We start from the raw sequence: 288,358 nt of genomic DNA, 5'->3' as shown, positions 1-288,358 counted from the left end.
AAAATTGCATTCACTTGACCCTCCATGGCCTATAATTGGACACCGTCGATTACCTGTAATATATTGTATACTACATCCTCTATAGACTCTAGACATTGGTATGAACATAGTCACCCTGAAAAAGCCTGAAATGGAACTGTTACTTGGCTCATGCGACAGCGGTGCTTCTGCTTCTGCTGCACCTGCAGCTGACATCTGAGCAGAAAAACTCTCCAGCTGTTGACAGAGTAACAATAGCTGCTCAACTGATGTGGGAGAGGAAGCCAGGAGGAAGGTCTGAATAGACCATTTGTCAATGGAATTGACAGAGGCCTTTTGAGACACGATTTTGGTACAACACCTCCCCCTACAGGCTAAACTCGCTGCAACACCACCCTGGCCTGAACTAGGCCTGCCAGTGCCAACACATTACTGGCCTGCTTGCCATTTAGAGATGGCAAAGTCTGAGAAATTAGGTGTTTAGTGTGGTGTTATGATGAATGCATGCACACACGCACGCATGCACACACACGCCCGCACGCACAGTCGCATAATGTAGGCCTATTTTATTCCCTGGGAGTGGACACACCAAATGTATATGTTAGATCTTGAGCTGAGACGTTTGGGAATCCCTGGCAGAGAGGTTGCCAGCTCATGATGACATTATATGGAGTGGTCAGCACTGAGCTGACCCAGCATGTAAGAGGTGCAACATTTGCTGTCATCAAAGCCTCCTATCTTTTTTATCTCCCTGCTCTTCTATTGAGACATTTAAATGTCTCACAATCTAATTAGATCGTGTCAAAGGCCATATGTCTCACTTATAGACACAGGTTTTGGCACACATTTTGACCTGATGGCCAAGATTAAACGTTTTCCTTGAGCAAGCAATATTTGAGCATATGTGCAGGACACCGGGTTCAAATCCAGAGTAAAAGAGGAAAGTTACATGTTGCTGCCAGTGCTTTAAGCACAACACTTTGGGAGAAAATGTTGTCTTTCTTATAATAAGAGTTGTTCCAATATTCTCTATTTGCCTGGTGGAATTTGACTGGAGTAATTTGTAAACTAGATTAAACCCAACAGCATTATGAGTTTAACTACAGCACGGTGCCAAATGGAATAAATGCTGTCATCTCATGTTTGTTTGTAAGTGAAAGAAAAGCAAACAAGATGGTGTAACTGTAAGTCTGCTGTATACAGTAATGTAAAATACTGATTGATTGAATTTGCATTTTGTCTCCCTTGGGAGGGCCCGACCTCAAAGGAACGGCGCCCCGGGCTTTTCTCACATGTACTACTCACTAACTCACTCACTGTTGGTTTCTCACTTGTGTAGCCACACAGCAACTTATTACTCAAATGCGTTGACCATAGGCCTAATAATGCCTATCATTTTATTATTAAACCCCTCTGATCTCACATTTGGTTTTAAATGCACATTTTGGTCATGGTATAGCATGGCTGACTTGGTACCGTAGCCTAGGGGATATTTCTCACGTTATTTTAACAGACTTATTAATAGTAGGCTACATTTAGCATGAGAGCTTTACAACAGAAAGCCAACTATCAGGCATTAGGGGACTATATAGCTGGCATTTGAACACTGCTAGTAGTCACAATGTATATGGTCTCAATTTGTGGGACGCCTGAAAAGTCCTGGCAATGAGGGACTGTCCCACGCAAAGGGGGACATCTGGTCACCCTAATTGCAGACCTTTAGGCCTATTGGTCTTTACTAAATATTTTCTGTCTGTGTAAAAAAAAGAAAGAAAAACATTTAAACAACAAAATAAATAAAAAACAATACATATTTCCAGATGTGAGAGTGAGTCCGCAGCCAAAATCATGTTTAAAATGTGGGTGTCCTTGGCTTTCCTTGACATGAAATGTTTGAGAACAGAACCACGTATACTACTGCCATAATGTATGCCTACTACTGTCACTGTGTGAGTACAGTAGTGGCGAAAAATAAGCAAATAAGCAATGAGCAACTCTGACTCCGGCAGTCCTGTCCTATGGCTAAAGAAGAACTACAAATCCCATGGACGCTAACAACTTCCTTCTGCCCTCCCCTGACCCTGTGACTGAAAATAATCTGATCAGCTGATCTGACTTGGCAACAAAAATAACGTAGCTTAGCTCTGGAGAGGGAGGGAGCTAGTACACTGAACAAAACAATGACACGGCTCGGAGGACAAACATTGATGCAATAATAACACTTTTAAAGACTCCTCAAACTCAATCTGTGCCAATTTCAATTCCGTCTGCTACCTTTTATTGAAGAAGAACCCGCGGTTAGCGAGCGTTTGTCAGCGTTGTTGTTGTTATTGTTGATGTTCGTTAGCTGGGTAGCTGTTACGTCTAGAACTGTTTTGGTGCTTTAAATTGTCGGCCTGCTAATATATTTAAATTCGGATTCTTGTCCATCGACACTTCATGTGAGTAGCTACTCGTCAAGAATATCTCAAATATCCACCAAGATGGATATTTACCGAGAATAAGCTTTTTATTGCGAGCTGTAGCTGTTAGCAGATTCGATAACATTTGCACATTCATCTTCAGGGAGAGTTCATTGTTTTGATGGTGGTGTAACTGACTGGGTTGCACGAATTTGTGCATCGTTTTTTTAATGACATTTTTACACGTAATTTTATGGTTTTTAAAACATTTCTATCGTTGTTGTGGCAGCTTCTGAGGGCATTACATTATATACCAGTATATATTTTTGTTTTGTTTGACAAACAAAGTACTTGACGATCTACCTTGCTGAAAAATGTGTTTGGCTTTGGGTTAGCCTAGTTAATTATTTGCATGATAGTGCAGCAATTTAAGCTGCTGAAATAATTTGTAATTGGCTCAATCCTTATCACTTGCTGTACTTTTTATAGATCAACAAGGGAGCGCTGTAACCATGCCAAGGTTATGTTATTTCTGGCCAAATTTGTTTTCTTATTGATTACCGTATTTATTCTGTAGAGCACAGAAGTTGAGAGTATTTGTGTGTGGTTCGTTAGCATGTTAAATTAAGTGCTATTGGACATTATTGACGTTGTAGTCAAAAAAGCTATTCCACTTGGCATTGTACTGTGTTTCAAACCTCCTCCTGTAAGAAACAATGAGTGGACATGGCTCGTCCTCAGAAAAAGGAGTCAATACCAGTCTAATATGTCAAGAAAACTATGTGTGTGGTGCCTCCGAGGAGGCTGCGTTTGAATGTGATGAGTGTAAGACTTTGCAGTGTGTTCGCTGTGAGTTTGAGCTCCACAACCAGGAGCTTCTGAAGAACCATGAAAGGGTTCCGGTAGGGCCCGGCCATGTCCCCTACTGTGACAACTGCAGGGGAGGCAACGGAGGTGCGGGCAATGGCAAGCGGCATCGGTCCGTGGTCCGCTGCCACAACTGTAAGCTGAACTTGTGCCAAGACTGTCAGAAACGTACCCACAGTGGAGGTAAACAGAAGAAACACCAGCTCACCTCTTATCCTCTGCTGCCGCCGACACCTGCCGAGGCAATCCCGACACCTGCCGAGGCAATCCCGAAACCTGCCGAGGCAATCCCGGTCCGGCCCTCTTCTGCTCGAGCAGCCAACGAGACCAAAGCTCAGGAAGACAAACTGTTTGAGAACGTGTCCAGTTTTCTCCTGGTCAACGAGAAAGAGGAAATGCAGGTGAGCCACGCAAAAATGTCACTTACCACGACTCGGGTCACGGCAACAATTTCTTTGTTTGATCATTTATGACTTCATAGTCAGACGCAATTATTGACACAAGGCCTAGGCTCCCCAGTTTAATGTGAGAATCAATATTATGTTTGGTTACATCAGTGTACAACTTAACTGGAATAACTAACACTTTTTGTTTTTAACTTCACTCTTTGACAGATTCAGGATGAAGTAGCGTTCATGAAGAAACTGAACTGCGAACCCGACCGATTATTGAAGGTGGTGTCCATCTTCGGCAACACGGGAGAGGGCAAGTCCCACACCCTGAACCACACGTTCTTCATGGGCAGGGAGGTGTTCAAGACATCCCCTACACAAGAGTCCTGCACAGTCGGGGTGTGGGCAGCCTTTGACCCTACCCACAAAGTGGTGGTCATCGACACGGAGGGTCTGCTGGGGAACAGCTCCAAACATTGCCAGAGGACGCGGCTCTTACTCAAGGTACTCGCCATCTCTGATCTCATCATCTACCGCACCCACACCGACCGTCTCCACGATGACCTCTTCAAGTTCCTCGGCGACGCGTCGGACGCCTACCTGAAACACTTCACTAAGGAGCTGAAAGCCACCACGGCCCGCTGTGGCCTGGATGTGCCCCTGTCCACCCTGGGCCCTGCAGTGGTCATCTTCCATGAGACTGTCCACACCAAGCTGCTGGGTTCAGGTGTGTGTGGACTGGAGATGAACGCAATGCTAACTTCTCTGATTGTTCTGAGGTAGAGTTGTTCGGAAAAGCTGCCGCGATACTGCCCTTACAGACCCGTAAGGGTCCATTTGGAACCCCCTCAAGGGACCCTCAGGGTCCCTGGAACCCACTTTGAGAACCACTGTCCTAGATTTCCCCTCCTATGTCCAGCTTTGAGGGTTTGTGTAAACACAACCATTGTCCTAACACAAACATTGAATGCCATTGATAATGGATGGCCAGTTTTGAGTGTTTGTGTAAACACAAACATTGAAGACAAAAGTGAGGACGCAAATTGTGATTGGCCAGAATGAAACTATGCCGATGTATGATGATAAGAGCGCCCCTCACTTCACACGGGTGTGATTTTTAAAATGGTATCAGATCGGTACTCGGTATCGACCGATACGCAAGTTATGTATCGGAATTGCTATCGGGAAGGAAAGAGTGAAAGATCACTACATCTCTATTCTGAAGTTACTAACCGTATTTGCACATGACAAGCAAAGTCACTCATATTACGTAATTATTTGACAACTTCCTTCAGTGTAGTAAGTTGTTGCTGTAACGCTAAGACCGTAGGTCTACATCAGCAGCAGTCGGGAGGATTAAAGGCCATACTTTTTGGGGTAAATTGAGGGTTAACGCAACAAATGATTACAGGTTCAGTAAAAATACTTCACCTCACTGAATTTGACAAGTCAATAACAAGCCAATAATTCACAAGCCATAACACACACAGCTATCACTAATTCTTGGAAAGGAAAAGACTGCCTGGTAAGGTTGTTAAAGAGCACCTGTTGACGTGTAGCTCAATTAATTTCTTGTAACAGCATTGTACCCTCGTCTTTTCTGTACACGATAGTCTATGGCCAATTTCCATAATGAGTATTTGTATATACTGTATGGAAAGGTAGCAAATTCTGAGGTTACTTTATAGCTAATGATAAAGCTTTAATCCATAACTTTGTGAATAAAATATGATTTAGACTACATTATAACAAACAACTGTGGTGGTTGTAGGTTGTCTACCTGCTCTTCTATTGAGACATTTTAACTGTGGTCTTACTCTGGACGAGCAGGACCACTACTGTTTGACAATTATAGTGTGGTATGGTTCTCGCAGAACCTCCGGGTATGGTGATGATACCCTTTGTAATATGCATAAAATGATGGAGTTTGCAGCGTGATCATGATGTCTATTACATTTTAGTGATTCCCTACCAGTGAATCTACAGCCTGTACCTTCTTTCCGGTTGTAATGAAATGCCACAGACCTCTGCAAAATAATACATCAAATTTTCGCTCTCTTTCAGATAAGCCATCTGAGTCGGTGGAGCGACTGCTATCGGAGCGCTTTAAGAAGCTGGACCGCTTCCCAGAGGCCTTTAGTTCTGTCCAGTATCGGGGAACACAAACCCAACGCCCTCCCACTGACTTCCGTGGCCTGCAGAACAACCTGGAGCAGCTTCTGGACAACAACGCAACCCGCTCCCCTCGAACCCCTGTTGTCATATTCAAAGCCCTGCAGGTAGGGCTGTACTGTATGTATAGAGCTAAAGAAAAAAGGGGAAAAAAAGTAGAAGCTATAAACCTGTTCCAAAGAGATTAGATGTTGTGCAAAGCCAGCACTGTGGCTGTCTTGGATGGTTTAATTTATACTGGTGTCCCTCCCTGTTTAGGCAACGAATCACAGTGCAATGTGTTGTGAGCTTGTTTGTCATACAACAAAGTATATGGGGCATATGTGGTTAAGAACCTGAATTACATTTGTGTATCATCTAAATTATTTCTGGGATTCAGTTCAGGTGGTATATTACAGACAGGTTTCAAGTTAATTTATGAAGAGCAGGTGCAATTTTTGCATACGACTAATGAATTTTCTAGTGTGGTTGTCTACAAATCTTTCCTTTTTATTCCCCCTCCCTCTGTCCTTTCAGGCCCTGAGTGAGCGCTTCAATGGGGAGATCGCAGACGACCTTGTAGCCCACAGTTGCTTCTTCCCTGACGAGTATTTCACCTGTTCAAGCACCTGTCTCAGTTGTGGGTCAGTATGTTCCTGACGTTCAGCATAGCTTTTCATCCTTATGGTGTCGTCTCCTGCGGGGGTTCAGTTGAGTTAACGCATACTATTGTCTTCCAGTTCTGGCTGCAAGAACAGCATGAACCACTTAGGGGAAGGAATGTGCCACGACGCCAAGCAGCGCTGTCGCTACACTGCACAGTGTGACAATCGCATTTACACTTGCAAGGTAAACATGGTGGTGGCTCAAACCCTTTTTTTAAACAGAGCGTGAACCACAGCAGATGATCTGGTTTGTTTCCCCAAACAGCGGACCAATCATCTTGTGAGCTTGTAGATCTAATGCTATTCTCATTAGTTTTGGCCCCGGGCAAACGTATACATTTTTCTCTTTTGGGTCTTGAGCTAAAAGGTTTGGGAACCACTGCTCCAGAGTGCACGCTTGTTTCACAGCCCCCCCCTCCCACCCCCTGAAGTATAGCAACCACGCACTGTACATGTCCTGTTATTACATTATGTCAACTATTGTCGATTGATTGATTGTTACATCACTGACCCCAGCATTTATCACTACATGACTGATATCCTCACAAGCTTTGTGTATCCTTCCACTTTATAGGCTTGCTATGAAGGAGGGAAGGAGGTGATAGTAGTTCCCAAGACCTCCGCCTCCTCGGATTCTCCATGGTTGGGCCTTGCAAAGTATGCCTGGTCTGGGTGAGTTCTGTAGGGAGTACTGTAGTAGGGCAAAGTTCAGTGCTGTGTTACCTTTACTCAGTCTAATTTTAGCCCTAGTGTTCCAACACCCTGACCTAAAATCAACATTTATTCTTCCACTAACTTACTATATACTGTGTGTATATATAAGCCGTATACATTTTGTTTTACAGCATTAACATTGCCTCTGTACATGCAGGTATGTGATTGAATGTCCAAATTGTGGAGTGATCTATCGAAGCCGGCAGTTCTGGTACGGAAACCAAGACCCTGTGGACACGGTCGTCCGCACTGAGATCCAGCACATATGGCCAGGGGTGAGAATTAATCAGTCTTTCTTTTTTTAAGATTTGTTTTTGGCTTTTGTGCCTTTTATTGATAGTTAGTGAAAATGGACAGGAAAGAGGGAGAGAGAAGGGGAGATGCATGCAGCAAAGGTCAACATGAACGGGACTCGAACACGCAGCGCGCTGTCAGGCCAGAGCCTATATGTGGCGCCTGGACCACTTGGCCAGCGGGCCCCCAGTATTTCTAATCTAGGTTATTTTTGCTTTATTACCATCAGTTATGTTCAAAGTACCAAAATCTCTATTGTTTTGGTTAATCTATTCAAATTAATATAGGCATTAGGCCTTAGGCCATTAGAACCCAAACGGACAACTTGAAATTGCATAGTAATGTACGGTATCGCATATATTTTCTGTTCTCTTAATTGATTATTCATTTAAACATGTCGTTGTGCCTAAAGTCCACATCCTCTTTCCACAGTCGAATGGCTTCTTGAAGGACAACAGCAACGCAGCGCAGCGTCTCTTGGACGGAGTCAATCTGGTTGCCCAGTCTGTGTCGGAGCTCAGCGTGAAGCCAGCCAGGGCCGTCACCTCCTGGCTGACGGATCAGATCGCCCCAGCCTACTGGAAACCCAACTCCCTCATCCTGGTGAGTGACACACGCAGCCCTAACGCGCCGTGTGGCACACCAACAGCCAAGTCGACACTTTCCTGTCCAGGGGAACGGGATGTTTTTACTGTTTGTCCCCGAGCGTGTCCAGCAGCTATTACACAACCTGTGTTTGCAGCCAGGTCATGAGATAAAGCCTCTGATATAATCTCAGAGTGTTCCTGCTCCCTTCCAAAGAGCCCAGTCAATAACAACTTCCTTCTTGTTGTTGTTATTACACAAGGCGTGTCATCAGTGCCACGCAGTCTTCCAGGACAACGACACCAAGCATCATTGTCGTGCGTGCGGCGAGGGCTTCTGTGACAGCTGCTCTTCCAAAGCCATGCCCGTCCCAGAGAAGGGGTGGGGCCTGGCCCCCGTCAGGATCTGTGATGTGTGCTTTGAACAGAGAGCTTCACAAGCAGGTACATGAAGAATACACTGTGCCTTCTGCAGCCCACCCTGGCCTGCATCCATCTGTTGTGTTCCGTTCTGTTTGATTAAGACCTGAGGCTGATTCTACCTAGAAAAGGGTTTTCTGAAAAACATGTTGCTTTATCGGACCCTCAACAAATGTATTTGGCTGTGGACCCCCATCTGAAAATATTATATAATACTATAATAAGTAAAGATTTGAGTTTAAAATTATCGCTTTAAATATTTTCAAAGGTTTGCACAAACTTTTCACAATTTTCAAAAAATAGCAGATATACAAGCTCATAGTGTGTGACTGAAATTTAAGTGTTTTTAAATAGGCAAAGAAATCTAAAAGTTTTAATGGGTTAACCAGAGGATTCTTTTGTTTGTGAAGAACTGCTGGAGGCGGAGCTAGATGAAGAAGAGGGCGGAACCCTGGCGAGGAAGGTTGGAGAAGTGGTGACCAACACGTTGGGGGCTGTGGTCACTGCTATTGACATCCCATTTGGTAAGTGCCCAACATTACACTAGGAGTATGATTTATTAGGAGTCAATGACTGGGAGAATAAAATGGCATGGACGTATTGCCCTCTGGTGGCAAAGCAGGATTATACTTGTTTAGAGCAAGAGAAGAATCCAAACCATTTATTTTGAATAGCGAAGGTAGGAATCATATTTCTAGTTTGAAACCTACATTCATCAGTGAGTTCTCCTCATAGGAACAAGCTTAAGGATGTCAACATGAATGCCAAATGGTTAGGAGTGATGTTCCAAAAAAAGTCACAAGTTTAACGACAGTCGGTTTGCTAACAGCCGTAATGTCTTTGATAATTAGTCACACATTGTAACTTATTCTAGAACAAACTGTCCACTAAACGTTCACTATTTAAATATGATGTGTACATCTATGTCGTATTCACTTCATGCTGGAGTGACTAAGACTAATTTGTCAAACATTGGTAAACTATTTGCATTCAAGTACAGAAGGTTGATTACACTGACTGCTGAGTGGCTAAGTGGCCCAGTTTGTTGAGGGTTTTAGAAACCAAAATGATCATCGAAGCATTTGTTAAATTCATGTGCTCCAATCCAATGTGCACACATTAGCTGCATTCTCTCTCTCTCTATTTGTCTGGCCAGTGCAATTGTTTATATAAAAGACAACTGTAATCCTCCCAGGTATGCTAAGATGAACACTTTCAGCACCCACTGGTATTCATGTGAAATTGCCGCAGGCAGCCAGGCAATATTTGTGAATTTGTGTCAACTACTTCCGCCCCACACAGCCCAATACAGCAAGAGGAGGAGCAAAAAGTTTTACGAGCAGCAGCCGACATGTCTTAGTTTTCACCACAAGCGATAATATGGCTTGCGCGATGCGATCAGAAATCACTATTTACATCTGCATGTAACTTCGAAAAACAACTTTGGAGTATTTTTTCCGGAGAAAACAAGCAGCAAAGTCCGATCCCGACGGCCTTTACTGCATGTCACTCCCCCATCTCTCTCCCCCATTTCCTGTCAGCCTACTGTCTGTCCCTCTATAAAAAATATTAAATAAAGGTGAAAGCCGCAAAAAAAAACATAAAAAAAAGGAGAAAACGAGCAGCAAAGAAACGACAATGAGTGAGGTGCTGTCTAGCAGCCTTGGCAGCACGAAAGGGTAGTGTTGAGCTTCGGCTGCTTGGTATTGATATAAACAACCCGCCATCTGATAAGTATGGCGACCGAAGCATTTTGGCGCCATGGGTGTTTTGTTATCCACCTGTCTGTAGTTTATCGTTTCATCTCTTGCTTAGTGCAAATGTGAGACCGGGTGGTTTATCAAGCGTTCATTTATACTTTGTCACATAGCTGTGAAGTATGAATTAGTCTTTAATAGTGGTTGATATAAACAAGCAGGCTACAACCTCCTCCTCTTAAAGTGTTTTTCAGAGCTTGTACAGCACAATGGAATCCAGCCACTTCCAACATCAAAGTGTCTGCTAATTTTGCTGTGTGGGTGTGATTATCTGTGTCTAATGCACAACTTGGGCATTTAGCAGAGAATCTTTTATCCAGAGCGACTTACAGTAAGCAAGGTAAACGCATACCACACATAATTATGTGTGTGCCTGGTCCGACTGACTCCCTACCTGCTTCCCTCAGGCTTGGTGAAGGATGCTGCCCGGCCAGCATACTGGGTACCCGACCAGGACATACAGTGCTGCCACAACTGCCAGCGTGACTTCTCTGCCAAGCTGTCCAAGCACCACTGTCGCGCCTGCGGGCAAGGCGTGTGCGACGACTGCTCCCCGGAACGTCGAGCGGTTCCCTCGCGTGGCTGGGACCACCCTGTACGGGTGTGCGCTAGCTGCAACCAGAAACCTGGAGACCTTTAACAGGGACAGCCTTCCTTCCTCAGAGCTTCAAGAACCACTCACTCTCTCTCTCTCTCTCTCACTTACTCAGCCCGCAATCTGTTATAGTCGAGCTGAAATGTCATTTTGCACGTGTCTAACTTCAGTGTCGTGCCGTGTTGCCAAGTGAGTCAGGATACGGAGGCGGGATATTACGGTGGGCAGACGCCGGAGAGCTGAAACATCGATATGGGTGGGTTTTCTAGCTCAACTGGATTGAAAAATAACTATCAAAACTAGGCAGTGCTGATTAAATATGAATTAAGATTGTTACCGCATTGTCTGTTGTTTAGCTTGTTTGTTGGATATAGTGGATAACTGCCATAACGGCATACAACACCACCGTAGCCCACTGTAGCATAACGAATATTAGCTCCGTGTGGAAGATTGATTTACAGGTGGATGTCATGATATTATTGGTTGGAATTGGTTGGTATGTGCTTTACAGGAATAATTCATGATGGGAATTTCATATAAAACAAAATACAAAAATATGGATTTTTTTTCCGTGAAGGGCAACAGATACTTTTTCATTTCAGCTCGACTTTAACTGCTATACATCCGTTTCTCAAATGGTTCTGTCCTGATTCTGTGGTGAGGAAGTTTTAGTAAATAGATAATAAGACATTAGCAAATTTCAGAGTTTCTGAGGCCTTGTTGAAGAGCAGGAACATATACAGTACGTACGTTACTTGACCGAGTGTGAAAACTGTATTTCCACTCTGATTGTTGACAGGGTGAATATTTTGATTCTCACTGACACAAATCACTACTTTTATGTTGAAATATTTTTCTATGGGGGGGGGGGGGGAAGACAGAAGAAGAAAAAAAAAAGTATCATTTAAACAATATTAGTTAGTTACAAACCCTGTGGGGTTGATTAGTTCTAAGTAATTGTTATACCAAGTATTATGTCACCGATGTCATATGACGTGTAATGGCAAGAGGATATTTGTATCCATGCAGATACAGCTGCGGGTTCCATTGCATGCTCTATTGCAACCTTTTAGTTATTGCACTAAGCTTTTTTCAGCTGTAAAAAAGCTGTCGCTTACCATGGCCAAAACCAGATATCCTCTGGACTAATAGTTTAGTCTTTTTGTCATGAATAGATTTGAATAGAATGGTGGATATCTGGTACGCCACAAATCATTCAGGTTACTGTGTCTGTGCTGATATAACACTCATATTTTACTGTGCGATTGTTGTATGAAGACATAGAAACATGTTGGTGTGTACATTTTAGATGTGGGAAAATTATTTATGTATTGATGAGATGGAGGATGGAAAAAAGTATCGCAAAAAAAGTAGCGCTTCAGCATGCATGACAGTCTGAGAGATCCATTGCCTTTCGTTGTTCAGAGTGTTCTCTGACAAACAAATACTGAACCTCACTATCTCTCATGATGGGTTGCATATTTGTTGTGTATATTTTACTTTTTTTTGTTTTTTGCTTCTGTACTCCAAACTGCTTCCTTATCACGCCATGAATTTCTAAGTTATTGTTTTCTGAACTGAGGTGTCATTTTGCTTCAGGCTATGGGAATTCTTTTGCGTGCCGTTGTTACTCTGAAGTATCCAAATTAGTCTCCTAAACCAGTTTTACATATCACATGCATGATGCTTCTAGGTCTCTGTGAACACAAGATGACACGATAAGGAATTTTGAATAAGCCAAGCGTTGTTTGTGTTCCGTTGGCAGCCGTTCGTTCATTAAATGTTTTTCGCGTTTTGTTTTTTCCTCATTCACTATTATTGTAATCTACCTTTGTCAAGTTATGTTGTGCTGGTTCTCATGTTATTTTTGCCTAAACTTATTTTTTTTGTTATTGTATTGTATATTCTTTGTAGCGACCTCCAAATGGGTTTGTTCTGTCATTCATATCCTGTTGAAAGCCAACATCACACTAATCTTGAATGATGAGGTATTGAACTGTATTTGGTAAATCAAAGCTTTATCCAAACCTCTTTGACAACAATGCTGAGAAATGTCTTATTTTATCTGAATAAAGGAAGCATTGCATTTATATATAATACAAAGCTCATGGAGATGCCTTTTCAATGTTGCTTGTTTAACAAAACGAAAGGGAAATGTTTTTGCTTGATCAATTTTAAATAGTTTCTTTCTTTGCACCTCACTTGTGATGTTTGGAAAGATGGTGTATCTGCCTTGTCTCAAAATAGGTTCTATCTGGTCTGATCGTTGCATCGCACAAACCATTCTCTGAGACGCTAATATTGCACAGAATAGAATAGAATAGATCTGAAGTTGACGTGCTGAATTTAATTTGTTTCTTTGTTTGAAATATATTTTGACTTGTTTAAGAGGTACACTTTGTGACTGATTTGCCCAGTATGTTTAATTGGGTTTGGTGGGTGCCATCATCAATACTCCTGTTGATTAAAGCTGGAAATATTGATACATTTGAAATAGTTGCCAATTAACTTCTAACATTGTCTGCAAACTGTCCGAACTGGTGGAAGAACTAAAGTAATATCAGCTCTTTTCTGTCAAAAAATAATAAAATATAGTCTGGATTCATCTTTCTGTGTGTATGAATTCTATTATGGGATGAGGAGACTGTGAAGAGATTATTGGTTTGTGTGTCTGTCTATAGTCTACTCTCCAACAATGCAGCCTCAGATACAATTATAGAAACTGATTTGCTTGTTGCTTGATGATGATGATGCTAAATCATTTATAATAATTGTAATAAATAATGAAACACATTGCTCCTTGTTGATGGTTCATGCCATTTACTCTGCCTGATTTCAGTACCAGAGACAGAGGGTTGAGAGGGAGGGGGGGGTGCACTGGCTGAAGTCATACCGGGCTGCCTCTCAGGTCTCTTTAAAAGTCGTGGAATTCAGTTGTGTACAATATAAATACAAGGGAAAACCCTTTAAAATATTTTTGACAGTTTACCCCACAAGCCACGCCCTATGCACGTATGCCGCAACGGCATTGGCCTATAATTTCAACCCGGCCCCCCATTGGCTGCTTTCGCCTAGGTTTCCCTCAGAACTGCAAGACGCTGATATTGCGTTACATTGTAGCAAAATGGCGGCTGTCATTCAGAATCCACTAAAAGCGTAAGTAATTTGGCACATTACAGAAATTTTGAACAATTACTTTGTTGCCAACTCGTAGATTAAAGTGTGCGCTACGTGCACGTCAACACAGACCACATGCATGCGGCGGAATTAACTGTCCTAAATGCATTTTGGGGATTTCTGGCGTTGCAAAGTAGCCTCGCATACTTATTTTATTTCACATTTAAGTGTCAAAACATATGCTTTGAAGCAACGTGACATTGCGAACGCACTCAGCGAGGCTGTTTCTTCACGCGCTCGTCCGTTTAAACGGGACGGAATGTTGTGTTTTCAACGCTTGTGTGTCAATCTATTAGAAAAAGTGTCGACAACGTGCCTTGCGCTGCTGTGGAGAGCCGAACGAATAAAAGGCATTCGTTTACTCTCGTGTGCTTTACATTACACACTAGGCCTGCGGTGCACGGAATAACGTTTTGACATTCCTAAAGTCGTTGAGCAGTTGGTGTGAATTGTCGACATGTCAACTTATTTGGCTCCTCCAGACAGATCGACGTGGTCCATACCCGGTGTGTGTTGCTGTGTACAACCACACAGCCAGGGAGCCCAGAGACTCAGGGAGGAGGCATTTTGGATTTGCATGCCGTCCCCCTTTCCGAAACAAACCGAAAAAAGTGACAGCGATTTGAGCCGCTCGCTGCATACACGGCGCTGCCTGTCACTCTGTAGTTTAGTTATAGTCTGTCTCGGTGCAATTAGCAAGTATTATACCTGCCTTTTTCAGAGCACTGCTCCACCTTTTTCTGCTCCATCTCTCCTTTGTTCTTCTGTATACTGTTTCTATACCAAATCCACCACCAGTAGACAGATTGCATTCAGACTGTGTGTACATTATTATAAGCCTATCGTGTGTGGCTGTGCTTTTTAAAATTAATTTTATTTCGTTTTTTATTTTAGATGGGTCTTAGTTTTTAGATATTCATTTTAAACATTTCTCGACACAGCGTCAGGTGTGCAAGGCAGTGTAGAGTGGGCATTATTATCGTCACGAGCTATTGGACTGTGTTATTGTAGGGCTTGTGGTAGAGAGTAGGCACTCGACTCGACTGTGCCTTTAAGTGGAGGAGATTAGCCTGGTCCAGGATCCCGGGTCCATCTGTCAAGAGATGCTCCGACAGGGAGGAAGTGTTGAGCACAAGCAGTAGATCCATCTGCTCCTCCACAGAGCTACCCTGGCACCCCTCAGTAATATGGAAGTGGACTGCATACCTTTTTTATTAAGGATTGGGACACACTTCTTTTTGTCTTACCTTCATGTTGTTACTGAACCCAACAACAGTGGTTGGAATAAGTGATTTATATGCTACAGAGAGCTCTCTTAAAATGATTTCTGAATTTCAATATTAAGCCTAATAAAGTTCAGGGCGTCTTTCTGGTATATGAATAATAATAATAATAATATTATTCCTGCCTATCTACCCTTTGCTGTTCTCATGATCCCTTCACTCAGCTGATTGTGAAATTGGAGCAGAACTATGTATTGTATGAATAATATGATATTGTTGAACAGCTTCCCTCTTGGTTTTTCTGTTGCATGGTGGTGCGCTGTCAATCTGCAGTTTGATCTGCGAGAGGTTTTGGCATTCCAATCCAATGTGGCACATCTCGCTATAAACGGTGCCTAATGAAGTGTTTCAATCTACTATAATTAGCCTCTGTCTCGGGTTTTTCTGACTTAATTTCACACGTTTTGTCAGATTATAATTAGTCACACTTGACACTAATTGGATGTTGCTCCTGTGGACCAGTTTGACCCTTTTTTCTTTGTTGAGACGATTCACTTCAGGGAATCGAATCAACTCGGTCGACTTTGTTGTAGAAGTGTGGGTGGATGGATGAAGCTGAAAGTATGGTGGCTGCGTCTGTGTGAGGTCTGGTCTGTCCCTCGTACCAAGCATGATGGGTGGAAAATAATCTCTACAGCGGCTGATAAAATGGAGCCCAGAATATTTAATTAATAAAGAAGCTCATAAAGCCTCCCCATTAAAGCCGCAGTCACAGTTGGGAGTTTTGGGTCTGTTGTTGGTCTTAAAGGGAAAATCCACCCTGGAACACACATTGTGCTTTTCCAGTGATCTAATCCTGGTTGCACTGGACATGTCTGTTAAATAATATCTACATGCATATTAGTCAACTGTCACCCTTACATTGGAAACCACAACACTGTGCCATGAACACCTTATGCAATGATGTAAATAGGTTTTCAATGTAATGGGTCCCGGGACCCAAGGGTGGTCTTTTAGATGGGTCCGACTCCCATCATGGTCCCATGGAGTCCCGCTTCAACGACTTTAGGAGTCGTATTTAGTTATTTTATTTTTTACAAATTGCAGAATTTTCCTTTAACCCATTCTGACCTGAGATCAGATTCATACGAGGTTTCCACTGGACACACACTGGTCTGATTAACCCATTCTGACCTGAGATCAGATTCTAAAAATGTCAGTCGTTCTTCGATTTTTCAAAAATAGCAGACCTACAAGCTCGTAGCGCGCCACTCGGTGGCGCGCTATGAGCTTGTAGATCTGCTATTTTTCAATAGCTAAAGCATAACATGATGCTAAACACCAAAACGGGTTCCCGGTCAGAATGGGTTAAAAAAAAAAACTTATATGGTTATAATAAAATTATGGTTATATTCATGTAGAAAATGTATCTGAAAGAAATAAACACAATTCTAAATCTGACAATTGCAAAGAGTTATGCAAACAACAGTGCAAAGTATGTAACATATAGTAACATACAACAAACAAAGTAAATTGAATGGCACCAAATTACAGTACAGTGCTGAGTACAGTAGTGCGTCCATGGGACCCCCAGAAAGGTCTGCGGATGGGTCCAGACTCCATCAATAATCTGCGTTTTGGGATGCAAAATGCACCCTATTAGCATCACTGCTGATGTTATGATGGATTTACCTTGCATGGCTTTTTACCTGAGGTGGTGGATTACCTATGTGAAATGTGTGGTTTTTACCATTCCTTGTTGCACAAACTAGTCTATTGAACTGCACCTTAACGCATTTTTTTTGGTGGGAACCCCTTTTGGTGTTTTAAACATTATGTTATAATTTAGCTATTGAAAAATAGCAGATCTACAAGCTCATAGCGCGCCACCGAGTGGCACGCTACGAGTGGCACGCTACAAGCTTGTAGGTCTGCTATTTTTGAAGAATCGTGAAAATATTTATTTCAGAAAACTGGAGGATTTAGAAGATTTCTTTTACATTTTGAGGCCAGGCCTGAATTAAGAACACTGGCTGGACCTGCTGATGCCCTTTCTTTCTTTTTTTTACCTCTCCTCATAACGTCACCTGCATATGATGCAAATGTTTCTAAAATAATGTGTACACACACCTGGATGGTATGTTTCTAAAAGAATATGTACACTGTGACTACACGTTTCTATGTACACACATCTGCATATGATGCTGCTAATGTTTCTAAAGGAACATGTATTACGTATGTTCTACTAGGGGCTCCATCTTGCGCCGCCCTTATCCCTTATCCCTAAACTTATTTGACATTTTTTACTATTTTGAAAATCATTTAAAAATAGTTCAACTAGCCGATCTACATCTACACATTGTGAGCTTGTAGATCAGCTATTTTAACTATTTTAAATGTTTTTTTTAAATAGTAAGAAATGGCAGATAAGTTTAGGGATAAGGGTTAACGGGTGGCGCAAGATATAGCCCTAGATGTATATCACAGATTATTCAATCTGGAAACCATTCTGCAAAAAAAGGGAAAAAAACCAGCGCCCTGTTGTCTGGGGGCGGCGCTAAACAGAACGTGGATAGCAGGATGTTGCCGGTTTGCTCCGCCTTAAGGCCTATTCATACTCCAGTTTTAGGTGCTAAGTAGCTCTGATCCATAGCTCTAATGCCGTTGCATTTAGAGCTACAGTATGTTACCGTAATACCGTTGACTTCCGGGGCTCGCATAAATGCAGACCAGCCTCTCGTCTTTAGTGTAAATAAAAAAAGTTTTTGCTACTCACAGATACAAAGCCGGTGGCTTGTGTAATTAGAAAGCCTAAATGGTAAATGGTGCATTTATATAGCGCCTTTATCCAAGGCGCTTTACATAGATTGTTCATTACATTCACCCATTCACACACACATTCATACACTGATGGTGGCGGAAACCATGCAAGGCACCAACCAGCACATCAGGAGCAATTAGGGGTTCAGAGTCTTGCTCAAGGACACTTCGACTAACTCTGGGAGAGCCCGGGTTCGAACTAGCAACCTTGCGGTTACCATCCAGCCACTCTACCTACCTATACTACTTTACACTGCAGTGTAAATCTGTGAATCATGATTCTAGTGTTATGTCATCAAGTGATGCTGTGGAGTTGGACCGTTCACACATTCAGACCGTACGACGTATGGGAGCGTCATAACTAATCCAACCAACTGATTGCTAGGACGTGTAGTGCATTTTCATTGATATCAAACGATTTTTTTTCTCAGAGTTGGCCGCTCCTTCTGCACCATACTCCTTGCTCTTCGCACATGCGTGTTGTCGTTCACTTCCCTGTTTTCCGCTCACAAAGAAAGGCTCGTATCTCCTGATCTAAGGAACTCTCCGTGGTTTTGACCAGATGGATATACTAAGCTGCCTCTCGTTCAAAATATGAAGCGAGGGATTATTCAGCGACTTTATCATAATGATAGCGAGGTAAGCAAGCAAATATGTCTCCCGGTTTTTGTCCGGAACGGAAGGGGGGGGGGGGTTCTTAGAGTAAAAGCGGCCATATCTTCCTGGCACCCGAGCTTCTATTTTGAAAGAAATCCCGGCACTGATTGTGTATTGTGATTAATATTATTGATCTTATTATCACGATTATCAAAATAGGCCACCTTTTGTGCTAAGGACGTATATACACGTCTTTTCAAACCGCGAGGTGCCTATGATGTGTATAGGTAGGTATTGTTTTGTTTGTTATGTTTGGAATATAAACGATTCTAGAGTGACTTTAGATGTGACAGCGAGGTAGTAACGGTAGATTATGCCTCCTGAGTTTTGGGGGGTAATGGAAGGCGGGCCTTTTCAAGTAAAGGAGTAGTTCACCCAAGACTTATTTGCTATCAATTAAACACCCCATGAAGCCTTGAATTCACAGAGACATTTAGTTTTTGTCCCATTCTTAGTAATGCGATGTATAATAATGTGATGACTGGCGGAGTCTCCTCTGTAGGACACAGAGTCTCTATAATAATGTGATGACCGGCAGAGTCTCCTCTGTAGGTCAGTCTCTTACTGACCAATGACCCGGTCATCAAATTATTGGCAATTTGTTTTGTTTTTGTCGCATTCCTGAGCCATGAATTCAAGGCTTCATGGGGTGTGTACTGTAATTGATAGAAAATAAATGTTTTTGGGTGAACTACTCCTTTAATGGCGAGACTCGATCAAACCCGCACTAATTGCAAGCCGAGCGTGACAAAAACTATTTTCTGGTGGGTTTTTGCTTTCCACACGTAAACAACATCCTGCCAAGGCTGCATCCACATGAGGCGCAGGGCCGCCCTGTCTGTCATCATCTGATTCGTCACTGACTGCTGTTTAGAGGACTTGAGTGAGTCATGTCTGGTGGTGTTTGTTGGTGCTGCAGTGTGTGGAGGTGTATGGCCTGGTGTTCCCGCTGTGCTGATTGGTGTAATAAGGAGGTTGTTGTCAGGATGCAGGCCCTCCTCCCCCTCGTCTTCTTGTTATGTGACAAGTTCAACGCAGGCTTCCTGTGCAGCAGCGGTGCACCTGCCAAAGTGAAAGGAAGACCCCCAGAGGGGAGCGGAACAGGCCACTCCAGGACGTGCTCGTAGAGCGTGATGATGTTTTAGTTTACGTTATAAAATAAGTCTGTGTTTTATCTTGTTTTAAGTTTGCGAGGCCTTAGGTGAGGCCTTAAGAGGCGGGACAAATGACTTGTGCTTCTTCATGGGCACATTCCGCTTGGCTTCTTCTGTGCTCCTGGAAAACTGGTCTTTTCGTCAAATATGCAAAAAGTGCTTGTTGACACATGCTCACATTACGGACGGGGCCATGTGACACAGTGAACCGTTGACAGGAACAGGCTGATAGTGGAGGCCCCACTGGCCACGAGATTTGCTTTTGTTCCTCCCCCTCATACAGTATGCGCGCCTCACCCACACACTCTTCTCAACTGTAAGATAGTGTGTTGTAGTAGTAGTACATACCTCTGAGGTGGCGTCCAGTTCTGAGAAGCATGCCAAATCAGTTTCTTAACCCATTTTGACCTGGGAACAGTCGTTCATCGATTTTTGAAAATAGCAGACCTACAAGCTCGTAGCGCGCCACTCGGTGGCGCGCTATGAGCTTGTAGATCTGCTATTTTTCAATAGCTAAAGCATAACATAATGCTAACACCAAAAGGAGTTCCCGCCCAAAATGGGTTAATTGATTTCTATTGGTTCAAACTGGTTTTACACTCTCTGTGAACTGTACAGGGGGTTGTGGTCGGTGTGAGGGTAGGTGTGTTGTTTCTTTTTTTGTCCTTTTTAGATGCGTGGGACTCATTACGAGTGTCAGAATCAGAAAGATGTCATACCTATAGGCCAGTCCACCTGCTGCACAGGGCAAAGCCACTGATGGAGAGAGCACAGCCGCTGCACTGGCAATGAGGCGTGCTCGGCGGAAATTGAAAAACTCCACTTGTCTGTTTGACTCCAGAGATCTCAGGAGTGCTGCTTTCAGCGTCACACTGCATAACCTTTGAGTATGCACTCATCGCTCTGAGCCTACTTCAGGGACCATTTAGGAGTAGCCTAGTTTTTAGTAAACTGATATGTGACACCATATCAGAGGTGTATGTTGCCGTGAAGGAATTACTCTAATGCACACAGAGTTGGATCAGACGGAACTCAATGGGGAAAGTTGTATAGAAGTTCCCAGAGGGACACGCATTAATGTGGTTTGGCACTACATTATCCTCCGCTGTCAAATTTATTTTGTGTCTGCAATATGTATCCTTAAATTGCCTCCTTGAAGACATTGCAGGCGAATCCATCAAACCTCTGAGCATAAGTAGCCTACAACTAACACGGCCAATCTGTTTTTACTAGAGAGGCTAAGGCTGTGTGATTCTTCATCTTGTAAAAATTCCTGGTTTTAAAAGGCTAGTAAAGCACACCAGAAAGGCCGTAGCTTGGCATTGGATACACTGAAGCCAATGTGATCTTTACAAGTCAAAGAGTCTTATCCACATGATTATTATCTACAAAGAATCTAGCAGCCTTGTAAGAGTGTAACATAAGCGAGTAAAACAATAGCTCAGTAGTTACCAGTCACTATCTGATGGTCAGGCTTTAACCTGTCTCTCTTTCTCCTTCTCTCATGTTCTTTCCGCTACCATCTCTTTTTTGTGTGTGTTTTTGTTTTTTGCTTAAACTCACTCTTCCCCCCCCCGCCGCCCCCCCACACACACACATCCCTCTTGTGCACACCTCACCTCTCCTCTCCTCCTCTGCTTGACTTTTGTGTACCTGGGACTGTTTACTCTTCTCAGTCACACAGACACGCAGCCTCTCTTTTTTCCCAGAAGCCTCAAACACTGTGGCTTTGTCTCACCCGTAGAGCAGCAGGCTTTGTGTGGGACAGCATTCCAAACACTACTGTTTATCTGCTGGAAGTTGCCTCATCACGGAGTATAGGACAACGACAGAGAGATACAGAGACAGAGTGAGGGAACACGTGAGGAAGGGTTGGATCTGGAGAGACACAGAGAATAAATAAAAACCTGGGTTCCCTACCCTCTTTTTTTGAGACTATAGCTGTCTGTTCATTAGTCTCTCTTCAAAATGGCCGCCTGCTAATATTGTAATTGAGAACACGTGGAGGAAAGTCATTATGCGGCTGTAGGGTTAGTGTGCTCAGACGAGACGACCCACCAGTGATTAGGGCCGGGCCCGGGCGACGTGGGCAAAATCAAATATCACGTTTATTTTCAGGGAATTCCTCTGTCAACAATGTGACAATACTATGGATTAAAAATGTAAAACAAAAATAGATGAATAGAATTGTATTGACAATTTTTGAAAGTATAAAATAAAACGGTGATTCAATGATTCAAATCTGGCAAAGACAAGACTTATGCCATATATCACTATTACGATAGCCATGATCCCATATGAATTGTCTAGCATCATATCAGGATATCGATAGTACCCAGCCCCACCAGTGACGCAATGAGTATCGCTTGCTTGTCCTCCCGACATCACCACTAGTCAGGGTTGCTGTCCATATAGCCGCCAGAGGTAGAATGATATATCCATGTGCATTAGTAGTAGCGTTACACATTTATGGATCCAGCATTTACCCCCACCTTTGATATAGTCAAATTAGAACCTGCCCCCGTGCGAGACACTCTGCTGAGATTAATTAAGTAGGCTAATTACCATACCAGGCGTGTGGCAGAGATTTGAGGGTTTGAATGTGAAATGTCCTCCCCCCAATTCACTCTGAATATTAACTCTGAAACCCCGAAGGACTGCCAGAAAAATCTCCTTTGGCACGCCACTGAGAGAAGTGACGCTAACTATAAGAGTGGTGTCTGCTGTTTTTTTTTTGTCTTTCAATGGCCGCTATATCCATAGCGTTGGGATCCAGAATCGGTTCCCGCACATTTGGAACCATTTCTGGAACAGTTTTCTTTTTATCACACTGTCAGAACTAGCATGTGGACTTCACTACTGTATGCAATCCACAATACCGGTGGTTTAAATTTCAAGGACCGCTATACCTTTGAGAGTGTACCAACTACCAAATGGACCCATATGGGTCCATTTGGTCCCATGTGTACACTCTCAGAGTTAGATACCTGTTAGGGTTCATTTGGAACCTCCTCTCCTATACTATAGGACAGGGGTGTCCAAAGTGAGGTCATACCTGAATTTTATGAACGGCCCACCCTATGGTACATTTTTACATTCAATTCGTTTTTTCACCTTGCTTGTCTGGTTACATTTGGTAATGTGAAAATTAAGGCTGAATTACATTTTTGTTCACAGCACACACCTGGCAAAAGACCATTGATATTAAATGATGATAGTTACATAGAGTCGTTTAAATGTGATGCATATGTATGTGACTTTGTTATAGTCCGACGGTACATTATTGTTAGGAGATGTATTTTGTCCTTGGGTGTTTTAGTATTTTCTAATAAAGGGGCCCCTGCTATAGGGGGTTACTAATAGGTCCTGTAGGAATCAATAAAAGGAACCGTTAAGGGGAATACCACACTTTTTTCTTTTTTTTTTGGTCAAATATGTTTTTATTGAACAGATAAATTATTACAAACATTATGATGTGAAATACTTTTTTTTATGAAACAAAATGAAAGAAAAAAAAAAAGAATACCACACATTTTGAACATTGAATTTACCTTGGAGTCGTTGTGTGGAAATAATTAAAAAAAAGTTATTTCCTTCTGTTTAGCCTAGAACTGGAGGTCTAGAACTTGGGGTCATGTGATCAGTGACATCACGTCGGTGTACTCTGCAGGTGGAATAGTACACCAGCGTGATGTCACTAATCAAATGACCTCAAGTTCTAGACCTCCATTTCTAGACTAAACAGAACTTTAATTTTTTTATATATTTTTAAAATTATTAACTTTATTAAAAGTATTAACCTTTTGTAGCCATGCCCAAGATCCCGAGATTAATTTAATCCAGAGTTTAAAAAAATAGTTTAGCTTTGTTACTAGCCACAGCTAGCATCCATGTAAGAAACGACCAAACTCCCTGTGTGCACAAGCATCTTTAGTGACATTATGGCTCATAATGAGATCCATGATCGTAGCCTAATGAAACATTAATTAGAGCTCCCGCTAATCAAAACTATGATTGCATCGCTAGAAGGCCTCTGTGGGCCTCAGTAGACCAGGGGGTAGTAGTACTTATGTTTCAGACAGAACAACAAGAGCTCTTCTCTGCTCATGTTCAACAGTTAGCTTGCACCCGGCACCTACCGCCCCCCTATGGGACCTGGTGTCAAAACAGTTAATGACATAGTTCAATGTTGAAAATGAGTGGTATTCCCCTTTTAAGGCTGTTAAGAGGAAATCATTAAGGAACCGGAATCATTAAAAGTCTAAAGGATCCAAACTCTTAATATATCCATGAAATCAGTCGGACCCCTTTTAAGTCTATCGGGGAGAGACAGCGAGACAAGACTTCTCCACACATTCCACGTACGTGGCGATACCCTAGCCCAATCATCCCCCTCATTGATTCAGCAGTGCTCTAAATAGCTACCATAGCACACAAACTGTTTAGAATCGGATCACGTGGCCAAGGCCACAGACACAGAGGTCGTGACAAAACAAAAGTCATGCCACCATGGCTACGTGGTTCCATCAGAGCAGTGCAGACTGCAGAGTGACCAGAGTCAGGGCAGTGCTAATTCCTTCTCTTCACGTTCAGAGGACAGTGTCTAGTTTGTTCTTGCAACTGTCGATGATTAGCATGATAACAAGCAATCAATATCATACTGTGGTAGGTGTGACTGGTCAGTGGCCACTGTAGGCCAGGGGACAGTACTTGTTCCTGTATCCTTGATTGTAATTTCCATATAGCCCTATATACTTCATTCATCGTACGATGAATATAAATAGCTGATCTACAAGCTCACAATGCACGCAATTTTTGTAGGTTTTGGAAAATGTGTTATTTTTTTTAATTATATATATTGTGTATGCGTGCGTGCGCGTCATATCTTTGACCCCTGTCTGAGGAGGACCTATTGACCCTCACCCTGCAGCTGCTTAAGTCAACAACTGTGCTTGGCTCCAAGGCACTCCAAAGCACCACACACACACTATAACACGGTATTATAACACACAGTTACTATGTAACTGTAACACACACACGTAACTATAACAATAGAAGTATAGTTCCACCGCTCAGTTCACACGGGTGCCATTTCTTTTGGTACATTTTCACGTATAATGACATGCCCAACATAGGGAGGCCACTCTTAACCCATTCTGACCTGAGATCAGATTCATACGAGGTTTCCACTGGACAACACACTGGTCTGATTAACCCATTCTGACCTGAGATCAGATTCTAAAAATGTCAGTCGTTCTTCGATTTTTCAAAAATAGCAGACCTACAAGCTCGTATCGCGCCACTCGGTGGCGCGATATGAGCTTGTAGATCTGCTATTTTTCAATAGCTAAAGCATAACATAACGCTAACACCAAAATGGGTGCCCGGTCAGAATGGGTTAAATTGGTTAAACGACCCTCTGCTCATGTAGCATAATGGTTATTATTGTATTCATCCGTTCCACATAATATGCAATGCTCGCTAGGGTTGAAATGTAGGCTAACTTGATGTCAATTGCTGGACATAAATGGTCTATTGGCAGTTAAGCATCAGGCCGTAATCAAAGCGCTCATTCAGGCAGTCAGAGATGATCCTCTTTCTCTCAGAAGTTGCATGCGTGGCCACATTTCCTTTATCAATTCACCACACCAGCCACCACATAACCAGTATGTCCCTGTGTTTAGCCACAGCATTCAGTGTGTGTGTGTGTGTGTGTGTGTGTGTGTTGCCCCCGCAGGTTGGGTGACCAGTTCTATAAGGAAGCCATTGAGCAGTGCCGCAGCTACAATGCCCGCCTGTGTGCCGAGCGCAGCGTGCGCCTGCCATTCCTGGACTCGCAAACCCGCGTGGCCCAGAACAACTGCTACATCTGGATGGAACGCCACCACCGCAGCCCTGGTACATGCGCGCACACGCACAGTCACACACCATGTTTACCTGCATTGATTATGGTTCATTAAGTTACTGGCACATAGTATCACCACTTCAGTCTGTCTAAAGCTGTGTGTCTGTGTCAAATCTAAGTTACTGCCATCTGTTAGATTAGTACTAAAGCAAGAAAAAGAAAAAAGTAATTCACTGTGTAATAAACAAATATAATATGTAGATTTCTTGCAGGTATGTTTGAACATAAGTTTGTTGCATTTTACACCAAAAGGAAGTGTCTAGAAACATTTACAAATGATTTACAACGATTTACTCAAACTATATAATGTTCGGACCTGAAGATATACATTTGTTTCCAGTCGCTACAATCACTTCACTTGGTCGTGCAGGTCAGTGGTGGTAATTATTTTCCCCCTTTGCTCGAGTCGCACACTTATTGGTTGTAAATGGTAAATGGTAAATGGTGCATTTATATAGCGCCTTTATCCAAGGCGCTTTACATAGATTGTGCATTACATTCACCCATTCACACACCGATGGCAGCGGAAACCATGCAAGGCACCAACTAGCACATCGGGAGCAATTAGGGGTTCAGTGTCTTGCTCAAGGACACTTCGACAGTAACTCTGGGGGAGCCCGGGTTCGAACTGGCAACCTTGCGGTTCCCATCCAGGCACTCTACCCCTGAGCCACCGCCGCCCCTGTTGTAGACAGTAATGACAGTAATGACAGTAAAGTCTGCGTCCTCTTCTTTAATGGAAGGTAAAGCTCTTCTGCTCTAAACGGCCAAACAAAAAATACAAATGCAGTACCCCTTAAGTTTATATTCCAACCAAATGCCTTTGGTTCGATCTCACCGGCATGTAGACTCCATTGGCAGCAAACACCGACCAACACAGCAAATCCCAACGCTGATCACCCGACGGCGGCAGCAATTAAGCACGTTGCTTAATTCCCCTGACGGACCCGGCAGTTCTTTATTAATGGCTGCAGATAAACACGATTAAACTTTGTCAATAATCCGACTGTTATCTGGCGCCTGGAGCTCCTCTTCTCCCGTGTAGGCCTACACCTCTGTTTCAGTTTCCCCCTTTCCCCCCCCCCCCCCCCGAGTGCCACTTCCTCTACTTATAGCCTTGGGTGGGTGGCGACATCAGTCTCTGTCACCTGTCAATCACCCCCCAGGCAGTACAGATAATGACATGCACAGGGAAAACAAAGCAGAAAAACATTACACTGTGCTATTGTCACAGTATAACCAAATGGACCCGCTCGTTCACCCAAGACGGCAAAATTAGTTCCTATGACTTTGCAAAGGTGTTTGTAGTTCTTTCCACCGCCAAAACATTTCCGGGGTTCCGGACAACGTCAACGCTCGTTGGCTGTCAGGATGCAATGGGTGGAGTCGGGGGGGACTGTCTTGAAAGTCGCTACAGTTGGATTCTTCCGTCTGAAATCCACATAACTCGAGAACCGTTCGCCCCACCGACTTCAAATTCGACACACGCATTAAATTGTATTATGTTTGGTTTTGGTGTGAGGTGGTTTGAGAGGCGAGAGAGGTCCTGCTCCTGACTGAGGTCAGATTCTGGCCAGATATTCAGGGCCCATTTGTGGGTTGCGGACCAATTTTATGGGTTGCGAGAATGAGAGTAAATAAATATATCTTAAATGTTTTCGTTTCGTACATTGAAAACGCAACGTTTCATCAAAGTAAGTTACATAAAATTACAACGTCTTCTAGTGAAAATAGCAGTTCCACAAGCTCACAACGTTTTCGCTTCACGCCGCAAGCTTGTGGATCTGTCCTGGTCTTTCGCTAACCTTTGAAGAATCACCCGGCCGCGACCGTAGTTCCATTTCACGAAAATCCCCCTTAAAATAGTGCGATGGTTTGTCATAGTGTCCAAAAATATTCCACAGTCCTGATCAACAACAACAACAACGGGGAACAGAGAGACAGGGATGCCGCCATTACGCTCCATAGACTTTGCATTGTGCCTCAATTACCCAGAAGCCCTGAGAAGCAAGGCTCAGTGATTTATTTTTCCTGTGTCTTTAAAAAGTTATCAAAAAACGCAGAATTAAAATGAAAACATAACTTGTCAATCAAGTGTTCATTTACGAAAAAACTAAACAAACAAAAAGGTAAATTATGGAGATCTAAGCTATAAGGTCCAACAACCGAAACGACGTATGGGTCTGACTCTATTGTGCGTGTCCGTGTGTGTGTGCAGGAGTGGCTGCAGGGCAGATGTACACGTACCCGGCCCGCTGTTGGAGGAAGAAGAGGCGACTGCACACTGCCACAGACCCCCGCCTGGGACTGTACGGTCTGCAGCTGGGTAAGAACCCCCTCCTTGTCGCACAGTGACGTGCGCACACACACACACACACACACACACACACACACACACACACACACACACACACACACACACAGTTACACACACACACACACACACACACAGTTACACACACACACACACACACACCTGGAGCCTCCCTCCTCTTACCTCGTAAAACTAGACACCTGGCACCTCTCTTCCTTTTCAGACTGTCTCTCCTTATTCCTTGCGGTTAGGGGTGCCGCAGTTAATAGAACTAATCAATGTAATCTATTATCCTACATATGAATAAGGAAATGTCCGTCAGTCATTCTGTTCCGCATTTTTCTCCTCAGTGGCTTGAGCAATTGATTTGAACTTGAACATGGGCATTGACCATTAGCATATAGGCAGACCATGATGAAGGTCGTTTTTCACTTCACCAAAATGTAAGCTGTTTATTGCACACTGGAGGTTCGGAGTTTGGTCTATAGGGATATGTGGTCACAGTTATGGTTAGCTGTGTAGTCATGGTTACGGTGTACCTTTAGGCTATGGGATGAGGATCGGTAGCCGCTTGGACAACGGCACATTCCTAAACCTATCTGGGTTGTGCAAGGATGCGCTATGATTGGCCAGTCGCTGTGATTGACAGCCTAAACCTAACCCTAACCAGACACCTGACCAGCGTTTCCAGACCTGAGCCGACAGCCGTGGTATAAGTCTGGCAACAGCTAACCTCAGTAAAACTATGCCTGCCCGGGGGCGTGGTTATAAGCACAACCCGGCTTGGATTTCGAATGTCGCGGCACAGGCAGACCTGGCACACAGCTGCAGAGTTATAGCTGTGTACACAACTACACACACACACACACACACACACACACACACACACACACACACACACACATGACAGCATTTTTTTAGTTTAGGGGCGCTTTGTATTTCTCAGACTCATAGCACTCGCATGCAGATTGACTTGTGCAATGTTCGAATGAACATTGTGTTGTTATTACTTGGCACACATAGCTTAGCTGAAACTACGTAAACATCGACTTCTCATGGTTGTTGTGGTAACTATTTGACGGCGGGCCTTAAATGACCGGGATGTCGCACGCACGCACACACGCATGCAGATGAAATCAGCAGTTCTCACTCCTCTCCAAAACGTACACTATACAGAGAGCATAATTAACCAAAGCCTGCATCTACTTTGCCCCGGATATGGACTAGTAAAGAATAATCTTCCTATAGTATGGACTATCAATCGCAATAGCAATAATCGCGATAATAATTATCAGTAGCTGCAGCCCTACAGGTGATGATAACAATGAAATAAATGTGCATCGGCATATGGAGCGTACACGACATGGGCCGCTGCCAGTCAACTCCTTCGTGGGCCGAAATGCGGTCGTGTTGGCCGGCCTGGTAAACTTGTTTTGTGAGAAGTAGAACATGTAATTAGATTTACTGCTGCCGGGTGCAGCGAGACAGGGCTCGGCCGCTGCAGACAGCATTTAATAAATGTTATGGAATGGAGTTTGGCCTTCTCTCGCTGCCACTTGAATTAGCTCACTTCTCACTCAACACTTGCAGCCGCCTCCAATTTATAGTCTCTCTCTCCGCTCTGCCTCTGTCATACCTTTTCCACTTTCCCTCGCTGATTCTTGTTTTTTTTTTTCTGTCTTTACGGACAGCGTTTCTGTCCATCTTTCTACTTTGCTTTCTATTGCTCTGCCTCTCTCATACATTTTTCCACCTTTCCTCACTGATGTTTTCTTCTTTATGGACAGCGTATTTCTGTCTATCTTTCTCCTTACTTTGCCATGCTGGCACGTCTGTGTTACCTGGCAAGCGTTCCTGGGCTCAGGTTTCCCGGGCCATTCTGTGGCCCGGGCCCACGGACCCACAGGGATGTTACGTTATACTGGAGAAAGGAACCAACGGAAGAAACCCTGTATTCTCTGCGCTGGCCATTATGTTGCATCTCATTCTACCCAGCAGTCTCTTAAAACAGGCTGTCCGGAACTCGGCATGGATTTGATCAGCCGGATAAGAAAGAAAATCCATTGCTGATTGATATCAGCAGTCATGCTTTTGGGTGGAATTTGCATCCACTTTGTGCGGCGCGCAGAAGAAGAATGGCTGTTTAGGAAGTGCTGGCGTGGAGCAGGAGGTGGGCAGCGAGGCTAAGATAGTGAGCACGTGAGATGGAGAGAGATAGCATGTGTGAACCGAGCCTTTGTTTCCCCAAACACATCCTATTGTAGCCTATTGTTTTCAGTGAGCTCTCACTGCACTGCCTTCTACTCTACACCCCCCCCCCCCCCCCCCAATCCAACCCACTTTCCCTCATCCAAGTGAATTGTATGGGGTGGGTGCGAATGCCCAGCAGAGGGTCAACATCAACTGATTTAACCTGGCGTCCCTTATATGGAGCGTGTTGTGTTGCTTGGCCAGAGGTGGCCACCCAGCGCAGGGGCAGGACAGCAGCCAGAGAGTCCTCGTAGCTGAATGTCTGGTCGGGCCGGCTGGCTGTCTAACGGATGGTGTGTTAGAGAGACTGGGGCTGCATGCAGAATCAGCTCCCTGCTGCAGGCTGCTGCCGGGTCTATTTTTAGCCCCCCAGCTCCCATGGGTTGTGAGGGTGGGAGGGAGGGGCGGGTGAGAGAGGGTGGGGGCTGTCTCGTCGCGGAGAGTTGAAAGTCAACGTGCGCAGACACAATGGTGAGGGGCTGCCGCCGCGTGGCAGGGAGAAAGCGAGAGAAATGGAGAGAGAGGCCTGAGAAAGCGAGAGAAATGGAGAGAGGCGCCTGTTGTTGTTGAAGCGCATTGAGTCCCAAGTACTCTTTGCCTTGAGCCCCCGCTCACCTCCGCGGTCCGCTGCCTATCGAGCAGCGCTTTTGTCTGTTCTTTCGTGGGCACAGCGGTGAGCCGAGCGCCTACGAAGGGCCGTTTTTTTTTTACAAAGCTGTGGTTGAGAGTCTTTGAAGCGTGTCCTCTTTTCAACCATGTATCCACCCAAACTCTACTGGCTGAACATGATGCTCTCTGCAGAGAACTGCGTGCGTGCGTGCGTGTGTGCGTGTAAATAAGCTGTCCGGATGTGACTTGACTGTCAAAGCTTTTGTTTGTTCTCTGTTTCTTGTCTGCTCAACCTGCTTCACTCCTACACAGTGTTTGTTTAGATCTTCTGCTCCAGTCCAAATAGGAGGAGATGCGTCTTGCACACTGCGTTGTTCATGGAAATATCGCACAAACACAAACACAAACAAGCCGCCTTTAACTTATAATGCAGTTCTGATGTTAGAGCTGTACAATATGACGTCAAAGTTCAAACCAATATCACGTTTACTTATATTACTTTTTGATGAACGACAATTTAAAGAAAAGGCATGGAGTCTAATAGCACTGTGGCTTCCCTGTGCTATCTGTAGCTATGGATGAAATAGCAAGTGTGTGGGCCCAAAGCTCCAATAATGTGAGTTTTGCAGTATGAGTTATTGCCATAGCAGCATCAGCTGTGCTGTGTGGTTTGCTGTGATTTGGTCTACTGTTTTGAGCACATCATACTATACATACATACCAGGCTTGTGACGAGTGGCGATCAGATCGTACTGTATGTCACCGCTTGAATAGATGATCACCAATTGGGCATTCCTCTGCCAGTTTAGACATAAAGGCCACAAATGTCTAAACTAAACTAAAACTTATGTTGCCATATTAGTGGTTCTCTAACTTTTTCATGTCAAGGAACCTGAGGATTATAATGTAATTTGGCTACCGACCCGCATCTCAAAATATTTTGTTTCAGGGACACTCGGAAGCAAAGATTTTAGTGAAAAAAAGATTAGATTTTGTATTTCTCCGTGTTAAAACCCCCAATATTCTCAAATGCAAGACGTTTGCGTGTTTCCTCGAAACTTGGCATATGTCACCCTTGCTGACACTGATTTCACTGACGAGCTGTAACATAATTCATTCTCCCCAGCTCTCGCATCCTTCTGCCGATCGTGTATTAGTGATCTGGAGTAGCCATGGTTGGATAATATGACCCTGACCCTGATACATACAGTACATACTGTACCTACCTGCCCTGTTATAGACGGTATGCCGTATATATATTGGAGCTCAACCCATGCCAGAACTTTGGATCTGATGCCGATCTCGATTTTGGAGGTCCTAAACCACAGATTACAGGTGTTTTGACTAATATTTTGTAAAGAAAAGTGCAAGCTATTGAATACTATTAATTAAATGAACACAAATACTTTTTTGATAGATGGAAATGAATCGCATAAACTGAATGTTATTTAAATGTTCACACATAAAAAAAAAAAAATCCTGATCTACAAGCTCATGTCATGTAATGAAATGTGTGAGCGTGGTTTATTTTTGAAAGGTTTTAATGTCATGCCCAAAATGGGGACGCCAGTCGCCAGGTTCAAATTAATTTAACATTGGGACATTACAAATCGGCTCCATCATTGCCGTTGTTGTCTGTAAGTGCAACTGGACCTAGACAAGTCTTCTGGCTAGCTGCCAAAAGAAATTACCTGCACTGTTGATAATTGATTATTGTTAATGGACATCTGTATTTGGTGGGAGGGAAGGGCCCTTGTCTCACCAGAGCAACTAAATATTGCCAAGCAACAATCTAAATATCACTTTCCCATGGTCTGGAGAACCAATTGAATATGCAGTATCTCCCCAGAAATTGGTTAGTGCCATACAATAATATACAATATATACAATAATTAATATATGTGACGGAGAACCTTCTGTAATACCACATCTATCGCATACAGGGGAGACCGATGTGTACATTTGTATATGTTTAGATTTAGTCTCTGTTTTTTGTATTCAAGCCTTCACGGGTGAGTAAATGACAGAATTACATGTGCAAAGTACATGACTATCTAAACTAAGAATATCACACCAGTACACCAGTCGTCTATAGTCGTCTACATTATTAATGACATAATTTAGCTGTGATATAACAGAACCGCAGTTCTTCAAAATCATCAGCTTCTATATTGGTTTGAGGTATAACTTGATGCCTTTTGTTTGGAGAATAAATAAATATTGATTGATTCCTACTAAAATATTTCTCTGGTTCACCATGGCGGCTCCATTGATGTTTAACCTGTCACTCACTACCTACCTACACAGTATACTTATCTACTTCATTGATTGAGTCCCCTGGGGGTCTATTCTAGTCTCCCTCCTTTTTTCCCCTCTGCACTAAATCTACAAGCTCACAATGTGTCTTTCTTTTTGTTGTCCTTGTTGGCTGCGGGCCGTAAAGTCCAACCTCCTAAAGTTCTGGTTGAATTTGCATAAAAGTTCAAACATAGGTTTTAATTTTTTTTTACCCAAGGTATGTTTGCTGAGCATGAATGTTTTTCCCCCCACGGACACGGTCAATAATGTGCATTATCTATCTTGAAACAAACGAATACAAACCAGTACAACATGCAAAAATAGACTGATATATCAGACTATCAATACTACATCACACTTTGCATCTATGTTATTTCTAAAGGCACATGGGCGATATTTCACACAACTAGACGGGGTCTAATGATGGTAGGCTTCCCTGGGCAGTCAGTACTGACGGTCCAGACGAGAGCAGTGGTTCTGCTTTGGCAATGTAAACGTATGTTTTCTCATGCCAATAAAGCCCTTTGAATTGAAAATTGAATTGGTTCTCAAACGACGGTGGGTCCCCTGCTAAATATTTGAAACCGTGCAGGTCTGTAACTACCAAGAGCGTACGCAATACACAATACCATTTTGTACACTCAGAGTTATGGGATTCCACACTTCCCCCGGTTAGGTATAAAAAAATGCTAATTTGTTTTAGAACCATCAGTCTATGTAATTTGGGCAAGACATGTTGATGATATCGTTTGTGGAACTGTGACTGGTGTAGAAGTGTCCGCTGAGGGCTGAGCTAATGTGTGTAGTTGTTTGCTATGATTGGTCTACTTTCCTTGGGTCCGGGGGACATACTGTACTGTGCATACAGGGGACATACAATGTTGTGCTTTAAAAACGTTAACACGCACACTGGAAGCAGGGTTTCCAGCCCCCGCCACCCTCCTCTTTTAGTCTGGCTACCCCAGTTTTGTACACATTTGTGTATTGGTCGATCTGAGCGATGTCTCTCTGCTCTGTCCCTGACTGTGTGAATGGTCCTCTCTCACACATGAACTGCGGTCATGGCAGATTGGTGGGCAGAATGCAACTCCCCGTTTTGCATAGAGACCACTTGCAGAATCACATGTATAGAGGGTTTAATGGTTTCAGAGGCTTCAGAGTGCATGTGTTCTTTTTGTGTTGGTACAGATGGCAGCCTCATGTCCAAGGACTCCCTGCCCACTCAGAGCACTACACTAGAGGCCCTGCTGCGTGGAGAGGGGCTGGACAAGAGGAACAACTCCAAGAATGATGAGGACAGCCTGCTGGAGATCCAGGTGAGTTCTGCTCACACCTTCACCATCCATTGCTCAGTGGTATTTTTAGAATCAAGCAGATTAAAAGCTTGGTATTATCAGGGGTAAATGGTGCATTTATATAGCGCCTTTATCCAAGGCGCTTTACGTAGTATGTACCGGAATACCCCTCTCAAGTAGAATATTACTCAAAGTAATTGTAAGATTCCTTGATTAAAAGTATAAAAGTTGCGCTTTTGAAGACTACTGAGCAACAGTTGGAGCACCTACTGACACACAGGGAACAAATGAACGCCTGCCAACCGCATAAGGCGGTGTATGTGGATTTCCTACGAAACGAGAGACTAACCAAGCCACTTCCCTGGTTGCATTATGTTCACTGTGAAAGGACCAATGTGGCGTTGCGTATCAGCAACAACGTGGCTACGTAACAGTTGACGTTATGAAATGCTAGTCAAGCAGCCTCTGTCCAGACTGAGTAGCGAGTGACAATTCAGCATCACGGAACACATGCAGCGATTCAGGCTGGAACCCAGGCTATGAAAAAGCACCTCGATTTCAGTAATGAGCCCAAACAATTCACACATCCAATTCTTTTGCCCAGCAGATTGGAATCAGATTGTTTTTAATCAAGTTTGAACAGCAAAATAACACTAGGAAACTGATGTTTGTTAATCAGATTTGAACCACATCCCTAGGTGTTTTGAAATGTGATTCAAACCTGGTTTCTATAGCTAAGGTCTTAGTCTCTACACTCGGATGGACACTAAAGCCTGATTTCAGCTACATTGTCCGAAAATAGCTGATCTACAAGCTCACAAGCTTGTGAGCCTGTGTCGCAACCAGTGCAGATAGGTTGACAATGTCTGATGAATACTGTACACAAATCCGATCGGATCACTTGCAAATAGCAGTGTACACACAGTCGGTCCTAAAGATCGTATTTGAGAAACAAATTGTATTTGCCTAACAGCCTTGTTGTGTTTTTAGAGAGTTCTGGAGGCCGATGCAGCAGAGGACGCCTTCAATGATGACGATGACTTTGAGGTAGACACTCCCAAACGGCGACACAGAGGCAAAGGAAGAGTAAGTCATCTGAATAAAATAATTTCTTAATGTTTTAAAATCCTCTTGCCATTTTCTGTCTCTTGCTGCCTGCATGCCATGGGAAAGTGGCTACAACATTTCATTTAATATCTCACCATTGTGTTAATATAAGATTTAGCTTCAGCGTAGCTTTCTACTAACACAGTGGATTGGTCATACAGACTGTTGAATGAACTTATAGGCATTTCCAAATCTTGTCATCTTCTATATTTGCAAATGAAATTGGCAAGAAAGGAAAATGTTAAACATTAACAGTGAATTCCTATACAACTTTTTCATTTCTTCAGTGATGCAAGTTTTTCATAGTAGACCTAAAGTGAATCACGCATAAGCTGAAACTAATATACTTACTTATGCCCTTTATGCCTGCTGGCATGTAGGGCAGGAACAAAGGACTTACACTTCTGTGTGTGTTCTGGGCCAGTGTCTTATAGTTCCCCAGGTGTGATGTGGGGAAATAATATATGCAGCACTAAATACAGTTGGAGTTGTCTGGGATTTTGCATAGTATTTTCTTCCTTTTTATTTGCATAGGATATAGTGTAGGGATCTGGAACGAGGAGGATGAACTGGATCCAAACAGAATCGGTTCCAGCACATTCTGAACAGTTTTTATATCACACTGCCAGAGCAAGGGGTGCATGCACCACAGTTTAGGAACCCCTGCCCTATAGGAACCGTTAAGAGGTAATCGCTAAAATCCTAAAGGATCACAACCCTAATGGGGAATAAGATAAAGTCATATCGTGCTAAGGTTGGATTTAGTTTTTCCACATCTGCACAATTGAACCATAGGATTACATACTGTATCAGCTGATATCTATCTACGTATCGATAGTGGGAATCTTTACGTACGTATGTCATCTCGAGAACGACTTCACTCTTGTCGGGTCTACTGCTGTGTACTGCTGAGGACCCATGGAACTTAGTGCATTGTAAAGTCGATCGGGATGAACGGTTCTCCAGAGAGGCTACGCGTTGCAAATGGCGGCCATTTCCGGACAGACATGATTGCACCAGTACACCGTCTTGCTCTAGTATGTATAATGCTGGGTTCAAGGTTGTGCGTTATTATTATTACGTCTTGTGTACAGGTACATGAGAGTAAAACATATTTTTGTTTGGCTTCCTTCAGAGAACGCATTAGGTAATAACAATAATAATACATATTTTGAAAAATAGTGCAAAAAAGAGCACAAAAAATAGAAAGAAATAACATCAGCCTATGTACTACACTCGTGCATATGATCTTTCCAACAGCATTTTTTCAGTAGCTGCCACCTAACTTTATGTAAGGAACTTCACAGTATCTTTATTGGGTGCTCGGCTGATGGCTTGTATTTCCACAGGGCCGGGGCTCGGGGCGCAGAAGGACAGATATGGATGACCACGACAAGCCGTACGTCTGTGACAGTAAGTGGAGATGGGTTCTGCAACGGGATGGGACGGCATGTGTTGACATCATATCCATGTACTTGGTTAGTTTGGAATGAAAATTACGCCGATCAATATTGCTATGTGTGGAAATATGAGATCAGAATGAATAACCCAATACTACAAAAGGATACTATTTAAATATATTTTGTTTTCTTTTTGAAGTTCATGATCAATATTTAATTAAACTTAAGTTATTTTGCTGTGTGTCATTTAGATGGATATACAACTGATAAATAATGTAAGACAAAGGGATACTTATTTTAAACAAATGGTTCCTATATATTTCTAAATTATAAGTGGATAATATAACGCATTGTGTGGGATATGGCTTGGCATAGTATTGTGGGTAAACCTTTCACATAAACACCATTATGTTGAGAGAGTTGCTTGTACCTGTAGGAGGAGTGACATTAAAAACCTTTAATATTACATAATGTATACAAAATATCGTACATCGTATTGGAGTTCTGGATATCTACATTACTTTATGAATCTCTAGGCCTTATTTAGGCCTAGAGATTTAAGTGTTATGTACCATATTTCATTCCGAATCAATACAAATATACCACATTAACAACATAAGAGGAGTGACTATATTATTATTTTATAAAGAAAGAGGTTGTCTCACTCGATGTCTCGCAATATTAATATACATACTATTAGTCTTGACATCAAGATCCATTTTTCATACATTACAGCGTGCCTTGAATTTTGTTTGCTTGAATGACAGATATTCATTATTTATTAAGTGTTTTCCATAAGCGGTGCCCCTAGTCTTCCGTCATCAATTTGCAACCTTATCTTCAGGTAATTAGTCCTAACTAATGGCCGTCTCATTGGTAGGCAGGTTTCTGATCTGTCCACAGCCTACCTCTGAGAGAATGATCATTCTTTACGCAGAGCAAGTGGATGGAAATGGTGGCATCATATAATGAACACAATAGTGAGCAGAGTGGAACCATTATACAAAGATAAGGTTGAAAATGGGTGAAATGCTGCTTTAAGTCCTTTAAAACAAAACATATATTGCTATTTACTTTTTTATTTTTTACATTTTCTGTTTTCCCCCAATAATCCCTTTCCCCAAAAGAGGGGCACCAGGTTTAAATTGACGAAGCCCACAAACTTTTCTTATCCCAATACATCATTGTCAGGGTTTTATTCACTAAAGAGATCATGCTTCTATAATATTCTCTGAGGAACGAGATGTACCAACAGGTCAAGTATTCCTGCAGACATGCGAGTTGCATGGTGGTGATAACCTAGGCAGGGGGTATTGGGTTTTGCTCTGTTGTGGTGACTTGTTGAGCGAACACATACTCATGCTCTTTTCCTTTTCCTTTTTCCTTTTTGTTTTTTGCTTTGTGTTTTCTCTGTTTCAGACAGATACAAACAAAAGCATAACTCAAAATCTTCGGCCTCAGGTATCTGGACTTGTTGACTCTCTTTGATGGTAGTGCTTTAGGATATTTGGAGTGGTTTGATAGATTGTAGTTGAGTGGTTCTGTTGCAAGTGCTGTGATTAACGATGTAGCTCCTAAACTTTGTTGTCCCTTTCCAACTTGAAAGTGCCTTTTGGTGTCATCACTTAATCATAGTCCCTGCAGGGGACAGGGCTGTCGTCGTCTTATACATATTTGTTTGTATGGCTGCAACTGGCCATTCCTTTTTGTAGCGATTATTCTATCGATTACTTTGTCGATTAATTGAATAATCGCTTAGCATGTTTCTTATGTTATTACGTCCATGAATCTATGTTAAAATGTGTAATTGATGTTTTTATAATCGACTAAATTGATTAGTCTGATTAACACAAAAATATCAAAAAACAGCCAGTCTACAAGCTCACATGTTGCAATGCAATGAATTGCAAGCGTGTAGATTGGCTATTTGTATTAGTTTTGAGCGTTTTTGTCACCTCTACTGATGATGGGAGGGGGGGATAAAAATATATATTATTTCACCCAAAATCAATGATTAAATTCAAATAGATTATTATTATTTAAATAATTGAGTAGTTCAATTATCCGTTGCACCCCTATCTGCTTGTACTGTTTTTGACTGACTAACCCAATTAAATCCTTGAATGATCATTCCTTTCCACTTGGAGTCTGAGGTATTTAAGCTAATGTCCATTTGGGGATTCATATTTATCTGCACTGTTTGATGGTATAAAAACAAAATTTACATAAATAATAAAGCACATTGAGGTGTTAACGAAAGAAAAACGATTTTGCTGGTGGATGGGTTGCCCTGGCTATAATCAACTTAAATGTCTCTCTGTGCAATGCCAGAGAATTGAGTTGTACACATTTCTATCCTGAGCCTCACGCAAGTGCTCGGGGGGGTGGGGGGAGACAAAGAAAAGCATGCACAACATGATCCATCTCTGTTAACTTTGGTTTCATTTCAACTTTACAAGAGTTGGTAGGACTGAACATGAGCCCGCTGTGTTTTTGTGCTCTGTCTTGCAGTCTGTGGGAAACGCTACAGAAACCGCACAGGGCTAAGCTACCACTACACCCATTCCCATCTGGCAGAGCAGGACCGGGCGTCTGCAACCTCCAGGTCCCCCTCTACACACAGACACAAACGTAAGCCATTGAATCTACGCACTACAGATTGAAGTATGATGCTTTGTTGGAGATTGCAGGATTAGGTTATTATTAACGGGACCATACAAACGGTCACACTGCATACAGACGGTAGTTGCATACAGTGAATATGGGCTGAGTCTCACTTTTACTATGCAGTCTGATACTGTATTATCAGTTGGTAGTTGCTTTGGTTTGTGCAATATGTCATTGTAGTTAACCATTTAAACCCTATAATTCATTGACCAGGGGCCCGAGGGGTCTATTTGGTACCCTCCTGCTACACGAAATCCCTTCGACGAAATTGGCGGTTTTACAAATTCACGACACGTTTATCATCCACTTGCCTGAGTGTGCGCTTATTTGCAACAGGCACTTTAGTCAATTCCACCTTCCTTCATATGGAAGTCGGGGCAGGTTTTCATTATGCAGCTTTGCAGTAAGTTTGGTGTCATTGAAATGTCTTTCTCTTCCTCCATCATTACCGTAGGCCAGAAGGGTCCAGGTGAGACTGGCATTCCCAACAACTACTGTAATAAATGCCAGGGCTCCAACAAGAAAACGGGTAAATCTGGGACTCTGTGTTCAACCTGCCAACACACAAGTAAGTATAGCATGAACTGTTAGAATTCCATTCTAAATACTACATATGTCTGCTGTCCAAAACCAGCTAACTCCAAAATACCTGATGCAGGTCAAACATTGTAACCCAGTAGCTTAATAAACTACTCCTATATAAGTGAAGACAGTGTGCAGGATCCCTTTTCTCTTAGGAAATTAAGAAAACCATATATTCTTTTTTCAAAAGAAAGCAATACTGCCTCATCAAAGTTGGTTTTGTGACTTTATATGTCAGATACTTGCATGAGTCGAGGTGGAGGTACAGTATCTGCTTTAGCAGACAATTTGAGGGTCCAATGGAGTTAGCTGTTTTTGTCAGAAGCACTTTATTCATGCTGTATATTGTTTTGGCAGTTCGCCTGCAAGACATTCACCTACTAGCGCTTTGTACCAACAGGAAATGACATGGAACATGGCCCAGATGATCGTCATCGAGCTGCAACCAATCGTCATCAACTTCAGCCAATACCAAATTCAAAAGGTTAGTGCTGCACCCAAGAATTCTAGAGGGATGCAACCAATCAATTGTTGTTTGGTGTGGTTTCATTCATTAATTAGGAGTCGAATTCATGACTTTGGTGTGGTTAAAGCTCTGTGCTGTGCATGCCATGCCGGCACTTCCTAGAATCTAGCACTAAACGGTAAAATAAATCTATGTAACGAAAAACAACTCATTAACTATACTGAACCATAATACTTCATAGAGCATCCATCCATCCATCTCCAACCTCTTATCCGTAGTCTGGTCGTGGGGGCAGCAGCTCCACCAAAGAGCACCAGACTTCCCTCTCCAGAGCAAATTTAGAAACTTCCTCCTGGGGGATCCCGAGGCGTTTCAAGGCCAGTGAGTCGATGTGATTCCTGCATCTGCGCCTTGGTCTGCCCCAGGGGCTCCTCCCAGTGGGACGTGCCTTGAGGACCTCCTTAGGGAAACGCCCAAGAGGCATTCTAACCAGATGCCCGAACCACCTAAGCTGGCGCCTTTCCAGGCAAAGAAGCAGCGACTCTACTCCGAGTCTCTCTCGGCGTGACTGAACTTCTCACCCTATCTCTAAGGGAGATGCCAGCCACCCGTCGAAGAAAACTAATTTCGGCCGCTTGTATTCACAACCGTATTCTTTCGGTCATGGCCCACACTTCATGACCATAGGTGAGAGTAGGAACGAAGATTGCTCTGTAGACAGAGTTTTACCTTATGGCTAAGCTCTCTTTTCGTCACAACAGTGCGGTACAGCGACTGCCGCCCTTGCTGCTCCGATTCTCTGGCTAATCGCCTCCGTCCTCCCCTCACTCGTGAACAAGACCCCGAGATACTTAAACTCCCTCACCTGGGGTAATGTCTCATTCCCTACTTGGATTGCACATTCCATCCATTTAGAGATTCAGATTTAGATTTAAAGAGCAGTGGTTCCCAAAGAGAAATTAGATGTTTTCCCGGGAGTCGGGACCCAAACTATTGAAAATAGTCAATCTATAAACACACAACACTGAGAGCTTGTAGCCTGCTATTTTAGCTTAACATTCGCCCCAGAATAGGGACACTAGGGATCATGTGGTTAACTCGAGGGTTAATTAATTACCCTTTTCTTTGCATTGTGGGACTATAAAAGTGCTACAATGATGACGTCTTTTTGTAGGCCAAGCCAGAAGTTACTACCATCTAATGCATTACTACAGGCTTGGGCTATCTGTGGAATCTTTGCATTGCCGTTTTCGATAAAGTAAGAAAAATCAACTCAACAAAGGCTTATGTTATGATATTTAGCAAGTTTTTGTTCAACCACATATTGTCTTCAAAACCAACACTAGTCAGTGTGTCTTCTAGGGAATTAGGTCATGCACCTAAAATAAAATGTCTTCTACAAGCTCACAATTTGTTGCGAGTTTGTAGAAAGCGTATTTTGGGTTATTTGTTAGTTTAAAAAGAGTATTTTAAGTGGTCAAACTAGCAATACACTGTACCAGAAAATCTTAATGGTCTCAAATATTTCATAAAAGCAAAGCCTAATACTGTACTTTCTTCCAAATGGTATGGCTGTAGGCCTATGGCTACCCAAAACATCCTATGTTTACATATTGTGCTGATTCTTGTTTATTAAACACAGAGCTAGTGTGTGTGGGCAATCATCATCATTTTTCGACCGCGGTCGAGATTATGGATTTCACAATGCCACACCAGACTTTCCGGGCCTTCATTGCCATCCCCAGTTCCTGCTTACTGATGCATGTGTCCCTAGCTAGTGATGACATCAGGGAACGACAGTTTTCTACCTCTGGTCTGCTTTGAGGCAGGACTCCAGAGAAGAAGGGAAGATACTGGCTGCCGGTGAGCGCCAGATGAGATTTTAAAATGTTACTTATTATGTTCAAAGCCCTAAATGGGCTGGCCCCTATCTACAGTACATCCGTGAGATGCTGTCCTTCCCTAAACCCCGGGCGCATCCTCAGATCCTCGGATAAGGCCCTCCTGGATGTCCCTCAGACGAGCCTAGTTACCCGGGTTGATCGGGCACCTAGACTGTGGAACGCACTGCCAGTGAACATAAGGGTAGCACCATCCGTCCCCCTGTTTAAGTCACGTTTGAAAACCCACCTTTACACATTTGAAAACCCACCTTTACACAGAGTGTTTTTAACTGTTCTATAGCCATTTGTGTATACTATACATTCTTGTTGTTGGTTTTTGTGCCATTCTGTTTTTGTTTGTTGTTTCTTGTTGTTTTTAATCTTGTTGTTTTTTAGTCCGACCCAGAATGTGTTCTTCTGGATCGGACTAGTGAAGAAACACGGGGAAGGTTGCCGTATATTAGATTAGTCGATGGGTGGCTCTTCCAAGAGAGATTTTGTGCTCTCATTAGAAGCCGGGTGTAAGTGCCATTCAACCGTTTCTCTAATTTCTTTGAAAGTGTCCATGTCTAGGCACCATAGAGTAGAATCGGCTCAACGTGTGTGATTAGGACTAGAAAATTAATTTCAGTCGTGATATTTTATTTTGCTTTAATCCATGCGTTCTCGTCGCAGCTGGCCGTGTAGAAGAAAAGGAAGATGGCGCAGCGTTGGCCGGGGCGGAGGAGCTGTTTGGCACCACTTCAGAGAGCGACACCTCCACCTTCCATGGCTTTGAGGAGGACGAGCTGGAAGAGCCCTCCGTCAACAGCAACGGCATCTCCACCCGACACAGATAGAGAAGAACCTTATAGATACTTTTTTTTTTTTTTTTTTTTTTTTGGATAACCTCTGGCAAAAATCTGCTGCTTCTTTTTCCAATGTTTTTTTTTGTTTGTTTGCGGAAAGCACAAAGCGATGATTTCATGACAGAAATGCAAGTGTTATTTTATCTACTGAACGTTGTTGAATAATTTATGAACATTTTTTTTATATATTAACTTTGAATGCAACGAGTGACTGTCGGCGTTTCTCGACAAATGTCTTGCTTTCCATGTGAAACAGAAGAAATTGGTTATTTTTTCTTTTTGTGTGTGTGTTTTTTGCCCACTGGAGCCGATAGAGCAAATATACGTTATGAACAAAAAAAGAAAATCTAAAAAAAACTAAGAAAAAAAACACTGGAACCTAAACGTGGAAAGCAATTTTCCATTTCCCGTTTTTTTTTTGGATCAATTGCCGGCAAAAATGAAAATTTGAATAATTTATCTGGAATGGAAAGACGAGCTTGGAAGATGATTGAAAGGCATATTACAGACACCTCCAGGCTCATATGTGTCTCTGAATCATTAGTCAATGTGACTAGGAAGGATTCCTCCTCTGCTCTAGCTGTGGATTACTGCTTTTCATGAAAATGAAGGAACCCAATGTCTGGACTTTCACAGGCCACCCCCAAAAAGAATGTTCTGGGGGGGGAAATGAAGAAGACTCTAAACCTTAAAACATGTATGGAAACACTGGTTAGGTGAAAGGTAAGAAGCAGCAGCGGTACACCTCCTACAGTAGTTCTGTAACAGTTTCATTTCTTGTTGAAATCTTTTTTTTCCCCCTCTCCGTTTGACTTTGTTGCTGTTGTAGTCGTCACTACTACAGTACAGTAAGTACTTCAAAAAGTGCTGATAGTCGTTAGTGGCGCCGTGGCTGTCCCCCCCCCCCCCCCCCCCCCCCCCCAAGTGGATCACCGTTGCACAGTTGCCAGGTGATCCCAACAGATACGGCATACTTTGGCTTTGCAAAACCAAAATGATCTCAACTCCTCATATTCGAGACATGCGAGAGTCCAATTAAGAAATTTAACAATAAACGAAAATAACTCTGCCCATTATTTCTCTTCTATTTAAATCAAAAATGTATTATTTTTTAATTTATTTTGTTATTTTAATTTGTGCGTGTGTGTTTCTGACTTTCTGTGTGTGTGTGTGGGGGAGGGTAATAGCCTAGATTTGCAGCCCTCAACTAGCTGACACGCCCGTCGGTCTAAGCCATATTGTCTGTGTTCTACTAGGAGCACCCAGCACCATGCCATGTGGGCCCAAAGGTGGATCACCGTTGCACAGTTGTCAGACCGTGTCTGCCCATGAAGACGAGGTTTAGAAACACCAGAACTGATGGGCCTTCTTGCTCTCCCTCAACTGGGCCCAAAGTAACTTCACTTGACTGAAAATGGATGGGTAGCCATCCACCGCCCCTCCATAAGCCCTTTGGATCACTGGTGCAACTGGCACTCTTTTAAGAACACGGATTTGATCACCTTGGAAATATCTGAAATGCGAGTGGATCTGTCTTCATTTCATCTTTCCCCTCGCATTGTGCTGGAGCTCTCCTGAACTGTGGGAACACACTGTGTGTGTGTGTGTGTGTGTGTGTGTGTGTGTGTGTGTGTGTGTGTTTTCATGGTGGTCCATTGTAACCCAGTTGGCCTGGACCAGCCATCTTCCACTCTGTCACCGTGTCTGCTGAGTGATCTAATGTTGACACTAATAACAAGTCATCATCACTGTGCCAGCCTGCCATCCTGCACTGGAAACCAGCTCTTGACAGCCCTTGGACCCTTGGCTTCAACACGCTGAGCTCTTGACGCCTGATTTATACTTGGACGCATGCTGGTGTTGCACAAGCTAAAAATAGCAATGCAACGCGCTGTGAGCTTGTAGATCTGTTTTTTTTTGGTGCATGACATGGTGCGCAGCCGTGTATAAATCGGGCACGACTCTCAAGCCATAGACATGGTGCTCAGTTCCTCCTCTGATCCGAGCAGACCTCTGGACTACTGTATGAACCACTTGAGCCCTATGTACTTTGTCATACGGCGAATAACGAATATAGCTGACCTCCGAGCTCTGCTATTTTCAATACTACTTGTGAAAATAACACGTTTTACATTTTTAAAAGTTTTAGAAAATGTTAGACATGCCCGGGTTAGTGTGGTTAAAAGAAACTCAGCCCTGCTGCCCTCTCCTTTTTTCCCCTTTTAATTCTCTCACTCTCCATTTCCATGTCACATTATGGATCGGGTCACCGTAATTGCATAGCTTGCATTCACGTCTTTTCTCCGCTGTATGATATTTCTATGTTTTCATTTTCAAAGTGTTTGAAAAGACTGGTTCGCTTGATATTTGTATGACATCTTTTGTTTTTCCTGGGTTTAGTTCAGTCTGTATGGATGGATACCTCTGTCCTGATCAAGTGCATGATAGCCACAACTACTCAGGTTGTCTTTCAGTCACACAACTGCTGTTGATTGTTCAGCCACTCAGCCCTAAATTCATGTGATTGTACTCGGTTGGCGAAGAGAAGCCAACAACACCTCACAAGGATAGCAGCATCCCGTAGTCAGCTCCCATGAGGGAATCGGGATTCTGCAGTTTCATCATCACCGTAACCAATATCCCTTGCTGTAGGAAAAAACTAAAAGAAAGAGAGGGGGGAAAAGCATTGCAATAACAAGCTTGTACTGCCTGTGTTCTATGTGAAATTTGTATCTGGCATTATACTTTTTCATTCCAAACATCTGATCTTGCTTTTTGGAGATTTTGTTTCACTGCTTAGTTTTTTTTTTCTCAGAAGAAATTTGACTGGTGTAAATGTTGCAGAGTTGGGCAATCTTTTTATTTTATTATTTTTCTCTCAAAGCGTCAATCTTGCCATGTTGCATAATTTGTGCACATCCGGTACAGAAGCAAATCTAGAAATAATGTGACATTTCATTGCGTGCTTTTAGAAGGCCGAATTGCTTTTATAAAGTTTAGGTGGTGCTTGAAGTACTGTATCAAAAAGCCTTTTAGGTTCATGTATAAGTTGCACTTAACTCGTAGAGTTGCAAGTCCTTCCATGTGATTTATTTGTTAAGGTAAGGGTGTGTAACGGAATCGTCTCTCCATTTAGGAAGAGAACCTTCAAATCCAGTGGGAGAGAGGAGAACTTATACCATTACCAGTGGTTCTCAAACATGTTAATTTCAAGCACCCCCACGACTCTTGAGAGTGTAATCCCCTCAAGGAACTCTTGGCGATCCCTGGACCCCACCACTGCCATTGCATATCGTCTCTTTTGGGTGGAAACCCCATGTCCAAAACTGTTACTTTTCAGGATTAAAATTCATAACTCGAGCTTGTGGATCTGCTACTTTTGATGATTTTGTGACGCTGTAGTAGTATGATCAAGTTCAAGTAGGGCATTAATTTACGGGAAAAAAATTAATATATATGGAGATAAGAGGTCTCTGCCCGACAGCGATGATATGAATGGTAACTTGCATAAATGCTCCTGCATTCATACCATCTTTCTTAAACCCAGCTCCCTCAGGGGACACCAACCGTTTATATTCTCTCGAAAGAAAAACAACAAACGCTTGAAGATTTGAGTCCAATTTATACATAGTACGACTGTGTCCTGGCTGATCTACAAGCTCCTAAACACTTCTTGTAGGCCTACCGTATGTCGGGGGTATTTTCGATCTCGTCGTCTTTGTATCAATTCAATCTGAGTCTTGGCAACGTGGGGTCATTTAACATTTTTACGTCCCAAAGTCAGGTCATAAAGCATGTGTCATGTATCATAGTCTTCTAAATGTTAACTTTTATGAACAGGTCTAGTTGGGTACAATTCTGAACAAAAAATAAAAACATGGCTCCTCGTGCAAAGTCAGTGATGATGTGCTTTGAGACAAACATCACCAATCATGTTATAGCCTGTATACCTCATTGAAGACACAGCAATAGACCCTGCAACTCTCTGTCACATCTCCCGGAGACAGAGAGGGAGAATCGGGGTGGGAATGGAGCCAAGAGGAGATGAAATGGACATGAGTGGGTGTTGGTTTCACCTTCCGCTGTACATACAAGTCCAAATGGAGAGAATGAAGTCTTTGTTTGTTAAACTATTTTTATTGTTCTGAAAAAAATAAAGAATGAATCTTTGACCTGTTAATGATGATGTCTTTTGTTTGTGTTTTTGTGGGAAAGCACCTGGGCCATGGAAGTGGAGTTAACAAAAAAAGATATTTACTAAATAAACTGAACAAATCAGAAAGCACATTCTGTTGTTAGTTTATTTCTGATAATATGAAAATACAAGTCAGTCATGCATGTGAGATAATAACCCAAACAGACTTTTGCTTTTGTTTGCTAATTGCTATACAATAGCTCGTGAAAAAAAGTCCCGTTTTTATGATTAAACTTTCAAACTTTGAGTAGGCCTATAGCCTGTAATAGACTATACTAACTTTTCCAAACATCACTACAGCACTCTATAGCATTTACTAACCTCTGAAATGAAGTTGATTCAGACTGTAACACAGTGGCATAAAGATGGCGATGTAAAATGAATACCGGTATCCCAGTATGTAATTTAAGATTGTACAACTGCTCCTCATCCTCTCTTCCCCTCCCAATGCTCCCATCTTTTCCTCTCCTCTCCTCCTCTCAGGTTGGTGGCTACAAATGGTAAAAAAAAAAGTCAAAGATCTGGTAAGAAGTTCTTAACTGTTCATTATGGCAAAGCCTTCAGTTTGTCTTTCACAGGTTACATCCAACAATACAAAATACAAGTGATAGACATTTTCTCAAATTTGAAATCTTAGGTGCATTATATATAGCATACAGCATAGTATACTCTAGTCTAGCCTATGCCGCCGCCTAATTGTCATTTTGAAAGATAAAATGTCTTATGCATCCGGCCACTAGATGCCACTAGAGTCTTATCTGTGTGTCTCTCTTGTACTACAACAATGAACAAGTGGGTCTGACTGGAGAGTGGACCATGTGGTTATTATTGGGCATACCTCTTTTTTTGAGTCTCGAGCTAAAAAGAAGTCTGCTGGAGGGAACCACTGCTGACATAAATTAAAATGATCATGGTGATTTTAATGATTACGGCGATCAACTCATCGACATCCTGGTGAGTCTAAGCGACGCACAAGAGCGACGTCAACTCACAACAAACGGTGGGTATTTGAAATTCCAGTCCGCTCTGAGTGCATTACATTACAGCCTTAGATTACAGCACGGCGAGATATGAGGTATCATCTGTTTACTTATGTTTGTATGAAGAGACGTGGAATAAAATATTACAATATTTGGTTTAGTTTTCAAACTTTACACTTTACGATTAACGATATCTTTATTCTGCTGGGTTGCTTTCTCTTGAGAAACTGTTTTCTTACTATAGTAAAGTTAGCAGCAGCACGCCACTGAGACCCCAGCCGCACAAGCCACAAGTGAGCGTTTGTTTAGGAATAGCAATTTGATTTGATATCATTGTCACATCTGATACAGCTATCGTGGTTGGGGCGAACACATTGACCCTATCTTCTAGTGAAGGATTAAGTACCTACAGAGTGCAACATCGAAGGATTCGTGTATCATCATCATAATCATAATTGCCAAATTCCCAACCCATGTTCCCTTAATGGAGACACAACAAAGACGGTTTGAACACTTTGAAGGACTTCAGGCAGGGAAGCCGGATGACCCTAGCCTGATTATCAGACTGTAGCTTTCTTGAAGCTTGCAGTCCACTAAGAGAGTGGACTGCAAGGTCTTTGGGCTGGATCCAGGCTAGGATGATCCACAACCTGCATGTAAATGGAGATTCAATGGCCTCTTCAGATATGTCCAGTGGACTTATATCTGCAGTGATGGAGGATGGTGGGTCGTTCACTTACAATATAGATATTGTGAATTTGTGCCAGATCATGTGCCCAAAAGGACAAAATGTGTGCAACACAACATGACTCTCCTCTGCCAAGGTGTTTGCAAAGCTGAAATCCCAACTGCAGAGGGAGCGCCATCCTCTCAATGATGCAGCCTCAACATCCAATTTATTTCCCAGTAAGCCGTCATACTCATTATTTCATTTAATCTCTATGTTGGGCATCGATGTAAAACTGCAATCATCTAGTAGTAGACAGGAATCACTAATTACGTTTGCATGCAAACTAATAATCACATTTTGGCTTAAATAATAAGTACTTTCTTTCTGAAGATGAAGTGGTTGCTCTGAAGAGAGATCAGGATATCACAAATGTTGTCAGTGGGAGGAGACGACTGATCAAGAGCCAAGGTGAGAATGTAGTCGAAGTGGAATGTGTACTTTCACCTTGTATGAAATAATTATTCCCAAAATAAAAATGTATACTCGGTTTGATGTATACGGTTTGTAAAGCAAATGCGGATACATCACAATTATTATATATTTTTTCTCCTGTGTTTAATGTATATTATAGGAAAATATTGTTTAACAGAATATTGCCTTGAGTCCAATCTGCTATTGTGGGTTTGGTTTGATTTTGTCTGTTCTTGCTGCTCATGTACTGGACAAGCCATCCTCCACCATTTACAATATGTGCAGGACAACTCCAGCATCCAAGGTTTTGGTGAGGCAGCGGTGGCCGAACGGTTTGCGGAGCGGTCTTGATATCGGAAGGTCGCTAGTTCGTATCCCCGGACCGGCACGTTAAAATTACCACCGCCCTTGGACAAGGCATTGAACCTCTACCATGAAATGTTCTATGAGCAGGGCCTGGCTGTAAACAAGTTAATGTAAAGTTTTATTTCTTGTAGGGACAACAACCTGCATTGTAGTAGTAGCATTGTAAAGAGTGTTTCCAATACTGTGCTCAAGACAACTTCTGGAAAGACGTACAATTTGGTGGGCAGGATGGCCATGCCAATGGACTGGTAAGTCAGCTAAAGAACATTTCAGATTTCATTTAGTAAAATAGTTTGTGAACTTGTTATTTTTCTGTATGTTTTGTGAACTTGTAGAACAGTGCAAAACATAGAAATGAAACCAACCAAGGAAATGTGACAGCAAAGTAGATGCAGATGGTAAACCCATGCTTTTATTTTCATTCACATTTGTACCCTAACCGTAACAGAATGGCAGTACGCATGTGCGAAACACAAGGAGATTGTAAAGCAAAAAACAAATACGAATAATTCAATGAAAATGACCCTGGAGATGTCTTGGGCACTAAATGTAGTAGAAGTAAAACTACTGAAAATAACATAATAAGCCAGGATATCTGTTAAATCCCTAATCCAAGTTTCAGGGCCTATTTAATTTAACTACCGATATCCTGGCTTAATATATCCTGGATCAGAGATTAATCGGTTTCATGAAAGCTGGTGCTAAATAAAGGTTATGATTTGTTCTGTTTTATCTTTGTCCTAGAATTGCCACAGTGTTTTTTTAAAGAAGTTCGCTGATGGATTCCCTGAAGACTGGAAAATGTTGTATGATAAATTCATGTCAGAATCAATAAAGTAAGTTGAATTCAGTCCATGTGGGGGAGGATGTTTTGTGTGATGTTCTATATTGGCAGAATCGGCTTTATTTGCTTTCGTCTATGTGCTAAGAGCCATTTCACCATACAAGGTAAATTAATTAGATGATTAATTTCTAATCAATGGAGCACTATATCTCGCCAACTAGTTACATCATGACAAAATAACTACACAACCCAAATCTCGATCGAAGTGTCCTGCTTCAGCATGTGTTAATGATGTGCAATTTCTGTCACAAATAATATTTATTTTTATCATCTATGCGAAATCCAGCTTGGAAACAGATGGCAAAGTCGTCAAGAGACAGTCAGAGAAAGCTGTCACCAACTATTCTGTGAAACGTCAGAGGCGGAATGTTAGCAGCACATGTAAGTATATGGCAAAATGAAATCAAAATCTAGTTGAAATGTGGCATGCTTAAATAAAAGGCCAAATTCAGGAATTAGAGTTGCTGAGCCTGTTTCGGGCCTTGTACACAACAATTCCAAGTTGCAGTACAAAATAGTCACACAGTAAAACATGCACTACTGTGGACCTCAAACATTTTCATGTCAAGGACTCCCTAGCCACTGTTATACAGTATGTAGCACATCCCCCCCCCTTCAACCTCCCAAAATTTGGACTTTTGGAATTTTGGTCCTCACAATTATCCAATATCTTAAAATAACAAGTTTGAGATTTGTAACAAAGCAAAAATGTGTGGATATTTAAAAAGGCACTACTGTAATGTAGATGTCTGTTTGATTAGTTAGTTTAATTAATAGTTGGAAATGGGAATTCCATAATGTGACTGCTCTGTATTTAACACAGAACTGCCCCCTAGTGGTGTAACATCTGGAGGCATGTAGGGAGATTGGAGGTGTGGAAGTTGTAATTGATTATTTTCTAGATGAGGATGTCTGAAGGGTGTTAATGTTTACAATTTGAACACAATTGTGGTGAGGACTGTTCCCTCTAGTTTGAACTGGTTGGTATTCTGACAAACGTCTTTTGAAGTAAACATAATGTATGGAGGTGAGAGGGGTAGGTGCTACCCCAAACAATATTGCACTATGTAAGGATATACTAGCCTGTGTATATCCTTACAGAGTAAGCAAACGAGTTCTGTTGAGAGAACGGCCACGAAATAATATTTTTAAAGCATGTTTGGACAGATGCTACGTACATAATGTTTATCTGGTGTCCTAGCTTCTTTGAGGCATTACATTGTTCTCTTTGCATTTCTATTTTCTGTTCTTCAGATGTCTCCTCACTCTCCTGTACTCCTACGTCCTCTGCGAAGACCGGTAATGTGTCCCGAAGTGGCCGTATGATAAAGACCCCTCTAGATTATTGGAGAGGTTGTCGGGTCATCGTGGGCAAAGACAAGAACGTCACAATTTATGATTCCTTTAATACAACCATCTGTCGTCCAGTAAGCTAATTACTAATTAACCTTGACATTGAACACACGTTGCTCTTAAATGTTACATGCTTGATGTAATTGACCTCTTTTACGTAGTCATATTGTCAGCTGAATATTACTTATGTTTCTAAAAAGATTTTCGTCGGTTTCATTAAACTGTTTTGTAGCCACATTCTTTGAGACCCATACTGTACAGGTAATTCGGGCCCGAGGTGTGGCCGCCATTATTGTTTAGGGCTAAAGACCATTGGAATTGCATTATGGAATCTACACGTTACATTTTATGTTTTTTCTGTGTCGTGAACTGCAAAAACAGCAGCAACAACGGGACGCCCAAATTAACTTTTTCGTTGTTCCGCAGCCACAAAATGGAACCGGAGACAGCGCAGCTACACCTTAGCGCACACCTTAGCTGGTGGATGGAAAAGAAGCTCCACCTCCGCGGCTGACTGACGCGACGGACACATTCCCGGAAACGCTCTCCTCCGTGTCAGTCAGCCGCGGGGGTGGAGCTTCTTTTCCATCCACCAGCTGTCTAAAAAGCCGGAATGACATCGGGCGTCAGCTTCTTCTGTCCGCGGCTGTGTGCTAAGGTGTAGCTGCGCTGACAGAAGAACACTACTCACATACAGGCATTTTGGGGCGTGGCCTCAGGCATCTCCGGGGAGTGTGTATGGACACACTGTTGCCTAATTTTGTTTATACCAGTGGGGTCCGGGAAAAAATAATTATATATTAAAAATATTATTGGAAAAATGTATACAAGGTCCCGCCAAACTAAAGGGGAATGATGAGGACCAGTGGTTTGAGGCAGAGCTTGCAAGGCCGAAAAGGTATGTTTTCTTAAATGTGAGTGAGGCCTTACAACCACAGAAAGAGATGGGTCTCATCATTCACAAAAAGTTCTTATGTTCCTGAGAAATGAGCCCATTAAAAAAACATAATCATAGATGTTACCCCCTCACACTTTTGCACAGGTGGTGTGGTTTTGAGGTTAGGTTTAGGCATTGGCTTCTGTGAGGTGCTAGAAATGTTTGTCAACTACTTGAAAATGTTTTCTTGTGATTTTATGTTGCATATATTTAAAATAAATTGAGTTTTCTACTACCTTACATTTTGTACTCGTGCTTCTATGATAAATATAATTTGACAAATTCTTTGTCAGCTAGCATAATAGGTCAGGGTATACCCCAGTCTTATCAGACTGGAATTCTACTACATAAGATACACAGAGTGTAAAATGAGCCATGTTAACCTGATACTGTCTTCTACCAGAAAATGACACCACCTTTATTGGCTTTGTCTGGGCGTTCAGGCCATTCGGGGTCGGGAGCATTTCACTTTTGCGGATTTAATGTTTTCAAATAAAGTTGAAATAATGTTATCTGAATGGCCAACGTTTTGTGTTCTAAAAGCACAATGTAATAAACTGTTATTTCACAGCAAATGTGTTGGATGATTTTACTTGGACAAGTTAGCAGATAGTAGATATTTTGACAATATTATGTCACGTGTATCTTGTTTTCTTTTTATAAACACAAGAGTGCACCCGTCTGACCCGTCACGTCTAGACAAACCAATCAGAAATTGAATGCCAAAAAGAAACACGCGAACCAGAGAGCTCTTTGCTTGTCACGTGATTCACGCTGTCATGTGACCATACCTCTATATCAGGCTTGTTTGCCTGACTGCAACAGCATAGCAGCCAGCAGGCAACGCATGGAATACAATGAGAACCCTGTGAGTGTTTTTTGTGTGTGATTTAGTTTTACATGATTTAATATAGGCTAGCACATTAGGTAAAACAGACTTCTCCGTTTTTTCTAAAATTTGTCTTACATGTATTGTACATCGTTACTATTCCATTCTTGGTATTTATCACTCGTGGGTTGATTTTGTTTTGACTTAAATATAAAGTATAGAAGTATAATAATGTATAATTAACTCAACTGGGTGTTTTAACTTTGACTAGAGCTCACATGAAGATAACACAGCGTGCATTGTGTGGCATAGATCTGACCTACTTAAATCACACAAAGGCTTTGCTATCATAACCTTGAAGATAAACACTTCCTGATTTCAAGAAATGGAAACGCTTTAGGTGCTTTGCACTGATTATGTGGCTGCGAGTGTGCCGGTGTGAGAGTTGTTTTATTGATTATTTATTGTTGTAATTATGTGGACTGCAGGCTGACCTTTACCACCGTCCTGATATGCATCAAGTTGGTTTGGAGTGGATACCTTGAGGCTGATCAAGATGTCCTGTAAGCAAACCCCTTGCCTCTACTTGTAACAATGTGTGCAATATCAAACGTCCAGTACTTGTGTAAACAAACTGTGTAATCTCAAAGTCAAAGGTCCAGTTTCTAGATTAAATAATTAGAGGAGAAGTGTAGTTTTGCTCTCTGTCTGAAATAGTTTTGTTCTGTCTGGAGAATTGATCCAATAATGGAATGTGTGGACTTTTAGAGACTCGCTGTAAGCACTGGACCAGGGCTACTTATACCTATGTATCCTAACAGTTTGAGTCTGATTTGGTTTATGATGATAAGGATATTACTTAGAAATGGCGTTCCCTTTTCTCTAGGGTACCAGAGGAATGGACTGATGTGGGCCGAGTCAGCCCCTTTGAGGAGCTGGAGTTGACACTTGCCCTGAAGCAGAACAATGTTGATCTGCTGGAAGAAAAACTCAGATTGTCATCGGACCCAAAATCACCACTGTATGGTAGGTAACCTTTTTACAAATCTTTGATTAAAAGAGAAACACTATTGTATTTGTTGAGCATTAATCCTCCAAATTGGCAAATTCTTCATTCAGTACATGTGAATATGAATCAACTTAACATTGGACACAAATGGGACTCTGGCTATTCTTCTGGCACTAATCTTTTGATTTCTAGATCTGGGTTGTGAAGCTTTGACTTAAGACAAAGTTAGTTTCCCTCTGTTTTTACAAAATTCACCCACAAATGGCGCACCACTCTTTGTCTCATTGATGAGACGTTGTTTACAAGTTTGTACAGTATATGCTGATGAGGCACAATTATTCTCTTGCGTTGACCCACTTTCACACAGCACAGCAGCTGTGCTATTCCACTAGACCTGAACTCGTTTATCATCATGCCCCAGTTAATTCAGAGGTGAAAAACACCTGCCCTTGTCCTCCACTTTAACTGTTGGCCGAGCACAATGACTAAATTAAATCTCCTTTTTTAAATGTATCCTCCACAGGCAAGCACCTGAGCTTAGATGAAGTCACTATCCTTGTGTCTCCGTCTGACTTGACTCAGAAGCTGATACATTATTGGCTACAGAGTCATGGCGTTACGAACTGCCTGACTATTCGCACTCAGGACTTCCTACAGTGTACCATGAGTGCAGAGTAAGTGCATAACTTTAAACATGATTTAGAACCACAATAAAAGCCGTAACGGCTGACTGTTGAGTACAACATTTCTTCAATTGTGTGAAAATGTGTCATGTGAGGTAGTTCCCTTTCCCTTTGGAAACCGCTATCTTCTGCCTCAAATTGAAGTTCCTTAATTTGACAATACATATACATTGGATGTCACAATAAGAACTCCTGATGCTCCCATCTGTAGCACAGTGACCGTATTTAACCTGTGATGGCTAACCTTGAGATGGAATGAGACCACAAATGGACTTATGAATTATTAATTCCAGTGTTGATCTATGCTACCATATATATATTATTGAATGTGTTAAACTGATCCTCTTGGATGTACATAAATAGTTTATTTGTTTGTTTGTCCCGTTTCAGGGTCGCAGAGACGCTGCTTCCAGGCAGCAAGTTCCACCGATACGTCAGGGATGGTCAGACTGTGGTGAGGTCATCATCTCCATACTCGGTCCCTGATGCTGTTCATCAGCACCTTGACTTTGGTAAGCACCCGTCTTGTACTTTCATGAATAAAAACATTATTTTAGTGATTGTCAATCTGTGGGACAAGGCATGCTGGTTGGCTGTGAGGATATTGCAAGTGGGACCCAAATTCAAGTGGGCCCTGATCCAGGAAAGGTTGAGAACCATTGTAATATTAATACAACTGGCATATCTGCAATTTTTGGAGTTGATCTTTCATTGAGAGATTTCAACCCCAGTGTCAGGTTTGACATTTGAATCAGACAGCAGTAGATGGCCATTTTAGCTGCAGTCCAGAGTCAGACATTGGGAGCTGTCGTGACACTTTCAGGGTTGATCCACAGCCCCCCCCTGGGTTAGTGAAGTTGAAGTGTCCTTGAGCAAGACCCCTAACTGCTCGCTATGAGCAGGTTAGTTAGTGTATTGCATGGTTTCCTCCACCGTTGGTGTGTGTTTGAATTTAATTTACAGTATATTGCAAAGCACTTTACATTGTTTCAATGGAGACACACAGGGACTACAAATTTCATGTCCCCAAATGAGACAGTGGCCTCACTTCAGTTCTGTTAGAAACGGTGTACTGCAGCTGTCAATGCAATTCCTATGAGAAGCATCATAAAATAGTAAAAATACCCTAATTTCACTGCTTGATTACTGAGGCTGTAGTAATTTTTTTTTTTTGTGTTCTAAGATTTGTCCTTTTTAATGTCTCATACCTGCCAATATACAACCCACAATGTACTATAATATACTACATCAGTGTGTCAAACGGGGTGCAGGCTTTAGTTTAGACTAGTCATTGGTCAGACAGTCATTAGTCCGACATCAAAAGTGCTAGCATTTTAAATATCAAGTTAAAGTGGTCGCATGGTATATACGTCATGGTTGCATCCCTTGAGGTTTTCAAGGAGGTTGTTTTATAGGCTGTTTATTTGTGGAAAATGATCCAAACAGCATCTTGCAATACTAATTATTAATACTAATCTGGAGAATTCACTAGGTAGTTGAAATTGTCGGGATATGTCACTCCTCCATTTTGTTGGGGTTTGGGTTATTTCCCCAATCAGCCAAGTTAAAACTAAGTTATCATGTACCGGTCTGTTTATGTATATTATGCCCGTCAACATAATATACATGAAGTCGCGATTCGGGTTGTAGCCTCGTAAAGACGGTGACGTCACTGAAATGTGACTACTTGAAATGTGAAACATGTCCTCTATTGAGAAAACAAGAAGATATGTTCACAAAGACATATTTTTATTCAAATCAATATAGTCTTCACTTAATTTCATATTATTTTAAAAGTAGGCTAACTACAGTTGAATTTCTATGGCTGGCCAGCAGTACACCGTTCTAACGGACCAGAAGTGGGGCCGCTGTCTCATTTGGGGGTGTGAAATTTGTAGTCCCCGTGTGTGTCTATTGCTTCTCCCATCGGGATATAGAGACAACGAACATACAACTTGCAGATTGTAGATTCAAACATCATATATCATAATTTTTCAAAAACTCATACAGTTGGAGGGGTTCATCGCTTCCCACCCAAAGGACAAAGCACAGCCTTATCCAATAGGAGGCACAGGCACTACAAGCCAAGGCTGCACGTTGGTGTGACACCTTCCATTCTGAGAGAACGCTACAACTTGACTGCAGCTGATGTGGGATCAGGAGACAACAACAGCCAGGCTGTAGCGCAGGTACTTCATGTCTGCATTTCCTCTTTTGGGCTCGTCATTTTTGTTAAATATTTGAAAAGGGCACATCTACAAACTCTTGAAAGAATTGGGCTTAGTGGTTAAAATAGTGCAGGCCTTTAGGGATATTTCATGCTAATTCGTCTAAACACGGCACATTTTGCACATATGTAGCCCGCCCCAGGGCATGCTCTAATGATTTAGCTAGGGCGCCCGAGCCGGCGACCTTGGGAAACTTTGACAGCTGCTGAAAGTTGGTGTGTATATATATATATAAGGCAACATTTTCAATTTCATTATGCTTAAGTAGCGGGTGACATGTCAAACTAGGGGGTTTTCATGCTTCTAAATCCATTGCGAGCATTCGTTTTGCACGACAAACACTCCTTGGACTAACTGATGACCACACAAATTTGATGAGGTCATCACATTTGCCTAATGGCCGAATTTAGCTCAAGGAGTGTTTTTGTAGCCTGGGTTCCAGGTTGATTCGCTGCGTTTCGTGGATTTGAATTGTCACTTCGCTACTGAGTAGTGAATGACAAAACGGAGTGACGAACACGATTCACTGAACGCAGTGATTCAGGCTAGAACCCAGGCTATGTTCTTCGTGCAAAACTAATGCTTGGAAACGGCACCCTCTTTTCCATTGAATTTGCGTCAACAATCTGTCTTGAGAGGTTACTCAGGTTAGTGGTTTCCAAACAATGTAATGGTCAGTCACCCCCTGAGACAGCCTACAGTACATCCTGCTGACTACCCCCAATACAACAGGGGAAGAATATTAAAATGTATTTATTATTTTCTAATTTAGCATAATCTTTTTTCCCACCAGAAAATGTGAAGGGTTTCTATTACTGACTGTTTATTTTTCTGTGACATTCCTTCAATAAAATGAAATAAATCCACCAGGGGGGTGGAGCATCACTCAGAAAATAAAAGAGGCAAGAGTAGTTTAATAGTAGTTCAGTTAGCCATTTGTGTTAATGCTCCAACTAAACCTGGATAATAAAGTTATTAATTTTAAGTAAGGATCACCCCTCCTAACAGGTGGAGATTAAAGTGTATTGCGTAAAACACATTGAGTCATGGGCATTTGAGTGTGATTTTTCCTGATCCTGCATTTGGCTAGAAATCTATCAATGCGTTAAAATGTAATGATGCATCATTCGGTACTGATCCATGGAATGCAGACACTTCCTCGAAAATGAAACCAAATGCTTTCGAAGATTGTTGATTAACATCAAGTATGCTATGAGTCGTAGTCAATGGGCTAAACATGCCAGACCACTGGTGTAGTTATTTAATGTTAATGAATTGATCTTAATTTCCAGTTCTTGGAGCAGTACTACCACCCTGCAGACCTGGCTGAGTTCATGAGCATGTTTGGCAGGAGCTTCCAGCACCTGTCCAAAGTGGACCGGGTTGTGGGCACCCAGGGAGCAGGCAAGGCTGGTCTGGAGGCTAGCCTGGATGTAGAATATATCATGAGTACCGGGGCAAACATCTCTACATGGGTTTTCACAAACCCAGGTATGTGTAGATGATCAACAAACGGCATAATGGCAATACAGGCTAAATATTCAGTTTTAAGTTGTGGTTCAGTGTGCCGTCTTTTTCCATGGATGCATGCCTTTGTGTGCTGAACTATACATTATTCAGTAACGTACGGGTTGAGCACATTGTTTCCTATTGCTTAGGGTTTATGTTGGAGAAATTCACATCCCAGGTTTTGTTCATGCTTCACTTTCAATCCGGCATCTCTATTTTTGTCATGTCTGTATTTAAAACAAACAATCCAAGTAGTCCTGTAGCTACGGTGTCAGTATTGCTGCTGCGCTTGACGCCGCAGTTATGATTGCCGCTCTGGATTCGACTAGATTGTTGTGTAACTCTTTTAAAGTATTAAATGGGGCTAGTGGGGAAACATCTACAGTATAGAGGGTATGCGCATGCATAAAGTGCATTAAACAATGTTAAACTCACCCTATCAGAAAGGACTTTTCTTTTTGGATGTATGGACTGTCGAAGCCAGAAAGTACTTTGTTGCCACTCTGTAGACGTTCCCGCATATCTTCTGGGTATGATGATGTGTCACGCATAGTCGCATACCCTCTATATTTTCATATTTTCCCTTATCGTCTAGGTCGTCATGAGTCCCAGGAGCCTTTCCTCCAGTGGATGATTCTGCTCAGCAACATGTCTGACTTGCCCTGGGTACACACCATCAGCTATGGCGATGATGAGGACAGCCTATCTGTGGCGTACATGACGCGCATTAACACTGAGTTCATGAAGGCTGGAGTCAGGGGTGTCTCTTTGCTCTTTGCTTCAGGTTAGTCTTTGGTACACGGCCCACATCTTTCCATCAAAGTACACCACCTCTACCGTCCTCCATCCACCAGTGCCACCTGCTAGTCTGTGTCTCCGAGAGCAAAGAAAGAGGAGGCTCCTCAAGCCGCTTAGAGCGAGGATGACTAAGGATACATCAAGTCTATCCTTCATGTCTCCTTCGCTTTTTCATCTGAATGCATGACTATCTGTTTTTCCCTTTCCCAGATTGCGCCCCTGGTCAAAATAAGCTTTATTCAACAGCCCATAATCAAAGACCTGATTATCGCGGTAACATAATGTCTTCTCTGGGTAAAAGCAAAGACGAACGAACACATCATTTTCCCACATCCGGTTCCGGTGGAACCTTGAAAAATGGAGGCCCCTGTTATTAACATTCTAGCAGTCACAGTGACTTCTTTAGAGCCAATAAGCACGTATAAGCAAAATGTGTCTATTGTGAAACCAGTGTTCTGGAAGCTTTTGCCTAATGTTTTATTTACTTTAATCTCACGTAGGTGACAGTGGCGCTGGCTGCAGACATTTGACCAAAGGAGAGAACTCCTTCAGGCCAAGCTTCCCTGCCTCTAGGTAAAACATCAAAGCCTCAAGACGAAGTTAAAAACGGCCTACAATATTGGAATGTGTTCATCGTTTCCATTGGGCAGAGACCTCGTATCTCCCATGTTTCAACCTTTTTGTGAGCTTGTGGATCTATTTTTACTATTTTTGAAAAGGTATTTTATTTTCATTTAACCGTTATTTATACAGGAGAACTCCCATTGGGATATAATGAGATTTGAATGGTAATATAACGAGGGACAGGGGGAGCCCTATTTAAATTGTTTTAAGTTGAAAGTGGTTATGACTGTCTATGGGTTTTAGAGATATTGAACGAAGGAAATTATTAACAAGAGCTTGTGATTAAATAACTGCCGGTACACTGGATTCACTGGAACACGGGTTCATCTTTTAATTTCCTGTAAAGTAATTGTGACGTGAACATACAAGGCGTCCAACTTTCCATTGGACGTCATGTAAAAGTGATGATGTAATAATCATTCTCTAATACTAACCTGTTTCCTCCAGTCCATATGTGACCACGGTTGGAGGAACTTCATTCAAGAACCCTTTTAAAGTGACTTATGAAGTGACGGATTACATTAGTGGAGGAGGTTTCAGCAACATCTTCAAGATGCCCGACTACCAGGTACAGTCTGCTTGACATTGGTATTGACTCTAACTGAACCACACGTTAACATATAGAGAGGGTATGCGTGTGACGTCGTCATCAAACCCGGAAGTTATGCAGGAACTCCTACTGAGTGGCAAAAAAACTACTTTCTGGCCTTGACGGCCCATACATCCAAACAGAAAAGTCCTATCTGATTGCATTAAACAATGGTAAACTCACTTTGCCTCTCACTTTGTTACTCGATTTCCCATTCACTTCATGCATGTGCATACCCTCTATTGTCACTGTCGGGTGGAAACCTTGTATGAATGAATGAATGAATTTTTATTTTCATGTCGTTAAGACCCCATCCCTTACGGGATTATAAGACACCAACAACATAAATAAACACTATCACGTTCACTTCCCACACAGAAGTTACACGAAGTATTTGATCAAAACAAAAACAGAAATAAGCATTATCATAAAATAAAATACATCACATAAGTTTTCTTTGTCCGTATGTCCCAAGCTTTCTCTATATATTCTGCTAATGCAAATATCTTTTGTTTGAAAATCCATCTCAGTCGCTCTGCATCACTTAACCACATCAGATCTATATTTTTACATCTGTTAAATAACTTTTGACGTAGCTCATGATACAACGGGCAATAGAATAGAAGAGAAAATGGAACTCATTCTCTATCATTTATATCACATATAGGTGCAAATACGTTCTTCTTCTGTAACTCCTCTATACCTCCCAGTCTCAAGGTGCAAGGGCAAGATCCCAGAACGAAGTTGGGCACATGGGGATCTTTGTCTTTTGGATAATGGGGCACAAACATACTTTTCACTAGCGTAACAGCTTTTTATCGTAACAAATGTTCTCCGCTTTGGTTTGTACAATATGTCCTGTGACCATTTGTTCTGAAATAAACTATAAAGTGTGTCTTTAACCATGGAGATGTTTACAACCCTGTTATTTAGAAATGTAACCCAGTTCGTACAAGAGTGTCCTCTATTGCACTTGCCCATGCACCTTTTACTGATACATCCCAGTTGAAAATCTTCCTAACAACTCTGTTCTCTGGCATTCTGATTAGTCGGTTCCATAAGGCCATCATGCTGCCTCTCTCCACCTTATCTCACACAGCTCCCAACCCATGTCTCCTGTTATTGCCAATACAGGCGCAAATTTATGCATGTGTAAGTGTGCTTGTATTTATACGTCTTATGTGCTCCCACAGGCAAATGCAGTGGCAGGTTACCTGAAGGCCACAGCAGCCGGCCTACCACCACAGACCTACTTCAACACAAGTGGAAGGGCCTATCCAGATCTGGCTGCGCTGTCTGATAACTATTGGGTGGTCAGTAACCGCGTACCCATCCCCTGGGTCTCTGGGACCTCGGTAAGTAGCTGCAGCATACTTACTTTTATGTATTTTGGTGATGTATCGCATGTCATATTTTGGATTGTTATATTGACCATAATAAGAATTGGAAGTGTTGTGATATTTCCAAATTTGGTTTCCCTTTTCAAATGGCGTCGTCTATACTGCTCCTTCCAGGCATCGACCCCAGTTGTTGGAGGAATGTTGTCTCTGATTAATGATCAACGCCTGCTGAAAGGCCTACCTGTGCTAGGCTTCCTCAACCCTCGTCTCTACCAGTTGAAGGGACAGGCCCTCTTTGATGTAATTATTATACTTTCTGCTACTTTCTACTTGCCTACTGTAGGTCAATGAGAAGGGCTTTAACACAAAACACAAAATGTGATTGTTTTTTATTCCATTTTTGAATCTTTACTGTGCTTGGTGACTAGTAGCATGTCGTCAAAGAAACTATAAGTCATACTGTATCATCAAACAAGTTAGTTTATTTTTTAATGTCATATTTCAACATTTTAATCTAAAGTGTGCATGTATACACACTATTTTAAGAAGTATAGGCTAAATTATGTAATTTAGATCGCATATTTTGTAGACCTAGCATTGTATAGTTTATACTTATAGTTCATCATACAGATCTACTGTTGGACGGAGGTTCTTGGCTTACTTTTAATCCTAGATGATTTCTGTATGTATTGTGTATTACCTTGTTCTTGCTTACTGTAAATCGCTCTGGATTAAGAGCGTCTGCTAAATGCCTAAATTGAACTGTACTGTGATTTCATAATTAGTTTTTTTTTTGTAAGTTATACTAAACTGAATAATGTTCATCATTCACAGGTGACTGAGGGCTGTCACCTAAGCTGTCTGGATGAAAAGGTTCAGGGGAAGGGTTTCTGTGCTGCACCATCATGGGACCCCGTTACAGGCTGGGGAACTCCAAACTACCCTGCTCTGCTGGCTGCCCTGTTGGATAAGTGAAGCCTTGCTAATGGACTGGCAGAGAGGTCTTGAATCCCAAACCAAGCTTCTACGTATGTCTGACATAGACGTTAAAGGGTTAGTTCAGATTTTTGTACTTAAAGCTGTAGGAAATACTTGCCATTTAATATAGTGGTTGCAAAGGTATTTATTGATTGCCTGAGTCCCGTGTTGGGGGACCCCTCTGTCACATGGAACTATGGTTTTGTGCTGCTTCTGGCGTAGTGATACAAACAATAGTTCCATGTGACAGATGCAAACAATAGTTCCATGTGACAGACGGGTCAAAGTTGAAAGAATAGGTCAACGATAAAAATTACACTAGTTTTGTGGCCCCACCAAATGACCGGAACTACTTAATATTCACCTAAAACAAACCAGCACTTCGGCACCACGGGACTCTAATAATCAATCAATACCTTTGCGACCACTATATTATTGGCAAGTATTTCCTACAAGTATTTCCAACAGCGAAGTCCAAAAATTAACTAACTCTTAAGGGAAGTTAAAGGGATATTTCACTTTAAAAAAAACCTTTTTTTTGTTGCTTGATTCAGTAATTAGATATTTGATATTCATTTTAGCTGCCCTGCCCCCTTCCTATACAAACCCATTATAACTTAAAACTCCATTTTAACCATGATGGATTCATCAAAAACCTAAATGTTTTTCTGTTGACTGATATTGTTCTAATACGTGAGGGGCCGTGGTTTTTCAGTGTATTTATTTTTAATAATTCTTTAATAAATGACAAACTACGGCCCCTCATGTATTAGAAGGACATTATCAGTCAACAGATTATAGGTTGGGTATTTTCGATGAATTTATAATGGGTTTGTATAGGAAGGGGGCGGGCAGCTAAAATGAATATCAAATATCTAAATACTACTGAAGCAACTTAAAAAATGTCTGGGGTGTTCACATAAGCCTGAGTAGATGATAAAATGACTTTTTGTTTTTGGTGAAATATCCCTTTTTAAGTCTTGGATATTTGTGATTTAATCATGGTTACATCCACTAGTCCTCTGTGATGACTGAGTAGACTTTATTTTATTTTATCAAGTAACTGAAAACTGAGCTGGGATTCAGAATACTACCGCTTCTGTTGATATACTGTACTACTGCATTTACCTGTTACTACTGTTCCTTGCACCCCAACAACCTCTTCACCCTGGCCTGTACATTTTAAAGCCAAAATATTAATGTTAACAAGCAGAATAGCTTGCGAAAGTGCTCTTTAATCCCAAACCAAGCTTCTATCTTCATCTGCTGTCATAATTAGTCTGATTGTAAACACAGAAATGAAAGATTGTTCTAAAACTTGGGATCTCCAGTCCGGTTTCTTCTTGATGTTAAATGCAGAGGAAACTCAGGAACTTGGTGGTATATTATCATTGAACTTTAGTTGTTTAATGGTTATTTTTGCATCAAGTAACTTACAACTGCAATACTTTGGGATTTGGCATACTAATAATAATACACCCCCCCCCCCCCCCTGAGAATAGCATCGAAAGAGGTGTGATGCAGACCTTTTAAGCAAAGCCTTTAATTTTTCCTACCATGTTTTAAGAATACAAATGATTATGCAGATATATCTTTGTGCATTTGAGTGAAACGTACATCTGTAAATCCACACCGATTAGCCTGTATACAATACAGAGTGCCACCAAACATGGCAGGTTTATATATTTATGTGAATCTGTTTTTCATATTTTAGCACGCAGTTCTTCTCAGGTTGGGTTTGTAGATCGTTAACGATCGTCAAAACTACTTTTCTTGTGGCGACTACTCCCAAATTATTTGCTGTACTAAACCAGCCTAATGAACCAGCAATATTGGTAGGTAGCATTATTCCTCTAGTTATCAATTCATGTAACAATGTTTGCATGCGTGTTCTCAGATTTCAATAAAAATGCTATGCTCTGACTGTGACATTTGAACATTATGTGGTGGACCATTTTGATTAAAATATTTTAGGAGGATCAATGTAATTTTAAATTGGTTTGTATTTTTAAGACACGTTGATCACGAACTGTTGCGGTGTTTAGCCTACCAAATGTACTTTACAAGTAAATGTTATGCAATTGTAAATCAGTCCACCAGCATTGTTGCACTTCTTTTTACTTTTATTACTGTAAATAATGTACCTCTGCAAGTATTATGTACTGTATGTTTGTCAACATTTAATAAAGTTGAAATGTATTTTGAATTGTGAGCTTATACTTTCTCTTCAAATTACGTACGATATGGGCTATAGCCCACGGTCCAAAATGATGAGAAACGCGGCAAACTTTTTTTTCCAAAATTTAAAAAAACATGGGCTATAACCCATCGTTTTTTTTTCATTTTTTCATTTTTTTCAAATCCTCAAAAATGATGAAAAACGGCGTGCCATAGTATGCCGTACGATATGGGCTATAGCCCATGGTCCAAAATGATGAGAAACGAGGCTAACTTTTTTTTCCAAAATTTCAAAAAACATGGGCTATAACCCATCGTTTTTGTCATTTCGTCATTTTTTTCAAATCTTCAAAAATGATGAAAAACGGCGCGCTATAGTATGCCGTACGATATGGGCTATAGCCCATGGTCCAAAATGATGAGAAACGAGGCTAACTTTTTTTTCCAAAATTTCAAAAAACATGGGCTATATATAGCTGTGATTACAATATCAATTTAAAATGTATTACCCATTTCTTGTTTCCTGTTTTCCACTTCATGATAAATGCTTTTATGTGATGTATTCCCATGCTTTTGTTCTTGCTTAATGTAAATCGCTCTGGATTAAGAGCGTCTGCTAAATGCCTAAATTGTAAAATTGTAAATTGTCCCCTTGCGCGCAGGGTCCGGCCCATTCCTCTCATGTCATATGACGAGCATTTAACTTTTAATATCACAATTATTGTAGCTAATCTTTAACTGAATCTGGAAGTATTCCTTTATTAAATGATTCTTCATAGTCTGGAATTGTAACTGATTAATTTTCTTTTGTGACTTTCGCCTTTATTTTATATGGAGGGACAGTCAGTGGTGTAAACTTTATTTATATAGCACATTTCATACATAAAATGCAACTCTGTCACATTCTGTCTCTCCCTCAGTCTCCACACTGGCCTCCCATATCCCATTCCAGCACACCCAGTTCCATTTACACACCTGTCAACTACCTAATCAGCCCAGCAGTGAACACTTCTCCAATCAACCTGCTCACTATAAAACTGGACTCAGTACAAACACTCATTGTCAGTTCATAACCTGTGTCACAGATGTCCTGCCTGTTCATGTGTTGACTTTGATGTCATTCTGATTCATGCCTGATTCCTACCTGCATTCCCCTGTGTAAGATATCTCGTAATTCTTTATTAAATACTTTATTATTATACTCTAGTTTGTTGTGACTTTGCTCCTGGGTTCAACTCTGTCTGCATCCTTGACAACTAAAGTACTTCACATATTAAACTTTATTTATATAGCACATGTCCTACATAAAATGCAACTCAAAGTACTTGAGTAAATAAAATAAAATAAAAAATAACAAGCAGCGGAATGCCAGAAACAAAAAGTAGGTCAATCTACAATTAGCAAATAAAAATAGCAATACAAAACTAAAACATTAAAAATGGTAAGGAAATTTGTATTGGATAATACATTTTAAATTGATATTATTAGATATTCAACTTTATTGACATTTATAATTAAATTGGTGTCTTTACACTGTAGAATCCATTGTTGTTTGTTTCTGTTGCTTAACTCTGTTGCTTTAACTACATATAAGTGTCTATTTGTTTGTCTCTAAATGTTTTGATGAATTGAACAATGCCCTTTGTTCAATTCATGCCATACTATAGCACGCCGTTTTTCATCATTTTTGAGGATTTGAAGAAAATTCAAAATTTCAAAAAACATGGGTTATAGCCCATCGTTTTTTGAATTTTTGAAAAAAATGTTATCCTCATTTTTCATCATTTTTGAACATGGGCTATAGCCCCTACCGTACGGCATACTATAGCACGCCGTTTTTCATCATTTTTGAGGATTTGAAGAAAATTCAAAATTTCAAAAAACATGGGTTATAGCCCATCGTTTTTTGAATTTTTGAAAAAAATGTTATCCTCATTTTTCATCATTTTTGAACATGGGCTATAGCCCCTACCGTACGGCATACTATAGCACGCCGTTTTTCATCATTTTTGAGGATTTGAAGAAAATTCAAAATTTCAAAAAACATGGGTTATAGCCCATCGTTTTTTGAATTTTTGAAAAAATGTTATCGTCATTTTTCATCATTTTTGAACATGGGCTATAGCCCCTACCGTACGGCATACTATAGCACGCCGTTTTTCATCATTTTTGAGGATTTGAAGAAAATTCAAAATTTCAAAAAACATGGGTTATAGCCCATCGTTTTTTTAATTTTTTGAAAAAAATGTTATCCTCATTTTTCATCATTTTTGAACATGGGCTATAGCCCCTACCGTACGGCATACTATAGCACGCCGTTTTGCATCATTTTTGAGGATTTGAAGAAAATTCAAAATTTCAAAAAACATGGGTTATAGCCCATCGTTTTTTGATTTTTTTTAAAAAAATGTTATCCTCATTTTTCATCATTTTTGAATATGTGCTATAGCCCCTACCGTACGGCATACTATAGCACGCCGTTTTTCATCATTTTTGAGGATTTGAAGAAAATTCAAAATTTCAAAAAACATGGGTTATAGCCCATTGTTTTTTTAATTTTTGAAAAAAATGTTATCCTCATTTTTCATCATTTTTGAACATGGGCTATAGCCCCTACCGTACGGCATACTATAGCACGCCGTTTTTCATCATTTTTGAGGATTTGAAGAAAATTCAAAATTTCAAAAAACATGGGTTATAGCCCATCGTTTTTTTAATTTTTGAAAAAAATGTTATCCTCATTTTCATCATTTTTGAACATGGGCTACAGCCCCTACCGTACGGCATACTATAGCACGCCGTTTTTCATCATTTTTGAGGATTTGAAGAAATTTCAAAATTTCAAAAAACATGGGTTATAGCCCATCGTTTTTTTAATTTTTGAAAAAAATGTTATCCTCATTTTTCATCATTTTTGAACATGGGCTACAGCCCCTACCGTACGGCATACTATAGCACGCCGTTTTTCATCATTTTTGAGGATTTGAAGAAATTTCAAAATTTCAAAAAACATGGGTTATAGCCCATCGTTTTTTGATTTTTTGAAAAAAATGTTATCCTCATTTTTCATCATTTTTGAATATGTGCTATAGCCCCTACCGTACGGCATACTATAGCACGCCGTTTTTCATCATTTTTGAGGATTTGAAGAAAATTCAAAATTTCAAAAAACATGGGTTATAGCCCATTGTTTTTTGAATTTTTGAAAAAAATGTTATCCTCATTTTTCATCATTTTTGAACATGGGCTATAGCCCCTACCGTACGGCATACTATAGCACGCCGTTTTTCATCATTTTTGAGGATTTGAAGAAAATTCAAAATTTCAAAAAACATGGGTTATAGCCCATCGTTTTTTTAATTTTTGAAAAAAATGTTATCCTCATTTTTCATCATTTTTGAACATGGGCTACAGCCCCTACCGTACGGCATACTATAGCACGCCGTTTTTCATCATTTTTGAGGATTTGAAGAAATTTCAAAATTTCAAAAAACATGGGTTATAGCCCATCGTTTTTTGAATTTTTGAAAAAAATGTTATCCTCATTTTTCATCATTTTTGAACATGGGCTATAGCCCCTACCGTACGGCATACTATAGCACGCCGTTTTGCATCATTTTTGAGGATTTGAAGAAAATTCAAAATTTCAAAAAACATGGGTTATAGCCCATCGTTTTTTGAATTTTTGAAAAAAATGTTATCCTCATTTTTCATCATTTTTGAACATGGGCTATAGCCCCTACCGTACGGCATACTATAGCACGCCGTTTTTCATCATTTTTGAGGATTTGAAGAAAATTCAAAATTTCAAAAAACATGGGTTATAGCCCATCGTTTTTTGAATTTTTGAAAAAAATGTTATCCTCATTTTTCATCATTTTTGAACATGGGCTATAGCCCCTACCGTACGGCATACTATAGCACGCCGTTTTTCATCATTTTTGAGGATTTGAAGAAAATTCAAAATTTAAAAAAACATGGGTTATAGCCCATTGTTTTTTGAATTTTTGAAAAAAATGTTATCCTCATTTTTCATCATTTTTGAACATGGGCTATAGCCCCTACCGTACGGCATACTATAGCACGCCGTTTTTCATCATTTTTGAGGATTTGAAGAAAATTCAAAATTTCAAAAAACATGGGTTATAGCCCATCGTTTTTTTAATTTTTGAAAAAAATGTTATCCTCATTTTTCATCATTTTTGAACATGGGCTACAGCCCCTACCGTACGGCATACTATAGCACGCCGTTTTTCATCATTTTTGAGGATTTGAAGAAATTTCAAAATTTCAAAAAACATGGGTTATAGCCCATCGTTTTTTGAATTTTTGAAAAAAATGTTATCCTCATTTTTCATCATTTTTGAACATGGGCTATAGCCCCTACCGTACGGCATACTATAGCACGCCGTTTTGCATCATTTTTGAGGATTTGAAGAAATTTCAAAATTTCAAAAAACATGGGTTATAGCCCATCGTTTTTTGAATTTTTGAATCATTTTTCATTTTTCATTTTTCATTTTTCATCACTTTTTGAATATGGGCTATAGCCCCTACCGTACGGCATACTATAGCACGCTGTTTTTCATCATTTTTGAGGATTTGAAGAAAATTCAAAATTTCAAAAACATGGGTTATAGCCCATTGTTTTTTGAATTTTTGAAAAAAAAATTATCCTCATTTTTCATCATTTTTGAACATGGGCTATAGCCCCTACCGTACGGCATACTATAGCACGCCGTTTTTCATCATTTTTGAGGATTTGAAGAAAATTCAAAATTTCAAAAAACATGGGTTATAGCCCATCGTTTTTTGAATTTTTGAAAAAAATGTTATCCTCATTTTTCATCATTTTTGAACATGGGCTACAGCCCCTACCGTACGGCATACTATAGCACGCCGTTTTTCATCATTTTTGAGGATTTGAAGAAATTTCAAAATTTCAAAAAACATGGGTTATAGCCCATCGTTTTTTGAATTTTTAAAAAAAATGTTATCCTCATTTTTCATCATTTTTGAACATGGGCTATAGCCCCTACCGTACGGCATACTATAGCACGCCGTTTTGCATCATTTTTGAGGATTTGAAGAAAATTCAAAATTTCAAAAAACATGGGTTATAGCCCATCGTTTTTTGAATTTTTGAAAAAAATGTTATCCTCATTTTTCATCATTTTTGAACATGGGCTATAGCCCCTACCGTACGGCATACTATAGCACGCCGTTTTTCATCATTTTTGAGGATTTGAAGAAAATTCAAAATTTAAAAAAACATGGGTTATAGCCCATTGTTTTTTGAATTTTTGAAAAAAATGTTATCCTCATTTTTCATCATTTTTGAACATGGGCTATAGCCCCTACCGTACGGCATACTATAGCACGCCGTTTTTCATCATTTTTGAGGATTTGAAGAAAATTCAAAATTTCAAAAAACATGGGTTATAGCCCATCGTTTTTTTAATTTTTGAAAAAAATGTTATCCTCATTTTTCATCATTTTTGAACATGGGCTACAGCCCCTACCGTACGGCATACTATAGCACGCCGTTTTTCATCATTTTTGAGGATTTGAAGAAATTTCAAAATTTCAAAAAACATGGGTTATAGCCCATCGTTTTTTGAATTTTTGAAAAAAATGTTATCCTCATTTTTCATCATTTTTGAACATGGGCTATAGCCCCTACCGTACGGCATACTATAGCACGCCGTTTTGCATCATTTTTGAGGATTTGAAGAAATTTCAAAATTTCAAAAAACATGGGTTATAGCCCATCGTTTTTTGAATTTTTGAATCATTTTTCATTTTTCATTTTTCATTTTTCATCACTTTTTGAATATGGGCTATAGCCCCTACCGTACGGCATACTATAGCACGCTGTTTTTCATCATTTTTGAGGATTTGAAGAAAATTCAAAATTTCAAAAACATGGGTTATAGCCCATTGTTTTTTGAATTTTTGAAAAAAAAATTATCCTCATTTTTCATCATTTTTGAACATGGGCTATAGCCCCTACCGTACGGCATACTATAGCACGCCGTTTTTCATCATTTTTGAGGATTTGAAGAAAATTCAAAATTTCAAAAAACATGGGTTATAGCCCATCGTTTTTTGAATTTTTGAAAAAAATGTTATCCTCATTTTTCATCATTTTTGAACATGGGCTACAGCCCCTACCGTACGGCATACTATAGCACGCCGTTTTTCATCATTTTTGAGGATTTGAAGAAATTTCAAAATTTCAAAAAACATGGGTTATAGCCCATCGTTTTTTGAATTTTTAAAAAAAATGTTATCCTCATTTTTCATCATTTTTGAACATGGGCTATAGCCCCTACCGTACGGCATACTATAGCACGCCGTTTTGCATCATTTTTGAGGATTTGAAGAAAATTCAAAATTTCAAAAAACATGGGTTATAGCCCATCGTTTTTTGAATTTTTGAAAAAAATGTTATCCTCATTTTTCATCATTTTTGAACATGGGCTATAGCCCCTACCGTACGGCATACTATAGCACGCCGTTTTTCATCATTTTTGAGGATTTGAAGAAAATTCAAAATTTCAAAAAACATGGGTTATAGCCCATTGTTTTTTGAATTTTTGAAAAAAATGTTATCCTCATTTTTCATCATTTTTGAACATGGGCTATAGCCCCTACCGTACGGCATACTATAGCACGCCGTTTTTCATCATTTTTGAGGATTTGAAGAAAATTCAAAATTTCAAAAAACATGGGTTATAGCCCATCGTTTTTTTAATTTTTGAAAAAAATGTTATCCTCATTTTTCATCATTTTTGAACATGGGCTACAGCCCCTACCGTACGGCATACTATAGCACGCCGTTTTTCATCATTTTTGAGGATTTGAAGAAATTTCAAAATTTCAAAAAACATGGGTTATAGCCCATCGTTTTTTTAATTTTTGAAAAAAATGTTATCCTCATTTTTCATCATTTTTGAACATGGGCTATAGCCCCTACCGTACGGCATACTATAGCACGCCGTTTTTCATCATTTTTGAGGATTTGAAGAAAATTCAAAATTTAAAAAAACATGGGTTATAGCCCATTGTTTTTTGAATTTTTGAAAAAAATGTTATCCTCATTTTTCATCATTTTTGAACATGGGCTATAGCCCCTACCGTACGGCATACTATAGCACGCCGTTTTTCATCATTTTTGAGGATTTGAAGAAAATTCAAAATTTCAAAAAACATGGGTTATAGCCCATCGTTTTTTGAATTTTTGAAAAAAATGTTATCCTCATTTTTCATCATTTTTGAACATGGGCTATAGCCCCTACCGTACGGCATACTATAGCACGCCGTTTTTCATCATTTTTGAGGATTTGAAGAAAATTCAAAATTTCAAAAAACATGGGTTATAGCCCATTGTTTTTGAATTTTTGAAAAAAATGTTATCCTCATTTTTCATCATTTTTGAACATGGGCTATAGCCCCTACCGTACGGCATACTATAGCACGCCGTTTTTCATCATTTTTGAGGATTTGAAGAAAATTCAAAATTTCAAAAAACATGGGTTATAGCCCATTGTTTTTTGAATTTTTGAAAAAAATGTTATCCTCATTTTTCATCATTTTTGAACATGGGCTATAGCCCCTACCATACGGCATACTATAGCACGCCGTTTTTCATCATTTTTAAAGATTTGAAGAAAATTCAAAATTTCAAAAAACATGGGTTATAGCCCATCGTTTTTTTAATTTTTGAAAAAAATGTTATCCTCATTTTTCATCATTTTTGAACATGGGCTACAGCCCCTACCGTACGGCATACTATAGCACGCCGTTTTTCATCATTTTTGAGGATTTGAAGAAATTTAAAAATTTCAAAAAACATGGGTTATAGCCCATCGTTTTTTGAATTTTTGAAAAAAATGTTATCCTCATTTTTCATCATTTTTAAACATGGGCTATAGCCCCTACCGTACGGCATACTATAGCACGCCGTTTTGCATCATTTTTGAGGATTTGAAGAAAATTCAAAATTTCAAAAAACATGGGTTATAGCCCATCGTTTTTTGAATTTTTGAAAAAAATGTTATCCTCATTTTTCATCATTTTTGAACATGGGCTATAGCCCCTACCGTACGGCATACTATAGCACGCCGTTTTTCATCATTTTTGAGGATTTGAAGAAAATTCAAAATTTCAAAAAACATGGGTTATAGCCCATCGTTTTTTGAATTTTTGAAAAAAATGTTATCCTCATTTTTCATCATTTTTGAACATGGGCTATAGCCCCTACCGTACGGCATACTATAGCACGCCGTTTTTCATAATTTTTGAGGATTTGAAGAAAATTCAAAATTTAAAAAAACATGGGTTATAGCCCATTGTTTTTTGAATTTTTGAAAAAAATGTTATCCTCATTTTTCATCATTTTTGAACATGGGCTATAGCCCCTACCGTACGGCATACTATAGCACGCCGTTTTTCATCATTTTTGAGGATTTGAAGAAAATTCAAAATTTCAAAAAACATGGGTTATAGCCCATCGTTTTTTGAATTTTTGAAAAAAATGTTATCCTCATTTTTCATCATTTTTGAACATGGGCTATAGCCCCTACCGTACGGCATACTATAGCACGCCGTTTTTCATCATTTTTGAGGATTTGAAGAAAATTCAAAATTTCAAAAAACATGGGTTATAGCCCATTGTTTTTGAATTTTTGAAAAAAATGTTATCCTCATTTTTCATCATTTTTGAACATGGGCTATAGCCCCTACCGTACGGCATACTATAGCACGCCGTTTTTCATCATTTTTGAGGATTTGAAGAAAATTCAAAATTTCAAAAAACATGGGTTATAGCCCATTGTTTTTTGAATTTTTGAAAAAAATGTTATCCTCATTTTTCATCATTTTTGAACATGGGCTATAGCCCCTACCGTACGGCATACTATAGCACGCCGTTTTTCATCATTTTTGAGGATTTGAAGAAATTTCAAAATTTCAAAAAACATGGGTTATAGCCCATCGTTTTTTGAATTTTTGAAAAAAATGTTATCCTCATTTTTCATCATTTTTGAACATGGGCTATAGCCCCTACCGTACGGCATACTATAGCACGCCGTTTTTCATCATTTTTGAGGATTTGAAGAAAATTCAAAATTTCAAAAAACATGGGTTATAGCCCATCGTTTTTTGAATTTTTGAAAAAAATGTTATCCTCATTTTTCATCATTTTTGAACATGGGCTATAGCCCCTACCGTACGGCATACTATAGCACGCCGTTTTTCATCATTTTTGAGGATTTGAAGAAAATTCAAAATTTCAAAAAACATGGGTTATAGCCCATTGTTTTTGAATTTTTGAAAAAAATGTTATCCTCATTTTTCATCATTTTTGAACATGGGCTATAGCCCCTACCGTACGGCATACTATAGCACGCCGTTTTTCATCATTTTTGAGGATTTGAAGAAAATTCAAAATTTCAAAAAACATGGGTTATAGCCCATTGTTTTTTGAATTTTTGAAAAAAATGTTATCCTCATTTTTCATCATTTTTGAACATGGGCTATAGCCCCTACCGTACGGCATACTATAGCACGCCGTTTTTCATCATTTTTGAGGATTTGAAGAAATTTCAAAATTTCAAAAAACATGGGTTATAGCCCATCGTTTTTTGAATTTTTGAAAAAAATGTTATCCTCATTTTTCATCATTTTTGAACATGGGCTATAGCCCCTACCGTACGGCATACTATAGCACGCCGTTTTTCATCATTTTTGAGGATTTGAAGAAAATTCAAAATTTCAAAAAACATGGGTTATAGCCCATCGTTTTTTGAATTTTTGAATCATTTTTCATTTTTCATTTTTCATTTTTCATCACTTTTTGAATATGGGCTATAGCCCCTACCGTACGGCATACTATAGCACGCTGTTTTTCATCATTTTTGAGGATTTGAAGAAAATTCAAAATTTCAAAAAACATGGGTTATAGCCCATCGTTTTTTGAATTTTTGAATCATTTTTCATTTTTCATTTTTCATCACTTTTTGAACATGGGCTATAGCCCCTACCGTACGGCATACTATAGCACGCTGTTTTTCATCATTTTTGAGGATTTGAAGAAAATTCAAAATTTCAAAAACATGGGTTATAGCCCATTGTTTTTTGAATTTTTGAAAAAAAAATTATCCTCATTTTTCATCATTTTTGAACATGGGCTATAGCCCCTACCGTACGGCATACTATAGCACGCCGTTTTTCATCATTTTTGAGGATTTGAAGAAAATTCAAAATTTCAAAAAACATGGGTTATAGCCCATCGTTTTTTGAATTTTTGAAAAAAATGTTATCCTCATTTTTCATCATTTTTGAACATGGGCTACAGCCCCTACCGTACGGCATACTATAGCACGCCGTTTTTCATCATTTTTGAGGATTTGAAGAAATTTCAAAATTTCAAAAAACATGGGTTATAGCCCATCGTTTTTTGAATTTTTAAAAAAAATGTTATCCTCATTTTTCATCATTTTTGAACATGGGCTATAGCCCCTACCGTACGGCATACTATAGCACGCCGTTTTGCATCATTTTTGAGGATTTGAAGAAAATTCAAAATTTCAAAAAACATGGGTTATAGCCCATCGTTTTTTGAATTTTTGAAAAAAATGTTATCCTCATTTTTCATCATTTTTGAACATGGGCTATAGCCCCTACCGTACGGCATACTATAGCACGCCGTTTTTCATCATTTTTGAGGATTTGAAGAAAATTCAAAATTTCAAAAAACATGGGTTATAGCCCATTGTTTTTTGAATTTTTGAAAAAAATGTTATCCTCATTTTTCATCATTTTTGAACATGGGCTATAGCCCCTACCGTACGGCATACTATAGCACGCCGTTTTTCATCATTTTTGAGGATTTGAAGAAAATTCAAAATTTCAAAAAACATGGGTTATAGCCCATCGTTTTTTTAATTTTTGAAAAAAATGTTATCCTCATTTTTCATCATTTTTGAACATGGGCTACAGCCCCTACCGTACGGCATACTATAGCACGCCGTTTTTCATCATTTTTGAGGATTTGAAGAAATTTCAAAATTTCAAAAAACATGGGTTATAGCCCATCGTTTTTTTAATTTTTGAAAAAAATGTTATCCTCATTTTTCATCATTTTTGAACATGGGCTATAGCCCCTACCGTACGGCATACTATAGCACGCCGTTTTTCATCATTTTTGAGGATTTGAAGAAAATTCAAAATTTAAAAAAACATGGGTTATAGCCCATTGTTTTTTGAATTTTTGAAAAAAATGTTATCCTCATTTTTCATCATTTTTGAACATGGGCTATAGCCCCTACCGTACGGCATACTATAGCACGCCGTTTTTCATCATTTTTGAGGATTTGAAGAAAATTCAAAATTTCAAAAAACATGGGTTATAGCCCATCGTTTTTTGAATTTTTGAAAAAAATGTTATCCTCATTTTTCATCATTTTTGAACATGGGCTATAGCCCCTACCGTACGGCATACTATAGCACGCCGTTTTTCATCATTTTTGAGGATTTGAAGAAAATTCAAAATTTCAAAAAACATGGGTTATAGCCCATTGTTTTTTGAATTTTTGAAAAAAATGTTATCCTCATTTTTCATAATTTTTGAACATGGGCTATAGCCCCTACCGTACGGCATACTATAGCACGCCGTTTTTCATCATTTTTGAGGATTTGAAGAAAATTCAAAATTTCAAAAAACATGGGTTATAGCCCATCGTTTTTTTAATTTTTGAAAAAAATGTTATCCTCATTTTTCATCATTTTTGAACATGGGCTACAGCATACTATAGCACGCCGTTTTTCATCATTTTTGAGGATTTGAAGAAATTTCAAAATTTCAAAAAACATGGGTTATAGCCCATCGTTTTTTGAATTTTTGAAAAAAATGTTATCCTCATTTTTCATCATTTTTGAACATGGGCTATAGCCCCTACCGTACGGCATACTATAGCACGCCGTTTTTCATCATTTTTGAGGATTTGAAGAAAATTCAAAATTTCAAAAAACATGGGTTATAGCCCATCGTTTTTTGAATTTTTGAAAAAAATGTTATCCTCATTTTTCATCATTTTTGAACATGGGCTATAGCCCCTACCGTACGGCATACTATAGCACGCCGTTTTTCATCATTTTTGAGGATTTGAAGAAAATTCAAAATTTCAAAAAACATGGTTTATAGCCCATTGTTTTTTGAATTTTTGAAAAAAATGTTATCCTCATTTTTCATCATTTTTGAACATGGGCTATAGCCCCTACCGTACGGCATACTATAGCACGCCGTTTTGCATCATTTTTGAGGATTTGAAGAAAATTCAAAATTTCAAAAAACATGGGTTATAGCCCATCGTTTTTTGAATTTTTGAAAAAAATGTTATCCTCATTTTTCATCATTTTTGAATATGTGCTATAGCCCCTACCGTACGGCATACTATAGCACGCCGTTTTTCATCATTTTTGAGGATTTGAAGAAAATTCAAAATTTCAAAAAACATGGGTTATAGCCCATTGTTTTTTGAATTTTTGAAAAAAATGTTATCCTCATTTTTCATCATTTTTGAACATGGGCTATAGCCCCTACCGTACGGCATACTATAGCACGCCGTTTTTCATCATTTTTGAGGATTTGAAGAAAATTCAAAATTTCAAAAAACATGGGTTATAGCCCATCGTTTTTTTAATTTTTGAAAAAAATGTTATCCTCATTTTTCATCATTTTTGAACATGGGCTACAGCCCCTACCGTACGGCATACTATAGCACGCCGTTTTTCATCATTTTTGAGGATTTGAAGAAATTTAAAAATTTCAAAAAACATGGGTTATAGCCCATCGTTTTTTGAATTTTTGAAAAAAATGTTATCCTCATTTTTCATCATTTTTAAACATGGGCTATAGCCCCTACCGTACGGCATACTATAGCACGCCGTTTTGCATCATTTTTTGAGGATTTGAAGAAAATTCAAAATTTCAAAAAACATGGGTTATAGCCCATCGTTTTTTGAATTTTTGAAAAAAATGTTATCCTCATTTTTCATCATTTTTGAACATGGGCTATAGCCCCTACCGTACGGCATACTATAGCACGCCGTTTTTCATCATTTTTGAGGATTTGAAGAAAATTCAAAATTTCAAAAAACATGGGTTATAGCCCATCGTTTTTTGAATTTTTGAAAAAAATGTTATCCTCATTTTTCATCATTTTTGAACATGGGCTATAGCCCCTACCGTACGGCATACTATAGCACGCCGTTTTTCATCATTTTTGAGGATTTGAAGAAAATTCAAAATTTAAAAAAACATGGGTTATAGCCCATTGTTTTTTGAATTTTTGAAAAAAATGTTATCCTCATTTTTCATCATTTTTGAACATGGGCTATAGCCCCTACCGTACGGCATACTATAGCACGCCGTTTTTCATCATTTTTGAGGATTTGAAGAAAATTAAAAATTTCAAAAAACATGGGTTATAGCCCATCGTTTTTTGAATTTTTGAAAAAAATGTTATCCTCATTTTTCATCATTTTTGAACATGGGCTATAGCCCCTACCGTACGGCATACTATAGCACGCCGTTTTTCATCATTTTTGAGGATTTGAAGAAAATTCAAAATTTCAAAAAACATGGGTTATAGCCCATCGTTTTTTTAATTTTTGAAAAAAATGTTATCCTCATTTTTCATCATTTTTGAACATGGGCTACAGCCCCTACCGTACGGCATACTATAGCACGCCGTTTTTCATCATTTTTGAGGATTTGAAGAAATTTAAAAATTTCAAAAAACATGGGTTATAGCCCATCGTTTTTTGAATTTTTGAAAAAAATGTTATCCTCATTTTTCATCATTTTTAAACATGGGCTATAGCCCCTACCGTACGGCATACTATAGCACGCCGTTTTGCATCATTTTTGAGGATTTGAAGAAAATTCAAAATTTCAAAAAACATGGGTTATAGCCCATCGTTTTTTGAATTTTTGAAAAAAATGTTATCCTCATTTTTCATCATTTTTGAACATGGGCTATAGCCCCTACCGTACGGCATACTATAGCACGCCGTTTTTCATCATTTTTGAGGATTTGAAGAAAATTAAAAATTTCAAAAAACATGGGTTATAGCCCATCGTTTTTTGAATTTTTGAAAAAAATGTTATCCTCATTTTTCATCATTTTTGAACATGGGCTATAGCCCCTACCGTACGGCATACTATAGCACGCCGTTTTTCATCATTTTTGAGGATTTGAAGAAAATTCAAAATTTAAAAAAACATGGGTTATAGCCCATTGTTTTTTGAATTTTTGAAAAAAATGTTATCCTCATTTTTCATCATTTTTGAACATGGGCTATAGCCCCTACCGTACGGCATACTATAGCACGCCGTTTTTCATCATTTTTGAGGATTTGAAGAAAATTCAAAATTTAAAAAAACATGGGTTATAGCCCATTGTTTTTTGAATTTTTGAAAAAAATGTTATCCTCATTTTTCATCATTTTTGAACATGGGCTATAGCCCCTACCGTACGGCATACTATAGCACGCCGTTTTTCATCATTTTTGAGGATTTGAAGAAAATTCAAAATTTCAAAAAACATGGGTTATAGCCCATCGTTTTTTGAATTTTTGAAAAAAATGTTATCCTCATTTTTCATCATTTTTGAACATGGGCTATAGCCCCTACCGTACGGCATACTATAGCACGCCGTTTTTCATCATTTTTGAGGATTTGAAGAAAATTCAAAATTTAAAAAAACATGGGTTATAGCCCATTGTTTTTTGAATTTTTGAACCGTACGGCATACTATAGCACGCCGTTTTTCATCATTTTTGAGGATTTGAAGAAATTTCAAAATTTCAAAAAACATGGGTTATAGCCCATCGTTTTTTGAATTTTTGAAAAAAATGTTATCCTCATTTTTCATCATTTTTGAACATGGGCTATAGCCCCTACCGTACGGCATACTATAGCACGCCGTTTTTCATCATTTTTGAGGATTTGAAGAAAATTCAAAATTTAAAAAAACATGGGTTATAGCCCATTGTTTTTTGAATTTTTGAAAAAAATGTTATCCTCATTTTTCATCATTTTTGAACATGGGCTATAGCCCCTACCGTACGGCATACTATAGCACGCCGTTTTTCATCATTTTTGAGGATTTGAAGAAAATTCAAAATTTCAAAAAACATGGGTTATAGCCCATCGTTTTTTTGAATTTTTGAAAAAAATGTTATCCTCATTTTTCATCATTTTTGAACATGGGCTATAGCCCCTACCGTACGGCATACTATAGCACGCCGTTTTTCATCATTTTTGAGGATTTGAAGAAAATTCAAAATTTCAAAAAACATGGGTTATAGCCCATCGTTTTTTTAATTTTTGAAAAAAATGTTATCCTCATTTTTCATCATTTTTGAACATGGGCTACAGCCCCTACCGTACGGCATACTATAGCACGCCGTTTTTCATCATTTTTGAGGATTTGAAGAAATTTCAAAATTTCAAAAAACATGGGTTATAGCCCATCGTTTTTTGAATTTTTGAAAAAAATGTTATCCTCATTTTTCATCATTTTTAAACATGGGCTATAGCCCCTACCGTACGGCATACTATAGCACGCCGTTTTGCATCATTTTTGAGGATTTGAAGAAAATTCAAAATTTCAAAAAACATGGGTTATAGCCCATCGTTTTTTGAATTTTTGAAAAAAATGTTATCCTCATTTTTCATCATTTTTGAACATGGGCTATAGCCCCTACCGTACGGCATACTATAGCACGCCGTTTTTCATCATTTTTGAGGATTTGAAGAAAATTCAAAATTTCAAAAAACATGGGTTATAGCCCATCGTTTTTTGAATTTTTGAAAAAAATGTTATCCTCATTTTTCATCATTTTTGAACATGGGCTACAGCCCCTACCGTACGGCATACTATAGCACGCCGTTTTTCATCATTTTTGAGGATTTGAAGAAAATTCAAAATTTAAAAAAACATGGGTTATAGCCCATTGTTTTTGAATTTTTGAAAAAAATGTTATCCTCATTTTTCATCATTTTTGAACATGGGCTATAGCCCCTACCGTACGGCATACTATAGCACGCCGTTTTTCATCATTTTTGAGGATTTGAAGAAAATTCAAAATTTCAAAAAACATGGGTTATAGCCCATTGTTTTTTGAATTTTTGAAAAAAATGTTATCCTCATTTTTCATCATTTTTGAACATGGGCTATAGCCCCTACCGTACGGCATACTATAGCACGCCGTTTTTCATCATTTTTGAGGATTTGAAGAAATTTCAAAATTTCAAAAAACATGGGTTATAGCCCATCGTTTTTTGAATTTTTGAAAAAAATGTTATCCTCATTTTTCATCATTTTTGAACATGGGCTATAGCCCCTACCGTACGGCATACTATAGCACGCCGTTTTGCATCATTTTTGAGGATTTGAAGAAAATTCAAAATTTCAAAAAACATGGGTTATAGCCCATCGTTTTTTGAATTTTTGAAAAAAATGTTATCCTCATTTTTCATCATTTTTGAACATGGGCTATAGCCCCTACCGTACGGCATACTATAGCACGCCGTTTTTCATCATTTTTGAGGATTTGAAGAAAATTCAAAATTTAAAAAAACATGGGTTATAGCCCATCGTTTTTTGAATTTTTGAAAAAAATGTTATCCTCATTTTTCATCATTTTTGAACATGGGCTATAGCCCCTACCGTACGGCATACTATAGCACGCCGTTTTTCATCATTTTTGAGGATTTGAAGAAAATTCAAAATTTAAAAAAACATGGGTTATAGCCCATTGTTTTTTGAATTTTTGAAAAAAATGTTATCCTCATTTTTCATCATTTTTGAACATGGGCTATAGCCCCTACCGTACGGCATACTATAGCACGCCGTTTTTCATCATTTTTGAGGATTTGAAGAAAATTCAAAATTTCAAAAAACATGGGTTATAGCCCATCGTTTTTTGAATTTTTGAAAAAAATGTTATCCTCATTTTTCATCATTTTTGAACATGGGCTATAGCCCCTACCGTACGGCATACTATAGCACGCCGTTTTTCATCATTTTTGAGGATTTGAAGAAAATTCAAAATTTCAAAAAACATGGGTTATAGCCCATTGTTTTTGAATTTTTGAAAAAAATGTTATCCTCATTTTTCATCATTTTTGAACATGGGCTATAGCCCCTACCGTACGGCATACTATAGCACGCCGTTTTTCATCATTTTTGAGGATTTGAAGAAAATTCAAAATTTCAAAAAACATGGGTTATAGCCCATTGTTTTTTGAATTTTTGAAAAAAATGTTATCCTCATTTTTCATCATTTTTGAACATGGGCTATAGCCCCTACCGTACGGCATACTATAGCACGCCGTTTTTCATCATTTTTGAGGATTTGAAGAAATTTCAAAATTTCAAAAAACATGGGTTATAGCCCATCGTTTTTTGAATTTTTGAAAAAAATGTTATCCTCATTTTTCATCATTTTTGAACATGGGCTATAGCCCCTACCGTACGGCATACTATAGCACGCCGTTTTGCATCATTTTTGAGGATTTGAAGAAAATTCAAAATTTCAAAAAACATGGGTTATAGCCCATCGTTTTTTGAATTTTTGAAAAAAATGTTATCCTCATTTTTCATCATTTTTGAACATGGGCTATAGCCCCTACCGTACGGCATACTATAGCACGCCGTTTTTCATCATTTTTGAGGATTTGAAGAAAATTCAAAATTTCAAAAAACATGGGTTATAGCCCATCGTTTTTTGAATTTTTGAAAAAAATGTTATCCTCATTTTTCATCATTTTTGAACATGGGCTATAGCCCCTACCGTACGGCATACTATAGCACGCCGTTTTTCATCATTTTTGAGGATTTGAAGAAAATTAAAAATTAAAAAAAACATGGGTTATAGCCCATTGTTTTTTGAATTTTTGAAAAAAATGTTATCCTCATTTTTCATCATTTTTGAACATGGGCTATAGCCCCTACCGTACGGCATACTATAGCACGCCGTTTTTCATCATTTTTGAGGATTTGAAGAAATTTCAAAATTTCAAAAAACATGGGTTATAGCCCATCGTTTTTTGAATTTTTGAAAAAAATGTTATCCTCATTTTTCATCATTTTTGAACATGGGCTATAGCCCCTACCGTACGGCATACTATAGCACGCCGTTTTTCATCATTTTTGAGGATTTGAAGAAAATTCAAAATTTCAAAAAACATGGGTTATAGCCCATTGTTTTTGAATTTTTGAAAAAAATGTTATCCTCATTTTTCATCATTTTTGAACATGGGCTATAGCCCCTACCGTACGGCATACTATAGCACGCCGTTTTTCATCATTTTTGAGGATTTGAAGAAAATTCAAAATTTCAAAAAACATGGGTTATAGCCCATTGTTTTTTGAATTTTTGAAAAAAATGTTATCCTCATTTTTCATCATTTTTGAACATGGGCTATAGCCCCTACCGTACGGCATACTATAGCATGCCGTTTTTCATCATTTTTGAGGATTTGAAGAAATTTCAAAATTTCAAAAAACATGGGTTATAGCCCATCGTTTTTTGAATTTTTGAAAAAAATGTTATCCTCATTTTTCATCATTTTTGAACATGGGCTATAGCCCCTACCGTACGGCATACTATAGCACGCCGTTTTTCATCATTTTTGAGGATTTGAAGAAAATTCAAAATTTCAAAAAACATGGGTTATAGCCCATTGTTTTTTGAATTTTTGAAAAAAATGTTATCCTCATTTTTCATCATTTTTGAACATGGGCTATAGCCCCTACCGTACGGCATACTATAGCACGCCGTTTTTCATCATTTTTGAGGATTTGAAGAAAATTCAAAATTTCAAAAAACATGGGTTATAGCCCATTGTTTTTTGAATTTTTGAAAAAAATGTTATCCTCATTTTTCATCATTTTTGAACATGGGCTATAGCCCCTACCGTACGGCATACTATAGCACGCCGTTTTTCATCATTTTTGAGGATTTGAAGAAAATTCAAAATTTCAAAAAACATGGGTTATAGCCCATCGTTTTTTGAATTTTTGAAAAAAATGTTATCCTCATTTTTCATCATTTTTGAACATGGGCTATAGCCCCTACCGTACGGCATACTATAGCACGCCGTTTTTCATCATTTTTGAGGATTTGAAGAAAATTCAAAATTTCAAAAAACATGGGTTATAGCCCATTGTTTTTTGAATTTTTGAAAAAAATGTTATCCTCATTTTTCATCATTTTTGAACATGGGCTATAGCCCCTACCGTACGGCATACTATAGCACGCCGTTTTTCATCATTTTTGAGGATTTGAAGAAAATTCTAAATTTCAAAAAACATGGGTTATAGCCCATCGTTTTTTGAATTTTTGAAAAAAATGTTATCCTCATTTTTCATCATTTTTTGACATGGGCTATAGCCCCTACCGTACGGCATACTATAGCACGCCGTTTTTCATCATTTTTTAAGGATTTGAAGAAAATTCAAAATTTCAAAAAACATGGGTTATAGCCCATTGTTTTTTGAATTTTTGAAAAAAATGTTATCCTCATTTTTCATCATTTTTGAACATGGGCTATAGCCCCTACCGTACGGCATACTATAGCACGCCGTTTTTCATCATTTTTGAGGATTTGAAGAAAATTCAAAATTTCAAAAAACATGGGTTATAGCCCATCGTTTTTTGAATTTTTGAAAAAAAAATTATCCTCATTTTTCATCATTTTTGAACATGGGCTATAGCCCCTACCGTACGGCATACTATAGCACGCCGTTTTTCATCATTTTTGAGGATTTGAAGAAAATTCAAAATTTCAAAAAACATGGGTTATAGCCCATCGTTTTTTGAATTTTTGAAAAAAATGTTATCCTCATTTTTCATCATTTTTGAACATGGGCTATAGCCCCTACCGTACGGCATACTATAGCACGCCGTTTTACATCATTTTTGAGGATTTGAAGAAAATTCAAAATTTCAAAAAACATGGGTTATAGCCCATCGTTTTTTGAATTTTTGAAAAAAATGTTATCCTCATTTTTCATCATTTTTGAACATGGGCTATAGCCCCTACCGTACGGCATACTATAGCACGCCGTTTTTCATCATTTTTGAGGATTTGAAGAAAATTCAAAATTTCAAAAAACAATGGGCTATAACCCATGTTTTTTGAAATTTTGAATTTTCCTCAAAAATGATGAAAAACGGCGTGCTATAGTATGCCGTACGGTAGGGGCTATAGCCCATGTTCAAAAATGATGAAAAATGAGGATAACATTTTTTTCAAAAATTCAAAAAACGATGGGCTATAACCCATGTTTTTTGAAATTTTGAATTTTCTTCAAATCCTCAAAAATGATGAAAAACGGCGTGCTATAGTATGCCGTACGGTAGGGGCTATAGCCCATGTTCAAAAATGATGAAAAATGAGGATAAGTTTTTTTTCAAAAATTCAAAAAACGATGGGCTATAACCCATGTTTTTTGAAATTTTGAATTTTCTTCAAATCCTCAAAAATGATGAAAAACGGCGTGCTATAGTATGCCGTACGGTAGGAGCTATAGCCCATGTTAAAAAATGATGAAAAATGAGGATAACATTTTTTTCAAAAATTCAAAAAACGATGGGCTATAACCCATGTTTTTTGAAATTTTGAATTTTCTTCAAATCCTCAAAAATGATGAAAAACGGCGTGCTATAGTATGCCGTACGGTAGGGGCTATAGCCCATGTTCAAAAATGATGAAAAATGAGGATAACATGTTTTTCAAAAATTAAAAAAACAATGGGCTATAACCCATGTTTTTTGAAATTTTGAATTTTCCTCAAAAATGATGAAAAACGGCGTGCTATAGTATGCCGTACGGTAGGGGCTATAGCCCATGTTCAAAAATGATGAAAAATGAGGATAACATTTTTTTCAAAAATTCAAAAAACGATGGGCTATAACCCATGTTTTTTGAAATTTTGAATTTTCTTCAAATCCTCAAAAATGATGAAAAACGGCGTGCTATAGTATGCCGTACGGTAGGGGCTATAGCCCATGTTCAAAAATGATGAAAAATGAGGATACGTTTTTTTTCAAAAATTCAAAAAACGATGGGCTATAACCCATGTTTTTTGAAATTTTGAATTTTCTTCAAATCCTCAAAAATGATGAAAAACGGCGTGCTATAGTATGCCGTACGGTAGGGGCTATAGCCCATGTTCAAAAATGATGAAAAATGAGGATAACATTTTTTTCAAAAATTCAAAAAACAATGGGCTATAACCCATGTTTTTTGAAATTTTGAATTTTCTTCAAATCCTCAAAAATGATGAAAAACGGCGTGCTATAGTATGCCGTACGGTAGGGGCTATAGGCCATGTTTAAAAATGATGAAAAATGAGGATAACATTTTTTTCAAAAATTCAAAAAACGATGGGCTATAACCCATGTTTTTTGAAATTTTGAATTTTCTTCAAATCCTCAAAAATGATGAAAAACGGCGTGCTATAGTATGCCGTACGGTAGGGGCTATAGCCCATGTTCAAAAATGATGAAAAATGAGGATAACATTTTTTTCAAAAATTCAAAAAACAATGGGCTATAACCCATGTTTTTTGAAATTTTGAATTTTCCTCAAAAATGATGAAAAACGGCGTGCTATAGTATGCCGTACGGTAGGGGCTATAGCCCATGTTCAAAAATGATGAAAAATGAGGATAACATTTTTTTCAAAAATTCAAAAAACGATGGGCTATAACCCATGTTTTTTGAAATTTTGAATTTTCTTCAAATCCTCAAAAATGATGAAAAACGGCGTGCTATAGTATGCCGTACGGTAGGGGCTATAGCCCATGTTCAAAAATGATGAAAAATGAGGATAAGTTTTTTTTCAAAAATTCAAAAAACGATGGGCTATAACCCATGTTTTTTGAAATTTTGAATTTTCTTCAAATCCTCAAAAATGATGAAAAACGGCGTGCTATAGTATGCCGTACGGTAGGGGCTATAGCCCATGTTCAAAAATGATGAAAAATGAGGATAACATTTTTTTCAAAAATTCAAAAAACAATGGGCTATAACCCATGTTTTTTGAAATTTTGAATTTTCTTCAAATCCTCAAAAATGATGAAAAACGGCGTGCTATAGTATGCCGTACGGTAGGGGCTATAGGCCATGTTTAAAAATGATGAAAAATGAGGATAACATTTTTTTCAAAAATTCAAAAAACGATGGGCTATAACCCATGTTTTTTGAAATTTTGAATTTTCTTCAAATCCTCAAAAATGATGAAAAACGGCGTGCTATAGTATGCCGTACGGTAGGGGCTATAGCCCATGTTCAAAAATGATGAAAAATGAGGATAACATTTTTTTCAAAAATTCAAAAAACGATGGGCTATAACCCATGTTTTTTGAAATTTAGAATTTTCTTCAAATCCTCAAAAATGATGAAAAACGGCGTGCTATAGTATGCCGTACGGTAGGGGCTATAGCCCATGTTCAAAAATGATGAAAAATGAGGATAAGTTTTTTTTCAAAAATTCAAAAAACGATGGGCTATAACCCATGTTTTTTGAAATTTTGAATTTTCTTCAAATCCTCAAAAATGATGAAAAACGGCGTGCTATAGTATGCCGTACGGTAGGGGCTATAGCCCATGTTAAAAAATGATGAAAAATGAGGATAACATTTTTTTCAAAAATTCAAAAAACAATGGGCTATAACCCATGTTTTTTGAAATTTTGAATTTTCTTCAAATCCTCAAAAATGATGAAAAACGGCGTGCTATAGTATGCCGTACGGTAGGGGCTATAGGCCATGTTTAAAAATGATGAAAAATGAGGATAACATTTTTTTCAAAAATTCAAAAAACGATGGGCTATAACCCATGTTTTTTGAAATTTTGAATTTTCTTCAAATCCTCAAAAATGATGAAAAACGGCGTGCTATAGTATGCCGTACGGTAGGGGCTATAGCCCATGTTCAAAAATGATGAAAAATGAGGATAACATTTTTTTCAAAAATTCAAAAAACAATGGGCTATAACCCATGTTTTTTGAAATTTTGAATTTTCTTCAAATCCTCAAAAATGATGAAAAACGGCGTGCTATAGTATGCCGTACGGTAGGGGCTATAGGCCATGTTTAAAAATGATGAAAAATGAAGATAACATTTTTTTCAAAAATTCAAAAAACGATGGGCTATAACCCATGTTTTTTGAAATTTTGAATTTTCTTCAAATCCTCAAAAATGATGAAAAACGGCGTGCTATAGTATGCCGTACGGTAGGGGCTATAGCCCATGTTCAAAAATGATGAAAAATGAGGATAACATTTTTTTCAAAAATTCAAAAAACGATGGGCTATAACCCATGTTTTTTGAAATTTTGAATTTTCTTCAAATCCTCAAAAATGATGAAAAACGGCGTGCTATAGTATGCCGTACGGTAGGAGCTATAGCCCATGTTCAAAAATGATGAAAAATGAGGATAACATTTTTTTCAAAAATTCAAAAAACGATGGGCTATAACCCATGTTTTTTGAAATTTTGAATTTTCTTCAAATCCTCAAAAATGATGAAAAACGGCGTGCTATAGTATGCCGTACGGTAGGGGCTATAGCCCATGTTCAAAAATGATGAAAAATGAGGATAACATTTTTTTCAAAAATTCAAAAAACGATGGGCTATAACCCATGTTTTTTGAAATTTTGAAATTTCTTCAAATCCTCAAAAATGATGAAAAACGGCGTGCTATAGTATGCCGTACGGTAGGGGCTATAGCCCATGTTCAAAAATGATGAAAAATGAGGATAACATTTTTTTCAAAAATTCAAAAAACGATGGGCTATAACCCATGTTTTTTGAAATGTTGAAATTTCTTCAAATCCTCAAAAATGATGAAAAACGGCGTGCTATAGTATGTCGTACGGTAGGAGCTATAGCCCATGTTCAAAAATGATGAAAAATGAGGATAACATTTTTTTCAAAAATTCAAAAAACGATGGGCTATAACCCATGTTTTTTGAAATTTTGAAATTTCTTCAAATCCTCAAAAATGATGAAAAACGGCGTGCTATAGTATGCCGTACGGTAGGGGCTATAGCCCCTGTTCAAAAATGATGAAAAATGAGGATAACATTTTTTTCAAAAATTCAAAAAACGATGGGCTATAACCCATGTTTTTTGAAATTTTGAATTTTCTTCAAAATCCTCAAAAATAATGAAAAACGGCGTGCTATAGTATGCCGTACGGTAGGGGCTATAGCCCATGTTCAAAAATGATGAAAAATGAGGATAACATTTTTTTCAAAAATTCAAAAAACGATGGGCTATAACCCATGTTTTTTGAAATTTTGAATTTTCTTCAAATCCTCAAAAATGATGAAAAACGGCGTGCTATAGTATGCCGTACGGTAGGAGCTATAGCCCATGTTCAAAAATGATGAAAAATGAGGATAACATTTTTTTCAAAAATTCAAAAAACGATGGGCTATAACCCATGTTTTTTGAAATTTTGAATTTTCTTCAAATCCTCAAAAATGATGAAAAACGGCGTGCTATAGTATGCCGTACGGTAGGGGCTATAGCCCATGTTCAAAAATGATGAAAAATGAGGATAACAATTTTTTTCAAAAATTCAAAAAACGATGGGCTATAACCCATGTTTTTTGAAATGTTGAAATTTCTTCAAATCCTCAAAAATGATGAAAAACGGCGTGCTATAGTATGTCGTACGGTAGGAGCTATAGCCCATGTTCAAAAATGATGAAAAATGAGGATAACATTTTTTTCAAAAATTCAAAAAACGATGGGCTATAACCCATGTTTTTTGAAATTTTGAATTTTCTTCAAATCCTCAAAAATGATGAAAAACGGCGTGCTATAGTATGCCGTACGGTAAGGGCTATAGGCCATGTTTAAAAATGATGAAAAATGAAGATAACATTTTTTTCAAAAATTCAAAAAACGATGGGCTATAACCCATGTTTTTTGAAATTTTGAATTTTCTTCAAATCCTCAAAAATGATGAAAAACGGCGTGCTATAATATGCCGTACGGTAGGGGCTATAGCCCATGTTCAAAAATGATGAAAAATGAGGATAACATTTTTTTCAAAAATTCAAAAAACGATGGGCTATAACCCATGTTTTTTGAAATTTTGAATTTTCTTCAAATCCTCAAAAATGATGAAAAACGGCGTGCTATAGTATGCCGTACGGTAGGGGCTATAGCCCATGTTAAAAAATGATGAAAAATGAGGATAACATTTTTTTCAAAAATTCAAAATACGATGGGCTATAACCCATGTTTTTTGAAATTTTGAATTTTCTTCAAATCCTCAAAAATGATGAAAAACGGCGTGCTATAGTATGCCGTACGGTAGGGGCTATAGCCCATGTTAAAAAATGATGAAAAATGAGGATAACATTTTTTTCAAAAATTCAAAAAACGATGGGCTATAACCCATGTTTTTTGAAATTTTGAATTTTCTTCAAATCCTCAAAAATAATGAAAAACGGCGTGCTATAGTATGCCGTACGGTAGGGGCTATAGCCCATGTTCAAAAATGATGAAAAATGAGGATAACATTTTTTTCAAAAATTCAAAAAACGATGGGCTATAACCCATGTTTTTTGAAATTTTGAATTTTCTTCAAATCCTCAAAAATGATGAAAAACGGCGTGCTATAGTATGCCGTACGGTAGGGGCTATAGCCCATGTTCAAAAATGATGAAAAATGAGGATAACATTTTTTTCAAAAATTCAAAAAACGATGGGCTATAACCCATGTTTTTTGAAATTTTGAATTTTCTTCAAATCCTCAAAAATGATGAAAAACGGCGTGCTATAGTATGCCGTACGGTAGGGGCTATAGCCCATGTTCAAAAATGATGAAAAATGAGGATAACATTTTTTTCAAAAACTCAAAAAACGATGGGCTATAACCCATGTTTTTTGAAATGTTGAAATTTCTTCAAATCCTCAAAAATGATGAAAAACGGCGTGCTATAGTATGTCGTACGGTAGGAGCTATAGCCCATGTTCAAAAATGATGAAAAATGAGGATAACATTTTTTTCAAAAATTCAAAAAACGATGGGCTATAACCCATGTTTTTTGAAATTTTGAAATTTCTTCAAATCCTCAAAAATGATGAAAAACGGCGTGCTATAGTATGCCGTACGGTAGGGGCTATAGCCCATGTTCAAAAATGATGAAAAATGAGGATAACATTTTTTTCAAAAATTCAAAAAACGATGGGCTATAACCCATGTTTTTTGAAATTTTGAATTTTCTTCAAATCCTCAAAAATGATGAAAAACGGCGTGCTATAGTATGCCGTACGGTAGGGGCTATAGCCCATGTTCAAAAATGATGAAAAATGAGGATAACATTTTTTTCAAAAATTCAAAAAACGATGGGCTATAACCCATGTTTTTTGAAATGTTGAAATTTCTTCAAATCCTCAAAAATGATGAAAAACGGCGTGCTATAGTATGTCGTACGGTAGGAGCTATAGCCCATGTTCAAAAATGATGAAAAATGAGGATAACATTTTTTTCAAAAATTCAAAAAACGATGGGCTATAACCCATGTTTTTTGAAATTTTGAAATTTCTTCAAATCCTCAAAAATGATGAAAAACGGCGTGCTATAGTATGTCGTACGGTAGGAGCTATAGCCCATGTTCAAAAATGATGAGAAATGAGGATAACATTTTTTTCAAAAATTCAAAAAACGATGGGCTATAACCCATGTTTTTTGAAATTTTGAATTTTCTTCAAATCCTCAAAAATGATGAAAAACGGCGTGCTATAGTATGCCGTACGGTAGGGGCTATAGCCCATGTTCAAAAATGATGAAAAATGAGGATAACATTTTTTTCAAAAATTCAAAAAACGATGGGCTATAACCCATGTTTTTTGAAATTTTGAAATTTCTTCAAATCCTCAAAAATGATGAAAAACGGCGTGCTATAGTATGCCGTACGGTAGGGGCTATAGCCCATGTTCAAAAATGATGAAAAATGAGGATAACATTTTTTTCAAAAATTCAAAAAACGATGGGCTATAACCCATGTTTTTTGAAATTTTGAATTTTCTTCAAATCCTCAAAAATGATGAAAAACGGCGTGCTATAGTATGCCGTACGGTAGGGGCTATAGCCCATGTTCAAAAATGATGAAAAATGAGGATAACATTTTTTTCAAAAATTCAAAAAACGATGGGCTATAACCCATGTTTTTTGAAATTTTGAATTTTCTTCAAATCCTCAAAAATAATGAAAAACGGCGTGCTATAGTATGCCGTACGGTAGGGGCTATAGCCCATGTTCAAAAATGATGAAAAATGAGGATAACATTTTTTTCAAAAATTCAAAAAACGATGGGCTATAACCCATGTTTTTTGAAATTTTGAATTTTCTTCAAATCCTCAAAAATGATGAAAAACGGCGTGCTATAGTATGCCGTACGGTAGGGGCTATAGCCCATGTTCAAAAATGATGAAAAATGAGGATAACATTTTTTTCAAAAATTCAAAAAACGATGGGCTATAACCCATGTTTTTTGAAATTTTGAATTTTCTTCAAATCCTCAAAAATGATGAAAAACGGCGTGCTATAGTATGCCGTACGGTAGGGGCTATAGCCCATGTTCAAAAATGATGAAAAATGAGGATAACATTTTTTTCAAAAACTCAAAAAACGATGGGCTATAACCCATGTTTTTTGAAATGTTGAAATTTCTTCAAATCCTCAAAAATGATGAAAAACGGCGTGCTATAGTATGTCGTACGGTAGGAGCTATAGCCCATGTTCAAAAATGATGAAAAATGAGGATAACATTTTTTTCAAAAATTCAAAAAACGATGGGCTATAACCCATGTTTTTTGAAATTTTGAAATTTCTTCAAATCCTCAAAAATGATGAAAAACGGCGTGCTATAGTATGCCGTACGGTAGGGGCTATAGCCCATGTTCAAAAATGATGAAAAATGAGGATAACATTTTTTTCAAAAATTCAAAAAACGATGGGCTATAACCCATGTTTTTTGAAATTTTGAATTTTCTTCAAATCCTCAAAAATGATGAAAAACGGCGTGCTATAGTATGCCGTACGGTAGGGGCTATAGCCCATGTTCAAAAATGATGAAAAATGAGGATAACATTTTTTTCAAAAATTCAAAAAACGATGGGCTATAACCCATGTTTTTTGAAATGTTGAAATTTCTTCAAATCCTCAAAAATGATGAAAAACGGCGTGCTATAGTATGTCGTACGGTAGGAGCTATAGCCCATGTTCAAAAATGATGAAAAATGAGGATAACATTTTTTTCAAAAATTCAAAAAACGATGGGCTATAACCCATGTTTTTTGAAATTTTGAAATTTCTTCAAATCCTCAAAAATGATGAAAAACGGCGTGCTATAGTATGTCGTACGGTAGGAGCTATAGCCCATGTTCAAAAATGATGAGAAATGAGGATAACATTTTTTTCAAAAATTCAAAAAACGATGGGCTATAACCCATGTTTTTTGAAATTTTGAATTTTCTTCAAATCCTCAAAAATGATGAAAAACGGCGTGCTATAGTATGCCGTACGGTAGGGGCTATAGCCCATGTTCAAAAATGATGAAAAATGAGGATAACATTTTTTTCAAAAATTCAAAAAACGATGGGCTATAACCCATGTTTTTTGAAATTTTGAAATTTCTTCAAATCCTCAAAAATGATGAAAAACGGCGTGCTATAGTATGCCGTACGGTAGGGGCTATAGCCCATGTTCAAAAATGATGAAAAATGAGGATAACATTTTTTTCAAAAATTCAAAAAACGATGGGCTATAACCCATGTTTTTTGAAATTTTGAATTTTCTTCAAATCCTCAAAAATGATGAAAAACGGCGTGCTATAGTATGCCGTACGGTAGGGGCTATAGCCCATGTTCAAAAATGATGAAAAATGAGGATAACATTTTTTTCAAAAATTCAAAAAACGATGGGCTATAACCCATGTTTTTTGAAATTTTGAAATTTCTTCAAATCCTCAAAAATGATGAAAAACGGCGTGCTATAGTATGCCGTACGGTAGGGGCTATAGCCCCTGTTCAAAAATGATGAAAAATGAGGATAACATTTTTTTCAAAAATTCAAAAAACGATGGGCTATAACCCATGTTTTTTGAAATTTTGAATTTTCTTCAAATCCTCAAAAATGATGAAAAACGGCGTGCTATAGTATGCCGTACGGTAGGGGCTATAGCCCATGTTCAAAAATGATGAAAAATGAGGATAACATTTTTTTCAAAAATTCAAAAAAACGATGGACTATAACCCATGTTTTTTGAAATTTTGAATTTTCTTCAAATCCTCAAAAATGATGAAAAACGGCGTGCTATAGTATGCCGTACGGTAGGGGCTATAGCCCATGTTCAAAAATGATGAAAAATGAGGATAACATTTTTTTCAAAAATTCAAAAAACAATGGGCTATAACCCATGTTTTTTGAAATTTTGAATTTTCTTCAAATCCTCAAAAATGATGAAAAACGGCGTGCTATAGTATGCCGTACGGTAGGGGCTATAACCCATGTTCAAAAATGATGAAAAATGAGGATAACATTTTTTTCAAAAATTCAAAAAACGATGGGCTATAACCCATGTTTTTTGAAATTTTGAATTTTCTTCAAATCCTCAAAAATGATGAAAAACGGCGTGCTATAGTATGCCGTACGGTAGGGGCTATAGCCCATGTTCAAAAATGATGAAAAATGAGGATAACATTTTTTTCAAAAATTCAAAAAACAATGGGCTATAACCCATGTTTTTTGAAATTTTGAATTTTCTTCAAATCCTCAAAAATGATGAAAAACGGCGTGCTATAGTATGCCGTACGGTAGGGGCTATAGCCCATGTTCAAAAATGATGAAAAATGAGGATAACATTTTTTTCAAAAATTCAAAAAACGATGGGCTATAACCCATGTTTTTTGAAATTTTGAATTTTCTTCAAATCCTCAAAAATGATGAAAAACGGCGTGCTATAGTATGCCGTACGGTAGGGGCTATAGCCCATGTTCAAAAATGATGAAAAATGAGGATAACATTTTTTTCAAAAATTCAAAAAACGATGGGCTATAACCCATGTTTTTTGAAATTTTGAATTTTCTTCAAATCCTCAAAAATGATGAAAAACGGCGTGCTATAGTATGCCGTACGGCTATATGTTCAAAAATGATGAAAAATGAGGATAACATTTTTTTCAAAAATTCAAAAAACGATGGGCTATAACCCATGTTTTTTGAAATGTTGAAATTTCTTCAAATCCTCAAAAATGATGAAAAACGGCGTGCTATAGTATGTCGTACGGTAGGAGCTATAGCCCATGTTCAAAAATGATGAAAAATGAGGATAACATTTTTTTCAAAAATTCAAAAAACGATGGGCTATAACCCATGTTTTTTGAAATTTTGAAATTTCTTCAAATCCTCAAAAATGATGAAAAACGGCGTGCTATAGTATGCCGTACGGTAGGGGCTATAGCCCCTGTTCAAAAATGATGAAAAATGAGGATAACATTTTTTTCAAAAATTCAAAAAACGATGGGCTATAACCCATGTTTTTTGAAATTTTGAATTTTCTTCAAAATCCTCAAAAATAATGAAAAACGGCGTGCTATAGTATGCCGTACGGTAGGGGCTATAGCCCATGTTCAAAAATGATGAAAAATGAGGATAACATTTTTTTCAAAAATTCAAAAAACGATGGGCTATAACCCATGTTTTTTGAAATTTTGAATTTTCTTCAAATCCTCAAAAATGATGAAAAACGGCGTGCTATAGTATGCCGTACGGTAGGAGCTATAGCCCATGTTCAAAAATGATGAAAAATGAGGATAACATTTTTTTCAAAAATTCAAAAAACGATGGGCTATAACCCATGTTTTTTGAAATTTTGAATTTTCTTCAAATCCTCAAAAATGATGAAAAACGGCGTGCTATAGTATGCCGTACGGTAGGGGCTATAGCCCATGTTCAAAAATGATGAAAAATGAGGATAACATTTTTTTCAAAAATTCAAAAAACGATGGGCTATAACCCATGTTTTTTGAAATGTTGAAATTTCTTCAAATCCTCAAAAATGATGAAAAACGGCGTGCTATAGTATGTCGTACGGTAGGAGCTATAGCCCATGTTCAAAAATGATGAAAAATGAGGATAACATTTTTTTCAAAAATTCAAAAAACGATGGGCTATAACCCATGTTTTTTGAAATTTTGAATTTTCTTCAAATCCTCAAAAATGATGAAAAACGGCGTGCTATAGTATGCCGTACGGTAGGGGCTATAGCCCATGTTCAAAAATGATGAAAAATGAGGATAACATTTTTTTCAAAAATTCAAAAAACGATGGGCTATAACCCATGTTTTTTGAAATTTTGAAATTTCTTCAAATCCTCAAAAATGATGAAAAACGGCGTGCTATAGTATGCCGTACGGTAGGGGCTATAGCCCATGTTCAAAAATGATGAAAAATGAGGATAACATTTTTTTCAAAAATTCAAAAAACGATGGGCTATAACCCATGTTTTTTGAAATTTTGAATTTTCTTCAAATCCTCAAAAATGATGAAAAACGGCGTGCTATAGTATGCCGTACGGTAGGGGCTATAGCCCATGTTCAAAAATGATGAAAAATGAGGATAACATTTTTTTCAAAAATTCAAAAAACGATGGGCTATAACCCATGTTTTTTGTTATGTTGAAATTTCTTCAAATCCTCAAAAATGATGAAAAACGGCGTGCTATAGTATGTCGTACGGTAGGAGCTATAGCCCATGTTCAAAAATGATGAAAAATGAGGATAACATTTTTTTCAAAAATTCAAAAAACGATGGGCTATAACCCATGTTTTTTGAAATTTTGAAATTTCTTCAAATCCTCAAAAATGATGAAAAACGGCGTGCTATAGTATGCCGTACGGTAGGGGCTATAGCCCCTGTTCAAAAATGATGAAAAATGAGGATAACATTTTTTTCAAAAATTCAAAAAACGATGGGCTATAACCCATGTTTTTTGAAATTTTGAATTTTCTTCAAATCCTCAAAAATGATGAAAAACGGCGTGCTATAGTATGCCGTACGGTAGGGGCTATAGCCCATGTTCAAAAATGAGGAAAAATGAGGATAACATTTTTTTCAAAAATTCAAAAAACGATGGGCTATAACCCATGTTTTTTGAAATTTTGAATTTTCTTCAAATCCTCAAAAATGATGAAAAACGGCGTGCTATAGTATGCCGTACGGTAAGGGCTATAGGCCATGTTTAAAAATGATGAAAAATGAAGATAACATTTTTTTCAAAAATTCAAAAAACGATGGGCTATAACCCATGTTTTTTGAAATTTTGAATTTTCTTCAAATCCTCAAAAATGATGAAAAACGGCGTGCTATAATATGCCGTACGGTAGGGGCTATAGCCCATGTTCAAAAATGATGAAAAATGAGGATAACATTTTTTTCAAAAATTCAAAAAACGATGGGCTATAACCCATGTTTTTTGAAATTTTGAATTTTCTTCAAATCCTCAAAAATGATGAAAAACGGCGTGCTATAGTATGCCGTACGGTAGGGGCTATAGCCCATGTTAAAAAATGATGAAAAATGAGGATAACATTTTTTTCAAAAATTCAAAATACGATGGGCTATAACCCATGTTTTTTTAAATTTTGAATTTTCTTCAAATCCTCAAAAATGATGAAAAACGGCGTGCTATAGTATGCCGTACGGTAGGGGCTATAGCCCATGTTAAAAAATGATGAAAAATGAGGATAACATTTTTTTCAAAAATTCAAAAAACGATGGGCTATAACCCATGTTTTTTGAAATTTTGAATTTTCTTCAAATCCTCAAAAATAATGAAAAACGGCGTGCTATAGTATGCCGTACGGTAGGGGCTATAGCCCATGTTCAAAAATGATGAAAAATGAGGATAACATTTTTTTCAAAAATTCAAAAAACGATGGGCTATAACCCATGTTTTTTGAAATTTTGAATTTTCTTCAAATCCTCAAAAATGATGAAAAACGGCGTGCTATAGTATGCCGTACGGTAGGAGCTATAGCCCATGTTCAAAAATGATGAAAAATGAGGATAACATTTTTTTCAAAAATTCAAAAAACGATGGGCTATAACCCATGTTTTTTGAAATTTTGAATTTTCTTCAAATCCTCAAAAATGATGAAAAACGGCGTGCTATAGTATGCCGTACGGTAGGGGCTATAGCCCATGTTCAAAAATGATGAAAAATGAGGATAACATTTTTTTCAAAAACTCAAAAAACGATGGGCTATAACCCATGTTTTTTGAAATGTTGAAATTTCTTCAAATCCTCAAAAATGATGAAAAACGGCGTGCTATAGTATGTCGTACGGTAGGAGCTATAGCCCATGTTCAAAAATGATGAAAAATGAGGATAACATTTTTTTCAAAAATTCAAAAAACGATGGGCTATAACCCATGTTTTTTGAAATTTTGAATTTTCTTCAAATCCTCAAAAATGATGAAAAACGGCGTGCTATAGTATGCCGTACGGTAGGGGCTATAGCCCATGTTCAAAAATGATGAAAAATGAGGATAACATTTTTTTCAAAAATTCAAAAAACGATGGGCTATAACCCATGTTTTTTGAAATTTTGAAATTTCTTCAAATCCTCAAAAATGATGAAAAACGGCGTGCTATAGTATGCCGTACGGTAGGGGCTATAGCCCATGTTCAAAAATGATGAAAAATGAGGATAACATTTTTTTCAAAAATTCAAAAAACGATGGGCTATAACCCATGTTTTTTGAAATTTTGAATTTTCTTTAAAATCCTCAAAAATAATGAAAAACGGCGTGCTATAGTATGCCGTACGGTAGGGGCTATAGCCCATGTTCAAAAATGATGAAAAATGAGGATAACATTTTTTTCAAAAATTCAAAAAACGATGGGCTATAACCCATGTTTTTTGAAATTTTGAATTTTCTTCAAATCCTCAAAAATGATGAAAAACGGCGTGCTATAGTATGCCGTACGGTAGGAGCTATAGCCCATGTTCAAAAATGATGAAAAATGAGGATAACATTTTTTTCAAAAATTCAAAAAACGATGGGCTATAACCCATGTTTTTTGAAATTTTGAATTTTCTTCAAATCCTCAAAAATGATGAAAAACGGCGTGCTATAGTATGCCGTACGGTAGGGGCTATAGCCCATGTTCAAAAATGATGAAAAATGAGGATAACATTTTTTTCAAAAATTCAAAAAACGATGGGCTATAACCCATGTTTTTTGAAATGTTGAAATTTCTTCAAATCCTCAAAAATGATGAAAAACGGCGTGCTATAGTATGTCGTACGGTAGGAGCTATAGCCCATGTTCAAAAATGATGAAAAATGAGGATAACATTTTTTTCAAAAATTCAAAAAACGATGGGCTATAACCCATGTTTTTTGAAATTTTGAATTTTCTTCAAATCCTCAAAAATGATGAAAAACGGCGTGCTATAGTATGCCGTACGGTAGGGGCTATAGCCCATGTTCAAAAATGATGAAAAATGAGGATAACATTTTTTTCAAAAATTCAAAAAACGATGGGCTATAACCCATGTTTTTTGAAATTTTGAAATTTCTTCAAATCCTCAAAAATGATGAAAAACGGCGTGCTATAGTATGCCGTACGGTAGGGGCTATAGCCCATGTTCAAAAATGATGAAAAATGAGGATAACATTTTTTTCAAAAATTCAAAAAACGATGGGCTATAACCCATGTTTTTTGAAATTTTGAATTTTCTTCAAATCCTCAAAAATGATGAAAAACGGCGTGCTATAGTATGCCGTACGGTAGGGGCTATAGCCCATGTTCAAAAATGATGAAAAATGAGGATAAATTTTTTTTCAAAAATTCAAAAAACGATGGGCTATAACCCATGTTTTTTGAAATGTTGAAATTTCTTCAAATCCTCAAAAATGATGAAAAACGGCGTGCTATAGTATGTCGTACGGTAGGAGCTATAGCCCATGTTCAAAAATGATGAAAAATGAGGATAACATTTTTTTCAAAAATTCAAAAAACGATGGGCTATAACCCATGTTTTTTGAAATTTTGAAATTTCTTCAAATCCTCAAAAATGATGAAAAACGGCGTGCTATAGTATGCCGTACGGTAGGGGCTATAGCCCCTGTTCAAAAATGATGAAAAATGAGGATAACATTTTTTTCAAAAATTCAAAAAACGATGGGCTATAACCCATGTTTTTTGAAATTTTGAATTTTCTTCAAATCCTCAAAAATGATGAAAAACGGCGTGCTATAGTATGCCGTACGGTAGGGGCTATAGCCCATGTTCAAAAATGATGAAAAATGAGGATAACATTTTTTTCAAAAATTCAAAAAAACGATGGACTATAACCCATGTTTTTTTAAATTTTGAATTTTCTTCAAATCCTCAAAAATGATGAAAAACGGCGTGCTATAGTATGCCGTACGGTAGGGGCTATAGCCCATGTTCAAAAATGATGAAAAATGAGGATAACATTTTTTTCAAAAATTCAAAAAACAATGGGCTATAACCCATGTTTTTTGAAATTTTGAATTTTCTTCAAATCCTCAAAAATGATGAAAAACGGCGTGCTATAGTATGCCGTACGGTAGGGGCTATAACCCATGTTCAAAAATGATGAAAAATGAGGATAACATTTTTTTCAAAAATTCAAAAAACGATGGGCTATAACCCATGTTTTTTGAAATTTTGAATTTTCTTCAAATCCTCAAAAATGATGAAAAACGGCGTGCTATAGTATGCCGTACGGTAGGGGCTATAGCCCATGTTCAAAAATGATGAAAAATGAGGATAACATTTTTTTCAAAAATTCAAAAAACAATGGGCTATAACCCATGTTTTTTGAAATTTTGAATTTTCTTCAAATCCTCAAAAATGATGAAAAACGGCGTGCTATAGTATGCCGTACGGTAGGGGCTATAGCCCATGTTCAAAAATGATGAAAAATGAGGATAACATTTTTTTCAAAAATTCAAAAAACGATGGGCTATAACCCATGTTTTTTGAAATTTTGAATTTTCTTCAAATCCTCAAAAATGATGAAAAACGGCGTGCTATAGTATGCCGTACGGTAGGGGCTATAGCCCATGTTCAAAAATGATGAAAAATGAGGATAACATTTTTTTCAAAAATTCAAAAAACAATGGGCTATAACCCATGTTTTTTGAAATTTTGAATTTTCTTCAAATCCTCAAAAATGATGAAAAACGGCGTGCTATAGTATGCCGTACGGTAGGAGCTATAGCCCATGTTCAAAAATGATGAAAAATGAGGATAACATTTTTTTCAAAAATTCAAAAAACGATGGGCTATAACCCATGTTTTTTGAAATTTTGAATTTTCTTCAAATCCTCAAAAATGATGAAAAACGGCGTGCTATAGTATGCCGTACGGTAGGGGCTATAGCCCATGTTCAAAAATGATGAAAAATGAGGATAACATTTTTTTCAAAAATTCAAAAAACGATGGGCTATAACCCATGTTTTTTGAAATTTTGAATTTTCTTCAAATCCTCAAAAATGATGAAAAACGGCGTGCTATAGTATGCCGTACGGTAGGGGCTATAGCCCATGTTCAAAAATGATGAAAAATGAGGATAACATTTTTTTCAAAAATTCAAAAAACAATGGGCTATAACCCATGTTTTTTGAAATTTTGAATTTTCTTCAAATCCTCAAAAATGATGAAAAACGTCGTGCTATAGTATGCCGTACGGTAGGGGCTATAGCCCATGTTCAAAAATGATGAAAAATGAGGATAACATTTTTTTCAAAAATTCAAAAAACGATGGGCTATAACCCATGTTTTTTGAAATTTTGAATTTTCTTCAAATCCTCAAAAATGATGAAAAACGGCGTGCTATAGTATGCCGTACGGTAGGAGCTATAGCCCATGTTAAAAAATGATGAAAAATGAGGATAACATTTTTTTCAAAAATTCAAAAAACGATGGGCTATAACCCATGTTTTTTGAAATTTTGAATTTTCTTCAAATCCTCAAAAATGATGAAAAACGGCGTGCTATAGTATGCCGTACGGTAGGGGCTATAGCCCATGTTCAAAAATGATGAAAAATGAGGATAACATTTTTTTCAAAAATTCAAAAAACAATGGGCTATAACCCATGTTTTTTGAAATTTTGAATTTTCTTCAAATCCTCAAAAATGATGAAAAACGTCGTGCTATAGTATGCCGTACGGTAGGGGCTATAGCCCATGTTCAAAAATGATGAAAAATGAGGATAACATTTTTTTCAAAAATTCAAAAAACGATGGGCTATAACCCATGTTTTTTGAAATTTTGAATTTTCTTCAAATCCTCAAAAATGATGAAAAACGGCGTGCTATAGTATGCCGTACGGTAGGAGCTATAGCCCATGTTAAAAAATGATGAAAAATGAGGATAACATTTTTTTCAAAAATTCAAAAAACGATGGGCTATAACCCATGTTTTTTGAAATTTTGAATTTTCTTCAAATCCTCAAAAATGATGAAAAACGGCGTGCTATAGTATGCCGTACGGTAGGGGCTATAGCCCATGTTCAAAAATGATGAAAAATGAGGATAACATTTTTTTCAAAAATTCAAAAAACGATGGGCTATAACCCATGTTTTTTGAAATTTTGAATTTTCTTCAAATCCTCAAAAATGATGTAAAACGGCGTGCTATAGTATGCCGTACGGTAGGGGCTATAGCCCATGTTCAAAAATGATGAAAAATGAGGATAACATTTTTTTCAAAAATTCAAAAAACGATGGGCTATAACCCATGTTTTTTGAAATTTTGAATTTTCTTCAAATCCTCAAAAATGATGAAAAACGGCGTGCTATAGTATGCCGTACGGTAGGGGCTATAGCCCATGTTCAAAAATGATGAAAAATGAGGATAATTTTTTTTTCAAAAATTCAAAAAACGATGGGCTATAACCCATGTTTTTTGAAATTTTGAATTTTCTTCAAATCCTCAAAAATGATGAAAAACGGCGTGCTATAGTATGCCGTACGGTAGGGGCTATAGCCCATGTTCAAAAATGATGAAAAATGAGGATAACATTTTTTTCAAAAATTCAAAAAACAATGGGCTATAACCCATGTTTTTTGAAATTTTGAATTTTCTTCAAATCCTCAAAAATGATGAAAAACGGCGTGCTATAGTATGCCGTACGGTAGGGGCTATAGCCCATGTTAAAAAATGATGAAAAATGAGGATAACATTTTTTTCAAAAATTCAAAAAACGATGGGCTATAACCCATGTTTTTTGAAATTTAGAATTTTCTTCAAATCCTCAAAAATGATGAAAAACGGCGTGCTATAGTATGCCGTACGGTAGGGGCTATAGCCCATGTTCAAAAATGATGAAAAATGAGGATAACATTTTTTTCAAAAATTCAAAAAACAATGGGCTATAACCCATGTTTTTTGAAATTTTGAATTTTCTTCAAATCCTCAAAAATGATGAAAAACGGCGTGCTATAGTATGCCGTACGGTAGGGGCTATAGCCCATGTTCAAAAATGATGAAAAATGAGGATAACATTTTTTTCAAAAATTCAAAAAACGATGGGCTATAACCCATGTTTTTTGAAATTTTGAATTTTCTTCAAATCCTCAAAAATGATGAAAAACGGCGTGCTATAGTATGCCGTACGGTAGGGGCTATAGCCCATGTTCAAAAATGATGAAAAATGAGGATAACATTTTTTTCAAAAAACAATGGGCTATAACCCATGTTTTTTGAAATTTTGAATTTTCTTCAAATCCTCAAAAATGATGAAAAACGGCGTGCTATAGTATGCCGTACGGTAGGAGCTATAGCCCATGTTCAAAAATGATGAAAAATGAGGATAACATTTTTTTCAAAAATTCAAAAAACGATGGGCTATAACCCATGTTTTTTGAAATTTTGAATTTTCTTCAAATCCTCAAAAATGATGAAAAACGGCGTGCTATAGTATGCCGTACGGTAGGGGCTATAGCCCATGTTCAAAAATGATGAAAAATGAGGATAACATTTTTTTCAAAAATTCAAAAAACGATGGGCTATAACCCATGTTTTTTGAAATTTTGAATTTTCTTCAAATCCTCAAAAATGATGAAAAACGGCGTGCTATAGTATGCCGTACGGTAGGGGCTATAGCCCATGTTCAAAAATGATGAAAAATGAGGATAACATTTTTTTCAAAAATTAAAAAAACGATGGATTATAACCCATGTTTTTTGAAATTTTGAATTTTCTTCAAATCCTCAAAAATGATGAAAAACGGCGTGCTATAGTATGCCGTACGGTAGGAGCTATAGCCCATGTTCAAAAATGATGAAAAATGAGGATAACATTTTTTTCAAAAATTCAAAAAACGATGGGCTATAACCCATGTTTTTTGAAATTTTGAATTTTCTTCAAATCCTCAAAAATGATGAAAAACGGCGTGCTATAGTATGCCGTACGGTAGGGGCTATAGCCCATGTTCAAAAATGATGAAAAATGAGGATAACATTTTTTTCAAAAATTCAAAAAACGATGGGCTATAACCCATGTTTTTTGAAATTTTGAATTTTCTTCAAATCCTCAAAAATGATGAAAAACGGCGTGCTATAGTATGCCGTACGGTAGGGGCTATAGCCCATGTTCAAAAATGATGAAAAATGAGGATAACATTTTTTTCAAAAATTAAAAAAACGATGGATTATAACCCATGTTTTTTGAAATTTTGAATTTTCTTCAAATCCTCAAAAATGATGAAAAACGGCGTGCTATAGTATGCCGTACGGTAGGGGCTATAGCCCATGTTCAAAAATGATGAAAAATGAGGATAACATTTTTTTCAAAAATTCAAAAAACAATGGGCTATAACCCATGTTTTTTTAAATTTTGAATTTTCTTCAAATCCTCAAAAATGATGAAAAACGGCGTGCTATAGTATGCCGTACGGTAGGGGCTATAGCCCATGTTCAAAAATGATGAAAAATGAGGATAACATTTTTTTCAAAAATTCAAAAAACGATGGGCTATAACCCATGTTTTTTGAAATTTTGAATTTTCTTCAAATCCTCAAAAATGATGAAAAACGGCGTGCTATAGTATGCCGTACGGTAGGGGCTATAGCCCATGTTCAAAAATGATGAAAAATGAGGATAACATTTTTTTCAAAAATTCAAAAAACGATGGGCTATAACCCATGTTTTTTGAAATTTTGAATTTTCTTCAAATCTTCAAAAATGATGAAAAACGGCGTGCTATAGTATGCCGTACGGTAGGAGCTATAGCCCATGTTAAAAAATGATGAAAAATGAGGATAACATTTTTTTCAAAAATTCAAAAAACGATGGGCTATAACCCATGTTTTTTGAAATTTTGAATTTTCTTCAAATCCTCAAAAATGATGAAAAACGGCGTGCTATAGTATGCCGTACGGTAGGGGCTATAGCCCATGTTCAAAAATGATGAAAAATGAGGATAACATTTTTTTCAAAAATTCAAAAAACGATGGGCTATAACCCATGTTTTTTGAAATTTTGAATTTTCTTCAAATCCTCAAAAATGATGTAAAACGGCGTGCTATAGTATGCCGTACGGTAGGGGCTATAGCCCATGTTCAAAAATAATGAAAAATGAGGATAACATTTTTTTCAAAAATTCAAAAAACGATGGGCTATAACCCATGTTTTTTGAAATTTTGAATTTTCTTCAAATCCTCAAAAATGATGAAAAACGGCGTGCTATAGTATGCCGTACGGTAGGGGCTATAGCCCATGTTCAAAAATGATGAAAAATGAGGATAATTTTTTTTCAAAAATTCAAAAAACGATGGGCTATAACCCATGTTTTTTGAAATTTTGAATTTTCTTCAAATCCTCAAAAATGATGAAAAACGGCGTGCTATAGTATGCCGTACGGTAGGGGCTAGAGCCCATGTTCAAAAATGATGAAAAATGAGGATAACATTTTTTTCAAAAATTCAAAAAACAATGGGCTATAACCCATGTTTTTTGAAATTTTGAATTTTCTTCAAATCCTCAAAAATGATGAAAAACGGCGTGCTATAGTATGCCGTACGGTAGGGGCTATAGCCCATGTTAAAAAATGATGAAAAATGAGGATAACATTTTTTTCAAAAATTCAAAAAACGATGGGCTATAACCCATGTTTTTTTAAAATTTGAATTTTCTTCAAATCCTCAAAAATGATGAAAAACGGCGTGCTATAGTATGCCGTACGGTAGGGGCTATAGCCCATGTTCAAAAATGATGAAAAATGAGGATAACATTTTTTTCAAAAATTCAAAAAACGATGGGCTATAACCCATGTTTTTTGAAATTTTGAATTTTCTTCAAATCCTCAAAAATGATGAAAAACGGCGTGCTATAGTATGCCGTACGGTAGGGGCTATAGCCCATGTTCAAAAATGATGAAAAATGAGGATAACATTTTTTTCAAAAATTCAAAAAACGATGGGCTATAACCCATGTTTTTTGAAATTTTGAATTTTCTTCAAATCCTCAAAAATGATGAAAAACGGCGTGCAATAGTATGCCGTACGGTAGGGGCTATAGCCCATGTTCAAAAATGATGAAAAATGAGGATAACATTTTTTTCAAAAATTCAAAAAACGATGGGCTATAACCCATGTTTTTTGAAATTTTGAATTTTCTTCAAATCCTCAAAAATGATGAAAAACGGCGTGCTATAGTATGCCGTACGGTAGGGGCTATAGCCCATGTTCAAAAATGATGAAAAATGAGGATAACATTTTTTTCAAAAATTAAAAAAACGATGGATTATAACCCATGTTTTTTGAAATTTTGAATTTTCTTCAAATCCTCAAAAATGATGAAAAACGGCGTGCTATAGTATGCCGTACGGTAGGGGCTATAGCCCATGTTCAAAAATGATGAAAAATGAGGATAACATTTTTTTCAAAAATTCAAAAAACAATGGGCTATAACCCATGTTTTTTGAAATTTTGAATTTTCTTCAAATCCTCAAAAATGATGAAAAACGGCGTGCTATAGTATGCCGTACGGTAGGGGCTATAGCCCATGTTCAAAAATGATGAAAAATGAGGATAACATTTTTTTCAAAAATTCAAAAAACGATGGGCTATAACCCATGTTTTTTGAAATTTTGAATTTTCTTCAAATCCTCAAAAATGATGAAAAACGGCGTGCTATAGTATGCCGTACGGTAGGGGCTATAGCCCATGTTCAAAAATGATGAAAAATGAGGATAACATTTTTTTCAAAAATTCAAAAAACGATGGGCTATAACCCATGTTTTTTGAAATTTTGAATTTTCTTCAAATCTTCAAAAATGATGAAAAACGGCGTGCTATAGTATGCCGTACGGTAGGAGCTATAGCCCATGTTAAAAAATGATGAAAAATGAGGATAACATTTTTTTCAAAAATTCAAAAAACGATGGGCTATAACCCATGTTTTTTGAAATTTTGAATTTTCTTCAAATCCTCAAAAATGATGAAAAACTGCGTGCTATAGTATGCCGTACGGTAGGGGCTATAGCCCATGTTCAAAAATGATGAAAAATGAGGATAACATTTTTTTCAAAAATTCAAAAAACGATGGGCTATAACCCATGTTTTTTGAAATTTTGAATTTTCTTCAAATCCTCAAAAATGATGTAAAACGGCGTGCTATAGTATGCCGTACGGTAGGGGCTATAGCCCATGTTCAAAAATAATGAAAAATGAGGATAACATTTTTTTCAAAAATTCAAAAAACGATGGGCTATAACCCATGTTTTTTGAAATTTTGAATTTTCTTCAAATCCTCAAAAATGATGAAAAACGGCGTGCTATAGTATGCCGTACGGTAGGGGCTATAGCCCATGTTCAAAAATGATGAAAAATGAGGATAATTTTTTTTTCAAAAATTCAAAAAACGATGGGCTATAACCCATGTTTTTTGAAATTTTGAATTTTCTTCAAATCCTCAAAAATGATGAAAAACGGCGTGCTATAGTATGCCGTACGGTAGGGGCTAGAGCCCATGTTCAAAAATGATGAAAAATGAGGATAACATTTTTTTCAAAAATTCAAAAAACAATGGGCTATAACCCATGTTTTTTGAAATTTTGAATTTTCTTCAAATCCTCAAAAATGATGAAAAACGGCGTGCTATAGTATGCCGTACGGTAGGGGCTATAGCCCATGTTAAAAAATGATGAAAAATGAGGATAACATTTTTTTCAAAAATTCAAAAAACGATGGGCTATAACCCATGTTTTTTTAAAATTTGAATTTTCTTCAAATCCTCAAAAATGATGAAAAACGGCGTGCTATAGTATGCCGTACGGTAGGGGCTATAGCCCATGTTCAAAAATGATGAAAAATGAGGATAACATTTTTTTCAAAAATTCAAAAAACGATGGGCTATAACCCATGTTTTTTGAAATTTTGAATTTTCTTCAAATCCTCAAAAATGATGAAAAACGGCGTGCAATAGTATGCCGTACGGTAGGGGCTATAGCCCATGTTCAAAAATGATGAAAAATGAGGATAACATTTTTTTCAAAAATTCAAAAAACGATGGGCTATAACCCATGTTTTTTTAAATTTTGAATTTTCTTCAAATCCTCAAAAATGATGAAAAACGGCGTGCTATAGTATGCCGTACGGTAGGGGCTATAGCCCATGTTCAAAAATGATGAAAAATGAGGATAACATTTTTTTCAAAAATTCAAAAAACGATGGGCTATAACCCATGTTTTTTGAAATTTTGAATTTTCTTCAAATCCTCAAAAATGATGAAAAACGGCGTGCTATAGTATGCCGTACGGTAGGGGCTATAGCCCATGTTCAAAAATGATGAAAAATGAGGATAACATTTTTTTCAAAAATTCAAAAAACGATGGGCTATAACCCATGTTTTTTGAAATTTTGAATTTTCTTCAAATCTTCAAAAATGATGAAAAACGGCGTGCTATAGTATGCCGTACGGTAGGAGCTATAGCCCATGTTCAAAAATGATGAAAAATGAGGATAACATTTTTTTCAAAAATTCAAAAAACGATGGGCTATAACCCATGTTTTTTGAAATTTGGAATTTTCTTCAAATCCTCAAAAATGATGAAAAACGGCGTGCTATAGTATGCCGTACGGTAGGGGCTATAGCCCATGTTCAAAAATGATGAAAAATGAGGATAACATTTTTTTCAAAAATTCAAAAAACGATGGGCTATAACCCATGTTTTTTGAAATTTTGAATTTTCTTCAAATCCTCAAAAATGATGTAAAACGGCGTGCTATAGTATGCCGTACGGTAGGGGCTATAGCCCATGTTCAAAAATAATGAAAAATGAGGATAACATTTTTTTCAAAAATTCAAAAAACGATGGGCTATAACCCATGTTTTTTGAAATTTTGAATTTTCTTCAAATCCTCAAAAATGATGAAAAACGGCGTGCTATAGTATGCCGTACGGTAGGGGCTATAGCCCATGTTCAAAAATGATGAAAAATGAGGATAATTTTTTTTCAAAAATTCAAAAAACGATGGGCTATAACCCATGTTTTTTGAAATTTTGAATTTTCTTCAAATCCTCAAAAATGATGAAAAACGGCGTGCTATAGTATGCCGTACGGTAGGGGCTATAGCCCATGTTCAAAAATGATGAAAAATGAGGATAACATTTTTTTCAAAAATTCAAAAAACAATGGGCTATAACCCATGTTTTTTGAAATTTTGAATTTTCTTCAAATCCTCAAAAATGATGAAAAACGGCGTGCTATAGTATGCCGTACGGTAGGGGCTATAGCCCATGTTCAAAAATGATGAAAAATGAGGATAACATTTTTTTCAAAAATTCAAAAAACAATGGGCTATAACCCATGTTTTTTGAAATTTTGAATTTTCTTCAAATCCTCAAAAATGATGAAAAACGGCGTGCTATAGTATGCCGTACGGTAGGGGCTATAGCCCATGTTCAAAAATGATGAAAAATGAGGATAACATTTTTTTCAAAAATTCAAAAAACGATGGGCTATAACCCATGTTTTTTGAAATTTTGAATTTTCTTCAAATCCTCAAAAATGATGAAAAACGGCGTGCTATAGTATGCCGTACGGTAGGGGCTATAGCCCATGTTCAAAAATGATGAAAAATGAGGATAACATTTTTTTCAAAAATTCAAAAAACGATGGGCTATAACCCATGTTTTTTGAAATTTTGAATTTTCTTCAAATCTTCAAAAATGATGAAAAACGGCGTGCTATAGTATGCCGTACGGTAGGAGCTATAGCCCATGTTAAAAAATGATGAAAAATGAGGATAACATTTTTTTCAAAAATTCAAAAAACGATGGGCTATAACCCATGTTTTTTGAAATTTTGAATTTTCTTCAAATCCTCAAAAATGATGAAAAACTGCGTGCTATAGTATGCCGTACGGTAGGGGCTATAGCCCATGTTCAAAAATGATGAAAAATGAGGATAACATTTTTTTCAAAAATTCAAAAAACGATGGGCTATAACCCATGTTTTTTGAAATTTTGAATTTTCTTCAAATCCTCAAAAATGATGTAAAACGGCGTGCTATAGTATGCCGTACGGTAGGGGCTATAGCCCATGTTCAAAAATAATGAAAAATGAGGATAACATTTTTTTCAAAAATTCAAAAAACGATGGGCTATAACCCATGTTTTTTGAAATTTTGAATTTTCTTCAAATCCTCAAAAATGATGAAAAACGGCGTGCTATAGTATGCCGTACGGTAGGGGCTATAGCCCATGTTCAAAAATGATGAAAAATGAGGATAATTTTTTTTTCAAAAATTCAAAAAACGATGGGCTATAACCCATGTTTTTTGAAATTTTGAATTTTCTTCAAATCCTCAAAAATGATGAAAAACGGCGTGCTATAGTATGCCGTACGGTAGGGGCTAGAGCCCATGTTCAAAAATGATGAAAAATGAGGATAACATTTTTTTCAAAAATTCAAAAAACAATGGGCTATAACCCATGTTTTTTGAAATTTTGAATTTTCTTCAAATCCTCAAAAATGATGAAAAACGGCGTGCTATAGTATGCCGTACGGTAGGGGCTATAGCCCATGTTAAAAAATGATGAAAAATGAGGATAACATTTTTTTCAAAAATTCAAAAAACGATGGGCTATAACCCATGTTTTTTTAAAATTTGAATTTTCTTCAAATCCTCAAAAATGATGAAAAACGGCGTGCTATAGTATGCCGTACGGTAGGGGCTATAGCCCATGTTCAAAAATGATGAAAAATGAGGATAACATTTTTTTCAAAAATTCAAAAAACGATGGGCTATAACCCATGTTTTTTGAAATTTTGAATTTTCTTCAAATCCTCAAAAATGATGAAAAACGGCGTGCAATAGTATGCCGTACGGTAGGGGCTATAGCCCATGTTCAAAAATGATGAAAAATGAGGATAACATTTTTTTCAAAAATTCAAAAAACGATGGGCTATAACCCATGTTTTTTTAAATTTTGAATTTTCTTCAAATCCTCAAAAATGATGAAAAACGGCGTGCTATAGTATGCCGTACGGTAGGGGCTATAGCCCATGTTCAAAAATGATGAAAAATGAGGATAACATTTTTTTCAAAAATTCAAAAAACGATGGGCTATAACCCATGTTTTTTGAAATTTTGAATTTTCTTCAAATCCTCAAAAATGATGTAAAACGGCGTGCTATAGTATGCCGTACGGTAGGGGCTATAGCCCATGTTCAAAAATAATGAAAAATGAGGATAACATTTTTTTCAAAAATTCAAAAAACGATGGGCTATAACCCATGTTTTTTGAAATTTTGAATTTTCTTCAAATCCTCAAAAATGATGAAAAACGGCGTGCTATAGTATGCCGTACGGTAGGGGCTATAGCCCATGTTCAAAAATGATGAAAAATGAGGATAATTTTTTTTTCAAAAATTCAAAAAACGATGGGCTATAACCCATGTTTTTTGAAATTTTGAATTTTCTTCAAATCCTCAAAAATGATGAAAAACGGCGTGCTATAGTATGCCGTACGGTAGGGGCTAGAGCCCATGTTCAAAAATGATGAAAAATGAGGATAACATTTTTTTCAAAAATTCAAAAAACAATGGGCTATAACCCATGTTTTTTGAAATTTTGAATTTTCTTCAAATCCTCAAAAATGATGAAAAACGGCGTGCTATAGTATGCCGTACGGTAGGGGCTATAGCCCATGTTAAAAAATGATGAAAAATGAGGATAACATTTTTTTCAAAAATTCAAAAAACGATGGGCTATAACCCATGTTTTTTTAAAATTTGAATTTTCTTCAAATCCTCAAAAATGATGAAAAACGGCGTGCTATAGTATGCCGTACGGTAGGGGCTATAGCCCATGTTCAAAAATGATGAAAAATGAGGATAACATTTTTTTCAAAAATTCAAAAAACGATGGGCTATAACCCATGTTTTTTGAAATTTTGAATTTTCTTCAAATCCTCAAAAATGATGAAAAACGGCGTGCAATAGTATGCCGTACGGTAGGGGCTATAGCCCATGTTCAAAAATGATGAAAAATGAGGATAACATTTTTTTCAAAAATTCAAAAAACGATGGGCTATAACCCATGTTTTTTGAAATTTTGAATTTTCTTCAAATCCTCAAAAATGATGAAAAACGGCGTGCAATAGTATGCCGTACGGTAGGGGCTATAGCCCATGTTCAAAAATGATGAAAAATGAGGATAACATTTTTTTCAAAAATTCAAAAAACGATGGGCTATAACCCATGTTTTTTGAAATTTTGAATTTTCTTCAAATCCTCAAAAATGATGAAAAACGGCGTGCTATAGTATGCCGTACGGTAGGGGCTATAGCCCATGTTCAAAAATGATGAAAAATGAGGATAACATTTTTTTCAAAAATTAAAAAAACGATGGATTATAACCCATGTTTTTTGAAATTTTGAATTTTCTTCAAATCCTCAAAAATGATGAAAAACGGCGTGCTATAGTATGCCGTACGGTAGGGGCTATAGCCCATGTTCAAAAATGATGAAAAATGAGGATAACATTTTTTTCAAAAATTCAAAAAACAATGGGCTATAACCCATGTTTTTTGAAATTTTGAATTTTCTTCAAATCCTCAAAAATGATGAAAAACGGCGTGCTATAGTATGCCGTACGGTAGGGGCTATAGCCCATGTTCAAAAATGATGAAAAATGAGGATAACATTTTTTTCAAAAATTCAAAAACAATGGGCTATAACCCATGTTTTTTGAAATTTTGAATTTTCTTCAAATCCTCAAAAATGATGAAAAACGGCGTGCTATAGTATGCCGTACGGTAGGGGCTATAGCCCATGTTCAAAAATGATGAAAAATGAGGATAACATTTTTTTCAAAAATTCAAAAAACGATGGGCTATAACCCATGTTTTTTGAAATTTTGAATTTTCTTCAAATCCTCAAAAATGATGAAAAACGGCGTGCTATAGTATGCCGTACGGTAGGGGCTATAGCCCATGTTCAAAAATGATGAAAAATGAGGATAACATTTTTTTCAAAAATTCAAAAAACAATGGGCTATAACCCATGTTTTTTGAAATTTTGAATTTTCTTCAAATCCTCAAAAATGATGAAAAACGGCGTGCTATAGTATGCCGTACGGTAGGGGCTATAGCCCATGTTCAAAAATGATGAAAAATGAGGATAACATTTTTTTCAAAAATTCAAAAAACGATGGGCTATAACCCATGTTTTTTGAAATTTTGAATTTTCTTCAAATCCTCAAAAATGATGAAAAACGGCGTGCTATAGTATGCCGTACGGTAGGAGCTATAGCCCATGTTAAAAAATGATGAAAAATGAGGATAACATTCTTTTCAAAAATTCAAAAAACGATGGGCTATAACCCATGTTTTTTGAAATTTTGAATTTTCTTCAAATCCTCAAAAATGATGTAAAACGGCGTGCTATAGTATGCCGTACGGTAGGGGCTATAGCCCATGTTCAAAAATAATGAAAAATGAGGATAACATTTTTTTCAAAAATTCAAAAAACGATGGGCTATAACCCATGTTTTTTGAAATTTTGAATTTTCTTCAAATCCTCAAAAATGATGAAAAACGGCGTGCTATAGTATGCCGTACGGTAGGGGCTATAGCCCATGTTCAAAAATGATGAAAAATGAGGATAAGTTTTTTTTCAAAAATTCAAAAAACGATGCGCTATAACCCATGTTTTTTGAAATTTTGAATTTTCTTCAAATCCTCAAAAATGATGAAAAACGGCGTGCTATAGTATGCCGTACGGTAGGGGCTATAGCCCATGTTCAAAAATGATGAAAAATGAGGATAACATTTTTTTCAAAAATTCAAAAAACAATGGGCTATAACCCATGTTTTTTTAAATTTTGAATTTTCTTCAAATCCTCAAAAATGATGAAAAACGGCGTGCTATAGTATGCCGTACGGTAGGGGCTATAGCCCATGTTAAAAAATGATGAAAAATGAGGATAACATTTTTTTCAAAAATTCAAAAAACGATGGGCTATAACCCATGTTTTTTTAAAATTTGAATTTTCTTCAAATCCTCAAAAATGATGAAAAACGGCGTGCTATAGTATGCCGTACGGTAGGGGCTATAGCCCATGTTCAAAAATGATGAAAAATGAGGATAACATTTTTTTCAAAAATTCAAAAAACGATGGGCTATAACCCATGTTTTTTGAAATTTTGAATTTTCTTCAAATCCTCAAAAATGATGAAAAACGGCGTGCAATAGTATGCCGTACGGTAGGGGCTATAGCCCATGTTCAAAAATGATGAAAAATGAGGATAACATTTTTTTCAAAAATTCAAAAAACGATGGGCTATAACCCATGTTTTTTGAAATTTTGAATTTTCTTCAAATCCTCAAAAATGATGAAAAACGGCGTGCAATAGTATGCCGTACGGTAGGGGCTATAGCCCATGTTCAAAAATGATGAAAAATGAGGATAACATTTTTTTCAAAAATTCAAAAAACGATGGGCTATAACCCATGTTTTTTGAAATTTTGAATTTTCTTCAAATCCTCAAAAATGATGAAAAACGGCGTGCTATAGTATGCCGTACGGTAGGGGCTATAGCCCATGTTCAAAAATGATGAAAAATGAGGATAACATTTTTTTCAAAAATTAAAAAAACGATGGATTATAACCCATGTTTTTTGAAATTTTGAATTTTCTTCAAATCCTCAAAAATGATGAAAAACGGCGTGCTATAGTATGCCGTACGGTAGGGGCTATAGCCCATGTTCAAAAATGATGAAAAATGAGGATAACATTTTTTTCAAAAATTCAAAAAACAATGGGCTATAACCCATGTTTTTTGAAATTTTGAATTTTCTTCAAATCCTCAAAAATGATGAAAAACGGCGTGCTATAGTATGCCGTACGGTAGGGGCTATAGCCCATGTTCAAAAATGATGAAAAATGAGGATAACATTTTTTTCAAAAATTCAAAAAACGATGGGCTATAACCCATGTTTTTTGAAATTTTGAATTTTCTTCAAATCCTCAAAAATGATGAAAAACGGCGTGCTATAGTATGCCGTACGGTAGGGGCTATAGCCCATGTTCAAAAATGATGAAAAATGAGGATAACATTTTTTTCAAAAATTCAAAAAACGATGGGCTATAACCCATGTTTTTTTAAATTTTTAATTTTCTTCAAATCCTCAAAAATGATGAAAAACGGCGTGCTATAGTATGCCGTACGGTAGGAGCTATAGCCCATGTTAAAAAATGATGAAAAATGAGGATAACATTTTTTTCAAAAATTCAAAAAACGATGGCTATAACCCATGTTTTTTGAAATTTTGAATTTTCTTCAAATCCTCAAAAATGATGAAAAACGGCGTGCTATAGTATGCCGTACGGTAGGGGCTATAGCCCATGTTCAAAAATGATGAAAAATGAGGATAACATTTTTTTCAAAAATTCAAAAAACGATGGGCTATAACCCATGTTTTTTGAAATTTTGAATTTTCTTCAAATCCTCAAAAATGATGTAAAACGGCGTGCTATAGTATGCCGTACGGTAGGGGCTATAGCCCATGTTCAAAAATAATGAAAAATGAGGATAACATTTTTTTCAAAAATTCAAAAAACGATGGGCTATAACCCATGTTTTTTGAAATTTTGAATTTTCTTCAAATCCTCAAAAATGATGAAAAACGGCGTGCTATAGTATGCCGTACGGTAGGGGCTATAGTCCATGTTCAAAAATGATGAAAAATGAGGATACATTTTTTTTCAAAAATTCAAAAAACGATGGGCTATAACCCATGTTTTTTGAAATTTTGAATTTTCTTCAAATCCTCAAAAATGATGAAAAACGGCGTGCTATAGTATGCCGTACGGTAGGGGCTATAGCCCATGTTCAAAAATGATGAAAAATGAGGATAACATTTTTTTCAAAAATTCAAAAAACGATGGGCTATAACCCATGTTTTTTTAAATTTTTAATTTTCTTCAAATCCTCAAAAATGATGAAAAACGGCGTGCTATAGTATGCCGTACGGTAGGAGCTATAGCCCATGTTAAAAAATGATGAAAAATGAGGATAACATTTTTTTCAAAAATTCAAAAAACGATGGCTATAACCCATGTTTTTTGAAATTTTGAATTTTCTTCAAATCCTCAAAAATGATGAAAAACGGCGTGCTATAGTATGCCGTACGGTAGGGGCTATAGCCCATGTTCAAAAATGATGAAAAATGAGGATAACATTTTTTTCAAAAATTCAAAAAACGATGGGCTATAACCCATGTTTTTTTAAATTTTTAATTTTCTTCAAATCCTCAAAAATGATGAAAAACGGCGTGCTATAGTATGCCGTACGGTAGGAGCTATAGCCCATGTTAAAAAATGATGAAAAATGAGGATAACATTTTTTTCAAAAATTCAAAAAACGATGGCTATAACCCATGTTTTTTGAAATTTTGAATTTTCTTCAAATCCTCAAAAATGATGAAAAACGGCGTGCTATAGTATGCCGTACGGTAGGGGCTATAGCCCATGTTCAAAAATGATGAAAAATGAGGATAAGTTTTTTTTCAAAAATTCAAAAAACGATGGGCTATAACCCATGTTTTTTGAAATTTTGAATTTTCTTCAAATCCTCAAAAATGATGAAAAACGGCGTGCTATAGTATGCCGTACGGTAGGGGCTATAGCCCATGTTCAAAAATGATGAAAAATGAGGATAACATTTTTTTCAAAAATTCAAAAAACAATGGGCTATAACCCATGTTTTTTGAAATTTTGAATTTTCTTCAAATCCTCAAAAATGATGAAAAACGGCGTGCTATAGTATGCCGTACGGTAGGGGCTATAGCCCATGTTAAAAAATGATGAAAAATGAGGATAACATTTTTTTCAAAAATTCAAAAAACGATGGGCTATAACCCATGTTTTTTTAAAATTTGAATTTTCTTCAAATCCTCAAAAATGATGAAAAACGGCGTGCTATAGTATGCCGTACGGTAGGGGCTATAGCCCATGTTCAAAAATGATGAAAAATGAGGATAACATTTTTTTCAAAAATTCAAAAAACGATGGGCTATAACCCATGTTTTTTGAAATTTTGAATTTTCTTCAAATCCTCAAAAATGATGAAAAACGGCGTGCAATAGTATGCCGTACGGTAGGGGCTATAGCCCATGTTCAAAAATGATGAAAAATGAGGATAACATTTTTTTCAAAAATTCAAAAAACGATGGGCTATAACCCATGTTTTTTGAAATTTTGAATTTTCTTCAAATCCTCAAAAATGATGAAAAACGGCGTGCAATAGTATGCCGTACGGTAGGGGCTATAGCCCATGTTCAAAAATGATGAAAAATGAGGATAACATTTTTTTCAAAAATTCAAAAAACGATGGGCTATACCCCATGTTTTTTGAAATTTTGAATTTTCTTCAAATCCTCAAAAATGATGAAAAACGGCGTGCTATAGTATGCCGTACGGTAGGGGCTATAGCCCATGTTCAAAAATGATGAAAAATGAGGATAACATTTTTTTCAAAAATTAAAAAAACGATGGATTATAACCCATGTTTTTTGAAATTTTGAATTTTCTTCAAATCCTCAAAAATGATGAAAAACGGCGTGCTATAGTATGCCGTACGGTAGGGGCTATAGCCCATGTTCAAAAATGATGAAAAATGAGGATAACATTTTTTTCAAAAATTAAAAAAACAATGGGCTATAACCCATGTTTTTTGAAATTTTGAATTTTCTTCAAATCCTCAAAAATGATGAAAAACGGCGTGCTATAGTATGCCGTACGGTAGGGGCTATAGCCCATGTTCAAAAATGATGAAAAATGAGGATAACATTTTTTTCAAAAATTCAAAAAACGATGGGCTATACCCCATGTTTTTTGAAATTTTGAATTTTCTTCAAATCCTCAAAAATGATGAAAAACGGCGTGCTATAGTATGCCGTACGGTAGGGGCTATAGCCCATGTTCAAAAATGATGAAAAATGAGGATAACATTTTTTTCAAAAATTAAAAAAACGATGGATTATAACCCATGTTTTTTGAAATTTTGAATTTTCTTCAAATCCTCAAAAATGATGAAAAACGGCGTGCTATAGTATGCCGTACGGTAGGGGCTATAGCCCATGTTCAAAAATGATGAAAAATGAGGATAACATTTTTTTCAAAAATTCAAAAAACAATGGGCTATAACCCATGTTTTTTGAAATTTTGAATTTTCTTCAAATCCTCAAAAATGATGAAAAACGGCGTGCTATAGTATGCCGTACGGTAGGGGCTATAGCCCATGTTCAAAAATGATGAAAAATGAGGATAACATTTTTTTCAAAAATTCAAAAAACGATGGGCTATAACCCATGTTTTTTGAAATTTTGAATTTTCTTCAAATCCTCAAAAATGATGAAAAACGGCGTGCTATAGTATGCCGTACGGTAGGGGCTATAGCCCATGTTCAAAAATGATGAAAAATGAGGATAACATTTTTTTCAAAAATTCAAAAAACGATGGGCTATAACCCATGTTTTTTTAAATTTTTAATTTTCTTCAAATCCTCAAAAATGATGAAAAACGGCATGCTATAGTATGCCGTACGGTAGGAGCTATAGCCCATGTTAAAAAATGATGAAAAATGAGGATAACATTTTTTTCAAAAATTCAAAAAACGATGGCTATAACCCATGTTTTTTGAAATTTTGAATTTTCTTCAAATCCTCAAAAATGATGAAAAACGGCGTGCTATAGTATGCCGTACGGTAGGGGCTATAGCCCATGTTCAAAAATGATGAAAAATGAGGATAACATTTTTTTCAAAAATTCAAAAAACGATGGGCTATAACCCATGTTTTTTGAAATTTTGAATTTTCTTCAAATCCTCAAAAATGATGTAAAACGGCGTGCTATAGTATGCCGTACGGTAGGGGCTATAGCCCATGTTCAAAAATAATGAAAAATGAGGATAACATTTTTTTCAAAAATTCAAAAAACGATGGGCTATAACCCATGTTTTTTGAAATTTTGAATTTTCTTCAAATCCTCAAAAATGATGAAAAACGGCGTGCTATAGTATGCCGTACGGTAGGGGCTATAGTCCATGTTCAAAAATGATGAAAAATGAGGATACATTTTTTTTCAAAAATTCAAAAAACGATGGGCTATAACCCATGTTTTTTGAAATTTTGAATTTTCTTCAAATCCTCAAAAATGATGAAAAACGGCGTGCTATAGTATGCCGTACGGTAGGGGCTATAGCCCATGTTCAAAAATGATGAAAAATGAGGATAACATTTTTTTCAAAAATTCAAAAAACAATGGGCTATAACCCATGTTTTTTGAAATTTTGAATTTTCTTCAAATCCTCAAAAATGATGAAAAACGGCGTGCTATAGTATGCCGTACGGTAGGGGCTATAGCCCATGTTAAAAAATGATGAAAAATGAGGATAACATTTTTTTCAAAAATTCAAAAAACGATGGGCTATAACCCATGTTTTTTGAAATTTTGAATTTTCTTCAAATCCTCAAAAATGATGAAAAACGGCGTGCTATAGTATGCCGTACGGTAGGGGCTATAGTCCATGTTCAAAAATGATGAAAAATGAGGATAATTTTTTTTTCAAAAATTCAAAAAACGATGGGCTATAACCCATGTTTTTTGAAATTTAGAATTTTCTTCAAATCCTCAAAAATGATGAAAAACGGCGTGCTATAGTATGCCGTACGGTAGGGGCTATAGCCCATGTTCAAAAATGATGAAAAATGAGGATAACATTTTTTTCAAAAATTCAAAAAACAATGGGCTATAACCCATGTTTTTTGAAATTTTGAATTTTCTTCAAATCCTCAAAAATGATGAAAAACGGCGTGCTATAGTATGCCGTACGGTAGGGGCTATAGCCCATGTTCAAAAATGATGAAAAATGAGGATAACATTTTTTTCAAAAATTCAAAAAACGATGGGCTATAACCCATGTTTTTTGAAATTTTGAATTTTCTTCAAATCCTCAAAAATGATGAAAAACGGCGTGCTATAGTATGCCGTACGGTAGGGGCTATAGCCCATGTTCAAAAATGATGAAAAATGAGGATAACATTTTTTTCAAAAATTCAAAAAACGATGGGCTATAACCCATGTTTTTTTAAATTTTAAATTTTCTTCAAATCCTCAAAAATGATGTAAAACGGCGTGCTATAGTATGCCGTACGGTAGGGGCTATAGCCCATGTTCAAAAATAATGAAAAATGAGGATAACATTTTTTTCAAAAATTCAAAAAACGATGGGCTATAACCCATGTTTTTTGAAATTTTGAATTTTCTTCAAATCCTCAAAAATGATGAAAAACGGCGTGCTATAGTATGCCGTACGGTAGGGGCTATAGCCCATGTTCAAAAATGATGAAAAATGAGGATAATTTTTTTTTCAAAAATTCAAAAAACGATGGGCTATAACCCATGTTTTTTGAAATTTTTAATTTTCTTCAAATCCTCAAAAATGATGAAAAACGGCGTGCTATAGTATGCCGTACGGTAGGGGCTATAGCCCATGTTCAAAAATGATGAAAAATGAGGATAACATTTTTTTCAAAAATTCAAAAAACAATGGGCTATAACCCATGTTTTTTGAAATTTTGAATTTTCTTCAAATCCTCAAAAATGATGAAAAACGGCGTGCTATAGTATGCCGTACGGTAGGGGCTATAGCCCATGTTAAAAAATGATGAAAAATGAGGATAACATTTTTTTCAAAAATTCAAAAAACGATGGGCTATAACCCATGTTTTTTTAAAATTTGAATTTTCTTCAAATCCTCAAAAATGATGAAAAACGGCGTGCTATAGTATGCCGTACGGTAGGGGCTATAGCCCATGTTCAAAAATGATGAAAAATGAGGATAACATTTTTTTCAAAAATTCAAAAAACGATGGGCTATAACCCATGTTTTTTGAAATTTTGAATTTTCTTCAAATCCTCAAAAATGATGAAAAACGGCGTGCAATAGTATGCCGTACGGTAGGGGCTATAGCCCATGTTCAAAAATGATGAAAAATGAGGATAACATTTTTTTCAAAAATTCAAAAAACGATGGGCTATAACCCATGTTTTTTGAAATTTTGAATTTTCTTCAAATCCTCAAAAATGATGAAAAACGGCGTGCTATAGTATGCCGTACGGTAGGGGCTATAGTCCATGTTCAAAAATGATGAAAAATGAGGATACATTTTTTTTCAAAAATTCAAAAAACGATGGGCTATAACCCATGTTTTTTGAAATTTTGAAATTTCTTCAAATCCTCAAAAATGATGAAAAACGGCGTGCTATAGTATGCCGTACGGTAGGGGCTATAGCCCATGTTCAAAAATGATGAAAAATGAGGATAACATTTTTTTCAAAAATTCAAAAAACAATGGGCTATAACCCATGTTTTTTGAAATTTTGAATTTTCTTCAAATCCTCAAAAATGATGAAAAACGGCGTGCTATAGTATGCCGTACGGTAGGGGCTATAGCCCATGTTAAAAAATGATGAAAAATGAGGATAACATTTTTTTCAAAAATTCAAAAAACGATGGGCTATAACCCATGTTTTTTTTAAATTTGAATTTTCTTCAAATCCTCAAAAATGATGAAAAACGGCGTGCTATAGTATGCCGTACGGTAGGGGCTATAGCCCATGTTCAAAAATGATGAAAAATGAGGATAACATTTTTTTCAAAAATTCAAAAAACGATGGGCTATAACCCATGTTTTTTGAAATTTTGAATTTTCTTCAAATCCTCAAAAATGATGAAAAACGGCGTGCTATAGTATGCCGTACGGTAGGGGCTATAGCCCATGTTCAAAAATGATGAAAAATGAGGATAACATTTTTTTCAAAAATTCAAAAAACGATGGGCTATAACCCATGTTTTTTGAAATTTTGAATTTTCTTCAAATCCTCAAAAATGATGAAAAACGGCGTGCTATAGTATGCCGTACGGTAGGGGCTATAGTCCATGTTCAAAAATGATGAAAAATGAGGATACATTTTTTTTCAAAAATTCAAAAAACGATGGGCTATAACCCATGTTTTTTGAAATTTTGAATTTTCTTCAAATCCTCAAAAATGATGAAAAACGGCGTGCTATAGTATGCCGTACGGTAGGGGCTATAGCCCATGTTCAAAAATGATGAAAAATGAGGATAACATTTTTTTCAAAAATTCAAAAAACAATGGGCTATAACCCATGTTTTTTGAAATTTTGAATTTTCTTCAAATCCTCAAAAATGATGAAAAACGGCGTGCTATAGTATGCCGTACGGTAGGGGCTATAGCCCATGTTCAAAAATGATGAAAAATGAGGATAACATTTTTTTCAAAAATTCAAAAAACGATGGGCTATAACCCATGTTTTTTGAAATTTTGAATTTTCTTCAAATCCTCAAAAATGATGAAAAACGGCGTGCTATAGTATGCCGTACGGTAGGGGCTATAGCCCATGTTCAAAAATGATGAAAAATGAGGATAACATTTTTTTCAAAAATTCAAAAAACGATGGGCTATAACCCATGTTTTTTGAAATTTTGAATTTTCTTCAAATCCTCAAAAATGATGAAAAACGGCGTGCTATAGTATGCCGTACGGTAGGGGCTATAGTCCATGTTCAAAAATGATGAAAAATGAGGATAATTTTTTTTTCAAAAATTCAAAAAACGATGGGCTATAACCCATGTTTTTTGAAATTTTGAATTTTCTTCAAATCCTCAAAAATGATGAAAAACGGCGTGCTATAGTATGCCGTACGGTAGGGGCTATAGCCCATGTTCAAAAATGATGAAAAATGAGGATAACATTTTTTTCAAAAATTCAAAAAACGATGGGCTATAACCCATGTTTTTTGAAATTTTGAATTTTCTTCAAATCCTAAAAAATGATGAAAAACAGCGTGCTATAGTATGCCGTACGGTAGGGGCTATAGCCCATGTTCAAAAATGATGAAAAATGAGGATAACATTTTTTTCAAAAATTCAAAAAACGATGGGCTATAACCCATGTTTTTTGAAATTTTGAATTTTCTTCAAATCCTCAAAAATGATGAAAAACGGCGTGCTATAGTATGGCATGAATTGAACAAAGGGCATTGTTCAATTCATCAAAACATTTAGAGACAAACAAATAGACACTTATATGTAGTTAAAGCAACAGAGTTAAGCAACAGAAACAAACAACAATGGATTCTACAGTGTAAAGACACCAATTTAATTATAAATGTCAATAAAGTTGAATATCTAATAATATCAATTTAAAATGTATTATCCAATACGAATTTCCTTACCATTTTTAATGTTTTAGTTTTGTATTGCTATTTTTATTTGCTAATTGTAGATTGACCTACTTTTTGTTTCTGGCATTCCGCTGCTTGTTATTATTATTTTTTTTTTCATGTGAAGTACTTTGAGTTGCATTTTATGTATGACATGTGCTATATAAATAAAGTTTAATATGTGAAGTACTTTAGTTGTCAAGGATGCAGACAGAGTTGAACCCAGGAGCAAAGTCACAACAAACTAGAGTATAATAATAAAGTATTTAATAAAGAATTACGAGATATCTTACACAGGGGAATGCAGGTAGGAATCAGGCATGAATCAGAATGACATCAAAGTCAACACATGAACAGGCAGGACATCTGTGACACAGGTTATGAACTGACAATGAGTGTTTGTACTGAGTCCAGTTTTATAGTGAGCAGGTTGATTGGAGAAGTGTTCACTGCTGGGCTGATTAGGTGTGAACAGGTGTGTAAATGGAACTGGGTGTGCTGGAATGGGATATGGGAGGCCAGTGTGGAGACTGAGGGAGAGACAGAATGTGACAGAGTTGCATTTTATGTATGAAATGTGCTATATAAATAAAGTTTACACCACTGACTGTCCCTCCATATAAAATAAAGGCGAAAGTCACAAAAGAAATTGCGGAAATTGCAATGAAATTGTACCAATGAACCATGTAAATACAACAAATTGAGCAGGGCACTGCAGGGAGTTGCACCCCGTTCCGGTAAACCAGAAGTACGACACCAGTGCCTTAGTTTTTGTGTTGTCATTTACAGGTCCTTTCGTTGAAATGTAAATTTTACATTTCAACAGTGTGTGTGTGTGCACGCTTCGATAACCAGTGTTGGACCTGTAAGGGTCCATTTGGTTGATGAGAAACGAGGATAACTTTTTTTTCAAAATTAAAAAAAACATGGGATATAACCCATCGTTTTTTTATTTTTTTCATTTTTGTCAAATCGTCAAAAATTATGAAAAACGGCGTGCTATAGTATGCCGTACGATATGGGCTATAGCCCACGGTCCAAAATGATGAGAAACGAGGCTAACTTTTTATTTCAAAATTTCAAAAAACATGGGCTATAACCCATCGTTTTTTTCATTTTTCCAAATCCTCAAAAATGATGAAAAACGGCGTGCCATAGTATGCCGTACGATATGGGCTATAGCCCACGGTCCAAAATGATGAGAAACGAGGCTAACTTCTTTTTTTCAACATTTCAAAAAACATGGGCTATAACCCATCGTTTTTTCCGCAATTTCCGCAATTTTTCAAAAAATTCAAAAAACGATGTGCTATAACGAAACGTTTTTTCCGCAATTTTCCACAATTCCTCCGTAAAAACATTTCCGCAACTTGCTAATGTTTCTCATCGTCCGCAACACTAAATTTTTCCGGTAAATACAACACATTTAGCAGGGAGTTGAACCCCGTTCCGGTAAACCAGAAGTACGACACCAGTGCCTTAGCTTTTGTGTATTCAACTATTTGGGTAACATGTGAGCTTTATCCTCTAATTCATGGGCCTGGATTTTTTTTTCAATTTTTTTTTCAAAATTGAAAAAATCAAGTGTGCAAACACAACTCAGGCTTAAAGTACCTGACTAGGACCAACAGACATAAGGCCCATGATAATCATAAGGCCAATGACATGCTTGAATCGTTAGTGCAGGAAAAAAGTTTTAATCAACACTATTGAAATCACATTGCTATTATCTACATCATTCTGATATATTTGACATTACATATTACAAAATGAAAATCTGTAAAGAACACCCCTATTTACCCCGGATTCCAAACAGGGAAAAAGAGGAAGGGTGTTGACATACAAATCTCCTCCATGAAGAGATAAACAGGGAAAAACATTACATACATTATTACCACAAAGCCAAAGAAAGTGTACAATATGCACACTTAAGGAAAGTACAAAATTGAAAAAACAATGAATTTATTGACTAGGATGAATGAAACTAAACTTCTGTAAAATTGTATTTGTAATTGCCTTGTTAAGGTATAAATAATGTTTCGGGTACAGATCCATGAAATCACATCTTCACAAGAAGAAACTGTAAGCTTTTCCTTCCAGGTAATGTCATTGTAGGGTAGGAAGTAGGAGGGGGGCAGGGGTTCTCAAGAGTTCATCTTCACCTCTGTACAAAAGTTAATTTCTCTCTTAAAACCTTTTCATAATTTTTTTTCCTCTTTTACCTAGAAACAATACAAAGGGAAATTTCATATCTCACAACAGGACATCTGTGAGGGAGTAGATATACAAGTCCTCCGATGCACTGTTCCTAGGTTCGTCTGCAATAGTTTATTCACTGGTTGTTTTTGGCTTTGGCGTGTGTGAGGATGTGAGACTTGAGGTTGGTGGACTGGGCAAACTTCTTGTTGCAGCCATCAAAGGGGCAGACATAGGGTCGGTCTCCAGTGTGAATACGCACATGCGTGCGCAAGTTAAAGTCCAGAGAGAACCGCTTGCCACAGCCCTCAAATGTACACTGGAGACAAAAAGAGAGGAAAAACAATATTAAATCAACTCAGATCAGTCCAACAACAAAGGTAGTAGCTTGAGTTGAGATGAAAATCTGTTTAACCACTTATACACAGGGAAACAGCTACTTGACAATATTATGACATGCCCAAAGTAGGGATGCCAGCCAGGTTCAAAGTGGTTAAAGATGCTAGACAATCATGGACCACATTATGTGTAAAACATGTTAAATTAGAATATAAAGTTATAGAGTAACTGGTGCATTTATATAGCGCCTTTATCCAAGGCACTTTACATAGATTGTGCATTACATTCACCCATTCAGACACACATACATACAAATTCATACACCAATGGCGGCAGAAACCATGCAAGGCACCAACCAGCACATCAGGAGCAATTCGGGGTTCAGTGTCTTGCTCAAGGACACTTAGACACTAACTCTGGGGGAACCCGGGTTCGAACTGGCAAACTTGCGGTTACCATCCGGCCACTCTACCCCTGAGCCACCGCCATGTAGAGTGCATTAAACCCTGGAAGAATCCAACTTCAATGGCAGGGAGAAGGAACCCACCTGGAATGGTTTCTCTCCAGTGTGTACAAGCTGATGCCTCTTCAGTTTTGAGCTCTCCACAAAGGCTTTGCCGCACTCTGCACAGACATGTACGCGTGGTCCGTGGGTATGCAAGTGCTTCCTCATTGCAGAGTTGTCCCTGAACATCTTGGTGCATCCCTTGGATAAAAAGAACGACATTCAAATGGCAGCTCATATTGCCTCTCAGACTCGTGTCAGACTGAAGCAGTTGAGGATTTTCTGCCCATAAACATGCAAATGCTATGTTTTTGTTTCTAAGATTGGTATAAGTCAAACATTTAATTTATGAGTGACCACAGACAAGCTTAGTTGGAAAATACATAAATCGTCTAACAATTCTCGTACAATAAATGCTGGTGAGATGGAGAACAATTAACTTACTTTGTGTGGGCACGCTATCGTCCTGGGTGCATCATCTTCTTTGATCTTTCTTGGTTTCATTCTACAATGAAAATAGAACTTGTTATACAATTTGCCTTTGATATCTTACTTTTAGGACAGACTAGAGACATTCCCAGTAGGCAGCGAAGAACCCCACATTTTTTAAATCAGCCTCATGGAGGCATGGCTTCTGTGAAAAAATTCCATGTACCGGTAGGTTGCTAACCAGCACAGCACAATTGGAACTATACATCAGTGTTCTCTAATTTCTTGCCTGTTTTGTGTGTGTTGCAAAACTTAATCTCTAGTTATCACTCACCGTGCAAACTCTGCTAACTGTTTGGGGTCTGACAAGTCGATGCCTGGGATACCTCCTGGAGGGAGCTTCTTCCCCGTCATGTATTCAGAGTAATCTGGAGGAGAGTTCTCACCAATGATCTGTTCTTCGTGGTCGATGTCCTTCTTGTCATCTAGCAATGAGAAGAGATCTTTTTAAATAAAAAGAAAATGAAAAAGCCAAGAGCAATTTGTAGGTTACATCAACAGTAACTTGTCCTGGTGTATGATGAGAACCTGACCATTATTTAACTTGTCTTGCATGGTAATATATTTTCCAAGGATGAACATGCTTCTAGGTCTACTGAATTTGACAGATAGCATGGCACCTTAAAATGTTTTGTCTTTCATAAAACTTCATATAGCAACCCCCTTGTATTGCACAATATCTAGTAATAATATAAATAATTGGTAAACAAACAATAATATATATTTTTTAAATAATTAACTTTAATATAAATTAAGTATAAAAGGTGGGAGAGGGGGGGTGATGAGAGGTCTTGTTTTATCTATTCTCTATCCTTTGGGATATTTTTGTTTGTGAGCATTTGCATATACATGAAATTTGCCTGCATTCACCCATCAAAACTATACATGGAGTTTACCTAAATACATTTTGCTACCTTTGCTACCGTTTTAAAAGCTGTATATGACGAATCAAGGTTGAATTGAATTGAATTTATGCCATGGGTCACCTAACAATAGAACAGTTTAATGTTTTCAATTGCATTGACATTATAAACACATTTCTAGCAACGATCTATGAGGTTCCCACATTCTCCATAGAAATGCGCACTACTTCTTGCATGTGTGTAAGGTTCTTATTCTGCAGATTTACTGATCATTGGTTCTCAATGGGATCGAGTTCAGGAGCCTCATGCACAATGCCATATTGCCATGTATGAGGTGGTCAAAATGTCTGGGGAATCGGGGATGCATTAAAAAACAGAATGTGTGTGTGTTTAACTTGCACACATTTTGGAGAGATGTGGGGATTATTGAACAAACTGATATAGAGAGCTTTCATAAAAACCTTTTTGTTTTGACCATAAAATACCACTTTCACTACCTTTAAACAGTTAGGACTGTGATTCTATTTAATTTTATGAAGCCACTTTGCCCACCCTGAAACTGGTCGGGGTTCCTTCAAAGTCATCCCTGAAGATTATAAAATTGCACCCAATGCCTCGCTTAATTTTACTCAGCATCAAGGGTTGGATTGGGGGAAGGCCCTGCAACATGCTAGCATCATGTACAAGGGGTGTACTACTTCTACTTGTACATCACGCTGCCTCACGCTATGTAAACAGCAGATGGGTTCCTGACCTATGGGCCACGCAGCTCGAGAACCAAGGCAAATGACTAACTTTTTCACACATAACAGTGACACACATTTCCTTGGCTTTTGACACCTTCACGCTAAATATTTTAAGATAGTCGATAATGTAACGATCATGAATGCAATCTTACAAAAAGGTGAACATTTCCTAATAATTTGTGGAAACACTTAAACAATTGATCCCCAGCAGCATTATTCAGAGGAAAACATTCTGCAAAAGTAGTGAAGAATACTTGCACTGATGTGCAATGATGACAGAGTTGAAACATGTCAAATGTTGAACCCTTGTTCTGGGCAGTGGTGGAAAGTATGTAACTTTACTGGAGTATTTCCAATACATGTACAGTACTTACAGTACTACAATATTGTACTTTTACTCCACTACAATGCAGAAGGAAGGTTGTGGGTTCAAACCCCGCCTGGGGTCGACATCGGCACGGGTATGCGGTAGCAATAGGTTCTTAAAGCCAAATCAAATGGGTTCAGAACTGAGCCCAGTCTTGAGGAGGCGCATCTGAAGCCTGTGTTGGACAGGGGTCTCCAGACATAAAAACAAAGAAAAACTTACTACAATTATTTGAAAAGTTTAGTTACTAGTTACTTGTAGATTTTGATTATTATTACAAAACATGCATTAACCACTTTAGCCATATACTTGGGCTATTTGAAAATGGACGATCTACGTGTCGCAATGCAACACGTTGTGAGTTTGAAGATCCACTAGTTTCAAACGATTCGTATACATATTGAACTTGTGAATTGGGACATTCTGCATAATGAGCACTTACTTTAGCTACTTTAAGTATATTTTGATGGAAATACTTTCCACAGCACACTCAAAAACAAAATCTTGTAATAACTGTGATACGATTGAGCTGAAACTGCTCAGTGACCCTACAAGGTAGCCGCAATTTGGAACTAGATTTTTTTTATAATGTGATGAATCTAGAGTTGCAATACCCTCCATTGACTCCCCACTCATCCAATTTGCGTTTGCGATCTGCTTGTCTTAAACAACGTTAAACTCACCAACATTGCAGCTGTAGTCCAAGCTTGAATTATCCTCTTTCAAATCTGCCGAGCTTGTTTTTCATAAAAATCCCCCGTAGACATGTTATGAGCTACTTTCTGTCAAGAAATGATGTGCAAGTGATTCTTTTTGTTGTGTTGGAGTTTGGAAGTGCTCGTGCAACTGCGAAACAGATGGCATGCAGGGCCGTTCAGTGACGTATGACGAGCGCTTCCAAACTCCAGCACGTAAGGGCCGTCCATACTGTCTCCGACCATCAAACTTTTCGTTGGAAAGCTCCGGTACAACTACAACATGACGTCACTCGCAACTTCGGAAACGCATTTCTCAGAATTTTTGTTCTGAAAGCTGCACTCCCAGATGTTGTGACTCTCCGAACTCTACTTCGGAGAAAAAATTTAAGTTTGGTCTTTCCGACGAAAAGTTTGGTAGTCGGAGACAGTATGGACTGCCCTTTAGTATCACAGAATTTCTTGACAGAAAGTAGCTCATAACATGTCTATGGGGGATTTTTATGAAAAACAAGCTCGGCAGATTGAAAGAGGATAATTCAAGTTTGGACTACAGCTGCAATGTTGGTGAGTTTAACGTTGTTTAAGACAAGCAGATCGCAAACGCAAATTGGAGGGAGAGTCAATGGAGGGTATTGCAACTCTAGATTTACCACATTATTAAAAAAATCTAGAGTTGCAAATTGCGGCTACCTACAAGGTTGTGTTGTGTCATGTGTATCAACCTGGGTGCTGGATGGGAATGGCAATAATCTATGAGGGCTATACATTGAAGTTACACTACAATCCTCTAAACTCAAATCTGTGGCTAATAAAAAGGATGCAGTCATTGGCTTAAAGTCAATATATCCTTTTATATTTTATATTATATTAAGTATCTCTTGATTAGCAGACTCTGACATATATGGGGTTTTTGTTTTAACAAAACGGCTACCGTTTCTTTAAATATTCACGTTCTGGAAAACAGAGAACGGAGAGGATATGAATCAGTTTAAGTTGTTTTTTTTCAGTACCGGTATATAAAATAATTAATCACAGTTATTTATGGATTTTGTCCTCCTTTTTGGTGTGTGTTGTCACTGTTGTGTGGCCTGTGGTGGGGTCGGGTCTTGTGATTGTTGTTTGCTTGCAGTACACTGACAGTAGTTCGACACCGTCGAAACCGACCCCTCCTCCTTATTCCAACTGACTGTCATGATAAACTAGGCGCCTCCCCTCCCGTTGACTCTTATGTTAAACCTGTCACTCCCCCTTCCACAGACTGTCATGTTAAAGCAGGCCCCTCCCCCTCCCGTTTACTCTCATGTTAAACTACGCCACAGCGGCCTAGCAGCAGCTCCGCAGCCAGCAGCGGTGCACTTCTCTCCCCCACACCGTCCGCCATCTTCCCCGGCCCAAATAAACGCCATTTTTTCGGGCCGCCATACTTTCTAAACCGGGGAAATATGGCGGCGCCCATCAACACATAAAACATGGCTTCCCATAAAAACAAAAACATTTCAGGGGGTATATAAAGTGGTTCCGACGTGGTAAATGATTCAAAATTTCCTCGGAGAAGACGAGGCCCAGTGGCGGGGTGCAGACACACCGAGAACAATGAGTGTTATTCCAACCCAGACTCTGAACTTACCAGATGCCCACATCGTGACTGAAAACTCCCCCTCAAGAGTCTTTATCTGGACCTGCTTCTGCTCCCACTTTCGGCCCATTTCGGTTCCGCTCAAATAAGTCTTTTTGCCCGCTTTCTTTCCACTTCCCCCCTTCTTCCCCCGGCCCGAGCTTTTCCCAGCGACCGTCACTAAAGTCTGTTCGATATAGTCGTCTTCCACGGCGGGCACCGGGACGGGGATGAGGATCTGGTCCCCGTAGCCGTCGTCGTGCAGTTCAGAGTCATCGTCGCCCACCACTTCCTCCCGGGTCTGGACAAGGATCACCTCCTGGTGGTGGTGGATCGAGTGGTGGTCCGTGTCCAGCGGCTGTAACGCGATCATGGGCTGGTGCTCATCATCATCGTCGTCGTCGTCGTCCTCCCCGACCACAGTCGTCTCGATGGTCTCCACTTCTATTTCGTGGAGTTCCACGATCTCGGCCGGCATCTCCGAGCCATCCGTCTCTATGTACAGAGTATCCCCCGACGCCATCATGTCGAAATCCCCGGTGCTTTGTTCCCCCGCCACTTTCAGTGTTTTTTGTGTGCTTCCCCCCCGTTCTTTAACTCGGCAGCCTGTTCCTCCTTCCTCTCTCTCTCTCTACACAACACAACTCTCCAGTCCACACTGTTGTTCTGCTCTCGTCGCCACTATGCTCCAGTTCCAAGCTCTCGCGTGATTTCACACAAGTGATTGGTTGAGAGGTTTGATGGTCTGCTACGATTAAAACATTGTGGGTTATAAGACGTATCATTATTTTGTGTATTTATGTATTGTATTCTAAGTAGATTTTAATTTACTCACTCACACGTGACACATACATAATGCTCTCTCTCTCTCTCTCTCTCTCTCTCACACACACACACACACACACACGCCCACAAATGTGTGTGTGCGTGTGCGTGTATCCCCCCGTTATTTACCCCCTTTTTGATTGATTGAAATATGTATTAACACAACAGTTTGGAGAATTAAAGTACATTTCAAGCACAACTCAATACAAAGACTGTTAAGAACTGTGAGTGGACGACCCAATAAAGCATTACACTTAATTGTTTACAAGAGGGTCCACCTTGTTCAATTCATCAAAACATTTAGAGACACAAATAGACACAAGAACAGAACAGGAATTCATCATAGAGGAGGTAAAAAGGGAAAAGAAACATATACAGTGAGGGGGAAAAGGGATGATTTCCTGTTTTTGGCTATATAGAAGTGTATATTTGTACGTCTCTAAATGTTATGATGAAAGATCATGAAACTTACTTTGACAGTTTTTGTATTGAGTTGGGCTTGAAATGTACTGTAAAATAAATACTACTATCTATATCTCTATCTATCTCTCTCTTATAGTAGCTGATGTGGGGTTTAGAAGCATTTTGATGATAACAAACAAACAGTCACACAAAAACAAACAGGTATTCCTTCTCCAACTTAGTGGTATAAATTTGTCCATGCAGACTGGCACTGCAGAGTAAAATAAATATGAACAGGTGCCACTGTCACCTGTTCCCTATTAATGGGAGGGGCTTGATCGCTCCTTACACATTTATCTACCGTACCTGTGGGTGTGACCCGAAACTGAAGGTTGATGACACAAGACACACACTACATAGCCTGCAGTCGCATGTTCGTCCCCCGTCCAAACAACATAGCAAGGAAAGAAATGGGGAAAACGGGTGGGAGACAGGACTTTGAATGGGTCTACAATGACCAGCCTCACACATCCAGAAGAAAAGAAATATTGGGTAAGATGAACCCGAAATTTTAAAGACAACTTTATAGACAAGTCTTCTTCACTTGACCATTTTTAAGATTTTTGTCCTGACGCCAGTCTACTTATAAAGCGTAGCCGGTTAAACCAGTTTACAAACTGTACTGCTGAACCAGAACCAGTCATATGTCCACAATGGATTTGAGGTAGGCAGTAGGCTCGGCTAATCATTAGGTGATAGACTACGATAGTACGACGAGAGTAGCCTAGGGCATTAAAAAGTCCAGAAATCAGTGGTCGATGAAAATGACTATCGGAAAGAAAAAAAAATCCAGTCTAACCTTCAAATTATATCAAAAAGAAAATCGTAATATGAATGTTGAATCTATACATTAATTGCTCTGATTGTTCACTTCAGTTGCTAAATTAAGTTATTCCATAATTTGAGTTGAGAGGAAAATTGTAGCCTACTGTTAATTGAGCATTAACGAAGCTGGTGGAAAGATCATGACACATATCAGATTAAATTAATAGTAATCTTGAATATAGGTAGGCCACTATAGGCCTAGACTAGAGAGAACATCTAAAAAACATGCTCTTATAAGTGAAAGGACTCACACTAAGACATTCGATCCCTGCATGACATTCCTCTCCTGCCATGGTAGCCTAACACAGAATATTATAAAACAAGATCATATAACATAATTATGGAACCTGTTTAGCCTCGATCGGGTCACCCTGACTGTGCTTCCCTTTTATTTATTTATATATATATATAAATCTTAGTAAAACAAGGTTACCCAATGCCCATAGATTATTATTTATTCTCAGTGAAATACCAAGTGGATAATTTCTCTGACTACCCGACTTTCTAAAACAATGTCAACATGCTGATAGCAGGTGCATTTGACAATGCCTCCTAGGTAACAAGACACATTCTCGACTCACAGCAAATAAGAGTGAGAGGGGAGGCATTGTTAGCGACAGACCCCTCAACAAAGATTGTCAAATTAAACGCGCGTGTGTGTGTGTGTGTGTGTGTGTGTGTGTGTGTGTGTGTGAAATAAAGCAGGAAAAAACACACTTTTGAGTGGGCATGTCAAATCTCTTTGGCCTTGACCAATAGGCCTACTATACCTATATTGCAATAGCCATATAGAGGGTATGCGCGTGACATCATCATCATATGCGGACGTTATGCGGGTCGCCTACTGAGTGGCAAAAAACTACTTTTCTGGCCTTGACAGCCCATACATCCAAAAGAAAAAAGTCCTATCTGATTGCATTAAACAACATTAAACTCACTTTGCCAAGTCACTTTGCCACTCGATTTCCCATTCACTTCATGCATGCGCATACCGTCTATTGTTGCTCTGGAGTAAAACGTCTACCTGATGGGGTGTTGAGACACCCTTGGGTCATAAATTATTATCATGGTTTTGGTTTTATCATGCCCCCGCTGTAGTTAAAATTTAATATTTTATAGCGTTTGTGTGTTGCCTCTATGGAAAATGACAGTGGCAATTAGGACCACCTACTGTAATTAGTCACACAAAGAATGGCTGTGCATCATTGCACATCAGGTAAATCATTGACTTACAATGAAAAGTTTCCATTCCACTATGGTTTAATTGTTTGTTTGACTCTGAATAGATTTGGTGTCGGGAGACACAACAGCATCAGTATCAACAGAAAACCCTGTATAAAAGTACATTTAAAATAATGTTCTCACCGTTCGGCATCATTAAAGCTGCACTATGTAAATTTCCTCTTCTACCCGTGCAGTGCTGACATTTTTACCACTGACATTTATCCTCTGCTTGCTCAGGGGATCTTGACCTTGTTGTCAAAATTTGTGTCAGATCCTGTGTCTAGGTGAGACAAGACTTTAGACGCAATCTAAAAAAAAGACAACCAATTGTATGTTACGTGTTAATTGTATACGGTATAGAATTATCATACACATTGGACATTACATTTTATTCATTAAAAAGCAAAAGTTACATAGTGCCACTTTAAGTATGAGTATTATATTGCACTTTGTATTTTCAAGGTGTGGGAGTGGGATAGCATTACCTGATGAGTTAGAATAGTTTGCTGATATGTGGTTAATGATTTAACTGTATGCCCCGAGTGTGTGAACCATGGTAATGATGTCAATTTAACACAGACCACCATGGGTCAAATACGTTTTTTGTGCAACAAGGATTATTTATTTAGACTTTGTGCACTGAGTGATTGAATTAGCTATTAGACTTTTTAAGTGACTTTCAGGGTCTCACTAGGAATGAAGGAATTCCATAATGACTTATGGTTTGAGCAAAAAAATTACTAAATAAAGAGGATTTGGCCTGGAGGGTGGAGTCCAACTTGTTCTTAGAAAACCTTTTCATCACGTCTCTGGACACTGAAACCAGGTTTCAGTGTCCTGAATCTCTTTGTTGCTCAGTAAAAGAGGATTTGCACAGAGGCATACAAATGAGGTTAAAGCAAAGAAGCAGACTACATTTGCATCTATCACTCTGAACTCTCTGGTCAGTGGTCTGTTTGACTTTCCTTAGTGTGACAGATGGAAGGTAAATGCATACAAAAGAGGAAGTGTAGATAACTAGAAATTAATAATTTCTTACGCTTCCTCTACCCCCATTACCTCCAACTTCATATCCGTATGGAGCTTCTTGTCTCCAACCATATCTTGTCTCCAACCATCTCCCTCTCTCATTATGTTTCCCACCACCTCTCTCCTCAGCCAAGTATCCAGAGATCAAGTCCCTGATGGGTCCGGACCCCCATTTGAAGTGGGTGGTATCGGGCATGGTACTAACCCAGCTCCTAGCCTGCTACATGGTACACAACCTCTCCTGGAAATGGATCCTCTTCTGGGCCTATGCCTTTGGGGGCTGCATTAATCACTCGTTGACCCTTGCCATACATGACATCTCTCACAACGTGGCGTTTGGCAACAAGCGGGCTAAGTGGAACCGCTGGTTTGCCATGTGGGCCAACCTGCCTATCGGGCTGCCGTACTCCGCCTCTTTCAAGAAGTACCACATCGACCACCATCGGTACCTGGGGGGCGACCAACTGGATGTGGACATCCCTACGGATGTTGAAGGATGGTTCTTCTGTACCCCGGCCAGGAAGGTTCTCTGGCTCTTCCTCCAGCCCCTTTTCTATGCTCTGCGGCCCCTATTGGTCAATCCTAAACCGGTCTCTCAACTAGAGGTGCAGAATGCCGTGTTTCAGTTAACGGTGGACTTCATCATCTACTATCTGTGGGGAATTAAGCCCATTGTTTATCTAATCACAGGTACTATCCTGTGTATGGGGCTGCATCCCTTCTCTGGACATTTCATAGCAGAGCATTACATGTTCATGAAGGGACATGAGACATATTCTTACTACGGACCACTGAACTGGATCACATTCAATGTTGGGTATCATATGGAGCATCATGACTTCCCAAGTATACCAGGCAGCAAACTACCTCAGGTGAGACCCTATTGCACTCATGTGAAACAGTAGTTTATTAACCCATTCTGACCTGAGATCAGATTCTAAAAATAGCAGACCTACAAGCTCGTAGATCTGCTATTTTAGCTAAAGCATAACATAATGCTAACACCAAAATCATGGGTTCCCGCCCAGAATGGGTTATTATAGCAAAACCTCACATTTATACACCTCCTGAAAGATCATAATTTTGTGAAAACAAAATGATCTAATTCTCATTACTAGATTTTGTGCAACAATTATTACACAATAATAGTAGTAGGGAGAGAGAATTACAGTAGGTATTGCTCCCACTACATCCAGTACTCTCCTATAAGTCAATAAAGTATTGGGAAATACCATGCCACAATTGTTTTTATCAAATGCAAACATTTATCAGGTGACAGGGCAGACCTTATAACTGATTAACTGCAGCCTCAAAGTGATACGCCTCTAGATAATCATAAATGACAGATTTTGGTCCCAAGTGGGACATCTGATGTTAGGAAGACGAGTAGGGACGGAGCTTGAAACCTGATACCCCAAAAAATGTGATAAGCTTATTGAGTACCTGGTATCAAGTGTTGGCTTATCGAGCCTGTTATCAAGCATAGTGGTAGGAATGAATACCAGCACTCCTTTAGGATTTCCCCAGCATTTGAGTTGAAGAAGGCCTCCGGGCCGAAACATCCATTCGTCTGTTGTTGCCTGCTGGGGTAATCGAAAAATAAACAAGAATCCTAAAGGATATAACGTGAGTGCTGCATGGTATTCATTCCTACAGTTTGTCTTCCAGAACTGTGCACCCGTTACGTGGAATTACTCAACTGAGTGCTTGCTCTCGCTTTCTTCATCAAGCATAGCGGCCCATGATGTCATGTTTAAACGATCAAGACAAGAGGCGATCAAGAAATAAATCAAATGCTGGCACAAACATGTCGGTCTAAAAGTATATTGATACCTGCCACCGGGCACTGCCCAGGTAAACACAATTAAGCTTTTAAAGTGACTGTACACACATTAACCAGTTAACAGTTTCGTCTATATCTTCCAAAAGTAAAAAGGTCAATTGCCTTCCGTCTGTTACAAAATTACTGTTTTTGAAGGCCCTAGGAAAAGATACTGGTTCTGTTCAGAATTTGTCATCTCCTGTCTTTCCACCAAATAATCTAAAATGCTCGATAAGAACCTGTCTCGATAAGGTGCTCGTTATCAAAAAAAATAAATAACGAGCTCCATCCCTAAAGATGAGGGGGCCCCAAATTCCTGCTAGGGGCCTCCTTAGGCCGTGCTTATTCCACCACTGACCATTGTAGAATATGTTTTCTCCTGCACACTGACGGGGGGGGATGTACAGTAAATGTGCGGCCAACAAACTGTGGAATGCCTCCCATCAGCCTGTTGTAGTTGACCGTGTCAAGGTCAAGACTTAATTTGACCTTGTTTCTCTCAAAGCCTTCTCTGGTATGTGAAGTTGAAAAGGCAGGTTGGATAGTCAAGGTTCAAGGTTTCTTTAATTTGTCTCCCAAGGGAGAAATTTGTCTTGGACCCCAAGGACCCGCCCTGCAGCATACAGATAGAATATACAAGACAACACACAAAAAACACAGTGACCCGTACAACATAAAAAAACCACACACCAACATACCTAGTGCAAAAGAGGAAGAACATCACCTCATAACATAATTGACAGAGGGACAAAGGAATGCTTGTACCTATTGTATTTGCACGCATGGACCTTGTACCTCCTACCTGATGGCATTAGCCGATACTCAGGGTATAGTACATGGGAGGGGTCAGACACAATTTTCTTAACCTGTCCAATGGTGGCCTGCTCAAAGATGACCTGGGGGGTGATCAAAGGTGTAGACATACCCATGATCTTATAACGTAACTAACCACACTTCTTTTCACCAGGTGAAACTAATTGCGTCAGAATACTACGACTCCCTGCCACAGCACACCTCCTGGAGCCGTGTTTTATGGGACTTCGTCTTTGATGACAGCATTGGCCCCTATGCCAGAATCAAACGGGAATACAAACTCGTCAAGCAGGAATAAATTTGAATTTGACTTTATGCCTCTATTCAAATTAGAATTTAAATTTATGACCACACCCTCCTGAGTACAACCCAACCCTATTCTCCCTCACCCATTTGTATGTTTGTATTCATCAGTGCACTAAAGCTAATATCAAAGTGTGTAGGAGATCCAAGACATGATGGATGAATGTGAATGCACTTCAAGGAACATGGTGGAGAATTCAAATACTATGGTATCTCTACCAAATAATCAATATTTGCAATATGGCTCTGCCTTGTGAAAGACCAAAGAGTAAACAATTTCCTGCAGTCCAGTAGGCTCTGAGGTGAACAAAACGTGAACAAGCTACCAAGCAGGACTATCATTTTGGTTATTTACCGGTATTAATTAATATCCAGTTATTTGAGACTTAAAGGAGAATGCCATGCTAGAAGGCTAGTTGTTACGTCCCCACCAAAGAGGTCCAGGTGTTATTTTGTGCAAAAGCTCATTCTTGGCTATTTCCCCTCCATAAGCCCTCAATGAATGGCATTGAAATGGAATTGAATGGGGCTATGGGGTGTTGTGCTAATTTGCTTATTTCCATCGCTCAAAATTATATATATCCTCTCTTCATAATGTACCGGTAAATAATATCCCAAGCGGCACACTTTACTACTTATTTCGATGGAAATAAGCAAATTAGCACAACGCCCCATTCAATTCAATGCAATTCATTGAGGGCTTATGGTAGGGGAAATAGCCAATAAGGAGCTTTTGCACAAAAAAACACCTGGACCTCTTTGGTGGGGACGTAACGACTACAAAGAAAGGTAAGAAAGCCTTCTAGCATGGAATTCTCCTTTAAGAAGTGGATTTTCTTTGGTCAGATTCTTATTTTTTATTTTTTACCAAAAGGAAGAACCCTACTTGGCTGTGGGGCAAATGTCACTTGCATTTGTGTTTACTAAAACTTGAATACATTTTATTATTTTTGTACTCACAAGTCTATATACCACCAGTGCTTTATAGGCAGCTATTATGTCTGCATGGTTTTGTAATATACAGTATATAAAATCTTTGAGGATGTGAATCAAGGCACACACATCACCTCTTTGTGAATCTACAACTGTACAGTATGTCTATGAAAGGCTCTCACAATAAGAGCAAACATTCTCTTGTACTATGTCTATACACACTACACAGTGACAGTATGTGCAGAGCAAGGAAGAGATGGAAATGAGCTTTGAAACCTTACCTTTTAGAAGAGCCTTTTCGTCAGCGATTCCGTTCTGCTTCCATTTGCAACTCTGTTGTGGCGTCTGCTGTAAACCTGTTTGATGTCAGAGTAACTTCATAATTTGTCATACTTAGTTTGATTGTTATTCCTGTTTAAATGGTTTAAATTTATTTTTTACAAAGCAGCTTTGTAAATAAATGTATCTTAATGAATAAGACATACTTTGAAAGCCTCTTGTTATGTACAGTACCTTTCTTGTGATGACGGGTCTTTAGTTTCACCGCAATCGGAACAGAAGCTGTGTGTGTGTAAATAAGTGTTAAAAAATAGCTCTATATTCAGAATAATCATTGCTATGAATAATAGGGTGTTTGCTCAGTAACGAGGGGTCTCCCTGCCTCTCCATCTCTTTAGTTATACATTTTCAGGGAAAGAACTCCTACAAGATAAACATGTGAAACTGGAAATGAGACAAAATAGCGGAGTTCACTGCTTAAAATTAAAAATTCTGTTTACTGAAGATATGGGGAGACCCATGTTACTGAACAAACACTTTATAGCAATGATTACCGGTACTATATCTGAAAATGGATAGCATGGATTAAAGCAAAATAAAATCTCACGACTGAAAAGTTTTGCCAAGTCCTAATATGTAATTTGTGAAACTGTGTGAAAGGACTAGGTCAAATTATGATGTTTTGGTAGCCATACAGCTAACCAGTTGAAGAAATTGCAGATTGAGGCGTTCTAACGATTGCTTATTAAATATCTGAGATCATTAGGGTTTTCTGGAAGACTGAAATAACTAATAACCGAAAATATTTTTGGTGCAGGACACTCTTCTATAGAAGACATGCTGACTTCTATGGGATCCAAATGACTGAAATCAGTCGTGGCGACTGAGAACTTTAATCCATGCTAACAGACTTGAAGTATAAGTATGTGAGTGAAAGAAACGGATTGTGTAGACAACTGGCAGGACTCATTTTTGTTAGAATGAATTTACTTCCAGCTTTTAAATCAGAACGTTTTCGAGAGCAGACAGAATGGAGAAAATGCAACAATCAATGTTCCAGCAAATCTTCCCTGCAAAGAAACATTTAGCTATCATCATCACATACCTTTAATTACCAATGCAATATTTGCGTGTTGCCAGAGGAAAACCATTATGTTTTCACATAGCTACCGTTTTTTTAAAGTTCAACCTCTATACGTCTATGTATAGAAAGGGAGAGGATTCATGGAAACAAACCACTATGGCAAACGTACCACCTGATTTATACTTCACCAATGCCATAAGACGGTGTCACGTCTTGTCGGTCTTTTAGATCTATTTTTGGTGACTGCCACCTGCCAACGGGTTATAAATTAAGCATTTAATTTTTCCATCTTTTTATGAAAAACTCATTTATCGAGACAGGGTTTCATGCATACTCGGGAGGTTCACAGAGCATAGGATGACTAAATAGTTGCTACTACACTTTATATCTAGGCAAAACCAGGTGGCACATTTACAGTGATGGGTCTGTTTTGAGAATTATCCCAGTGCTCGCACACCCAAACATGTAGAATGAAATACCCTGACCATACTGGAATTGTAGTCATGATTTCCTTCGCAGTTTCACTGTACAAGACGTTTGTACTTAGACATGCATTACTTAATCTTTGAGACAAGCATATGCTACTGGCAGGATAAACAAGGTATAGGCCTCCTGTTTCTCATATCTGGGCATTTCACTTTTATCTTGGAGTGCATTACCTGACGGTCAGCTGTGTCTTTCATGGGATGTCCTTTATATTTTTCTTTTACTTCAATATTGCCCAGTGAAAACTAACTTGGAATTATCAGTGCTCTGGGTGGCCAGAGATGGTGAAACAGGGGGATGGGATTTGAGACTTTGACTGCTGAATTGTACGAGGTGGTGGGGGCATGTGCACATGGGGTGATCACTGCCTGCCTCCTGTGAATTGCTTGATCTTTGTTTAATTTATTTTTTATTTTGTTCCCATTATCAACACTTTCACTGCACTGTTATAATATACTGTATGTCCAATCAGAATGAAAGGGCTACTTTTAAGTGGATAACATTAATAATTTATTTTTTATTGTATTTGTTTAACCAATATGCTCTCCAAAATGTCTGGAATGAAAAGTGTTGTACAACCCCAGTATGAAAAGGGTATTAAAAAGGCTTTTGAGGGAGGAAATGTGAGTCTGCAGCAACGTGTGTGCCCGTATTGTGCTTGTTGTCGTCATACTACTAGGGATAAACTAAATAAAAATAACAATATAAAATATAAAAGGTTGACATTAATGGTGTGCAAGTTTCCGTTCGCCTTCTATAATATCAATAAAATAATCATTGTCATCAATATCACCACCACAGGTTTTCTTTTTTTTTAAATAATAAAACGGTAAAAACTTAGAAAACGAAAATATTTCCTTTTCAAGACTCGGACTGAACAGAGAACAGAGTTGCAACACTGGGCTGACTGAGTTTATAGGTGCACAGAGAGGACCATCACAACACCAAACTCGGCACGAGTGTCCATATTCACCCCAGCTGCCTGCCATCCATTCACCTCCATACTTCCCATCCTCTTCTCCGTTTTATCAGTCTTACTTCCTCTGTACAGTCTTTCGTTTCTCTCTTCTGGCCATCTTTCATCAGTCCTTTTTTTCCTTTTCAAGGTTAACTCATACCTCAATGCTTGTCGAAAAGGTTGCGCGACAGAGCATAAATCAACCTTCACTTTTTTTTTTTGCTTATTCCTTCTACTTTGCTGTCCAGCAGACTCAAAATGTTGGCACAACATTTCTGCAACTTGAATCATGGCAACGTTTTCGCACGAGGTCACAGAAACGCTGAGAGAACATTCCCTGGTCCTCGTGTCTGTGCATCTGTGTGTCCGTCCTCCTCCAGCTCTTCCACTCTATCTGTTGCTCCTGTGAGATTATGACGTACTGATTCTGCCAATTTCTTGTCTGATGGCTACGGACGACAAAGAAAAGTGGCTTTTTTTTTAGACCGTGGCAGTTGATCCTGTGTCATTTTTCACAGTTAGACCCTGAATTAATTCTGTTAACCCATTTTGACCTGAGATCAGATTAAAAAAATGTCTTGTACATCCTGACAGTTTTCTGAAAAAGCTATGTTTCTATGTCATTCTTCGATTTTTCAAAAATAGCAGACCTACAAGCACGTAGCACGTATGAGCTTGTAGATCTGCTATTTTTCAATAGCACCAAAAGGGGTACCCGCCCAAAATGGGTTAACATGGTGCAGAGAAAGAATGACAGCTACGAATTATTAATAGAGTTGAAAAGCTTTAGCATTTTAGGGATTCAGGTTGTATTACTTTATTTTGCCATTGGTAAAAGCATCTCATACGCAAAGAAATTGCTTTTGTATACCACTGATTCTCAACGTTAGGTCCAGGGACCCCCCCAGGGGTCATTGAGGGGGTTCCAGGGGGTATACACAGCATTGTTTTTTACTTAGAAATCAAATGAACCCTTATGGGTCTGTAACTCTCAGATTTAAATTAAGACTGCAGATTTCAGTGTAGATTGTGATCCCAGAGATGAAAATCATATCACATGGGGGTCCACGGCCTATGTATATCAAACTTGGGGGTCCTTGACATGAAACAGGTTGAGAATCACTTACCATTAATTATCTCATCTTTCACTTTATGCAATTCACGTACAACTTCATCCAAGATTTCCTGAAAAGGTATGAACTTTGTTTGTTTCTTTTTCAGGGTTATAAAAGCATTTACATCCAAACAGTTTACAATACATACATACTCCCATGGATATGATAAAACTACAGCCAAAGGTTATGTTTCTAGCGCCACGCTCTTCCTCAGTCTGCTGACAACTACTGGTTGGTCTTGGGACTGATGGTATTGAAACTATGTGCCTCCTCTGATACTCAATTTTGCCTCTGGCAGCTTCACTGGGAGGATGTACAGTAGTGAGTGCAGAGGAACACTTTGTTCCTCACAGTTCAACACCCCAGCTGACAGCCCCTCCCCCCTCCCCCCCCCATCCCCTGTATATAATGTATAATCTCTTTCCAATTTGCCAAAAAATAACACTACTAATAAAAGATAAATATTGTTTGCAAATTTGTGAGGTTGGCTAACAAACCTGTTTCATCCTGTCAAACTCTGTGTCTGCATCACTGGTGCTACCGATGGGTCTCACTCTGCAAGACAAAACAGCAAAGGTCATCGTACAATGGTGTCGGGAAAGTTTCGGATCTATTCCAAGAGCTTGTAGATCGGTTACTTTTGAAAAAAATTGAAAATTAAAAAAATATATATATACAAAAATAACAATAAATGCACCAAGTCTCTGTGTGTGTGTGTGTGTGTGTGTGTGTGGTGTACGTCTGAAATCCACGTAAATCGAGAACCGTTCGCCACACCGACTTCAAATTCGACACACGTGTTCCACACCCCCACAGGGAGTACAGTTATCCAGAACCGCCACAAAAGGCCTCTGCCCCTGCCCAGGCTCCATAATATGAAGCTGGCCTGTTATGACATCACAAATATGTTCTGACATTTGCATACACTCCATACTGTATTTGGGAATGTATAGTGAATATATAGGCATAAAAGGGACACATAGATAAAATGTGCCCCTCGGGCCACAGGTCTCCACCAGGACAGGTCAGGTTGTGGACTCCTGGCGCTATAATAAGCCAATGTGAAAAGGGTGCCATTTGTTCTTACACCATTGATGGCAATTGGATGATTTGAGGCATTTTGTTCCAAAAAAGTGTTTTGCAAAAATCCACCTGTTGGTGGCGCTATAACAGGCCAATTTTAAAAGGGTGGGATATATTCCTCAGCCTAGTAGGAAAGTCTGTGAAAGATTTCACGTAAATTGCATGCTGCCAATCCTGCAAATCTTGAAAGCCAATGTTAGCCAATCAGGATGGAATATGAAATATCGGACAGATCCGTTTTGAATACATGACTATAGAGTTCTGCCCTTCAAAAGTTGGCCTCCTGGTGGCGCTATAAAAGGCCGTTCTGGACATTTTGGGGCAGAGGTTCATCGTTGGCATCCAGGGAGTGTGTGTGCAAAATTTGGCCGGAGATTAGCTGTTCACAGACGGACGGACGGACACACGGACGGACGGACGGAGTGCAAAACATACTCTCTCCCCATGCCTTCGCCCTTCGGCCTGGTGGAGACAAACATACTCTCTCCCCATGCCTTCGCCCTTCGGCCTGGTGGAGACAATAACTGGGTGGGACATGCATTTTCCAACTTCCAAATGTTCTATATTATTAACCTGCCCCAAATAGGTATGCCACATTGAAAGTAGCCTGCATGATGAATTGTTATGGGCCTTCCCCGCTGGGTCATAGGTGTTCACAAACTGGAAGTTGGTGAAAAGGAGGGATGCCATTTCATCATTTATGTTGTTTGATTATGTTTAAAGGATTAACTATAGCGATGCACCCACAGAGAAAGCTGAGGACTAAGGGAAAAGGGTACTTGATAAGACTGCCCGTGTGCACCAGCACATACAACGCATGATGTCCCCATCATGTCTCATACAATGTCACACTTTCTTTTCCATTAAGGGTACAGAGTAGACTTTTCTCAGCTCTTCTTACCCATTTACTGACCTTGACACCAGCGATGACTTTTCTGCAGAGTTAGATCGTTCCCACGGTTTCTTCACAGCATCTGGGGAGACAATTTCAAGCAGGTCTTTAAAAACATCCAACATGTACATCTATGGAACGGAGACTCAGCTACAAAACTTGAAGTGTACCTGTTGAGTTCTGGCGGCCACCGGAGTCGTCCTGTAGAGGAAAGAATGATGACAAACCACATTTTTAAACACGGTACACTTCCTGGTGATTACATACTGTAGTGTAGCCCTTACAGTTTCCCAGACAAGACAACAAAGTGTTTTTTACAAGAATCAGGGACATACTGTACCTCATCTGGTTTCTCTGAAGCTTTCCGTCTGTGAAGTGAATGTTATAGACGTGAATTGGTGGTGAACATACAATTAAAACTACCTTCTGGAGAGTGATCATATGTTGCTAAGTAGCTCATAATCGTGAACAGAGACAAAATAAATGAGCCTGCAAAGGATATCTTAAAGTGTAATGCAGACAAACCAGTCTGAGGTATCAGGGGTTTTACCTGCGTGCTAGCAGAGCGTTCATCTCCTGCATCAGTCCCTGGCCCTCTCCACCTCCACCACTGCCACCACTGGACCGGTTGGAGTCAGACTTGGAACCACTTGAACCAGGTGGACTGCTCTCATCCTGCGGAATACAGAGGATGGATGGAACCAAAGGATCAGAAATAGACAAACAGTGTCTGGAGTTGTTTGTAAGATGCCAAGATGCCATTTTAGCCATATATCATTTCATGTATATGACTAGCCCCATATGTGCCCTCTCCTGTATCTCCGAGATGAGGTCACAAGGAACGCTTCTTACCCTTTTCTGCACAGTGAATCCAAAAAGTGAAGGGCCAAAAAAGGTTTACACTAATTCAAATTTAGCATCGGCCAAGAAAATCCAAGTTTAAACGGTTACACGAGCGTTTAAAGTTTAAAGTTTCATCTGTATTTGAAAGACCGGTAGATGGGTTCCACATCTACTGGCATCAAAACAGGCAGGAACTGTGCGACTCACTGCCTTTGCTCACATTGCGCACATGATGCGCACATAAACACACATAAACACATACTCTCAGCTTTTGTCAGATGCAAGAATGGGGGCTCCAAGGAACAAAAGGTTGGGAATCACTGCCCTAAGGCGAGAGATCATGGACACCAGTAAGAGCTCTGGGGGCTTGAGCAGATATTACATACTCTCTGTACTCTGCGTAGTTTGGCTCCAGCTATTGCAGCAGCCAATCCTGAGGGCTGTTGCCCTGGTCCGGGCACCCCTCCCGGGGGCCCTCCACAGGCAGGCAGCGGAGGGGGCATGGGCGGTGGCACTGCCATCGGAGGCGGGGGTCCGGGAGGAGGTGGCGGGGCCGGAGGGCCGGCCATGGGTGCAGGGGCTGGAGCTGGAGGTGGGGCCACAGACAGCAGGGATGATGGACCTGGACCTGGACCTGGAAGCGGACAAAACAAAGAGAGCTAATGTTAAAAGCTAAATTAACTGAAACCTTTTCACCCAGGAAAGGCTTAAGAGCTTAATTCCTACTCACACGCACGCACGCACGCACACACGTCTGGAAGTACCTGGCAACAGTTGAATGTTAAGCTGCTCATAAGAGCACATCAGTGCAAGAGTGGGACATTTATTAATTGGTTGATCACCAAGAACTAGTTATTAAAAAAAAACATGTACTATGATTTGGTTAACACTAATTGGTAATGATCAGGTCATGTTCAGCATGGCTCGCCATTATTTCACAGAGCAGATGTACAGTATACGCAATTTATGCATGTAACATTTTAGGCTCTGACTGAGATGTCTAATCATGAGGCGGAAGGGTAAAAGTTCAATAGCGCCCACCTGTGCACGTGTCTGCGCCAGTAAGTACATACACACAAACACACATCCCTCTGCGGAGAGTCTCCTTCCTCCTCTCTCCTCGTCATACTTACTGGTGGCCACGGGGGGGCCCTGCAGGGGGACGGGGGGGGAGGGTGTCTTCCTGAGTGTGCCCCCGTCAGACATGGCAGTGTAAGAGGGGGGTGAGGAGGAGGAGGAGGAGGGGGGCTGCTGGTACACCTGCTGCTGCTGCTGCTGCTGCTGCTGCTGAGGGTAGAAGCTGGACGGATACTGGGGGTGGCCTGGGGCTGTTTGACCCGTCAGAGGAGGATACTGGGGGTGGCCTGGGGCCGTTTGACCCGTCAGAGGAGGATACTGGGGGTGGCCTGGGGCCATTTGACCTGTCAGAGGAGGCAGGGGAACCGCCTCGCAGTACTGCGGGGTCATCGGCAGGTGCTGGGAATGGGGAGAGTAGTAGTCTTCCGACTGGCCGTTGGCGTGAGGCTGTGGGGGCTGGTGGTGGTGGGGGTGCTGCTGGTGGTGGGAGGCCGTCGCCACGCTCGGGTCGAGCGGAGGGGGCTTATTGGCCCTGGAGCTCAGCGGCGGCAGGGGGAGGGCCACGGGGAGGACGGGCTGCGGAGGCAGGCCCTGCTTCATGTGTAAGGCCATCATGACGGGGGGAGAGGCGGACGGGGGTGCGTGGCCGTACATGTAATGGTGCATGTGAGAGGCAGACCAGGTGCCGTGTTTAGGGGGGAGCATGATGACGTCCTGCTGCTGCTGCTGCTGGTGGAGGTGGCGGGCGGCAGTGGGCGGAGACAAGGGGATCTGGCGAACCTGGCGGCCCATGGTGCTCACTCCGGTCTGCACGGGAGAGAAGGCAGAGGCCAGGGAGGTGGAGAGCTGAGAGGAGAGCTGGGCCTTCTCCCTGGCCGAGCCAACACCCTCTCTCTCCTGGGAGGGAGAGGAGGAGGAGGCCGAGGAGGAGGGAGGGGAGGCGGACGCCACGCGGACGTAGGAGGGAGGCAGTGTGCTAGCGCGGAACTGTCTGTACTCGGGAGGAGTGTCTGGGTGGACGGGTTTGTATTGGAGGGTGGAAACGACTGTGACGGCCAGAAAGAGGAGAGACAGAGTGTGAGAGAGAGAGAGAGAGAGAGAGACAGAGAGAGAGAGAGAGAGAGAGAGAGGAAAGAGGAGATACAGGCGAAGGGAGGGAGGCAACAAACAGGCAAACAAACAAAGAAAAAACAAAAAGAAAAAGAGAATAAATGTGAGAAGAATGAAAAGCAATCAACCAAGCAACCGATGCACGATGAGAAAGAAATTAAAAATAATCAGGAGCAATCGAAAAAAAATAGAAGCAAACAACAGCAAATTAAGAAATAATTTAAAAAAAAACAGCATCAAACTATAAGAAGCAGCAGAATGCAACATGACTGAGCCAGAACGCATGTGACATTTCACCTGTAGCTGGAAGAACGAGATGGAGTGCAGGGCATGTTGCAGGGGGGGCAGGGCAGGGAGCATAATAATACAATAAAATACTGATAGGGGAAAGAGGAGGGCATTTATGGTCGTGTTTATGGTGTTTAAGGGGTCATAATCAGTGTTGGCAGGTGTGCACGGACGACGAGCAAACAGCATACCAACAAGGAAAAAGTGGGTGGATCCAACACACACACACACACACACACACACACACACACACACACACACACACACACACACACACACACACACATCTAGGAGCTACAGTACTGCACCCTTGTTCGATTTGGCCGTTTCCATAGGAAACAGCGTTCTGGGACTCTGATATTACCGGTGACTTCATCTGTTTGCAGAGTGAAAGTATATATTGAGCACTGTTTACAGCAGAGTAAATATCTGTCAAGACTGTCACTTGGCAACTCGGGTGCATTCAGTCAGATGTTTGTTGTTGACGGTTGTTCTCGTGTCGTCGAGAATGTCTGTATGATGTCTGTTTGTGTATCCAGGCGTGTGTAGTGGAGTGTGTGTGTGTATGTGTGTACACAGTATGTACAGTTTGTAGGTAGGCGTGGGCCATGTTAGTTTAGGCCTCACCTGATCCTGATGTCCGCCGCTCTCTCTCCTTGTGCGCCTGCATCTGATGTTGTTCCATCATCCTACAGACAAGAAAGAATATGACACGGTTCAAATATTTGCACAGTAAATCAATGAATGATTTGCGGGAACATGAGGTCTTATTTTGTCTTATTGTCGAGTGTTTTAATTGCAGTTCTCTGTTGATGACGTGTGTTCTATTGTACTCCAAAAATACATGTGGTCTGTGTTTTGTTGTTGAACAATTGTTTAGTAATCTTCTCCCAATTTAGCAATGTCTACTTCGGTGGTCCCTGTCACTGCCAACTTCCACTGTTGTTCTGGGAGAGTAGACAGTGCAATGAAATGCGGTGGTGAAGAAGTACTCACATTTGTTTAAGTGAGTAAAAGTATCAGTACTACAATGTAGAAATACTCCATCTGGCATTCAGAATTTACTTTGGTAAAAGTACAAAAGTATTGTCATAAAAATATACGTAAGTACCAAAAGTAAACATACTCATGAATGTCCCATTTCCGCAGAATGTCCCATTTCAAGTTTTCAAAATAGCAAAATAGCTAAATTTCAAAATAGCAGATCTACAAGCTCAAAACACAGCTTGTAGTTCGGCTATTTTCAAATAGCCGAAATATTGAGTAAATGTACACAATCACAATCACAGCGTGTTACAGTTTGTAGTCCTTAAACACAGGTCAGAGTTCACCGTTCCAAAGTTTTTCACCATGGGGTTTCAATTTATGCAGAAACTGTGGTTAACATAAAATCATGTTTTGTTCTATTTGTCCTATAAATTACACCCATCATTACCTCAACCAAGAGCTTTTAAGAAGGCTCTTTAAAATGTATATTCATTCCGTGTGGCTCGATTGTAAAAAAATGTTTTTGTTGATTTGGGAAGATTATCATGTTGACAAGATGTGTTAATACTATCATAAGCCTTTGTTTGCTAAAGAGCTTGTTTTATTGATTTATTTAGTATTATTATCTTTTGTCATTTTATGTTTCATTTCACACCAAGTCAGGGAGAGACAGAAAAGAGAGAGGGGACGACGTGCCTTGGGTCTGACTTACGGCCAGCTGCAGGAAGGCCTACAGCTTTATTTACGTGGCCCTCACTCTTTGATCCCCCTTATTTTCTTAATTTAACTAAGACCCAATGCAAGAATTCCATTATAAGTCCTCACTGGGAACCAATGGCATGATGGCAGGAGTACAAACGACGAGCTAGGCCTACAAAAACACACCATCCCTGGAGCATTGTATTGTGTTCATTGTGGGACCTGGTGGAGGTTCTCACAACACTGTAGGTTCCCCCAGTGTAGCGAGCATTAGGCCACGGACCCCCATAGCTCAGAGAGTGTACAAACGGAACCAATATGTTCAATCTCTGGGTTACAGATCTGTAAGGGTCCATTTGGTTCAATAATTTAGCTGGGGACTCTCTGGTACCCTGGGGGGGTCCCCGACCCCAGCTTTTAGAACTCTATATACTCTATATAACTCTAATATCGTTATATGTCCAAAACTGTTACTTTTCAGGATTCACATTCAAAAGTAGCAGTTCGACAAGCTCAAAAGCTTGTAGAACTGCTACTTTTGATGCTGTAGTGTAGTGTATGATCAAGTAGAAAGTAATACAAAAAATAACCAAGAACAAAAAAATATGGAGAAAGACGGTTTCTGCCCGACAACAGCGATATATACAGTGGTCAGAGGTTTCCTTACCTCCTCTGTGCATCGGCGTCCTCTGAGGATGGACCATTTTGGCGCTGGACGACTGGACCTGTAAGAGACATAGCGGTAGTAATATGATCATAGCAGGCAACCGTAGCACCCAGTTGAAACATCAGACAGTGGATGCTATAACTCTCGTCGACAACATCTCATCAAGCGGAATGACAGACTAATCCGTCATTCACTCTGCTTTGAATAATGCGTCTACTATACTGCCAAAATAAGAGTAATGCCGTCCGTCCTGCCCGTCCGGTCATTTTGTTCACAGATTGATTGTTCTCGTAGCATTTTTTTGAATGAAGAGGTGGTCAGACATGAACAACCTCAACAATATAACAGCACGGACCAAAACTGCTAAATAATTTCACGCAAACACAATCTCAAAAGATGTACATGAATACATCAGAGAGAGAGAGAGAGAGAGAGAGAGAGAGAGACCAGATATGACCTAACAAAAATAACACTGACTGACAGTCAGTAAATTCTATAAATTGAGGTGAGGTCATTGAGCTGAGGTGTGACATCCATCTGCACCCCGTCCTTCTCTCCCCGTCTTCCATTCCCTCTCTCAACATCTTGTACTGTATACTCTGAATACTGCACATATACATACGAGTATACTGTATGGCCTCCATTTCACCTCCTTCACTTCTACCTCCCCCCAAATGTATCCATAATTATATTAGCCAATCTTTGTCACAAGTTTGCTTAATTTATAGGTATATGACGAGCCGCACTTTGTACTGTATTGTATACTTTATTCGTCTCCCGGAGGAAGAAATGTGTCTTAGACAAAGGGCCCGCATGCAAGCGTAGCCCTAGTCCATGTCGCCGCAGTGCAGCGCCAAATACATCTTTGTAGATATACCAGCGCAAAATGTATCATGATTTGCGAAGTGTTGTGAGCTTGTACAGTACAGTATATCTACTATTTTATAGCCTGTGTGAGTATAAACTATGCTATATCCTTTCTCTGTATAAATTATAGAAATTGTTATCCAGAGTGACTTACAAGTGCAAAATCAGAGCAAATGGCATGCAACCCTAGTCAGAAAAACAACAGTCACACATACATAGAGTGCAAAGAAAACTATTCAGTCACTGACAGTCAGTGTATCAAAGAAACTAGGATTCCAGGTCATCAAACCTAGAAGCAGTCTAGCAACCATCCAAAGAACATTCTTAGCATTTGCGATCAAGCAAAAACATATCTAAATAATAAAACGTATGTGTGAGCAAGAGACCAAAGTAGACCTGCTTAGCATAACCACAGCAGCAAAAACAAGTGACACTTGTATTCAGAGGAGCTAGTGCTACCTCTCACATTCCTGTTCACATTCTTTCATCATTGTTCTTCATTCTTTCTGATCCCGCCCATATCGAATCGATGCATCGTGAGATTGCAGATTTTATGTTTTCGCAGAATGTTTGCCCCACAATAGAGGGTATGAGCGTGACATCATCATCAAACCAGGAAGTTATGTGGGGACGCCTACTGAGTGGCCAAAAAATACTTTCTGGCCGTGACACCACATACATCCAAACAGAAAAGTCCTATCCGATTGCATTAAATGACTTTAAACAACATTAAATTTACTTTGTCACTCACTTTGCAACTCGATTTGCCACTCGATCTGCCATTCACTTTATGCATGTGCATACCCTCTATAGGGACGCTAGGGTTGATTGGGTGTATTGATGCAACATAACCATCTTTACATTTAAGCAAAGCACAAACAATCCTCCCTTCTGCTCCTCCACTGAATATCCATATACTGTATGTACTGTATCATGTCCTGATAATGAGCTGCTCTCCTGCTCTTCTGTCCATCCCTCCATCTCTACCAGACTGTAATAATTAAACTCCTTGCAGCGTGAGCTTGCATCAGCACCTCCTCACTTTTGCTGCTTCTGTTTACATTAGAGCTCACATTGTTGTGCCCACACATCGTTGTGTTGTTGTTGTTTTTACATTTAATACCATATTCTATTTTCCCCTGACATCAATTAGCAAGACAGGATACATTAGTCCGTGCACCAAATAAATAAGATTGATTGAAATAAGAACTTTGCAGGCCTTTATAATTATGTGTTCTATGCTTGCTGACCCATAAATGCAAATTGCTTTGTCTGTATCCTGTATTATTTTGCATACAACAATAATGCTACCATGTTGTAGAACAAGTAGGTCACTGTGATTAGACAGTAACAAATGGTGTGGTTGCTTTTTTTTCCTCAATTTATTTTTTCTGCCAATTTTCCCCACACACTCCTAACCCCTACAGTTAGTCATGTTTATGTTTACGGAGTTTCACCGGGAAGTTGTAACGTATATGCGGAGGAGGAGGAACATGCACGACGCAATAAGACCTAGTTCCTCTCCCTGCTGAACGGGCACCTTAAAGGAGATTTCCCCAAGACTAGCCTGACCAGCTTCTCGCCCTCCTCAAACAATTGGGTTCATTGGAGCGCCCGTCCAAACCCAATAGTCTGCAGGGGAGAGCACAGACTTTATCTCTGTGCCACCCGAGTGCTTGAGAAGTTAAGATAAACACGTTTATACCGGACTAGAAACAACTGAATTAGCAAGTGATACTGTACAACTCAATCTGCACTCTCAGGTCGAGTAGTGTGGGTGAGATTCTGTCGGAGAATGGTCATCTGAATGTACTTCTGAAATGATAATAGGTTCGTACAGTGTTATTATGCATGAGTGTCGTGTAACAGACAGAGTTTAATGAAGGCGCAGACCTCAGCAGGCATCACATGAGATACAGTGACTCTGCCCTGGAGGGCCAAGCAAGCTGTTATTATTCTGTTCATAATCTAATGATGCTAACCTCAGGAGTTTCAACCACAGCAGTATAGACACCAGTGTAATTGAATTAACGGAGTGAAATTACGTAGCAAATCAACACTGATGAAACAGATGGAAGAGATTTATATTACAATAGCAATATAATGCAAATAGCAACGGGCCCCAAACTACACGTCAGATACTAGTGTAGCCTCGGCGCGGGAGTACCCCAAACCCATGGTTCCGATGGCGCAGGCGCATACATTACCAGTCGAGTAAAGAGCCAGGCTCAATAGCGAGCAGTAAGCAGCACCGTATAGCCTACAGTCACCCTACTGTAGAAGCGCATCCACGCGCCAGTCAGGGGCTAGGCTCTACTGACTGGGTGGACCTCCACAACCAGACAGGCAACATGCCGTCATTAGGTCTGTAACCCAGAGGAATGGTGCCTATTTACACCGCTGCCACCAATGTAGCCTCGGCCAGGCGAACCCGGGACCCCTGGATCTGGTCGTCTAAAGAGCAAGACTCGATAGAGAGGAGTACATGTACAGGTTGGAATAGAAATACGATGATGAAAGGGGGGTTAACGAGGTGGGGCAATCACCTTCTCTCCCTTTGACCTGATGTAATTGTAAAGTGAATTGTAAAGTAAAGTCATTGGGTTTTTGAAAGGCGCTATATAAATTCAAGTTATTACTATTGGATGTATCTGCATAAAATAAAAAATATTATTATTAAAGTGATGTGCTTAGTTAGGGCTGTGCTTGTTAACCTGAGGTGACAAAAAAATTTGTTACTTCCGTGCAGACTGCAGAGTGATGGTCACCCTCCACCTCCCCTCACAACCCTCCCCCCTGCCCGAGTACCAAAGTTAGAGTCCCTATTCTGAGCTGACAGTAAACAGGGAGCATCAGGGGTAGCAGTTAACACATAGCCAGAATACCAGTCATTAAACTTCAACTTCGACGCCCACCATGACACCACGAACACTCGTGGGTGATGTTTCCATCCTGCTGTGCCTGGAGCTGCCCAGAGGCCGTGGGGTGGGACAGTGGTTTTAGTCAACATGAGGGAAGAGTTAGCCTAAATAACGCCGGTTCAACGCGTACCAGCTTTGACGGCATAACTGCTGAAACGTGTGTATTTGTCAGCAGACCTACAAGCTCGCAAGCTTGTACTGTACTGTACTGTAGGTCTGCGGGCGATTAAAACTGGGAAAGCATCTGTGTCACCTTAGGTCTTTTGTGTTGGCCATTCAAAAATAGCAGATATACAAGCTCACAGTGCATCACGTTGTACCACACTGTGAGCTTGTGTATTTGCTATTTTTTTAAACATTTTTGAAAAAAATCTGAACTACTGATTTAGAAGGTATTTGTAGAATCGGGCTCGGGGCGTCTGGTGTGTCACTGTCAAGACAAGACGGTGCTTCATCTGCTGTAGTGGGAATTGTTTGATATATAATGCTTTTGTTCTGCTGCTTCACGCTGAGAAAGAGAGAAGATGCCTGGGAGAAACACTTCCCTGTGCGACATGCCTCTGAACTCCGCTCGTTAGCTCGTGGTAATTATCTGCTCTGCTGGCACAGCTACACAGTACACACTAAATTTAGCCAATATTCCGCACACCGTGGCACAGAGATTCTCTTTCTAAAGCCTCGTTTATACTTTTATCGTACAGCGGCGTGGCTTGTCGAAAACATAATGTCTACTACAAGCTCGCAATGTGTCAAAATGTGATGCATTTAATAAAGCTTGTAAATCAGCATTTTCCATAAGCCAGGAGAGAGATGGGACAGATATTAAATTACTAATCATCTACATAGACTGCACCTAATCAAGCACTATATTCTAACAGAGCCAATCTAGTATATACGTTTTGCTGTTCAGATCATTAGAAATAGACACTTTAAAAGACTTTGCTTGCTGATAATAGAACTGCCGTCCTAGGATTAAGCAATGCATTTTAAAGTGTCTTGTCTTCTCCGATTCTGAGAAGCTTGATAATATATGTTGGTGGTGCCAGCCAGCACAAGTGCCCCCAGGTACATTTCTTTGTTTGTGGCAACAGCATGGTTTTGTTGCATCAACACAAATTCACCTGAAGTGACGATTCGAGAAAACGAATATTTACAATCAACAATCAACTGTGATGTGTTGCTGTGATGTCAGAGTCAAACAAATATGTCAAAACACGAGGCGGGGGGAGGAGAGGTCTTGATCAGGCCTGCAGACACAGTATGGAGAACACGGGGGAATAAACAAGGCCAGTGCTGCTGTGTAGTAGCCTAATGTATACACGTGCTTGTGTGTGTGTGTGTGTGTGTGTGTGTGTGTGTGTGTGTGTGTGTGTGTGTGTGTGTGTGTGTGTGTATGAGATGCCAAGGAGATATCTCTCTCTCTCCGTTTTTACCCAACTGCTATCAACAGTTCCCCTAGATTTGAAGCCAGGGGCTGGACCCAAACACACGCACGCACGCACGCACGCACGCACGCACGCACACACACACACATACACGCACACACGTACGCATGCACGGACACCAACCTATCTACATCAAACTCTCTATTCCTATCTTTTTGTGTTCCATGGGGAAGGCGAGATAACTTCAACCCTCCAACCAAACACATCTGAAGGTATTCTAGGAATGATATTCAGTTGTTTTGTATATCTCTGCCCGTGCCAATACCTTTTGTCATTAGAAAAGCAGATTCTGGCCTGGGCCATGGCTAAGTGGTCCAGGCACCATGGCTGGTAATCCAGTCTGGCAGTGTGCCGTTCCCGACGGCCTTTAATACATGACATCCCCCCCATCTCTCTCTCTCCATTTCCTGTCAGCCTACCGTCTGTCCCTCCATAAACAATATAAAAATAAAGGCGAAAGCCACAAAAAAAACATTATAAAAAGAAAAGCAGATTCTGACAGATTCAGAGGAGAGGATAAGTAACATAACAGAGACATCTATGTACCACACCTCCATTGGATTCTTGGACAGGTTCAATGCAATAGTTAAATCTTGGTAAAAGTTTCCCAAAATAGCGACGCAGCGGCCAGAGTCAATGTAGTTACATTGTCTTTGACAAGTGTGCCATTCTCAAAGACCGTTACATTTCTTGACTGTTATAGTAGGCTACTTACTGAGGGTGATAATGGTTGAGGAAACTCTTCTGAGAACACCAGGTGACATGTCTGAGGAAACCTTTCTGAGAACACCAGGTGACATGTCTAAGGAAGATCTTCTGAGAACACCAGGTGACATGTCTGAGGAAACTCTTCTGAGAACACCAGGTGACATGTCTGAGGAAACTCTTCTGAGATCACCAGGTGACATGTCTGGAGAAACTCTTCTGAGAACACCAGGTGACATGTCTGGATAAACTCTTCTGAGAACACCAGGTGACATGTCTGAAGAAACTCTTCTGAGAACACCAGGTGACATGTCTGAAGAAACTCTTCTGAGAACACCAGGTGACATGTCTGAAGAAACTCTTCTGAGAACACCAGGTGACACGTCTGGAGAAACTCTTCTGAGAACACCAGGTGACATGTCTGAAGAAACTCTTCTGAGAACACCAGGTGACATGTCTGGAGAAACTCTTCTGAGAACACCAGGTGACATGTCTGAAGAACCTCTTCTGAGAACACCAGGTGACATGTCTGAAGAAACTCTTCTGAGAACACCAGGTGACATGTCTGAAGAAACTCTTCTGAGAACACCAGGTGACATGTCTGGAGAAACTCTTCTGAGAACACCAGGTGACATGTCTGAAGAAACTCTTCTGAGAACACCAGGTGACATGTCTGGAGAAACTCTTCTGAGAACACCAGGTGACATGTCTGAAGAAACTCTTCTGAGAACACCAGGTGACATGTCTGAAGTCAGCATGGTGAGGTGTGCACCGATGAACCTGCCCTACTGTCCCCTGCACTGAATGCCACCACTTCCTTTATGCCAACACTGCTTTGTGATACCTAGACTAGTATTACTCCCTGTGCTGGATGTCAGGCGGCTAACGGGGACTCCAGGAAGTGAGGAGGAGTCTGGTTGTCCGGCGGCAGGGGCACTGGTTGACGGGAAAAGAATACGGACAACAGTGGTGACTGTAGAGGCCGAGGAGGGTAGGTTTTGCATGCAGGAGCGACGCTGTATTCCAAGACAGCCTGGGCTTGCACGAGGAGGCCCATGGTGCCGCATCCAAATGCTCCCCCCCAAAAAGTAGGGGCAGCATGTGAGCATGGTGGGGCAAGACAGGAAGGCTCCATGGGATATTTTTGCCGGGCCACACACACACCAATAGGAAAGCAACCAGGACGGAACGGGACGACACCGGAGCTACACGCTCGCAAATATTACCTTCTGGACATAAAAGTGCACGTGTGCGCAGACATGCAAGCACACACGCACAGGCACACGTGCACACACACACACACACACACACACACACACACACACACACACACACACACACACACACACACACACACAGAGCTTAAAAGTAGCTTGTAACCAGAGCCGTTTAGTAAACTAAGAGCAGAGACAGACCTCAGATGCAGGTCTGAGGCCCAACATAAAGTGTAATCTGGGTCACGTCTTCAAAGCAGCCTTAGATTCTGCACATTCAACAATCACGTGTCCCTCAAGTGCTCGTTCCATTGTTATCCAGAACAAAAGGCACTTATTTTATTATTTTATTAAAATAAGACAGTATTGCAAAACACTCTAGAAATGAGATTGTATCACATATTCCCCAATCAAGAGCTTCCCAAGTTCCAACTGACATTAGCATTTGTCATGTTTCTCTTAGCTTTGTTATTTTAACAAAGAGTAAAGCCTAAATGCAGCATGCATCAATAACCAGCAGAGGGCAATACAGCTCAGATGAGCACGCACGCACACACACACACACACACACACACACACACACACACACACACACACACACACACACACACACACACACACACACACACACACACACACACACAGCTCTAACAGACCGTTAAATCAATAGGGACATTGCGGGAACATTCAGAACAGCTGAAGCCTGTACATCTGTTTGTATCATAGACAAATGTGTAATATCAACCTAACCTGTCCTCAAGACAGTTGCCATCGCCCTGACTATTTCAAATTGTTTCCGTATTTGCCCGCTCGATCGAATAATTGTACCACTATGCCCTTTTGTGATTATTAAAATAAAGTGTTATAGCGTAAGATTAAAGGTGTATCCATGACAATGGAACCTACAGTACTATGCTCAAGCAACGTGAATACAATATCTGATTATGCTGATTTAGTGCTGTGCTGTGATTGATTCGTCTCGCCCGATACATTTGAATATACTGGACTCTTGAAAATTCACTGAATAAAAATGAATTGGCTACATATAAATATATATAAATATATATATACATATATGTCAGAATACTAAGCCAATACACATCTTCCCTGATTCTGTGCCATTAGATTCGACCCTGACATTTAAAAGATGTCTTAGAATAACATCTATCACTTCCATCCAAGGGCCAGTTTTGGAAAAAAGTACTTCAAAATTAACTCAAAAATACAAAAGTATTGGTATCAAAATGTACTTAAAGCTGCTATGAGCAATAATATGTCAACGTTTTATATTATTATTCAGACAGCCAGCAATGGGTAGAACGCTCCCAAAAAGAATAGTCTCTGTGACATCTCTTCCATACAAGAGCTTTACTAATGCAGAACCATAGTACCATACTGTCTAAAAAGAGATTCCATCTCTTTCATCCAAGAGATGAACTAATGCAGAACCATAGTACCATACTGTCTAAAAAGAGATTCCATCTCTTTCATCCAAGAGATTAACTAACGCAGGATCATAGTACCATACTGTCTAAAAAGAGATTCCATCTCTTTCATCCAAGAGATGAACTAATGCAGAACCATAGTACCATACTGTCTAAAAAGAGATTCCATCTCTTTCATCCAAGAGATTAACTAAAGCAGAACCATAGTACCATACTGTCTAAAAAAGAGATTCCATCTCTTTCATCCAAGAGATTAACTAATGCAGAACCATAGTACCATACTGTCTAAAAAAGAGATTCCATCTCTTTCATCCAAGAGATTAACTAACGCAGAACCATAGTACCATACTGTCTAAAAAGAGATTCAATCTCTTTCATCCAAGAGATTAACTAACGCAGAACCATAGTACCATACTGTCTAAAAAGAGATTCCATCTCTTTCATCCAAGAGATTAACTAACGCAGAACCATAGTACCATACTGTCTAAAAAGAGATTCCATCTCTTTCATCCAAGAGATTAACTAACGTACATCATACCGTGTAAAAAATACCTTCTATGGTGTTACTTCCTTCCAGAAGATTAACATACAGCCATACCACGTAAAAAGAGCTGCTATCACTTCCAAGAGATTAACTAATGCACAAATATACCATGCTAAATGAGCACAGGATAAATACATGATCAGAGTTATGCAATTTACTCAGAGAAAACAACCAGTATACATGTAGTGTACTGTAACTAGCAGTCAGTATTGACTGCTAGTTACACTACATGTATATGCAGTGATGCAAATAGGGAAGCAATCATGTCACCCTTAGGGGGTCCTGGGATGCAATACTGTACTCAGCACTGTACTCTTAACGTAGTTGAAGTAGAACTCATAAAATGTCCCTGGGACCCATCTAAAAGACCACCCCCAGGTCCCGGGACCCATTACATTGAAAACCTATTTACATTACTGTATATGTACAATATATATATATACTTGATCGCTAATTTATAGATTTCTCTGCTGCATTACTGTATGCATATTATATATATCTTAATTCGCAAATACATTTTAATCAATTTGTTTTGTATATTCTACATGTATATTTCTGTTTTTGGCTGCAACATATATATCCTTACCTACCTACTAGACAGGTAAGGGAAAGTGCATTTCACAACTTTATACTGATCACTTATAAGCACACTTATTAAGCACACTTATTAAGGGCTTTAAACCAGTTATAAACCGGGTTTAAATTTGTTTTGTCGTAGGACTGTCACAATGATTACATAATCGTCTAATCGCAATTATTTGAGATACAATGTCACAATCATCCTAATCGTTTCCATTTTGAAAAGTTTTCATACGTTAAAAATAAATCTGAAATAGCAGATCTGCAAGCTTATGATGCTTTGTAGCTTATGAATCTTGTAGATCAGCCTTTCTTTTGTTTGTTTATTTTTATGTAATTTCTTTGTATATTTCAGTTATTTGTCATATCTTTCCTGTGCAATGTTTTATGCAGGCAAAGAGAAATGTATTCTTTATTCATATGTTCCAATGTTCAATGCCAAAATCGTTAATCGCAATTATCTGTGTGACAATTAATCGTCAACTTAAAATTTTAATTGTGACAGCCCTATTGTCTCGTTGCAAATCTTTGATTTGAAACGAGCTTAAAGCCAACGTGACCGACAGACAAATGAGCGCCAGGAAGCAAGCATACCTCCACTGTCGGGTGAGCTGAGGACGTTGAGGGCGAACAGCATGGCGTTGGAGAAGGTGGTGGCCTCCTCCTTACTGGCAAAGTTCAACCCATAGACCTGGCGAGCGTCACGCCACTGGTGGAAGGTCGGGGTGGCCTGGTTGTACTTCAGACCTTTCACTATAGAGTAGTTGATCACCACCTGCAGGGCGTTGGTGGAAGCACAGGTGGAAAAGGTACTCAATTATATTACTTTTTTCATCAATACTGCTATGGAGAACTACTCTGTCCGTTTAGGCCTCACTCACACCTTTCGATCTAGCATACAACATTGATGCTAGATGTATACAAAAGGGTGTGATACGTCTTGCCCCAATGCATTTCCAATGGAAGTCACATGGTTTGACACAACATTTGTGTTTCGACTGCCCCCCCCACCCCCTCATACAACACAAATGTTGTGTCAAACCATGTGACTCCCATTGGAAATGCATTGCGAGCTTGCATCAGCTATACATCTCATACAACAAGCATACTGTACATCAGTCTGTTGTAAAGGTGTGAGTGAGGCCGTAGGCCCGACTCACACCTTTAGAACAGCTATTGAAGCTACATAGCGCACCACCGAGTGGCGCGCTACGAGCTTGTAGGTCTGCTATTTTTGAAAAATCGAAGAACGACTGACATAGAAACATTTTTTGCCACTCAGTGAGCGTGTTCCCTCATAACTAATGATGATGATGTCACGCGCATACCCTCTATCCTCACTGTACAGTTGTTTCAAAGGGCATGTGAGAAGGTCTCACCTGCTGATCCTGCAGTTTGACGCCCACCACTCTGAAGGTGTTGTTGGCAGTGTTGTGATAGATGTTGATGCGACTGAAGCCCTGCTGGCCAGGCTTGATGGGCACCCACTTCTTACTGGCGTCGTCGTAGACCATGACCGAGGCTCGCGCCTGGCAGATACTCTGTTCACTGGAGGCAGAGAGAGAGATGGAGGAGGGGGAGAAACCAACGATGGAGTTAATATGGATGTCAGGTTGAAAATTATTTGCAAGTTAGCAGAAAAGAACCCATGGTGAATAGGTTGGAAATGACTGAACTTGGTGAACATTTGAGAGGTTACACATGACAATGTACTGCGGCTAACTATGGATGTATCCTAAAGACGTGCAGTACTTGGTTGCTTCAAATATCGAGACAGATACTGTATGTTAGATATATACCTTTATTACCCCACGGGGGGAAATTAGTAATGTTGCATAATTATGTGGACTCATGCGGTGTATTTCATGAATACAGGTGAATGTGCAACACTCTGTCTGAATCGAAGTCCTTTACATTGTTGTACGATGATTCGCAAAAAGAGCCAATTTCCAATGCATGGCATCAATATAAAGGCCTGTGAATTAACCTATGATAAAGTCAGCTGGTTAGCGTATGGCGTACCGGAGAGCCACACCTTTCCTCAGTTAAAACTATAGGAATAATAATGTTACTGCAGTAGTTATCTGACAGCTTGTTGTAGTACGCCCCGAGGAGAGGGAGGAGCAGCCTATAAACAGGCAGAGTAAAACCTCAACCTCAAAAAACCAAGCCACAGAAAATTCCCCGTTGCCTCCTTGCCCTTTACTGTGGCAATACTGTACTGGCACCAGAATGGCACGTCCATAAATGTTCACAAGCATTTTGGTAGAAGGGTGTGTTGGGGATGCTGGGTAATGACACGGTGAGTTAAAAACACAAGTGTTTAATCACCAGGCTTATCGCCAGCAGGAGTCTCACTCAAAGTAAACGAGAAGACTTGAGACGCACGCACGCACGCACGCACGCACGCACGCACGCACGCACACACACACACACACACATCTACTGGCAAGGAATTCATTTCCTTAAACAAGGACAAGCTAAATTTGCCCATTCAATTATCACATTCAAAAACAGAATTATTATAAGCATAGCACACACAGGCTCAAAGGCTCTATAAATAGTCTGGTAACAATTGCTATGCGTATACCATGTCTGACTCATGTAGAATATTAACAATATTTATGAGTTCCTATAACTATAATGATATAGTGTTATATGCAGTTATAACACTGTATAATTATAATAACTCATAAATAATCATGATTTATAACAATATTAAAACACATTGCATTATAATCACTGTTATAATGCATTTATATGTGATTATAAGTCAGTATACTGTTAAGTGCTCATTGGCTGAGTATATGTATATATATATATATATATATATATATATATATATATATATATATATATATATACTATAATTAGACTATATTTAGATAAAGATATTGTCAATTACATTTAACATAAAATGGAAATTTGCGTTTGGCACACTGGCAGCCAGTATACATAAATACATAAAAATTACTGAATGGACTTTTGGTTATGAAGCATTTACATATGTCCTGAAGTTATGGACACGGGAGGCATAGCAAGCGCTTCTGTGTGTTACAGTATGTGTATGACTCTGTGACCATCCTTCCCTTGCAGTAAAATAGTTACTGTATAGTTTAGTCCAGTAGTTCTCAAAACGTTTTCATGTCAAGGACCGCCGAATTGGTATTGTATTTGGCCTCGGACTCACATTTGAAAATACTTTGTGCTACATCTGTAATTGTTTCACAAATAGATGTACAAGCGAGCTTGTACGTCTGCTGTTTTTGAATAAGGATAAAGTGGTTAAAATGATTGTGATGTTGTATTAAACCCATTCTGGGCGGGAACCCCTTTTGGTGTTTTAAGCGTTCCGTTAAACTTTAGCTATTAGAAAAATAGCAGATCTACAAGCTCGTAGCGCGCCTTGCCTTGTAGGTCTGCTATTTTTGAAAAATCGTTAAAATGTGCCTCAAATCTTTCCGGAAATTGTCATGATTTAGAAAACTTTTTTTTAATTTAATTTCGACGTCAGGCCTGAATGGGTTAACACATTTGGCTGGGGACCCCCTGGAACCCCCACGAGGACCCCATGGGGGGTCCCCAGACCCCACTTTGAGAACCACTGGTCCGGTCCAGTCAGTGCAGAGTTCATCTATTCTTGAGGTTAAGCCTTATCGTCGTGCAACCTGTGAATTACTGTAGCTAAACGCTTATCTAATGTTCACCTTCAGCACCTCAGGGATGCAGACAGTCTGTCATCCAGACGGATACAGTTCACTTTGACAGCCAAGTGGTGTGTGAGGAACACAGTAGTTCATCAGCTCACTGTGTGTGTGTGTGTGTGTGTGTGTGTGTGTGTGTGTGTGTGTGTGTGTGTGTGTGTGTGTGTGTGTGTGTGTGTGTGACTGTGTGTGTGTGTGTGTGTGTGTGTGTGTGTGTGTGTGTATGTGTATGTGTATGTGTAATTGTGTATGTGTATGTGTATGTGTATGTGTATGTGTATGTGTATGTGTATGTGTATGTGTATGTGTCTATATATATATAGGCCAGTCTGTCAATGAAAGAAAACAATGCTGCGTGTGTTAACCCATTTTGACCTATGATCAGATTAAAAAAAAATCTGTTTTAAAATGACAGTTTTCTATGTCAGTCGTTCTTCGATTTTTCAAAAATAGCTGACCGCTATGAGGTTGTAGATCTGCTATTTTTCAATAGCTAAAGCATAACACAATGCCAACACCAAAAGGGGTTCCCGCCCAAAATGGATTACTGTATGTAAACTAAATTGAGACCGATATGTTATGGATGTCTCGTGTGTATAGCTCAAAAGTCTGCAATGTGAATGGTGGCGTTTTTTACGTGTGTAACAATAAAATATGCCATCTTCACAACCCGATATCAATAAAAGAAGGATGATGCAGCGACACTGACGGCAGCAGGATAACTGAGATGATTTAGCTATACAGTACATGATGTGTACAGCTGAGATGAATCGCTCGTCTATTCAATTAGTAGGAGGCTTGTGCCTGAGGACATCACCAGTAACATTTAAATGACAACATGTGACCTCTCTCTCTGTGTCTCTCCTGTCCTCCAAGCTGCTCCCCTGCAGGAGGAAGACAGCGTGACACCGTCCTCAGACTCCGCAGGACTCTGAGGTTCTGCATGGCTCAGTCTCAACTTAAGCGGCTTCCCTTCTCTCTCAAATGATCCCCTGTCATCACCCCTACAGTACTCTCTGGTTTCCTCGCCGTCCTCTCAAAAAGCTTTTAGACTGGATTTGACTTTCACTCTTTCTATAGTGTCTTAGTCTCGCGTATAGACAACAGACAACTGTTCCACAATCTCCGAATGCTATATAGAGTCTGGACCTATAGCCCCCGTGAGCCGAGTAACGGAGGCTGCCCTTTCCGTTCACGAAAATATATGTAAAAATCTCTTTAGAGCTTATTTTTTTTATTTCCTTTCCTGCTAAGCAACAAGCTATTATATGCTTAGATGTTTTCTATTTATATTAGGATAAATGTGCGCGACTGTGAAGACGAAACAGAGGTGGCGAGGAGGCTCCACTTCCACTTTATAGTATACTCATCATGAAAGCCCTTCCGTTGGCCCAGACTGTATGGTTGAAGCGTTTGGAAATGGCGGAGGCAACAGTCTGGTAACGCGAGACTAATAGTGTCTATTCCTGACACAGAGCTTTCATCTCCACGTTAACAAACAACTTCCTTTCGTTGCCGACGTACAATGTTCTTGGAAGAAAAGTAAATCTTTAGTTTATATTCTGTAGCACTTCCAGTTCCTTGCACCATTCTTTTGCTCAATTAAAATGACTTACAGTCACAGTGTCTGTTGGGGACGGGAATTGTCATGGACTGCCTGATACAATGGTATATGTCTTGTGACTCTTGTATGTGTTTAACCCATTTTGACCTGAGATCAGATTAAAAAAATGCATGTCTTCTACATCCTGACAGTTTTCGATTTTTCAAAAATAGCAGACCTGCTATTTTTCAATAGCTAAAGCATAACATAATGACACCAAAAGGGGTTCGCCCAAAATGGGTTAAATGTTATGTTGTTGCTCGCTAGCACAAACCTATAAAACATTTCGTCACTATATGTGATGGACAATGTTTTAAAAAAATTGAATATCGATTCTTAGATGCCAGATTCAATAATATGTATAATTTCTGGTGATGTATGTCTACATTATTAATATTGGTCTATGACTGTGTTATATCATCTCATAACTGAATGTATTCACCATGTTTTCACTTACAGTACTATCCTCTTACTTACCGCACCAGAAAGGAACAGTTGATTGTTTCAGCATGGTTTTGCTTGCTTTGAACATTAACCAATTCTGACCTGAGATCAGATTCATACGAGGTTTCCACTGGACACACACAGGTCTGATTAACCCCATTCTGACCTGAGATCAGATTCTAAAAAATGTCAGTCGTTCTTCGAATTTTCAAAAATAGCAGACCTACAAGCTCGTAGCGCGCCACTCGGTGGCGCGCTATGAGCTTGTAGATCTGCTGTTTTTCAATAGCTAAAGCATAACATGATGCTAACACCACAATGGGTTCCCGGTCAGAATGGGTTAAAAAAGGAAGCCTCAACAATGTCAACATGTGACTACGTATGTCGCTTCTGGCATCAATATCAAAACTACCTCCAAAAGAAATGAATGATTCAATCAAATTTGACCCTATGGCTAATAACCTCATGTTGGCGACTTGGCGCATGAGGTACAGTAATCACACACACATCCTCAATGCTATAACGCACAACCTAATTGCATGGGATTGAAGATGTATTTACTTCCAATAAGATCCCCACCAGTTCCTAGTTTGGATACACATAAATCATTTCTAGGGACTTTATGAGGTAAGGGAAAATGTTTTAGTAATGAAAAGATATTTGTTTACTTCAGTAAAGTACACCAATTAAGCCACAGTACAAAAGGCAGGACAAATAAATTATAGAGGGAGAAGACTGGGAAAGCCCCCCATGCAACAAGGTTGTGTCTTCAAACCATGTGACTCCCATTGGAAAAGCGACCATGGTTTTATCCTCGGGTTGAGTAGAGTGACGTAGAGGGTGCGCTGTGACTGGCCAGTCGCTGTGATCGACAGCCTACACCTAAACCTAACCCTAACCTTAACCTCAGTAAAACTATACCTAAACCTAACCCTAACCTCAGTAAAACTATACCTAAACCTAACCCTAACCTCAGTAAAACTATACCTAAACCTAACCCTAACCTTAACCTCAGTAAAACTATACCTAAACCTAACCCTAACCTTAACCTCAGTAAAACTATACCTAAACCTAACCCTAACCTCAGTAAAACTATACCTAAACCTAACCCTAACCTTAACCTCAGTAAAACTATACCTAAACCTAACCTCAGTAAACTATACCTAAACCTAACCCTAACCTTAACCTCAGTAAAACTATACCTAAACCTAACCCTAACCTTAACCGCAGTAAAACTATACCTAAACCTAACCTCAGTAAACTATACCTAAACCTAACCTCAGTAAAACTAACCCAGTGGCTGGGGGGCGTTTCCAAGAACCCGAATCCGAGGTTAAAACCCTTTTAGCATTGGAAATGCATTGAGGCTGCCATGACACACAGAACACACAGGACACAAGTGTGTCTTGCGTGTGTCTTAGGTGTGAGTGAGGCCTTATCCAGCAGCTGCTGTGTGTAACGCAAAGCAATCAAAACACAACTTGAAAGTCTGTGTCCTCCTTCGCACTGGCAGCCGTCAGCTGACTAGATATAGTGCCGACCACATAATCACAGTATTGTACCCGTGACCGGTTCAATTCCGTCCGGGCAGAGGCCTGTATTGTATTGTATGTTGTCCCTCCTCCGGACCACACTGTAGTGTGTGCACAGACATAATATAATAAACCCCACACAGACTCAATAGTGAAGACAATACCAAGCACTCTGTCGTGGCCGGTAATAATAAGTCTCAAGAACATTTGGTTTGTTTGTTGTTCCTGTTACCAGGAATCAAAGCTGATGTTTTGACAAGAAACTTATTACACAAAAAAGAGGAACCTCAAAATCATGTTTCAGCCAACTGAGTATGTATCAACTCAAATAAATAAAAACACTGCTATCTGTTGTTCCGAATAATAATTCACAGCAGCTAAAATCAAAAAGCTTAAAATGTGTCTCTACTCCCTGCACAATGAAACACTGACAGAGAGAGACATAATGCTATATCAATGTGCATGAACCACCTAATACCAAGATCAGAGAACACGGTTGTGATCGAAGATGTTGTCCACGAATTACATAATCGTCAGTGGAAGATGATCAGCCCTGCACAATGCACATGACAGCTGTCTACAAATTAATCTATCTATAACATTCCCAGAATATCTTTGTCTGTCTGTCTGTCTGTCAATTCTTTGCATATCTCGAGAACGGTTCATCCAACCAAATTCACACTTGGCGCCTGTGTAAAATTGGCTAATGGGTGGGCAGGCAGGCAGGGCGGCCGATGGACCACTACCCATCATCACTATGACCATAAACCATAAACATAAACAAACCCGCCACAGATACGACCGATATGCCTATTTATGGTCACGCGCATGGGACCGAGAGAATTCCCATTCATTTTTCCCTTACTTTCATGTTTCAGAAAGTATTTATTTAAAGAAACTGTAAGCCTTCGGCCTGGTGGAGACAAAAATGATTACGGTATGCATTCAATCTCAAGACAAGCTCCTACTGTATGTAAAACCATAACAGAGAAACAAGCCATGGTGATAATAACCTAATCACACATAACAGACACTTCAGAGACCCGGGAGAACCTATAAAGTCTCAATGAGAAACAAGAGGAGGGCGGAGGGGAGACGGCTCCATCCATCTCGTGGATCGCCTTACAACAACAACAAGCCCTATTTCTGGAGTGGTCTGGAGCAGGACTAACATGCCATTAGGCTGATGCTCTCCTCCCTCCGAGATGTCAGGAATAAAACCGGCTCATCGTCTATTTATTTTCTTTTTATATACCGACATTGCTCAATCAACACGTCATGTGCTATACGGAGGACTTTATTCTGTTCCACAATGTGACATGATCTGTGTCTGTGATCTGTGTTGATGTGTTTAGGCTCACACTGTCCTTTGGAACACCGTTTTAGAGCTTTAGAAACCAGACAAGAATAGTCCAGCTCACATGAGGCTCAGTTTTTGTGGTGAGAGGAGAAGCGTCGCCTCCTCACGTCTTCTGGAAACGTAGCTGCTGCTGCTGCGTTAATTGTCATCACAGGAACGCAACTGTAGTAAACAATGTGAGACTGTGAGTGTGTTGTGGTACTACAATTTTTTAGGTTATTGTACTTATGTACTATTAGCCCATTCTGACCTGAGATCAGATTCTAAAAATGTCTTCTACATCCCGACAGTTTTCTGAAAAAGCTATGTTTCTATGTCAGTCGTTCTTCGATTTTTCAAAAATAGCAGACCTACAAGCTCGTGGCGCTAATATAATATAGCCTAAATATTAAAATATAAATTGGAAATATTTATTTAGGGTATATACAGTAGTGGGAGAATTGTTTTGATATACCTCACTAATGATGTGCTAAAGTTTTGTTACTGTAAATTGATCGACACTGCCTATGGAGTTTGGCAAGATAAAGACCTTTATTATGGATTATTATCCAAATTCAACCAGCCAAAATTCTCACATGTCTCCCCCCTGCTCCGCTCCCTCCACTGGCTCCCGGTCGCTGCCCGCACAGAATACAAAACTCTGATGCTGGCATTCAAAGCAACCAAAGGTATGGCTCCCCCTTATCTTGCAAGTATGATCGAACCCTACAAACCCTCCCGCTCACTCAGATCAGCCAACGCAGGGAAGCTGGAAGTACCCTCACTAAAAACGCCGGGACAACGCTCCACACGTCCCAAACTCTTCTCCCTTCTGGCTCCAAAACTGTGGAATGCACTTCCCATTGCAGTCAGAACTGCAGCATCACTCCCAATCTTCCGCCGTAGTCTGAAAACCCACCTTTTCAGACTCCATCATGGCCCATAGCACTTACCCCACCCCCTTAGATAGCAATTCTGTAGACTTAGATAGCATTTGATACAGACTTATAGCATGTTATGTAGACAGCATAAGTGCATTGTATGTAGTCATAGCACGTCATAGTACATATGTGTAGCATAGTAGTATAGATGTATAGCTTATATGTATAGTTTCATTATAGATATTCCACTGTTACTTTCTTAGCTTACGCATGTTTCATGATAAATGTCTTTATGTGATGTATTCCCATGCTTTTTGTTCTTGCTTAATGTAAGTCGCTCTGGATTAAGAGCGTCTGCTAAATGCCTAAATTGTAAATTGTAAATTGATCCCACAGGGGAAATTCAGGTGCCAAAGACAGTACAGCAGTTAAGAACAGGTTACAGGACAAGGAGAAACAAAAGTATCATATTTAAGGCAACAAGACATCGTTATGAGCTTGTAGATCGTCTTTACACAATCAATGTTTAAGTATAAAGTAATTAACCCCGTTTGGTGTAAGCATTATGCTATTCTTTAGCTATTTTTGAAAAATCGACTGACATAGAAACATCGCTTTTTCAGAAAACTGTCAGGATGTAGAAGACATTTTTAGAATCTGATCTCAGGTCAAAATGGGTTAAATATGCGTCATATCTGCCCTGTGAAACGTTTGTTTATGACGCCTAAAAGCCAGACAGAAATGTAATTTTTATTCATAATGTTCAATGTTCTGCAGTGCTAGCCCAGCATACTGTAGTTGTGCAAGACAGTTAACAGTGCCGAGAACACACAGAAGCATACCGTATAGTAACTGGACTGTTTGTTATCAAGCAATTAGTCCGGGATTAGAGCGGGATGAGTGACCAACATGATCCTTGTTGTATACACTGTACATATCGGTGTGAGCTAAACTGTGCTTGGTCTGCTTTTGTGGGGACACGGAGATAGATACGGAGATAAAGACAAACAGATCAGACAAATCCAGATGGCTTGGCAATGCTGTGAAAACAAAACAAGAGAACAGAGAAACAATGAAAGCTAAGGATGGTGGGGAGAGAGAGAGAGAGAGAGAGAGAGACACAGAGAGAGAGAGAGAGAGAGAGAGAGAGAGAGAGAGAGACAGAGAGAGAGAGAGAGAAGCAGAGAAACGGAACGCTGGTAGCTCTATGTAGTTGATGTACAGTGGATTATAGCACAGTGTGTAATACTGCATGTCATTTGAAAAAGGTCAATTATTGCTGAACATTATCGTAATAATCACTGACATTAAAATAACACAATGAGTGGATCACACCAATGTTCAGTATAGGACTACATGGTATGTATTATAGGAACGCCAAGTTTCACCACAACACCAGACCACAATATTTCAACACATACATTAGCAATTACATGGTCTTTAATCTTCAGATTAAAGAGCCTATACTGTACTTCATTGTATGATGCCAGGTTCAAAGTGGTAATTAATGAGCGACATATTGTCTCTCCGTTTTCTTCAACCACAATGCAGGGAAATCTGCAGTGTTTTCACCGCTGTCCCACAACAGTGAAATGACAAGCGTGGAATCAATTCCAATGAAATAAAGGTTGCTAAAGTTGATGCAGAAATGCATCCCTGCTCTGTATTTAAGCAAGGTCACCACACGGCTGTGAGGAATGCTCCCATGTTACACAGCTGACCTGGTATTTGGGTTCCTAGACGCACCCACTCCCACTCCCAGTGCTGTGTTTCCTGAGGTTCCTAGATGCACCCACTCCCACTCCCAGTGCTGTGTTTCCCTGAGGTTCCGAGACGCACCCACTCCCACTCCCACTGCTGTGTTTCCCTGAGGTTCCTAGATGCACCCACTCCCACTCCCACTGCTGTGTTTCCTGAGGTTCCTAGATGCACCCACTCCCAGTGCTGTGTTTCCCTGAGGTTCCTAGACGACACCCACTCCCACTCCCAGTGCTGTGTTTCCTGAGGTTCCTAGATGCACCCACTCCCACTCCCAGTGCTGTGTTTCCCTGAGGTTCCTAGACGCACCCACTCCCACTCCCACTGCTGTGTTTCCCTGAGGTTCCTAGATGCACCCACTCCCACTCCCACTGCTGTGTTTCCTGAGGTTCCTAGATGCACCCACTCCCACTCCCACTGCTGTGTTTCCCTGAGGTTCCTAGATGCACCCACTCCCACTCCCACTGCTGTGTTTCCTGAGGTTCCTAGACGACACCCACTCCCACTCCCACTGCTGTGTTTCCTGAGGTTCCTAGATGCACCCACTCCCAGTGCTGTGTTTCCTGAGGTTCCTAGATGCACCCACTCCCAGTGCTGTGTTTCCCTGAGGTTCCTAGACGACACCCACTCCCACTCCCACTGCTGTGTTTCCCTGAGGTTCCTAGATGCACCCACTCCCACTCCCAGTGCTGTGTTTCCCTGAGGTTCCTAGATGCACCCACTCCCACTCCCACTGCTGTGTTTCCCTGAGGTTGCGACCCACTCCCACTCCCACTCCCAGTGCTGTGTTTCCCTGAGGTTCCTAGACGACACCCACTCCCACTCCCAGTGCTGTGTTTCCTGAGGTTCCTAGATGCACCCACTCCCACTCCCAGTGCTGTGTTTCCCTGAGGTTCCTAGACGACACCCACTCCCACTCCCAGTGCTGTGTTTCCCTGAGGTTCCTAGATGCACCCACTCCCACTCCCAGTGCTGTGTTTCCCTGAGGTTCCTAGATGCACCCACTCCCACTCCCACTGCTGTGTTTCCCTGAGGTTGCGACCCACTCCCACTCCCACTCCCAGTGCTGTGTTTCCCTGAGGTTCCTAGACGACACCCACTCCCACTCCCAGTGCTGTGTTTCCTGAGGTTCCTAGATGCACCCACTCCCAGTGCTGTGTTTCCCTGAGGTTCCTAGACGACACCCACTCCCACTCCCAGTGCTGTGTTCCCGAGGTTCCTAGACGCACCCACTCCCACTCCCACTGCTGTGTTTCCCTGAGGTTCCTAGATGCACCCACTCCCACTCCCACTGCTGTGTTTCCCTGAGGTTCCTAGATGCACCCACTCCCACTCCCACTGCTGTGTTTCCCTGAGGTTCCTAGACGACACCCACTCCCACTCCCACTGCTGTGTTTCCTGAGGCTCCTAGATGCACCCACTCCCAGTGCTGTGTTTCCCTGAGGTTCCTAGACGACACCCACTCCCACTCCCACTGCTGTGTTTCCTGAGGTTCCTAGATGCACCCACTCCCAGTGCTGTGTTTCCCTGAGGTTCCTAGACGACACCCACTCCCACTCCCACTGCTGTGTTTCCCTGAGGTTCCTAGATGCACCCACTCCCACTCCCAGTGCTGTGTTTCCCTGAGGTTCCTAGACGACACCCACTCCCACTCCCACTGCTGTGTTTCCCTGAGGTTCCTAGATGCACCCACTCCCACTCCCAGTGCTGTGTTTCCCTGAGGTTCCTAGATGCACCCACTCCCACTCCCACTGCTGTGTTTCCCTGAGGTTGCGACCCACTCCCACTCCCACTCCCAGTGCTGTGTTTCCCTGAGGTTCCTAGACGACACCCACTCCCACTCCCAGTGCTGTGTTTCCTGAGGTTCCTAGATGCACCCACTCCCACTCCCAGTGCTGTGTTTCCCTGAGGTTCCTAGACGACACCCACTCCCACTCCCAGTGCTGTGTTTCCCTGAGGTTCCTAGATGCACCCACTCCCACTCCCAGTGCTGTGTTTCCCTGAGGTTCCTAGATGCACCCACTCCCACTCCCACTGCTGTGTTTCCCTGAGGTTGCGACCCACTCCCACTCCCACTCCCAGTGCTGTGTTTCCCTGAGGTTCCTAGACGACACCCACTCCCACTCCCAGTGCTGTGTTTCCTGAGGTTCCTAGATGCACCCACTCCCAGTGCTGTGTTTCCCTGAGGTTCCTAGACGACACCCACTCCCACTCCCAGTGCTGTGTTCCCGAGGTTCCTAGACGCACCCACTCCCACTCCCACTGCTGTGTTTCCCTGAGGTTCCTAGATGCACCCACTCCCACTCCCACTGCTGTGTTTCCCTGAGGTTCCTAGATGCACCCACTCCCACTCCCACTGCTGTGTTTCCCTGAGGTTCCTAGACGACACCCACTCCCACTCCCACTGCTGTGTTTCCTGAGGCTCCTAGATGCACCCACTCCCAGTGCTGTGTTTCCCTGAGGTTCCTAGACGACACCCACTCCCACTCCCACTGCTGTGTTTCCTGAGGTTCCTAGATGCACCCACTCCCACTCCCAGTGCTGTGTTTCCCTGAGGTTCCTAGATGCACCCACTCCCACTCCCACTGCTGTGTTTCCCTGAGGTTCCTAGACGACACCCACTCCCACTCCCACTGCTGTGTTTCCTGAGGCTCCTAGATGCACCCACTCCCAGTGCTGTGTTTCCCTGAGGTTCCTAGACGACACCCACTCCCACTCCCACTGCTGTGTTTCCTGAGGTTCCTAGATGCACCCACTCCCACTCACCAAAGCTGTAAACCCGCAGCATGCTGGCACGTTTCCGCCCTGATATTCTATAGGCAGGCAATGCCATGAAGGCATCTTTAAAAATTCATGAGCAACCACCCCACATTCAACTCACAGTATGCGCCAATAAGAAGATGCATGCATTGTTCATGTACACACAGTAGACGGGCTTTATGAGAGGCCTGGCCTGGTTTGATGACATAAATAAAGCAGAAAATAATAAAAACAGATTTCCAATGCTCTATTATGTTTGTATAATGTCTGTACTACATATATATGCACAGCTGTTGAGTTGCTCTCCTGCCAGCTGCATTTTGCCTTACTAAACTATAGGTAGGACAGTAACCTCCATGCAGACACAAAAAAGTGGGTTGGCAGAAGGGAAAGAGTAATGCCCAATTTATGCTCCATTGCACGATGGCATCACGCGCCTAAAGTAGCATGCTCAGAACGGGCTGCAGATGCGACATGTCGTGTGAGCTTAAGTTGTAGGTGGGCTATTTTTTGCCACATGACCACGCCGTTATTCAACAAAGTATGAATGAATTGGGCTTATGGAAGATGGAGATCATAGAAAGAGACATAGCGAGATGAGGTGGTGAAGGAGTCGAGACTCTGACCCGTGTCAAATGACCCACGTCTAACATACTGCAAAGGAAGACCCATATCTAGCAAGCACAGCCGTGACCGCACGTGGTGGTTACATATGAATTGCATTTTTATAGCGCTTTTCCAAGTGCTCAAAGCGCTTTACAATGGTTCATTCATTCATACATTGGGAGGTGAAGCGGCGACAGTCAACGCCAGCGTCCTCACTTCCCACATTCACACACCAATGGTGGCGAGCTCACACCGACCGACTCATTGGAGGCAATGTAGGGTTCAGTTCAGTGTCTTGAGTCTTGCCCAAGGACACTTCGACATGTGGACAGGAGGAGCCGGGATCCGAACCACCGACCCATGGATCATTGGACGACCTTCTGTATCTCCTGAGCCACAGCCGCCCACAATGCACCATCAGTACATCAGTACGCTGGATGAAATCCTACCTTGAGGGAAGAGAACAAATGGTGGACATAAATGTAACCTTGTCCTCCCCCCTCTCAGTGAACTGTGGGGTGCCCCAAGGAAGCATACTAGGGCCGCTATTATTTCTATTATATATTAACGACATGAGTGCTGCCTGTAATTGTAAATTGTTCCTGTTTGCAGACGACTCAGCACTCCTGATTTCGGGAGAACACAAAACTCAGGTTGAGGAGGCACTCAGCTCAGAACTCACCAATATCCGAACTTGGCTTACAGATAACAAACTCTCATTCCCTTAATAGGTTAATTGTAAAGGATTTTAAGGTCAGTATTGATGACATAGTAATAGCTAACAAAGAAGAGGTTACATATCTGGGCTGTATCCTGGACAATAAACTGACGGGTGAAGGCATGGCAACAAGAGCGATCAAAAAAGTTAATCAAAGAACAAGATTCTTGGGCAGAATCTCCTCATTTGTTAACAAGACGGCTCTCAGGACACTAGCTGGAGCTCTCATTCAGCCCTTATTTGACTATGCATGCACCTCCTGGTATTCCAACATCTCAATGTCACAAAAAAATAAGCTCCAGACCTCCCAAAACAAACTAATCAGACTTTTACTAGGATTAGGGCCCATGACCCACCTCTGTGCAACACAATTTGATAGCATAGGTTGGCTCAGTGTTGAGGACAGAGTTAAACAACTGAAAATGGGACTAGCATTCAAGATTGTAAATGCAGCTCTGCCGTCCATGCCCACAGTGCCCATTTACTTGACTGATTACCTCAAAAAGGTGAGCAACTCCCACAGCCATAATACTAGAGGGAGTGTAAATAATGATCTGGTGTCACCCATTTTTAGAACAAATATGGGTAAATTCACATTTCACAGCACTGCCACTCAAGTGTGGAATGCCCTCCTCGCCCTCCCTTTTTTGTTTTATTAATGTATTTCTATTCCTACCTACATATACATATAGATTTAGTGTGTTTGAAAAACCTATTGTTTGTTGTCACTGTTGTCATTGTGAATGAATGCATGGGACCCGAATGGAAACAAGACGGCAAGGTCTTTCTTCTGTGCTGTCCTTTAGGACCAATGCTGTGCTTGACTGTACCCTGTACTGTTTGCATCTAATTGTCTAATAAAATGATCAATCAATCAAAATCAATCCCCACTCATATCTGCATGCTCTCCCTCCCTGCTCAGTCTATTGGCACTTATAGAGCATAAGAGTATACTTCATCACACCAGGGTATCGCCTGTCGAAAAGCACACATTTACCTTCTTGAGAATCAGTTACACGATGTCTCTATAACATAACTCTATCAGAATGTCTCTATCATAACTCTCTATCAGAATGTCTATCAGAATGTCTCTATCAGAATGTCTCTATCAGAATGTCTCTATCAGAATTCAGAATGTCTCTATCAGGCCTTAATTTTCAATAGGCTTTCATTAATCACAATTACACCACTGTAAGTATAGGAAATTAGACTTTAGCACTCTGACGTGTCCATGAGCAAGACAATGAACATCCACCTGCTCCCGGTGAGGAGGTTGGGTGCTTCAGTCCTTGAAAGTGCTTTGGATAAAGGCGTGGAATAAATGCACCAGTTAGCAATGACCTGCTTGGCCCAGAGACGGTTAGCTCAACCGTCTGGGCTCCTATAGGCTGCCAAGCCAGCCGGACGGCGTGCTGCGGGTTCGACTCCCGAGCCCGACGGCCTTTGCCACGTGTCACTCCCCATCTCTTTCCCCCTTTCCTGTCTGTGTAGTTAGTTACTGTACCCTATCAATAAAGGCAAAAAACAAAAACAAAAAAAGATCTTAAGCATTAAGCTGGGTGATATTTATATGTGTGATATTTCCTTGGCAACATTAGATGAGGGTTGGAGGGTGGGTGGATATGGGGGTGAGGGGAGGCGAGGGGAGTCCACAAGCGAGGCATGATCCTCTCTGGGTGGTACCCAATGACAGGGCCTCTGTTGCCATGGCAATTAGCCTTTGTTGCCGGGGTAATTGTTTTAATGTTGCTGCCTGGTTCAATGGAAGGCACCCGAATGATTCACCAGTCATTCAGTACTATATGCACTGCTTGCTCACAACAGCAGTTTTGATTTGCTTTGCAGTTTCGCTCTCAACCTGTGATAAAAGAACTGAGAACTGAAAAACAAAAAAAAAACCTTTGAGGATATGGATAGCTTTGACTCAAGGGCACTGTCAGCAGGAACTCATTTACATTGGACAACTGATAAATCACAAAGCTACTCTGTGATGAAGCCTGATTAGTCTCAGGACTGTGTCCCACGCTGAAAATAGTCGCTCTCCAAGCTCAACACATTGCGATGCAATTGTGAGCTTAGTTGTAGATGGTCTATTTTGCGGGATTATTGTTAATGTGTTTGCCGTTTTGTCCCAAGGTGTAAATAAAGGTTCCGTGGGTTTATGGAAGATGGAAGATCATAGAAAGATAAAGAGAGATAAATTAAATACTTTATATAATTGTCCGTGGAAAGAAGACTGTGGAAAGATGAATACACAGCGTGAATAATGAATGAGCGATGGCATCCACTGTGACACAGCGGCACAGCGCTGCGCTCAGCAGAGCAGGAGCCACACATCAATCCATTCTTATTAAATGTATCAATTAATTCCAAGCAAATTAACCCATTCTGACCTGAGATCAGATTCATACGAGGTTTCCACTGGGACACACACTGGTCTGATTAACCCATTCTGACCTGAGATCAGATTCTAAAAATGTCAGTCGTTCTTTGATTTTTCAAAAATAGCAGACCTACAAGCTCGTAGCGCGCCACTCGGTGGCGCGCTATGAGCTTGTAGATCTGCTATTTTTCAATAGCTAAAGCATAACATGATGCTGAACACCAAAATGGGTTCCCGATCAGAATGGGTTAACTAGCGTCCTAAAAATCACTTCCTCTTTTCAACAACAATGAGGAGTTGAGTATACGGAAAGCAAACAGAGCATTAGAGTGTGCGGGGGGGGGGGGGTTAATTACAGCCTTTCATTAATCCATTCTGACCTGAGATCAGATTTTTAAAAAAAAGTCTTCTACATCCTGACAGTTTTCTGAAAAAAGCTATGTTTCTGTGTCAGTCGTTCTCCGGTTTTTCAAAAATAGCAGACCTACAAGCTCGTAGCGCGCCACTCGGTGGCGCGCTATGAGCTTGTAGATCTGCTATTTTTCAATAGCTAAAGCATAACATGATGCTAACTAACACCAACATGGGTTCCCGCCCAAAATGGTTTAAAACCTTGGACGGTAACTAACTGGAGAAACGTAAAAACCATGATGACCTCCTGCCTTCCTGTCTGTGCTCACTGCAGATTGGCCACATGCAAGCATGCACTTACTACATCAAACACACGCATGGATACACACGAACAGACGCACACAGGCGTGCACTCCAGTGTAAGTGGAGGCTTGCAGTTGCAACTCAAAATAAGCCATATGTGCTGCCTCTTCAGACGACACATAACTCATCTCCATAGAGGCGATACGTTGCTAATATGACATCACTGTCGGTGACAACCGATTGTCAAGGTCGAGGAAAGGCTCCCGAATTATGTCTAGACTCTACAGGTCGCAACTCAATATACTATGTAGAAAAAGAGCTTTTGTTCCACACAGAAAAGCCCCAAAATATTACTTATCTGTAAGTTATCTGCAGTAAGATTTCTCTACCATAACTCCAATATACTGTAATGTAGATAAAGAGCTTTTGTTCCACACAGAAAAGCCCCAAAATATTACTTATCTGAAGTCATCTGCAGTAAGATTTCTCTACCATAACTCCAATATACTGTAATGTCGAAAATGAGCTTTTGTTCCAAACAGTTCTGTTTTTAAATGAAAATATGGATCTCTGGAGGGATGGATAAAGCAATGTCTCTCTCTGGGGAAACCTTTGCTTACTTTACTGCACTTACAGTACATGTCTGTCTGCTGGCATGTAGGGCAGAAACACACTATTTAATTCCACTCCTGTCGGTTCTGGGTCAGTTGTCTTCATAGTACCCCAGGTGTACTCTGAGGAAATGTCTGCCTTATAAACCATTTAGGCCTAAAAGAAAAATCTTCTAAATCCTCAATTTTACTAAAATAGCAGACCTACAAGCTCGTAGCGCGCCACTCGGTGGCGCGCTACGAGCTTGTAGATCTGCTATTTTTCAATAGCTAAAATTATAACAATGTTTAAAACACCAAAAGGGCTTCCCGCCCAAAAATGGGATAAGGATGAAACGCAAGAGCTGCAGAAAGATGTGGTTGATGAACTTTTGAAGCAACAAACACCATTAGGTTATGTGTCGTCAAATGCTTTGATGAATGGTGTCAGGAAAATGGTGTATGTTCTCAAACAACATCAAAGGGGTTGTTTAATTAATGACATTTTTGCGAGAATTCTATGCCAGTATTAGAAACGGCAAAGGGCAAGCAGACAGAGCTATACACTTAGAAGCTTAATTTATGCACTGACGCACGACGGTGTAGCGCCCAGAAGATAGCAGACCTACGTACGAGCTCTCGCAAAAGGCGTCGCATTCGCGTCACCGCCGTGCGACGAAGTATGAAGCCCAACACACACCGGGCGCGCAGCGACGCGGCACAGGCGTGAACGCGCGTCGGACGCCGCCGGTGTGCGATAGGTTCATTGAAAATAACGGAGGCGGGCGGCTGTTTTGACGCGCGGCGTTCGCAGACGGTGTGTGAGGCCCTTGAGTCAAGCCTGAGACTGAGACTGAACAAAATCTAAAAGCAAGCGTTCGGTAGCAACCGCCTTGTTTGTGCTGGCAGCCAGGTAGAAATTATTCTGAAACGAAATAATTATTATACACCGCTTTAATTGGGAGGTGTCCATGATGATTTCACGTTGCCATATTTACTAATCCTTCTATAAAATCAATAAAGACTGACTCCAGGCGTCATTGTTTTCAAAAGGCCTCGTTTTCACCCGTCCAGACCAACACGAAAACTACACGGGATCGGCAACATTTTCAAAAGTCTCAACCCATTTTGGGCGGGAACCCCTTTTGGTGTTAGCATTATGCTATACTTTAGCTATTGAAAAATAGCAGATCTACAAGCTCATAGCGCGCCACCGAGTGGCGCGCTACGAGCTTGTAGGTCTGCCATTTTTGAAAAATCGAAGAAACCACTGACATAGAAACATAGCTTTTTCAGAAAACCGTCAGGATGTAGAAGACATTTTTAGAATCAGATCTCAGGTCAAAGTGGGTTAATGGGTTAGAAAATATCGGGGTAGTGTGTACTGTAGTGTGTACTGTACACCAGCCGTAAACGTAGCAAAAGTTATGGGTTTTAAAATGAAAGCGTGTGGATGTAGCCTCAGTTCTGTCTTGGAGCGAGTCTGTGCAGCGATGCTGTGAGGTGCAGTCTGTGCAGCGATGCTGTGAGGTGCAGTCTGTGCAGCTATGCTGTGAGGTGCAGTCGCTTGGATGAGAAGAAGGAACACAACATATTATTATACACTCCCACATGTGTATTATGGTCCCTACACAGCACCGTACATACACCCAAAATAAGAGACACTGGTATTTTTAGCAGAAGACCAGATTAGTGAACAGAGAAGGCAGCATATGTGCACGGTGCGCGCGCACAGTGCACACACACACACACACACACACACACACACACACACACACACACACACACACACACACACACACACACACACACACACACACACACACACACACACACACACACACACACACACACACACACACACACACACACACACACACACACACACACATTAGTGCATATTAAAGCATGTGGTTACTTGGCTGTTATTATAGAGCTCAACAGGAGATTTATACACACCCTATTGGGCTCACTAGGCATTTTGATGCAGGGGTGTGTGCCACAGTTCCATGGGGTGAGGTGTGTAGGCGTGCGTGTGTGTGTGTGTGTGCGTGCGTGCGTGTGTGCGACTGTGCGTGCGTGTGTGCATGCAGGGGTCCACTGGCCTACAGGAGGGGTTTGGTCTGACTAGCTGGATTACAGACGGAGCCTCATGGCTGGCAGATTATTATTAACTCACTGCAGCCTAAAATCTAAATTAACCAGGATTTAACTCTCCTAGAAGACCTCTAATCTGCTCCACAGGAAAGTACTACTCACAGACAGAGGGAGAGATTGAGGCCTACATAAGACTAAAAACAGCGCGAGACAACTTTATTGGCTATTAGCATGTGATCAAAGTAAGCACCTTTTGGGTGTGGGTGCTTGTTGGTGCTGGAAGCATGACTCGATGGGTGGGCCAGTGGGGCGGACCACCCCCCCATCACTATGACTCGATGGGTGGGCCGGACCACCCCCCCATCACTATGACTCGATGGGTGGGCCGGTGGGGCGGACGACTATGACTCGATGGGTGGGCCCGTGGGGCGGACCACCCCCCCATCACTATGACTCAATGGGTGGGCCGGTGGGGCGGACCACCCCCCCATCACTATGACTCGATGGGTGGGCCCGTGGGGCGGACCACCCCCCCATCACTATGACTCGATGGGTGGGCCGGTGGGGCGGACCACCCCCCCCATCACTATGACTTGATGGGTGGGCCGGTGGGGCGGACCACCCCCCATCACTATGACTCGATGGGTGGGCCCGTGGGGCGGACCACCGCCCCCCATCACTATGACTTGATGGGTGGGCCGGTGGGGCGGACCACCCCCCCATCACTATGACTCGATGGGTGGGCCGGTGGGGCGGACCACCCCCCCATCACTATGACTCGATGGGTGGGCCGGGGGGGCGGACCACCCCCCCCCATCACTATGACTCGATGGGTGGGCCCGTGGGGCGGACCACCCCCCCATCACTATGACTTGGACATAACCATTATATAGAGTTCACTATGACTCATACTGTACATATTTTTTTAACTGTTTTTCTTACAGTCTTGTAAAATGTATTTCATATGATGTAATGTATTTTATGTGTGGACCCCAGGAAGAGTAGCTGCTACTAAAGGTAGTAGCTAATGAGGATCCAAATAAACAAATCAAAATAAACAAATAAACCATATGCAGCTCTACAAGCTCATAGCGCGCCACTACGAAAAAATCGAAGAACGACTTGACATAGAAACATAGCTTTTTCAGAAAACTGTCAGGGTGTAGAATCTGATCTCAGGCCTAAATGCCTGGGATAAGCTCACATCATGTCGCCATCTGACACGTTGTGAGCTTGTTGTAGAGATGGGCTATTCTTTGCTATTTAAGTGGTTAAGAATTTATGTTTCTCCCCCTCTGAGTGCTGCCTCTGCATGTGATGCAACCCTGCTGTCATGAACCTAAAAGGAGCACGGTCATTAAACTTAATGAGCATAGCTTTTCATTTTGGCAGGAAAGCGAGATTGTGTAAATGATGCAACTATACATGTACTGTACAGCAAAGTCAGTTGTGAGAAACAACAACATGACATGAATACACTCAAGAGGTCACAAAAGCAAATCATAAACAGTGATCATAAACTGCCTATTTACTGGCAGTTTATGCCAAATATTATGCCTGAAGGTTCCTACATCACGTATTGGCGTTCAGATTTACAGGAATAAAACAGAAGGCCACAAATACTTCCCAAATTAAGCGAATAACCAAGAACAATAAGACTCACGTGCGAACACACACACACACACACACACACACACACACACACACACACACACGATGCAGAGTTTAACCCAACCCACAACCTACTTAAACAGAAAGGTACAGTGGAATAACTGCTGAATGGGCTACAATTAAGCCTCAAATGAGGGGAGAGCGAGAGCAGCACTACAGGCCTTTAATGGCATTAATACCATCCACATTAATGTGCTTATGTTCTTAGCTATAAATGTCCCTGCTTGTTGCAAAAAGATCAATCGTATACTGTATGCCTTGTAATGGTTTATGGTTTTATGGTGCCATATTTGATGCGTGCACTGTATATAAAGAGCATGACGTTTGTGAATGCATGACCCACATACTATGCATCCGGTGTGATTAACCCATTCTGACCTGAGATCAGATTCATACGAGGTTTCCACCGGACACACACTGGTCTGATTAACCCATTCTGACCTGAGATCAGATTCTAAAAAAATGTCAGTCGTTCTTCGATTTTTCAAAAATAGCAGACCTACAAGCTCGTAGCGCGCCACTCGGTGGCGCGCTATGAGCTTGTAGATCTGCTATTTTTCAATAGCTAAAGCATAACATGGTGCCAACACCAAAACGGGTTCCCGTACAGAATGGGTTAACATGTACTGTAGGCAGTAGAGGCTACTGCAATGTATTGCCAAGGGACTGTTGGTTGGATCAGTTATATACATACTGTATATTGGCATCTTTGAGGTGTTCATGGATTGTTCATCCTTTTAAGCTTATTTAAATTGATTTAGCTATTTTCGCTGAGGATAAAGAGGCCACCAAAAAAATACAGAGATTGGAACATCAGTCAAAGGCATTCGGAACTGCAATTATTATTATATTAAGACATCGTATTTTGACACGCGAATCATATGGAAATATCATAGGTGTTATTATTAAGTTACTTTTTACGGGGGAATCAGCGCCTTGGGACACAGAACGGCCGCTTGGGAGGGTTGATCTCCAGCAATCCCATTTTATAGCGCTTTTGCAAGTGCTCAAAGCGCTGTACCATGGTTCATTCATTCATACATTGGGAGGTGAAGCGGCGAACAGTCGACGCCAGCGTCCTCACTTCCCACATTCATCACACACACCAATGGTGGCAAGCTCACACCGACCAACTCATTGGAGGCAATGTAGGGTTCAGTGTCTTGCCCAAGGACACTTCGACATGTGGACAGGAGGAGCCGGGATTCGAACCACCGACCCAGGGATCATTGGACGACCTGCTCTACCTCCTGAGCCACAGCCACCACACATGATAGCATTAGCATGATTCTGAATCCCTAACTTCTCCTGATGAGCAGGCGAAGTGTGTGTGTGCGTGTGTGTTTGTGCGAGCGTGTGTGTGTGTGTGTGTGTGTGTGTGTGTGTGTGTGTGTGTGTGTGTGTGTGTGTGTGTGTGTGTGTGTGTGTGTGCGTGTGTGTGTGTGTGTGTGTGTGTGTGTGTTAATGTGAAGTACATTGTAAAGCACATTTGAGTGGTCGGAAGAAGCAATATAATGCATAATGCAATGCAGCGTTGTGAGCTCATAGATGTGCTATTTTTGCAGAATGTCTGGCCCAGAATAGTTACGCCAGGGTTCTTGTGGTTAATAAGATGAAAATAAAACAAATCAAACGTACAGATGCAGTCACTACAACATTGGGGTTTGGGGTTTTCTGACCAATTGCATCAATCAATTGCATTTCAGATAAGAAGATTTACTTCACCAAAGCTTAATAAGTAGAGTATCTGGCTAGTGTCAACACTATGAGCTGAGAGATGTGATAGTCATGGCGTATTGGCGTTCCTAATGGCAGCACCTAAAGGCCAAGCAGGTCTGGCTGTCTTATACAGTGGTGGAGGAAGTACTCAAGGATTTTTGTTACTCAAGTAAAAGTATCCATAACATTAAAAAAAAAATCTCTTCAAAATCATTTAAAAATTGAAGATCTACATTCTACAATGCATCACGAGCTTGTAGGGTTTAAACGCCCGGCGTATATTGTTGGCATTCAACCTGTATGTTAGTAGTGTGTGTTATAGTACGTATTAAATGTTTTCAAGTGTAAAAAGTAGTATATTTGACTCTCTGATGTAGTGGAGTAGAGTAGAGTGGAGTTTTTTTTAATGTATTAAATACCCAAGTAAAAATACCTTGACATTGAGTAAATGTACTTAGTTACTTTGCACCACTGCTGTCCTAGATAGAGAGTGGGGCGGATCAGCTTTAGGAACCAGCTGTTACTGATGGAATTTGACATATTTTACATACAGATAAAACCTTTTTTTTTCCCCCCTATAAACCACCCCTCCCCCTCCTTTCCATTCCTCCTGTGATGACATAAAAGAAGGCAGAGCCAACACAGCTCTTTGATCCTACTACAGCTCCCATCTTCTGGAACTGGAAGCCAGCAAACAAAAGCACCCTCCATCTCCCCTTCTCTCTCAATCTATTTTCTACCTCCCAGAAATATTCATCCCTCCACCTTCTGACAGGGTACACAGAGAGAGAGAGAGAGAGAGAGAGAGAGAGAGTGTATGTGTGTGTGTGTGTGTGTGTGTGTGTGTGTGTGTCAGAGAGGAGGGGGGTGGTGGGAGGTAGGTTGTGAGAAGGGCAGTGGACCGAAAGTGGGTTGTTTTAGCCTTAAGCCATGGTGTTCTCTGAGTGAATTAAATATGGACGGAGCCCTTCCAGAGCACCGGCTATTCCGAGACACTGTAAAGTCTTCGTACAAATGTAACCAGACAAGACGTGTGACGTGAGGCGGGTCTATTTGGTTAAATGTGTTCTGTGTTCTTTCAGAGTTACAAGTGGATGAAAGAACACTGTGTGTGTGTGTGTGTGTGTGTGTGTGTGTGTGTGTGTGTGTGTGTGTGTGTGTGTGTACAGCAGTGCAGAGAGAGTGTTCTTTAGAATAAAGAGGGTGCGCTGAGGGGCTTGGACAGGCTGGGTGGATACCGTTCACAGCAGACGTTGTGATGTGTGTGTGTGGGGTAAAAAGCACCGTTTCCCAAACAGTGGGTCGGGATCCATGTTTGGGTCACGGACCAATTTTTATGGGTTGTGAGTAAAACAAAAAATCTTCTAAATCATGACAATTCTCTGAAAGGTTTGAGGCACATTTTAACGATTTTTCAAAAATAGCAGGTCTACAAGCTCGTAGCGCGCCACTCGGTGGAAAAAAATGAAAATGTTTAAGAAGTAGTGAAAATAGCAGATCTACAAGCTCACAACATGGAAGCTTGTAGATGTGCTTTGTTCACTAGTTTGGGTCCAACCAGGGCAAATGTCTAATTTCTATTTTGGGTCTTATGCTAAAATGATATTATGATGATTACAGATTAGTGTTTCAGCACTGATAAAAAAAGAATAACACAAAGTATAACATCTGGCTTAACCAGACCAACATGTTTGTGTCACTAGCAGCTCATGGTAACACTCTCTCTCTCTCAGCACCAAGTGAGTGAACCGATTAACCAAACGAACAGACACTATTCTATTATGCTAGTCCATTATTATCCCATTTTGGGCGGGAACCCCTTTTGGTGTGTAAGCATTATGCTATGCTTTAGCTATTGAAAAATAGCAGATCTACAAGCTCATAGCGCGCCACCGAGTGGCGGGCTACGAGCTTGTAGGTCTGCTATTTTTTGAAAAACCGAAGAACCACTGACATAGAAACATAGCTTTTTCAGAAAACTGTCAGGATGTAGACGACATTTTTAGAATCTGATCTCAGGTCAGAATGGGGAATCTGTACCATTATGGCTCAGTCCTTGCGCAGCCGACCAAGGTTCACTTTAAATCTGACCCGAGATCATTTGCTGCATGCATGTCCTTCCCCATCTCTACATCCTGCCATTTCCTCCTCTCCATCTCCACTGTCAAATAAAAGCTTGAAAATGCCCCAAAAGACAAAGTGGTCATGTATGTTATGTACACATAAAGCTAGACGTTAGCCACAGAACTAGAGCCGGCCCAAACTCTCTAGCAAGGAAAGAGCTACAGGGCGCTTCTGTACTGAATCATACCCGAGGCTGCAGTCCTGTACGTTTGATGTCCTCGCCAAGAGGGAAACTGTGCTTTTCCAGCGGAGATATTGGGTTTATGAGCTTCCGGCAGGGCTACTTGTTAACCTGTACCTGTCCTACCCGTGACCACCTCCAACCACTGCAGATGTGACAGTTATTCTCATCATCACAGGGTGGTTATAGAACAATTCAATATTCATTGAAATAAGTTCTGGATTGCAGCTTTAACCCATTCTGGGCGGGAACCCCTTTTGGTGTTTTAAACATTATGTTACAATTTAGCTATTGAAAAATAGCAGATCTACAAGCTCATAGCGCGCCACCGAGTGGCGCGCTATGAGCTTGTAGGTCTGCTATTTTTGAAAAATCGTGAAAATATGGATGGATTTAGAAGATTTTTTATTTATTTTTCGAGGTCAGGCCAAAATGGGTTAAAGAGGTCACTGGGCAACAGACAAACACATACAGAAACTCACTACCAACCTATACCCGATACGACTCCAATTTGATGTACGTACGGGTCCATTTGGTTACATCAATACAGTACACACTCTCAGAGTCAAAGGAAACACTGAGGGTTTTACGGTGGATGGCATCATGTGTACAAACCTGGCAGCGATGTGGCTGTAGAACAGCCCAGAGTCACTGACACTCTGAGGCATACAGTAACGCAGCACCTGGACCCGATGGAGGTCCATCCTGGTGATGCTGGCAGAGTGGTGACCGCAGCGCAATCTGTCACACACAGGAGGAGGGCTTCTGCTTCGATCCCTTTACATTTGTTACGCTCCGTATTTATAATAAGCCCCAGACGCTGAAAACTCATTCAGATCAAAGCCTAATCCTCCACATGAAAGCCTGCAGATATGAAATTCAATCGCGACGAGTGGCGGCGGCTTTTTTTCATACAAACGACCTCCCCAAACATGGAACGCATCACTTATGTTTCAAACTCGGAAAAGGAGACGCGATACAAAATCGATGCACCTCAGTTTCCGAAAGTTCTCCAACCTCTGGATCCTGACGTCTAGTATGAGAGAGAGAGGAGACTGGCCATCCGTCCTGTTCCAGTAACAAAGAGATGACTGACAATGAAGTCATTGACCAGCCTGTTGTCTGGCAGCTGAACAGATGATAGCGTGCGTGTGTGTGTGTGTGTGTGTGTGTGTGTGTGTGTGTGTGTGTGGCAGTGAACCTCTGTGTTATTGCGATACTCTGTTAACCCCTGGGGAGATTACCTCATATCCGCTACAAACAGACGCTACCCCCCACCCAGATTCTAGAGCGCACGCACGCACACGCACACACACACACACACACGTCCAATAAGCCCTACTGTTTGGTGAGGGGGGTGTAGAAGGGTGGGGCAGGGGGTGCTGTTAAGCCCCTCCCCTTTAACCCAGCCCAGCAGCCAGTCAGTGGCTGGTTGCCATAGCTACGGCAGCATTAGGGCAGGGACCGCAGGGTGTGTTCCATCCATCAGTACCACCGCCAGCCACTGGGCCAACAACACTGTGGTGTGTTCATATCGACTGGGGTGCCCTCTAGCCCAGGGGGGTGAACACACACACGCACTCACACTCACACTCACACACACACACACACACACACACACACACACACAATAGCGGATATATACAAGCTCACATCATGTGTCACATCGCAACACCTTTGAGCGACACTCGTACACGAACACGACAAAGCAAAGCATTCGACTACCAAAAAGAAATAAAAGTTGAAAAATGGAGATACAAGGTTTCTTCCCAACGGTAACTAATGATGGTGGATATGGGACAGGCGCTTAGGGCCCTAATGCTCAATCACTGTTAAACACAGTGGGTTGCTATTTAACTCATTTCTTCCCTCAAGTCCGTATATATACACGACGTACCACAACGTATACTCTGTCTATAGAATCATTTAGTCCAACAGAAGCTTTTAACATTGGTCCGGTTCCAACTTCCTATAGCAACGCCCCACCGTTCCAACTATGGGATTGAAAATATATTCACAGTGCAAAGCAGTTGAAAGGAGGATTTTCAAGCCTCCATATAATCGGATTCTAGGATCGCTGTCCTCGGTGGATTTTCTGCCATCCACATTTCTGATTTAATTTGTGCCTTTGTACCGCGACGCTGCTGCCATGTAAAAGCTCTGACTTTAAAGTGAACGCGGATGCTGATTATTATTTTGGCTTTTGTGCCTTTTATTGATAGTTTACAGTGAAGACAGGAAAAAGAGAATGGGAGAGATATGCAGCAAAGGTCGTCATGAACGGGTCTCGAACACGCGACACGCTGTCAGGCCAGAGCCTAGATTATGTGGCATGCACCTGGACCACTAGGCCAGCGGGCGCCCCACCTGGGACTCATTTTATTTAAGGTTATTTGAACGACTCTGTATGGTAGAGATATGATGTTATAATAAACTAGTGGTTGGAGGAGGTGGTCTGCCTACTCTTGTACTCTAACTCTAGTATAGGACACCTACTGGTTGAGAGGTACAGCATGAAGATCTTAAGCCTGAGATCAGATTCTAAAAATCTTCTACATCCTGACAGTTTTCTGAAAAAGCTATGTTTCTATGTCCAAAATAGCAGAACTACAAGCTTGTAGCGCGCCACTTGGTGGCGCGCTATGACCTTGTAGATCTGCTATTTTTCAATAGCTAAAGCATAACATAATGCTAACACCAAAAGGGGTTCCCGCCCCAAAATGTGTTAAGCCCAATAGGTCCTCTGGTCAAACCAGAGTGGGGATTCCCTCTTGGTAGCAGATGTTTGGGTTTCCCCACGCGGCATACCCAGATTATAATCCCAGGTCAGGTGTTACATGTGCAATAAACAACAGGACATAAACCTTACTGTGTATAGCGTTACAAGTCACTAGTCTCAGACAGTGCCATACTGATTTACAGAGAAACACACTTACACATTCACAGCATTCAAGACTGAGTGTATACGCCGTAAAAATGCTCAGTGTTAACATCCAGTAACCAGTTTTATAGTGTACAGTTAGAACATAATGGACCATTTGGTTCCATCTGTACACTCTGAGAGAGTCAGATTAACACTCAGGATGTTACTATGTACTTTTACTGACATGATAACTTTACACATAATGTTGCTCCCTGACCTCGGCCCCCGCCTCGTCTCTAGCCTTATAACCACTGACCTCCAAGGCAGCGAGCAACGCATACAGAAGAGACACACGGTCACGTCACGGCCGCCAAAGAGACCACCCGGGACTTAGCGGAGGTGGCCAGAGGTGAGTGGTTAAACCAAGGTTACAGTCAACAGTGATTGGGTTAAATGAGATTTCCAGGCAACTACGATTTGTTCTCTGTAGCACTGTCAGGGACAATTACTGTCAGCTAACCTGTAGCTCTGGCAAGCTGATGGAGAGACTGATATGAGAACCCTGCTGTACAAGTGTACACTGTCTATTATAATGCATTACAACTATGATCCTGGTCTAAATAAAAAGAAAGTGTTTTGCCCCGCTTATAGCCTAGCTCATCGTTTATTACCACTTTCACAGTATACCACTAAGCCCAATTCCTTGTAGTGGAAACGGTGGTACAAGTAGGCGGTGTGGAGTGGTGTTCGGCCATTGAAGTGGAAATCGGGCTTTAATGCCATCCATCCATCCATCCATCCATCCATCTTCAACCGCTTATCCGTAATGCCTGAATTGTAAATTGAGGTTATTCTTAACCCATTTTGGGGCGGGAACCCCTTTTGGTGTTAGCATAGCATTATGTTATGCTTTAGCTATTGAAAAATAGCAGATCTAATCTATTCTGCTATTCAAAAATAGCAGACCTACAAGCTCATAGCGCGCCACTCGGTGGCACGCTATGAGCTTGTAGGTCTGCTATTTTTGAAAAATCGAAGAATGACTGACATAGAAACATAGCTTTTTCAGAAAACTGTCAGGATGACAGATTTTTAGAATCTGATCTCAGGTCAAAATGGGTCAATGCCATTCATCCATCCATCCATCCATCTTCAACTGCTTATCCGTAATGCCTGAATTGTAAATTGAGGTTATTCTTAATGCATTGATGAGGAAGAATTGCATAGTTAACAACAGGTAACAGGTAGAATTCTATATGGCAACTGCATGCTTATTCTATGTGGCAAGTGATTATTGACATCATGTTTCTCCTTTCATGATATGCATGATGTACAGTATATTATACTGGGTTTGAAGGAGACAGAGATTAGTGCTTGATATAAACACAAACAACACAAAACGCATCATATAGTTATTAGTGGGTCAACAAACTCAACACCAATCCTGAGGGAAGATGGAAGGCTTCTTTACTAAAAGATGAATGAGGACGCAGTGCCTTTAAGTCACATAATAATGACTGAATTCTCACAAATAATAATGATTAATGAGATGCATTTCTGATGTACCGAAATATAGGTCGAGAATGTTCACAATGCCAATGCTTATTCTGAGGCTCTGTTCTTATAGCAACTAAAACACTACCCTACCAGAGGCGTTCATTTCAGAAATAAATAGGGGGTAGCAAAGATTTTTTTTTGGAATAACTGAATTTGAGGTTAAAAGGGGAAGACTAAGGGGGTGGCAAACGTGTCATGATTTGGATGCCCCTGTTTCCTGACCTAAGTAGGTGACTGGCCCCCCGTGGTGACATACCTTATTCATCACATATCTCCGTAGTTGCCAATAGGCCTTGGGGCTGATTGTCATGGACACATATGGAGAGCATGTATTTTCCACCACCCCTCCCCCACCTCCCTCCCTCCCTCCCTCCTCCACGGCGCTCATGGGTCCTCCTCGTCATGACGCTAATCCTGCTTTCCTTAAAGGGAAACACCACCTCCTTTCAGAGCGAAACACTGCACGGCGCACGCAGTGCTCGGCAGTGTCTACTGTCTACTGTCTACACTATACAGCACTGGTCCCCAAACACTGGGTTCTGGAGCCGTTTGTGGGTCACGGACACATTTTTATGGATCCCTTTATTTTTGGTTTCCTACATTTTGTTTTTAATTATTGTTAATAATTAAAACATTTTTCATGAAAAGATGAAAGAAAATTTTAAGAGAAGTTCCAGAAATTAGAAAACAAATGTGAAAATAGCCGATCTATTGAGCTTGTAGATCTGCTATTTTCACTAGTTTGGGTCCTGGGCGAATGTCTAATTTCTCTTCTGGGTCGCAGGCTAAAGCGTTTGGGAACCACTGGCATACGTACTGTACCAATAGTCCGACATACGTGGCCGGTTGAGACTCACCCGTGGCTTCCGTGTGCGGTTAGGGTTAGGTTAGGTTTAGGGTTAGTAATGTCGAATTATCGGGACGTCGGATTAACGCTACGCACCCCTTGCTATACAGTAACAGTCAGACACACACAAAATAGAGACGGGCTGGATTTTTGTGTCTGACCAGCAGCACATTCAATGGTCAGACTGTCAGCAGTCACGGCAAGGAGGGTCACGAGGAGTCGAGAGACAGGAGGCATGAGGGATTCGACAATGGGGATAGAAAACTAGAAGAAAGTTGATAAGCCATTGGACAGAATGAGAAACAGTAATTCTCTTCCAGCCATGCTGTGCGAAAGCAACCACCAATATGTGCTGTATGAGATGCACGACTTGACCATGTCAGTATCAGTTATTATACTGATACGGAGAAGAGAGACAGAAAGAGAGAGGGAGAGACTGCTGTGCAGACATTTTAGATTATTACAGCGTATGCTAGCAGACGTAAAACCCACTGATGTTATCTACCCTACTCTGAGCTCTGAACACAGTGTTTTGAGCTCCAACAAATCATTATGCTCTTTTGTAATCTGCCTTAGCCAACATTTATATAGAACAGTGGTTCCCAGACTGTGGCGCGTGCGCCCCTTGTGGTGCGCGAAGTCGCGAACGCCCTCTAGGGCGTGCGTGACATGAAAAGGGTAATTTTAGGGCAGTTTTATGGTGTTATTTAACACAAGCGACAAAATCCGGCAATCACCACTGTAAGGAGATGTATAGAGCAGCTGCTGGAGTACACAGCAGCTGCATGTCTCTCAGTGAGTGCAGTGACATTCCGTGATTATTTGCCATAATTATATAAAAAAAAGTATTATTTTCAGCCAAATACAACGAGACTGAGCGTTGGGGGAGGTAACAGGGGACTGCTGACGCTGATGTAGAGAAACCCTTCTGTCATCTGGCCTTCGATGGTCCTACTCCCATTCATGCAGTGGTTAGTGCTTGCACACACGCACACACACACACACACACACACACACACACACAGTGTGTGAGGTGGGATCTACACAAAGTCTCTGAAAGTGATACTAGAAACTAAGTGAGAAACTCAATCTATCGTCCCTAGAAAGGATTTGACCAATGGAATATTTGTGGGAGGTTAACCAATCACGCCTCCCCACTAACAGCTGGCTGGAGAGAGAGAGAGAGAGAGAGAGAGAGAGAGAGAGAGAGAGAGAAAGTCAACAACTCCTAGAGGATTTTCCCCCTCCTTCTCTTCTTCCGGTGTCTATCTACTCAGTCTACCCTGGTGCATTATTCAACAACGCAGTGAAAGCATGAGAGAAGACAAGGATGCACAGAGACAAAGATATACTGTACAAAAAGAGAGAGGAGGAATAGAATAGAATAGGAGAGAAGAGAAGAGACATATAGGTGTTGTTTCTTCTTGCAGACAGAACAGTGTTCCCTGCCCTGCCCGCGTGCTCTGAGGGTATGTTGTATATATAAAAAGATCCCAAAACCAGCTCCAGCTCTGTGGTCACTGCAGGCAGCTGGAAAGAGAGCGAGAATGGCTTTGAATAAATACCAGCGGGACAAGCAGCGGCAACGCATGCTTTCCCTCTCAGTCACAGCGGCTACCGCAAAACTCTGAAGCCAAATCCGCTCCTTCTCACATAACGCTTTACAGCAGGACAGGACAGGAGAGAGGCAGGGGCATGGGAAGATGAGGCAGAGAGAGAGAGAGAGAGAGAGAGAGAGAGAGAGAGACAGAGAGAGACAGAGAGACAGAGAGAGAGAGAGAGAGAGGATTGGACGAGCATTGTTTCCTTACCCAAAGTCATCAAGGGAGTACATGTCTGGCAAATTGCTTCAGCTAGGTTAGGTGAGAAGCGGAGAATCCTTTCGCACACAAGAGGAAAGGAGGAGGTTGGGGAGATTATGGTGGAGCGCAGAAGGAAGCATTAACAAGAGGGAACGCGCGGAGAGCTGCTATACTCATAATGTCCAACACTGTGACTGTACTCGGTTTGCCATCCAGTGAACGTCTTCCTTCCCTGAACATCCTCAGAGCGGTACAGGGGAAAAAGGCAAAAAGTGGCCGCGCCGTTGGAGCAGACGTCCACATCGTTAGAAGTCCATAGTTGTGTGGAGGAGAGAGAGGGGGAGAGAGAGAGAGAGAGAGAGAGAGAGAGAGAGAGAGAGAGAGAGAGAATATGAGAGCTGGGGAGGGCAGAGAGCAAAAGAAGGAGGGAGCACAGTAGTGTTGAGACAGAGACAGACAGAGAGAGGGACACACACGTCACACACACAGACAGAGAGAGAGATAGAGAGAGAGACAGAGAGACAGAGAGAGAGAGAGAGTGACAGAGGTAGACAGAGAGAGAGAGAGAGAGCAGGGAACATGTGACTAGACAAGACCAGTCACCTTGCTCCATGCCAAGGATTGGAGATCTTTTCTTTCTGCCTCCAAGGAGTCATTTCCATTGGATGGAAATAATTACAGTGTGGCACGTTGGGATACAACCCTATAGTACTCACACAGGGAGCTGTCAGACAGTAGTTTACAGTATAGTACAGTACAGAGTACAGCCAGGCACATGCACCTCACAGTTCTCTCTACTCTACACGTTAAGAGACAATACATGATCGATTTTTCATGATAGGCTTTTGCTGAGTGTTAATTTAATTCTACAGGTCAAATTGTACAGTGTCAGAGTTAGATTGACACACATTCAGCCCCCGTGAGATGACAGAACAACAACTCACACTCAACAACTACTCAAACCTCTTGATGGGCTAAACAAAGTCATTCTTTTGACTATACTTGAGACTTGGGCTCACAAATGATCAAAAACAAACTATTGCTCCCAAAATAATCATATAACAAAGTACTATTACTCAATCCTGCATTCTGTATCAACAACCCACAGCCATTTGATAACATACAGAAAGAACCCACAATGGAAGGTCTTTGTGTTGCAGATTATAGCTCTGGCGTTCTCATTCCTGCAGTGTAGTGTAATCTTTTGCTTTTCTCTCCCTTGTAGCTTGTCGTACTCCACTGTCGTCCATCTGGCCGAAGGCTAACTTAGACCATTAAGCAGCTTTACCACAGCAGGCCAAGGTGTGGACCACAAACAAAGAGCATTCTAGTCTAGAGGGTATATTTGCACAAAAACCCACAAGAAAGGCAAGACCACGCCACGACCTCCTATACAATCACCTGTTTTGACTGTTATCAATCGACAAGACCGCAATGATCACTTAGGATTAAGTACGATTGTTGTACTATGGGCATGCTCTGCCGATTGATAAAACGATAAAAACCGGAAAACAGGATTACGGTTGGCGAACATGCGTTAATATTAGGACCGCACTGCATTCACTTCACTCAAGCATGAAGGAAGCATGAGTTAAGTCTGTTGCTCTCCCCAGGTTGGCGGAGGGTGTGTAGAGCCCAGGATCACATTAGATGATTGACACAGGGGTGAAAAATGGGTTACAAAAAGAGGCTTGTCATTTTCAGTAGGCTCCCAGCATGTCCAGTAGACCGATAAGATCGGTTAAGGTGTTATCAAGGCCAGTAGGCTCCAGACTACATGCAGTAGGTCCGATCGGCTCTATAAGATCGGCGTAATGAGTAACCTATTGGGAATTATAGGGTGATTTCCCCTAAAATGCAGTCAGACGGGACGTTTTTGTAGCCTCGGTAGGTTTAAACATGCTGAGCCTGAGACTTAAATATTACAGTATGTCAATTATGACAGAGATTCCCAGCAAAGCCGTCATAACCCCATCTTATTTCCATATGAATACGGCCTGCATGAAAGAAATGAGGTTCAAACTTAAATAGAACGTCATCCTGATTGTGCCATAACAACATAACTGTTCTTGGCTTTGCTAAATTGGTACTAGAAGAACTAGATTAGTACTAGAATGCTTCATTAGAAATATACATTTCGGGGGAAAGGGGGGGATATTTACTTTTATTTAAGAGTATTAGTTACCTTCTACTTACCAGTAGGTATAGCATGTTGGTGTAATAGATTGGAAGCTTACGCTATAATTTGATTGATTCATGACAGAAGCCAGAAGATATGGCAGATCTAATATAAATGATGCTACACTGAACTAGATACACATCATACAATACATAGTGAATTGGAGATTGAATTATTAAAGAGAGAGAGAGAGAGAGAGAGAGAGAGAGAGAGACTGACTTGCTAGTAGTGGTGGGTTCAATTAATCGATATGGCAATATATTGATATATACTGAATCGATACAAAGGCTGCTATATCGATTGTGTGGGCGATGCAGCTTTGACATAATAAACATATGGTGTAGGTGCAATGCACAATAACGCCACAAGGTGTCTTTAATTTTAATTTAAAGATCCAGAGTGTTTTATTGTATTTGTGCAATACTTAAAGGCTTTGCCTTTGCTACAGAATATGTAATGTAGTGTAGTAAATACATGGTCATTATTTGGAATCAGCGTATAACCTCACGTATCTGTGAGGTTGCAGGCAACAGGGCTGAACAAATCACGCCTTTCATTTGCTAGGCAATGATTGTCTTTTGGTGTGATGACTCTGAGATCAATTTGATACACTAGTACAGACCAATGTTAGCCTGTGGGTTAAAATTAGCTTAGCTCCGCATCAATATGTGTACGTTCATCATGTGTGTGTATGCATGCATGCATGCACACACACACAGATACACAGGGACACACATAGGTTTGCAAAGGAGGCAACAGGGCTGAACAAATCACGCCTTTGATTTGCTAGGCAATGATTATCTTTGGGTGTGATGACTCTGAGATCAATTGATACACTATTAAATGGATCCTGATGGGGTTCAATCAATAGACTGGTCACAACATGAGGATGAGTAATGATGCTATGGTGGGTTGTGTGAAATATGAAGGGAACATTACACAACAAAATCCTGTTAATAATGGGGGTGATGTCATGATATGCAATGCATGGTACTGTAAGTCCACAGTTGAGGTTTAAGTGAACCTTTAGAAGTGAGAGGCCGGGACAAAAATGAGACACATTTGGAAGGCATCATGATGCTACAGTACACATACTGTACACTACACTCAAAGTTGTGTGTACTATTGTTATTAAAAGTGAAACATGGATATCATATAGCCGCTGTTGGGGCTGCTGCTGCTGCTGGACTGTGCTGACGCAGGCTCTTGCTGAGCAGATCTCTGATCAGCTACGAGGGCAGCGGAGTCAGCCTGCAGTCAAACGCACGACTCAGCGTTTTCTGTGCCACCGGCTGACCTACAACGCAGCCTGCACCTTCACTACAGTATGATGAGTCACACCACGACTACTGTACCACTTCACAAATCATCCTCACACTGACAGCACGGCAGGGAGCTCCGTCTTTCTTTTCCTGCGCTGTCTAATGTTTAATGTCCCTATTCTTGGTGTCTGTCTTGCAACATTTCCTCCACCCTCAGTGCTGTGTGCGTGCGCATGTGTGCGTGTACGGCTGTGCGCGTGTGAATGTACAGTAACACACATTGTAAAGCGCTTTGGATAAAGGCGCTATAGAAATACAGACCAATTATGTTAGCCTGTGGGTTAAAAATAGCTTAGCTCCGCATCAATATGTGTACGTTCATCATGTGTGTGTATGCATGCATGCATGCATGCACACGCACACAGATACACAGGGACACACATAGGTTTGCAAAGGACGCAACAGGGCTGAACAAATCACGCCTTTGACTTGGATCATCTTCTGTCTTTCTGCAAGGCAAAGACCAGTCACCTTGTTGTTGCTTTGTGGAGATTTAAGACTTCCCCTTTGGGTCCGAGTCAAAGAGCTTAGCAGCCACTGGCAAGAGCACGCACGCACGCACGCACACAAAAGAGCTTTTGCAGACAGGAGAAAGATATGTAAATCGCAAATGTGCCATGCAGGAACGTATATTTCAATCATTTGACTTCCATAAGTTGTATTATGCGAGTACAGATGAGAATGATGTTTGGATCCTAGTAACTAAGCATTCCTTTAACACTGAGGGTGTAATAATGGACCCGAAATGGACCTTCAACACTGAATGATATGTCTTTACACCTTCAGGATTGAATGAACACCACTAGGGAAAGGGAATTTTACCGTGCACTACCGTGCAAAGCAGAAAGCACAGTAGCATTCTGCACAGCTGTTCAGCTTACGGAGGACGGAGCCTTGAGGCTCCACTGTCTACTCTCTTCCCTCCCTCTCTCATGTGTCTTTTCTCTTCCCTCCCTCTCTCATGTGTCCTTTTTCCTCTGAGGGAGATGGTCACATGCACAACCACAAAGGGGCTATCACGCGCACGCATGCATGCGCACACGCACACACACACACACACACACACACACACACACACACACACACCCCTTTGTGACATTACTTTTGACTTGCAGTACATTCATCCATCCCCTGACCCTAACCCCAAACCTGGCAACTCAGCCCCAACCTCAAACCCAATTAAACTTCAGTGAAATCTAACTGGCGACACCAATAATTTTGGCACAAGTTTGACATGCTGACCCCAATCATCCGGTTACATTTCCAACATTTGTCCCCACAAATGTGGCCTTTGCCAGGAACACACACACACGTTGGATTTGCAAACCTTTAGGGACATTGCACTGATTCATTTCACACCCCTTACCCTAACCATAATTGATCTAACCCTAACCTTAACCCTAACAGCTGTATCCCTAATTCCATGACACTGTGGTCAAGTCTCATTGGAGTCTCATTGGAGTCTAATTGGCGGCGAGTAGAAACACTTGCCGCCATTGGCGATAATGGCGAGTAGTTGCATGTTGCCACAAGGAGTTGCGAATAGTTGCATTGGTGCGGTTTGGCCTTTAAGGAAAGAACTGCGCTCTCTCTCTCTCTCTCTCTCTCTCTCTCTCTGTAGAATACAATCCTTTTCTCTGGAGAGAATATGGGCCTCACTGCATTCTGCATACCAGACTGCTCAGTGAAGGGCTCAAAATACTACCTCAATCCATAGGCCTGGGGTTGATTTAGAACACAGACTTATAGGATTTGGACAGAAGACATCCTCTTTTTCCATTGGCTGTGTGTGTGTGTGTGTGTGTGTGTGTGTGTGTGTGTGTGTGTGTCGGGCATCATTCTGTTCTGTGCGTCGGTCTATGTGTGTGCATGCGTCTGTCTGATAACCTGCCTGGCAACTATACCGGAATAAACACCTCCCCTGGAAATGCTGAGATGGGTCATTTGTGCCTGATGCCCCCAAACATTCAATTTCCCTTCCATCCAGATTCCACACCACATAGACACACCATCCATCATACGGTACCCCATCCATCCATCCATCCAACCATCCATCCAACGCAAGTAGCAAGTAGCCTTATCACAGGTGCAGAAAAAACGTGATGCTGTGGTTTCCATGACAACATTAGCCCACCTAAATCCTGCATTCAATCAAAATGGGCGTGTCCATCCACGACAATAGATTTATATGGAGAAGACAGTGGTATTGATGCGTGATTGATTATTATAAGCAACCGGGACGTAAAGCGATATATTCCATGTCTATTCGGCAGATGCACGTCGTGGGTGGGTCCGCCTGATCATCATGGTCAAAGTATTGTCCTCACGAGCACAATAACCAAGTCAATACAATAATAAAATACAACATTTCACCGTGCATGGTATGGGTATTGACGCATATATTCGCTGTGAATGATCAAATCCTGTACATTGCGGATGCAGATTCCAGGATGGAGGAACCGGTGCATCGTTCATACTGCGACCTGACATGACGCGGTAGGTCGGCTCAAAGCAGGGAGCGCATGGAGCTAACCGTTGCTTACCTCATTTTCCCGTCTTCTATTCAATGGGAGATGATGGCATGAAATGGTCCAAGCAAGTCCTCTTCGTTTCCGAATAGCGTCTATCTAGACGAGTGGGCGACAATAGTCTATGTGCGATGCAGCAGCCTCGTGTCCGGCACATATATTGTAAATGAATAAAAATGATTATAGGCTGAGTGAGTCTGTGTTTCTGATAGACGCTATGCGAGAATCCGAGCGTTCTGTCCTCTCGGCTTTGTGCTCCCTTGTCTCTCTCCACGTGCGTTGCTTATTCCCAATTCCATGTTCATGCGATGCGCTGGTTCGGTTGAAGACGGTGGACCGTGGTTGTCACCCGCCCGCCTCGCTGTTTCCATATTTTCTTCCCATTCGGAGTGTTTTGGCGAGGTGGAGATTTGAGAAAATGTTACACACAGGCGTGCTAAACAGACCGGGGGTCAGCTCAATGCTGCCCACTAGCGACGAAGACGCGCATGCGTGCATGCACGCACCCCCATCTCCTTTCTCCTCCCATCTGCCCCCTAGCTCTCTAGCCCCTCCCCCCACACATACACACAGTAGACAGTACATACTATACATACACTCCCCTCCCTTCTACGTTGTTATGATTATTATGTCGTGTAACATGCCCCCAAAAAAATACAAAATCTGAAAAGAGGACGGACACACTCTTTCTCCTTCAGAGAAATGTGAAAACACCTTTGTCACAAACCTTTGACAAATTACACACATAGTCAATACAAGTCAGCTAGACAATAAACTATATAGTTACTTTACATTTTAGTTCGTTTTTTTCTTATATTTTTAAACATAAGGAAAAACGTTTAAGGCATTGCAGTCACAAGTGAAAACCTCCAACACAAATCCTCAGTTATTATGATTTACTGTGCAGGATGATTTGGAAGTGATAATGCCTGGGATTCCAACCTGGGTATCCCGTGTTGAAAGCCAACACCTTAACCACTAGCCTAAAGGGGAATTCCCCCCCTTCATTGAGGGAGGTAGCCTAATAGGCAGAGGCTCTGAGGAGCTAGCCCACTACTGCTGCCTGCTACACCAACACACAAAAATCATGAAATATTAAAACTCATATAATAGAAAAAGCATGAAGAGCCACAGAGCAATAGACATTCCATGTTGCCTTTATGTCAGATAAATATTTGTAAGTGTTTAGTGGTAAAACTATCTACGAAGACTACGGTCACTCTGGAGAGGTAACTTTAAATAGGCCTACTGTATCAAATATCAGATGATTTGCTGTCATTGCAACCCTCTTAATTATAACATTTTAAACATATTCAAATCATGACAGTTACACTGTTATGGCATTATTCAAATCTATTTGATCCCAATCATCAAAATGCTTAGAAGAGCAAGTTAAAACAAGTTTATTCATGCATTTCAGTATTAAATCATGAGTTGCTGTTTATCTTAAAATTAAATAGATGTTTTTTGTGTGAGGAATTAGGACTTGTTGAAAGCCATAATTAAAGCTTGCTCGGTGGTGATTTTGCTTGTTCATAATGTGAATAGGCCTGATGTATATATTCTTTTTTATCAAGTTGAAGCCTTGTTATGCTCCGAAAAATAACCGATTTACAAGCTCACAATGCATCACAAGTTGTGACATGTTGTTTGTGAACTTCTAGAAATGCTATTATTGGCATCGTATGTCATCGTATGGCATCGTATGTCAAAGTAATAAATCAGAGAGTGTCACACGTGGGCATCCCTCGTTCAACCTTGAGCATTTTGAAGATATTTATCTTGTCAGCGGTTGTCAGTGCACACACATAAGTAAACAGTTACAGTGCAATGGTCTGATCCTTACAACATGGGCAGACTACAGACTCATACAGATTTGAAACAGCTCCATAATAATCATAGAACAGCTCAATGCTCGATTTGGTTTGCCTTCCACGTCAGCTTTGACATCAATGCAAGGGCATGGTAAGATAAATCAAGCATGTCACAGGTTTATACTTAAAACAGTTGAAACCGTTTCAAATACATACATCTACATTTTGCCCATGTCTGTTACAAACCTATTGTTATATTTACACAACTATATCTATACAGGGCTTCAGTAAAATAGAAAACTCAAAGTGAAATTGGCATTAGAAGTAGTAGCCCATGAACAATAAATAATAGAAAAACAGTTTCTGGTTGTAAAGATGAGGAAGCACGAATCGTAGCAATGTCCCCATATAGTGCCTTTGACAAAAACTAAAATTGCTAATGTTGCATTCAATAACTTATAATTTGTCACTGGTAAAACTGTGCGGTACCTCAGGGAACCTGATTGGGGCAGCACTTTTCCTATCACGATCACGTGAATGTTGGGCCTGCTGCCTCATAATTATGTTTAAGGGCCTGCATAAGGTACCTAATGTAATGATTGTAACAAAAATGTGTGAATCCATTATTCTCTTTGCATCTAAGATATTAAACCTCACCAAAACCACTGTTGGCTGGATCCTATTTCAAGTGCCTGGTAAACGCATTCATGTACAACTACTTGTTTTTAACATATAAATCACAATAGTTGAACAATGGTTAAAAATATAATACAACATAACTATGGTCTATGGTTAATAACACTGCTTTTGCAAAGGCGGAGCGGTGTCTTCAGAACAGAAATAGTTTTGTTCTAACATTGTTAATAAAATGGGGAAAGGTTAAAATTCTACTTTAGTAATGCTTTCCTGAGTTGTTAAAGACAAAATAAGAAAACATTTATTAATTTAAAATTTAAAAAGTCTATAGGTGCTGTCCACTGAATTACTCTCAACACAGGTTCTGTTCCAAACACTCTATCCGACTGCTTGTTTAGTGCCAAACAGAATATTGTTTGGTTCAAACACTTCACTGCAATTTTATTGGATTTTGTTATGATAAATTCTAGGGAAATCATCCTCTTTGGGACAGAATATATGGCATGGCTGTGCCTGTGCACATATATGGCAGGGCTGTGCAGTGAAAATCACTGTGCAAATACATTTTGGCTTTAGAGCCTTTGGTTCTGTCTGTGTGGATTTGATCCATTTTATTTGTTCTGTCTCATATTAAACAGTGGTTCATGCTGTTTTTTTGCTGACATGTAGGCTACAGTATGTGAGTAAGCAATGTTTAGACAGGTCAAGTGAAAGGTGATTTGGAGCACTATTCTAGCTTTCTGGATGTGAAAGCCACTCTCACAACCATGTACACCTCCAACAATTCATTTACTTTAGGTTCACGAGTGAAGACGAGGACTGACAGGCCCTGGTTCTGTCAAGTCACACTTCTGTTCTGTTTAGATCAGCTCATGCCATCTGACGTCTTCAGGTCGGTTCAGTTCATGCGTGATCCATCGCGTGGGTGTTAACGTTTGGTTTGGTTCGGTTCAGTTTAGTGCAGTTCTCTCCGTCTGAGTGGTATAGAGTTCTTTTCAGTTCAGCTGTTCATCTCAAGGACCAGTTGCAGCAATGCTTGATTTATACTCCGTTGTAGTTGACTGTAGATCTGCTTTTTTTCAGCGAGTGAAACCATTGTACGACAGAGTATAAAGAAGACTTAATTAGCCAATCGGTATGTGTGTCTGGTGTCATGTGTTTTGCTCAATGCTCAGACTATCCTCCACTGCATCACGCTCATATCCTTCCCTCCTGTAGACACCAGGAAGCCGTCATCATATAGGAAGTTCACGTTGGTCACATGACTGCTGTGGCCACCATACACATGGCTGGGAGCCTGAAAGAAAACAAACAAATTATTTAAAGCATAAAATACTTACTTTCAGGTTTGAGTATTGGGTATTTTGTGTGGCCACAGAAAATTGGTCAAAGTCTCGTCCCTGGCACCCTAGGGGTACTTGAGGGAGTTCCAGGGGGTCCCCATCTTAATGATAGTTAGGAAGCAAATGGACCCCGGCTTATGGGTCTGTTACTCAAAGAGTGTACAAATGGAACCAAATGGACCCGTTAAATTAACATTGATTTTTACAATATAAATTGGGGTCCCAGAAATAGAAATGAAATTGCCATTAAATGGGAGCCCGTAGCCTAATGCATGTTAAACTGGGGGTCCTTGAAATTAAAATGGTTGAGAATCACTGCTAGAGCCGTACAAATCTTTTCTTACGGGGGTCCCTGGCATATCGTTTTCAAATTGGGGTCCGCAGGCTAATAAATGTGAATTTGGGGGTCCTTGGCAAGAAATCGTTTGAGAACCACTGTGGTAGTGTACATTATCTTACCCTGAACTGTGAGCAGGGGTATGAGAAGAGGTGGACCTTCCCAAAGTCATCTCCAGAGACCAAAAAGTTCTTTCCATTGTCCCTGCAGACAGCGTTAATATCTGTCCCGTCTGAGCCATCAGGCCACAACCCTGAGAAACACAAGCACTCTTACTGGATGGATACACACATGGAAATCATGCCGACGCACGCACGCACGCGCGCACGCACACACAAACACACACACACACACACACACACACACACACACACACACACACACACACACACACTCACTCACTCACTCACTCACTCACTCACTCACTCACTCACACACACACTCACTCACACACTCACACAAAGAACTGTCACTTACCAAAGACATGGAAGCCTAGAGTACAGGTATAGGTGGCCCAGGTGATGTCTCTGGTGGTCTCCATACTGACCACCTGTTTACACACTGAAGGTATCCCTGAGGAAACACACACACACACACACACACACACACACACACACACACACACACACACACGCACGCACGCACGCACGCACGCACGCACACACACACACACACACACACAGATTGACAGATTAATAAAACGGCTAATGATTTCGGTTCATGGTAGACTGGCTCTTTTAGGTAGGAACTAGGTCAGGGGTGGGCAACTTTGCAGATGGAGGGCCACTATACACACACTACACTCACTCCAGAGGGCCACATTACACTATCGTAGCAAAAATACCAGATCCACAAGAAAAAAACGTGCCGCACGGCGACACGTTTTGAGCTTGTAGATATGCTATTTTTGTTATTTGAATTGAAATCCTTTTTTTTTTTTTTTTTTTCAAATGCATTTAGTTATACTAAATAGTATAGTAGACTGAAGTAGTTAAAGTGGGTCATGTTTGCGTGTTTAGAATTATAATATTAACCATGTATGAACTAGGTGATTGGTAGAGATTGGTAACACAGTGGTAAATCAAGCTCTCATGTATTTTGTCTTTTCTCTCATTTTTTTATATAAAGAAAATGTCACTTGACTGTCATCTGGGGACACGTGGGAACCCCTCTGGGGGTCCCGACCCACAGGTTGAGAACCCCTGGTGTAGGGTACGACATTTACTTGAAGTAGCCCTTCCTGAAGCTCATAAGGCCAATAACTCCCCTGGAAGTAGATGTTTGTATTCTCACACAGGAGAACCAGCATTGAATCCTATTCCTGGGTGTTACAGTTGCAGTTACATTCTCTCCGCCAGGAGAGGACATACAAGTTACGATTGTAGCTTTAAGCCTGTAAAAAATTGTGTGAAGGGTGAATATACTTACAGTAGAGAATTTCATAGTCTCCAGAGTTTGACACCAGATACTGGGAGTCCTCTGACCAGTCCAGATGGGTGATGAAACTAGAGTGACCCTGCGAGAGAGACATAGGTCATGGGCAGGATGGAGACAGTGTTATTAACCATTTAAATGCTATATACTTTGTTCACCAGTCCCAAAGGGGTTCTATTCTCGCTCCCCTCCTTTTTTCCCTACACTTTGCAGAAAACGGCCAATCACAATGTGTGTGAGTTTGTAGATCTGCTATTTTGTTATTTTGAATGCTTCAAATAACCCATTATGGAATATAATTATGGAAAAAAACGTCGTCATAATTTTGTCATATGGAACTGTACGAGTCAGCTTGTTGTGACAGCATTGTGTCCGAATGCAGCTGTATCAACATGAACGCAAGCACACTCACACGCACAAACACACCCCTACACGTGCACACACACACACACACCCCTACATGTGCGTGCACACACACACACACACACACACACACACACACACACACACACAGAAAGGAGTTGAGAGAGGATCGAGCAGGAGAGACGCAGGCCAAATATAGGGGTGAGAAGGGAACTAATGATATAGTTGATGAGAGGGGGAACTAAAAACAAGGGAGCAGGAGGAGGGCTATTAGGCACTCACCGAACACTTGCCCACCCGGCTGTACTTCCTGCCATTCTCTGCCACAGCGTAGACGTAGATGTAGTTGTCATGGGAGCCAATAGCCAGGAAGTTACCATCTAGAAGAAAATGACAGGTGACTGGAATGCTAAGAAATACAATTATTGTAAGCTGAAAGTGCACAGGAGGAGACTAGCTACACCGGTATCTTTATTGCATCGTTTCTATTCCCTCTCTCTGTTTGGGACAAGCAGAGAATGGATATAAAATGTATGGAATATTTAACTTTTTCTTTTCTGTGAACTTTACTTTCATTTGCAGACGCCCTCTCTGTGCAAGAGTATAGGAGTCATCTGAAAAAACATCTGTGACTTTGTGACACTGACATATTTCCATGGACGGCAAAATTGAAATTCCTTCAGGTGGAATGGTCAGGTTCATGCCACACCTGGTGGGTGGATCCATCCCAGCTCACCACTGCCTAGAAGGGCAACTCTGTTATGACTGTATAATTATGTCATGGCAGTGTTCCACTCACCTGGTGCATATCGCATGACAGAGAGCTGTTCATTGCCATCTGTGTGGACTGTAACCAGGTCCTTGGTGTCAGTGTCCAGTACTAGCCACCTGCGGGATCAAAGAGTAAATACATACCAGTGGTGAACAATAATGTCTTTATATGTGTTTAGCAGTAGTTTAGTTCATTTCCAATTCATAACACTCACAAATGATACAACATATTGGTTAAAACAATTGAGGATAAAACACAATAAAATCCAGGACTTATTTCCATTGTGGTCCTCTCACAAACAAACAAAAGGCGACAACCACTAATGTGTTGCAGTTATAGCTAATAGCTATAATAAATATAACAAATGTACACAATTATTATTATACAATGACATTGTACAAAATAACACAGTCGTTCTGACTGCTATGCCTACAAGGAGATCTCTGTATCTGTCAGTTCTTGTCTCTTTTATGCCCATATATGCAGAGTTCCTTTTATGCCCATATAAGGAGATCCGCTACGAGCTTGTAGGTCTGCTCTTTTTGAAAAACCGAAGAGCGACTGACATAGAAACATAGCTTTTTCAGAAAACTGTCAGGATGTAGAAGACATTTTTAGAATCTGATCTCAGGTCAGAATGGGTTAAGTCATTTCTGTCAAGAACGTCAGTTAGAACCTTATGATTCTACGTTCTGCAGTCAACTGGTTGAATGAACCAGTTGACTGTTGACGGTATCTCCTCCTCACCTGCCGATCTGTGTTCCTATGGCGACCACAGCTCCAGATGGGTGGAAGCCAGCTGATTGGGCAGCATCCTGTCAAAAAACAGGGAGTGGAGAATGTCTGAATCAACAATAAATAATGCTGGAGTGTAACTGTTACTTTATGTGAATATTTCATTTTTCTTTTCCTTTTTGTATATAATTACAAAAGAATTATACAAAAACACTTGGCAAATGTTGCAACTTTTGTACCCTTATATTACTCAAGTAACTTTTTGAACTCACGCCTTTAAACGTTGTTCTTCCACAACTGACGATAAAAAGGGGACACTGACATGGACTCTACAAACTACAAAGCTAAACGTATTAATGTGATACACTACATAATATTTGGCTATGGCAGATTAAATGAATTAATTATTTTTTTTATCCTTTACCTCAGATGATTCAAGGTCTTTTCAATTGTGGATATTCATTAACAAATCACACCTGTGTCAAGTGAGGGGCGCACTTATCATCATACATCATCTCATTCTGGCCAATCAGAATTTGCGTCCTCACCTTCCTCTTCAATGTTTGTGTTACGCAATGTTTGTGTTTACACAAACACTCAAAATTGTCCATTCATTGTCAACAGCATTTACTGCTTGTGTTGGGACAAAGTTTGTGTTTACACACACACACACACACACACACACACACACACTAAATCTGGACATAGGAGGGCCTATCGCCCCTCATGTCATGTAATGTCATGTAATTTCCAGAATGGTCCCAAGGGGGCAGTGTTGACCATACTTACTTCCATGTTCTTGGTCCAGATGGGCTGATGAGAGCTGGAGTCCCATAGGCTGACCTGCCGGTCATAGCCGCAGGTTAGAAACTGAGGCTTGCAGGGATGAACTGCCAGACCCCACAACTCATCAGTATGCCCCTGGAGAGGAGAGGAGAGGAGAGGAGAGGAGAGGAGAGGAGAGGAGAGGAGAGGAGAGGAGAGGAGAGGAGAGGAGAGGAGAGGTCTTTGTTATTTACCATCATTTACTACAGATACCGGTATATACCCCCTATAACTCATGACCACAGTTTTAAAGAATGGTATACAAGCTATGCAAACAGAAAAGTATAGTCCTACACCATTTATAAGATAAGATGTTGAGGCAGGAGTACCTGTGTTATGGGAGTGAACTCGCCATCTAAACTGCCTTGCAAAACAAAGTTCTTAGTGGTCCCAATGAGCACAGTCTCCCCTCTCCCCTCTGTTACGGTGCGAACCGGTCCAAACAACTCTGGTACCTGAAGGAGGACAGAATCATTACACTCATTACACAGGGTTAATGCAAATCATTGTCATTGTCATTGACATCTATATATATATATTTTTTTTTTTAATGTTTTGTACCAGTTTTTATATAAATGACATTGACACATGAGACAGACAAAACACAACAAAAAAGAAATGCATAACAAACAATCGCACAAAAGAAAACTAAACGCAACAACCATGAAACAAAAATGACACCTTTATCAGTTTTGATGGAGAGGGAAAGAAGCATGATATGCTTAGCATGATATGTTAGTGCCAAGAGCATTTCATAGGATTGAAAGAAAAAAGAACAATGTGACATATTGGTGACCAATAGCAATATTACCGTCAATCGGTTAATCAAAATGTAGTACTGTTTCACCAACATTTATAAACATTAACAACTTAAAAAACCTACTATAAAGCCATAAAATACGACATTTGTTGTCTACAGCGTTAGTACTTCTATCAACAGCTGATTCAGTCAAGTAATAGGACCTTTACAAATACGTTTTTTATGTTTGTTTCTGTCTTATTTCCCCAATTATCATTATTTCATTCAAATGGCCAATTGAAGGAAACCACAATAATTCAGCTAAACAGTGTTTACTATAGTGAACACAATATAACCTTTTGTGCAGCAGTCAATAACCTTTGTAGTTAATGAGGCATGTGAGTCATACCGTTAATTCAATTCAAACACTGTATATCAATAAACCCCATTCATAGCACAAACTTCCCTCATCTTATCTGTAATAAGGTTGTGATGCAATGCTTGGAATGCAAAGTCTGATTCCTGAGACTGGAGAGTGGTTGATGATTAATGGTTGCTAGTACCTTCATCTTTAGTTTCCACCATTTTGAAAAAAGATTCCCCCACAACATTCTCAATACTTCATGAATTAAATGCAAATTCAAAACCTTTTTTAATAGCATTTCATAGATTAGAAAAGGGTCAGGGTAGTGAAATGGACCACAACTCATTTTGTGCATTCTAAAGTTTAGGGGATCAAGGTGAACTTGAGCTCTCCTCACCTCCACCATCTGTATCTGCTGGTAGTTTCCGTCCCAGGAGATGAGCTTGCGGTCCTTCCCCCCCGACAGCAGGGTGCCGTTCCTCAGCATGCACAGAGCAAAGATGCTGCCCTCGTGGGCTCCTTGGATCACCTGGCTGATGCGATTTGTTCCTGGGTGAACGAGAACGACACGTAATAATCAGACTACATCTAATCAGATTACATTTGGAGACAGTGATGGATGTAAAGGTCTGGGGGGAATAAATTAGATGGATGGCAGACAGAACAGACAGACAGACAGACAGACTGTCTGAGTTCCATCCTGTGTGTGACCCCACCCTGACCCCATCCCTCCTGACGACATGTCTTTAGAAGCCATGATCACAAATAGAGCTTGTAGAACGCTAGAATGCATTGTGAATGTACATTTGTGCGCACACACACACACACACACACACACACACACACACACACACACACACACACACACACACACACACACACACACACACACACACACACACACACACACACACACACACACACACACACACACAACTAACTCTCTCTCTCTCTCTCTCTCTCTCTCTCTCTCTTTCTCTCAAACAATGCAGAAAATCAGATTTTTAATTGTTAACAGGTCTTTCTCTCTCACAAGCTCTCATTCAAACAACTCTGAGGTTTACCAACACACTCAGCTCTGTTATTTTTAACTATACTAGGGGTGATGTCATTACACAGTGTGTGCTGACAGAACCTGTAGATATCACACAGTATAAATAGGTCAGAACTAAGTGCCCTGCTTCTCTTACCAGCCACCTACTTTGCTAGGGTACCTGATGACACATCATAGCTTAGTTATAATTTTGTTTTTATTTAGCTTTCCTCAGTGAAAAAAGGTAGTCGGACACAACCTACTCAAGGAACCACAGGGTTCTGGACCAAACTTTGAGAATCACTGGTGTAGCAGAGTGTTTCCCGTGAGCCAACATGCACAATACCAGCACCCAGACTCTTTTGTGACCAGAATGGAACAGAGTCGTCATTAGTATAAATTATAAGACATGCGAAGGAACTCAAGGAAGAGGCCCAATTTATTTCCATTAAGGCTGCTGTGCTTAGAGCCTATACTTCCCAGTTCCCTGAACAGGCATCCTGACCAACCATTAAGCCCGAGTTATACTGTACTTAGTTGCTTGTGGGTATCGTACACTGAAGATAGCCAATATACAAGCCAGCTGTGAGCTTGTACTGTAGGTATACTAGTTACGGGGATTTCAATTCAGTCTCCATGGTGATGGGCAGGAACATTACCCCTGCGCAGCCTGGACGACCTTATGGACGAGTGTAAACGAGTGTAAACGAGTGTAAGTGCATTTCTATTTGGACTGCCTTATGGCACGCTGCAGGGCAAGACCTGGTTTAATGGAAGTAGCGGGATTTTGGCGGAATTACCGCCCAAGGAAATGATGTTGACACTTTACAAATCAATGTACATTCTCCGTGAATGAAACAGGCGAAAGTGATCAGGCGAAAAAAACCTTATCCGGGGGAAATAAGTCTGACGGATGTAACAGCCCAACACTCTCTGCCTTAGGTTGTGAGTCTGACCAGGCTTTTCTCTTCGCAGATGAGTAAGGCTGGGAACAAGACTAGCCTTATGGAAGCCAACGCATTGCTGTGGGCGTAAATGTCCGTTATATACTGTACATTTCTATAGCTGTACCTTTCCCCCACACCAGGATGTTGCCACTGGAGTCTCCTGTGATGGCATCTCCGTTTTCAGCAAACGTCACGCATAACACAAACTTTGGCTTCTCTTGTTTCTGTAACACACACACACACACACACACACAGAGTGAGAGAGTGAGAGACTTTATTTACTCAAGCCATCAGGCCACAGTAAATACAGGAACATGTGTGGGTGTTGATAGAGTCCAGCTGGTTGGCTGTGCATGTCTTCTGTTATAATGAATTCACATCATTGCTATGGACACACAGGAAGCAGTGTGGTCCCCGCTGTACTGTGTATGGATACACAGGAAGCATATGGTCCCTTCTGTACTGTACTATTTTAGATAGGGGAAAGTATAATGCCTGTAGGCTATTCATGCTATATTAACCCTTAAGGTTAACGGAAGTTCATGTTGTACAGACATACAGTACAGTACAGTACATTGATAGGTCACCAATATTGGTATAATGCAAGCAGTGGTGCCAGCAGTCAAAATTGTCAGAAAGAAAATGAGCAACAGAAATATTAATATTACTTGATTGATATAAACTGCTTTGTGTCGGTTTTATCTAAAAGTGTAATTTCAAGACCTGTTTCACCACAAATGCCAGTGGATGGAATACTTCCGGACTCCGGTTCTTCGATTCGAGAGCACAGATGCAACAAAGATGATCGACAATACTTTGGCTTTCATCATGTCCAGTTAGCTCTACGACCCAAGTTCTAGCAAATGTCAAAATCTCTTTGTCAATGTGCCATTGGTCGACATTTAACTACAAAGTCATACTGTGTAACGTTCATTTTACACCGCTCGTAAGTAACTGGCATTACAGAGTTTGTGCAAGGATAATTTGGAATGCAACAGAAACTGTATTTATTAATGTCAAAATATAGAAATAAATACATGTTCGGCACATTTCCAGTGCTTATGCCATTTTGGCGCGAGTGTCAGGGGCAGAATCATGAATAAAAATAGTGTTTAAAGACAGATAAATCAAGAAAGATTACATCAAAAATAACGTTTAATTGATAAGTTAAACAATATGACTTTAAGTTCAAGATCTACTATCTGACAGTTGATGGAAGTAATGGACTTGGTACCTCAAACAGCCCTTGTTTCTTAACCAGCATGCCTTTCTCCAAACTCCAGAAGTAGAGATGAGACTTGCCACAGGTCACTATGATGTTGCTGTCTGTGGGATGAAAGTCTGTGGCAAACACAGACTCATTGGAGCACTGCCACATGAAAGATACGTAAAACATGTTAGCAGCTGCAACAATGTCTTCTATCTATATGCTTTTTAATACCTTTATCGTTCAGCGCGAGCGCGCACACACACACACACACACACACACACACACACACACACACACACACACACCTTGACCTCAGCAAGTCTGTCTTCTCTCTGCCAGTCCCAGACAGAGAGGACATGGTCATTGGAGTCATCTACGACGCAAAGCGTGTTTCCTCCGTTCTGAAATGACACATAACACAGACAAAGGCACTTGTAGTGTGTTCATTGACTGGACATTAGAAACACACAAATCTGAATACAGATACAGTAGAAGAGAGCCATTTGTGATTCAGGAACCAGCCTTCTGGTCTTTTCTTTTCTTACCGATTTGGAGAAGGCCAGACACACCAGGGCTCGATCAAAGAAACCTGTGCCCAGAACATGAAGGGTGTTGAGGCTGACAGAGTCCCACACACGGACATGAGGAGATAACTGCTGTCAGGACACACACAATCACACATGCACACGTACATGGGCACACACACACATAAAATAATAGTTGAGAGACATCATCAACGTAATGCAATTGGTTAAAGACTGGGCAACAGATTCTCACTGGATTAGGGACACCTTGTACTGTGTAAAACTGAAGAAGATTAGACTCTCCTTAAATGGTTCTTCCGATAAGTTTGGAAGAATATGGGGTCCATTCTTTCAATTCATTCAGAAATTGAATCCGTCTCTGCTTGAGGATGTGTGAGGTCTGCTGGACTTTTGATTTAAAAGTTTACTGTGATTGGATTGTGATGTAATGCAGATTATGGATGAATCATGTACTTTTTGTCTGCCTTTTATTTTTCAACTTTTATTGATCCTGTATTTAAGGTTTGTTTGTTTTGTTTTCGTTGGGGTGAAAATTCAATGTATTTATTCTTGTACATTATACTTGTGGGGTTTATTAAGAGAAGCTGTTAATGCCACTACTTATTATTTCTCAAATCCAGTATTTAAATAATGCTTCTGTGAAAAAAACAATAAACAAAGAGTGGGCAACAGATTTAAAAACACGTGGAAAAAAAGTTACTTCTAGTATAATATCAGGCATTTCATAAACAATGTACCATGTTTTATGAATTTTGGAAATCGATGCTTGAAATGTTATGTCTCCGTATACGTCATCAACCCCAACTTTCGAATGATTGAATCAGGGACCCCCACTACATATTGTGTTGCAAATTAAACGTTTTCATAGATTTAATAGATCGCTTCATAGACATGCCCTGAGGTACTCCGCTCAACAACAAGTGGTTAAACCCTATATATTTAGTTGACCGGGGTCCCCCAGGGCTCAATAACATGTCTGTTCCTTTTTTCCTCTACATCAAACCTCTTTGTGTTGCGACGCGTTGTGAGCATGTAGATCTGCTATATTTGCCAAATGTTCATGTAGGATTCATGTAGTTAGGTGCCATGCCCAGATAAATAGTGTGAAAATGTAATCCATTAGACTTCTTACTTTGCCATCTGAAGAGGTGCCCGCCACCTGCCCGGTTGCTATGGTGATTTTATCAGGGTGGACAGCCAGGCTACACAGAACAAAAACACAGGGAGAATATCAGTGAGGAATGCAGTTGAAAAGCTTTCAACATCAAAGGCATCATTTGAATAAATGATGGAGATGGGGAGCGTGGGGTTATCGCAAGATGAAAGACTTTTATTTTTCAGCAAGATTTTCAAGGCCGTGAATAAAATATTCAGTGTAGCCATCACACAGCACGCTGCCTGCACTAGTGTTAGAGGAAATAAAACATTAAGACAAATCCATCCTCTTAGTCTTAGGGCATGTTATCCCTCAAGAGTTCTAACAACGTAATTAATTTTGGTCTACATAGTAGTGTGTGTGTGTGTGTGTGTGTGTGTGTGTGTGTGTGTGTGTGTGTGTGTGTGTGTGTGTGTGTGTGTGTGTGTGTGTGTGTGTGTGTGTGTGTGCGTGTGTGTGTGTGTGTGTGTGTGTGTGTGAGAGAGAGAGAGAGGTAGAGAAATCCTTTGAACTGTAATCGAATCAGTTCACTAATAGTTTGAACCTTGTTCCACCTTGGGATGTGGTTCACTTGCCTGGAATCATCACAGCACTGACACACATTAAAGCTCTTTGGTGGTGGGGGTCTCCTTCTTGCCCACATAATTACCTGTCAAAATGTGTGTCCCGCCATTCACACTTTCACCAACAGGCACACACACTCAACACACACACACACACGCAGACAGACAGGCACCTACAATACCCTCATTATAACCATGGAATATTGAACAGGCAGAGGTATAACTACTTGATTCTCCTGAGGTACTTTAACGTGTACAGTACTTGTTCGGCTCAAGGAACAGACAACATATCGTTGTCGGGCATGAACCTATACAGTATGAACTGTAGGTGTTTTTTCTTCATTTAATGCCCTAATGCCCTGCCGCATTGCCCTGCTACTGCGCGTGCATTCAACATGCATTAAGTGCGCAGGCTACATAATATGCATGAGGCCTGGTGTGTGTGTGTGTGTGTGTGTGTGTGTGTGTCTCACCATTTGATGTCATCCGTGTGTCCAGTGTAGTGTCTCTGCAGCTGTTCGTCTACATTGTACAGTACGACCACCGAGGCAATGAAATACACCGTCTCACCCGTCGGCAACAGATACAGGTTGGAGCGGCAGTCGCGACCACGGTATCCATAGCTGGATATTTTATGCGGTCAAAGAAATAGCCCAGTAATGTGAAATGGCTAGAGACTGTGACAAGACTTAAACATATTGAAAATATTTAGTTACAGTACATCTCTTCAGCTGTAGAGATGTAACTGAGACATTCCCATTTCCTTATTCTTGTTTCATTGCAGATAAATAAATAACAAGAAATCTCTAATGCTTTTCTTAACAGATTACCAAAATGTTTATTTTCCCTTAGTTTTCCCACCCTGTTTTACCCATCTGGGTCTCTGCTAGACTGAATGCTACATCACGGATACTTACATCTTTCCTTCGCAGAAATATGAAAAGCTGTCATTCGCATCCAACAAGCTTTTAGGCCCGGCCGACTAATTAGCATACATTTTGGGCCAGGCCCGGCCTAAAAACAGGGTAGGGTCTGGTTTGGGCAGAATTTTAGAACTCTAAATTGGATGTGGGGCGGGGGGGGGGGCTACAATATCTACTGTCAGACATTCCTTGCCATGAAGTCATTGTACCTCGCTATGATTATAATCATCACATGCATTTGATATAGGTGATATGAACATCTCACTCAAAGAGCCATGGAGATATGAATCATCACAATGAAGCGTCAAAAGGATACACCCAGTCCAGTTTGAGTTTATTGCTGGGCAGGTCGGCTCTGGCCTCCAGGCAGTAGGACTCCACCGCGTCTTTGGGCATGAACATGGTGATGGGACGTCCCTTCAAATACATTTTCACATAACCCTCCTCTAGAGAGAGCAACAGACAACAGTTCAGTGAGGCGACGACACTCAGGCCAGTCATGATGGCATCAGACAGCATTCAGGTTAGTGGAATCATGCTCGTTTTCAATGAATTCTATTATTAATTATGTTAATTTGCAGACTTTGATGTGTTAAAGCAACAGCGTGACACATAGTAGAATTAGAGGGAGAGATACATGGATTATTTAATCATCAAAAGCCTTCCTTGCCTTTTATGACATGCCCAAAATAGGGACTATAGGGAATAAAAGTGGTTAATGTGCTATTGAGATGAGGTACGTTTGAAGGACACAAGCATGACAAAATCTGCAAACACAAACCAATCAGCTCTTTATTAGTTTTATTAATTAGACTTTATTAATTTATTAGACTTTATTAGTTATTACTTATTTCATATCGTATACATTTATATATAATAGCAAAAGGTGTTAAATGAACTGCACACAGTTTGGAAATGTTATTAAGCATCACCGCTTATGAATTTGCAGGTTATTATAACACAGGTCAACCAACTCATAGAATGCAGACACAAGCAGAGGAATGGAATTGTTATGGGGAAAATAACCAACAAGAAACTAAAAGGTAATTAAACGGTAAATAGACATAAACACCTTGCATTTAAAACATGCTGATGTTGAGAAACAAAACTATGCAAGACAACACAATGGGAACAACAATGAAAAAATAAAATAAATAAATAACCATATACAATTCACATACATTATTCACGTTTATATTGTCTATTATTATAGTAATAACTACATTCAGATACAGAGGCTCTCTCGTTACATCCCTACCTGTGAGGACACTTAAATGGTAATCTCTTAAAATGGATTACTTGAATGACGACTGAGCATTTCTAAATTCAATATACCAATATGCCCAGCTTTTCCCTGATCGTGGCCCCGTTGCTGCCAACCCCTACAGTCGGGCACATGGGAGGTAAGGCCCACTGGATAATGCTCCAAAGCTTGAAAATGTATTCATTACGGTAACTTACACCACCACGGTGTACCTTTTTCCTTTTATTAACCTCGGCCCGGCACCTGGCTTTAAGTGTGTGGATGACGTACTGTACGTGCTCTATTGTACTGTCTTTAGGGTGTATAAATGTCACAGTATGATTGGAAAACCAGTCGGAATGAAAAAGGTGCACTCGTTTTCACAGACGGAGGCGCGCCGTCTGAAGGTGACTTGAGCCACGAGAGGCACCGCCGAGTGGGCTTTTAGGCGAGCCAGTCGCCGTGCCGAGTGTTGCGAAGTCACCTTCAGCCGACTCAGCACCGTCCGAGTTATGTCCCCTCTCCGAGTGTTCGTACCTCTGAGACGTCATTTCCTTTTTGGACGGGTGGGCCATGCCCCGCCGCGGGAGAGTGCGGGAGGTGAACTCGAAGAAAACGAGCACTCCTTTTTTTCAATGTGACTGGTTTTCTAATCATACTGCAACACAACCACGTGTCTCCTCTGATGCAGCGTACACATGACGTCGCCATGCAGCTGCTTATGTTCACCACAGTCACAAAAAGGAGTTCCACCTCACCGAGGACGTAACGCATGGCATGCGCTGGAACTGGACAGTGTCGGGAAAAAGTATAGGCTACTCCATTTACTTTAGTAAAAGTACTCATTATGCAGAATGTCCCGTTTCACACAGGACATTCTGCCTATAGGTCTGAAGCGGTTTTGTAATAATAATCAAAATCTACAAAGTAACTAATAACTTTTAATAATACGTTTTCAAGTGGAGTAAAAGCACAATATTGTACGTACAGTACTTGAGTAAATATAATTAGTTACTTTCCACCATTGGACGGGAAACACACCAGTTGTGCTCCCCGCTGAACAGACCAACCGGTGGGAGCTGGCAGTGCAGCGACAGAGACTACCAGCCTCCAACACGGTGGTGGGCAGGAACTTTACCCCTGTGCCACCTGGATGCCCACTCATTTGCGTTCACATTTAATTAACAAGAAATTATTGAACACAATAATAGATGCAAAAACTTGGAAACTCAACAATGAAGTATTTCAGGATAAAGATCACGGGTATACAGTAGGAAGCATCGCTTCCTCCATATATTATCACAGACACTGAACAGAATTTAGCCACTGCCTTAACTCTGGACTTCTTGGGCATTCCTGCAAGTCTCACAACTGATTCATGGACATTACAGAGGCTTCCAAATATGAACACAAGCTATTTACAATTGTAACCAAGCTGTATAATAGCATCCTTAAGACATTGGCACCTTGGTAAGGAATGCCTCTTCCAGACTGTGGTCAAATGTCAGTGCATGCTCCACACCCACACACACCAACCAAGATGACATCCCTTGTTAGAATGGACACACTGTAGATAATGGAAATAAGACATTTGCCCATCTTCTGAGGATTCCACTTTCAAATTCCAAATATCACCCTGCAGCTGTCAAAATCTCACATACTGTATCTCTGTCATATGATATGATGATACCTGATCACCACAACTGACCTGCAATCATTTGCAAGACTTTTTTTTTTTTTTTTTAACGGGCAGTATCACCAGAAATATATTGTGTGTGTGTGTGTGTGTGTGTGTGTGTGTGTGTGTGTGTGTGTGTGTGTATGTGTTGCGTGCGTGCGTGCGTGCATGCGTGACTCAGTAGCATATCTGGAAATACTGGCTAGGAGATTTGATAGGGTAGCTGCGGGGCATGGCCATATCAAGGGAAGAATATGATGAGAGACTTCCCGAATTCGCCCGTGGGAGGGTCGAACTTAGGGTCTTTCTGAGCCCTGGTGCCCTGCCAGCGCCAGCGCCGGCCTTACTGCCCACGCCAGCACTGTGGAGGTGGCGGGCTGACCGGGACGTTAGGGCCAACGCAGCAGGACTGCAGCCGGTGCCGGTCCGTTTGGCAGAGCGAGTGAGGAAAATCTGTACTGTGACTATTGTAGAGTGGGAGTAGAAAACAAGAGGGGCATTGTGGGCACACGGGACCGGGCAGGGCGGGGCGGGGCGGGGCAGGGCGGGGGGGCGGGGTGACCAGGAAGGTGGAGGGAGGGATGATATCAGTTAGACGGATGTAAGACGTTTTTTTGGGGGGGGGGGTTGTACATTTTACATTATATTTCACTGCTACCAAAATACATGGTGCTAGGGAGACTACCGGTAGTAATCTACAGGAGGCTAAAGGGGTACCGACTTTAATAACAAGTTAAAGGTGCAGTAAGTGATTTTCTTTTGTTAAAATAAGTGTTAAAAAGGATAGTAATCATTGCTGTATAGTGTTTGTTCAGTAACAGGTGTCTCCCTATCTGTCCAAGTCTTAGTCTGTCTCAGGGGTGGCCAGTAGAGCAGCTGGATGGGGGAACCTGTGAGGTTCCCAGTTCAATCCCGGGCTCCCCCAGAGTTACTGTTGAAGACAAGTGTCCTTGAGCAAGACAGCCGATGAGCAGGTTGGTGCCTTGCATGGATTCCTCCGCCATCGGTGTATGAATGGGTAAATGTTAAATGCACAATCTATGTAAAGCACCTTGGATATGTAAATGCACCATTTACCGTTTAGTAAACAGAAAAAGCATTTTCAGATCAGCATTCAAAGAAAAGCTGATAAAATAGGTACCGTACTCTCTCCTGATTAGATTAGATTAGCGACACTCTGAAAGTGTGTTTTCTGGAGAGGCGGAGAGACAGTGGAGACCCGTATTAATGAACAAACGCTCTATTGCAATGATTACTAGGAGATCATGTAGAGCTTTAACTCTTTCACCAAAAAATAATAATAACTGTAATGTAAACCAAAACAATATCACTTACAGTACTCCTTTTGAATGGGTTAACTTATTGAGCTTTAAAATGAAGTGAAGCTATTGCAATGATTCTGTCTGTACATGTATGTATGTACCGGTATGTATGTACTGTATGTCACTCTGTCTGCCAATTTGTCCACTAGAGGATGCTGAAAATGCCAAATCACACTACCAGGCAGCCCAAATGAAAGGCAATGTGCAAAGCAGCTCAACTATGCACACCTGTAGGTTGTCCTGTTCACTGTGATTGTATAACAAAGCAGATGTGCTGTACATGTGTAATTAGTCTCACTCTACAAACCACCGTTTAGGTCTCATACTGTGTAATGAGCTCTGAGAGGGAATCACCATGGATTTCACTCCAGTGCTTCTTTTTATTTGGAGTCAGTGTGATGAATTCATTAACTGCTGGGTCGTTGCTCTGGGGCTGTGTGAGAAAATGTGTATATCGCTAGCAGTGTCTGTCTGTCTGTCTGTCTGTCTGTCTGTCTGTCTGTAAACACATTAGCATCATAACGGGTGCAGTACTTAGTTTAGACAGTTTTTGGTTGAGACTAGTCATTGGTTAGACCAGTCATTAGTCCTACAGACTACAACCTATCTTCAAACACTCACCCTAAACCTAACCTCCCACGGGGCAGCACACCTAAACCTAACCTTAACCCATGTCTAACCAATGACTATAGTCTAAACTAAGTATGCACCCCCATCATAACTCCTTGTTTTGCACTGGAGCAAGTTGTCTTTAGAACACGCCACGTCGTTCGACACAGAAAAATAAAACAAATATGCGGAGCAGAGCATTGGAAACATTTGTGCTGTTGCTATGGTGAGACAGCGACTACATGGCCAAGTGCAATGTGAGGAAGTGAAGCAAAACACACACATCTAGCAAAGTGGCAGCGTGATCAAATTAATACTCTGTCATGCAGTCAGTGTCACCCCCCGAAAACAGTAGATCTACAATACAGTCATAATCTGCAGTATAGCTTGAAGATGAGCTGCTTTTAGCCCGCAATACCGGTGTAGATCTGGGTATAAATCAGGCTATGGTGACACGCAAGCACACTGCGATCACTGCAAACAGCCACACAATATGACAAACCTCTCAGTGTGTGTGTTAGATAGTCTACTGGTGTGTGTATTAGTTCTCTCGGGGAGGACAACCAACATCACACACACACACACACTCGTTGTCAACTCTCCCCTGACAGCTCTCTGTACATTGCATCACTTGAAATATCTAAGGCCTGCAATATTCTAGCAGCAAGTGCCAGTCAATGGACACTAGGGACACTTTTTGAAGATACAACTTGGAACACGGTATCCCAGTCCATGGTTCAAAGTTGAGGTAATGCAGGGCATTACGTATATCGGCCTTGTGAGTGCAGCAATATTCACAGAGCTGTGGCCAGTGGTTTGAAGCTGGGTGGGGATGGTGGTGGGGGGGGACGGGCCTACCTTTGCAGTGGGTCACACGGCGTGTCCCTTGTGAGGTCAGAGAGAGACAGAAGGACCAGGTGAGCGTTGAGATGGCTTCCTCACTTTCTGGTCTGTCCTAACAAAATGTTTTCTTCATGACTGTTTCCTGTGTGATGGTCCGGCTTTCTCTGTTCCCATTATGGTAAGACATGTTGAATTTTACCGCCACTTAAAACCTGGTGTGAGTATTTTTGGAATATTCGTCTAAAGTTAATAATAAGTAATTATTAATAATTATTATTATTTTAAATGTATTTAACAGAGAAAATAGCTGATCTACAAGCAGTGACATTGTACTATTTTCTGTATATTTGTTGTATGACAAATTATATATTAGGGTTTTAAGTGTCTTAAGTGGTTTCTGGGGTCACCACCTCTAGGTAATGCTCCCTTGAAGCCTGGACAGACGAAGCATTTCTACTTGACCTGAGCGTTTGACCCTATCTATCACCCTGACGTCAGCTACCTCATGATGTTTTATATTGCTTTAAAAAAAACCACACACATTTGCAACATGTCAAATACATTTGCTACATCACTCTTCACATGGCTTCACACCACCGAAACATGACTAACTCCGACATCTTTCTGAAAGCAGATCTTTCAGTGCAATCAGCACACAGATCACATGTAAGCATATTCCTGACGGGGCCAACTGTTCCAATTATCCATTTCTACCGGTTAAGTGTATTCTGGTGGTTGTTTATGTCCATGGCACAGCACTTACTGTGCAGCTTTGCAGGAGATAATAGGTCTGCAAATCGATTCAAATGTCCATGAAGCGACATGTTAATTATCTCTTCAGCATCAGCATTCAAACACGGATAGCAAGGGTAGGGATCATGGCCTTAGGAAGACCTAAGGGCCCATTTACCCCCACAAAATTATAGGAATGTCCCATGGAAGGAATGCTGACATCCGAGCGGTCATGTGATAATGTGTGAATCACTAAACTCAACTGCATGGACTCCTTTTACATGAACAGCTCTAGCAGCATCAATTACATTTATGCTGTAGGCCTTTTTATAATTATTATAATAATACAATTACGAATAATAATAAAATCCAACTAATAATAATAATAATAATAATAATAATTCCTTAAAGTCCCCACTTCTTCTAGGTATCTTTTGTCCCTGTACATTTGCACATATGTCCACTGCATTTAACCCAGTCTAACTATTAGGAGCAGTAACAGTTAAGTGTCTGATTGACCGGAAGGACTCTCTCTACCCATTCAGCGATGGCTGTCCCTGGTCTGAGGCTATCTGTTTAATTCAACTGGCTTTAGATAGATTTATATGTGGCTTAGGCATGCAAGAATCATTCACTGGACAAAATCAGGGGGTTTGGTAGAGGCAGCGGGTCAGCCAGCTTGGAGGCGAGACAAATTGCATTAAAAAACATCTCTGGCTCTCCGGGACACCACTGTATGACTTCAGACTCAACCAAACAAAAACAAAGGCAGGTGTTTAAATCTAATGGAATCAGGAATTCCATTTACTAACAAATCTATAACTGCAGGAAGATGGGAAATTGAATCAATACTCATCTAATTTCCTATGCCATGGCATTGTTTTGTTGCCATGGTTTTTGTTCTTTTTGTACATTTAGAAAAGTGGGTTAGTCTAGTTCTACACTCCCGTGCACATCAATGAGAATGCCACATGGATCAGAGATCATTCTTCCACAAGAAATCTCTTTCTACTCTGTTTTTCACTCTTTACAAAATGCTACCACTTAATCACTTTATATAGGACTCAAATATAGGACAAAATGATCAGCCAACCAGCTGTACCGGTCCATACAGTGCATTAAATTGTTTTTTTTTGTGTTCAACAGAAAAGAATGGACTAATTCATGCCTTTCAAACATTTACACAATACTTATATGCCATAACAAAACAAAACAAAAACACTGAGAATCGAAGAATGCATGATTTAGTGAGATTTGGAAGAGCAGGGTGAAGTTGATTGGTTAAGAATGATGGCCAATGGGTTAATGAGTGTTTCGAGGATGGAAACCGCATCACTTAAACATCTCTTAGTGGTCCTCTGTGTGCATCGATGGACTTCAACAATCTGTTCATGCTCTGGTTTAGTGCACAATGATCCTAATTATGACGACTGAAACCAATGTGCACAAAACCATTAGCAGGGTCATATTTCACATATATTCCCAATTTATAATTCTTCATAAAGACATTAAACATCTGATTCACACCTTCGGCCACTGAGAATTTTGTTAACTGTAGAAAGAGTAAATGGTACCGTAGCCATAGCACACTGCTACCGTAGTTTTTGGGATCAAATATCTGAGAAGCGGTTTGTGGGTCTTACCTGCATTGAACACAGGATCCCTCTGTTTGCTGTCAAATGAAACAGAAATGGTGAAAGAGGGCATTAGACGGGCATTAGTCTGGTGAAATAATTATATATATTTTTTTTTTTTTATAATCGAGGAAAATCCAAGATGCTGTTCCACTGAATGAGATTAGACAAGAAAAGAATATAGAGCACGTCGTTATTGATGATGGAGGTGGTACTTAATTTGTAATTCCAAATAATGGCAAGTTACAATGTTTTAGGGACTTAAGTAATAACAGGTGAGTGATGAAAAAACACATCATTAACCACTTAAGTGGTGGGGGTAAGGATGTTAGAGCGTGACCAACAATATATTCAGGAACATTCTCACCTGAGGGGGAAGTAGAGAAATCTGGCAGGGCCAGATAGAGAAGACAGACTGGACAGACAGACAGACAGACAGACAGACAGACAGACAGACAGACAGTATTTATCGATGTTTTTCTGATGTCATCAGTCTCTACGAGAGTCTAAGCGATCTTGCCTCATGGCTCGTCGTCTGAAAAGCTGTGCCTCAAAGTAACTCTTAACTTGTACAAATTCAAAATCTAAGGTGCGCCCCACTTGTCCGGTAAGTGTACGGCAAGCAATTACAACCACTTTTGATCCACTCTGTCTCGGAATCTGGCATCCATCTTGGATTTTCCTTGATTGTAAATGGGCAACAGCGCCCCTAGCGGTCAGTGTTGCGCAGGGCACTGTTGCGCATTTATAAATCGAGGAAAATCCAAGATGGATGCCAGATTCCGAGACATGAGAGTGGATCAAAACACATTTGTTTATTGAAAACTACAGGTTGTAATTGCTTACCGTACACTTACCGGACAAGTGGGGCACTCGTAGAGAGTGATGACGTCAGAATCGATAAATACATCTACGAGAGTCTAAATCTTAGTCTAGAGCTTCATTATGCTGCCGACAGCTGATCATAAACACACGCGTTGAAACAAGGCTACGCCTACGGTAAAGATACCAAGGACTGGACAGTGATGTCACTCTTATGCAACACGGAAGTAGTACAGACTTGAAGCTGTTTTTTATTAGATCAAATAGATCTAAATGTCATATAATTGAACATGACAAATAGATACCGAGGACCTTACCTGTCACTTCTTTTGCCGCTGGAGTTGCTGCCAGTGGAGCCGGCGCGGGTTCGGTTGCTCTTGGAGTCGCCCGAATCCTTCCGCGTGAGAGTTCCCATGTGCTCATTTGAGTTGGCTCGCCTCACGGTGCTGCGGCACAGAGATGGAGGACAGATGTTCAAAGTGTGTGGGGTAGTGGGTGGGGGGGGTGTGGATGATAGGGAAGGTAAGAGAAATAGGTCGTGGAACTACCTGACACTGCTTTTCTAAAAATGCTTTTCTCATCCAAGTATAGCACTTTAAAGTAAAAGATTAAGTTAGTTAGCCTTATTATTATACATTCAGTCATGCCGTCTCTTTGATAAGGGACCTTAACCCATTCTGACCTGAGATCAGATTCATACGAGGTTTCCACTGGACACACACTGGGTCTGATTAACCCATTCTGACCTGAGATCAGATTCTAAAAATGTCAGTCGTTCTTCGATTTTTCAAAAAATAGCAGACCTACAAGCTCGTAGCGCGCCACTCGGTGGCGCGCTATGAGCTTGTAGATCTGCTATTTTTCAATAGCTAAAGCATAACATGATGCCAACACCAAAATGGGTGCCCGGTCAGAATGGGTTAAGCCATATGGCAGATTGGTCTGAAGCCGTTATGAATTATAGAATGAAAAATGTCATGAATAGATAAGAACCCACAGAAAGGAACTTCATTACAGAAAAGGTCAGGCAAGGAAGAGACCAGCCCACAAGTATAATGCATTTTACTGCAACAAAATTCTACAATTGCTGGGAGAATAAGAGTAGATTTTAAATCACAATATCTTCCCTCTTTCTTCTCCTAAAAGTCATGTGTGGTGGACAGTTGGTGCTTGGTGGACGTGCCAACAGAACCTTTGCAAGCCTGAACATCAGTAATGCAGACAGGCTGCTCATTTACACAAAGGAAAGCCCTGATCAGCAGTCCATTGGCTGGTAGGCCCACTCACACCTAATCCATCCCACCAGAGCCAAGTCCATTCAAACCCCTGGATATGGCTGCTGATGCTGTCCCTTTTACAGGGTAACTGAGTGGGTGGGTGAGTGAGTGAGTGAGTGAGTGAGTGAGTGAGTGAGTGAGTGAGTGAGTGAGTGAGTGAGTATGATACAGAGACATATAGAGAGAGAGAGAGAGAGAGAGAGAGAGAGAGAGAGAGAGAGAGAGAGAGAGAGAGAGAGAGAGAGAGAGATCTTCTTTGTATTATTATTATTATTATTTTGTACCGTCAATAACCATACTAATCATTTGGGAAATACAGTGCAGTATGTATGCCAATATTTATTGGATTGTGAGCAATCCACACTCCAGCTATAGTCTAATCCAGTTTAGACTAATCCTATTCATGGACTGAAGTAAACAAATGCTGTTCCAGTGAATGAGATTAGACAAGAAAAGAATATACAGCACGTTGTTATTAATGGATGGAGGTGGTACTTAATTTGTCATTCCAAATAATGGCAAGTTTTAGGGACTTAAGTAATAACAGGTGAGTGATTAAAACATCATTAACCACTTAAGTATGGGGTAAGGATGTTAGAGCGTGACCAACAATATATTCAGGAACATTCTCACCTGAGGGGGAAGTAGAGAAATCTGGCAGGGCCAGATAGAGAAGACAGACTGGACACACAGACACAGACACAGACAGACAGACAGACAGACAGACAGACAGACAGACAGACAGACAGACAGACAGACAGACAGACAGACAGATAGACAGACAATGTGGGTGGGCAGGATATATAAATGTCATCATGGAAGAGGACAGGGACATTAGACATGCAGGGCAGGGAGCGAGGGGATGAAATACACCACATATTCTGTAAACCCTCTGTAGCCCAAACAATGGGTATACATCTGCCTTTAAGTACCATCAAATACCATTTGTGTCATGATTGCCCCTTCCGAAAGCAGTTCATGTCTTTCATTCCTGTGTGCTGTGTGCGTGTGCTGTGTGGTTTCTAAGCTCCTCTGATCGAGTAAATATTGGAACATTGAGAGCAGCACAAACACAAGCACTGCCCTACAAACAGAAACGCTTCATAATCTCCTTTCATGACCAAACACGCAACCGGTAATGGCTTAGAAAGTCAACAAAACGTATTTTATTGGGCCCAGAGCTCAAAGGCCAAAGAGAACCATAGAACATAAACCAAAGGATAAACAATATCAAATTCATATAAATATACATCATGAATAGAGCGAGAAGACAGTCTGAAGACAGGCTTTCCACACGGAGGAAAGCCTGGCTTCCATTCTGATGTGACCAGTGTGATCCTTCGAGATTCTAGAAGGTGGTTTCCAGTTGTGGTTTACCATTAGAGCCGCTTTGTTTTTGTTCCCCGACATGAAAGCTGAATGGAGTAGTCTAGTCTCACCAGTCACGCTACGAGGGAGTTTTACTTGAAGAAACTGTTTTTTAGATTTTTGAAAACCTTTTTGAATAATAATAATAATCAAATAAATCAATGTATATTTGTAAGTGTACAGACACACGGAGTTTGATTCTGCCTATGCGGCAGATTCTGCCAATGATTTCCAATGGGAACGTAGCGGAAAGCCACGCAATGGCAACAAAATGCTCCATTCCTATTGAATAGCATAGGCTGAATCAAACTCTGGTCACTGTGTCCGACCAAGGAGTGAAAAAAAATGCGGATTCATCAAATTAATAATTTACTTTTGGAGAACATTTCTGCCTGGAACGACCGCCTGCTGACACAAAGTTATATCCCCCCCATAGACCTGATCAGAAAACATCAAAAGGAGTTCATCCCAGTCTAGTTAAAACCAGACAAGCACAAATATCAGTCCAGGCTTAGGTTGCCTGGCACACAGAGAAATGCCTCAAAGAAACCAGACTGACATTTCCTACTGCACATTCATATTAGTATCTGTCCTGGTGTATCTACTATACGTACGGGTGCAGTACTTAGTTCAGACTTCAGACTAGTCATTGGACAACCTACCTCAAACCCATTAGAACCGGGAAAGCCACTGTGTCCATTTAGATTTTAGTGTTGGCTATTCAAAAATAGCACTTGTACAAGCTCACTGCGTGCCACGCTGTGCGCTTGTACATCTGCTAGTTTTGAACATTTTTTGAAAAATCTTGAAAGTGATTGAAAAATGTTGAATCATTTTGAATTACGGAAACGTTTTAGAACTACTGGTCTAGAAGGCATTTGTAGAATCAGCCTCAGGTTTTAATGGGTTCATTTAGACTGGAGAGGAGATGTCACTGGCTGCATTCCATAGTATACGGTATGTAGCTGTTTCCTTGTTATATTCCCCATGATCAGGGATAGAATAGCAACTAACAAGAATATATTGGTTCATGTTGGGATACATTCCTCATTTGTGGAAAAAGAACATTGAATGTTCCATTGGGGAAAAAAACGAAGTCTTATATTCAGCACAATAGGTATACAGTATAGGGACATACCTATTGTATAGGGAATAAACAAGGATGCATTGGATAATTGGAGGGAACTGCAATCTGAAATGGAATGGGTCCCTGCTCTCTCCTCACGGACGGTCATCTGATTATGATAATTCCAGTGCCAGACAGTGATGGGAACAAGACCATTGTTCCTCCTGCCAGACAAGATTGATAACCTGGGCTCTCCGTGAACACACATACACGCGTGCGCGGACACACGCACGCGCACGCACACTAATTCAATCTATAGTCTTGTAGTGACTGAATGTCAGGACAGGAGCATAGATTATGATGACAGCACTGCCTCAGTATTTATCAGCCATGTAAAATGTCAGTGGCTGTGGCATTGAAAAGGCTATCAAATCAAATGTTATGACAGGGGATAATATATCAGATGTTGCATACAGTACGTGGTCAATTTCTCCGGGACCTACATGGATGTGGTTATATGAACAGAACACAGCCTCTGGGCTCCCAGTAATACAGACCATTCATTTAGATGTCTAGGACATAAGCTGTATAGCGGTTTAGCTGAAACATTTATATCCCACTCATAGCAAGTCATGATTTCTCTAATAAATCTGAAGACTAGATAAGTGGATGTCTATGACGTGATAATTGTTGTCTTTTTCCATGTTCCCGTTTGCTGTACGAGCGAATATAGGAGGGGTGGATGACATCACTGCACGGCGCGCTGTCGCTCGCGGTATGTGAGGACAGTCTCATTGAAAAACATGTATTCTCTTACATAAAGAGTGTGCACATTTAAATGTAACCTTAAACCCGATCTATTCTTAATAAAAACTGACCTGATTTGCAACTGTACTCTTTTTTTTCTCTCTACACCCAATCTCTTCTGTGAAAATAGGCGATCTACAAGCTCACAACGCAATGTGAGCTTGTAGATCATAGCTATTTTCTGCGCGTCTTTCCAGCAGAATAGGGATGTCTTCTCACCTCTTGTTGGTTGGCGTAGCGACGTCCTTCCGGGATCCGGACGGGGATGGGAGGGAACCACTGCCTTTCTTTGGTAGGACAGTCCCGTTGTTCACCGTGGGTCGCAAAGGCAGGGTCGCTATCATTGGCCGGGCTAGAAGAGGAATAACCCACAATTCACATTAAAGGGTTGGAACATTTGACCACTTACTGTGTAGTGTACTTGTACTGTACCTATCTATGGGTGCTCATTTATGTGCGTGTGTGCTTAATTGAGAGTACTGAGAGTTGCTGAAAGAGTTGTGAAATATGTTAGCACAAGACCATGCTGTGGACCAGACTGAATGAGATATTGATAGAAAAAGTATTTCATTTTCAAGGTGTCTCTGTATATTGATCAATGTACCATGTTTTCCATCATTGGAAAAAGAAGGGAATTTTGAGCACTGAGATTTTCTTTGTGTGTAAAAGATGCTGATGTTTTATTAATCACGTGTGAGGGACTCTCATAAAGATAAATGAGTATGTTGAATGGCCTCTGCCCTCTGCTCTATAAACGCAGCACTGTCACACGTTTCATTACACCCCTAAACGCACACACACGCATGCACGCAACAATTCCAGTTCTACCACTGCAGAATACTGCAATACTTGTACAATGTTTCATTATGATTTACTGTACATAGGTAGAGGCCTCGTGTAAGCCCCTTGGGCTTTTTTTTGCCTCAGCCTAGCACTTTACCCTTCTTATATTTATACGTCCACTGTGTTGTTTTTTATACTGTGCCGAATAAAAAATACAAATACTAAAAAGTCAGTGTGTGTGTGTGTGTGTGTGTGTGTGTGTGTGTGTGTGTGTGTGTGTGTGTGTGTGTGTGTGTGTGTGTGTGTGTGTGTGTGTGTGTGTGCGTGTGCGTGCAACTGTGTGGTTATATAAAGGTGTATGTTTGTGTATGGATGATGTGTGACCAAAACAACAGATGATAAACCAGATAAGGCTCAAACAGTGGGTGGTACAGCAGAGAGATGAGGATCATAGAGAAAAGGGAATGTGTGCCGGGTTTGAATACATGCTGCTTGTGCCTGACTGCCTGTAGACCTACTTAAAACTTAGGCTAGGCATTGGCCAGCTAGAGTGATGGTTAGTAAAAACAGAGAGATGCGTCAGGGTGAGCGATACGTTGCTACTGTAGTTTTCTAACTTTAGAAAACTACACCGCGGTGAGTTGCTTGTCACCTAAAACTGGAGTATGAATGAGGGCCCAATTTCCGCCCATGCGGGGTATAGCATCCCTAAACGTCTTTGCCTGCTCAGGGACACTTTGCCCCATACACCAGGGCCAATCAGGAGGCTCTCTCTCTCTCTCTACCCATTCAGCCATGGCCTCCCCATATCTCCAGCGAACATTCACACCACAACAGGGACACTGGGGTTCACGTCGTTAAGAAGATACTCTAATCCAGTGCAAGATCAGAGTAAATGGTATGAACCTTAGTCAACAAATGATAATCACATAATGTAAAGAAAATAATTTAGTGCCGTTAGCATGTCAAGTAATATAATACCTGCATAGTACTGTATATACAGTATATTCAACAAGGCATGCAGTAGAGCGTCGCAGTCCCGCCCCCTACCAGGGCCCAGGAAATGATTCTCCGTTCATTTTCCTCATAGACATTTCAAAAAGTATTTATTTAAAGACGTTTACGCCGCGGACAAAGCCAACTCTTGTCGTGACAAATCATGACAACAAACACAATTTTTTGGGCCGAACAAATAATTACAAAGAAGAAAAAAACGGCAGGTTACAACACTTTTTTTGTTGTTTTTCTTCTTTGTAATTATTTGTTTGGTCTAAAATATTGTTTGCTGTCATGAGTTGTCACGACTCGAGTTGGCTTTGTCAACGTAACCGTCTTTAAATAAATACCTTTTGAAATGTCTATGGGAAAAATGCATTGGGAATCATTTCCTGGGCCTGGCGTCGTCATGAAAGGGGGTGGGACTGCGACGCTCTATAGTCAACATGCCATAACTTGCCAACAAGATTGTAAAAATTGCCAACACGAAGTAATACAAGGAAGGAGGAGTGTTAGGCGGGTGAGGTAAAGTCTCAAGAAGTGAGCTTCCAGAATGCTGTGGAAAATATGGAGTCTCGCTGTATCCGTCCATATTATTTACCCATGTGACTGAGATAAGAATTATAATGCATTTCTTTCATCCAAATGTCATGGGAAGAGGGCAATCCTGACCTGGGCAATATGCTAGATACATCTGGAGACATGAAATACTTTAAGGCGTGCTTGATTGAAGCCTACTGTATGTGTGCGAAGTCTTTGAATAGTTTGGTGAATACAGTATGTGAACATCAAAGACATCACAACATGTGCTATGTATTTCACACCCAACTCTGGGGCCATGCAGAGTGACATTACAGAAATTAATAGAATGTATTAAAAAAGACATCATCATCCATCCATCACTATTATTGGTGCAGCAAACAGAGGTTGCAGACATACAGTAAGTGTTTACACGAGACAGGTATGGTAATGGCAGTGTGTATGTTTGTTGATTAGTAACATCCATTACAGTGTGTCATACTGCGACAGCCAGAATTTGTTGTTAGGTTCCACACAAATATCATACATAAATTATACATATTGTCGTTGCCGTGTGGAAACCTTGTATGTCCCAAAATGTAACGAAAAAAAATAACAACCCTGTGTACTAATGGATCCAACGTAGTTATAATTAGCCACAAGCTCTTGTTAATACTTTTCATTGGTGAGCTATCTATAAACGCCACAGACAGACAGACTTAACCACTTTCAAATTTAAAAAAGCAGATCTTGTAGATCTGCAATTTACAAAAAAGAAACATAAAAAGATACGGAGATACAAGGTTTATGCCTAACTGAAACGGTATCACCCGGACATTCATCATAGCCCGAGGTTGTCTAAAGCCCAAAGCACACAAAAGGGTCGAGACGGGACTAGAGTCACGAGACGGTTTTAGCGTTGGTCCCAGCGGTGTGATATGTGTGCTGTTGCACGTCGACCCAAGTCGACCCGAGTGATTCAACTGGTTCAATTCAATGGCCCAAACCTCACCGGTTTGGCCCAAACCGCAATGGGTCGCCTCCTTGCAACCAAACGGTTGCGAGGAGTTGCACAAACCACACCCATTGGTGTGGTTTGTGCTTAACCAATAGGCTACTCCCAGACAGCGTTGGTAAAGCGTTTCAGTTTCAGTTCCGGCTTTTTTTTGTTTATTGTCATGATTTGTCACCATCCGAGTTGGCTTTGTCTGAGGCTTATCGGTCATTAAATAAATACTATTTGAAACATCTATGGGAAAAACGTATGAGAAATTGTCTTCCGGGCCGCTCATCGTCATGAAAGGGGGCGGGACTGCGACGCTCTATAGCAGGGGCGGATACAACCAGTCTCGAGGATACGATGAATGCCTGGGCAATCAGATTATTTATTTATCACATATCCATAGCCCTAACTAGTCGCACTTTTAGAAAATAAACGTTGATCAACGCAGCAACGATTGGCAGCCTTACAAGTACTTGGCTTTTGAAGTGCCCAGTGGTCACAGACTCTCAGGCAGCGTGGAGTTACGTATACAGTAATGTTTCCTAGTGACATAATGTCTGACATGAGATTAGCGGGCAGTGATTCATCAGTACAGTATGTAGAATGATCCGCACGCACAGCAGCACTACAGCAGGCCTGATCAGTGCAAACGAGCAGGACAGGAGGCCTACCTGGCTTGCCAACATTGCTGTCAGCTGAGGGAGACTTTCTCATCAAAGCTGGGTCTACACGTGTACACACATACAGTAGACACCACAAAATAACAACATAGCAAGGAGGAGCATGGGGGCAATTGAAAATGGAAGGAAATAGTGGGATTCGACTGGAAACATCACAGAAACAGAGAGAAAGAAATGGACAGAGAGAGAGGGATGGTGTTCCTGGGAGAATGTGCGGCTGTGCGTGTTCATATGTATGTGTGTGTGTGTGTGTGTGTGTGTGTGTGTGTGTGTGTGTGCGCGCGTGCGTGTGTTCCACTATTACTGAAGTGGACTGCAAGTTTTTTCACACTTTTTTAGCCAATATCAAAAGCCTGCTGTCCTGAAACTTGTTGTTTGATTGACAATGTCTACCAGCTTCACACCAGGACTTATGAGCTCATAGATCAGCTTTTTTTTTTTTTTATATATATTTTTTATCCCACGATTTTGTAACCCATTTTTCACCCCTGTGTCAATCATCTAATGTGATCCTGGGCTCTACACACCCTCCACCAACCTAGTCCCCATATATGGGGGACAAGGGGAGAGCAACGGACTTTAACTCATGCTTCCTTCATGCCTGAGTGTCCAAGTTTAGATCAGCTATTTATGATTTTTTTTTTACAAAAAAGAATTAAGGTTTTTGAAAATGTTTTTTTTACTGACTGCTAGGTAATGATGTGATGTGTTACATCGCACATGTGGGAGCTGGCTGACAACAACAATGAGTTCTTCCATTAAGGAACGCAGGTGAGGAGAGAGAAGGGAACTAGTGAAACAAAAACGCATGATTGATTGACGCGTCGCTGCATCGCACAGAACAAAAGCCGAAGCCAGCTGTTTAGATACACATAACTTTGCATTAATTTGTATGTGTACCTATTCAATCTATAAAAACTTTGTATCGACTGTTCTATTCCACGGGTTCCCACACATTTTTACCAATGAATTTACAAAGCTCACATTTGTTTTAATGATAAAATATATTTTGAACCTTGGCTACTCAGGGCCTCCGTAGAAAAACAATCATTGAAATTTGTTTTTAATTCATGATTTCTTGTTTTAATGTTTACCGTGGTGCTGTGCTGTAACACGGATTATGGACGTATCATGGACGTGTACTGTTTGACGGATGTTTTGTATTGTTTTGTCTCTATTTGTTTGTCTGTTTTGTTCTCTAAAGAGAAGCTGTAAATACTGCCATTATTATTCAAACTCATGATTTGAATGCTTCTGTGAAAATACCAATAAACAAAGTTGTCAGAAAAGATTTGTCCACGACCCAGTGTTTGGGAACCACTGCGTTATTCATACATGCCGTCTTCAGTACACCACCATGCATGCAAGAATGAACCAATGAATTAAGGCATGAATTAATGTGTGAATGCGTTACCTTTGGTGGGCCCCCTGCGCGTGCCCCCCATGGCCTGTTGCTCCTCAGAGTGGTTGAGCCTGCGGACCACGTCGGCCAGAGCGGACTTTAAAAGCTGGATCTCGTCCTCCTGCATCTGCACCCGCTGCTCCAGGGAGGCGATGCGGTCCGTCACCTCCATGCTGCTGGCTGCTGATGCACTGTCATCTGACCACCACACACAGAGAGAGAGCGAGAGAGAGGGAGGGAGGGAGGGAGGGAGGGAGAGAGAGAGAGAAAGAGAGACAGTGAGGGAGGGAAGGAGAGAGAGAGAGAGAGCGAGAGAGATTCCATTAGTTATGCCCTATACAAAGATTCATCGTGAGGTCGATATAATAAATAAGCAGAACGGCCGACAGGAACACTGGGCTCTAGCGGAGAGAGATAGATAGATTGAGACAGAGGGTTCATAGGAGGACGATATCAACACATTTGAGAACAAGTTCATGTATATAAACGTTTTGTCTGAGACGAGCCTGCAGCTTGCATACATGTTACCATTACCAAGGCTTCTCTTCATGAACTATATGCCTCGCTTTTTCTATTTGCCAGTGTGCAATCCCTCTCCCTCTCTCCTTGTTACTTATTCATTTGTCTGTCTATTTTCTTGTTATTCAGCCTGTCCTGCATGCTTGTTATCTGGCGGTCTCGGTCTGTCCTTTGAGTTAAATGTAGCTTAACACACCGCTTTCACCTCTGCATCTGACACCCTGGTAGAGGCCAAGCAAGGGCCACCAGGGTCCACTTCACGCACGCGCGCGCGCACACACACACACACACACACACACACACACACACACACACACACACACACACACACACACACACACACACACACACACACACACACACACACACACACACACACACACACACACACACACACACACATTGATGTCAGAGTGGTCTGATGAAATATTAATGTAAATCGGTGCCGTGTTTCCCTGCAGACTGGTAACAACAGACTGATGCATTATGCATCAGTGCCGCCGCGGCAGCATCTGGTGATTAGGCTAAACTAACTAGCATGTTCCTCCTGATGAAGCGATACGCCGAACCCCCACAGCCTGCTGAGGTTACGTTTCAGGACTCTTTTTTTAATGAATATTTCTGGAATAAGTGAAGCGGAACAGTGCTCTTATTGTTGCCAAATCGTTTTTTTTTTTTATTGAATTCAGGGGAATCTGCTGAGGTCAAATGTGTGATTAGCTCTCTCCACTCTTTTGGATAAACCAAATATGCTTGGGGACCTAACTGTGCTGCTGTTGCGCGTGTTCACTGTAGCCTATTATGCCAAATATAGATCAACATATAAACTGAGAATTTTAAAGCTATATAATGATTTTTTTGTGTGTGAATAAAATGTTATTTTGGAAGTTACAATGGTGCTCTTATTGTGCCAAATCTTTTTTTTTTATTGAATTCAGGGGAATCTGCTGAGGTCAAATGTGTGATTAGCTCTCTCCACTCTTTTGGATAAAACAAATATGCTTGGGGACCTAACTGTGCTGCTGTTGAGCGTGTTCACTGTAGCCTATTATGCCAAATATAGATCAACATATAAACTGAGAATTTTAAAACTATAATGTAATTATTTGTGTGTGAATACATTTTTATTTTAGAAGTTACAATGGGTTTGTATAGAAAGGGGACGGGGCAGCTAAAAAGAATATCAAATATCTAAATATTGAATCGAGCAACTTAAAAGACTGTCTGGGGTGTTCACATAAGTCTGAGTGGACGATAAAATGACGAAAACATTTGATATTGCATCTTGGAAATGAGAATGAGGACGAGGAGGAAGCAAACCGTCAGAGATTAGACTACTGATGTAGACTAATTGTCTGACTCAAGCTTCCTGAAGCTCAAGCGATGCAGTCCACTCAGAGAGTGGGCGGGGTCCAGTCTACTAACTACGGATGCTCATCTGCTAATCAATGATCAGGCTCTTAAGTCACAGTAAATCCACCTCTAATTGGTTTACACGTTTGCCCATATGGGTAAAATAGTGCACAGCCTTCACAGCCTTTTCAATTATTTACAAAAAAAAACCACAGCACTAACACATCAGCCTAAAAAGCCTTCATCAGCTTATTTCATGAAATAATTACTGATATACACAATTATCTCACATGATAACACAACATTTGTTTTTTATACTGATGATAATTCAAATACGCATAATAGGTACACACATAACAGTTACTGTTCTGCACCATATATTATTGAATATTATTCTGAAAATCATCACAAACCCCACAAAGACTGGAGGTATTTGGAAAAGGAATTTGGGTATCACATACCATGGGGTAATGATGTAAGTTAGTTTTTTTTTACAAATATTTATGTAAATAAGTAAATGTCTTCTACTGTAGGTTTTGTCATGGGGACAGCTCATCATGGGGACAGCTCATCTACAGTATTGTAAATAAATTCACGCAGAAGATGAGCTCATAGCAGGAAATGCTAATAATCGAAAGAATAAGTGACTAAACCAATTAATATGACAGGACACACTTGTTCTAAAGTTGGCTCACGCAAGCACACAAGGCACACGCACACACACACACACACACACACACACACACACACACACACACACACACACACACACGCACGCACGCACGCCACTGTCTTTTTCTGGCAGCGCTTTAACAATGAGTCCTGCCATTACTATCATTTGTGATTTATATTACACTGGGCAGACAAGAAGAGACAGAAGTCTTACAGCAATACAGCTTCTAAATATAGGACTAGACCTGGCTAATATAACGTTAACTCAGGGTGTGTACAAATGCCACCATTTGTTTGGGTATTTGCACACTCTCCGAGTTTGTTTACTGTGTACACAAGGTTCAATAGGGAATCCTTTGATAATATCAACCTTGGCTGTGGATACAGTTCTATGTATTGTCTACAAAAAAGTGAAAGTCTCTGTTTTGTGTAAAAAATAAAAATAAATACAGCATTACTCAGAGAACGGTTGCTGTCTTAATCTGACTAATATGTTCAGCTCCCTATGAGGGGACGTCCCATAAAGACAAGCCCTTTCTGTAGAAACAAAGCATGATGAGGAATTATGTGCGTTATAACGCTTTACAATACACAGTGGTGACGTTACCAGTGCAATGATGACAATGTCACCTCAATATCCATACTTTTACCAAAATGTGTTAATAGCATCACAGTCATGTGTTCAGTCAATCAGTGATTTTGAATAAGTTTGAATATTTTTTACACAAATCTCTTTTGGGGGTCCCTGCTGGCACAAAACCTTTTCAGATGGGGGTCCGAGGACAAATATATATATTCATTTGGGAATCCTTGGCACAAAGAAGTTTGAGATCCACTGAACTGAAAACAAAGCGACACAAATAATGTCCTCCGCGACAAAACGGTACACAACCAACATCATCGTCTAAACGGTATATCAACACAACCACCATCACCATGTCTCCTCACCTAAAACATGTCTCCTTGGTGGCTCCCTGTTCTTATCCATGTGTGTGTGTGCGGCGCGGCGGTACGCGCGCGAAAACACAAGAGAACATCACCCCGGAGACAAAACCCTTTCTCTATCGGTTCAGCGTCTGCCCTGGGTCTGGTCCTGACAGTGACACAATGACAGCATGACAGCATCAATCCCTGCAATACAATGACTGGCTGTCACAGGCCTGCTTCCACAGGACTGGGCCAATCATCAGCCCCAAACAGCCTCCATGACCTGTGGTATGAAGTAACTACATACATTTACTCAAAACGTTTTTTCTTTTCTTTTTTTACTTACAATTACAATCTACATTTAGAAGACGCTCTTAATCCAGAGCGATTTACAGTAAGCCACTTCACTGGAGTATTTCAAATGTTCAGTACTTTCACTTCTATTCCACTACATTTAAGAGGCAAATGTTAGACTTTTGGCTCCACTACAATTTTTTGAAAACTTTACTTTGTAGATTTTGATTATTATTACAAAACATACATTAACCACTTCAACCCCTATACATTTTGGCCATTTGAAAATAGCCGATCTACAAAGCTCACGATGTGTCACATGGTGACGCATTGTGATCTTGTAGATTTTTGGAAATTGTTCAAAAGATTCTCTCTGTGGACTTTGGGGAAACATACTATTAAGACAATAATGCTACAGCAGGTGATTGATGCCTCATGCCTGTGTTATAATTCAGACAGCCTGTACAGCAGGTAGGCTACACTGCAGCACTGGGGTTATTTCAAGAGGCCAGGCAGCAATGTACTGTACTTGTATAGCCAGGCAGGGGATCATAGCACCAAGAGACTACAATAATTGGTCTGTCACAACATTATGACTATCATGTCAGGCTTTCAATGCCAGAAAAGCTTGTGGTTTATACAGCAACGCTGATAAGCGGCAACATTACAATAATCTTGTTGCCGGATGAAAGTAGGCTCAGCTCTCTATCCAACCACCTGCCAAGTGGTGTTCACGGACTCATGACAGCAAAATCAAACACAAATCGAGGTATGTGGAACTGTCACAGAGCTACTGGGCTGACAATGACAGCTCTTAGACCTTCATGACAGCATCTTCTATCAAGTGCAACGAGTCGCACTTGTTACATATACGATATACTGTTTAAAGTTGGAAATGCTTGCTTCATTTAGGTGGCGCTTAGAGGAGTGATTCTCAAACGGTTGAATTTCAAGGACCCCCATACCTCTGAGAGTGTACGAATGAACCAAACCCGTAAGAAGGGTCCATCTGGTTTCATGTGTACACTCTCAGAGTTACAGACCACCTGTATGGGTCCATTTGGAATTGGAACCCCCTCGTATGACTTCAGATTGCTGCTGGCGTTCAGCAGCAATCTGCATTCAGATAAACCGAACTAAAATGTCAGGAAGCGTTTAATACTAAATGTGGGAGATATTGAGCCAGAGGGAAGAATAGTGAGGCTGACACAACGTGTCACGTGTTGTGACACAACATCATGTAAATGTGTTATGAATAATACACTTTAACCTGATTGGGGCAGGTATTAAAGGGAGGAAGACAAGAGAGACAGACAGACAGACAGACAGACAGAAATCACTCGAACCCCAGCATACATATAATAATAAACTTTAACCTGATTGTGGCAGATATTAAAGGGAGGAAGACAAGACAGACAGACAGACAGACAACCCCAGCATACCTTGGTGTCGAAATAATGGGCCCAAGTCAATTTTTTACTAAGAATAGAGGGTTAAAAGTGCATGGCTCATAGTCTCATGATCACTCCCATCCGTCACCTGAGTGAAAGGTGTGAAAGGTGAGTGAACGGACAGAGACACTACAGTATTAACCAATCCATTGGTCAGATTAAGGCTGTGAGTGACCACTGACCACAACTTAAGAGACTAAAAATAAACATGAGAGGATCAGAAAGTGAAGACAACGAGCAAACAACAGAATGCAATGAGGGCGCCGGTGACGGCAGGAAATATGGGACGCAGAGAGAGAGAGATGGAGTGGGGGATGGAGAGCAACAATAAAAACACAGAGAGGGGCAAAGATGGCAGAGGACAGAGAGGAGAATAAATAGAAGTGTGTTCATGCTTGCTAGAGGGGGACAAGAAGATCAAAGGCCAACACGACTCCCATGAGGACCCCTTGTGTCCTTGGAAGAGCATGTGGATGTCAGCTGTATCCTCAGGTCAAGCTCCGGTCAAATGAGGCACACACGCACGCACGCACACGCGCACGCACGCCTGAGCAGATCGTGCTCAGCTCGTGTGATCCCTAGACTCATGTGGTCTAGACTTTGGTGTGTGTCTTCATCCCAGGACCCGGTCTATACATTAAGTAAGGGTCCATTTGGACACCCTGAGTTACAGATACAGACCCGTATAGGCAGCCATTTGGTTCCTGTCTTTCAATTTCGTAGATCATCTATTTTTGGATAGAAGAGATTTGAAAGTGGGGAGTACCAAGTATAGATCCCTCGGTAGGCTGGGTTAGTGTTGAAGTACTCGTGTCCGGTCTCGACACACCTACCTGCTCTCGCAGGGTTTTATACCATCAAATCAAATGAGAAAAAGTAATCAAGGAAATCTGGCTACTTGGCAAGAGCTCCCGTCGGTCTTGCCCCCCACTTGGACTTGGTCTTTACTTGGACTCGTTTTAGGTGGACTCGACTACAACACTACCCTGGGTACAGTATATACAGTAGGACTTCATCGATCAAGACCCTGAGGCCAATTCTACAAATGCCTTCAAACCAATGTTTACGTGCCAAATGCCAATGACCCCAAAATGATATGTCTTTGACCGCGGACCCCCACATCTAAAAACATTTTGTGCCAGGGACCCACAGAAGAGCAGATTTGTGAAATTCACTTTCAAGATTAAATAAAAAATAAAAAAAATAGCAGATGTACAAGATCACAGTGAGCTTGTACATCTGCTATATTTGAGAAGCACTGTTCTAAAACTATAATGGTCTAAATCCTACCACACGTTTTCCCATTTTTATTGGGTTAAACGTAACAGTTTCATACTGTAGGCCTACCATCGCACTGTACATCAGTGGTATATTTAACTGTAGCATTCAAATCGGTTTAACCACTTTGAACCTTACAGTATATATTGTGTACATGAAAATAGCCGATCTGCAAGCTCACAATATGTTGCGTTCTCTGCTGTATACGTAAAAAGAAATCTTTACAAATGTTTGAATATTCTTGGAAAAACTTTAACAACACAAATCTTGTATGGGAGTCCCTGGCCCAAAATATTTTCAGATGGGGGTTGAGAGGTTTGAGAACCAACTATGTGCATCAAAGCCAGAGTCCAGAATCTAGTACAGACATAAACAAGCCTTATCCGAATGATAAATGACACTTTCTGCTGACTCATCAGGGTAACTATACTAGCCCACAGTAGTTGTGATGGCAACAACATTTAGTTCAACACTGGGTGAATTTATGTGACTCTCACATAAATTGTGTCTCATAAATTGTAGGCGCCGGCTATTGATCGACCATAAAGACATCCGAGCGTGGCGGATTTAGATTTAACAAGGAAATTACGCAAACAAACTGGCTATATATTTTCAATGATAGAATAATGAAAATATATAGCAAATCATGAAACAAAGAAACTGAATAATTTTCCTGTGACATTAAAGGGAGAAGTGGTGGGCTGTAGCAGCACCCATGCAGTCAGGCTGGCAGCAATCCCAGCATCCAACACAAAACTCTTTTTCAGCCTCAACCTTTTCTCCACATAAAACAGGGCTTTGTCCCCCAATAACAAATTACCAGGAAGGAACGAGGGGAGGCGGGCCATTTGTTCCACCCAGTGAGTGTCTGTATCTATGTGTGTCTGTATCTGTGCGTGTGCGTGTGTGTGTGTGTGTGTGTGTGTGCGTGTGCGTGTGCGTGAGTGCGTGAGTGCGATGCGTGCCTGCGTGGCATGCGTCGAGTGTTTGTTCCGTTCCACCCAGAGACAGTACGGTCATTTGAAACCAGATTTGCATGGTGTGAAAACGGTCCGATAGAGAACCACTGAATAGAAGACAGGAAGACACACTGTGAAGAGGCGATTGTGTCACCAACGCTGTACACAGTTCACCTCATATGTCAGCCATCTGGCCTGGAGGGAGATGCACAGCAGGACCACAATAATAGACCTTGAAAGAACTATTGACAATAAAGCACAAATCTTAGTTCTTTTCCCGCAATGACAGCCATTGTTTCTATAGACCAGGGGTAGGCAACCTTAGGCACGGGGCCAATATTGGCATAGGGATGGGTGCTGCGCATTCGGTCCATGACCACCATTACATCAACTCAATTCATATTTGCTGAGGTAAACATTGATATTTCCAAGAGAACAAAAGTCTGTACCATCATGTAAATGTTTTCTGTATTTTAAGTAAACACTTGGGAGCAACGCTGCAGTGCAGACCGATGGATAATTTGTAATTATTAAGACTTTAATTGTTTGTAGGATGCTGTTTAATTATTAATCCTATGCCCCATGCCCATGTATTCTTCATGTGCCTCAGGTCACGCTGTCCCACTGAGTTACGTCTCACTTCTGCCCCAGCCAGCATGTAGATAAAGAATTGTTTTGTTTCCCGTTTATCTGCCTCTCGGTGGAAAACATTATTATTATTATTCGACCTCGGTGCAGTGCCGAGGTCGACAGCTAGTCTCCAACTAACGTTAACTAGTCGCCCCGGGAACACAGTTATAAACTACATCTACACTTAAAGAACTACATTTCCCATCAGTCAGACTTCCTGGAATTCCCGGAAGTGTAAACCTCCCAGCGATAGGTGTCGCCATTATTCACTTTTTGTTAACCTCTGAACTCAAATGCTTGTTTGGATCACATATAGTATATAATATGTTCATGGACATTTGGTCCGTGAGAGATCTTTGAGCGCTGTGATGGATGTACCATGATTTCTCTCCCCATATAATTGGAATATATCATCTGAAAAACCATAAGCTTTGGGCTCTTCTTTGTGTCTTGTGTCAATACTCTGGTATACTCTGAAATACTTTATTCTCTCATTTTTATAGTATTGTAGTTTTTCCTCTAAAGTATTTATCCTTAAAAGGCTTATTAATATAGTTTTATTAGATTAACATTATACCATTAAAGATAAAGTTTAATATTTACTTGGTTTAAAAGGTTTATAACCATTTTTGCTCCCTGCCGGGGTTTTATGATTGAGCAGCAATTGTAATCTGATTATTTTAATTAATCAGAAGTATTTCTACATTCAGCTCTGCTATCGAAGTTGTTATACAGTCCTTTCTTATTAGCATCATTAATTAGGTTAATTATAAATATATTTCCATCACAGACCTTTATCCTTTTGAACTCTGTGTCCGGTACCAGCGACATGCACAACCCATTGTTTTGAACATTGGTATCTTGCCATAAACACAGTGAACAAGGCCAATGTCACAGAGTCACAGCCACCGAGGCTATAGTCACTATACTATACTATACTATACTATAGTGGGTAAAAACCAGGGAGTGAGGGATGTAGTACTCTACCTGTCAAAACCACTTCAAACTCATAGTACAAAGTAAATTAACCATGTCCAAAATTGTCCATTTCCTTTCCTCCCATACCAACACCTGTGCTTTGCTGATTCATATAAATGCATACATATTTAATGGAGTCTCTAATGGGAATACAACACGCACACACACACACACACACACACACACACACACACACACACACACACACAGCTTTCCTGTTGGCTCTTCCAATAGCAGCAGATGTACAGTAACAGACCAATTACAGCGGTGGGAGGACTGCTATGGGCACAAGGAGGTTAATTTTAATTATACTGTATCTGTTCACATTCCAACTGGCCAGACTGCATGGGACACCGATGAAGATGGGCTTAACTGGTGCTTTGGGATCAACAGAGACTACAATATGGAAATATTATAGAAACAAAAAGCTCACAAATGTGATGCGTTGTGAGCTTGAGGGGACCAAGTAGGCCAAGTCTAGAGCCCTGGCAGACAACGAATGTAAGAGTTCAAGTGGTTAATGTAACTTCACATATTTTCATCGAGGTCTCTCCATGGCTTCTATGTCTGCTCATATTATAGCATGAAGGCTGAGGTAACACCTTGAATAATCAGTCAAGAACAGCAGAACAACAGCTGTAGCCTCCAATGCCCTCCATGGGTTTCTGCTGACTGCTGTGATTTATCATCATCCCACAGATACACAGTGATGGAAAAAGTACTCGCATGATTTAATTAAGTAAAAGTATCAAATACGGCAATGTAGAACTACTCTGTTACAAGCAAAAGTCCGGAATTCATGAAAATTTACTTTCTTTTTTAAAGTGCCAAAAGTAGAATGTACTCAGTTTTCAAATGTTTAAACATCTTCTGAAAATAGCAGATCTACAAGCTCACAATGTTTCACATCGCGACACATTGTGAGGTGGATTAGATCTGCTATTTTGAAATGGCCCGAAATGTATATATATCGGGCTGAAGTGGGTAATGCATGTTTTGGAAATGTTTATTGGAAGTTGAAAATACTCAAGTAAAGTACAAATACCTCAAAATTGTACTTTACTGGCATTGCAGATAGAATGCAGGGCTCTGTTCCATGTGTTATTATGTACAGTATGTGCCGTGCAGCCTGGATCATGTAGATGGTTCTTTAATGGAGCTCACTGTTCCGTATCTCGACGTGAAATCATGTTCCAGGACTGCACAGCCGAGTTCCTCTGGCCTGCAATGTTCCTTCTTCCGACCTTCACAGTTCCCACTGTATTTTGACACGCGCGTGCACGCACGCACGCACGCATGCATGCACAGTTTTCCCACGCACGCACAGTTTGCACACACGCACACACAGCCTGAAGGCTTCATAGTCATGACATAGCCAGTAGACACACACACACACACACACACACACACACACACACACACACAAGCTGAATGCCTCCCTTGTCACGATTTATTGCAGGGAGCTAGTTAGATGCACATGCAGTAAAATGCAATGCATTGTACTGTAGCCTATATATAGTGTAACTATATAGGTATATACTGTAGGCTACTCATAAATAGATTTTATTTGTGCATTACAAGTACAAGTACAGAACCAAAATGGTCAACTAAGTATTTGTTTACGGTTTAAAGACTATTGAGGGTTTAAGTGGTTAATAAATCGCTTTGAACTCAATTCTAAATTCCGTGTAGCTGTTATCTGTTGAATTCTGTTCTGTTGCATGTTACATGCTCAGTTTAGTTATTCAGTGGCTGTTTAGCTATGGTAAGCTATGCTATGCAGATTAGCATTCATAACATCATTATGTGTCTGTGGAGGTACCAGCAAAGATGTATTAAGGTCTATTAAAAGCACAGCATGGATTAATTCATGCCCAGTGCAGCACAGCACACCCAGAGTGCAGGGACTATGGCACAATGTGAATGTGCACCTTAGACTTATTGCTTTACGTAATGTGGCATTGTTTTCAACTGGCAACAAGGTTCAGCCAGCCGGATGGTTCCCATATAGATCATGCATCTCTACACACAGCATGATTCTTAATGTTGTACTACTTATTCTAATTACATCAGAAACAGAGCAGCTTGCTAGTAGCTTTCCTTTTAGAGAGGCCTGCAATCTGAGTCTCTGTACCAACAGCCTGCATGTGTACATGTCCTAAACTGACAAAAATAGAGTTCAACCCGTGATTATTTTGAGCCGATCCTGATATTCCATTAGCTTACAGTCATGTCAGGCTTGTTCCGTGTATAGATGGAATAAGCAGCCAACCTCCAGAATATTCACGACATGATGACACACGGCATCGTGGCTCTCGTCTACAAAAACAGTATCAGGTGTTTGCTGCTACATCCCTACTACTAATATCATTTGTAAAACACACACACACGCGCAGAGTGAAACTCTGAGAGAGACACGGGGTCATAAGAAGAGTGCAGTGTGACTAGGACGTAACCAGCCTGCAGCCCTGCTGGCCACAAAATCTCTCTGCTTGGAGATAGAACATAGAAGAGTGCTTTGCCTTTTAGCCTTACTTGCGGCAGCCAGACAAGATCAAATGGTAGGACAGGGTTGGTTAGTATGTATGTATTAACAGTTTGCAGAATTACAGTACATTTCAAGCACAAACTCAATACAAAGACTGTTAACTGTGAGTGGACGACCCAATTAAGCATTACACTTGTTTACAAGAGGGTCCACCTTGTTCAATTCCTCAAAACATGTAGAGACGTACAAATAGACACTTCTATAAGTGTGCTTGGGGAGTGTGTACGAAGAGAGTGTATGTGTTAAGAGTCAGAGAAGAAGAGAAGTGCCAAGATGAGATGAAACGGCGGTAGATGAAAGGGGTGAAGAGTTTGAGACTACACGAAGAAAAGATTGGGAATGGGAAGAAGAGGGAGGGAGAGAAAGAAAGAAAGGAAAGGAAACATGGAGAAACAGAGAGCTCGTGTGTGTGTGTGTGTGTGTGTGTGTGTGTGTGTGTGTGTGTGTGTGTGTGTGTGTGTGTGTGTGTGTGTGTGTGTGTGTGTGTGTGTGTCCATATAGGAAATCGATGTGAACCGTTACTTGGATCAGCAGTAGTGGATGAGCTCTGCCACACTGGTCGATATTTACTAGAAGCATGTTACAGTACAGGTGACTGATGGCAGGGATCCTGAACTCATTGTATTCTCTCTCTCTGTCTCTCTCTCTCTCTACAGTTAGCCAAGTGGACACATGGGATGGATGTCCCAGGGCAGGTCAGCCTCTGAGTGAGTTTTACTGGACGTAGATGGATAGCGTGGTTTATTCAGGGAGAACGGGAGATACCAGGACAGAGAGACAGGTGGGACAGACATTTGAGGGACATGAGAACCCGAGGTTTTTTTTCAAGACCCTAGCCTACACAACATAACGCAGCAAACTCCTGAGTGTTCACTTAACTCTGAGAGTGTAGAAATGGAACAAAATAGACCCGTAAGGGTCCATTTGGTTCCATTTGTACAGTCTCGGAGTCACAAATCAATAAATCTACACTGAAGGTTTTACTGTGTAGGTGTAGCCTGGACGGTGGGGAATACAACTAGTATATCCCAGGCAGCGTTCACGTGAAACTCAATCGATTCAGGAATAGGATCAGGATCTCCTCCCTGGTTAGCTGTAAATGTCACTTTGACGGCAGGCCTTTGAGGGATAGCCCCCTGTCCATCCACCTGACGGCAGGCCTTTGAGGGATAGCCCCCTGTCCATCCACCTGTGAGGGATAGCCCCCTGTCCATCCACCTGACGGCAGGCCTTTGAGGGATAGCCCCCTGTCCATCCACCTGTGAGGGATAGCCCCCTGTCCATCCACCTGTGAGGCCTTTGAGCGATGGCCCCCTGTCCGTCCACCTGTGAGGGATGTCCACCTGTCTGTCCACCTGTGAGCGATGGCCCCCTGTCTGTCCACCTGTGAGTGATGTCCACCTGTCCATCCACCTGTGCAGCTGTCATTCCCTCCAGCTATCCCTCTATCCTCGTTTTGTGCGCTGTGGTTGGTTGGTAACGTGAGCGAGGCTTTAATCCTAATACTGTACACGTGCCGTCATTAATAGGGCTTTACAAAGAGACTCGTGTGTGTGTGTGTGTGTGTGTGTGTGTGTGTGTGTGTGTGTGTGTGTGTGTGTGTGTGTGTGTGTGTGTGTGTACACTGCAGAGATACTGTAAAGGGGATGGGGATGTCTACTCTGGAGGTTTTTCTGCATTGTTAAACAGTGAGTAGAGAGGCGAGAGAGAGAGAGAGAGAGAGAGAGAGAGAGAGAGGATAACATGCAGCAAAGGGCCTCGGGTCAGATTTGAACCCAGGCCAGCTGCGGGAATGACTTCATATGATCTGCACTCTGTGCTGTACCAGGAAAGCTATGGTGTTCACCCAGGATATTCTGAAGTTAATGAGGAGAACTCATTAACCTCATCCAGGTCATTTAAATGAATAAAAAGCAAGCCATCAGATTTGTAGGCCTTGTCTGCCAGCTGAAACTCGACCGTGGGATTGTTCTCTTATTATTAGAGATAAAGTACTATTAACTTTGAGTGACTGCAGTTTCTTCCAGCGGTGAAATGTCCCTTTAAGGCCATGTAAGGCTACTGTAGATGTGGATCTGCGGCCAAATACATATAATTTTTGGGGTCCTTGACATGAAAAGGTTTGAGCACCACACCGATATATACATTTTTCAGAAAACTGTTAGGATTTAGCAGACATTTGTAGAATCTGCCCCAGGTTTTAATGGGTTAACAGAGAAGGGACAATGGCTTGATGAAGTGATAGAAGACATCGAATGCTGGCATTTTATTGAACTAAACTAAAGTAATGGAGAAAAGGACAAGATGTGGATGTGATTTCAGAGCCTTGAGACTTCTATTAAAGCATCACAAATGTCATTAAAGGGCACTCAAAAACTAAAGTGGACCAAACAAGTCATCTCCTCCAGATCCAGAACAATCTAAATGCAATTTTTCGTAGAGAAATTGAAAATCCCTGTGTATGTGTGTGTGTGTGTGTGTGTGATTGTGCAGTGGAGTTTGTCAGTCAGCTTCAACTAGCTTCTATTTCCTGAGGACAAAACATGCAGCCTATGTGTGTTTCTCCAGTTTAGCTGACCTAGTCTCTGAACATTAGTCTGGTTGGATGCTCCACAACACACGAACCAGCTGGGGAGAGAGAGAGAGAGAGAGAGAGAGAGAGAGAGAAAGGGAGGTGTTCCGGAACGAATGACATCATTGCTTTCTGCCCAGAGTGGATTTGAGTTCAGCTGGGCGGCAGCAGCAGAACGTATGATGTCAGACTGGTCTACAAGCCCTGCAGACTGAACACACATGCACATGCGCGCGCGCGCACGCACGCACACACACTCTACCAATATTTATAAAAACACATACACAGAGTGCATTCAGATTCCACCACACACTCACCCAATTAAGCATTCTGTTGGAACAATGAACGAGGCGCTGCTCTTGTAGCGTGACTCCCAGCCTTCATTAGGTGTGTGTGTGTGTGTGTGTGTGTGTGTGTGTGGTGCGAGCACGCACACAATGTATGAGTAACAGTGCACATGTAATCTGTGTATGTATGTTTCATACTGAGAGAGCTGAGAGAGAGAGAGAGAGAGAGAGCAGAGAGAGCAGAGAGAATGGAAAATCCCTGACAAATCCACAGCCTGTCTTAATTCATAGACTGCCTCAGAGAGAGGAAAGGAAACATGACAGGGTGAAAGATTCCACAAAACATCACAGTCACAGGAACCTCTCCTTGATCTCAGCCATGACACAGAAAGGCCAAAATGAGTGCTGGACATGAAAATACATAGAAAGAAACCGATATTTAGAACCAATAACTGAACGAAAATAACATCGCCTGGATGCAACTGGGACGTATCCTCAGTGATGTATCCCAAGGTCATCGGGGGTTTCGGGTCTCTCGAACATCACACCCCTCACTCGGGTGACCCAGCCATGGGGGTTGATCAAGTCCCGACTTACGTCCCAGTAGCTACCCTCGATGACCATCAGATCAACTAGGGAAAGACAGGGCCGCACAATCCGTTGCGACCACTCCGGAACTACTATGAGTGAGAGGTACAATTCTGGTATGTGGAGGGACTAGGCTCTGTGGGTTGCCTCCTGTCCGGGCCCCTCCTACGTCTCACCAGGTCCACTCCTGCTCTCACCAGGAGTACCGCCAGGACCTGTGCGTTGCACCAGACACACAGCACCAGACACTTCATTCAGGAGTGGTGGATTCTTGAGCCGCAGTGGTTCTGCAGGCTCCACCACTGGGCAACGGTAGTACTGCAGACTCCACTTACAGCTCGAATGGCCCTCCTAAAGGCCTCATCGAAGGTTTTTGGGCTTCCTCCTCATGGAGGATGCAGGCAGGGGCGCTAAACCATACTGCTCCCGGGGTGCCGTCTACATTCCGGCTGTCACCCGTCTCTCCGGTGGTCACCAGACTATACCTGGTTGTCACATACAGTAGTCTATTCCTATGAGTCACGTATACAAACAAAACTGACTTAATCTGGCTCATCTGGTTAATCAATGAATTGAGAAGCATGTTGTTGTTTTTTTCTTAACGAATCAACCTGAACAAATTTGAATGGATTTGGATTGGAAAATGGATTAACCATTAAAACCTGTATTATACTTTGTTATACAATGGTGGCATCCAAAAATAGGAAGACGTAAAATAAACAAACAAACAAACTACCGGTAAACATTAATTCATTGTATTCGAGGCAAAGGTTTGAAATAATCGTGATACTGATTTGAAGTCTTTGTAACCAATAGTACAAAGAGAAATCACACATTCTCTCTCTGTAGCTTAAAAAAAAAGAAAAAAAACCTTAATAATTATGCTATCTCAGTATTGCAGCATCTTCTTCCTGCTAATCTGACTGCCTTGATTCTGGGCTTCAGCCAAGTGTCACCTAATCACATGGGCGATGACAGCATAATGTCCAGTCCAAGAACTCTAGCCGTGCGCTGTAGTGTCATTTGTTTAAACCTGCTAACAAAAGGTCAACGACTTCCTATAGCAGGAAGCTGCAGAGTTTATATTCCGATGCACTTTTGCACACAGCCTCGGTTACACCTGTTTTTCTGGTCGGTCCAACTAGCATGTCTCAGCTGGGATCTTTGGCATTGTCATGCACACTCTTCACTGAACAGGAATAGAACATGTGTTCATGATGACAGGTCATGTCCATGAACTTCATTCCTCCACCAGGCATACACAGTATGCCCGTTGTTTTGACTTGAGGGTTCAGGGTATCTGTCCTTTATCTGTATCTGGCTTTCTAAGTCTCCCCTGATGAGACAGAGCATACTGTTAATTGTAATTGATAAACTGGATGGGTGTAAGTATTTGCCTTTCGTTTTTATTTGCTCAGTCTGTAGTTGTTCAGTCGGGCTGCAACTAACGACTATTTTCATAATGGATTCATTGTCCGATTATTTAACCGATTAATCGGAATACAGCACTTATTTAGCCATCATTTCTTATAAATTAGATTGTAGGTTCTAAATAATAAAATTTTGGTCAGCTGATTATTAGGCTGCTATTCAAATAAAAGACAAATACAATCAAAATCAATTAAAGCCACCTCATCTTAAAGCCAAAGAATAGCTACACATTTCACTAAAAAGTAACGGTACTGTTTTAAACTAAAATAGGTCATTTAAAAATAACAATCAAGACGTATATATATATTTTTTTAGACATAGTATATTGGCTTTAATGTTAATTTTAGATGTTGAGGCCGGGTAAAATGGCCTAGATTTTGGATACTATGTGATTCTGCATAGGGCGTCACCATTGTTATGTGTCATATTTAGCTTTGCAGTCGCTATGGTCCTAAAGAGCAGCCATCAGCAGTGTAACGGAAGAGATGGCTCACTTTAGCTTAGTTACATTTAACACTGGAAAAACTATGGTTAAGTGGAAATACACCTATGATTAACTACAACAAAAAATAAATCGATTCGATTACGATTCATCAATGAATCGTTACAGTCTCAATGTGAACTCCCCGGGTCATAAATCAGTCTGTTGTCACAATGTCATCCTGTCTTCCTCTTCCTTTCCCGTCTATTCTATTTTTGTAAAAGCAGAATTCCCTTCCCATACCCATTTAAACCTGAGGCTGATTCTAAAAACACCTTCTAAATCCTGACCATATATATATATACAGTGTATACAGTGTACAGTATGTATGTGTGTGTGTGTGTGTGTGTGTGTGTGTGTGTGTGTGTGTGTGTGTGTGTGTGTGTGTGTGTGTGTGTGTGTGTGTGTGTGTGTGTTGAAATGTTCAACTTTCAGGATTTATTTCCCCCAAGAAATGAAGAAAACCTTATATTTTTTTAAACAATGCATACTGCCTCATCAAAGTTGGTATTGTGGCTTTATATATTGCAAATTACTTAAATGAGAGGGGGAGAGGGTGGAGTTACAGTAGCTGCTTTAGCAGACAGATTGAGGGTCCAATGGAGTTAAGAGGTTTTGTCCGAAGCGCTTTTTAAATCTCAAAAATTGAGTTGGATGGTTTCCAGACAGCAAAGACATTATAAAAAAGAATGTTGCTACAGTATACAGAATATATGGCAATAACTACACACGTTGCTTGAAAGATATAAAAATGTATAGGTGTTCCAAGTCTAAATGGGTTAGTGGATGTCACCTCACCAGTGTAACTGAATATAGCAACAGCAAGCACACAGCGGTCATAGTTTCTATTCCATATAACCAGTGTCTATAATAACAGCTAAGATCTTATAAAGTCATACACCCTCAGCCAGGGCCCTGAGGTCGGCTGACCAGTTGCTCCTGATTGTGCCTCAAACTAGTTACAGGTCCAGACTATAGGTGCATGACCAAGCCTCTGCAGTGGCCTGTCCCAGCCTCTGGAACAGTTTGCCCCTACATATTAACCCATTCTGGGCAGGAACCCCTTTTGGTGTTAGCATTATGTTGTGCTTTAGCTATTGAAAAATAGCAGATCTACAAGCTCAGCTTGTAGGTCTGCTATTTTTGAAAAATCGAAGAACCACTGACATAGAAACATAGCTTTTTCAGAAAACTGTCAGGATGTAGAAGACATTTTTAGAATTTGATCTCAGGTCAAAATGGTTCGTTCCGTAGCCGTCTTCAAATCTTCACTTAAAACTAATTTATTCTCGTCCACTCACAGTTAACAGTCTTTGTATTGAGTTGTGCTTGAAATGTACTGTAATTCTGCAAACTGTTAATAAATATTTCAATCAATAAAATAAAAACCAAACAATAACATTTCTCCACAGGGTGCAGTCAAAGTCATTGATTTTCTCATTACCCACATGGCAATTACTGTGGCGTTATACACCGATACCTTCAGCTCGCTTACCACTGGTGTACAATTACTGGACACAGAAACACCTCAGATCAAACTGGGAAATCACACCAAGAAGATTTACAGCTGAAAGTCAAAGACAGAACTAAGGAAAATAATTGTGTTCCTCTTCACTTAGACTGGGCTGGGCAATAAATATACTTTATCAATATTATATCGATGTCATTCATGATATGAGCCTAAATATCAGGGATCTGGGAAATTGTAATATTGTGATATGGCATGATTGGAGCTACAATACAGTAAAGCGATGTAGGCCTAATTTTGTGAAGTTATCAGATTGTTCTACTGTAGCTTCTAATCTCAATGCTTTGAATTGCTTTCACAATATTTTGTGAAAGCACCATACTGGTAGTCATCCACACAATATTGTTAGGATATCAACACATTTGATTTAGTCTATATTGCCCAGCCAGACTAATAATTTATGTTCCTCTGATCTTCATAGCTGGTTAAAAACTGCAGTAAAAAGTAATCCTGTGTATGTATGTATGTACTGTATGTATGCGAGTACTACAGTACTACACAGTGATGCTCTCATTCAGCTAGGCTACAGTGTTCAGATTCATGCTAAACCAAGATGATACAATTTGAATTGATCATTTGGTTTATGAAACGTTAGCTGGTTTACATGTCAAGAAGTTCAGAAATGATATTTGCTAGTAATAGATCACGCTGCAATGCACAATGGTAATATAATCATGCTTAGTTTTTAAATATTCATTGATGATAACTTAAGTAAGGGTGATTGATTGATTGTTAGGTAAGGGATGTTATTTATCCTAATGGGTGATATATTATGATGAATCATCCTTTGATTGACAGAACGATGAGTCATGCTGCTTCCTATCCTATCCTATATGACAGTGACTCAACACCATCACTAACATTAACAGCCACAATACACCTCCCCATTCTAGACAATACATTTAATACAATTGAACATTTAAGCAATATATAACAGAGTTTCTCTCTCTCTCTCTCTAGCCAGAGATATATCTTGTTCAAATATACCAACAATGTAGGAAAACCAAATAATCAGAACAGTACTTATGACAAAAAGACTATAGTCCGACTCCTCATCGGTCTTCCTGATCCATGTTTACAAAGTCATGTGGTGGCTGCTGCCTGCTGCTCCATGTATTGTTGACATTATCCTGGCCTAGATACTAGCAAAAGGGACACTAGTTCCCCTTGAAGGCTCCAGTCATATTATCTGTTAATATCCACCAGGATTAAACAATAAAACATGAACACACCCTTCCTTTCTAAATCCGACTGGGTCAACGTTCAAGTCTGGGATTTTGCTTTACTGTCTTTGGACCTGACAAGGAGTTAAGCGTTGATTAAATCCCTTCTACGTGGATATCGCTAATCCCTGCTTAAGGTCCATAGCTGCCACGTTTTAAACAAAGGAGGAGATTGTTACAAACATTGGAGGTCGTGAATTGAATTGAACACCGGGACCGACCTTGCACTGAGTGAACTTCTACATGACTTAAAGACCCCTGCAGCTGAAACCATGGCTGAAACATCACATGTATGTGTCACACACACATGCACACGCATGGATGCATGCACGCACGGCACGCACGGCACACACACACACACACACACACACACACACACACACACTCACACACACGGTGTCAAGTTCAGCCAGTCAGTCATGACATGTCAGGTCCAGAGACAGAACACAGAGCACTGAGCAGAGGGATGATGAAGAGGAGGATTAGTTAGGTGTGTGTGTTACCGTTGCAGAACTGGAGCAGTGAGGAGGTGTCATACAGGCTGCTGTAGCTGGAAAAGCCGTCCTCCATTCTCAACCTCCACTCCGTCTCTCTCTCCTTCGTTCTTTTCTCTCTCCTCCTCGGTAGACTCCTCTCTCCTCCTCTCTCTGTCAGTTTATCGTTCACTTGCCGACCAAGGCTCTCCTTCCATTCAGTCTCCGCGGGTCAGGCTCCCTGTGTGAGTCGCCATGGTAACCCATTCACTCCGATTATGTCATGTGAACTCCAACCTCTCTCTGTCCTCTTCTCTTAATTCCCTCCTTTCTTATTCTCCTGAAGTCTTTTTTTCCTCTGCTCTCCAAAAAGGCTCCTGAGTGCCGAACTTCACCGACAGAATAAAACAAACACACGCCAAGGAATGTACGCCAGAGAGAGAAAGAGAGAGAGGGCAGCCAGTGAACCACTGACTGGAGAGAGACAGGGAGAAGTTAAAAACCCTGCCCCGGTGGGTTTGTTTTCTCGTCCGATGCTCGTCTTCAATTCTCCTCTCCTCCCTTTCTAATCCACTCCCTCCTTTCTGTTGTTCTATCGTTCCTCTCTGTCCACAGCAGCAGCTGGGTGTCGTTAGAGCTGAGCACTCTGGCTGATCCCCAGCAGAAAAACAGCTTTAAGAGCGCAGGCAAGCTGAGGCTCTGGCACAGACAAGCCAGTGTGTGTGTGTGTGTGTGTGTGTGTGTGTGTGTGTGTGTGTGTGTGTGTGTGTGTGTGTGTGAGCGTGCGTGCGTGCCTGTATGTGTGAGTGTTTAGATAAAAGCCTGGGACAGCCCAGCATTTCCCTGGCTCTCCCTGTCACAGTCCGAGGACGAGTGAGCTCACAGGGGGGTGGGGCCTGACTCCAAACAGATCCTCCCACTTTTAACTGCCTGCTTGGCTGGAGAGGAGAGAGTTAGGGAGATCATCATAAGTGATGTCATGTAATTTGGATTACTGATTACTTCTATTACTTCTCATTGTCACTATATTTTGTGAACGCACCAGATAGTCATCCACACAATATTGTCGCAATATCAACATATTTGACTTTGTCTATTATTGCCCAGCCCTACTAGACTATAATTCAATACATTCAATACATAATCTCTGATCGCCATTTAGCTGGTTAGAGCATGGGTTTTCAACAGGTGGTCTGTGGACCACTGGTGGTATGATTATTTTTTGTTGAGAAACTGTGAACTAAATAACCTGGTGACCTACAGTATGATGACCATCCATGTAGTCATTTACTGACAAGTTGGAGGTCAAGAAATTCAACAGAAAAAGGGAGTTATAATCTCAAGAGGGGGAAAGCACTGGATTGTCTGGTTGAGTCATTGTTATTCGTTATTAGGAAATGATTAGTAGTCAATGGACCATTGGTTGAGAAACAGTCAGTGGGATGTATACACATGAGATACATAGCCAGTGTTACAAAAGCATTTATCTTATAGTCCATGTCCCCACCCAACACAACAGTGGTCCCCAGGTTGATTCTTAGTCAGGGTGGTGGTCCCTCCTTCACAATCAGTTGAAAACCCCTGGGTTAGAGGACTAGTCTATCCTGAATTCTGATCACAACTGCAGTAAATACGAATCCTCTGTGTGTGTACTGTGTATGCATGCGAGTACTGTAGTACCACACACAGTCATGGTATCATCCAGCTATGGGCTACACAGTTTTCAGGAGAATGAAGGGAAGGTGAGAAGAGAGGAGAGGAGAGAAGGCAGGGGAGGAGAGAAAATAAGAAAACCAAAGTGATAGATGAAAGAATGTGAATGACTATAAAGCCACCACTATGAGATATTGTAAAGCGGTTGGTGCCTTAGTCACGCACCCACACCACACACGCATGCACGCACACGACGCGCACACAGACACAGGTGTGGAGTCACACTGGAACACAGGGACGGAGTGTTGCCCACTTGCCCCCATGATAGAGCAAAACATTTACCTCCTCAGTGCCAGCTCAGTGCTGCAGGCTGCAGCCACTACAACTAAACACGGTTATCATTGTGTCTTTCCTCCCTCTCTGTCTGACTTATCACTGTGTCTTTCCTCTCTCTCTCTGTCTGTCTGACTGTCTTATCATTGTGTCTTTCCTCTCTCTGTCTGTCTCTCTGACTGTCTTATCTGCACCGTCGCAGACAGCTCAGAGACCTAGAGATCATCATAACAGGAACAAGAGGAGGGGGCTGAGGAGAAAGGGAGACGGAGGGGAATTGAAAAGAGGGCAAAAGAAACGGAATAGAAGGGGGAGGGGATAGAGTGGAATAAAGAAAGATAGAGAGCCCAGTTTAGTGAGCGTATGAGCATGCGTGAGTGAGAGTGTTTCAGAAGTAGTGTCGATGGTGAAACAGAGCGCTTCCTGGAGTACTCTTTATTTTGACTTGGCAAAGGGGGGTTTCTGCTACAGACATGGGGGGGGTGAACCTCTTTGAATTATTCATAGTTCAGGCTTGCATGGGAAAATAATAAGAGCCACAGAGCAGAGAGGGCCTATGGCCTATATTCACGTAGGCAACTCTGTTTGAAATCACGAGAGGAAATGGAGCAAATAATAGAAAGAGATGCTCTAGTATCCGTTTCGAACTTCACTGTGTTGCCCTGGACCAGTATCCCGTTTAATTACAACTGCAGTCTTTTTGCATGTCCACTCCCAGTCCCAGACTCTGTCTCGTTTAGAAGGCTACATCATATCACTTTATTTCCTAAATGTTCTTTATCATGTGCCGCAGTGGTTCCCACACTTTTCCATGCCAATAAGGACCATGCAGCAAATATCCATAGGCTCGGGCAGCAAATATAAAATAAATAAATTGTGAAAATAGCTGCGTGATCTTTTTTTTTTTTTTTACAAAACTGTACAATAATGACTGACCATGTCCATAATAGGGATGACAGGTTCATAATGATTAAACGGGTATAATAATCCTATGAATTGAATTTAAAAATGTAAAACAAAATACATATATCCTCTCCCAAACCCTCTGAGTTCATGTGGCCAGTCAATGAGATCTATAAGTTTCAGGCCGGTCTGACAGCTATTGATTCTGTTATAAAATGAAAGCTAAATATTTAAAAATATAGAAAACATTATGTGAAAAGTCATGCATGACTCATGAATGGGTGGAAAGAAATACTTGCAACAGTTGGAGGCTCATAAAAAGTCTCACCAAGAAATGGCTATCACAGGACTGCCCCGGAAATAAAGGCTCACCTCCTACAGCCCCGCTGTAAAACATTGACCAAACCAAGAAGCTGTATTAAATGAAAACCATGGCGTCAGTGACACGGGCCCTGTAAGGCTAAGCTATTGACATGACCTCTCTGTAATTGTTATGCATTTGTGGATGCCCTGCCTGTAGCCATGCCTGTCAGCAATTTGAAACATGCCATAAAAAAAGGCATAAGGAATGGTATTTCATCTGATAAAATGAAAAGTGCATATTTCCTAGTCATTCTTTCAGCACTGTTATGCTTTATTTCTTCTAGGAGAGTGTAGTAGAGAGTCAGCAAAACAAGGGCAGACAGAGGAGAGACAAGACTGGGAGTCAAATCATGTCCTTGTAGCTCACGAGCACACAGTTTGTGCACTACCTGCTGGCAGAGCCACCAGGCCCCTCAACATTCTAACCAGTGTACATGGCTCATGGTGATGATGATGATGATTCTTCTTCATAAAGCAAGACAAACTATAATATTCACTGTGTTCTTTTCGTATAGGAACCAATCAATCGTTGCCCTAAGGGCTCCGAAGTCGCATTGTCTGACGGGCTAAGATTAGAGAATACTGGAACTCTCAGACTGCATGGGTTTGGGGGGAAGATTGGGATTTCTAGATTAGTGACGAGATGAGGTGGGAGAAAAGGGGATGGTGTGTGTGTGTGTGTGTGTGTGTGTGTGTGTGTGTGTGTGTGTGTGTACGTCATTAGGGGCAGCTGAAACGGGGGTATGCCCACCCCACCCATGTGCCTAGGCTAAACCCCATTTTACCTCTCTCAGCGGGTGCCAGCTGGTGGGAACACAGCCCCCACCCCTCCTCACCCCCACCGTTTCTCCTATACACATAAATAAACACCTCCCCATTGTCCTCCCATCACAACACACTATTACCACAAACCAGTAGGCACGTTTTATATTATACTTCTGAGGACATCAACATTTTAGGATGGTGATTTTATGAATGCCAAGTTTATTTATCTATATGTAGATCTGTTATTTTTCGATTAATGACACTGGTGCACAACCACATTTAAATCAGGCATAACTGCATCCCTTCGAGGCTATAGGCTACTAGATCCTAGCGTTCAAATGTGTACTCCTAACCCAGACCTGAATCTTTTCCTAATTGTAAGCATAACTCCCTCTTTTTGAACCATAAATCAACCATTTTATAGTGAGGACCATGCGGAGAATTGTCCTCACAATGTCTATTCAAATACTAGTTTGTTGTGCATTTGGCCATCACAAGAAATAGTAATAATACATACACATTCACAAACAAACGCATGCATGCACACACGCAATGCTTTAGCTTGAAATTCAGTTTGTGTATAGGCAAGCAACACCGACGTACAGAATATAAATTATGTTTTTATGCAGCTTCTCCTGTCCTTGGTAATGTACTGTATACACAGCCCCTTCACACACACATTCCTCTCTCATTCCACCGGGTCGCTCAAAACAGATCTACGTGCTAAACGAACACTATATTCTAGTATTTGTGTACTATTTGTGTACACCCCATGACCCACACAGACTTAAAACAAAACATCTCTCAGTCAAAATAAAACAACTAGAACTGCACTCTGTCGAGTGCCTATGGCCTACTAGTGCGCAAGCAGAGCGCGCAAGTGCTGTCGACCGCTACAATCTGTCAAATCTCAGCTTCTCTATGAAGGAACGTTTGAAATGTTGAATTATTAGGTTTAGCTATTTGCTACCTTCCTACTTTATGCATGTAAAAAAAATAGTATTATGAAGTATGGTACAAGTTTCTATCTATAAAAGAAATACAGTTTTATCGATTTAGAATTATTCTGGATCCCTTTTTAGTTTCTCAAAGAAAATGAAATCATCGATATCCGATGAAAGGTATATAAACTGAAATAAAATATGTTATCACGTATACAGTATAATTATTTAATTATTTATTTTAAATTGTCAATTGCTTTAAATTTACTTAATCTTGGACTATAGTGATATTAATACTAAATGCCTCTGTGTATATGTATATGTAATTTGTAAGTTGATTAGCGGTATACTGTGGTTACTTTGCGCCACTTTTGATGTGTATGCACCGTCCCAGCATATGACGTCAGGGTATAACTAGCTCTCAATGACGACGTAATAAAGATGTGGATTAAAGGACCCAATGCCAGAGTGTAATTGGTTTTCGATGGTGACGTAATGATGATATGTTTTAGTGTCGGGAGGATTAAAGGTAATGCTCCTATCTGGCACCACTGCCGTATCAGGCACAAGTAGTACTACACACACACACACACACCTGCTGACATGTTCTATATATTACACCCAGATGATCTGTCAGTCTGTCAGTGGGTCGGATTAAACACAATCAAATCCGTATGAGAGAACAAGGTCAATCCTCCTCAGTGTGATCCAGGTACCATCTGCTGGGCCCGTCCTGCTTTTTGTGATTTATTTATACCATGAATTAGTCAAACCCATGGTCTCTCTGGTGGCCTATATATAAAAACTAAATTGCAACAGTACTGGACTCAATCACGATTTAAATTTGGAGTGCCTGGGGCGGTCTGTGTTTTCATCATCTCAATCAGGCTGGAAAGCTCCATGGATCAAGACCCTCTTTGGTGGGAGCTGACACCGTATTTTTTGGCTGCTTTATGGATTTTTGCGACCATAGGTCGCAGATTACTATGAAAACCTGCAAAACCTATCCTTCCATTGTTCCGTCAGTCACGCCACCATATATGTCCGTCAGTCCCTCACGCCTTGTGACACGTCACACCGCCATATATGGCCGTCGGTCCGTCATGCCTTGTGACACGCATATGGAGAAGACTGGATCATCACCTAGATCTGCATATATGCAGTCGGCCAGCAACTCTACATCTGACCTCAAAACCCTTAGATCTTGACCCCCCCATGCCAAAGCGCCAGTGCTCGCCCAGCAGTCTGCAATCACCCAGGCGGATGCGTGCACGCTTCTCGCCCTCAGGGCGTCTTACTGGTAGACCAACTGCACTATAGATAAACCTCAGTAAATACTAGTGACTGACTGGCGCAGTTGACATTTTTAGCAAATCAACAACGAAAACAGCAGACTTAAAGGGGATTTCATATTAGCAAAGATGTTTTAAATGGGAGCTAAGAAGGTATACAAAATAAAATTCTTGAATCCACTGTAGCCTAAGTCAAAGCGTACAATAGGGATGGTCTGTTTTTCATCCGAATAAGTTAATCTGTAAACATGCAGTTGGTCATTGTCACTGTCAGGAAGAAACCAGCTATATCCATAATTCTTGTTTTTCAAATTTCATGAATTAATTACCTATTTTCTACTTTGTCTTATGACAGTGTCCTGCAAATGTATAGCAAAAAAAAGCTGACATACGAGGTAGAAGGTTGTAGTGAGCTTGTAGATCTGCTACTTTGTCCAATAGAGACGCCAGCTTGAAAGTTAAGTCAAGTCTGTCTGTGGATTTTAAAAATGAAAAGTATTAACAAGAGCTTGTGACAAATACACATCGTATGCATTGGAAGACATAGGTTTATTTTTCTCTTCTTTTTTTCAACAGTTTTGGACATAAAAGCTTTTCACCCGACAGCAACGCGACCAATATACTGTAGATCTGTGTGGGAGGAAATCTTACGAGCCAGTAAAATGTCTGGCATTTAAAACTGGTCCGATACAGTTCTTTTACTAGCATTTAAGTAGGGTTCATAAGTTCACCTTTTTGGCCACCATGCCAGGCAAGAACATCACAGAACAAGTCTGGGTCGAGTAAAAACAAAACTAGGAAATCCACATAGAGAAAATGCGGCTCCAATGTGGTCCTTGGACTACATGAGACCTGCCTGTGACGTCAGACACCTATGACATATAATGTATATACAACTCCAAATTCGTCCACGGTTTCAGCGTGATCACAGCCCCATTGCCGTCCAATAAAAGTGAAGTATAAAACATACAGAAAATAAAGTGGAGGTACTTCTGTGGCATACTAGCGTGCATACAAAGTTTGGTGCTCTAGTGGTTTAGCTCGACACACACACACCACACACACACACACACGTAAACATTTATATTGTAATAATGAGTCAAAAGAAAATAATGTGTTAGCTATAGGCCAAGATCAATTCAGGGTGTAAACAGAATGACATCTCATAATGCAGCAATATTAGAAAGGGAGGTGCAGCTCACTCTTTCTAACCCATTCTGACCTGAGATCAGATTCATACAAGGTTTCCACTGGACACACACTGGGTCTGATCAACCCATTCTGACCTGAGATCAGATTCTAAAAATGTCAGTCGTTCTTCGATTTTTCTAAAATAGCAGACCTACAAGCTCGTAGCGCGCCACTCGGTGGCGCGCTATGAGCTTGTAGATCTGCTATTTTTCAATAGCTAAAGCATAACATGATGCTAACACCAAAATGGGTGCCCGGTCAGAATGGGTTAATTACTGTCTGGATAGCAGAAGTTATTAGAGAAAGAGACGGAATGTGGGTGAGCTCACAATGAGCTGAATTAATGTGGAAAATGCATTATTTCCTGCCTGCTAGAGAAAATAACCCGTTATTCTTAAGCTATCAGAATGTGTTAAGGCTAAATTTAAAACAATATCCAATTCAAAACAACAATGTATGGTTTTGTGCAAAGGCAATGTTTTAAGATCCGAAGAGAGAGAGAGAGAGAGAGAGAGAGAGAGAGAGAGAGAGAGAGAGAGAGAGAGAGAGAGAGAGAGAGAGAGAAAGTTGACAACCTCCAGTCAAACTGTAACCTCTATATTTAGTCTAGTTTTGGAAATGGAATCCTGAGGCCAAGTCCTCCGCTTCTAACTGCCTAAAGGTTGTGTGTGTGTGTGTGTGTGTGTGTGTGTGTGTGTGCATGTGACATGCATGTGTGTGCATGCAGTCTCTGTCTGTGTGTACTCTATCAATAGAAACTGGTGTCCATGAAAATGAGACATTATTAAAAGGGTATTTGGAGGAATGTGACGGTGACCTACTTTAAAAAGACTAAGCCATTGAAATGAAATGCTAATATATTTAGTTAACGGCTCTCAGCAATAAATAGCCTCGGAAACCCAGGCGTTTTTATTTAAGCAAGAAATGAGAGATAGAAAGACAGCTCTCAGATTCAACCCCACACAGCATACAGTATGTGGTATACAGGTGGAAAGGGTAACAGGTACGGTCGCCCCAATTCCATCTCGCCCCAGTGTTTTCACACCGACAACTCGGTGCGGCGGTTCTTGTATTCTTTATTTTGTTTTTACTGAGAATAAGGTTAGAAATAAGTTTAGGGTTGTAGGCAGGCAAAGTTTTACTGGGGTTAAGTTTAGGAAATATAGGGTTAGGTTTAGGCATAGTTTTACTGAGGTTAAGGTTAGGAATAAGGTTAGGTTTAACCGTTTAAGCATAATTTACTTTACCAGGCCGCACTGTTCTGCCGGCTGTACGCCCGGGGCGAGTTGGTAAAGGGGAGAGTTGTTTTGTATTCGTGGAAAGTAACTAACTAACTTACTTTTTGGTACTTTAAGTATAGGCCTATATTTGAATTCCAATACCTTTGTACATTTTGAATTCTGGTCTTTTACTTGTAACAGTGGAGTGGAGTACCTTTTTCCACCACTGGTGGTATATATATATACTCCACTGAGGTAGCTAACACACAACTGCAAATACTAAAATCACACCATGTACAGAGGCATCAGTAGTTTATATTGCACCATCTGCAGAGCGCAAGTCTTCTCTTAATACTATATGGGGATGAATTACAGTATACAGTGCATGATTAAAAACAATCTTATATTTTTTTCAATATTTCAAAATGTAGAGATACTAAAAGGCACATGATGACATATCACAGCAAGAGAACACTGCAATGCGTTTTAGGGGAACCACAGCCAAATGCTTATGATTCATGAAAAGTGGGTCATCACTTAATGTTTTGGTACGGTCTTTGGTCATGGTACCTAATGACATTATGTATGTGGAAAGCCACGTACTGAGACTCTAAAATCTAGGACCTATAGGTTTGTCGCTGTTGGGCAGAAACCTTGTATCTCCATGTCTGTGTTCTTTCATAAAGCAATGCCCTAGCTCACAACACGGTTCACAAACATTTGACAATCTGTAAAACCATTTCACTTATGACATGCCCAAAATAGGGATGCCATTTTAAGTCTGTCGGTGCCGACTATATAAATATTTAACCAATGAAAAGTGTTAACAAGAGATTGTAACAAAATAACTAACATTGGAGCCATTGAAACACAGGTTACAACTGTTTGGACATACAAGGTTCCATTCAGTGATGATATGGAACACTATAGTCGGCACAATATAAATATCAAGCCCCAGAACAGCTGGTTAAAAAGCAAGTTAACTGCTAATGCAGTGGTTGGTTCTGAATGATATCCTGTATAAGAAATACAGCTCTCTGTCAAATACAGTAAATAAGGATTGATCCAAACGGTATTCAATTATAGACTACAGCTGAGCTGAGGTTCTCAATACTGCCTCTCTAAATACACTGCCAACACTGCAGCTGCAGCTATTGTTTGCTAGAACAATGCTGCTCATGTGGGATTTGAGGTGAATGAAGTGCGTTGGAAAGCCAGTAGGTGACGCAGGCTTCAAAAAAAAGTCTCACTTTGTGCCCCAGTTCACAAACAGTTACGCACATCCATTTCATCGCTGGTGCAGGACAAAACAAGTCACAAGATGATCTTGGCTATTTTCACTAGTTGTTTGGCTCCGGGGAGACATTCCCTTTTGGGTCTCGAGCTAAAAAGTTTGGGAACCACTGCCCTAATTAGCTCTTAATCCTGTGGCTGTGTACAAAAGTTGTTGTTGCTGTTGTTGGGGTCTTTGTCACCAGCACACATCATACCTAACTGAAGCTGAATTACTTGTATAGACTAGAGTTCACAGTAGTAAATGGGGTGAAATGGTCTTCTCTGTTGAGAATACATATAACAGGACCCAGGAATTCACTCCAAAACTGAAGATTGGACTTAAACTGCATGCAATGGAGATGCACACACGCATGCATGCACTCACACACACAGCACATGCGATGGATATTCAGAGAGACAGACAGTGAGAGACATAGCAGAAAAGACTGAACCGTTGTCGCCAGCCTAAAACATATATTTTAGCCATTAATAAAACGTATATTCAACACTATGTATGTGGCCAGCCCAATGTACCTGGAATGCCCTCAAATGCATTCAGTATGTATTCAGTATACAGGATGTTTCACACTGGACCTAACACAGTATGAAACATATTGGTGATATAAGATTATCTTGGTGGTGCTACACAATACAAAGGAAAGAAATGTTACCGGTAATTCACTCACACTCACACTATACATTGTAATACTGTAGGAACTGATTACAGCCACCTCCAGAGACCTGCAGTAATCCACCTCTTTTATCACTGCCACCATCTCCTCCTCCTCCTCTTGCATCACGATGGATAATGATGCCATCGTTGGGGATTAGAGGTCATAGGTCATGCACATTTCTCGTCATTGCATGCTACTTAAACGTAGTGGCATAATGGATCAGGTCTAATTCTACAAACACCGTCTACAGATCCTATGGTCCTTTGGCCAACGATGACGAGTTGTGTTCAATTAATGCTAATGAGCCTCTAATTTTGTGCACGCATGCATTGCATCACATTATAGCCCCAGAAATAATTACAGACCATTATATGGGAGGGAGGACTATATACGCATTATAATTAACCACACTATGAAGGTCCCTATTCCGGGGCAGCATATTTGGCGAAAACAGAATGTGTGCAGATTGTCAGCTCGTAGATTGGCTAGAGGTCTAGAGTGAAAATCACACCTGTGTGAACTGAGCGGTGCAACTATATTTGTATTGTTGTACTGTACTGTACTGTACACTGTATTGTACTGTGCAATTGTAATAGTTATAGTGCACTAGCCTGGCTAATAAGCCAGACCGAATCAGCCGTTGGCAAAAAACAAAAAGCAGTGTTGTGTGATATTAGTCTGGCTAATAGTGCACAGTGTGAAGCTCAACAGCACCACTAGAAAGAAAGGTGGTCACCCCTGGCCTGGGCCGTGGCTCAGCGGTCCAGGCACCGTGGCTGGTGATCCAGTCTGGCAGTGTGCCGCGGGTTCGACTCCCGATCCCGACGGCCTTCCCTTTACTGCACGTCACCCCCCCCCATCTCTCTCCCCATTTCCTGTCAGCCTACTGTCTATCCCTCCATAAAACATATAAAATGAAGGCAAAAGCCACAAAATAAAACATTAAAAAAAGAAAGTAGGTCAGCCGGGCCGTTTTGCAGCTGAATTCCTACTCCAGTCCAAACAGACATACATATTAGGGACACACGCGGCCAGTCATTGGAGCGGTGTGCATGCACCACTCAAGAAATGAGCAGAACTGGAACTAGGGGTGATAACTAGGGTTTAAGTGGTTAAAGTAAAACAGCAAAGGAACTTTAATGTTCTATACAGGCTAGGATTCGATCAGTCTTAGTGCTTTTATCCTCTTTATCCACAGATTTTGTATTGACCTGTATCTTCCTTGAACTGCACCCATTCTGCTGTTAAACAATTTTCAATCAATCAGTCCAAATGTCCAAATGAAGCAGGGATTCTCCACCGTGAACACTTCAGATATTCTACTGGCTACTGGCTAGTAGTGAGCCAGAGAATCTGCTTTATAATTCATCAACCTTACTGCTATGCTACGTAAATCGCTGTGTTCATCTCAAACCTGGTCATAAAGCAATTCATCACTAAGCATGTAAATGTACTCCATGGTGTAGTAGTACTGTGTACACACACACACACACACACACACACACACACACACACACACACACACACACACACAGCTATATGTTCTCTCAACCGACTACAACATTAATCACATCCGACTTGGCTGCTGAAACATCTCTGCACTCCCTTCCCCCAGTTCCTGAACAAGCAGGAACTCTCTCTCTCTCCCTCTCATTTTCATCACATTTTATTTATTTATCAATTTCATTTTCATGAAAACCTTTTCACTGCATTTTGTTTATGTCATGTTCCATTCCATTCCTTATTTTTGATACAAGCGCATCATGTAAAAGCTCGTAGATAAGTAAGCATGGGACCAAGGCTCGTGTACAAGCTGGGCTGCTAATGAAGCAAACACACTTGAATAAAAACCATTCATCAGGATGATGTTCTGCATTAAAGGGCCTCTGTTGCAGAACTTGACAGACCTTGCCAGCTCCAAAGTCACAGGCTCAATACAGCCCAAAATAAACCCTGGCACCTGAGCATCTAAGATCAATCAATGCAGACTGCATTCTAATGCATACTATTCGTTTACGATTTAGGCATTTAACTATGCTCTCATCCAGAGTGGATATCAGAGTAAATGGCATGTACCCTACCTAGTCAACAAAAGACAGGGTAAATGATCACGTAATTAATTATTAGTGCAAAACTACGGTATGTAAAACAATGAAGTGCTACAAAGTATCTAGGATATCAGATAAACATTCTGCCTGACGTTCCTTCCTAAAGGGGAGTTTTTCGTTACCATTGTCGCAATGTTGCTTGCTCTGGGTGGATCTTTGTTGGTTGGTTGTGATTTGACACTATAATAAAATTGAATTGAATTGAATTGAAACATCAAACCTAGCATCTGTCTTAACGACATCTAAGAATAACATGAGTAGAATTTGCGGACAAGCAAGCAGAACATAATTTTGAACAATCAACCAACATACAGTGCTGTATAGTAGTCTATATGGCCATTATGTATGTTTGGATCACAACTGGGGTAACCTATCACAATGATGGAACTAAGGAGGCTATTCTAGCATTGATGGCAGGGGTACCAAATGTGTGCATTAAGTTCAGACATATTCAGAATATGTTTAAGTTGAAACCATTTGTCTGGGGAAAATACACTGGACGATGCAGAAAATCCCATGCCAAACATCCTATTTCAGGTTGGTATTACATTAGCCTTTGAAATGAGAAATGCATTTGACGTCAACTTGTTTCCATATTGAGGCCACAGATGGAGTGCTGCTGACGTCAGCGGGAGATGAAGAGATGATGCTCTCTTCACCTCTCTTCTCCATCTTTCTGATGACACATTATGCTGACACACATACACGCACGTACTATGCCTCCCTCTTTTTCTCTCTCACACACACACACACACACACACACACACACACCTTGAAGGCATCTGTCTGTATTGTAACTTCTGCATCTGCCCAGTGCCCAATAGGAACACAGAAACAGGCCGCTTGCTCTAGTGAAGCTTTTTCATCTCAGAGACTTGTCATCCATCATCGTGGGCTTCATACAGTATATAGGCTACATACATCTCAGTTATATAATATCATGATCAACCAATTCTGCTTTTCATTTTCACGGACTTGCTGTAGTGTAGCATATACTGACTTACTACAGTACATCCTTTCTTCCTTCACCAAACATTGTGCTTGCCATCCACTTCACCTCTTGGATGCTATAGCTAGCCTACTTCAAAGGTCATGCTAAAGTTAAATAGTCGATCTTAAGCTCACAACGTGTTGCATCTGCTACGCGATAGCACTAGAGGCTTTCCCATACTACAGACCCGTTTAGAACCCCATTAGATTTTCCCTCACCCTGCTTTTTCCTTCACTAGGTCAAACAGAGTATTGTTCATGACCATAAGCTATGCCAATACTGACACCTGCAGGTAGACATGTCAAATGCTTTGGTAAATGCTGCCCTTGAACAAAGAAAATCAGCTTCAGGAACTATGTGATACATACATAAACACATGAATACATATTAATGTAATATAATAATCTAAATCTAAATCTCAGCCACAATGACAAATTACTGCCAAACCATATGCTGGACCCTATTGTAAACAAGTGTAATGCGTTATGGTGTCGTCCACAGTTAACAGTTTTTGTATTGAGTTGTGCTTGAAATGTACTGTAATTCTGCTAACTGTTAATAAATACTTCAATCAATCAATCAAAAAGCAGTGCCCACACCCCATGACAAGCTTCCAGGCACTCCAAAAATACTCCTGGAGATGAAAATAAACGCGTGTCATCCAAATAAAAACACATTGGCGAGTAATCTAAAACTGACTGGGTTAGCCAAATTGATATACAGTAGGTCTTAATACTAATAATATGATACTTGTCTTGTCTATTCTGTTTGTTAACAACAATATGGGAAAATGGCCATGAAAATGCTTTTCGGCTATAAGCTTGGCAAAAATAGTTAACTTTACTTCAAACAAAAAACTAAATCTTATTAAGTGCCAGAGCATCGCCCGTGATTGTCGTGTTTATTGGGCAGGTAAAGGCAGGTTTTGTTGTGTCTGGCAACACTGGTTTCTATCAAGAATTACAGAGGTCAGTCTAGACATGCATTTCACTGCCGTCGGCTCCTTCCTGGAATCTGTGTTCGAGTGGTGTAGAACATCTCTTATCTAGCTTTATCAGATTGGCTGGTGGAGGACAAAATGACTCATAGAAGGTCACAATGAGTCAGCTTAAAATGTTTGGTACCATTTCTTGGCCAACACAGTGTGGCATGTAACTTTATGCTATATAATATTATAGGACAAAGCGTTACCAGTTATGTTTAACACGTCTGTGGTTTGAGGACACTAACAGTTCAGACAGACAGCTGTCAAGTTCTTTCCATTATAAACCGTCCAGGGAATTGTACAGGGGCTATCCCAGAGAGGGAAGGGGGGGGGTATATGGGTAGAGACTGAAGGGAAGAGGGCATTAAAAGAGAGTGACTGAGAGAGAGAGAGAGAGAGAGAGAGAGAGAGAGAGAGGGGCAGTAGTAAATGTGGAATGAAGGTTTCTATTTATAACCGATTGTTTCTGGTACACTTCACCTAATACTTGGTCATCACTCCCCTATGTAAACACATGCGCACGCATGCACGCACACAGACCCAACTTTGAGAGCCACTGGTGCACAGAATGGTGCCATACCACAGGGGTTCTCAACCCGTGGGTCGCGACCCCTCATGGGGTCGCCAAACTATTTTTATTTTATTTTTTTCCCCCAACTGAATGGATGGGAAATCGAGAATTAAGAGTTTACATGGTACACATGGTACATGCATACACCTTCCTAATGATTATATCTGGTTTCAGTATTTAATTATGGTGTATTGTCTCTATTATTAAGGTTATTGTAGCAGTCAATTTATATTGGGGGGCGGGGGGGGTCCCCGAGACATTGCCAAAGCATTTCCCGGGGTCCCTGGCCCGAAAACGTTGAGAACCCCTGCCATATCACATTGATGAACTCTGTACAAACCACTCTTCCATATATGGGCCCATGTTGAGACCAGCTCCTGTTTGCAGCCCAATAGTTGCTGGCTGAGCAGCTGTCCCAACGGAAGGCATAAAGCCAACATGGCACAAGAAAAATAAAACCTCCGACACACACACACACACACACACACACTAAACTCTTACCCATAGGTAGCCCGTCACAGTCCGACATGGTGACAGGAGTATGAGGACCCAGTGTCTTCTGTCTCTGTCAACGGGGTTGCGTGGCGTGTTGTGTCCCTCTCAGACGGCGGATCACTCTTGTTGCTAAAGGGTTCCGTTTCAATATCTCTGTCTTGGTCTCCTTCTGTAACCAACTCACTCGGTTGCACTTCTCTCTAAATCTGCTCTCTCTGCCTGTGGGTCTGCGTGTCTCTCTCCATATACTGTATGCGTGTGTATCTCCCTCTCCTCTGTTCCCACCATCTGACCAGTGCATTCAACTGTCTGTCCCATTATAGGACAGGGGACTTGCCAATCAAAGATCACACAGTGGTGCTATTGGACAGCACATTGTCTAAGTCTTCCCTCGAGGACTACTTTGACCCTTAATGCTTATGAGTGTCCATGTTTTGTAATAAAATAACAAGCACAAAAAACAGTATAAAAAAAATTCACGTACCCAGTTTGTCTTCTTCTGAATTCTTTCAGCTTTTCTTCTAGATCTTGTCATGCTTTGCATCTGGTTTGCCTATAGAGAGGAAGGTGAGACAGTATCGAGAACTGAGATTATCATACTTATTAAATGCCATAGTGCAATTAACCCATTCTGATCTGAGATCAGATTCATACGAGGTTTCCACTGGACACACACTGGTCTGATTAACCCATTCTGACCTGAGATCAGATTGTAAAAATGTCAGTCGTTCTTCGATTTAAAAAAAAATAGCAGACCTACAAGCTCGTAGCGCGCCACTCGGTGGCGCGCTATGAGCTTGTAGATCTGCTATTTTTCAATAGCTAAAGCATAACATGATGCTAACACCAAAATGGGTGCCCGGTCAGAATGGGTTAAGGATCTTTGAATAGACAACAATGAACACTGCAGAACATAGCATTTACTTCATTACTGTGGTAATCATGACTCTGTCCTTCGCACAGAGGATCCATACATTGTAACATACAGTACAGTAGGATATAACATACAGTCTCATTGTTTAGTCTTTATTGTTACAGTTAATGGTCATAGAGAGGTGGAGCCTTCAATGTCACCATACAGTATATGACTGAATATACTCAACTGGTCATTTAAGCTAAATGGTACAAGTTGATTATATTGTGATATGACATCATGATGATGATCATCGTTGGGCCCAATAATTCAAATATTCTCAATCGTGTGTGTGTTTGTGTGTGTGTGTGTGTGTGTGTGTGTATATGTGTGCGCTGGGATACTGCCAACTTTCTCAGTCTGCAGACCGGCATCACACATCAAGCACACGGACACACAAGGTCCATGATTGAATACAACAATGTGACGTCATTTGAGCTTTTTTGGGGGGGGGGGGGGTACCGTCCTAAAATCGGCTCTTCGGTGCTACTGATTCCGTGGAATGATGGAGTGCATTATAAATAAACTTTATTCTTTTTATATTATTACCTGATCAGGTGACTATAGTACTCTTTCCCTGAACTTCTCTGCCAACAGTACCTCATTCCTGGCTTCTCTCCTGCTGTGCTGACGTGCCTCCCTGCCTCATTTGCTAAGCTGCTGCTCATGAAGTTTTGCAAATCCCACCGCCTCCCCACTATCCACCTGAGGCTCCGTTTAGACTCTAAACTTTAGAGCCTCCTGGGGTCTTAATTAATTCCCTGTAATTCTATTTGGCTTATAACTTAACTAAAATGTTCATACTACATGGAATGAATATAGAGACAGAGCCCTGACGCTAAAGTATGCTTCATACTGTATATCTATGCTCAATTATGCTCAATAAATATATATACAAAATGTACATTTCGTCGCCACATGTTTGAACAACGGTAAGGTAACCAGCGGTCAAAAACCATTGCCCTTCCGGGTCACCCATGACAGTGATTTTAAATGTTTAAATTTGTACTCATTGGCTTCCATAGTTCATCCAGATTGGCTAAGATTGCCTTCCAAAGTTTGCAGGATTGGTCCGTTTTGAACAAAATGCCTCAAATATAAACATTTCCGTGAAATTATGCACACACATTCCCACTAGGTCGCAGAAGAAATGCCACTTAATGGAAGAAATGCCACTTTACAGAATAAATGCCACTTAACAGAAGAAATGCCACTTCAAATCAACCTCATGGTGGCCCTATAAGAGCCCTATCCTACCTAAAACTGCACGAATCTGTGTAAAAGTTTGTATGCACACTTCCTAGACTAGAGGCCAAGGAAAAATGTCTGCCCTGCATTTTCATTCACCAGAGGCTGACTTATGTCAAACAAATGTTTTTATACTAGTTTTTATATTAGTCATAAAGATTTTATCCAAATTGGTACACGTGATTTTTTTTTTGCAGGTGTGGCCCGTTTTGAAAGAAATTGCCTCAAATCATGAACACATGCGGCAACCAATTGCTGTGAAACTTGCTCTGAACACACATTTACATTATGTTCATTCATTTTTTTTCAGTTTTCAGTTTTCAGTTCATCATTCCCTTTTAAGTTTGCCCTAATATAGTGCCACCAGGAAGCACATTTTTCAAAAAAACATGTTTATACTACACATTTTGTCCAAACATCACAAATGTTCCTGACCTGGTGGGTCTCCTTCAAACATTGAGCCATCACAGAATATGAACTTGGCAGTGAGGTCACAAACAGGACCATGTCTTTAACACAATTACACACTTACTAAAATAGTAACTAATTTTAACCATTATTAAACTACTCGTCATTTCTACTAGTTTATGCAAATGTGCGAATCATCTCATTAACTATGGACTATACAAAATGTCCCAAGCAGAAATGGATTCTAGGTCAAACCTAGACCAGGACAGTGAGGGGATGTTCAATAAGACCAGCTTGATGAATGTAGGGTTTGCTGAGGCAACATTATACCTGCTTTGTCTTCTCTGATGTGGATCTAATCCCCATTAATGACCGTAACATCTATGGCTGCTTTAGTAAGCCCAGACACCTGTCTGTGTCTGTTGACAAATATGGTTTCATGTTGCCGTACTCAACCATATTTGGAGGGGTTGTGTCATTGTCCAAAGAACAGTACTTGACCATTAATGGCTTCTCAAACAACTACTGGGATCAACTCCCTCAGATACACCATCAACAAGATTGCGAAGGACACACTTTACACATTTATCACTGTGGACATTGGCACTCAGCCCAAAATAGATTGACTGTTTTGAGCCTTTGCTAGGGGACAGTGGAATCAAGCCTTTTTCTTTCTGTTCTTCATACATGAGGAAAATGTCCTTCAGAGTTCAGAGACATGGTGACATAATTAAACATGTAGTGCCATGATTTTTTTCCACCCTAAAATAAATAAATTATATATTATATAAGATGGAAGACTTTTTGTTCAAAAAAGTGTACAGTATAACTTTGTGCAAGTAGTCACAAAATCATTGGGCCCAATAATTCTCAATCACATTGTGTGTGTCATGGTGACAACTCTCAAAAATAATTCAGCGTTCATTCGCTCCAAGCTATCTCACACATGCCCTCATTCCCGTTAATGCTCGTTCTACATGTTTAGCCGTCAAAGCCGGTCGTACTGTAGCTGTCAGTGTCAAAGTGTCGAAGTGAACCCACCTTTAAAATGTACATGAACATACACTGTGGCTTCCTGTACCCAGTACAGTATGTCGTGTTCCACTGAACTGGTTGTTCAACACGTCAGACATGCTTTCCTAGTGCGAAGCACCACCAGGCTGATGTTCGATGGTGGTGTCAGTGATACAGTGATACACCATGATCTCTGTTCAGTATTCTCCTCAGCTGTAGAACGCCACAACCGCTAAACTCAGGAAAGAGGAATAGGAAATATGGAGAGAAAACTATTAATACAAATCATACTACTGTGTCAGTTATTGATATTGTTTTGGTTATGGACGCATTCCACTGATTGCAGACTCATTAATCAGATGGAAGCAAAGGACAGGCTAACTCAACAAAGGCTAACTCAACAAACACAAAACCTCTGGCTCTACAAAGGAAAAACAATGGAAGTACAAACAAATCTGTCATCCTGTCCCGACACCTCTCCTCACTTGGTGGGTCCACTTCATGTGGAGTTCAATTGGAACAGGACCATGGAGGCTGTGAGGACAGATTTAGGCTCTACTCTACTTGAGGGAGGACGTTATAAGCCACCAGACTGTATTTCACATCACAAGGTGAGTATATTCATGAAGAAAATATGCTGTTTTAACTAAAACGGGTGAAGAAAATAACAGTAAGACTAGGTCTATATGCTCCTGAAGTCTTCACAGAGTAACGTTGTATGTAAAGTAAATCTGTCCATATACTTTTGCTCTTTCCTTCAACGCAAAATCTCTTTGCCAGAAATAGCCAATCTATGAGCTTGTAAATCTGCTATTTTCACTGAACGTTCACCTCAGAATAGGGACTGTAGTTCATCTGGTTAACAGAAAATTACATACTATTTTAATCACACGTAAAGATGAAATGTCCTACCTATGCACCTACGGACGGCTGCCAATCGAAACTGGCCCCCGTAAAAAAAGAAAATCTGAGTTACCCCCCACACCCCTTTTTCCTCATACTGTAATATATTTTTCTTTATACGACTATTTCCAGTTTTTTCATAGAAGTGTATATTTGCACGTCTTTAAATGTTCTGATGAATTTGAAATGGTGGACCCTGTTGTAAACAAGTCTTATTGCTTTACCATGGTTTCATCCACAAAGTAGCAGTTTATCATTGGCATCTTCTTTTAGGTGGCAATCATCATTCCATTCCGAAATCGTCATCAACACCTGATACACTGGCTTTACTACCTCCATCCCATGCTGCAGCGCCAACAGTTGGACTATGGAGTGTACATCATTAACCAGGACGGTGAGGGGATGTTTAATAAGGCCAGATTGATGAATGTAGGGTTTGCCGAGGCAATGAAGGAGTACAATTATACCTGCTTTGTCTTCTCTGATGTGGATCTAATCCCTATTAATGACCGTAACATCTATGGCTGCTTTAGTAAGCCCAGACACCTGTCTGTGTCTGTTGACAAATATGGTTTCATGTTGCCGTACTCAACCATATTTGGAGGGGTTGTGTCATTGTCCAAAGAACAGTACTTGACCATTAATGGCTTCTCAAACAACTACTGGGGCTGGGGCGGTGAGGATGATGACATTCTACAAAGAATTGCCATGAAATCCATGACAATCTCTCGGCCTGACATGGCGACTGGGAGGTTCAAAATGATCAAGCATGAAAGAGACGTGCATAATGAACTTAATCCGCACAGAGTTGACATGCTCGAGAGAACCTTATCAACCATGGAAGAAGATGGGATCAACTCCCTCAGATACACCATCAACAAGATTGAGAAGGATACACTTTACACATTTATCACTGTGGACATTGGCAGCCCATAATACTGTAGATGATAGTGTATTGAGCCTACACTAGGGGAGTAGGGGACAGTGGAATCAAGCAGTTTTGATGTTTTTGAGCAGTGCCTAACCGCACCAATGTATGCGTGTGTCAAGGTTCAAGGTCTTTATTAATGTCCCAGAAGTCTGTATGTTTCTATGTATGCATGTATGCACGCTGGGCAAGACCTACGCTGTAGTGTAATAAACTGAACGGAAGTGCTGTCATTTGGCGGAAGTACCGCTCAAAGAAATGACGTTGATGCTTTAGAAATCTGTTTACATTCTCAGTGAATGAAACAAGTGCTGTGATTAGTTTAAAAATATCGTATCCGACAGATGTTTCGACCAGACACTTCCGGCTATACACTCTCTGCCTTAGGTCGTGACCAGGCATTTCTCTTTGCAGATGAGCAAGGCAGGGACCTATGTATGTATGCATTTGGTTAAAATGGGTGGGGTTTAAAAAAAGGCAAGAGCTTGCTCTGGTGCACTGGCCTAAAAGTGGGTCCTTAAAAACTGCTAAAACGTCTGAAATGTATGTATGTAGGTATGTATGTATGTATGTGTGTAGTATTTAAAAAGGGGGGGGCTTTTTAGTAAAAAGCCCAGCCCACAAAACCTTCATATATTGCCTATTCACTGGGGACTATGCAAGGCAGAGGCGTATGTATGTATGTATGTATGTATATGTATGAGTACGGACAGCTGCAATAGCGATAGGTGACCTACCTTCAAGTGGAGCTGTTGAGCTTCACACTGTGGCCAGTACAGTACAGTACTCGTAGTGTTTCTTAACCTGTGTCCCGCGGTAGTTTACTGTGCCTTTTGATCTGTCAGGTGTGCCTCGAGATTTTGACCGAAAGTAACACTAGCCCACCCCCGAAAGCGATAGCTAGGCGTCCTATTGTTGTGTTGTTGTTGTTGTCACACGTGCGATAACGACATGCCGACGGAACAATAGACTCTAACGACCATCGGCCATAGAAATGTTAATCGCGCCTGGCAACTTTACTGTATAAATGGGACACAGACATGGCATTCACATTCTACAGCTACTACAAGATGGAACCAGCAGCAAAAAAGAGATGCATCCATGCAGAAGACGCTACATTTCGCTCCCTCCAGAAAGACACCACCACCACCAGAACCCGACAGCACAGACAGCGCCGCCGTGTCACCTGCATCTGATGACGGCACAGCAAGCGGCCCCTCGCCGCCGGGGGGAACAACAACGGCGACTACTACCAACGCAATGCCTACAAAGAAAGCCACTGCCAGACTGTACCGTGATGATTACATTAAGTTTGGCTTCACGTTTACTGGGGATACAACGTACCCGATTCCACATACATTGGCAGAAACAGTAGTAGCCAAAACTATGAAACTCATGGGGCGTCACTTTTTGCCACCAGATATTGTAAAGGAATTAGCAAATGTGCCGCTCTCAAATTACACAATTGGCCGACGCATTGAAGACATGTCTGCAGATATCGAGAGTGTTGTCATACACAAAATTATGAGGAGTGGTAAATTTGCACTGCAAGTGGATGAATCAACAGATATAAGTGGACACGCACAGCTGTTGGCAAACGTGAGATTCATTGATTGTGACGCGGATGGTGACTTCATCCCAGCCAGGATAAAAACTATTTGTTCAGGAAAACAAGCTCAATGTTCACACTAAGACAGAACTTGTCAAACATATTTACTTTTCTTTTTATCAATTATTTTTTACGATTTTCTTTATACAAAAGTGCTCAAGTTTAAGACCATTGTATTGTGGCAAAAGATTTTTTTCTCTTTTTTTTTTTTACAACTCCTTTTTTTATTTAGAAGTATTACTTTGCATTGACAAATTGAACATGTGTGTGCTATATTTTGTATGAGTTTTCAAAAATAAATTGGTGAAACTGAGGCACTGTCTCTGTCCATTTCTTTCTCTTTAAAATTTGAATTTGACGAGTGCTGTCATGTGTGTTTTTAAAAGTATATTGGGTTCATATATATATATATATACACACCGGTGTATATATACAGTATATACACACACACACACCGTATATCTAGGTGTGCCCCGATATTTTTAGGCTATGAAAAGTGTGCCCTGGGACAAAAAAGGTTGAGAAACACTGCAGTACAGTACAGTACATATATTGGAATCAGTTACACTCCAGCTAACTGCCAATGCAGCCCTGGCCTGCAGAGGGCGGCAACAGACTGTCTTGGGGGTGGTTTGCCAGTGATGCGGTACATTATGTACCAGGATGTTTTGGTTCTCTTCATGTTATGCTATGACTGGTGATGTTACATTTACATGCAGAAGTTTAGCAGAACAATATGAGAAGTAAAGTCTATTCTTGCAACCACTGAGTGATTATTTCAGACGAGATATAACAGTACAGTGTACACTGTACAGTACAGAATAAAGTAATTTTAACAATACATGAATCGTTGCACTGCTCAGTTCACAAAGTTGTGGGGGAAAAAAAATATCTTTCTGTTATCCATACATTAGCAGTATTGCCTTCAGACTTCAGAGATAAAGGTCCTGTTGCTGCACATTTTGTGGAATCCAATTACTGTCTCTTCCCTTCATAGAAGAGGGGGACAGAGGCTTTCTGGATTCAGTCTCTAATAACATTGTCCCCATTTGGCCAAAATGTTGACTTCTACAGTCTACAGTACATTTATTTAACAAAAATATATTTAAGAAATATATTTTTGTACATTTATTTTTTAACCCCTTTATTTCCCCTTTCTGATTCACAAATGGCCTACTGACTGGCCTACGACTGGCTTATGGGCTATTCAGATAACCTTAGGCTGGGGACTCAGGTTAAACCCAGGACATGGTAGACTATTTCTTTATATATTTTTGATCGTATTGAACTGTATTGTATTGAACTCATTGTATTATTTAATTGTCACTTCACTGTGTGGTTCTATTTCATATTTTAATGTAGCCCATATGCAATATCTTAGATATGTTTGTCATAGTGACAAGGAATTAACATTCCAGGGTCTTTCATTCATGAGGTACAACTCCTCCCTAATAACCCAGAAATGTGAGACAGCTGATCCCGAATGCTCTTACTTAGCCCTAATCAGAATGTTATTGGTCATATGACTAGCCCAGGCTCTATGTGACTTGAAATGTTTTTCCACATACCCTGAAGAAGGCAGTTGTTTGACAAAATCAGCACTTTGGCAATTAGTGTGTGGACACTTTTTTGTCTTTCAAAGACTATCACCTTTTATAATGAAAGGTTTTCCCCATTACAAATGTCATATAAACTCCAAAAGCCCTTTACCATCAAAGTTGTTGTGAGTATTCCCTGGAAGCATAATCCACCAAAGCCAGTATACTATGAATCATATCAAACTCAAAACTATGCACATTCATCATACATTTATGAAATAAACTCATTGTGTTAACGGTTCTTTCAACTTTTTTCACTCAAACTTGGTAACCAGTAGGCCAGTTTCATTACTTTTACTGTGTATATGTGCCAGCATTATAATACAAATACTATATTAGAAGATTAAAAGGAAAAAAACTGCTAAAACATAGCTAAGACTAAAAGGCAGAAAGGGAGATTTGACAGGGGTGTTGGGGGCGCATTAACGGGTGCAGTTACAATTGGGTTAATAACAATATCACTGGTTTTGACCTCCCACAATGTCATGAGTTAACCACTTTAAACAGCGCCAAAGATGTCTGCGTAGGGCGAGAGGCATCCTGAAAGACCCCTCTCACCCAAACCACAGACTCTTTACCCTTCTTCCATCCGGGAGGCGCTATAGGTCTATTGGTTCCCGCACTAGTAGGCTCAGGAACAGCTTCTTTCCTGTTGAACTCTGCCCCTCTTCAATGACACTGAACAATGATACCCCCTTCCGTCCCCCCTTCCTCCTTCCCATCTGAACTCTCATGCTCACACCATACATACACTAGCATGTTATGGCTTATGGCTTGTGTGGGTGGGTGTGTATATATATATGCATACTCCTTATTTCTATTTATACTTCATAGTCTATTTTTCTATTTATTTCCTATTTATTATATACTACTGTACATTCTGTACATTCAACAACAAGTGTATTTATTCCCATTACTGCATTACTGTATTGCACTCTGGTTGGACACCACTATTCATTTCATTGTCAAAGTATTTGTATACCATGTGCAGTGACAATAAATTGAATCTAATCTAATCTAAAAAATCCTGGAGTCCCATTGTTAAAAAAGCCTTCTACTAGGCCTACCATATATTGTATTTTTACCATTGACGTTCTTTTTTTGATCCGTCATGCGTTCTCTTTTCAACCAAATCAAACCAATCAAATCAAGTCCCCATTTTGAGCATGTACATATTGGTGAAAGGAATTTTAAACTTTTTTGTGGTTACCGGTACGTGGTTAAGTGGCTAAGTAGAGGTGAAGTGTATCTCCTACCATGATGCGCTCATAGTGCTGCCACTCTGTGTCAATGTCGATGACTTCAATAGCCCAGATGAAGACAACGTCCAGCATGGGGTCATCATAAGAAGCAGAACAGCTCAGGATCACGTCCTCACCAACATGTATGTACATGTGTCCTCTGGAACCACCTTAAGACTGGAGATATATATTTTACATTATCGTTTGTTTTTTATATTATTTAACCAGTTAGATAATTATTTAAAGTGGAGTTCATTCAGAACCAGTTCTCAACAACAATCTGGGCTGATTTGCGTGTGCCCCCGTGACGTCATGTGGCAGCCCGCAAGTCTATGGACTTTTTAATGTTTGCCTTTGCACATGCCCCCCCGTGACTTCATTATCATACATGTCATTATGATAAAAGGCGCACAAGTTTTTGTTACTTATTTGTTGCTATACGTGATTACGTGTACATCCCAAGGTTATAATAGTTAACTAAAACTAACTAAAAAACGAAAACTAGAATTAAAAATACATTTTAGTTAACTGAAACTACTAAAAAATCAAAATAAATTAAAAAATTAAACTGAAACTGTATTGTGTCCTCAAAAACTAAAACAGACTGAAATTATAGACAAAATACCTTTAGTTTTAGTTTTTTTCAATATTTATAAATATGCCTTTTGGATATTTATAATATAATCCTTTTAATAATAATAAAAATGTATTTGTATAGCACCTTTCATGACATGAAATGCAGCTCAAAGTGATTTACAGAGCAATGGAGAAAAAAAGAAGAGCAAGGCAACGACATTAAAAAACAAGCAGTAATTCAATACAGTGAGGACATGAATAACAAAAAATAAAATATCAATTAAAAGCAATGTTGTAGAAGTGGGTCTTGAGCTGATGTCTACAGAGGCTGCCTGACGAAGGTACAGTGGGAGCTTGTTCCATGCCGTCGGCCCGTAGAAGCAAAAAGCTGCTTCCCCGTGTTTTTTAGCTGCCATTTTTTTAGGCAAAGCGAGCAGGCCAGCAATGGAAGACCTTAGGGGGCGGTTTGGGACATATTTAGGCAGGCAGTCATGTAGGTAGGAAGGTGCGAGACCATTGAGAGCTTACACAAGTAAAATAAATTTAAAATCAATCCTAAAAACAACCGGAAGCCAGTGCAGTGAAGCCAAAACTGGAGTTATATGTTCTCTCATCTTAGTTCTAGTTTAGCTCTAGTTCTAGTTAAAGCTCTGGCTGCTTCATTTTGGACAAGTTGTAATCTGTCAGTTGTTTTCTTAGGCAGTCCTTAAATTCATTAGATTAATTTCCTTATTTCTCCAACAAGTTTTACGGCAGTTTTCAGCACCGTACGGCAGCATGTAGCACCACGTTACCCTAACCCACAAATAAACCAAAAATAAAAATAAAACTAAACTATAAGTAAACTAAAAATAAACATCCCAGATGCCCAGATGATATTACTATAGTCTCATATCACCACACACTTCCCTCTGGCATTCTCTGCGAAGCGGTACACATGTATAGTGTCCTATTCGTCATTAGGATCTCCAAAGATCCTTGAATAGACAACAAGGAACACAGATTACAGAACATAGCCTTTACGTAATTACTGTGGTAAGCTGATCTGACATTTTAACCCAGGAACCATCCATACATTGTAACATGCAGTATAACATACAGTCTCATTGTTTACTCTTTTCAACAAGTCGGATACCTATACAATTTAAAAATAGAATCTTTATTAACACTTAATGGTCATAGAGAAACATTGCCAATTTGTTTGCCATAAGGTGGGGCCATCAATGTCACCATACAGTATTTGACTGAAAATACTTACAAGTTGATTATATTATAACATCATGATCATTGTCATCATCGTTGGGCCCAAAAATTCAAATACTCTCAATCTGCGTGTGTGTGTGTGTGTGTGTGTGTGTGTGTGTGTGTGTGTGTGTGTGTGTGACACAGAGAGACAATATGTGCCTGCACGTACAAGCAACATCCTCAGAATTTAATTTTAAGTATTAAAAAGGTAACCGTAAGGAATTTCCTGTGTAGGGTAGGTAGGCCTACTAGGTAGGAGGTATATTGTAGTGTCTGTGGATGGATGGATGAAGAACGCTTGCAACCAGTTCTCCTTTAGCATCCCTCCACTGATTTCCAGTGAAATGTAGAGCCGATTGTAAAAATGTTACAAACGTTTAGGGCACAGTCATATATTTCTGATCTCATAACCCCAAATGAACTGACAGAGGTTTATTTGTTGTCCCTCAATCAAAACTGGCAACGAACAGTGATTAAAGGCATTGTCTTATTTGTAGATCAGCAATTTTCACGAGTATTGTGCAGGTGTACTGTACTGACCTTGAATTGTTCAACAGCAGTTCTTTACCCTTCTTCCAGGTGAACCAGGGTCTCTCTGGGCTGCTCTGGGTTTATGATTCAACCTCCAACCTGGTTATCCAGCTGAGCTCCATCTGAGCTGCCTCTTAACTGAGTTAAGCTCAAAGGCAGCGTCAGGTAGGACCATAAGCTAGAAAGACAACATTTAAAAATGCACTGAGGACTCAAGTTGTTGTCAAATATCATTCCTGTACATTTCACATTTCAAATGTAAGTCTGGTGTCACTCACTGTGCAGTTCCACTAGGCCTGGCTACATTATGTCATGTGGTGAAGTAGCCTAGCGGCTAGGCCCTAGCCTACATACTGAAGTTCAAAGTTCAAACACAAAAGTATTTCAAATATTTACGGTCCGAAACGTCGACCTAATAAAGAGCATTAAAGAGCCATAAAGAACATTTTGGCAAGTGTCTGACAGTGTGCTAGCCTGACACTCAGCCTGAATTTTCATTTCGATTGATACTGCCGTTCGGCTCGTCAGAAAATTTCAGTAGCACCGAAGAGCCGACTTTAGGACGGTACCCGCCCCCCCGAACCTCAAATGACGTCAAATTGTAGGCTCTACAGCGCCGAACCGACTTTTATTCGGCTCTAAAATAGGAGTATGAATCGACCCTACCGCAGTGGGGGCAGCCATGTTTGTTTGTGTCTGGACGGCACTGTTGTTTGACGTCATCGAGTTGAAACGACGCTGATTCGTCGGTTGGATTTCCAACCGAGTCTGAGATCTGGCGGTGGAAAGCCTGGTGAGACGAGGTTTAGAGATCTCCTACGGGAAAGTCACCAGAGTGACCAGACCCTAATCGCCTGAACATAAAATTTTAATGTGGCTAGCGATTCAGGGGCTGGAGCCAGGCTAACAGTGTGCGGGACCTTTTCTTTGTTTTTCAAAGATACCCTTTTTAATGTAGGCTATGCTCTATTGCCCTACGCACCTGTCAGTAGCCTTCTGGTGTGCATGTGCATCGGCCTTCCTGCTAAAATAATTTACCGTAAAATGTAGCCTACATCAAAACTCAGGTATAGAGTGGACAGAGCCCAAAAAAACTTTGTCCTAGCTTGGAGTGCCTTTGTGGAGTTTGTTGAGGACTTTCCATTTCAGTGAACTGTAATCCGTACTGTGCCCGACTATGTCCCTGTCTTGACTCTTATTTATTTATTTTTTGATCTATGATTGTCCACTGCTTTGTCCCACCACTTTGTTTTTGTTTTGTTTTTTTTTGTTTTAGCCGAGGGGGGAGGGGTCGTATATGTTTGTGTGTTTTGTGTTTACTTACATACATGTAATGCAATGTATTGTCAAAATGTAATAACGGAAGAAAATGTAAAAATAAAGTTTACAACAACAAAAAAATGTAGCCTACATCTTTAAAAATGTAACCTTTCCAGAGCCGCCGATCAGCCCACCAAGCCAAGATTATCACTTTTTAATTTATTTTTTAGATATAGCCTACATATTTGTGTAGCCTATTGTTTATAGAACACACAATATTTAAAATAACTTTCGAATTTGTACATTCTAAGTATTTGAAAAACTAAAAGTGCGGCCAAACAATAATGCACGTTCTGGCTCTTTGTCCTGTTTAACAACCTGGCTGAGGGGTTCGGACAGTGCGAGCATGGCGTGAACTTTGCAGAAGATACTGCTCTGGTCGACACCTCAAACAGTATTGACATTTGAGTAATTTGTTTTATAGGGGAATATATAAAAGTGGATTCATGAATGTATGGTGGATTGATAGTCCATACTCAAGCAAGAAAACTTTTTCTCTACCGTTGTTTCACCTTTAGAGGGCGCAAGTGTCACGTTGAAAAAAGATCTCCAATGAATTAAATGTGGATTCTTCTGTTGTCAGAAAAGTTCCCCAAGTAAGTCATATGACTGCAGACTCTGAACAGGCCATTTCTCAGATTTTCTTAGCCTACATGGTTTCCTAAACTGGCATATTTGTAATTAAGCTTATTTCATATTTTAAGTAACTGGCCATAGCACCATTCTCTCGGTACATTTAATCTACAATTGTAATTTGCAGTACATGAAAAGGTGATGGCCTACATGTGTCTTCAAGTCATGTTATGCAGGATAATTGTAGCCTACAGTACTGTCCATTGATTCAGTTTCTTTCATTTTAAATCCTGCATAACCATAATTTCTCTTTTGTCTGATTGTTGTCTGTAGAACACTAGACTGCTAGAAGCACTGATGGTGTGAGGATATGGCCGGGCCTTGTTGCACAAATTCTATAAAAACAAAACAAAAACAGAGGGTGCAAGGCAAGCACACTAGCTAGCACAGAGCTATTATAGGATATAAGATCATTGTTGCTCTGCTTTAGGGGGAAATGAAGTCGATGAGAAAAGAAAGCAGATGAGTGAAAAAACATTAGGTGGAGAAAAGAAAAATAGTTAGGATCACTGCCTTCCCTAGCTGTCTGTCTTGCAAAAGCCTTTGATGACTGAATAGCGTTAAGCACTAAAACATCTCTCACTATAGAAATAATGCACTTTGTGGTGTTACATTTCCTGTAACTCAAGTCTTAACTCTCCCCAAAAATAAAATAATACTCAAGAATCTTAACCACTTACTGTACCCCAGCATTCTGCCCTGATATTCTGTGGAGAATTTTAGCAAAAATAGCAGCTGTTTTTGGTGAAAAAAAGAGTGTATCCAAGTTGCAGGTACAGTTGCAACTCAGGTCAATTTTATTAAGTTGGCAGCTGCCATGGTCAGAGAGATATCTGTCTCGGTTCACTGCCATGGACGGAGATCTCCGTCAAAATTTTATCGTGATTTTAATCTGGCTAGCTCGGCTCTGGAATCATGCTAGTGCGATGTAAACAGGGCGGAAATCAAAATGGCCACGGCCATCCACCCCCACTTTAATTTGATTTTTGACATGCTTTAATCTTGGATTCTAATCTAATGCCAGATTCCGATTCGTATCAAAATGAGCTTTGTTTACAGCCAATCCCGGCCCTGTCGCTGATCGCGGTTACAAAATGTATGTTTCGGGTGACTTTAAAAAAAAAACTGCTATTGATTTAATAGGGTTTTAACTTCCAGTTCACAGACCTGGGTAATTTTTTCCACCTTGAATAAAACACGGTTTAAAGACCTCGGCACGGGCAAATTAATTAATTAATTAATTCATTACTTACTTAATTAATTAATAGTCTGCATGGCAGTCAATAAGTGAACACAAAACATGACATCAGACCCCATTCTGTCATTCTTTGACTCTTTCATAAACTTTGGAAGTTTAATATGAACTCACACAGTCATGTACTAGATTTAAATATTGTATACTGTAAACTCTACTACTATGTATGCGTGCAAGGTGATATTCTGAGCTAGCTGTTATTGAGAGCAAGAGGCCAAAGGTTCTCTGAGTGGTTAGGTTTCCAGACGACTATTTTAAGGGAGGTCGGGACACATGACCGAGGT

General features: G+C 40.4%; 9 protein-coding genes across 28 annotated transcripts; 6 read left to right on the top strand and 3 right to left on the bottom strand.

Moving 5' to 3' along the window:
- The first annotated feature begins 2,103 nt into the window (after positions 1–2,103).
- LOC308328945 (zinc finger FYVE domain-containing protein 1-like) lies at positions 2,104–13,427 on the top strand. Its single transcript, XM_080783078.1, has 11 exons — positions 2,104–3,649; positions 3,863–4,367; positions 5,705–5,919; positions 6,329–6,435; positions 6,532–6,640; positions 7,031–7,128; positions 7,328–7,445; positions 7,897–8,067; positions 8,312–8,492; positions 8,879–8,992; positions 10,633–13,427. Exons 1-11 carry the CDS (start codon positions 3,098–3,100, stop codon positions 10,863–10,865), a joined length of 2,403 nt encoding a protein of 800 aa, XP_080639204.1. The 5' UTR covers positions 2,104–3,097; the 3' UTR covers positions 10,866–13,427.
- A 517-nt stretch (positions 13,428–13,944) lies between these two features.
- On the top strand, positions 13,945–47,640 carry LOC308329688 (zinc finger protein DPF3-like; the record flags this gene model as incomplete). 2 transcript variants are annotated; one of them, XM_080784182.1, is made up of 11 exons in its annotated part: positions 13,945–13,976; positions 25,589–25,749; positions 27,975–28,082; positions 34,416–34,543; positions 35,513–35,608; positions 36,979–37,042; positions 38,449–38,490; positions 39,541–39,660; positions 40,151–40,264; positions 40,679–40,762; positions 43,303–47,640. In XM_080784182.1, the coding sequence occupies 11 exons, from the start codon at positions 13,945–13,947 to the stop codon at positions 43,464–43,466; spliced, it is 1,113 nt and encodes a 370-aa protein (XP_080640308.1). In that variant the 3' UTR covers positions 43,467–47,640. The 2 variants fall into 2 exon arrangements, with proteins under 2 accessions (XP_080640308.1, XP_080640309.1); XM_080784183.1 differs by lacking the exon at positions 38,449–38,490.
- Positions 47,641–50,272: 2,632 nt separating this feature from the next.
- LOC308329387 (uncharacterized protein) lies at positions 50,273–53,540 on the top strand. Its single transcript, XM_080783653.1, has 4 exons — positions 50,273–50,405; positions 50,902–50,993; positions 51,288–51,382; positions 52,256–53,540. Exons 2-4 carry the CDS (start codon positions 50,959–50,961, stop codon positions 52,435–52,437), a joined length of 312 nt encoding a protein of 103 aa, XP_080639779.1. The 5' UTR covers positions 50,273–50,405; positions 50,902–50,958; the 3' UTR covers positions 52,438–53,540.
- Positions 53,541–54,089: 549 nt separating this feature from the next.
- tpp1 (tripeptidyl peptidase I) lies at positions 54,090–66,084 on the top strand. The gene is made up of 13 exons (XM_080783973.1): positions 54,090–54,159; positions 54,609–54,683; positions 55,007–55,146; positions 55,653–55,803; positions 56,203–56,324; positions 57,823–58,001; positions 59,333–59,531; positions 60,145–60,333; positions 60,848–60,920; positions 61,419–61,539; positions 62,754–62,915; positions 63,075–63,200; positions 63,735–66,084. The coding sequence occupies exons 1-13, from the start codon at positions 54,149–54,151 to the stop codon at positions 63,873–63,875; spliced, it is 1,689 nt and encodes a 562-aa protein (XP_080640099.1). The 5' UTR covers positions 54,090–54,148; the 3' UTR covers positions 63,876–66,084.
- A 60,570-nt stretch (positions 66,085–126,654) lies between these two features.
- yy1a (YY1 transcription factor a) lies at positions 126,655–133,448 on the bottom strand. The gene is made up of 5 exons (XM_080783765.1): positions 132,804–133,448; positions 128,777–128,927; positions 128,458–128,518; positions 128,056–128,214; positions 126,655–127,488 (listed from the first exon to the last, which is right to left on the bottom strand). Exons 1-5 carry the CDS (start codon positions 133,315–133,317, stop codon positions 127,306–127,308), a joined length of 1,068 nt encoding a protein of 355 aa, XP_080639891.1. The 5' UTR covers positions 133,318–133,448; the 3' UTR covers positions 126,655–127,305.
- Positions 133,449–134,421: 973 nt separating this feature from the next.
- On the top strand, positions 134,422–140,573 carry degs2 (delta(4)-desaturase, sphingolipid 2). Its single transcript, XM_080783310.1, has 3 exons — positions 134,422–134,570; positions 137,286–138,028; positions 139,946–140,573. The coding sequence occupies exons 1-3, from the start codon at positions 134,450–134,452 to the stop codon at positions 140,087–140,089; spliced, it is 1,008 nt and encodes a 335-aa protein (XP_080639436.1). The 5' UTR covers positions 134,422–134,449; the 3' UTR covers positions 140,090–140,573.
- Positions 140,574–144,113: 3,540 nt separating this feature from the next.
- Positions 144,114–202,537, bottom strand: evla (Enah/Vasp-like a). Of its 9 annotated transcripts, none has more exons than XM_080784069.1 (14): positions 202,193–202,537; positions 163,695–163,863; positions 162,910–163,090; positions 152,596–152,653; positions 150,870–150,931; positions 148,901–149,890; positions 148,154–148,401; positions 147,475–147,599; positions 147,265–147,292; positions 147,095–147,125; positions 146,934–147,006; positions 145,447–145,504; positions 144,962–145,019; positions 144,114–144,283 (listed from the first exon to the last, which is right to left on the bottom strand). In XM_080784069.1, the coding sequence occupies exons 1-14, from the start codon at positions 202,195–202,197 to the stop codon at positions 144,246–144,248; spliced, it is 2,124 nt and encodes a 707-aa protein (XP_080640195.1). In that variant the 5' UTR covers positions 202,198–202,537; the 3' UTR covers positions 144,114–144,245. The 9 variants fall into 9 exon arrangements, with proteins under 9 accessions (XP_080640195.1, XP_080640193.1, XP_080640194.1 ...); XM_080784067.1 differs by lacking the exon at positions 202,193–202,537 and adding an exon at positions 196,158–196,601; XM_080784068.1 differs by lacking the exon at positions 202,193–202,537 and adding an exon at positions 196,158–196,599 and having other exon boundaries at positions 146,946–147,006.
- A 797-nt stretch (positions 202,538–203,334) lies between these two features.
- eml1 (EMAP like 1) lies at positions 203,335–272,888 on the bottom strand. 11 transcript variants are annotated; one of them, XM_080784017.1, is made up of 25 exons: positions 272,659–272,888; positions 263,535–263,615; positions 236,713–236,898; positions 235,290–235,343; positions 231,537–231,669; positions 227,117–227,245; positions 225,987–226,015; positions 223,627–223,653; positions 218,233–218,362; positions 217,467–217,616; positions 216,407–216,476; positions 215,275–215,385; positions 215,035–215,130; positions 214,754–214,888; positions 213,644–213,743; positions 211,937–212,088; positions 210,766–210,891; positions 210,401–210,532; positions 209,624–209,691; positions 208,904–208,992; positions 208,387–208,484; positions 207,736–207,823; positions 206,785–206,880; positions 206,430–206,560; positions 203,335–205,924 (listed from the first exon to the last, which is right to left on the bottom strand). In XM_080784017.1, the coding sequence occupies exons 1-25, from the start codon at positions 272,684–272,686 to the stop codon at positions 205,799–205,801; spliced, it is 2,565 nt and encodes an 854-aa protein (XP_080640143.1). In that variant the 5' UTR covers positions 272,687–272,888; the 3' UTR covers positions 203,335–205,798. The 11 variants fall into 11 exon arrangements, with proteins under 11 accessions (XP_080640143.1, XP_080640146.1, XP_080640147.1 ...); XM_080784020.1 differs by having other exon boundaries at positions 215,275–215,382; XM_080784021.1 differs by lacking the exon at positions 223,627–223,653.
- A 3,864-nt stretch (positions 272,889–276,752) lies between these two features.
- LOC308328949 (beta-1,4-galactosyltransferase 1-like) lies at positions 276,753–278,074 on the top strand (the record flags this gene model as incomplete). The annotated part of the gene is made up of 2 exons (XM_080783084.1): positions 276,753–276,846; positions 277,412–278,074. The coding sequence occupies exons 1-2, from the start codon at positions 276,763–276,765 to the stop codon at positions 278,072–278,074; spliced, it is 747 nt and encodes a 248-aa protein (XP_080639210.1). The 5' UTR covers positions 276,753–276,762.
- Positions 278,075–288,358: the final 10,284 nt, after the last annotated feature.

This window comes from Protomyctophum bolini, assembly GCF_963924005.1.
Source record: "Protomyctophum bolini genome assembly, chromosome: 15".
In the NCBI taxonomy this organism is placed as follows: Eukaryota; Metazoa; Chordata; class Actinopteri; order Myctophiformes; family Myctophidae; genus Protomyctophum; species Protomyctophum bolini.
The sequence above is the reverse complement of the archived record's forward strand: the minus strand, read 5'-3'. Positions and strand labels throughout refer to the sequence as shown.

Bases quoted from the DNA above. Each gene is read 5' to 3' on its own strand.
- LOC308328945 (XM_080783078.1), top strand. From the start codon at position 3,098: ATGAGTGGACATGGCTCGTCCTCAGAAAAAGGAGTCAATACCAGTCTA. The intron at 3,650-3,862 runs GTGAGCCACGCA...ACTCTTTGACAG, and splicing joins ACGAGAAAGAGGAAATGCAG to ATTCAGGATGAAGTAGCGTT. The intron at 7,129-7,327 runs GTGAGTTCTGTA...CTGTACATGCAG, and splicing joins GCAAAGTATGCCTGGTCTGG to GTATGTGATTGAATGTCCAA.
- LOC308329387 (XM_080783653.1), top strand. From the start codon at position 50,959: ATGTTGTATGATAAATTCATGTCAGAATCAATAAA. The intron at 50,994-51,287 runs GTAAGTTGAATT...TGCGAAATCCAG, and splicing joins TTCATGTCAGAATCAATAAA to CTTGGAAACAGATGGCAAAG. The intron at 51,383-52,255 runs GTAAGTATATGG...TCTGTTCTTCAG, and splicing joins GCGGAATGTTAGCAGCACAT to ATGTCTCCTCACTCTCCTGT.
- tpp1 (XM_080783973.1), top strand. The intron at 55,147-55,652 runs GTAGGTAACCTT...TATCCTCCACAG, and splicing joins CCCAAAATCACCACTGTATG to GCAAGCACCTGAGCTTAGAT. The intron at 58,002-59,332 runs GTACTTCATGTC...CTTAATTTCCAG, and splicing joins ACAGCCAGGCTGTAGCGCAG to TTCTTGGAGCAGTACTACCA.
- yy1a (XM_080783765.1), bottom strand. From the start codon at position 133,317: ATGATGGCGTCGGGGGATACTCTGTACATAGAGACGGATGGCTCGGAG. The intron at 128,928-132,803 runs GTAAGTTCAGAG...TCTCATTGCTAG, and splicing joins AGTCACGATGTGGGCATCTG to ATGACAAGAAGGACATCGAC. The intron at 128,519-128,776 runs GTGAGTGATAAC...TTTTCATTGTAG, and splicing joins CAGTTAGCAGAGTTTGCACG to AATGAAACCAAGAAAGATCA.
- degs2 (XM_080783310.1), top strand. From the start codon at position 134,450: ATGTTCGTCCCCCGTCCAAACAACATAGCAAGGAAAGAAATGGGGAAA. The intron at 134,571-137,285 runs GTAAGATGAACC...CTCTCTCCTCAG, and splicing joins CAGAAGAAAAGAAATATTGG to CCAAGTATCCAGAGATCAAG. The intron at 138,029-139,945 runs GTGAGACCCTAT...TCTTTTCACCAG, and splicing joins CAGGCAGCAAACTACCTCAG to GTGAAACTAATTGCGTCAGA.
- evla (XM_080784065.1), bottom strand. From the start codon at position 159,291: ATGCTGACTTCAGACATGTCACCTGGTGTTCTCAGAAGAGTTTCTTCA. The intron at 150,932-152,595 runs GTAAGGAAACCT...TCTTGTCTGTAG, and splicing joins GACGCCGATGCACAGAGGAG to GATGATGGAACAACATCAGA. The intron at 148,402-148,900 runs GTAAGTATGACG...GTCCGCTTCCAG, and splicing joins GGGCCCCCCCGTGGCCACCA to GTCCAGGTCCAGGTCCATCA.
- eml1 (XM_080784017.1), bottom strand. From the start codon at position 272,686: ATGTCGGACTGTGACGGGCTACCTATGG. The intron at 235,344-236,712 runs GTAACGCATTCA...GTACACGTGTAG, and splicing joins GCGCAGGGGGCCCACCAAAG to ACCCAGCTTTGATGAGAAAG. The intron at 227,246-231,536 runs GTGAGAAGACAT...TCTGTGCCGCAG, and splicing joins GCTACGCCAACCAACAAGAG to CACCGTGAGGCGAGCCAACT.